Genomic DNA, 288,358 nt, shown 5'->3' on the forward strand with positions numbered 1-288,358 from the left:
TGTGATGAACCTCAGTGTCTGTTGTTGTTTCCTGCTTCTTTTTTTACATCTAGGAACCGGGATAGTGTGGTGTGTAAACGGTCGTCTTGGCTTGGTTGACTGATCCAAGCTCAGACTGGTCTCGGCTCGGCTCGGTTAAAAAAGTGTAGTGTAAACGGGCCTAAAATGTCCCAAATGAAATGAATAGGAGAGTCAGTAGCTGTGTTTCATGCTCTTGTTTTTAACGACACAGAACCAGCGGTGCTTCGGTGGGCGTGGTTCCTTGCGCCAGGTACGCAAAATTACGTTACATGTAATATAGGTGCGCACTTTTAAGGGTCATTTTAAGGAACTTGTAACATCAGGGGCTTTAGCTTAGATCCATTTTTTATTCTCTTCTTCTAAAGGAGCTCTACAGTCTTAATTTATTTATTTTCCCCACCGTTTATCCCTCGCATGCAGCGCACCAATGAGGGTAAAATCCAGCAGCTGGATCATGCGTAAAGACGCAGCGTGAACCCCTGTGTGCTTTAAGTGTTGCAGCTGAGGGAAAAATGTTGGACCACTTGATGAAACTCTGCCTCATTCACAACCGCCCTCATGTCTTCACCAACATAGATAGAATAATGATAATCTGTAGTGTTTGTATTGCCTGGATGTGAATCTGATAATTCATATTGTGCCTTTTATAATAAACTTAATATTTTCCTATCAAAGCCAATCTTTTGGGTCAGTGCTATCCAAGTGTGCCATGCAGTTCTGGGATAAACAGCTCGTTCCACTTGACCTCGTTGATATCCTAACAAACTCAAAGTCTGAAAGGAGCAGAAATGCAGCTATAGCAAATTATGTGCGTATATGGTTATTTTTCCAACACGATTGGTACAGTTTATTCAAAATCTTTCTACACTTACACATTTTCACACAGTTTGGAGTGGCAGCCCATGGCTTTTACAATATAGCTTTTAAACAAAAGCTACATATGAATACTGTGTTAGTTCAATTTCACAGTTTTTCATTGCATTCTGGTCTCCGGTGTGGCACTGGATTAAGATCTGTCTCTTCACACTCTGGTCCGAGGAGGACCTGGCTTTATGGTCGGCTCAACAGGGCAGTGAGTGAGCATGTGAGTTTCCCTATCCTCACCACCTGGGGGTGCTACTGAGGCACAGATCCAGGGGCAGATAATACCCGGTTGTGGAGCTTCAGGGCCAGCATAACTGAAAGCATGGTGTTGAACACTGAGCTGAAGTCCACAAATAGCATCTTAACAGGTGTAAGGAGGTGCAGATGAGTCAGAACTGTGCCACTGAGACAGCATCCTCAGTAGAGTGTTTCTTCCTGCAGGCAGTCCAGACCAGCAGGGATGACGTCCTTGATGTAATTCAGGAGGATACCCTTAAAGCCCTTCATGATGACAGGGGTCAGACCAACAGGACAGTAATCAATAAGGCAGGTGATAGTTTTTTTTTTGGTCACAGGTACAATGAGGAAGAAGTGAGAAAAAATATGTTTTTGTTCATGTCTTTTTGTAAAATCATGGTCATAGTCTTTTACGCTAACAGACCCCTTTTCCACTGAAGGCACTGGGATTTAAAGGTAAGGTAGAAGAAATCCTGGAGAATTTAAAAGCTGCTGTTTCCAATGCCCAGAAATGTCACGGGCCATTTATTTAAATCAAGCTATTGAAGAAGGGGGAAGTTGTGTAGAAAATTGCACTTTACCTTCAGTCCAGCAGGTGGTGGTAATAAGAGACCAAAGGCCAAACAGCCAAAGTCCAACTAAGAAGCCATTTTTTCCCTATAGGACCAAAAAGCAAGAATGTTTAAGAGTAGGGAAAGGGGAAGATGAGAGGTGGCCGCCTATACCTCGCACACGTTTTCCCTTGCCCTCTCCAGTTTGATGCCAAATAACTGAGAGATTATTTGAATAGTGCTTTTGAGAAATTCAATGCTGAACATCAACTCCACAGTGTCTACAAACATGCAAAAGCACAGCTCTCTAAAACGCATCCTTCATGTCGTACTAACGAGAAGAACAATCCCCCAACCATACCTGACCTTCAACCGCCGAACGGTGGAGGTAAAAAGATGTCCCATTCTGGAGTTTGACGGCAAATAGCGCTTCAGCGTATCGGAAAGAAATCCGACACTGAACATGGGCTCTACAGTGTCTGAACACATGCAAATGCACAGCTCTCTACAAATAACTTTTGCGTAAAAAGTGCTCTTAGAGATGTAGCATTTGGACAGCTCCTTCTTCTCACCCTAACGAGAAGAACGAGTCCCCATTTGTCTGTGCGACCATCAACCTCCGTACTGTAACAGGATAAAGGTGTCCCATCCTGAAGTTTGATGGCTAATAACTCCCAAACGCTTTGGTGTATCAGAGCAAAATTTGACACTGAACATCAGACCCCTGGTTTCAGCCTGAACTGTTTCAGATCCACATGTATGGGCCTCCATATGCTTTTTCAAGTCAGGTCCTGTGAATATCAAATTATTCACATTTCATAACATAGGAGGAAGATGTGATCACATGTTAATCTCATTTCCTATTGTAGGAAATGATTCTGTTAAAATAACCTTCCAGCTATGAATAAAGACATCCTAAACATATTCACACATATTTAACCAAAAAGACATTTATATTGATTTGAAACTATTTAGAGTCAGAAAAAAACTTTAAACATCTTAACAGGGCAACAGCATTTAAGCCTGAGCAACATTCTGTGGAAGAACTGCAAAGAACAATAACAAGGGAACACAAAAAAACCCAAAGAAAATATACATTCAAAGTCCATTTTAAAAGTACTATGTCTGAATTCATCTATTTATATTTCAGATACTGTATGCCACAATATTCGCCTTTCAGCCTGTCTCCTTGTGTCCTTTTTTTAAAAAAAAAAAAGTTTACTTTTAGTGACAGATTAGTGCATCCCAGATGCTCAAAGGAGCGCTTCCGCTGGTCATTGCTCTCAGCTGCTTGGACTTTATAATCTGTGCTGCTTATAACAGATTCAGTAAGCGTTTACAACATGCTAACAGGTGCACCGGTTCTGATCTGAATCTGATCGTGACTCGTTAACACTGTTTCTCAAATGCTAAGGTTAACTTGCACGCGCCTTAGCTAGTTCGAGATGTTGCTGTACAATCATGCATATTGTATATTATTTCATATTGTTCTATAAATAGGCTGGTGTTCTTTTCCCACTGTTAACGTGATTATATCATATGCCATAGATTAGATTAAATTGTTTTTTCACTGCTTTAAAATGTGTGCAACTCTATCTGAGTCTTTGCCACTGTCACGCCCAATTTGTCCATTGTAAGACAATAGAGGAATTTCTTATCTTCTCTGTGATGTAAGTTATTTGGACTTTCTTGACATTGTCTGCATAAAATAGTCAGTCTTTCAAATGATTTTACAGCAAATCAATAGCAAGAGTATTTGTGTGCTGTGTTATGTATTCTAATCTCTTAATCATCTCATCTGAAAAAAGATGAACATTTCTGGTTAGATGAAACCAAAATTTAATTATTTGGCCACATTGATGTATCCTTCATCTAGTGTAAAAATGGTAGACGCTGCTGTTTAATCACCCAGCTGACCACAATACACACTGCCTGCCAAAACCACTGAATCATTTCACATTCCCAGAGATAGTGACAGTGAATTACAGTTTATTTTAATATTTTACATTTTGGCCACTTAGGAGAGAACCCTGTATTGTATTTACTGTACATGTAGGAAGATATATATACTTTGTGTAAGAGATTATATTGCATCTCCCTATATCTATTACAAATGGATATTTTAGAGGACAACAGTATTGCTGTGTCCCAGGCTTCGGAGTCTATTGTTGTTTTCAGAAGTGTTGTCCACAATGCTCTCAATCCTGACGACTTATCCTCATTGAGATGCTGTATAGTGATATAAAACCTGGAGATGGAGTGGGTATGCCAGTGACTGTCCAAAATAGTTTTTTCAAGTATATTAAATTCAATCTGAAAAACTCACAAAGAGAGAAAATGCAATTAGAAGAATTTTATTGGTACAATGATGTAACTTTGGCGCTCAGGCCCAGCAGGAAACATGAACGCTGATTTATACTTTAATGTAGATAGCAAATGTATGAGAATAGGGATATTTCCCCCGGGCCTGAAACTGGTGGTGGAGTTTATATGGATGAAGTTGGTTAATCCATAGAGGCTGGTTTGTAAGGTGATTTACTTGGGTTAAATGTTCAGCTTGGATAACAAAATTTTGCATCAACTGTCCATGATGAGCAAGCATAAAGCGACTGTGGAGAGAAAAAACTCCCCTTTGGGAAGAAACCTCTGGCAGAACCAGGCTCAACATGGCGGTCTTCTGCCGGACCGTTTTGAGAGTGACAGTGAACTTCATGAGAGTCCGGAGGAACTATACTCTGGAAGGCGAGGTTGACGGAGCAATGAGGAGAAGTCAGAAAGCTTGCTACGATGGTGGAGAAGGGGATGGAGGTGGGTTGACTGAATCGAAATCCGACATCGTAGCGCTGGTTCTTGCGTTTGCTGAAAAGCAGGCCGAGATATGATTTGGAATTGCTTTTAAAGGTGAACGCTGATGATGATTGGGTTTCGAGGAGATGTAGCTTGAATCGGATTGGCTGCATCAGAGGCGGATCAGCCTCCGATTGGATGGGGTAATCAAGAGTTTCTTCAGTTGAATTTCCGCCTTTAGCTTTATTTCAATCTGAAAAACTCACAAAGAGAGAAAATGCAATTAGAAGAATTTTATTGGTACAATGATGTAACTTTGGCGCTCAGGCCCAGCAGGAAACATGAACGCTGATTTATACTTTAATGTAGATAGCAAATGTATGAGAATAGGGATATTTCCCCCCAAAAATTGTCATGATTAAGGCCAGAACGCCAACATATTCAAAAGCAGAGAAAAGGAGAAGGATAAGTAATGAAGGACTTCCTTATACACGCTGCTATGTGATAAATTAATAATAACTGGGAATGTGGAGGAAGCATGGCAAGGAGCACGGAAGGGGACATTGCCGGAGCATAGCATGGAGCCTAGGAGGGAATATTGCAGGGAGCACTGAAAGGAACGAGCAGGGAGCGTGACTGGGAACACACTGGGAGCATGGCCGAGAACGCAGGGAGCTTGGCAGAGAACGCAGGGAGCTTGGCAGAGAACGCAGGGAGCATGGCAGAGAACGCAGGGAGCATGGCAGAGAACGCAGGGAGCATGGCAGAGAACGCAGGGAGCATGGCAGAGAACGCAGGGAGCATGGCAGAGAACGCAGGGAGCATGGCAGAGAACGCAGGGAGCATGGCAGAGAACGCAGGGAGCATAGCAGAGAACGCAGGGAAAACACAGGGAGCATGGCAGAGAACGCAGAACCACCACCAGTATTCGAAGTAGCTTACCCTACAGACAGAGGGAGCGTTGAGCTGATAGGATTGATGAGTGTTCAAGGCGGATATATGATGTATAGGCTGATGATGTCCATCGGCCCAACTGCTGGAGAGAAGCCACGGGGACTCCATGAGCGGCTGCTGTTGTAGCTGCCCCTATCCTAAATGAATGGCTGGAATAATGACTGGATGAAAGGCCACAGGATTCTAATAATATTCTGAGATGATCTTGGAACCAGCGTGCTGACATAGGAGAACCCTCAGGCGTGACGAAAAGGGCTTTGGAATGAGGGAAAAACTTTTGCCGTTTTTGAACAAATTTAAACATAGTGATGAACGGGCAAAAGGGGCCATCTATACGTGCGATAGAAATAGAACATGAGCCTTTCCCTTTAGAATGTTTCAAAAATATTTTGTAATGGTCGATATAGAAACGAAGGTCTGAAAGAGAAAGATGTCGGGAAGGATCGAAATGATTATTGGTAGAAGTGAATTCACCTACTCTCAAGAAGCCATAGAAAGCCATTGAAAAAGTGGCTGATAAAAGAGCCTTAACGTAGGAAGAATAAGGGCTTAATGAAAGTGAGGATAAAAGCCTCTTAAGGATAGGGAAGGTTATAGGTTTACGTGAATCAAATATGCGAATAGAATGTTTTACCAAACCTTTGAGAAGGAGCTTAATAGAGGGGTTTTTGAAAAGACTAATTGACTCGGGGTTATGGCATTTTGAAAAGAAATTAATGCCAGCTAGTAAGCTGCGAATGTAAGAAACTTTAAAATGGCGTTTGTCAAAGCAGTACGAAATGAAAGCCAGAATGGAGGTAATGAGTAATGGGTATAAAGGTATGTGGAGACTCAAACAAAATTTTGCGAAAATTTGCCATGCGAAATTGTAAGTTCTGATGGTTGAAGGAGCTAAACCTGATTTAATGTAAAAACTGGAGGAAAGTAAGTAAGTATGAAGAGAGTGAGTTAATTGAGGATTAGTTCCTCTAGAGGAGGAACAGGAGTCGGATGTAGGTCGGCCGAAGGACGAAGATGATGAAAGGTCTGAAATTTAAAACGAGAAAGAGCATCAGCAGCATAGTTATAATGACCGGGAATGTGACGAGCTGATATGATAAAGTTGTTAGTGACTGCTTGCCAAGTTATTCCTCTGATGAACGGCATGAGTGACTGAGAGGAGGAGCGACCTTTATTGATGGCATCAACAACTGCCGTGTTGTCACAGAAAGCGGATATGCGCTTTCTCTTCCAAAGCGGGCCCCACAGACGGCAAGCTACAGCTATGGGGTAAACCTCGCATAATGCAGATGATTGGGAGTTAGCGAGAGAAGAAGGCCATGAATCGGCAAACCACCTGTCCTGAAAGAACCCCCCAAAACCTACGGATGGGGCAGCATCCGTGAAGAATTGAAGCATGTCAGCAGATTGAATAATGTCATCGTAGAAAAAAGATTTGCCGTTCCAGTCATGAAGTAGCCTAGCCCAGAAAGAAAGATCAGAACGACAACCTTCGTCCAGAGAAACCTGATCTATGAGGGAGGGAACGGAATGAGCCAAGTCAAGTAATCGGGAAATGAAGGAACGACCTTGGGGGATGATGCGCATAGCAAAATTAAGATGACCAAGCAAGGAAAGCAACTGACGTTTGGAAATTATTGATGCAGAAGTATAAGACTGAGAAATCTCGCGAATCCGAGACAGCTTGTCTGCGGGCAGGAATGCCATCATGGCCACTGAATCAAGGACTATGCCCAAAAACTCTATTTTTGTTGCGGGGCCGATGGTTTTCTCTTCGGACAGAGGAACTCCGAGACGGTTAAAGAGCTTTTTTAGTTTATGAAGTGACGAACTAGGCCTGATGGAGGGAGGATCTATGAGAAGAAAATCATCCAGGAGATGAAGAACGCATGGGAGATGAGTTACATTGAGGAGAATCCAACACAAAGCTTCTGAGATTTTGTCAAACAAGCAAGGACTGCTCCTGCTGCCGAAAGTGAGACGGACAGAAAAATAAAATAAGGACTTCCATTTAGCACCAAACAGGTGCCATTGAGAGGGGTGAATGGGAACGATTTTGAAAGCGTCAGCAATATCAGCTTTAGCCAGCCAGGCCCCTTGACCGGAGATCTTGATCAGGGAAATAGCATGGTCTACGGAAGCATAGTGAAGGGAAAAGGAGGAAAGAGGGATGAGGCTATTGATGGAGGAGTGATGGCCAGAATGAGGGGCAGATAAATCCAATATGAGCCTCTTTTTCCCGGAATATTTACGGGTAGCTACCCCTAGAGGACTCACACGGAAAGGGGCAAACGGAGAAGTTTTGAAGGGACCAATCATAAAACCCTTGGACACTTCTTTGTTAAGTAGCTGGTCTACGATGTCTGGTTCTTTTAAGGCGGATTGAAGATTAGGAGAGACGTGGGTAAGGGAGGGGGGGTTGTAAACTCCGACGTGAAAACCTTGAGATAGACCGGTAAGAATGAAATTGACAAAAATGCGATCAGGATGATTAATAAGACAATCTGCCAATTCAGAAATGATAATGGGGGTGGAAAGATGACGGGCTATTAAGGTTTGAAGGAACGATTTCTCGTGAAGCGTGCACGGCGGGGACAGACGGACTTGGGATGCGCATCCTCGCAATAACTGCAAATGTGGAGAAAACTGCAATTAGGAAAGGTGCATAGACTTTCATTAAACTTATTGCAAATGGGTCTGGATTTGAATACCTGAACGTTTCTACCTCGGCGGTCTATAGGCTGGACAGATGCAGATGAGAGCAGAGGAATAGGTTGAGTGCTAGATTTAAAAGGAATAGATGGGCAAAATGCGCTGAGGTGACCAGATAAATGACAAGAAGAACAGGGAATGGACTGAGTCAGCATGATTAATAAATCTGTGTCCAAGACAGACCAGTCCAAACAAACCCCGGATTGGGCCAAGGTTGCAGCTGCTTTAGTAGTGAAAGATTTGTGGTATTGGTAAAAGAGGTTATTGCCGAATTTAATATGAAGATCTGCTATTAATGCAAGGTAATTATCGAGCTCAATCCTGCGGTCTGGATAGACTGAGCAAATAATGTCCCGGTAGATGCTGAAAGCTGCAAGGAATTGGCCAATGGTGAGATCTTTGGATAAACGGGGATCGGATGATTTGAAAATGGCTGTCATGTCGCCTGCTGAGGCGACTTGGTGTTCGACTTCACAGGAGGGGAGGATGAGTGCGACTAAATTAACATATTTCCCTTGAATAATATTTGAGCGGAGGCGAGGAGAGACATTAGAATGCATAGGAATATATGATCTGCCTGGATAGAAAGGGCGGGACAAAGCATAATGAGCAAAGTGCAAAAAAAAAAAATTTTTATATAAGAACATGGTTAGATACATCTTACCTAGAGCTGGTAAGGGAGGGGATCCAACTGTGAAGTTAAAGGCAGCGATGACGTGGCAGTGTGGGGGTTTTCCAGGGCTTGAAGGCGAGCAGACAGAGTTACAACTGAGCGATTTAGAGAGTCCAGGGTGGAACAAAGTGAAGCCGAAAACTGATCAACAGCGGAAGGGTTGGGGAAGGGTGGTGCCGCTATGAATTGGGAAGCCGGCATTGTAGGGACATCTGACGAAGGACCTGGGTTTGCGTCGGAACGGAGAGAGGGACCGGGCGCGGCAGTAGCTTGAGCTGTGATAGAGCTGGAGCGACCTCTAGTGCGTTTGGCGGGGGGGTCAGAGGATTTGCATGACCGTTTACGACCTGGATTCGGAGCAGACGGAGGAGCAGATGGGTTGGGAGATGGAGATGAATCTTGATGAGGTAGTAAGGCGGCTAACTGAGAAAGTTGAGCGGAGTCTAAGTCAGAGCCTGGTTGGATACCCCTGGAGCGCAGAGCGGAGGACGGAGATGAAAGAGCGGCTAGACGAGAACTTCTTCTTGCAGGAGGATTTGAAGGTAAGATGATTTCTGATTGTTGATCGAAGAACGAGGCATGTTCGTCTGAATCGAAATCCGACATCGTAGCGCTGGTTCTTGCGTTTGCTGAAAAGCAGGCCGAGATATGATTTGGAATTGCTTTTAAAGGTGAACGCTGATGATGATTGGGTTTCGAGGAGATGTAGCTTGAATCGGATTGGCTGCATCAGAGGCGGATCAGCCTCCGATTGGATGGGGTAATCAAGAGTTTCTTCAGTTGAATTTCCGCCTTTAGCTTTATATCTCTTGGAAGACCAAGGATAGCCATTCTGAAGTGTACATAGTGTCTAACCTGGAGGTACTTAAAAAAGTTATTTCTGGGTAGATCGTATTGATTTTTTAGGTTCTCAAATTATTTCAAATTTACCAGTATCCCAAAGGTTGAAAACTCTGTGAATTCCCAATTCCTCCCATTTAAAAAAAAATAAAAATTGGTTACATTATCCTCCCCTGTCAGATCCGGATTCTTTACAAGTGATTTCAAACAACAAAGTGAATGCTCTATCCCAAACAACTTCGTCAAACTGTTCCAAGATTTAATCATGGTTGTAATAATAAAGTTGTCTCTTTGTAATGAATGGCGAATTAGACCCAGTATTTGAGCTAGATACAATGAGCAGATTTATAAGACTTGTTTAAACAGGTGTGGCCGGTGTGGGAATCTTCTGGAGCGAACTCAGGAACCACTGAGGGAGAGGAACAGGTTAGTGGCTCTAAGTTTAACAGTGGAGATTGAGGAACGCTGTATTAAAGCCACTAAGCTATCTTGAATCCAGACAGTACCACAAAATCCATGCAGTGGTTCCAGGAGGATCTTAGTCAGTCCTTCACACACAGAAGTCGTGTCCCAATCACAACTTATTGCTGGGGAGAAGATCCAGAGACAGTCCAGAGTCATGCATGGGGATACAGGGATGTCCTGCATTTTATCTATATTGTCAGTCACTTGTCGATCTAATGACTTATCTGGACTTGGGCCAGCGGTCTCCTCCCGTCCTAGTGTGCATGGCGACAGTCCTGGGTTCTGCGTTTCCATCATCGTGTAATATTCTGAGTTCTGTTCTGGTTTATGTTAGTTTTAGTTTTCCTTCTCTCTCCTGTCTTTTATTAGCTGGCTGTTTTTTGAGTTATGTCTAGTCTGGATTCTTGTTTACTGTTTTAGTTATGTCTGCAGAAGCTTCTTAGTTTAGGTTTGAATTTTTGATCTGTTCTTGTTTTGAGCCTCAGCACTGATGTCTGGTCTAATTACTTACTCTGCACACCTGCCTAACTCCACCCCTGCTGCAATCACCTCTCACCGGCTTCACCTGATTCCACCTCCATATAAACTGCTGAGACCAGACATCAGTGCCAGGTTGTCCTGTTGAGTTTGGGTGAGTCTCCGCCTGCAAATTCTGTACGTTGGTTTGCTTTTTGACCCCTTTTCGTCCAGAAACCTGAGCCATTCTGTCCGGTCTGTTCCTGCCTTGTCTGCCCTGCTCGTTTGTTAATTTTTTTGTGTCATCTTTTTGTTTTGACAGCCAGTTTGGATTTGTCCCCTGTTCTTTTGATTTTGTGATTAAAAAGCTTCTTTTAAAAGAAACCTCTGCTGGTCTGGCTGAATTCTGGGTCCTTTCCCTCTGATCATTACACATCGACTATGCTCCCTTCTTTCAAACTTATCTCTTCTTGTCCATGTTGAAGAAGTTTTCCAAAGTCATCTCCTGTATCACTGTAAGTTTAGAGATAGTATGCAGGTTGTTTCTGACAAGGTCTAAGTTGAAAGATAATAGTTTAATCAGATCCCATGAGGAGACCAGCGAAACCACGGTTGTCTGGTTGCTTTCATCAAGTGACCCCCCATACCATACCATTTTTTTTTCTGGAGCAAAAAACAACACAGAAGCTGACCAAAGTGCTGCACAAAACACATATGTATAAAAAATATAAATAAAATACACATAAATATAAAGTAATAGAAGAAAGAAAACAGAACAAAACAAAATGTGCAATTGAAACAGATAAAAACTCACTTTAAGTTAAAAGCCAAGGAGAAAAATTGTGTTTTTAAAAACATCAAGAGACGGAGCCTTTGTGACCACCAGTGGCAGTTCATTCCATACCTTAGGAGCCAGAAGTGCAAAAGCTCTGTCTCCTCTCGATTTAGAAAGAGACTTTGGGGCAGATAAAAGCATCTGGTCTGCTGATCTAAGAACACACACAGTTATGTAAGGATGTAGCAGTTCAGATGAATAGTAAGGGGCCAGCCCTTTTTCACACTTATAAGCAAATAAAATGATTTTAAAATGGATTCCATACTTAACAGGAAGCCATCGGGGGGACGCCAAAACTGAAGTAATGTGCTCACGTTTATTTTTACAACTTAGAAATCATGCTGCATCATTGTGTACCAGCTGCAGCCATGAGAGAGTGCCCTGGCTGACACAAAATCAAAAGAGAATTACAACAGCCCAGGCATGGAGTGATAAAAGCATGGTCGACGATTTCAAGCTGGTGTCTAGACAAGAGGGGCTTAACTCAAAAAAGGAGGACTTGATCACAGCATTTACGTGTGCGTTTGAGGCTGGAGTCCATTTTTTGATTTTTTCTTTTCTTTTCATCTAACGTAGGAACATTGTTTGTACTGCTGGATTTAAAAAAGCAAAACCTCTGTCTTTTTTCCTTAAAACAAAGGAAATTCAGAGCCATCCATCTCCTAATGTCATCTAGACCATCAAGAGGTTGAACAGAATCATTATGTTTTAGAGGAAAACAGACTTGGCAGTCCACAGCATACAACTAAAATGGCATGCAATGCTTCCTAAAGATCACAAAATGCTTCACTATAAACCGCAAATTGTATCATACGTCCAGGAAGTAAAACTATTCATATGACCTTTAATATCAGTTACGTTTAACAGGCTTCCCTTTCCCTCTTTTGGCTGTAATTGGTAGCTGGAAGAAGAGCCAGATGACAGCTGAGAGGCCTGGGCTGCTTCTTTGACACCCTTATACAGTGTCTGACAGTCCTGCATTGCAATGTTAGAAATAAGTCAGATATTGGAATTTATTTGGCAACTGTTTTGTGACAGAGTTCTGAACTTACCGTCTTGGTATAGGAGGTTTTCTTTTTGGAGTTTCTTGACTTTTTTGCTTTTCTTTTTATTTCTTCAAGTATCCTTATCTAGATCTCCAGTCTCATCGTCCATCTCTGAGTGCAACAAAACAAAACAAAATCTGCTACTATGAACCAAAACCCATGGCAGCATGCTAGTCAGGTAGTTTAGACAGACAGGTGTGTGTGTGTGTGTGCGTGTGTGTGTGTGTGTGTGTGCGTGCGAGCGTGCGTGCGAGCAAGCGACAGAGAGAAAGAGAGAGAGAGAGAGAGAGGGAGAGTATAGGGTGTGAGCACCTTATATTGGACGGTCACAGTTGGTCTGGTTATCTTCCTTCTCTTAAACAACTGGAGCCTGAAACAGGAAAACACTTGATTGGCATTTACCAAATGGTATATTTTCAGCTGGTGCGGTTTGCTTTTATGCTGCAAACGAACCAAACCTTATGACTAACTTGTTCAACCAGTCACCTGTGGTGGCGCTGCACCAACAAACACAGAAGAAAAGAGGTGGGTCAGCAGCACAGCACAACTTCCTTTTCCATGAAAATGGAAACAAAATGGAAACGGCTCCATAGTTTACCCCTCTTATTGATATGCTGTCTTTTGCCAAGTATGCCAGACAAGCACAATTCAAAAGTTGGCCCAGCATAAGTGGAAGATGAGGCAGAGGACCACGGAGATTGTTATAGCTTTCTCATATACGTACCTTTGATTTCTGTAGATGAGGTTTCTCTGCCTCAAGCCACTTCTTTAAAGCTTGTTGAACATCCATAAATTTTCCAACATGCTTATCCCTATTGGGGTCGCGGCGGGTGCCGGTGCCTATCTCCAGCTGTCAATGGGCGAGAGGTGCACCCTGGACAGGTTAGCCAGTCCATTGCAGAAAATTGGACATCTTTTCACTAATTAAAGGTTTAGTGTGAAAAAGGTCATGTAACAAACATATTTGCTTACCAATTACTTTGGGGATCAGGGCGAGGAAGGTTTTCCAATTTTCTTTCTCCAGTTTTTTTGTAGGGTTTTTATTTACCAATCACTCTATGTTCTACCTAACTTTGGGTCAAAAAGCATTTTGTTTTGTACACTTCACAAATGTGTTGGTTACAACAATGACTTTGTTTTCCTTAACCCGTCTAATTAATACATACATTTTATTTTTTGCATGTTAAAAATACAAGTGAGTGGGGGATTTAGTTTTTCTTTTTATTGGCAGAACAAACTTGGAAAGCTCCCAACAGCAACAAGGAAGGCGGGACCTCAGCAAATTGAAACATGTGATTGGATGGACATTTCAACACGAGTCTTCAGCTTATTGTCAAAGCCTGATTGGATGAGCATGCTTGTTTGGAAATCCATTAGCTGCACAAGCTAGATTTTGATTTTCTTTTTTTATTATTATTATTATTCCCAGTGTCCTGTCCAGCAATGTGGCAATAAGAATTGATGGCCTAATGCCAAATAGAGCTCGACAGATTTTACTTTCACAAGTGGAGCAATCAGCTTTCGCCATAGTGCTCCGCTTGATTTGTGCATGTAAATAGTTTTATTTTGATTCCTGCGGGAAGAATTTAAAATTATGTACACTATAATGGGAAAGTAGGAGAGTAAAGGAAGAACAAGAAGAGAGAAAAAAAGAAAGAGAAGAGGTTAAAGAATGAAGAGATAAAAGGGAATGAATGATAAAACGTCTTCCGTCTGCTTCATCACCTGGAAAGAGATGCAAAAAGAACAGCACAACCAACAGACATAAAGCAACAGATATAATACAGTAACACCTTGATACCATTGCTAAAATATATGTATTATTATTTAAGCTGACATGTGTAATGTGATACCTGAGAAAAGAAAGTGAAAAAAATAATAAATTAATTAATTACGGGCTTTCTGTATAGAAGTGAACACATACTACCTGGAACCCAGCACCTGTGGGTGTTTGTGAGAATGCACTTGTGTATGTGAAATTTATCCAGAAGATAATTACTCAATAGTGGTTGTGAAGAACCAAAGGCCCACCTTCCCCGAGCACAAAGGCAGGCGCCAGGGGACCCATAACCCCGGACTGCCAAAGGGGCCCCCAAAGCAGGGCGCCCAAGAGGGGCCAACACAGGAAACCCCCCGCCCAAGGAAAGAGGAGAGACAACCCAGAGGAAATCCCCCAGCCACCGCAATGCCGAAGCCCCCAGGAGCTGCGTGGCGAGCATGTGGGCTCCACCGGCAGCCAGCTACGCTGAAGTGGCACCGGCCATGGGCCCCAGGGCCCAAGGGGCGCCCCGCCACTGGGGCGGGGCGCCCCTCGGCTGGCCCCTCGGCTGGCCCCTCGGCTGGCCCCTCGGCTGGCCCCTCGGCTGGCCCCTCGGCTGGCCCCTCGGCTCGGCCCCGCGAAGCCAGAAGCCCCGTGCAGGGGCAGAAACCCAGGTGCGCGCCGATTTTCTTACTGTCCTAGAATATTGAATTGTATTTAAAGGATAAAATTTGAATAAGAACATTTTATTCACAATACAACATAATGCAGGAAATTGTCAATATTGTGAAGAGGGTGAGACAATAGAGCATTTTGTTGTAGTACATTTTTGATTTAAAAGGGAAAGAAGATATAGGCCTACTGCTTGCTGGAAGAATTTAGAAAGATTAAAAATGTTTGATTGTAATAATATACTGCAGACAATATCAGAAAGTGTATGTATTCAAATTGTAATTGTGTTTTTATTTCAAAAACAAAGTTGATTCATAAAATATGATTATTGACAGCACATATGCCTACATGTCATAATGCTTTTCGCTAAAAAAAAAAAATATTTTTTTAAAACCATCCATTAGATTATTCTAAACTGAAAACACCAAACTCAGTTGTTCATACTACATTCACAAAATATGATTCTTACTACAAAACCAAACTATTGCCTGCACTGATTTTAACTTTTGCTACCTATGCTTACCGTTAAGCAATCCAAGTATATCACAGTGTAAATGTGTTTAAGAAGGTGAAAATACATTTGAATATTGTTTCCAGCTATATAGAAAAGTGCTTGAAGTTTTTGATAAAAGACTATTTCAATAAATGGGTTCAGCATTGGGTTCAGACAACAGGGGTTACGGTTTTAGCAATTGAGAATAACTATCTAGACAAGTAGACATTTGAGCCACACCTTCATACCAGTAAATAGCGGTGACAGCAAGTTCCACTGATTTTGGGTGGTGTTTAAAAGGCATAATGATACAGTTTTATGTATTTTAAAAAAATTGTGTGTGTGATAGTGTTATGCATGCCACATTGCAAAATATCAAGGAACTCAATGGGAGATTTGGCTGCAATTGGTGTTTATACCCAGGTCTTGAACATAACCTTTTCCCTTCTCATCTCTATCGAGAACACGTAACAGGATTTTACTGAGCCCCTAAAGGGACATTGAAGGGAAAGAAAAAATAATTACTTTCTGGTGCCCATGAGAAAGTAGCTGGTGTGCAACAGCTACTTTCTCATGCACCACGTGGTGTGCACGAGAAAGTACTTTTTTCCCTTCAATGTCCCTTTAGGGTCTCTGTGGAATGTTATCCTCACAGTATGATGCGTATGGAGGTGTTAAATGAAATTTTGAGAGAAGCATCAATTTTAAACTCTGTAGGACCTGGAAAAAAACATTGACTCCCTGTGCAGCTACTGAGTTTGTTATATCTACTGTTACTGTTTTGGAGGGACTGTGTTCCTGCTGTTCTTCTTATGAGAACACAATAAATTTTACTTTGACAAAATCACCAAACTCTCTTTTGGTAATTAAGGAGAGCAATGAGTTTGTTCTGGCTATATTAGAGATGTTATGGCTGCTGAAAATCTTGGTGTGAAAGGCCAACAGCACTTTTTTTTTTTTACATAGTATCTGGATTTGTTATTGTTTGGGTGTGATGAGACTGTTATCTACTCTTTGGTTTTACAGCTCTTATCACAGAGAGCTTTGGTATATTGGAACCAGAGTAAAGGAGATAGATGCAAAAAAAATTATTGAGAACCTAAGGAAACCTATACATGAAGAGAAAGATCACAAAAAAAACCTGAAACGAAAGTTTTTACTTTCTCCATCAGACTCACCACACGCAGCAGCACTGTCACCAACACACCCCTAGCATGCACTGCAGAAATAAAGAAAGATAAAGAAAATGTAAAAAAAAAAAAGTTGACTATGACCGATTTACTTGATGGGAAATTTGCCACTTCTGATTCACATGGTAATAATTACCCTCAAGTAATGTGCAGGTTTTTAAGTGGTGAATTATAATAATATTACTATTAACCTCTATTGTAACTGATTATTAAAAATATTTTGCCCATGATATTTAAACCAGGTTAATTGACAATTATTCAGTATACTGTATCCAGTCCTGAAAAGGTTCCATCTGTAGATTTTACAATGGTACATTTCACTCAAAAAACAAAAATATATTTTCAGAAATAACCAGTTTATTTCCCCCAACCACAAAATGTAATTTCTGCGCATGCTCAGGACAATCAGAAACTCCCCTTGGTCATGGTCTAGGAGGAACAACTAGAGATTTAATAAAGAAAATGTTAAAAGTTCTTTCAACCTATTTCTAAGATCTGTAGAATTCAAGAAGTTTAAACTAATGTTTCCAAGTTCATTAATAAGTCTATCAAGTCACTGTTTTGCCAAAATCTAAAAGATACAACTCGTAACCTTTATGTGACAACTGATTAGAATGTTGAGGAAAAAACCCAAAACTACTAAAGCTCCAGACTATCATGAACTTAAAACTACTGTAATTCACCCCATATCAATATCATCCTCCTAGCCTCGTGAGACCATCCTGATCTCGCGAGCTTTCAAGGTTTCACTCGCAGATCAGTCTGGCTACCCTCCGTTAAAGAAAATTTGGAGCCGTTCACCAAACGAACGTCCAATCAGCGTTGGCTTTGAGGCGGGTTGAGGTGTGACGCAACGAGAAGCGACAAATCAGTCTAAAGACATGGCGGCTTCAGCCGATGAAACTAGCGTTAGCGCGGCTATCGAGCAAGTTTTATCGGAATTACAGAGTATTTCTTTGCTGAGCTAACGAGCCTTTACCTGCAGCAGCAAGAGTAGCTTGGCTTGTGGTTGTGTTTTCGTCGTTGCTCTGTTACGAGCGACGACGAATCTGATTGGTTTATTTGGCCCGTCTATCACCAACATAGGCCAATCAGCTAACCAGTATTTTCGCCCCTTCCCAAAATTACTTCAACGGAAGGTTTCCAGATGGATATGCGGAGCAGATCTATCTGGCGGAGTCAGGTAATCATCCTCCTAGTTCGTTAGCAAATATATTCCCAATGAACTGAGAGGATGAAGACGAAAAGAAAACCTCTGCTGGTTATAATTTTCCAAAGGAGAAATTAAATGCTCTGAGATGGAATAGGTTTGGAAACTGGGCTCACATATAGACACATTCTTATACATCACACAGCAGAAACTCACTGGCTCACTCAAGCACACTCAGACTTCACACAATGTCTCATTCAGCTGTTTGTCTTTGCCCTGCATGGCACAACACTTTCCTCTGACAAACACACACAGTGGACGTTAGTTAGTATTCAGGATGGAGAGTTGGCAGCTGACTTTTTCTCAGGCAGCATGGGCAAACAACTCCAGCTGTCAGTGCAGCATAAAGACGCAGAGGAAGGAAATCACACCAAACAAAAATTAGTTAAGATTCTGTTGTCACAGAACCTTTTTGATTCTGCAGATAAAGTTGCAACCACACATTAAGTTTCACAATGAAGGTTGTAGGTATGCCAAATCATAGCCTTGCTCCTATTGAAATTCCTTGTGCCATAAGTTAATCAGGTTGGCTTAGTTTTCAGAGCTCACCCCATTTCACTGTTCAGGACCTCAGATGGTTCATGCCAACACTTATAGTTGTGGTGAAATAAAATTTACATAATTTGATACCAACATTTTACCCAACCGAGACAAATGCATGATCTAGGGTCTCATTTATAAAGCTTGCATATATATAAAACGGGGACTAAATCTTGCATTCATCACTTTTCACATAAATGCAGTGATCTATAAATAAAATTTTCAAATCAGAATGTGCGGCCCCCCACATCATAACAGTACATAGGGACCTTTTAAGTTAATAAGCTAACTTAAATCTTAAATCAAAGTTCTCACAACATTTCATCAGTTTTCTTTCATCAGATTCCTCTCCTCACTAGTGATATGTCCCACAGATTAACTCATATGTTGTGAAGATGTGTGACCTAATCACACTGATCGCTATAAACGGTTAACTACCATGGTGACATCTAATACTGCACAGTAGATGTGGCACTGCTGAAAAATCTTGAAAATGGGTGAATTCAGATGGAATGCATTTTCAAAGAACACAAAGACTTCCTAGCCTGTGATGATGACTGGCTACTATACGGACTTGGACTCCATAGACCATGCATTCTGTTATAACTTACAAATGACAGTGGCTACTCCCTCGGTGCTGGATCCTAGCCTGCTCTGTAAACCTCAAGGAAGGCATGTTAATACCGCTCAGACCTGTGCCTGCTCTACTGTGGAGTGAGCAAACTGTGGAAGAAGGACAAAATAAGATAGTTGAAAACCATCAGTGAATCCTGGTTCATTGCAGGCTTAAGTTAGAGAACCAAAGTTTATCTTAAAGAATGTGGAATGAGGTTAAATTTGCTTAACTAATTTAGAACAACTTTTTGATATGCGTTTCAACCCATTCACAATGCAAATCTGAGTTAGATAAAACATTATTTGAGGAAATAACATTTTAAAAAATGATTTGCTCAGAAAAAAATCAATAACTCTTTGGACACTTGATTTTATTAATGTAATTATTTCTCCAGGAACTAATTACTCAAATCGGTAACTTGGGCAGCTAGTGGCCGCTGTAGCAGATGATTGATTGAAAATTACCTGTTGGGGCACTTCCTGTGGCCATTGTTTACACTAGCTTGAGTTTACCTTAAAGTTACATGAAGTTACACCATTAAATCGACATTTTGCTTGCTATTAATGCTGTAATAATGCACATAGACCATCAAAACGATGGTGGAGCGAGATGAAGACCAACATTATGTTTAAACTCTGTAGTTATGTTTACTAGGGTATTAAGTGATCCAGGAGGGTAAAAGCACTATGCTAGCGGACATTCGCCGCCAATTTAAAAAGACTTGTGAGCTCCATTTGGTCGTAATAAGTGGACCGGACAACACAAACGTTAATATAAAACCCTTATGGTACGAAAGTTTGTTGTAACTGTTAAAACACACAAACACATCAGCAAAGATTTGTTTCAAGAACGCTAGCAGGTGGTTTAGCCTGTTTGCTCCAGGTCTTAAACCTCAGTCAAAACAAAGTTTTATGCTTTGACTCTAAAGTTTTTAATAGGTTGCAGCGAATCACTCCAAGGTAAAGCTGGTTGTTTTGCCAACCAGTTTTACCTGGTGAGGTAAAGGGTAAAGGTAAAGGGTAAAGGGGTGAGGAAGTGGTTGGCTCAGAGGTAAAACAGTCTTCGTTTGGGAAACCAGGCCGGGGCGAGCCTGACACATGCCTCCAGTGGTCTGCTTTCGGCCTGTGGAGGTTGGGAATTTCTGCACGGCCTTCCTAGCGTAGCTGTGTCCTTAGTCAACCGGCAGATCAGCTTTTCTCCTGCAAAAGCTGAGGGAAAGATAAGCAGGCTGTTTCCCTGGCAGTCAGCTGTTCCAATGTTGGTTTCACAGAAAACAGACTCTACTTAGCCTGGCTGGCACTGCAAACGTTCTTGGGTGTCTGAACTCTAGTCAGTTCCTCCAGAGGAAGAAGAAAGGTCCCCCTATACTGTTAAAGCAGCGGCGAAAATAGACGGAGTGTAACGTGGCCAGGGGGCTTTATACAGTGGGCCCCCCTGCTGTGAGAACAGTCACTTGGGAGGGGTGACTGCAACAGTCCTGTACATTTATTGTAGCCTTAGGTCAGCCTTACAGTCTGATCTTACATTATTTTCCTATTGGCTGATTTCACAACTGCCAGTAGGTAGTGTAGTGGTGTGTTGGCACTAGCTTCTGTTTAGCTTTAGAACAAAATAAAAATAAACAATACCAAAATTGTTTCAAAACTTTCCCTACTGCCAAACTGTCCTGTAATGGTATGACGACAAGAGGTTGTCTGAATGGGTATTAAGGTACATTGGCAGTGGTGCTCATGTTAGCTCCAGACACTTCTGGATATACCTCCCCATGGCTTGCAGAGGTGCAACTCTTGGCTGTCCTTTCTTTGGAACTGCTCCGGTTAGCTTCTGCCTGGCTTGTTGGTGCGGCTGGCTTGGTGAGGCCAACAAAGGCTGCTTTTTGCCACTCCTGGAGTAGGCGCTTGGAAAAAGCCACTTCATTCTCAGTTCCTGGTCCCAGTCTTTCCTGCAAAAAGCTGAAATACAGATCACAGACAGCTTGGCTATGTTGTGTCTTTCTTCTTTGGTGGTTGATTCCATAAGAAAGTCGATACTTAACTTTGGTCCAGGTTTGAAGAAATGTCTTTTGTGCTGGCAAAAGAGATATTTCCCACAGCTCCCCGGGCGACTCCCTGAGTCACTCCCCAGGAAGCAGGAAAGAGATTGATATCCAGTTGAAACAAAGTCTTTGTAGGAGACAGAAGGCTCTCCAGTTATGATGCTCTGCCCTTAAAGGACTTCTATGACATCTGTGAAAACACGGCCTCCACCTGTGTTGTCTGTGTTTCATTCATATTCATTCCATCCTGTGAGGTACCACAAAGTTGACACACCCATTCATCCCCCTTAATGTTGGCGATCCCTCAAATGGTAAAAGGTTTTCAAATGTCCAATTCTTGGCACAACAATTGAGTTGAGTTCTTGGCAGTTTTAGTCAATAGGCAAAATTGAAAATATCATTTGTTACTATTTTAAGACAAAAGATACTCGTGTAAGACTTTAAAAGCAATTGGAAAAGTATAACTTCACATCATACAAAATTATTCACCGGACAATACCTAACATACAGAGAGTTATTTATTAAACATTAAATAACTTTAAAACAGTGTGTAATTGCACAACATATGACATAATGTTACTACACACAATTGAGACAATTGAATTGTTTTCTACAAAAGAATGTTAACTCTGCTGAATTGAAAGCCATAAGCTGATTCTAATACACCTCTAATTTAAACTTAAGGAGCATGGTTGCCTTGGTGAGAATGCATTCAGTAAGATGAGGTTATTATGTCATCTTCATGAACAAAGGTCTCACCGCAATGACAAATAGAATTGGCATTTGGCATTCTCTTCTGCCGGCCACCTGCTTACTGCAATCTGCCTGATTGTAACCAATTTGCAAATTACTTGTAGCGTGCGCACACACACAAACTTTACTCCTCTCTGTAAATGGTAAAATTTGTCAGAGTCAGCACACTTACTGGATTACAATAAATAAGGGTCTATTCCATTGCATAAACATAACAGCTCTTCAGCTATTGCCATGCTGAATGTTTAGGAGAATTTAAGTTTTATTCCGTTGTCTATTTTTGTGCACACTCTCACACACTCATACAAAAACACAAGCGTCCACACTATTACCGGAGGAGATATAAGTGGCTGTGGACACAGGTGGTGTTTTTTGGATCACAGTGTGTGTAAGCCAATGAGGCAATCCAGTCACATCTAATCATACACAGTCTTTAATCTTTCATCTGGCAAGGTTATTGCTCAACTCTGCACACATTACCCTCTTACACCAAGAACTGTGGAAGCACACTTCTTTTCTAATGGAATATTTTCAAACAACCTCTGTGTTTTTATTGATCCTGATGCTATACCTTTTATGCTTATACACTCTCTTGTGAATATTTCCAACCATTACAATTTACCAATTTGATGTTAATAATCACCCTGTGTGAACTTTCCTCCCAAGGAAAACAGCTGCTCAGCAAAAAAAAAAACTCTCAATATCCGTTGTCTTATGTTCATTTACTCACCTTTCCTTCTGTGTTTAAAGTAGAAAGGAGTGTTAAGTACAAATACAGTGCCTTGGAAAAGTATTTACAACACATCATCTCAAGGCACTTTACAAAAAATGTCCTACCTAAGGAACACCAGCAGATTGCATTGAGTCTGACAAGCAGCATTCACTCCTCCTAAAATTGTGCAGAGCCACAGTGGAGAGTCGTCTGCATTGTCGATGGCTTTGCAGCAATCCCTAATACTGAGCATGCATGAAGCGACAGTGGAGAGGAAAACTCTCCTTTAACTGGAAGAAAATACTCGATCAGACCCAGGCTCAGTGTGAACGGTCATCTATCATGACTGGCTGGGGATTGAGAAGACAGAGCAGAGCTACAAAAAAGAGGCACACATTGATCCAGAAATAATTACTCTGTTAGAGGATAATGGTAGATGGTGACATAGCTAACAGAACCCCAGACCAGATGTACCTACAGCACTTTGAATCATCTTGTTTTACATAAAAGTACTTTATAAACTTGCCTTGCCTTATTATGAAGAGAAAAAGGAAAGAGAGAAAGTGGAAATTGCAAATAATGCAAATCGGAGAACAGTAGGAGAACTCAGAGAGAGAGAAAAATATCTTGATTTTCTCCAGCAACTTAACCCTATCGCAGCAGAACTGCAGAGATAGCTCAGCATAACCTAAGCCACTCTAACTAGAAGCTTTGTCAAAAAGGAACGTTTTAAGCAAACTCTTAAAACTTTCCTAGAAACATATTTAATTTGGAATTTAAATGAAATGTCTTGGTCAAAAATAACACCAAGGTTTTTTTTACTTTTGTTACGACCTGGCTCAAAGGCCATAACAAAAACGGAAATGTATATGTATGTATACATTGGAGTTGCAATGTGCCTACAAACCAAAAAGGCAGCAACATACCTGTGGAAGAGAGAAGAGAGCGATAAGTTGGCACCAAGGGTTTAAAAAAAGCTGAGAGCAAGGGCCTTACCAGATCCACAAGTGTCCCATATCAATAATTAGTGTTGCAAGAAAGATGTTGCAAGAAAGGCCCAACCCTAACTATAAGGAATTGTAACACTTTCTACAATTCAACACAGAGGGACCGAGATAAATAGCCACATAAATAAATATCCACTAAAGGCTCCCACATTCTTGGGTGTACTGTGCGCATACTGTGAGCTGTATGGACTCCGTGCTGACTCTCTGTGAACGTTTTACCCTTCGTGGTTGAGCCTACCTGTTGTTTTATTCTTGTTCTTTCGGTTCGTATGTTTACTCAAAAAGTCCAACTTGGTTGCACAATAACCCAACTGGGTCAGAATTTTATTAAGATCTTCAGGTAAACTACCAACAGCTCGGTTTGGCATCGCTGCTATCAACTCAGTGTCACATTATTACACGTCCGTGTGCAACATACTTATAACAATAGTTCGTTTTGTTACACCTACTACATTTGTTGTGGCAAATTCCCATACTTTCTGCCAGGGGATGAAGCAGCGGAATGAATGATAAAATGTTTGGTTAGCTATCTGAGCAGCTGGAGCCGTTTCTTTTCCAGCAGGCTCCCATTGCACACCTGTCGGCGCAAACAGAGAGGGAGTCTAATGCGGCCGCCTGCTTGAAGCAGCTCAGTGTATTGTGCTCAGTGTCACATATAAAACAGTTAGATGTAAAGACTTCTTGCTGCCGAGCAGTTTATAGTGTGAGACGGTGTACGCTGTTGTAAAAATTGCTGGGATCCAGTTCTTCACGGCGGTAGCTCAGCAGAGAACATGCTGCCAGCATACCTGCGACAGTTACATTATGCTGCTGTCTGCCAGCTCTCCCCCATGGACAGTCGCGGGGTTCGTCAGGCGGAAATTTTTCAGTTACAAACACAATTTTCTTACATTTGACAGCATTTAGAAATTAAATAAACTAACGGGAAATTACAGTGTTGCGGTCGCCACCTTTTTTAAATCCGTTTGTTCGAAAACGACGACTTGAATTCCCCCATGCCACAGACAGCAAATATCCCATACTAGGAGAAGTAACCACAGCAGCTAGAGAGCACAAGGATCACAGCAAGGCAGTTTTCTTCTGCCTGCAACCCAAATTTCTTCAGTCTGGCTGAGTTTCTCTGCTCGGTTCTGCTCCTTGTGTTCCTTGCTGCCATAGTAAATTCTCCTAGCATGAATGCTTACTCCAGTGTTGATTTCAGTGCTGATGTTGCCAACAGAAATTAGTGGTCCAGCTTCCTGCTCGCTTCCGTTTACTCTATTGCCACTTCTTGAATTTGTTTGAAAATAAGTCTGCACATCCACAGAGCAATAGCAACACAGAGCACAGCCAAGCCGTGGCGTCTCTGTAGGCTACAAATGTATGACTCAGTGACCCGCTCCTGTCTAGCTGTGATTGGCTAGCTTGTTGCCTTCAGTCATTAATTTGATTGGTTGAATTGTATGATTGACAAATCAAATGTAGGAATAATACAAAGTTGGCCACTCTGACGTAGAAAACAAAACAAAATCCAGCTTCCAGTCCAGGGTGGCCACAGCTGGCTCTGTGGGCGGGCTTGGCCCCCAATGCCCACCATTGTTGCTGCCTCTGCTGTGCAGCCTGGCTTCTCTCTGTCTGCCCCGGGGCAGCTGTGGCTAAAGTATAGCTCACCACCGCCAGGGTGTGAATGTGTGCGTGAATGGGTGAATGACTGACCTGTATAAAGCGCTTTGGGGTTTTTGGACTTGATAAAGCATTATACAGTACAAGCAATGTATATATTGCTGTAGTCCTCAGGATGCACTCATAAAATAGGAAACGTATAAACAGAGCTGTTTTTCAAAAAGAGGTACTGATAACAGCAGCGGAGTAACAGCGCTCCAGAAACAAACAGCAGGTGTAGCGCTAAAAAAACAAACAAATTGGTTGAAAAAGGGCACTTACGATCTCAGATAAGCAGAACCCAAAAACACAGCCACACAAACAGCTGACATGCAGCAGGAGTAACAAGGAAGCACACCTCAACATGCCCAACTATAAAGGCGTCTGCCCCACCCATCCATCAGTGGTGCTCTCTGATCAGTACCTGGCACACACAGAGTGGAATCGTGGAACCATCTCACCAGAATTGCAAAATGGTACAAAATAACTTATTTTATTTTTATTCTGTTTACAGTTCAGCTTGGATTTTATTTTCTGCCTTGCCTAGATTTGCTGTGCATGGTGAATCCAGCTGCAGTGCGCGATTGCACATGCGCGCAGCTCCGAGTACATAGTGAATGCAACCCTTTCGGAGCACATGAAGCACGTAGGTTTAGAACTGTCTGCCGGAAGAATGGACATAAGTTTATCTGTCCACTCATCTTTGAGACAGCGATTACCTGCATTCAATTTTCTTCTTTTGGAGCGGGCTATGCTGTCGTCTATCTCTTCTGCTCTGCTGTTCTGAGCTCACTCACTGGGTGCGGAGGGTAAAGATTTGATTGGCTAAACTGAGTGAAGCTATTGTCGTAGTAACTGGAGTAGAGGTACCCTCCGAACACACCATCCGTGTCTTTGTCAAGCTCTATGGCAGAAAAAAATGCTCCATCAGAAAGTTGTCTATGTTTGTGAGTTTATCAGATTGGGCCCAGGACATGACAGAGCCATCACTCGGTAAGGATTGGTACAAAGGTCTGCCATTTGGGGATGCCTGATGTTATTCTTAAATCCAGGTAATAATTCAATGATTAGCCCATTCCATTTTTTCCTATTTCTTCGTTTTACGTGTTGATGCTCTGCTTAAAATCTGTTGTGGTTATTAACCTGGTTATAAGCCTTAGTGGTAATGTGGTTTTGCTTGTGTGTGCCAGTTGAAGGTTGGGTTGCAGTATGTTTGGATGTGCCAGTTGTCCAATCTGTGAATACATAAAGGCTATTACAATAGTCCAAATGGAATGAAATGAAGGCCTGGATGACCTTTTCCTGGTCATCAAAAGTTTGACACAGCTTCAACTTTGCAATTATTTTCAACTGAAAAAGCTAGCTCTCAGAGCAGCATTTACTTGTTTGTTAGAGTTTAAACCCAGAATAAGAACCAGGAGTACTTGCATCACGCTATAGTGGTACTTAAACTTGTGTGTCATTGCTAATTGTGCGTAGCATTGAAAGAATGTAATCCAAAGCACCACTGTTACAAAAGGTTAGCTGCAAAAATAAAACAGGACATATCCAAACAAATGCAGTACCCGCAATGAAAAATGGTGGCGGCATCCTCATGCTCTGAGGTCCTTTTTTCAAATGATTGGAGCTAGTCTTTTTTTATCAGTTAAAATGAAATCATGATCTGTTCTAAATGCTGGTCAGCCCTAAAAAACTTTGGATGTCTGCCAAAACCTGAACACAAAGAGGGTTTTTTCTGCATCATAAGTGAATCACATCATATGTCAAAATTCATAGCAGAGAGGACTGGCTGACGAGAATGAATAAAAATAGGCCATAACTAAGTATATGGTTAAGTGTTTTATTTTTTATTTGATAAAGCTGGTAGTTTTATTAAACCGTAATGTGATGTAATTATTTTACATCACAAAAAATGTGGCATCTAAACAGAGGAGTTTAGACTTTTTATGTCCACTGCACTTGACAACTGATAGAATTAAAGTACTTTACTGTCATCTGTTAACACATATTACATTAAAACAAGGAAAACACTGAATGGATAATAGGACTTAAGTTTATTCAAGCGTATGTGTATTACAGTGGCTTGATCTATCTCTTCATCATTGAGAAAAAAAATGACCATGCCATTTTTTAAGTAAACTTGTCAACATGTCAGCAAAGGGTAAGCATATACCAGTTTTCCACATGTAAGCAGCATGTGTGTTTGATGTATTCAACAGGAACTAATATGTGGAATATGGAATTCTTAGCTGGGTATTTGAAATTATCAAATAATTGTGTACACTAGACAGAAAAACAGTTGGAACAACATAATTGTAATCTAGAAAGCCACCTGCAGCTCAGAAGTTTACAGAAAAAAAGATCAAGGTTTGCTCTGCAACACAGAATATGAAGAGAAATCTGAGGGAAACAGGAGTAAGACTGGTGGGACTTAAAGTTTGTTCCTTCAGAAAAATTGCCTTTGTTTGTACAGCTCATAAAATGCAAGTTATGACAATGCAACCAATTTCAGTGCTTGTACATCATGAGGTTTACTACATTAGAGATTTACGCCACTCTGTAAATTGCATCTGCCTGAATGAGAGTAACTCCATTTGACAACACAAGGCCAGTGCTAGTAAAGCAAACAGTTCAGACATCTGTGCTGGCACTGACATCTCAAGCTGACAAAATGTCACTGTGAACACAAACTTGCTGATATTTTATGCATAACAGAAACACTTTTGTCTAGTTCTACTGCTTTTCCAGATTTCAATTTAAAAGGACACAACAAAGTTTGCTTGTTGGCAAAATGTCTCCTAAGCAAACTACACTGACATATCCAAGACAGAAGATGGAGGAGCTGCAATGCTGTGCTACTGGAACAATATTCAAATCAAGATTATAAAGGTCATGCAATTTATTGTTACTGTGTGCTGATTTTTTTACTTATTCTTTTTGTCAAAGTAGGAAAAAGCTAGAGGTATTCTTGTCACCTGTCTGATTTCCATTGCTAATTATTTGATTGTCAGATTGCCAATCATAATTAGCCTTACACTGGTATAGATTCTGAGTCACTCAGGACATGGACAATCCTATCTGCTTAAATAGAAGGCAACTGGACTGCTCTTTTAAAAAGAAAAAAGTTTCATGTCTCATGAGGTCAACTGTAAGAACTCTGTTGTGGGGAGGAAAGGACCTTCAGACTTCTGTGCCGGTTTTGGACAACCTTTAACTCATATGTGATTATGCGATGGAAACGCACATTGATGATTCCCAAAAAATCTGGGCCTATAGCCTTCCAAAGAAGAAGTACAATGTACTCTTCTCTTCGGACATTTTTGTTAATTTACATGAAGTGGGCTATGCTTATACGTCATGTCACGCAAAGCATTGTGGAATTCCTTATCGCTCTTTAGTGCCGCTAAGGGACATTGTAAGCTCTCTATGCTAAAAGAACTATGATAGGAAGTACACAGGCTCCTTTTCCTACCTCCTTCTTTACTGACTGCACTATTTGGACAGCACTTGTCACGGTGAACACAGACACACTTCCACTTTTGCTGAAGAGTTCTTGCCAATTAGACCCTTTCGGAGGCAGCCTGTTGATCAGAGCAAAGCAGGAGAATTAAAGTAGAGCTGGTTTAAAAGAGGCTATAGTGCTAATAATAATATGGTAATTGAAGTCACTAATACGGTCATTTGGACATGTGGTCACTGGATCTGTCATTGTCCCTTCATGATCTAAACCTGTCCCTAACAATTAGAGTTGTTTTGGTAACACATACTGCTGAAAACCCTGCCTGGAGAGACCAGTCAGGGCTATAGAGTAGGTGTTAGAAAATGTAATCCGAGGTAACTTTCTCTATTTAGGGTTGATTTTTCATGTTTAACATAGATTACGTCTTCCTCGCCGCACTGGACTGCATATCCCACACTGCTGAGCTCGTATTTGGTTTTGTATCCTGGGGATGGAACAGTTTTTATCTGAAGGTGTTGCTGGGTTTAAAATACAGTTTCTAACATCACATCCAAGAAATGAAGGCAATTTCATCCAATAGCAAGGACCAAATATCACCATTTTGCCAGCAGACAGGGAAAGATCTACAGTGGTCCATAACACATCTGATCATCACAAATAAGTCACAGCATTGTTGAATGTTGTGCCATATTAACGCCATGATGAATAATTGATGTCAGATTGAATTCTGAACAGTAGTATGAAAGGAGGTAACAAAAGGAATTCCTCTCTCCTGGGGCTCCCAAGGAGAGGGAGGGTCTCCTTCCTCAGCAGCCATGTGACTCAAGGCCCAAAAAGCCACATGCTCACCAGAATAGCCGTTCTGTGTAACTCATCTCCCTGCTTCGATGGAGGACTTCCCTGGCATCGAAGGAAATGCTGAGACGGCAAACCAGTCACAAAGTAAGGGATGCCAAAACAGCTTTGTTCATTTTTGTCAGCTGTTGCAGGAAAGCAGACGCGAGACGGTGGATGCCTTCCCTCACCAGACAAGCTGAGTAATTAGACTATTAAATGGACATTGGTCGTGCCAAGCTGCCCGACCACACTGTTAGTTAGCTCATAGCTGCAGAGCTAAACGTTAGCCCGCCAAAAACAAATCAACAACTTGCCTGCTTTTCACTGCCTTCCGTGGATGACCAAAGTGGAACAAACTCACATGAGGGATCGACAGGTTTGGGCAGAGAGCTGAGGGAGAGGTTAAAAGGTTTATTGGGAAATATTTTGTAAATCATTTAGGCACATGGTGTCTGTAAAACAAAGGGCTAACGGGATAGCTCATTACTAGCATTCGCCACCATGTCATTGTTGAGTGTGTTTTTATGGTTATAACAAAGGTTATCTCCACCATGGTTTCATACATTGATGGGACATTAATGTTTACGTTATCCAGCCCACTCATTATGATTAAAAATAAAGCTAAAGTCTTTAAAGTTGATGCCAAAAACCCGCTAGCCAAAATGCTATTTGCTTCTGGTAACATCCGGTTCCGGACATTCAAAAGGAGCTTGTTTTAAAGCATAAAGCTTAACCGTTCTGCTCGGCCATCCTTCGATTGTGCTATGAGCCTTATTTTCACATTAATATGGAGTATTAATGTTGGTTTAAAGGCAATTCTGATAACCTTAGACGTTAATAGCAATAGATTGCTACAGCGACCCCAGGCGCCAGGAGGGAGAATCGCATTAATAAGATCGGCCATAAGGTTTAAATGATTTTACTGAGCAAATCAGTCTTTAGAATATTATTTACTTAAAATAATGTTCTGGTTGGGCTTTGCATTGTGAATGGGTTGAAACACATGTCAGATGTTGTTCTGAATTAGTCAAGCTAATTTAAACCCATTTCACCTTCTTTAAGTTAAACTTTGGTTCTTTAACTTAAACAAAATGTTACTTCATCAAATAATGTTGTGTTTAACTCAGGATTCGGATTGTGAATGGATTGAAACAGATGCCAAATATTTTGCTAAATTAGTTAAGCTAATGTAACTCCATTCCATGCTTTTTCAATCAGATCTGCAGTGAACCAGGATTCACTGAATTATTCTGATTATGATCAACCACTTTTGTTTTGTCTTTTGTTTGTTTTTGCATGTAAATAGTTCCTTAGCTTAGCTTCTTTTTATCTTCATTTTGCTTAGTAGTTTAGTTAAGTTTTACTAGGCTAGTAGAGAGAATTTGTTAATCGAAATATTGTGTTAATTCAGATAAACAGCATTACAAAGTGATGTTCTCTGGAGGTTCATTTTATTTCTGTTATTAAATTCTTGAACTTGAAAAGAAGTTGTCACTCTTTAATTCTATGTGTGTGCAGTTTGCTGTTAAAAGATCGCTAGTGCTCGAATTCATCCCTTTCAACCATTGTCTTGATATCAGCTTAAGAGCTGATCATCACCAGACAATACTTAAAGTCTAACTCTTGGACTGAAAAAAAATCCTGAAAACCATTGAATAACTTCCAGAGGTAAACTTTGAATATTCATGTATCAAAAGCATTTAAATTAAGTTTAAATATGAAATATTGCAAATTTTTTACACCGATTATGGTATTCTGCGTTTGAGTGCTGCCTCCGTTTATGATCGGCCATTTCCGACATGTGACGTCAGTTCAAGAACACCAAGAATGCGTGAAGCGAACTTGCATAGAAACACACATTGTTTACATTGTACAAACGGTCAATGGCGAACAAGGATATATATATGCATGTTTTCCAGTATCTTCTTTCACACACCAAATCTGCTGATCCACGTCTACTTTGAGCAAGCGCTTTTAAAAAAATCGGCGAACTAAGTCCACAATAAAATGCCTTCTAGGTGCGTAGTTGGTGGCTGTAGTGTCGCTTATAGGCTTAGTGCAGACCGCGGTGAAGTTGGTTTGACATTGCACTTTTAAGCTCCGCGGAGTCAGCGGGATCTAGCTCACGGTTGATCCGGTTGAAGGACTCCGATTTCGGCCAGCGTCTCTCAGCTGCTCCCTTCTCCCATACGCGGTGGGACCGTCAACAAATCTGATTTGATTTTTGTTTGTCAAGAGTGCTTCGCTGACTCCGTGGAGCTTGAATGTCCATGTCAAACCAACTTCACCGCGGTCTAGTTCAGGCCAGAAAGTAGCGCTACACACTTGGCCGAAGGATCAAAAGGTCCGAAAGAAATGGGATAAATTTGTAAAAGAAACGCGAAAGGACTGCCGCCAGTGACAAAAGTGTTTTATGCAATTCACACTTCACGAGCGAGGATTTTGAGGGCTACTTACAATGGAGCATGGGCTCTATGTCTTGGGCAGCGTTAGATATAGTCTCCTCAGGTTCACCTTGTTCAAACTCCGTTTCTTCGTATATATATTTGGTATCAGAGTCGCCGATGCTTGAGGTGGAGTTTGTAGATGTATCAGACATTTTTTTTATTCATTTTTTGTACGTAGAGTACGAGTTATTAATTAAATTTAATAAATCGGTAGCGAAAGTCGTAGTGTTAGCAGCCGGATGCACGATACTAGTTCTGTTTGTGACGTCACATTCCCGAGCAGCCCGATTGAGAAATGTTCAGTCTCTTTCGCTTATACAGCAAGTTTTATCAAAATTACTTCCAAACGGCGCACATAATTCACAAATAATATACATTTCTTTACTCTGGTGACTATTTGAATGCATCTGCGTTAAAATACATTCAGTCCAAGAGTTAGACTTTAACAGACAGAGAGTTATTTATGAAACATTAAATAACTTTAAACAGTGTATAATTGCACAACATGGATGATACTGATACCTAGGAGACACTGAAGAGAGACCAAATAAGCATTTACACGAGGAAGGCCAAAACTGGCTGCAGAAATTGGAAAAAAATAACATAGTTGCTAAGGTAGATTATTCCATGGTGAACCCCATTCCTTTCATGAATGGTCTTCCAAAGATGCACAAGGAGCACCACTGAAACCCATCAGCAGCAGCATGAACTCAGTTACTTACAACATTGCTACACACCTGGCTGCCATTTTAGCTCCAGTGGTAGATAACACCCCACAGAACTTTCTGTCTGGATTTGAAGACCTTTCTTAGGACTGACGAGTAGGAAATTATGGATATTCACAAGTACCAATGACAATATGCTCAACTTGTCAACACTAAACTTTCTGAAAATTCTATATACAATGCTGTGTTTTGACTTGTGCTGTCGGTGTGGCAGATACAGGTTAAATTTTCTGGTTCTTGTAATGAATCACCCTCAGAATCTGGAGACTCGATAATTCAGCCGACACAAGAGTTAAACGTATAAGAGAGTTTATTGATAAACTGGTGTAGCTGGAACAGGCACTGACTGAAAACAGAATCTGAATCACCACAAGGAGGAGGAAAATAAGGTTAGTGGCCAGGGGATACTCAGTGAGAATGCGGAGACACTGAATAAACGCCACTAACCTTTTCAGATGCCGGGAGGTTTCAATGGCCCTGAGGATTGAGCCTGTTGGCTCAGTCTTGGGGATCCAAATTACTTGGAGACAGTTCGAGGGTCATGCACGGGTAATCAGTCCACAGGGCAGAGGTTTCCAGAAGGTGAGTCACAAATTCAACTTTACAAGTTCCTTCATTTTCACTTTTTGCTCCAAATGTCACACCGTATAAATGATCAGTGACTTGTGGGTAGTACCCTTGTTTGTACAGCAGAGGGCGCTGCCTGCCCAGTCAGTCTGTACCAACCGTAAATACATATATGGCCTACTGCCATGTTGCCTTCCAAGGACCCAGCCCACGTAGCCTTCGAAGGATGCAGCCATTGATATTTATTGCTGGTGAAGATTCTCAGTCATCCAGGTCATGATAATTCCAAAAAAAGTTAAAAAACAAAACAACTGGACTTTTTTCCGAAGTTTGAAAACATTTCGCTTCCCATCAAGAAAGCTTTCTCAATTCAAATGTCTGGAGTAGTGTGGAGTTCCAAGCTTTATATAATTGCCCAAAAAGGCCTTGTTATGGGTTAGATAATATGCAAATTATGATATGATTTTTGTTCTAGTTTCCTTAATCTGCTGATGCGTCTTTGGATCATTTGTTTTTCGGTGTTCCAGTTCCCGAAGCTTATTTTGTATTCTATAAGTCTATCGTTATTTTTTTTATTTTTTTTTATTTTTTTGCATTTACTGTTTCAGATATCAACTCTGACAGCCTTTATGGCATCCCAAAAGATTTCTGGATCTATTGTTCCATCATTTTCCTCTATATATCTTTTTTCCACTTTTACCTTCTACATTCTTTGGTTGTTGTTTAGCATTCCCATATTGAGTCTTCTTATTGTTTCTTTTTTGTTATTCAAATATATTGTTATATAAAGTGGAATGTGGTCAGAAATGTCTGCACTCCCTATTTTACAGTTGTTTATCCTATATTTGTCCTCTACTTTCATGAAGAAAATCATATATCCTTGAGTGGACTTTATGTACTGATGAATAATGTGTAGAATTGTTTTTTAAGGGTTCCTCCACACATCTATCATCATCATTTCTTCCAGTAGTATATTCATAAGTTTTGTCAGTTACATTTTCTTCTTTTTTTGGCTCATATCCATCCACATATTGGTTGTCTCTGTTGCCATCAAATCAAATAGGGATCTTAAAAGTGTTTATCACTTTCTGGGGGCACATAGATATTTATTAATGTCACAAGTTCAACCTGGATTCTTTTCACTAAATGGTGTCTTGCTTCTTTATCCTTATATTCTTCCTCTAATTGAAACTGGGTTGTATTTGGATCAATGTTACTACCCCTCTTTTTATTCCTTTTGTAAATGAGCTATGATAAACATTTCTGTAATAATATATCTTTAGTCAGTCATATTCTATCTTTGATAGATGAGTCTCCTGGAGAAAAACAATGTCTTTTTAAAGTTTTGTCATTAGTTTCTGTTTTTTAATTGGATTTCTTAAACCATTGACATTCAGCAGCATTATTTTGATATTATTCATTATCATTACTTATTTTTCCACTTTGAAAGCACTCTCCCAAGTCTATCTTAACCACAGCTATTAGAACATCTACAACAGCAAAAATAACACTTAACTTCAAACAACGGGGAGAATGGTCATGTCTCCCGAGAATCCCGTTAGTGGGTGAAGGGGAAATCCTTATTTCTTAAAAGCCCCTTCCTAGACACTGTTAGTTCCAAAACTTGAATGCGATAAGGTCTATATATGTCGAACTAATGAAGGAAAAAAAGAATACTAAACTGCCCATCGTTGGGTAGAACATTATATTCATAGAAGTCTGTTTTATCATAAAGCCATTCCTCTTAAGCATTTTTATTACTTCCTGAGAAACTCCTGAAGCCTGTCTCTGGCCCCTTGGCTGTCTCCTGTCTTTTAAACCATCGCCACTCTGATGGTCCTCTCCTCTCCCCTTCCATCATAGATGTGCTGCCTGCTGCTGGTGTGTTGATAGTGTCCCATACTTTCTAAAGAACTATTTATTTAATTTCAAATTTAAGAAAGGTGACGATCTGGGTGCTGCATTCGGGTTTGGCTTTTGAGCAAGAGCTCGATCTGCACGTTGAATGTGGAGCCCTGTACCTTCGGGCAGCTGCTGCTTTGTGGTCAACAGTTCTATGTACTTGCTCATTCAGCTTCCCTCCGTGTCCTCCGGTATACCAAATATTCGGATATTTCTCCTTGATCTTTCCTTGAGGTCCGTAAGCTTTTCTTGCTACTCGCGCATCTGCTCCATCAGATCCATCATTATCTCGCCTGCGTCTGTTCTCCTTTCCTCCAACTCTGCCACACGCGTCTGGGTTTCAGAGATGCACCCCTTCTGTGTCTGTAGCATTATCTCTTTCGGTTTATCTTTTAAGTGCTAAATTGGGCTCACAGCTCTCGGTTGAGGTTTTTTATGTCTTTCTGATAGAAGCTAGCTCGACTCACAGTGTCTCGTGCATTTGTCCGTTCATTTTCTCTCTTGAGGCTTCCTCGTGTTCACTGACTTCGTTTTATGAGATGTTTCCAAGTTGAGCCTCAGCTTTGTCCTGCTTCTGTTTAATTTTTGTACTTCATTTATTCCCCCCACCCATGGTACCACATATATTTAACAAGTTAAACTATTTAGTGGGTTTATTATGCCCGACTTTAGAGTTGTTAACTACTCGTCTGCCCTCTCTGGCATCTTGGATCCCCCTCTACCTTTGGTGTTATTTTTGAACACGGCTGATGGTCCCAAGAAGCGAACCGCATTCAAGTTCATGAGAAGGAGAGGAAGGCCTTTGTAGAAAGAAATAAGACCAGAGTGGATTTGGGAGTTTTTTTCACATGATCCCCCTGAGGAGCAGAGGGAAGCTGGTAAGATGTGTCTTGCGCATGCGCAGTTATTCAAAAGATGACTTGGGGGAAACCTCCGGAAATATCGCAGTGTCCACGTTTCCTTCACAATCTGCTCATGCTACTAGCCCTGACTTACTCCAGGAATTCCTTGTTCAACTGAACATCAATACAGGGTTGGCCCCTCTTTTAAAGAATAATGACTTAAACAGTTTCTTAAAGGTGCCATGAAATCACCGTATAAACAATTTCATGTAGTTCATATTGTTGCATATGTAAATTCTCCAAAGAATTTCATTAACAAAATAACAACTTGTTTTTTTGATAGGCCAAATATCCCTCCTCAGTAAAAGGGTTGGTTGCTGTGATGATATGCAGCTCTACGTAGTTGACTTAGCTCTGATTGGCTACAGCCATAAGCATGAGCTGGGGGAGAAGGGGAGGGGGAAGGCTGTTTATTTGATAGTGTGCTCTGATAGAAGATATTAATTACATAGGAAGACAACCCATTTTCTGATCTGACCGTTTTTGAGAAAAGACATAAAGCTCACTGCCCCTGAGTAGGTCCTTTAATATTCACTTTTGACATTAACGCGGCTTCATCACTGCACAACAGACCATTTTATACACCCAAAACCTCATAAAAATTAAATTTGTTAATGTCATGGTTTAAGTTTTGTCTGGCTTCTTTTCCTGTTATTTTGCAGTTCATCCTCCTATCACTCAGCTCACCCTTCCTCAACAACTAGTCACACACTAATTAGTCATGATTCTCGTCACCTATCAGGCTCCCTTCATAAACTCACCTCAGTTTGTTCTTCTTTGCCGGCTCGTACTCCAACATCATGCCTTTCTGCTCCTGTCCTCCCGTCTTGGTTCCTGTCTCGTCAAGTTTAGTTTCTGTTTTGCTGCGCTGCTGGTTTCTGTTCCTACGTCTTCGTCTTCTTGGTCTCTGGTTACGCTCCTGGCTCTGCAGCAGCCCAACTTTCCCCCGTGTCTGGACAATCAGCTCTGCTCTGTACCTGCCGGCCAGCTCCTGCATCCCACATTCCCACCTGGTAACAGACTCTGGTTCTTCATGTCATCATCATCCTCTCTTAAACCAGCTCTGTGTGTGCGTGCTGTGTCCGGGTTCATCCTAAGACAAATCAAGACAGTTGTCATGGCCCCTTTAAAATAAAGGTCTGTAAGTTTATGAAAAAAAAAGAATTTATTGTAACCCCCTCTGTTGGTAAATCAAGGTTCCCTCCAAAGAAATATCTGGAAAACCAGTATTGTATTGTAGCATTTTACGTTTGACAAGCTTGTTATCTTATTATCTTGTCTGCACATAAAGACCTGAGCCTTTACTAGCTCCAACTCAGCTAGATCTAATCTTGAGGGGATTCCTCCTCTACAATGCTCAGGCCCCTTTATGAATCTCTTGGCACTCTTGATCAGCTTGCTCTTGGCAGCTTTCAGCTTCCAGGAAACAATTTTATGTGGGAGCAAATATCCCACTCAAAATAAAAATAAAAAAGTTTTCCTGTGATATTTAACCACCTTGAACACAGGCCAGATTTAAGGATGGAACTTTGAGACAATGGAAAAAAGAAATTAAAATAGTTTTCTATACTCTTTTTCTTCCCTTACTAATCTGAGCCTTGAAAAACCATTGGGTAGGATCTTGAGTTTAAAAGTCCACCCACCACCTATCTCACCATTTATCATTTAATATTTATCAAATATACATGAAACTAATAAACAAGCAGTGGGATAAACTGTGTACACCTCTGCAATTTCCATAGGATTTAAGAGAGAAAGGGACAGCCAGATTTGCTGTCAGATAAGAGCCTCCTATCTCCAAAAACTGAACTTTTCAGGAAATGAAGAAATCTCTTTCTTCTAAATGCTAATTCATACTACTTGGCCATACTCACATGTGGTTTTTGACCCTTTTTAATGAACATCTCAGATCTGAAATGTGAGAGTAGATTTTCAAATTAAGGGGAAAAAAAAGAAGAGAGAGGTTTTCTCCTGAAAGGGCAGTATTCTGTCATACATTTTATTTAAGGAACTCATGGTAGAAGTTGTTTCAGATGCAGAATGCAAAACAATCCAGGATGAACAATATAAAAGGGATTTTTAAGTGAAGCTGTCTTGCCTGCTGGCTGAGTCCAAAAGAAAATTCTACTAAAAGGTCCATCCAATGTTGGCCTAACTCTGCATTCACAAACTTGTTTAACTTTTACAGACATACTCAAGTATAATTTGGATGTTAATAAATCATATCCATGGACTTGATCTCCACTATATTTGTGTGCAAGAACGACAGCATTAAACACCAAAGACTGCGCTCCATTTGGGACTTTTCTGTAGGTTCTAGGTAATCATGGAAAACTCCAACCATACAAAAAAGGTTTGGAACATAGATTTTAGACAGTATTCCAAGTTGTAGTCTTACATCTTAAAATTGTAATTGCAATTTCTTGCAAGGCAAAATATTTGCCATTGTAAGTGTCTCCCCTTATAAAGCCACACTGAATCCAATATGAGAGCAGCAGATTGGACTGAGCTAGCTGCTTAACCAATGTGTCAGGGCAGCCCGAGGCTAAACCTCAACTCTAACAGGGTTTCTAATTCTGTGCCCTTTGGCAAAGAAGAGTTGTCAGCTAGAAGTACAAAAAAGCTTTCTTTTTTTTCTTTTCCAGCTTTAACCTCAGCTACAGTCATTATTAATTCAGCCACAGTGTACAGGATCAAATTTACGGCGTTCCAACAACTTCCAAGACCACAGGTGTAAAAAATCCAGCATCCAGACATGGAGACTGCTTTTCCATCATCCATGGAAAGGGGGCCGCTTGAACAATGAAGCTTTCATGTTAAAATATAAGACCTACAGTAGTTACAACATCATATACGTTTACCTTATGACATAATGAAGTTGATGACAGTGCAGATATGTGAAAAACTGTCTCATTTACAGGAATTGATTAGGTTCTATTCGTGTTCAGATGGAGCCGTGGAGAGATTTTTCTGCTATTGATCAGCTTGGACAGAACTGTGATAATCATACATATACTGAGAAGGAATTAAGACACATGGGGCTGTACAGGAGAAAGAATCAGTCTAGGTTCCCCTGAACTGGCACCTTTTCCTATTGATCAGCTAGAGGGGCACAGGAAGCTCCATACAACAAACCACGTGAACTGCATCGATGCAGGTCGTGTTCTCCCGCAGAGCACCATTAGGCATTTACAGAAATCTCTGGAACCTTACAGGGTTGAACAAAGGTGGCATGTCCACTCCTGTTACAAACTGAACCTGTTTGGAATATGTATAAATGGAGCCATTGATGGCATTCTGAACATGAAATGGTTTACGTTCTAGCAATAAGCAAATATCTTTTTGACATTTTCACAATAGATCATCACGTTCTTACAATATAATGTTAATATTGGTAATTCCTTGTGCAATTGTCAAAAAGATAAAAAGATGGGTTCCGTAATGTGATAAATATTTATATGGTAATGACATATTAAATACTACAAACTTGAAAATTATGTTGTTAGTACCATAAGGTTTTCATGTTATAACATGATGTAGCTCTAGGCTTACACACAGTCACACAGTGTGCAGAGCTTGCCCACTTTCTGTGAAGTCAATAGATACAGCCCTTCAAACTTTATGTGCCTTCACATGAGCTCCAGAACAGTGCATATAGAGCGTCATGCAATGGGTTCCTAAGGCTGAGCAGCTCCAGCCAAACTTTATGTCACAAACAGCAATGCAAAGTGTCAGAAGCAGTGGTGTAAAGCACTCTGTCACTGAACTCTCCAGCAGTGGAGACGTGTTCTCTGGGGGGATGAATTATGCCGCTCTGTCCGTCAATCCAATCTGTATTGGGTTTGGCAGCTGCCAGAAGAACAGTACTTATTTGATTGTGTTGTGTCAAGTACAAAGTTTGGCGCAGAGGGGATTATAACGCTGAGTGTTGTTCAAGAGTCGGACTTGACCGTTAGTTCCAGGGAAAGAAACTGAAAGAAGCACAGAAAGACATTTTGGACAATGTCAAGCTCCCAATTGTGTTGGGAACACTTTGAGGATGTTCTGTTTCAGTTTCTGTTCCATCATGACTGCACACCAGTGGAAAAAGAAAGGTCTGTAAATACATAGATGAGAAGAAACTTGTCTTTCCTCAACCTGATATAACACCTTTGGGATAAATTAGGGCAGAGACTGTGAGCCATGTTTGTCAACCAACAACAGTGTCTGACCTCACAAATGCCCTTCTGGAAGAATGTTCCAAAATGTCCATAAACACACTCCTGAGCCTTGATGACAGTCTCACCAGAAGAGCTGAAGGTGTTATAGTTGCAAAGCACTTGGATTATTAGTGTGATGTTATATAGGTCAGGGATTCCCAAACTTTACCATGCCAAGGCCCCCCTACACCAGTACATTTTCAGCTGAGGCCCCCCCTCATACGAAACATGCGTAAACACTCATGTGTAGGCTACCTTTAATTTATTAATTTAATGAATAACATATAACAATAACATGCAGGTCCACCATTTTAATTTTAATAACCTTTTTTTAAACGATGAACCTCTTTAAACCTTGCAAAAACAGAAAGATTTGTGAACAAAATAAAAGTTTGTCCCAAATGAAACATGCAGGCATTTTATATAATGCAGGCCTAACAACAAATGTAGGCTACATGAGAAAGAGAGACAGAGACATAACATGCTAATGGGAGCAGTGGGCCTGATGGCTTCTACACAGTTTGTCCAGTCTGGGCTTGATGTCTGTCAGAGCAACACGCATGTCATTCTCCACATTCAAACGTGATCTGTGTTTAGTTTTCAGTACTTTTAAAGTTGAAAAGCCAGACTCACACAAGTAAGTGGTTGCAAATGGAAGGAGACATTTCAGAACCCTTTCAGCTAGGGTGGGAAACTCTTGTCTTACATACAGCCAGAAGTTTGGGAGAGAAAAGGTTTCAAATTTGACTTTTAAGTCCCATGAGGTAGACATCTCAATCAGTTCCTCCTGGGCTTTTAAGTCCAGAGAAAAGCCAACATCATTGGCAAAGGGGGTCCTGACCCAGTTTAGCTGAGAGTTGTCAAGGTCAGGGAAATAGTCTCTGAAATATCCCTGGAGGTGTTCCAAGTGTGACTGTATCAAAGGGGAAATGGTGTCCAAATCACCACCAGATGACAACTCTTGGTGTAGTTGTGGGAACATTTCTGTAGTCCCCTCTTGCACCTTGCTTGCCCATAGGGCGACTTTCATGGAAAACGCACGTACTTTGTCTTGCAGATGCAGTGTGTATGTTTCACGTCCTTGCATGCTTTGGTTCAGTACATTTAGATGGTGAAATATGTCTGCCAAATATGCAAGCTTGAGAAGCCATGGTGCATCTGTGAAACAGCTTGCCAGCTGATGTTTTTCAGACGCAAGGAATTCAGCGATCTCTGTCCGCATCTCGTATACACGGTTCAAAACTGCCCCTCGAGAAAGCCAGCGTACATTTGAATGAAGCAGCAATCCTTTAAACGGAGCTCCCATTTCGTCACACAGAATGCCAAAGAGTCGGTTCTTCACGGGGCGACTTTTAATAAAGTTAACCACCTGCACGGTCTCCTGCAGTACTTGGTTAAGCTGGTCATCGATGCGTTTAGCCACAAGGGCTTCGCGATGGAGCATACAGTGTGTAAAAATGACGTGTGGGGCTTTCTGTTTTATTAGTGCAGTCACTCCGCTGTGTCTCCCTGTCATAGCTGCAGCCCCATCCGAACATACTCCAACACAACGGGACCAATCAAGTCTATTTGTCCTCATACAGTCGTCCAAGACACCAAAAATCTCCCTTCCCGTGGCCCTACATTCAAGCGCTTTGCAGAACAGTATTTCCTCTGCAAACTTTTCTCCTTGAAGGTACCTAACATAGACGAGCAGTTGCGCGGCATTGGCCACATCAGTGCTTTCGTCCAGTTGCAATGCGAAATAGTCACTTGCTCTTACCTGGTCCAAAAGTTGATTAGAAACGTCCCCTGCCATGTCACTTATTCGCCGACACACCGTGTTGTCCGAAAGTGGTATAGCATCCATTTTCTTTGCCGCGTCCTCACCAAGCATTTCCCGAACCATGTCTTTGCTTGCTGGAAGTAAGAAACCTTCTCCGTCGGTGTGGGGCTTCTTTGCCCGCGCTATGTGGTACGATGCCGCATAGGATGCTCTCAGTGCTCTCTCGGGGACGTTAGCTTGCTGCACAAATGTTGTCGTCTGCTTCGTTATTTGTTCCTCCTTGCGTTTGAAATATTCCACTGACTTTTTAGCCTCCGCTGGATGTTTCTGTTGCAAATGCCGTTTAAGTTTGGATGGTTTTAAGCACTCGTTTGAAAGAATTTCGAGGCATAGCACACATTTAGGGCACTCCTGTCCATTTTTGTTTGTGACTGTAAATCCATAGTTAATATAGTCCTTTTCATACTTCCTCAGCTTTTTTGGCCAGTTGCAGCTCCTCTGTGTTTGATCAGATGTTTGTGGATTGGTAGGGTCTTCGCCAGGTCCTTTTCTTTTCAAAAACTTGTCCATGTTAACACGTTTGCCTGCTATCTGTTTAGCACTATTATTTTCAAGAAGGTAATGTCGGCGCAAGGCTAGTCAAGTTTGTTTACGAGTGCGTCATGGTCATGGCTACGCCAACCAATTAGAAAGAGATGCGTTATTTAAAAATATTATTTGTAAGCTTTATGTGAATTATTGTCATAATGCAGTTATACCCAGACAGGAATGTTTTAATTATTTTTATTCAATAAAATTATTTCATGTATAATTTTTATTTTTTTTATTTTTCTGCATCTTCCCGCGGCCCCCCTGGCGCCCCCTTGCGGCCCCCCGGGGGGCCGCGGCCCCCACTTTGAAAAATGCTGATATAGGTTTATGTGTGATTGACTTTTAACAGTATTGTGAATTTAAAATGTCTGAAGGTTGTGTTGGCTATCCTGATACATTTGACCTATTCTTTGTAAATGTAACTATTATACACAATCCAAATGAATAAATAAGTTGACAGATATGTCAGATAAACGGGCTGAATGAGTATTGTCCCATTTAATCCACCAGCAGTGTCTGACCTCACAAATGTCTGACGGATGAATGGTCAGCTATTTCCATGAACACTGTCCGTAACTTTGTATACAGCTTTCCCAGAAGAGTTAAAGCTGCTTTAGATGGCCCGCATCATATTAAGCTTGTGTAATGAAAATTGGTTGATATTACATTTCATGCATGTGTAAAGGCAACTGGCAACAGAGCATATGTTTCAGACTTATCAACATGACGTGATAATGTTTTGAAAGGTGACATATTTATTTATTTCACAATTTATTTAAATGTACAAATGAGTTTAGATATAACCTTTTCTAAATATTCCTAATTATTGCGTAGATGGAACTCCCTACATGCAGGGACAGTCACAGCGCTTCAAACAGCCAAGCGCAAGCTAAAAATATAGAAAACATGACTCACATCTGACAAAGATAGCATGAAAGGTGAGTGGGGAACTGGTGCTAATAGATGAGGCAAGGGCACCAAGCACAACACCATAAATCTGCTAAAAATAGAATCCTTTCTCATCAAAACAATGCACTCAAACCTGAGGGGGAATCTGCTTCAGCTGTCGTCATGCAACAGTCAACTGCTACATACATACACAGACGGAAAGAAAAAAATGCACTCATTTAAAACAATCATATATTTCATGTCAGTAAAGAGTCAGCACCTTAAAACACAATTTATGTAGCACCTCTAATTTGTATTACACTTGTGCAGCTGACAGGTTAAGGTCCTGCAGAGATACTGCTATAAAATCATATAAATACATTTTTTTATTTTGAAAGCTTTTTCTTGTATGAGCTTAAGCCCTAAGCAGAATTACAAAGGTTTTATTCAATTTTGATATGTTTATGCCATCTTATTTTATAAAAAAATTTAGGAAGAGGAATTTATGAGGCGTGGTTGCATTGATGGGTTGCAATAAAATATCATTTATGTGTAGATTTTGCCCAATTCAGGCCCTTTCCTGAGCTCTACTGCTAACTAGTGGCTAAATATTTGATATTCCATTAAAACAATTTCCAACCAGAGACTGAGATTGAAAATGTAGTTCAGCACATCACCTTATGTGTTGGCTAAATGAAAAAAAAAATCAAAACATTCCAGTTTGAATAGCCATCTGTGGGGATCTGTTTTTACTAAGGGTCATACACTATAAGCCTGATCTTGAAAAGGTTGGTATGTATTAAAACTGGTACAAACTACTTAGTGTGTACAAAGCTGATCTTCAAACTAGGAGCAAAGGTATTTGCGTTTATACAATGAGCAGAACAGTGAGTACAAACTTATTTTGTGTGCCTTCATGAATATGCCGATCACATGCTAATGACTAAACCACACAGATTTATGGGAGGGGGATAGGCAAATGTGACTACTTACTGCCCGCAAGGCAATTTCTCAAAGCTGAAACTGATAGTGGACGCAGTTTTTTTCGTCTCTATACTTAGTACCTTTGAAAGTCAGGTGCAAACTCGCACACAAAAATGCTTGCAGTCCTTGTGACCAGACAGTAGAAACTGGTATACTGACAGATAAAGGAGACCCACGCAGCCTATGTTATATATAAAATATTACAACCGACAGATGTAATTTGTCGGCTGTAATATTTTCTCAACAAACTCAGAAATAAAATAAAAGTATTTTCTTCTGTTTTGCAGAACTGTTGACAAAAAGTAAAAAAGCAGAAGTTTATTAATTTATCTCTTTGGTTACAGCCATTTTGCTCGCACATATTTTTTTCCATTCGTGCAATTTAGCAGTCCCTATGTGTGCAGTGTATAGGCAATTCCTGAATTCTAAAGGTTACAGTGAGGTCAGCTTGATCCAAATCATTAACCTGTGAAAAAATGTTATTAGAATTTATTTATTTTTAAATTGGATACCAGAGTTTCTGCGGGGTTAAAAAGTCAACCACAAGAACTAGTCAGTCTAGCTTTTAGCATGTAACATTTTCTGGTAAAGAAATTTTAAGCCATTATGGCATTATGTGTTTTCTATTAACCTACAAATACCTTTAATTATTATCCCCAAATCTGAAAGTGAGTATTCAAAGCATTACTCTGTAATTGATACTCTTATTTTGCATTAAGAATGGAAGAAGTTGTTGAATTGCCTTGTTATTCTGGCAATATTGGCTAATAACTATTTGTCAGGCTACCTAACAACATGAAGGAACTTTTACCACTTTTAAATTGTTTTTGTAACATTGTGGGGACTCTAAAAACAACAAAAAAATGATAAAGTGAAAGACCAGCTACTGTATGAATAATTTGTAAACGTGGAATTCTGTCAACTGGCTCATTGTTAGACGCTAACCATTCTAATGTTAGTACTTGCATCGCAGTTTGCTGTCATCTCTTAAGGGTTACTTCAGAGCTTTTGTCATTAGCCTAAATTGCACATGGGCATCTATAGTTCAAAATCTATATATAATTCTATAATGTAAAGAAATTCTTTCAAGCAAAGATAGAAAAAACTGATTGATATTCATGCAACCTTTATTCTATCTGTGAACCACAAGAAGAGCAGAGTTTTTAATGCTTGTTTTGGAATGGGTTTAACTCAAAAGAAATAAAAATATGTACTGGTCACGGAGCAGAATATTCTACAGTGATACAGATTCTTTAAACCACACTTTGTGAGTTGTGAAGCCTTTACTCTGTTTATAAAGAGGGAATGTTGATATTCCCATAAATATATAGATGGTGGTACTGCTTCCATGACTCTTCTTAAGAGTCCTGAAGTAACTGCCCTAAAGTGATAGGTTAGGAGCTGGTGATGAACAAATGATATTTCTGCTGTTAGTTCTGCCTTTTACAGACACTATCAGACCCTTGACAAACATAAACCCCTGAAATTAGAACTAAAAACCAAATACAACTGCTATATAACCATTTGACTAACCAAGACAAGAAAACCTTGTCAGTTTGTGTCTCTTTTTTCACTTTTTGTCAAGTTCAGTGATCCACACTAATTACTGAATAACAGAACCTCGGAGCAGTATCAGACAGAAAACCTAATTAGCTTCCAGTGAACCACAGGACTTGAAATTCTTGCAGTATTTCAGACATTCAGAGTGTTTGAATTAACACGTTCCGCTCCTTCTTCATATTGTATTTTATTATGCCTTAAATCGTGGTGCTGTATGATAGTTAAAAGTAGATTAGCTTCACAGTATCAAACCAAGTGAAACAACAGCATTGTGTGTGTATACCTGTATTTTTTTATTAAATATTTATTAATATATTGTTCAAAGGAAGGTAAGTTCCTTCATTTAACTTCCCTTACACATACACACACAGAAACACACATCCTTGTTTAAAGTACAAAGTGAGGACCGTGGCTTGACTTCCAGAGACTTCCATTCATCTTCAAGCCTCTCTATGGCCTAACTCTGACCCTAACCCTAACCTTTATTGTTTTAAATCTAACCTTAACCTAAACCTAACTGACACCATAATGCTAAACCTAACCCTTAGCACAGACAAAAGTGAGGACCAACAAAAAGTCCTCACTTTATATCAAAGTCCTCACTTTGCTCAGCAGTAAGTACAAGAAAAAAACACACACACAAACAGACTAAAGGAGATCCCTGATGTGACACTGCCTCCCTGTGGCCAATGCTGGAATATCTTGAATCAAACCTTCAGAAACACTGATGAAATGTCAAAGCTTCAGACCCCTTGTGCTCTTTCACAATACTGAGCCACAGCACTTTGGGATCTTTGTCACAGAAAGTGCTTTTAAAATTTCTCCTCTCAGTTACATGATTTGGCCGAGGATCATTTTAAAGCCAATCAACTGCCAGTTACCAGCATGATACATCTGCTTACTTTGATGATTCTCTGCTACAATCAGGATAAAATGAAAACATTTGAATTTCATCACAGTATTACTCAGGTTTTCAGTACATCCGTTTGACATTATTATGAACATCCGGACAACCACAGCCTAAGGATGCACAACCATATCTTGCAGGATTTGTGCTGGGGAAAAAAACAGCATTAAGCAGTGTGTGCAGTAGGTTTGTCAGCCGGCTTACATATTTGAAATTATTGTTGGGAGTTTGATTGTGTGTGTATACAGCCCCTGCCAAACACTACACTAATTCACAGATCAGACTTTTCCTGCCAGTCACTGATTTTAGATTCCCTTTGAGGTCTGACCTGCTGATAACTATATTCTTGCCAATTCAGAAATTCCAAACTTCTTCCTAAAGAATACATCCAGTATAAAGTCATTTGTGTAAACCTTTTCTTCACTCAAAATGAAATATAACAAACACTGAGAGTAAATTAAAGAAAATTCCGCTGTGGGTTTTTGACAGGTAGTACTTTTTATCTAACAGATAAGAAATTACATCCACTTTTACTAAACTCAGAACAAGGTACAGCATAAAATAAGTTGTACACAGACTAAGTTTCAGTTCAGGGGATAAAAATTTTATTGTTTCATTAAGTCCTTTTTAAATCCTACTTGTAACCTCTATTTACATCTGTGCCAGAAGTTCAAAAGAGCCAAAGACTAAAAGTAGCTCTTAGTGACAGAATTGTAGAAAAGTTGAACATTTCTTGAATTCTAATATTTTTCTTAGAATTTTACCTCAGTAATATAAAAGTTATTCATCAAGTTCTTAAGAAAGAGAGCTCCTAAAGTGAAAAAATGTTAGGAATAGTGAGGAGGACTTGTAGTGAGCCCATAAGTGTCTAAATCAGGGAAGATGGAGGAAACAGAGAGAGCTGATTGGCTGATCCACCACCTGAAGAGTGGAGGAAATGAGCACATATACTTTCTTAACACCATAGTTGAAAATGAATATGTTTCAGTGGCTGGATTGGTTAAAGGTGTGGCTCTAGCAACATCATTTTATTGAGAATAAATAAATAATAGGAGAAACATTGATTAATCCATGAATAAAACGTGGGGAAATGTACAGATGTGTGGCACCATACCTGCTACTGGTGTGTGTAGAAGTCTGTGTGAATGTGTAGAGAGAGCCAGACAGTGACATGAACTACCGATAGGATAACATTGTTATCCTACTTAGAATTATTGAAACCCAATAAAGTGGATACTAACCAGTCCGCAAACAGTTTCTAAACAAAACATTAGCACCTCAATTACCTGTTTACGGATTAGCGTGACTGTACCCACCACTGCTTAGGGGTAACAGCAAACACCAAAGCAATGTCTTGAGAAGCTTAAAGTGCTGTAAAGTGATTATTAGACGATCAAGGACCACAATGGGCAGAGTGGTTTTAATTTAAAAAAAAAAAATGGAAGTGGCTCGACCAAACGTACACCATTTATGGGAACCGATTGGTGAGCAATGGGAGGCAGAGTTTGTTCAACTTGGCCACCGCATTAGGAGATTCCATGATGGATGATGGGGAGAGTTTTGTGACTTTAAGCATCTTTTATCTTACTCATCTAATCAGTGGTGAGCTTACTTTGAACTTTGAACAAGAATATTCAGAAAGTAACAGCCTTATTAAAAAAAGATGGCTGGTAAGCATAAATGCTAAGTGCTATGCTTGGATTTTTCGCTTGCTGTGTCTTACATATGTTGCAATTATGCGTTGTGCGTGTACTTAAGTTGCGTATGTTTTTTCTTCTAGAATTTCTTTCTATATGCAAGGAGCATTCATCCACCTTCAGATGATTGTACCGAGTGAGTCACAATGCTGTATATAATATGGGAAGCCGAACAAGGGCGTCGGTGCCCCTGAGCCCACCAGACCCTCCAGAGACGCACCTGGTTCAGGGAGTACCACCACCTGTAGCTGCAGGTGGATGACGATCGCTATTAGCAGTACCTAGTGGTACCCAGCATGAGGATCCGGTGCCCCATATCAGGGGCCACATCTCCCCCTGGGATATGGACCTCCCTCCCAAGGGTGGTACTAGCCATTTGAGTGCCCTAAGTGCAAGTGATTTGTGAAACTTAAAATACAAATTCAGCAATGGCAACGAATAGAAAAAAAGAATTAGAGCAGCTCCATCGTGTGCCTATTGAAATGAGAAACCTCCCAGACAGGCTGGGATACAAAATAATTGAGCTGCTTATAGCATTATAAAGCAAGATAAGAAAAATTTTAGCAAATGATTCTTCAAAGCCTATAATTTGTGGTGTTTGTATAATAAGAGAATGCTCAACTGATTTGAATGCCTTATACAAGTGAAGGAAACTCATCAATCCTTCGGAATCTGTTAAATTTGAATATTCAATGAAATCCTACACTGATTTGATGTTGGGCATATAGCCAATCTGTAGAGTTGATCTTTAATTAAAGTTAATAGGGTATTTCAGTGGCAGAAGTCCTGAAAATCCCTTAGACCTGATGAGATTTTCCCTTCTGCCTGAAAGCCTGCACTGACCAACTGACTGGAGGATGCCTCAGCTCAAGTCTCTGAGGGTCTGCTCAACACCTCAGCTCATACTATATGTCACAGAAGGTCCAAGCACCTGCTCAGTGTCACCTTTGAACTCCAGGGCCAGCCCATCTTCTTCTGCAACTCTATTCTACGTTCCTGAGTCCATAGTGGAGGGATTCCAGGTGGATCAACCTCATATTCAGGTTCCTCAGTTCTCTGAAGAGGGACTGCAGGTGGACTCACCTTGTGTCCATGTTCCTGAGTCCACAGAGGAGGGAGTCCAGGTGGACCCACTTCCTGTCCAGGTTCCAAAGTACTCTGATGTGACTCCAAGCACCCAGAGCCCCTTTGTGATTTCAACTTCCCAGAGCTCTTTATGGGTTCCCCTTTCCAGAACCACTGTATAGGTTCCCACCTGTCACATCTGACACCATGTACCAGGTCATGTCTGATGTCAAGCTGATCTCAGCTCAAGTCATTGGTCAATCCTACCAAGCAGAAGCAGAAACATTTCTCCAGACACCTCTGCCTTTGATTGGTTGGAATCAGCATCTTCAGCCTCCAAGATGCTTGCTCCAGTATTGTCGGACTACAAGAGCACCTCTCTAGTGATGCCAGCCTCCAAAGTTCCTGCTTCAGAAACATTGCATATGTTGATGTATATAAGTCTTAAATGTACATAAATCATCTTAAAACTCTGTTTCATTTCTTTTTTTTCTCGATCCACTTTATATATGTGGACGCACCGTATATACCTCATGCACCTTGTCCTCGTTTTGGAACCTTCTTTTGATTATTGGGCCGATGTGACAAGTGAATTTCTCCACTGTGAGATCAATAAAGTATATCTTATCTTATATTATCTTATCTTATAGGGTTCAAATCCTCCATGTCTACAGGGGATGACCTCTGGTTCGCCTGTCTGAATTCCTGGTCTGCCTGGGACAAACTCCGTGTTGCTCCCCTGAACTTTGAGTGTTTATCCAGTGTTTCTTGTTTGTCTTGCCATCTTTCTTGACCTTGTTCTGGATTTTTGGATTCCCTTGCCTCACTTTGCTCTTCTTGGACACTCCATCAGCTCTCTGTTTTCTGGACACAACCTGAACTGTTTTCTGATTACGATTTTTGCCATTAGGCTGTCACCTTCTGCTGTGAGCAGTCAGTTGTGTGTGTTGCCTGCTTCTGCCCACATCCACTGACTTTGTGACTACCCGCACCAAGGCTTTATTATTTCAATCAACTTTTTTTTTTTTAAAGCAACATCGTGTCTGGCTGAATATCAGGTTCTCTGATTTTCTGGTGCATGACAGTACAGGCTTTTCACTTACTGAACCTGGATTACCCACTTCTAATAATTACAGGAAAGTGGATAAGCTGGTCCTCTAATGCAGTCAGAACCACCTGGAGCTTTACCCACTGAAAGCCGTGAACTTCCAGAAAACAACACCTCTCACACTGCCTCCCTTCAATATCCTCAACAACACTGTGTCTGCTGTGGATCACTTCCACCCTTTCTCAAGACCTGAGCTGGTCCTCCCACATACACACAGTTTTGAACAATCCAGAGAAGAGAATGTGCTTTCTCCGGAAACTAAAACAGAACAGCATTCCATTGGGGTGGCCGGTCAGCTTCTACACTGCCATCATTTAGTCTGTACTGAATGATGGCACAATTTACAGCCTCCTTTTGTTTCCCTTTCTGTGCAGAAAAAATACAGTTTCTATCTTGTAGACATACTTGTCTTTTTTTGTGTTGTTAGAATATTGTTCTCCATTCATGGCTGGATCCCAACACAGAGGAAGAACAGAGAACAGCATTAATGTGGTGTGTGAAACCATGTATTGGTGAGAACTGCTCCACTAAAAAAACATGTTAATGTTCTTTCAGTTCAGGATTGCTATTTGTTATGTTCTTATTCTGCTTCTGTTTTTTTCCTATTAAGCTAGATGCTCACTGGTGTACTGCTCTAATTAAGTGTCAGCATTATGACGATGCTTTAGAAATACCAGCTAAATCTAAAGTCAACACTCAAGTGTTGTTTTGTTTGAAAATATAAAAATTCTCCACAAGTGTATGTGCAAGAGTGTTTTGTTAAAAGTAGGAACGGAGTGAGAAGACATTATTAATAATGAGTTCAACCAAATATGTTTAATGATCGATCAGTTTTAGATGGGAATGTGTAACAGTTGCATCAGAATGATTATTTTCTGACTGACATAAACTGAGCTCAATCTTTCTCAATCTGACATCAATGTTTTTGGAGGATAACTGGCTATAATCTTTCATTTCTTTTTTTATTTATCTCTTTGGTTACAGCCATGTAATGTTTTCCCGTAAATGTGCTCCTTCCTTTTTTATGACTGAGATTATTGAGAAAAATATGTCACACTTATGCGGTCTGCTGAAGCGCAATACAAACAACTTCTAACATTGCCCAGGCCTTTTGACAGAAACTTCTGAATTCACCAAGTATCAAAAAGATCAAATATTGAATTTGCTTTTAGTGCAAATCTGAGTTTAGACTGCAGTCCCAAAGCGATCAGCTGTGTAAAAAGTGTCTGTGTGTGTCTCACCTGCATCGTAACCCTACATGTGCTTCACTAAATTATGTCAGGCGGCGCTGCCAGCTGTGAGCTCTGCAGGCAGCTCCTGATCAAAAAGGTTGTCTGTGTGAATTCCCAAAGTGATGAAAGAGCCAGGTGGATTCAAAGAGAGAGACAGCTGCATATTCTTCTTGCCCCCATTAATAACAGTGATTTTCCTCAAAGCTTTGTGGTGGTTAAGGCTGGGCTTTAGACTAAGAGTCAGGTAACCCAGTAGGACCGACAGGTGCTAGGGTGAATCTGTGGATGCTCAGATCACACTATGTAATGGAGATGTGAATGAAAATATGATAAACACACTATTTTATGTTTTATAGACATTTCTGGACTATTTATCTTTTGGCTTGTCTTTTAACTGGGGATGCTTTGTTGGATACAGTTGGCAGCACTGTTGCCTCGAAGCAAGAAGGTCCTGGGTTTAAATCTTGGCCAGGGGTCTTTAATATGAAGTTTGCATGTTGTGTATCCATGCATTATCATTGGGTACTCTGACTTCCTCCCTTATTCCAAAAACTGTTATGTTAACTGATTACTCTGAATTACGCCTGTGAGTGAATGTGTGCATGCATGGTTGTCTGTCCTGTGTGTCTTTGTGTAGCCCTTTGACAAACTTCAGACCTGTCCAGGGCGTACCCCACCTTTTACCTAGTTACTGCTAGCACCAGCCCAACTTCCACAAGAGATGAAGTGAAATGGGTGGTTGCTAGAGGCTCTCACCATGACATACGCAGTTAGCAGATACACTGCTGTGTGTGTACATGTGTTATCATGCAGACAGGGTGTACAAGAGGGTTGTCAAAGAAAGAATAAGACATGCAGATGCACAATCCCTAGCACTATGATATCAGGATCCACCAGAGGGGGAATTCATCACCTATGGCTCCATACACCATAATACTGGGGGTGACAAGGATTCCAAAGGTGGATAATAAAGAATGGAGTTCCAGATGAGTATCCTGAAACTTTACTCTTGGAACAATGCAGTCAGGCAAGTACCGTTCTCCTGGCAACCGTCAAACCCAGACTCGGCCATCAGATTTTCAGATGGAGAAGTGTTATTAGTCACTTCAGAGAACGCTTCTCCCCTGCTCTGGAGTCCAATGGCGGTGTACTCTACACCACTGCATCCGACGCTTTGCATTGCACTTGGTGATGTATGGCTTAGATGCAGCTGCTCGACCGTGGAAACCCATCTCATGAAGCTCACTGCACTGTTCTTGAGCTAATCTGAAGGCCACATGAAGTTTGGAGGTGTGCACTGACTGACTCTTCAGAAAGTTGGCGACCTTTTTGTACTATGCGCTTCAGCACCCGCTCTGTCAGTTTATTTGGCCCACCACTTTGTGGCTGAGTTGCTGTCATTCCCAAATACTTCCATTTACCGCTGACAGTAGACTGTGGAATATTTAAGAAGGAGGAAATGTCACGACTGGATTTGTTGCACAGGTGGCATCCTATCACAGCTCCACGCTGGAATTCACTCAGCTCTTGAGAGCGACTTATTCTTTCACAAATGTTTATAAAAACAATATGCATGCCTAGATGCTTGATTTTATATAGTTGTCACCATGGAAGTGATTGAAACACCTTATTCCAATAGTTTGGATGGGTAAGCAAATACTTTTGATGATATAGTGTCCCTCTCTATTGGAATGTCTCAAAGCATTGAGTGCAGCGTCGGGTATAAATTAAATTACACCAAAAGTGAGGTTTTCCTTCTGCACTTGCAGTATAACAGTATTACAGTTCTCATTAACCTATTCAAATGGTGCAACAATTGTTTTAGGTATCTGGGTATCAATATTGGCAAATCAAATGGCTACATGTTCAAACAGAATTATTGTAAATTATTAAAATTATTGTAACAAACTAAACTAAACTTCCAAAAATGGATTCAAATTAATATTTTGCCCACGTATATATATCCCAAGAGTTTTTTTCAAAGAGCTGATTAAAAACATGATTCCCTTTATATGGCAAAAGAAAAATCCTAGGGTCAAAACAACTTCCATATTCAGGTGGGGGACTTAACCTTCCAAATTGTATTATCTAGCCTCTCAATGCCGACCCATTTGGGTTTGGCTGCATGTGGAAAACAAAAAAAGTGACTTTAAAATGCATTCTGAGGCTCAAGATGGCTGTATTTGTATATTTCACTATGGCTTTGTGTGACTGCCCATGTTTTTTCCCGCTGTCCGACATGAGAGAAAGTGGAACGCAAAAAGGCTGAGATGACATAATCTGCGACATGGTAGTTCAGAGTTCTGAGGCAAATTGACTGCACCGTTACATGCTTCAGCCAATAATACAATGAGCTTCAGGTATGACAGCTCACATTAGGTCCCCACTGTTACGGGGCTAAAAAAGGATAAAAGGACACAGAAAACCAATAACAGAAAAGCTGAATGCAGAAGACCTTTGGTCTTAAAGGTGCCATGATAATACTTTGTAAACACTTTCATGTAGTTGATACAGCTACATATGTAATGTCTCTAAAGAATTTCATTTAAAAAGATAACATCACCTTCTTTTTTTGTTAGGGCAAATGTCCTTACCTGACTCCGCCAGATAGATTTGCTCCGCATATCCATCTGGAAACCTTCCGTTGAAGTAATTTTGGGAAGGGGCGAAAATACTGGTAGGTGATTGGCCTATGTTGGTGATAGACGGGCCAAATGAACCAATCACATTGCTCTGTTACGAGCGACGACGAAAACACAACCACAAGCCAAGCTACTCTTGCTGCTGCAGGTAAAGGCTCGTTAGCTCAGCAAATAAATACTCTGTAATTCCGATAAAACTTGCTCGATAGCCACGCTAACGCTAGTTTCATCGGCTGAAACCGCCATGTTGTTTAGACTGAACTGACGCGCTTCCCGTTGCGTCACACCTCAACCCGCCTCAAAGCCAACGCTGATTGGACGTTCGTTTGGTGAACGGCTCCAAATTTTCTTTAACGGAGAGTAGCCAGACTGATCTGCGAGTGAAACCTTGAAAGCTCGCGAGATCAGGATGGTCTCACGAGGCTACAAATGTCCCTCCTCAGTAAAAGGATTGATTGTGGTAAAGATATGCAGCTCTACCCGATAGACTTCACCATATTTGCAAAACTGGTCAAACGCGCCCCACCCCCCACACACACACCACTTTCCCACTCTTTTACAAATCCATTATTATGGTTGTATAGCCATAGAACCATAATAATGGATGTGTTTGTGTTGCAGTTTGTCGGACAGATGAGGCCAAACGGACCAAAGACTTTAAAGGTGCATAGCCACGTTATTTGATTTTTCTTATTTATACGTCAGTAGCTCACTTTGGTTGCATACAATGTTTTTATGAAAGATTGTCATGTCCTGCTGGCGTATTAGTTATTGTGTTGCCATTTTACACACAGTTTTTGCTCAGTTTGTTAATAAATAAAGCCTTTCGTGTTTATTTTTAATAACAGAGGAAGTACAACACTGCATGTGCAGCAGGGGATAAAATAAGGAAGCGGCTAATGGCTTTTAGCATCTCCCAGTGAAACAATGCATATTGGTCCTTGATCCAGTGAAAACAAACGCAAAAATATATGATCCCAAGAGGTAAAAGATTGGAATGTCAGTGGGAATACAGTATGACCGTTGGTGTTCACTGAAGCGGACGCTAGACCTGCGGATAGCCCAGATGTGACCACAGAGTTGATTGACGTGAGTAAATTTTCTTATATGAAGCTCTTAAAGTTGCTGTAGATCAGTGTATTCAATTAATAACGGTTGGTCTTGTTAGGGACTCAGGAACTGGACCCGATAATTCAGACAACACCAAAGCACGTCTAAGGATGTTATATAAATAACAGATGTAGCCGGTGCAGGAAAGTAAGGAAACTGGTTCTGGCAGCTCTTAATAAGATCCGTAATGGACACAGAATCCAATGTGTGAGCTTGATGCAGATACAGATGTTCACCCCAGAAGCGCTTAGTCAGTGGAGTTGCAATCCTGAGACAGTCCAAGGTCGTACACAGGTTGACAGAGAAAGGCAGATGCACTTTGGGGTAATCCAACAGGCTGAATCCAGAATTCAGTCCACGGTCTGTAATCCGACACAATCCGACAGAAGGGCTTGGCAGAGAGGCAGAGTCAGGAGACAGGCAAAGGTCTTGTCCAGATACTGAGAACCAACTGGAGAGTGCAACAAAGGCGAGGCAAACAGGCAGAAATCCAAATCATAGCAGTAGCTGTGAACATGAAAATACCCCACCCCAATCCACCACCATCAAGATGTGAACGATGAAACTCTTTAATCTGAGATTCATAGATAAGTAGTCCAGGAATCCATGACCTCTCCTCAGGACCATGACCCTCCCAGTCCACCAAATACTGGATGCCGCAACCTCCTCACCTGGACTTCCTAATGCGGCGAACAGTGTAGACCAGTTCTCCATCCAAGAACTGGGTGGTTGGAGGGGTGCCGGAGGTGGGCTGAAAACACTTCATTTTCCCTGGGAAGAGGTTAGCTTCTTCCAAGCCACCCCATACATACAACCGATGTCCAAATCCATTGACATAGTCAATTTCTTAGATGTTGTGACTGCCCAGAGCATCATGCAACAATTTGAGCAACCCAAACACCGTGTCCAAAAACATTTCATTTGGACTAAATCCAGTGCTCTTCTGCACCACCTTATGTGCACGCAACAGTAGCCTCGGCAAACCACCCTCCCAGTCCCTGTTTAACTCGACACAATAAGTATGCAGCAAGCATTTTAGGGTTTGGTGAAATCTCTCCAGAGCACCTTGACTCTGAGCATGGTATGCAGAAGCCTGATCATGTTTTACTTGCAACTGTTTCAAAACCTGAGCAAACAAGTGAGAAGAAAAATTTGACCCTGATCAGACTGGATTGCTTTTGGACCCCCAACAATAGAAATAAATTGTGTCAGAGCTTTCACCACGGACCTAGCAGTAATTGTACAAAGTGGATAAGCAGCTGGATATCTTGTAGTCTGACACATTACTATCAACAAATACTTACTCCTAGCTTTAGAACGGGGCAAGGGACCAACGCAATCAATAATGAGGTTGTGGCAGAACACTACGGGGCTCCACTCACACCCAGATTATGGGGTGTTTTGATTAAAAAATTGCGTTTTGTTGGCGCTTATTACCACAGTGTGTACTTACTCATTCCAGTTGGAGTCGAGTAAACAAGGTGATCAAACCTAACTCCTGTGTCGTCTTTCTTACTCCTGCTCATTGATGACCCCGTAAGCCAACATGACGTCCGATGTTGAAGCCAGCTCCTCCCAGAAGATGTATTACCCTGCTAAACCTCCACTGGCATCCCCAGCGGCTTTTGCTGAGGCGGTTAAGATTCCAGACTTCTGGCAGCACGAGCCACCTCCATGGTTCATCCACATCAAAGCACAGTTTGCTCTTTGTGAAATTTCCTCAGACAACAAAAAGTACCACTATGTGGTCGCCTCACTGGATCCACTGTCCACCCGGCATGTGATGTCCCTTCTTCGGGATCCTCCAATCAAGTAGCTGCTTCTATGGACCAACGTAGTGATGCGACGTAGTGATGCAGACATTCTCGCGCTACAGTCTGGGTCCACGGGCCTCCAGTTGGGGGAAAGACAGGTGCAGGAAGGTGGTCCCCTTCTGCTCTGTGATGTTTCTACTGGCTGTCCCTGCCCTCTCGTTCCTGTTTTGTGGCGCCACCAGGTTTTGATCCTTCATATTCCCTTTCACATTCCCAGCATTAGGGCCTCCGTAAAGCTGGTTGGTTCTAAGTTTGTTTGGACTGGACTGCGCAAAAGTTAGGGAATGGGCTGCAACATGTCTCCCGTGCCGGTGTGCCAAGGTCCACAGGCACAGTAAAGCACCTTTGGAACCGTCTCCCACTCTGAGTAAGAGGTTTGATCATGTGCACATAGACCTGGTGGGTCCTCTGCCTCCAACACAATGTTTCACACATCACCTGACCATGATTGATTGTACCATCCGGTGGCCTGAACTGGCCCCTATCATCCATAACTTCGGCAGCGGTGGACCGAGATTTTTTGTCAGCCTGGGTTGTGCATTTTTCAGACATTACTTCGGACAGAGGCCCACAGTTTGTTAAAGAGCTTTGGTCCACCATGGTCGAAGGTCTGGGGATCAAGATCTACTGGTCTACTTCGTACAATCCGCAGGCTAGTGGGATCATTAAAAGCTGCACTCCGCACTGCTTTGACTGATGCCAACTGGGGCATCCAAGTACATCCAGTACCCCAAGTGAGCAGCATGTACATGCGCATCAAACCTAGGTTCCTGTCCCAGGGGCGAAAACATCAGGCAGAGTGAATGTGGTGAGTCACAGGGGGGTGACTTTATCACCATGTTCAAGTGTGTGTGCGTGTCAGTATGGGCCTATGACTCTCCAGCCGCCCCCCTCCAGCCTTAGTCTTAAATGGTATATTATCAGCAGCGAACATCCACAACGAACATCAATTTCAACCATGCGAGTGAATCCCTTTTTATTCTTTGAATTCTACGATGATTGGCAACCAAACGAAGAGCATTACCTCCACCTACTGTTCCCGGGTCTGGTTTGTATAAATGGCCGCAAAAAACAAAAAAAATAAACAAATCTGTTGTGTTGTTCATAATTTAAATTGTTTTGTGGGATTTTTTTTTTTTGTCAAAGTGATGTGCATCATGCAATGAAGAATTATGCAGAAAAGGAAATTAGAAACTCAGACATAACCATTTAATACAATCTCTTTGGACATGACCGTCATAATTTCATATGGAGATGATGAGAAAAGGAGCAAAATTTTTTTTTCGACGTTCAGACATTTTCCGAAAGTCATTCCTGCCAATGCAACATTTGACTTTGAGAGGACGTTCACTGAACGTTTTCTGAACAATCATTTGCTAGCAGGGTTGCCACTGAATGCTGCTCTGGAATAATCAGATGTTTGAAACATATTATTTCCTGGTGGTAACATAAATGTATTCATTAAACTGGATTTCTAACATTTTGGTAATAGTTTTGTTACATTGATCGTATTTTTAAACAGGCATCGACACAGCCACCTGCCCTTATAGACTCATCTGTGTCTTCCAGCTGCTACCACAAGTTGATCTATCACACCCAGATGTGACTGCAGAGTTAATTGAGTGAGTAAATATTCTAATTTATACTGTGATATTAGTAATAGCAATGCTCTTCTTAGCCTCTATAGTCTGAATTAAAAAAGTAAATAGATTGATTGATTAATTAGTTCTTACCTTGACACTGTGTCCCTGTTTGCGTTTATGAACGGAAAATGAATCCCTCTGTGATGTTCTGATGTGAGGCTCTTAGAGTTGCTGTTAGATTGGTTTATTTAATTAATAACAGTTGGGCTTTAATCACAATGAGCTGCTGCGTGAGGTATTTCAGAGGGTCAGGCTTGGTTCCGCATTATCATTAATAGTGATTTATAATTTTTTATTATATTTATTATTATGCTTTCTGATAGTTCTGCGGTAATACACGTGGTGCATATAACCTTATTTTACCATGATCAAATGGTTTTTGGTCTTTTTTTAATAGGCATATAATGTGGCGATACACCTTTAAACCTGGCTTTACAAATGTTTGGTTTAATTACTCTTTTTAATTGTAACAGGACTCTGTCTCACTTAGACCTATATTTGAATAGTTTAGGCTATTTTGCAGATGCCAGACAAAATATTGGAAAATATTACAGAAGAATGGAAAAAGGAGAAGATAAAACAGGTAACAAATCAATGGAAAAGACCTTGGATTCAACCTGAGGTGAACATAAAATGAAAATAAATTTTAGCGAAAATCCATGCATTTTTTTTTTTTATCTCCCTGCTGCCTGCTGCATCTTGCTCTCAGTATGAATGGTGATGTGGATCTAACTGGACATAAATTCCATTGTGATAAATAGCAGCATTGGATCAGGCCATCGTTAACATTCTTCTTTATGGTTTAGATCATTTATTGTTATTCGCTATGAGGGAGCGCCTGCTTCTGCTAAACACTACAATCCTTCTCAATTTTCTCTATTAGAGATGGTAAATGTACTGCATTCATTTACTAGCTTCACCCAGGAGGTTAAGTATTTGTTTGTTAGTGCTGTATGTTTGATGGAAGGATTGGTAGTTATAGATACGAATAACAGCTTTTTAAAAGAGGTGATTCATGCATTAATGTGTGTGTGTGTGTGTGTGTGTGTGTGTGTGTGTGTGTGTGTGTGTGTGTGTGTGTGTGTGTGTGTGTTCCATGAGTATGCAGCTACGGATACCCCTTCTCAAACAATTTCAAAAGTGGACACAAGGTATTCTTAAGCGCACTAGACCTTATCACCTTGAATGCTTTTACATTGACAATAAAAGAAAAAGCAAGACCAAAATGAAAATACGATAACACAGCTGAAATGGAAGCTACCCTCCAGTGGCGGCTGGTGATAAAAATCTTTGGATGAGCGCACTAAAGGGTGTTACAGCCCAACACTAAACTCTACTAAACTCTCCTTGAACATAAATGTTGCTTTCCTCTCCTTCATGTCAGCAAGTTTTCATTGACATTATGTCTGAAATTTTTAATTTAATTTTAATTTAAAGTCCCTTTTTTATGGAGTGCATGGACAGTGCTTTCAACCTCTCATGGCTCATGGTGTTTCTGATCAAAGTTTTTACTCTTTTCAAGGTTGAGCTTCAGCCGTGGATCTAGTTCAGATGATGATCATTTTTAAGAGTGACAGTTTAAAAAAAAGAAAAAAACTCTTCTAGATTGTTTTCAATGAACAACTGGAATAGGTCCACAGCATCACAACAGGCTCTGAAACCTTCATTGCTGAAAATGAGACCAAGTTCTGTCTCCAACTTGCTTCCATTTGGCATTGTTTTTCCATCATGTCTTTTGAATAATGGATGGATGGATGGATAGTTTGTTCACACTTTCTTGCTATTTAAACTCGACTGAAATAGAAGACAAAAACTAATGAAGTACACTAATATCTATTAGACTTTTATTTCCATATTTATTCATGTCATGTTTGCCTTAAGATGTCGGGCCCAAGAGGCAACACGAGGAGGATTGAGGAGCTCGAGGGAGGACGAAGGAGCACGAGGAGGTACCTGGGAGACACAAAGGGCGGCGGTTAGCGTGGGAGCTAAGTCTAAGTGGCGAGAGGTCGAAGCTGGTAGGCATACACAACGGTATGATCCACCCGTGTCGGGCAGATTATAGTCAGTCTCTGCTGACGAGTTCGCCTACTCCCCACCAGCCACACAACACCTTGTCATAGCGAGACGCAAAGCTTGCCAGCTGATCTGACAATTCTGTATTTAAATATTCATTTATTTCATTGCCATATCAATGAAAAGAAACATATTTTTAATAATAATTTTAATTTCGGGCATAGGAGCCAATCAGCACCGATATGAAATTCTGACCGAAAAAGAATTCATATTTTCAGCTATTTAAAAAGCCAAATAAATTAACAATTACTGAAAATATCAAAATAAAAACAGCTTGTGTATGAGACAATATTCAGATAAATATTTTTACCATTTTCACTCTGTCGTGGTCAGTTAAATGATTTCAGACAGAAATATTTGATGATTTCCGAGAACGGACTACGGAGCGCAGCGCTGCTCGGCACTGCTCTGTCTGCGCTGCGCTGTGTCTGTCCCCTTCTGCTCCTGGGCAGTCACCGTCACGGCAGGGTCTAGTTAAGGGGCTGCGGGGTATCAGATTACCATCAAACTTCATAATTAGGTACGTTAATATTAAAAAAAACATGACTGAAGGATTTGTTTGAATGACTGGGATGCTGCACTATGTGTTTTTTGCCGTTTAAACCTACCTTAGACGTACAGTCGGTGAAAAATGATCAGTAGGCCTACGTCATTACTTTTCATCAAGTTAAAACAAAAGTCTCCTACACTGTTCTTAGATTAGAAATAGCTGATCTTTCAATCAGTAAATAACACAAAGTGTACATAAATTGCGTTTAAATTCAAGCAGAAAAATAAAAAAGTGATGACGTCATTGAGGCGATTCGTTGGCTCGCGAGGGTTAACTGTTTTTCCAAGTGCCTACTTTGTTTTAAAACGACCATGTGTAACGCATCACACAACATTTCCCAATAAACCATTTAACCTCTCCCTTTGGGTCCCTCTGCCCAACCTGTCGATGCCTCATGTGAGTTCAGTCCACTTTGGTCATCCAAGGAAGGAGCACTGAAAAGCAGGGAAAATCGGTCTTTCAGCTGCGGCTAGTGGCTTAGCTCTGCAGATCCAGCCATGAGCTGACACGTGGTCGGGATCGGCCTGGTCTCTGCGGCGTCCTCTGACCCTGTTGCAGTCACGATTTTAGCGATCGGACGCTAAAATCAGCTTGGGGTAGTGGCTCCTTTTGTTGGCTTTTCAGCTCTGTCTGGAGTACACATTCCTGTAAGAGCTGAGAAGAAATAAACAGAGCTGTTTTTGGCGTGGCAGGATTTCTTCCTCCTGCTCCTGACGCTGAGGTTAAGACAGCAGACTTAACTCGGATTTGCCCGGTTATCCCCGGGCGAAGAGGGATCTCTCCCAGGTGCTAGTTCCTGTCTTTTGGGCCCATGAGTCCCCATGATTGCTAAGGAAGGAGACCAGGTGGCTCGCTAGCCCCCACTCGGGAGCCCCGGGAGAAAAGTGGTTGTCGTCTCTGGCCAGGGGTAGACTGAAAGAGGTTCTGTTCAGGAGTGAGTTTGGTCAGGAGAAGGTCTGTTCTTTTTGTCTGTGGGGGTGGTTTACAGCAGGCACCCCGCTGAGAGGGAGCGTCATTGTGCATGTGAGGGTACCCAACCCATGTTGCTCTCATCATGGCTCAATGGTATTGCTGAACCTTTAGCATCTAGCTGGACATAACCTTGTTAGTTGGTTGAGAAGTCTGACAAAAGTTTTAAGTTTTGTAAAGATTATCGAAAGGTGAAGTGGTTACAGAACCAGATGCTTACCCTTTGCCTCGCATGAAAGATTGTGTTCATTAGGTTGGTTCAGTTTGTGAGCAAGTTTGATCTGTTGAAGGGGTATTGGCAAATTCAATTTTCTGAGAGGGCTAGGGATATTTCTGCCTTTATAACTCCCTTTGGTCTGTTCTCTTACTCTGATATGAGTTTTGGATTGCAAAATGCACCAGCAACCTTTCAGCTTCTTATGAATGTGGTTGTGTCTGGGTTGGAGGGCTGTGTTGTATATCTAGATGATGTCATGGTCTTTAGTAATAAGCGAAAAAAACATCTTGCTCATACCAGAAAATTGTTCGACCGACTAGCTGAAGCACATCTGACCATAAATTTGGCCAAGTGTGAATTTGCCAAGGCCACCGATACCTATTTGGGTGAGGTGGTGGGGCAAGGGAACGTGCAACCAGTGGAAGCCAAAGTGACTCTAATTGCAAAGTATCTTATACCGGCAACAAAAAAATAGCTATAGCGGTTTCTTGGCCTGGTGGGATATTACCACTGTTTTTGTAAAGAATTTTCTACTGTGGTTGCTCCTTTGATGGATTTGCTGAAGAAGGTGAAGGAGAAGTACATCTGTCACCTTCCTGTGAAAAAGCTTTGATGATGTCAAAACTGTTCTGTTCTATCCCCGTTCTTTCAGCTCCATGCATGGATTGTCCTTTTGACCTACATGTGGATGCTAGTGATGTGGGTGCAGGTGTTGTGTTATTTCAGAGTGATGATGGTGGGGTTGATCAGCCTGTATGTTTTTATTCTAAACAATTTAACCACTTTCAGATGAATTACTCTGCATCTGCGGATGCCCTATCCAGAGCCCCATGTTCCTAGATTTATATTGTACCACGTATTGCTTTATTCTAATTCTCTCCCTACCTGTGTAGCTCCTTAAAGGTTTCTCCAGGGGCTGGAGTTCTTGAGTTATGGAGATAAGGATTTATTGGGGTAAGGCAACAAATCTGGTTAGTACAAGTCATTGTACTTGACAAGTTATCTATTCTTTTCCCCAAGTTATCTAGTTGAATTGCAGGGTGTGCATTTAGAGTTATAGTGGGAACTTTATTTTATTGGGTGTGTGTGTGTGGGGGGGGGGGGGGGGGGGGGGACAAACCCTTCCACTCCACTAGGGGTTTCAATTTTCTTTTCTTTCAGGAAGCAGATGGATGGCTTGGCTGCCTAATTGAACACACCAGGCTGGTGATAAAAGGCTGGCTTCCAGCCGGTTACAGTCCTGCTTGGTTTGGCCTCTGGATTAGATCTGGCTGGAGCAGGCAGCAGTGCGTGTGCACACTGTACTCAGCTTGTTGATGATTTCAGACATCTATTATTTTTGTAAGAAATAAATTATTTAGCAATAGATCTGCTCGTCTGTCTCCCATTTTTGTCGTAGCCTTTGAGTTCCACCACCTGGAACTCAGGTGGTGACAGTATTTATGAATTTTTCTAATCGTGTTTAGGTGGTGGATCAGCCAATCAGCTCTCTCTGTTTCCTCCATGTTCCCTGCTGAACACTCTCTCAGGCTAGCTAAAAGCCCTCCTCACTACTCCTAACATTTTTTTTTTCACTTTAGGAGCTCTCTTAAGGACTAGGATGCTTTGTGAATAACGTTAATCTTTCTGAGATAAAAGTCTAAAAAATTACATCACTAAGAGCTACATTAAGTCTTAGTATGCTTTGTGAATATGGGCACATGGGTTTAATAGACATTTATCCAGAACTGCAAAGAGTTAATGTGAAGCAAAATCATGCTGCTCCACATTACTAGACCCATCTGTCCTTCAGTCCATCCATCCATCAATTGAAACTTACTTTTATCCCTTTGAACACTGTCAATTGTGGAAAGGGTGATTGATGTGCAGATCAGAGGGCTCTGTCATCTTGTTTTATTTACAATTTGTCAGATGTCAGTCAGATTTAGTTTGTTCTGCAGCAGAGATGTGGTGCATCCACTGCAGCTCTGAAAAAATAGCCCACAATACAGAACATACCTCCATTTAACTGCTGTAGTCCATCTAGTCCTGCTCTTACCGGTCCCACCTGCCTTACAGACCGCAGATTATACACTAGAGTGTGGTTTAACTACAGTGACACACAGTGGACACCGTCCTCGGCACTCTGAACCACTCTCTCTCCTCCTCAGGCATTCTATTAGAGTTTTCTCTTAGCGCTGACAGCAGGGCCATTGCAAGCGCCATAAAGTTTGAATGGCTTCACTTTCTTCTGGCTGGGGCCCACTTTGTTGCAAGCCTCATAACAACACATCAGTTTGATGTATAAGACTGACTTATTTTTACTTCTTCTACATTCTGTTCCTATGTTGAAGGGATTGAGATGTTGGCCATACTAGAATAAAAGCTTAATGGTGATATCTAGAACCCTGCATGTTTGTAGGAATTCATTTGCCTCTTAGTATTTGGCATTTTATGACCAACTAAACCCAATACAAACTATATTACAATTGGATGAAATTAGATTGCATGTAACAGGGTATGACACTGAATATTACAGCATTAGATTCAACAGAGGTAGAATGAATTAAATTGGACTGTTTGCAATGTGACACTTATGGTTTAAATTGGTGGTATTAAAATAGCCTTAACTCAATACAGCAGCAGTCTGCAATCCAGTCTTAGTCTGGAGTGCTTAAGTAATCCATCTGAGCCACTAATGATTTTCTGTCAAGCAATACTGTCAAAACTGTAATTTCATGTCCCACAAATTGTCTTTGAACAGGCACTGCCAGGACAGCATGGGACCTTTGCAGTCACTAAGCAGCTGAATCAACATTGTTTCTGGAAACAAAATGCAGGAGTGTAAATGAGAGAGAAAAACATCTTAACAATGGCATTGTCAAAAATCTGATAATAAAAAAAAAAGTATTTCATACGTTTTGCTCTTCAAGACCTGTCTTTCTCAGTTGCTCTGAGTCTGTGGCAGCTGTGAAAAGGAGCAACCTGAGAAGAAGTGAAACTAAACATAACCATTTTGAAGAGTTTTAGTTGCAAAATTCTGAGTCAAGGACACAAAAACTATGAATAAAAAACGCTAGTATGCAGAGCCAGCCCTAGTCATTTTGGTTCCCCCACCACCGAACCCAGCACCCCCTACTAAGTATGGTAAAGATACTTCAGTTTATTATACATGGTGTAGCATTGTTCTACAGCACTCATGGATAAATATAGCTCCAAGTTAGATGCAACAAAATATTTAGAAAAAAATCTGTATTGATAGACAAGTGACACAGTTCAATTTTATTTCACCAGGCAAACCAAAACATTATAAAAGGCAATAACAATTGACAACAAATGCTATAAAATACACAATTGCATCAAGTATGCAGGGTACTGTGAGGCACCCTGCTGGGGAGAGTTAAGAACAACACCACAGCCCCACTGCACAGAACCTTATACTTGACAAAACCAAAGAAGAAGGTGACCTTGGTATCAGTGTTATGTGTATCTCCTATACTTTGCCCAGAACCAACCTATCAAAACATGACTGCTAACTAATTCCACCTCTAAAGAAAACAGTGAATTCCTAATGTTTACAACACCTCAAAATAATTCAGGTATGGTTTATGATACAGTAAGTTTCAGGTATTGATTTGACCTTCCAAGGTCTAGCTCTCAAGCTACTGAGCCTCTCCAGGATATATATTCAATTCAATTCAATTCAATGTTATTTATATAGCGCCAATTCATGAAATATCTCATCTCAAGGCACTTTCCAAAGTCAAATTCAATCAGATTATACAGATCGGTCAAAAATGTACTGTATAAGGAAACCAGTTGATTACATCAAAGTCCCGACAAGCAGCATTCACTCCTGGGGAAGCGTAGAGCCACAGGAAGAGTCATCTGCATTGTACATGGCTTTGCTGCAATCCCTCATACTGAGCAAGCATGAAGCGACAGTGGGAAGAAAAACCACCCATTAACGGGAAGGAAAAACCTCCGGCAGAACCGGGCTCAGTATGAACGGGCATCTGCCTCGACCGACTGGGGTTACAGAAGACAGAGCGGAGACACAACAAGACAGACAAAAAGGCACAGAAGCACACATTGACCCTGTAATCTGTTCTACATTAGATGGTAGTAGCGGGTGAGCCGTCTTCTCTGGATGATGTCACAGTTAACAGAACGCCAGACCAGGTGTACCTACTATGAAGAAAAAGAGAGAGAGCAAAAAGTTAAAAGCTGAAATGACGACAGTCATTTCAATGTAATGCAATGCAAAACTGGAGAACAGGAGAACTCAGAGTGAGAAAAATAGACCCTGATGTCCTCCAGCAGCCTAAGCCTATAGCAGTAAAACTATAAAGGTAGCTCAGGGTAACATGAGCCACTCTAACTATAAGCTTTGTCAAAAAGGAAAGTTTTAAGATTAGTCTTAAAAGTAGACAGAGTGTCTGCCTCACGGACCAAAACTGGGAGTTGGTTCCACAGGAGAGGAGCCTGATAGCTAAAGGATCTGCCTCCCATTCTAATTTTAGAGACTCTAGGAACCACCAGCAGACCTGCAGTCTGAGAGCGAAGTGCTCTGTTAGGAACATACGGGGTAATCAGAGCTCTGATATATGATGGAGCTTGATTATTAAGGGATTTATACATTAGAAGGAGAATTTTAAATTCTATTCTTGATTTAACAGGAAGCCAGTGAAGGGAAGCTAAAATTGGAGAAATATGATCCCTCTTGTTGATTTTCATCAGAACTCTTGCTGCAGCATTTTAGATCAGCTGAACATGTAACACATGTAACATTAGCAGCTCTGCTGTGTGTCTGTTCCTTGCTGGTGTTTTCTGACATCCCTCTCTGCTCCCTGAGATGTGCCTGCAATTTCCCCTGAGTGCCTACACCTGTGGCAGCTCTAATTACTGGAGCTGTCGCACCTGGGAGGAGCACTACCTATCCCTGGCTGTCCCAGTGTGTAGGTGCCAGATTCTCAAAAACCATCAGCGTGAGTAGTCCTTCCAGCATTCCCTTACTGCCTTCCTGTGTATGACTGAGATCTTTTAGTGGATTCCTGCCTGTTTGCTGTGCCCCTGTTGGACTCTTGTTTGATCTTCAGTTTCTGGACAACAACCCAAGCAAGTTTCCTGACTCTGCAGCGCAGGACGCACACATCTGTTTTGTAAGAATCAACAATTTCCTCTTTGATAGTAGAACAGCAAGAAGTGCCTCGACTAGCTTACCTTGTTGTGTTTTCCCATAATGCCTGCTGCTTACGTTTTAATTTGATACCACGATTGGCTAAAACCAAGCTTTGGTAGTCGGGCACTAGGTGTCACCTACCAATCAGCTTGGTTTCTGCTAAAATTCCTTCCTTTGCCCAAACAAATTCTGGAGCAGTCCCTGATTGATAATGTGCAGAACTAGAGTTTGACACATTTTCAGTCTGGCTTGCCAGGTTAATATCTAATTTGGGGTACAGAATTTTTTTTTAATGAATACTTACCTTTACATACCTTTACTGATTCCCAAATCTTGTCTTGTTAACCCTGAAGGTAAAAGACAAGCAGGGGCGGACTGGCCATCGGGAGGATCAGGAGTTTACCCACTGGCCTGGACGATGGCCTGGCCTGCTGGCCCGCCACGTTCAGCAATCACAGAGGTTTGGGTCAATCTTAATTAAAAAATGAATAAATCAGGCCTTTCATGCAGTTCACTCGGGTGTCTGCCTGTCTGAAATTCCCCAGATTGCAGTTGCGAGAGGGAAAAGCTAGACACACATCCTCCTTTCATACGCTGTGTCACAGCAGCGCTGTTGTCAGTGACTTTTCAGACCCCTGCTCCTCCGATTTATTCATTTTTTTAAAAAACACAACTTCACATCTTTTTTTGTGTTATTGGCGACTTGAGGGGGCCATGATTCCCTTCCCACTTCTGTAGTCAGTCTCACAGAAAGCTGCTGCTGCCTCATACTCGCTGCAAACCCCACATATGAAGTTTTAAACCTGCCTGTAGATGGAGCAGAGAAATTAGAATTTCTTTCCGTTTGCACTTTAAAAAATGTTTCAAATGCAGTGCAGAGAGATACACAGCAAGGTGGGTGCCTGAACTCTTATTGGCCATGTAAAATAGAGCGAGAAAGGGAAAAAAGAAAGAAAGGGCAGCAGAGAGGGAGAGGCTGAAAAAGAAACAAGCTCTGGCCACTGATGCAGCAAAGTGCACTAGACTGAAGGTTTTTTAATAAAGGAGCAGTTAAGAAATAAACACTGGTGGCAAACAGTGAAAAGACCTGCAGCCTACCCTGCACAATAATTTAATAAGAATGTTAGTCTCACTGTGAGGAACCAAGGGTCAAAACTGACTCAATAAGGCAAAGGTTTTAAGGCAAGGCTAGGCAAATTTATTTATATAGCACAACCTGTGTATAAGTATTAAGGTATTGAAATTTTAACAAAGAGCCAATAGAAAAAGAACTTTAATGCTAAAATGTCCTTGAATTTAGATTTAGTGTACCTCTCATAAACTCAAATTCAAAAATCTAAAAATGTTGAAATCAATGTTATATTATTGTATTTTACTTTGTTTAACCAGGTAAAATCTCATTAAGTTTAAGAAGTTACTTATTGTTATGTGAATATAGCCAATGCATTAAATAGTCAATTAGTAAATCAAAAAGTTAGAATTATTTTTTACAAGCAGTGTCACTTCAGTGAGTAGCAGCAGAGGTTTCAAAGGTATTCACATTTATTACTCAAGTAGAAGTACAGATACTAGGGTTTAAAAATACTTCTGTGGAAGCAGAAATATCTACTCACACCTTTCACTCAAGTAAAAGTATTAAAGAACCGGTTTCAAAACTACTTATAAAGTAATATATGGTAAGCTAAAAAAAAAATGCCATTGAACACAAAAACTTAGACCTCTCACATCGCAGGGAAATATAATGCACCACCCGTCCCCCCAAAAAACACTGACTCAGCTTATCTCCTGAAACCTACCAAGACAAAGCTCCGTACAACGGCAGATTGGGCATTCTGCTCAGCTGCTCACGCTCTGTGGAATGCTCACCCTGACCTCCTGAGGACACCACAGACAGTGGATCCTTTTAAAACCCACCTTTTTAGGAGAGCGTTTGATTGAACTATTGCCCCTTATCCTTATTATTTTTGTTTATTTTACATTCCTATTTTCATGGCCCACATGTTTTTATTTTTAGGACTTACCTGTTTTATCATGTAGCACTGGGATTGCATAAATATAAAGTGCATTAAAATTTAATGTATTATTTTTTTCTAACGGCAGTTATCACTAATAGTATAGTATGATGTTAATGTTAAAATACATTGAAACATTAAAGGACCATATAGGTGCAATACTGAGCATCAACATGGGTTTCATGGAGCAGAAAATCTGATGCTTGGTTCCCTATAACTATTGTTGCAAAAAGCCAAACTACAGAGACATATTATCATTAACCTCTAGTTTGTTATTATTGCAATGTAAACGGACATTTAAGCTTGGCTGCAGGAACTGATGATTGCAACAGATGTAACATAACATCTGGACAAGAAAATGAGTGCATGACCCTCATACGCTCGTAATACAGTAACTCTTGTATGGTTGTCTATATACAGTACACTGTGTTGTCAATGGGATGATTAATCCAACTGGTTAAATTGGGGGGGGGGCAAAAGCCAGAACAAAAAAAGCTGGAATAAAGTAGAAGTAGCGAGGCTACTTTAAAAATGTAAAGAGTAGAAAGCACAGATTATTACATGAAAATGTAAGAAGTAGAAGTAAAAAATGAATTGCTCAGGTAAAGTATAAATAACAAAAATCTTTACTTAAGTAAGGTAACAAGGTATTACTACTTAGTTACTTGACACCTCTGAGTTGCAGCAGTGCTGCAATAGCTCCTGCTGGCATGGAGGTGGTGAAAAGTGTTGCAATAAGGAGCCAGAGCAAGAACCTACAGGCATCTTGTAAGACCACAAAACACACCTGCAGGTTATAAGGTTATGTTTGTGGCCTGAGATGGTATGAAATTACCAGCCTGGATTATTGTCCCAGTCCGTCCCTGCCGACAAGCACATGCATTTTGATTCACAGAAGATGAAGGTGTTGCTGGCTGCACAGACCCTGAATCCCTCAGTAGCAGTAGCTCTAGGAACTCTGAAGGAACTTGGATATCCGCCGTTTCAACACTGTGACACAACGGCTGAATTCATTGAGATGATAATAAAACGAGTGATATTAACACCATATTAACATAACCACAGACACTGACTTTTTGGTGAGGCAGACTACTTTCTTGTAGATAACTGACAGGCTCTTTGACATCATGCACAGCCCCAACCAACAGCCAACATTCTCCTGATCTTATTTTACTACCCAGACCTATTCTGTTCTATTGTTCCTCATCATGAGTTAAAATTTGTTCTCAGTTTTCAGTTTTGCTTCTGTTGGACTTCAGTGTTTTCAGTTTTAACTGTAAGTATAACATTTTTGTTTTCCTTTGTTACACTATTGTTCCATGTTGCTTCCAAGTTCATAAATGTGTAAGTTATTTAGAGCTGTTTAAAGTGTATTTTTATCTGTCATGATAACACTGACAAAACAATCTCTTGTGAAGGTACCTACCTGTCTTGGGATTTATCATCCACAGCGACACCCTGATGATTTCTGAACAGCTGCAGCGACAGCGGTACATCTGCACCCATCGCCTTAGCCAAGATCACCTGGAGCTGCTCTACAATTCAATAAGGGCATCAGGTAAAGATTTCACTTGTCTTTATGTTTGCATGTCACCTTGTTAACCATGTTGTCATCACATCATTGGATAGATATTTTTGCTTTATATAATTTTTCTTTGAGATAAAGTTAAGTTTACTGAGGTGATATGTGAAAGTGCGGAGTCTGTTTTTTGTAGGGGGGCTAGAATGATAACCCTTAAGCCGGCCAGTTCCAAGTAAGTTTCCGTTGTCTCATGGTGCGGTGTAAGGAATCTCTAAGTGCATCAGGAAATGTGGCAGTAGATGATGTGACCATGTTTCTGTCGGCTCTGGAGATGTCACCTTCCCTAGCAGCAGAAGAAACCAAGGAGCTGCCATCTCCTCGTTGACAATGCCCTCGTTTAAATATTGGAATGTATGGTTCGGCTGCTTTTAAAGAAGCTTTGATGTGATGTGTGCCGGGGTAGCTTGGTCACTGATGCTGTACCTGCATCGTTTGATCAGAGCTACCACTTACTCAAACTAAAATTGGGGGGTGGGGGGGTAGTCAGATCAGCTGAGCGATTCATTTGCCAGTCTGTGTCCAGGTAAGCCGTAAAGTTATCCTATATAAACCAGTTTATAGGGGCTGATGTTGGTGCTGAGGCTGCCTTTTGTCTAGGTGAGCACATTCAGGAAACACAGTGTGGCATTGATAATCATCACTATGTACTGATGTCACTTGTTTCTGTGTTCCACAAGCTGAGACTGCAACACATTGCCAAACTGGTAACATTCCAGCTACAGATTGGTAACAAGGAGGAAAATGTGCAAAACTGTTCTGTTTACAGGATTTTAGTCCATGTCTTCAACTCAAAAATGCCTATAGTGTACATAACTTGTTTGTATATGTGTTGTTTAGGATTATTTTCCTGGCCTCCAAATAATGAATAAAAATTAGATGTTTCTGAGACATCGTTATCTTTGCGTGTGTTGGGTATTATGTATTAATAAAGAAACAACGTTTTTCATACTACTTTGCTTCTACCGCTTTTAAATTGGGAATTACTAATGTGTGGGATCAATAGAGCTGTTATTGTAGTCTTTTAAAAAGTTATAACTCGTAAATTTCTCTGTTAAAATGTCCTTTATGAAAAAGTATTTTAATTTGTAGTAGTTCACAGCGCAGCATATCCTCCACAAATATGGCGGATATGCTGTTACACCTCAGCAACGGGCCAGCTCATCTTCTTCTACACAATAATGTCTGTGGCTGTTTACATTAAAACCCAGCTGTTAGCAGGAGGTGGGTGGTTGAGGGGAGGGGGGTTGTCAGGGCAACGGACTAAACCAATCACAGCAAGAGCTCCAGGCTAAGAATGAAGTGGTCTGTCCAGAGATAAGCTCAGGTTTAATCATCAGTGTAACAATTTTTTGAAAAACGGAAGAGATCAATAATGATCTTGCTGTAGGACTCATGGTAGCAGCACACGGGATTGACGCTCAGGCGCTGAATGACGTGTGGGCCACTCCATACATCTGAGTCCTTCTGATGACCTCAATGAGGAACGTGTGTCTCAGGAGCAGCTTGCTTTGCCCAAACTGAGGAGATGAAAAAAACTGACGCCAAAATTCTTTGAACCATGACACAAAACCCGTGTGAAGAGGACTCCATTACCATACCTAATCTTTGAATTTATGTCCAAACTGAAACAACACTGGAAACATGTAAGGAACTGATTAAATGTGGCAACAGATGGAGCTTGTTGAAGAAGCATAAGTTCACTTGTTTAGCTTCACAGACAGAGGCTAAAGAGTAAGTAAACAATCAGCACAGCGATTTTAATGAGTAATTAGAAGAGTAGAAACCATTCCGAAGTTATTACTCTCCAGAGTTCTTGTCAGGGAGTTTCTGACTTTTGATTGGCAGGACGAAGGAACCTCACAACAAGCATGCCAGAGATTGCATTTTCACATCAGATATGAATCCGAGCATTTCACACAAGCTTTAAGCCCATAAAGGCCATTCTGTTTACCTACTTTAGTTACTGAAGTTACATTTTATAGCTCTCAGACATTGATTTTCAAATATGACAATGTGTGTTTCTTGCCAGGCTCTGACCGATGGATTCATTATCAAAACGTGTGCCGTCAACGGCCTTTAACGACATTTTCACTGTCCCCTTTCTAAGTCACAGCTCATGACTGCCGAGTCCTGAGAGAGAACGACTTACAGAAGGGAAGAGAAGGAGGCTCAATCTCAGCCAGCAGAAGGCGGGTCACACAGACAGACACAGAGATGGAAGAGCAAGCTGAGGAAGAGGCGAACATCCCAGACAGAAGGTGTTTAATCACACTGCAGATACTGCAACATGACACAGCCCAAAAGAGATTTTATGACCGGAATGACGTAAAAGCACAAGCTTCTGTATCAGATTGTGCTGTTCTGTGGAACAAATTGGACAGTTTGGAAGGATGCACTGGACTATCTCTGTGGAATATATTATTTATTTGTCGTTGTGGCAGAAAATCAGAAATCCCAGCTTACAGAATTGAGCTAAGCATGTTTCAGCCTGACTGTCTCTGTGACTGACACTTCAATCGGCTATCAAAGCAGCAGAAACCTGGCATTAGGCTGGTGTGGTTGAAGGATCACCAACCACAGGCCAACCAAAGTTCCCCTTACTGTGACCACAGAAAGTCACCCATGTACACCCTCAGCTGGAGCTGAGGTCTTTAAAGATGTCCACGGTATCCTGGATTTCTTTGCCGATCCGAGGGATATAATCCCAGCCAAAAACACTCCCAGGTTTTCCAGCTCCTAATATGTCTGCGTCAGTCTGAACAGAGTTGTCATAATCACAATCTTAAGACTTTTGCAAACGGACCCTGATGCTAAATCATTAAAAGAACACGACCTTGACTAAAACAGGGTAAAGTCTTTTCCATTTAATCCACTATCAGCAGTTGCACCCTGCTAACCTTCATTTCTGCTGATGTAACTTTTGTAATAAAACCTTTATAACTAAGATGATGCTGGCAGACTTTAAAGGAGCTCAACATCTTACTCTAATGTTAACCATGTCATTTTTTTTCAATTCCTGAAGCCTAACTATTTGAAGCCACAGCCAAACGGTTCCATAATCCCAGTGATAATTCATCTTAAAGTTTAGATGTTACATATGATTCGTTTGTTTGTTTTATTTATTTATTTTTTTTGGGGGGGGGGTACTGCTCTTTATAAGTCTGTCCTTGATCAAGATGAATTCTAGCCTCTCATAGCCAAGCTTTCACCCCTCTGGTAACCTCACATAAGGCAACTGATCTGGGGGGGGGGGGGGGGGGGGGGGGGTGCCAATTCTGATGCATCCAATACAACGTTCACGCTTTTCCTCACTTTCTCACTTTGTATGTCACTTTTCTTTGCCCAGACAAATCTGTTTTCCACAAATCTGTCTCATGATTTGTCCTTTTTAAGCAAAGAGTCAGTTAGACTGTCCCCGTCTCTTTTGGAAAATAAAATTCTTATTTTCTGCCATGTCAGTCTAATCATGCCAAAAGACAATGTTCCCATGTCCTTGCACTGAGCACTGACCCTTCTTCTCTTCTAGTCAGGAAGAAGTGTGCACATACGAGAGATGTTGGGAGCTCTCCAGAGGCCTGGCATCATATGTAGCGATGAGTAGGGAGGAGGAGGAAGAGGAAAAAGCATGGAGAATTTTATATTCTGGAGAGAAAAACTGTTTCCTGGCAGGCAGAGGCACAATTTGATGATGATCTGTAGATTTCACAGCATGTCCCAGAACCATCCCACAAAGCTAAATTGAAAACAAAGTGAATGAAAAGCCTGATTGAACCTGTGGTCAGTTCTCAAAAAAACATGTAGAGAAACAGAAGTCAAGAAGTGGGATTAACTCCAAGCACAAGGAAGACAATAATGGGTCAATATTAGTCAATATGTGGTCCAGATATAAAAGCCTTTTAGTGTGAAGTGAAGAAGTTAGAATGAAGGATCATGGCTGGAAATACGGGTGTTTCGTATCATTTGATGTCTGTGCTAATAAAAGCTGCAGCAATTGTTCTCTAGAACACTGGAGAATAATTCTGCTAAACCACACATTACTGCAGGTGTGTCAGTGCTAAAGTTCTGGGCCAAACCTGTAAGTTTCTATCTGTCCATTATTTGACTAAAGTGTTGCTACATGTATGGCAGCTCCATTCCTCAGATAAGAATTAAGATCACCAAGGAACAAAAAGAAAAGATCTAGTGTACGCCCTTAACTGACAAGACGAACTGAAGTAACTGAGCCACACGTTCTTTGATTTTGAGACCTGACCAATAATACCGCTGAAGATTTCCCTCAGGGCTTCCACAAGCAGTCAGGAACAGAAGAGGGCCTCCGCTGTGAAAGAGAGGGGAAGTTATATGCAACAAAGGGAGATGACAGATCAAAGTTTCCTACACAGCAGATCAAATATGAACATCAACAATATAAATAGAGCCGTTCTGCTCACCGCCTCCTGGGGATAACTGGCATGAACTTGGCCGGCATCAAAGAGACTTGATGCAACCTTCTGCAAAGAGTGGAGAAACAGGGGAGAGAGGACAAATCGACTGGAGAGGGATCTGTGTCGGGAGTGCCTACTGGTGGGCCTTTTCCCTGCTTAAGATGCCACAGAATAAATCATGTGAAAAATTATTTGCATAAATAGCTGCTCAAGAAAATAGTATTTTGGTAAAAGTGAGAAGTTGTAATGTGTGTAACTGTGCATAACTATTTAAGTTTGATTTAGCAGAACTGCTGTTGAAAAAGCTCAGGTTCTTTATGGCAGTTTGTTGTGTTTGTGGAGACGATGGCGTACAGTGCTGGAGAAAAGTTATCGTGTACTCACATATAAAAAAATATGCAAAAGTTTTATTGTTCTGCAATCCACACAGGGTTATATGTGCTCAAATACAACCTAAACTGTTTACCTACACTCCTAATAAAACATGGATAAAAGTCCCTTAGGAGGCTTTGTTATTATTATTCCATCTGGATATCTGACCATTAGTCTTGGCAGACTTCAAAGCAAATATTTAAACTAGGTGGTTTGCTGACACTGACCCAACCTTTAAGCATACTCCATAGTGTTAATGTCAAAACAATCAATAATTTGACATAATCAACACTAAGGTTTATTAATTCTTTAAATATACTCATTTGCTTGAAAATCCATACAAGCTGAGCCATTTTCATCTTCTCAAGTTGTTGCACAACCTTACATAGCGGCGCTGCAGACACACACATACTCAGGCCCTTCCCTTCCTGGTCAAGAACCAAAACACTGAGCTGCTGCTAGAAGCTTAAGACGTCCAGCTGCTGATTTAAAGAGGTAGCTCATCTTATATCTACTTTGTGCCAACAGAGCAAACAGCTCTTTACCATGATGTTACCACTATCTTGCTTGACAGTGGAGCCAGTGTTTTGAAAGGGTTGGAAAGCCTCATCTTGACTTCTCCAAACAGAATTCTTGTCATTGTGGCCTGATATTTCAACACAACGTTTCTCCAGAAGGTATTTATCGTGTCCATGTGGGAACTGGAAATCCCAGCCAGGGTTGAAGGTGCCAGTTTTGGAGCCCTGGCTTATATATTTTCCTCTACATGACGGACTTAAGCCTGAGTGGTGTCTGTGTTTTTCTGAACATGCCAACCAATTAGGTTGAGTCTGTTGGTTGAAACGTGGAGAAATTGTGTGTTCTAACAGGACAGTGATCCTCACAACAAAACTGGCTTGGAATGGATAAATCAAGCTTCTGGAAGGGTCTTCCCAAAGCCTGGAGCTCAACCTAAATGAAAACTTCTGGACAATGCTTCAAAGTTTGGTCTGTACAAAGTACACAATCAGTTTAAATGCAACCATTTCTACTAATAAGACTGGACACATATTCACCCAGACCTGTATCAGCCTATCAGTTTATGTTTACCCTAATTTTTTTCTGGCTCGGCCTTATTGTTTCTTTTTAGCTTGCTTTTTGTTAGCGGACTTCTTTTGTTTTCAAAGACGGGTAAAGACAGGTGCCATTCAACAAATTGGCACTTTTCCTGTTGTTTCTCCACCAGTAGCACAGCTGCAGCACACCTGCAACGTTGGGCTTAAACGATGGTATCACTATGGAGGAGAGAGGTGGAAGCATCACGTACACGAGCGTGATTGACACTACTTGCTCTGATTGGTTGTTTCTGACTGGGAGCGGTACATTTCTGTAAGTGGCAGAAGGAACACTGAGTGGAGTCAGAGGAGCGTAATTTTTCCCAGAGATTATCTGTCTCATATTTTACTGTCAAGACATAGTGACAATTTTAACAAATGCATCAATACAAAAGTTACCTACTGCCGCCTTAAGATAGATCCCTTATTATCAACTTGCATTATAAACCTAACCTGACTACTCTGTAGTATAACCCAGATTAAACTGAAAAGTAAATTTGAGTTGTATTGGATTGACTTGTACATATATAAATAATTGAGGAAATCATTGGGGCCTGCATGTCTTGTAAAGTGCATTGAGATGTTAGTTGTTGTGACCTGGCCATATAGAAATAAAGTTAATGGACTTGAATATGGTCGGAGAAAAAAAAACACATATATGTAAGTCAGCAGGCATTGGAGGGTTTTTAAAGAAAGCATGCAGCAGTTCTGGAGTGGGAGCATTCGCTGGGGTTCTGGCCCAGAAACAGCTTTTTGTCTGTCCTTCTTCTCTCTGCTTCATTAATATAAAGCCCCTTAAATTATGCAGAAAGCAGTCCTGTAATTGACTCCAGTGGTGCTCCACACGCTTATTTTCCTCTTTTAAGCACAGAGAGGTCTCTGACATTAGGATGCAGCTTGCCTCTAAGATGTCCACCTTTTGGTTTAACTGCAAATTATTTTTTCAATGTATTCTAATTAGCTGGTTTTAATGCTGGATACGAGTCCTGTGTGTGTGTGTGTGTGTGTGTGTGTGTGTGTGTGTGTGTGTGTGTGTGTGTGTGTGTGTGTGAGAGATCAGCTAAGCCAATTACAGACAGCCCAATTTTATATCCAGTTGTACAAGGCCCTAAGCAGAATTTCACTTGAAGACCATCTTCCGGCTACGTCCAATAAAGTTAATACAGACTGATAAAATGTGATAAATTTGTATTTATTTAGGTTAAGATGAGGGATCAATATCAGCAAGTGTTGAACACTAACATTTATAGCCCTGCCTAGTTTGCTTTGCCTGTCCTCAGTTGGGTTTATGATTACATAAAAACAAACACTGTAATGCTAGGTTTAAAATTCAAATACAAACCAGAATGAAAGCAAGGCCTTAATTAAGGCCAGTAAAACATAAGTGAATGATGCATTCATTTTCCTTTTTTATTAACACCTCGGGGGATTTTTTTTTTCATTGATCTACTTACAACTATAGCTCAGATGCAAGCAACATACAAAATGTAATTGTCATTAAATTGTAACTTTGATTTTAGTGTGTATACAAAGGTACATTAGGAGACCATCTCTGTGAAAGTTCAAGTGCTCTTAGGGTCCCAGGCCAGCAGGGGCAATGGTCATTAAAAAAACTAAACTAATGACTTACTGTAGGTTAGCTCTGATTTAGAGTTTAGCTTCAGAGCAGTCATTGAACCAATCACCACATTAGGGTCGTCATTAGGTTGGGTTAATAAAACAGAGCTCTGTTTTTCTCGAGGTCCGAAAAATTAAAAAGCTGTCCATCATCACCAACAGTTCAGTGCATAGGGCTGTGTAATTTACATCAACATTAACTGTTACAAACCACCTGATGTTTATTCACTTGCCTTTGGGTTTTTCTATCTCCTTATTAAATACACAAATGTAATTAAAGGGTAAGAAGAGAGTTATTGGGCTGTCTCTCATTTCCTCATATGTCAGCCTATTTACATGATCACACATTGTAAATCCACCTATAAAGAACAGATATATAGCTAAGTTACTTCTAAATGCTAGATGTTTCCAATCATATTAATGACAGGAGTTTGCACATACACAATTACTGCATGCAGCTGGATGAAGCACAGACTGCTGCCAGCCCAGCTCACACTATTATAGTTTCTGTGCAGCCTGTCAGGTGTTGTCAGTTCTACACCTGCACTCTGATGGCACTAAACTATTTTGTCTTTCAAATGCAGCCATGTTTTGCCTGTCACAGGTAATAGTGGGCAAGTTGGAACAGATGGGGCATGAAAACACGGCAGACAGATAGGCTATACAGAGATCTGAGCTCTGTCAGGACTCTGATGTTGGAATTCTTTACCGTGTTCAAAAACTTTTTGATGGTGATGTCAAGAACGTAAGAAAGGTGCATTTGTGCGTATGTGCATGTGTGTCACACTTACAATGTATTACTGATTATAATTACGGGTAAATTCATTGAATCAGGTATTCTTACCAACTTTTCAGATTGTATGTTTAATTTAGGAAACTCACATCTCTGAGGTGTACAGTAAACAGCTGTTGAACGGTTCCACAGATGATAGTTTTGTTAATAGAATCTCAGTTTTTTTCTCATCTTGAATTTGTCTTTCACTGAAATATCTAGCAAATATGTATTAAAAGAAACATTGGTTTAAATGTCACGTTAGTTTGGGACCTTTAAAGCTCCAGTAGGTAACATTTGTGAAAATTTTATTTTTACATATTTTTTAAAACTGTCACTATATCCTGACAGTAAAATATGAGACAGATAGTTTGTGGGGAAAAAAATGAAGCTCCTGTGAGTTGTCCTACTGCCTTTTAGCAAATCATTCATTACACTGCTCCCTGTCAGTAACAGCCAATCAGAGTCAGGAGGCGTGTCTTAGCGGTGTCAATCATACTCATATACGAGCTGCTCACATCTCTCCCGTGCATAGTGCTTACTGTCTTTCAAACTCAAGATTGCAGCTATGCAACGCCTAATGTTACACGAAAACTGCCAATTTGTCAAGGGGTACCTGCTCAGAAGACAAAGACAGGTAAACATAAGAAGACAGATGACAAAAAGCAAGCTAAAAAGAAAGAATCAGACTGAGCTTGAAATAAAACAAGAAAAAACCATCAGAACAGTGAGCTTCCAGTGGAGGGAGGGCTGTAGCATAGCAAAGAGCAAGGAGGAAGGACCTGTAAGGAGTGCATGTAAGCATTTTCAGACTAAGGCCATGATTTTCTTAGAGCTCCCTCCTGCAGCTTTAAGCAGGCCCAGACATTTATATTGAGTAATTAGCTTTGCAGCAAGCATGTGGAGGCAATGGACAACTAGAGCTCAATGAGTGCTTATAGAAAACCAAAAATGATATGAAACAGAGCAGGTAGTGACAGACTGCTGGAACAGGTCAGCTGACACAAGGCAGAAAGGAAATTAATTAGGAGATGTCACACAATTTTGTAGTAAGCAAAAATATATTTGATATAATTGTATTTCTCTGTTGGAATCCTTCAGTGTTTGGCTTGTGACGTTGCCTTTTCAGCGCTCTGACAGTTCACACACCAGCAAAGTCACAGGAGAGTTAAGCAGAGCTGTCATGTGAATAACAGGTAGCAGTTTTGTCCCACGGACATGTTTTAATGAAGCCTTCATGTGCGTGTTTTAGTAAAACAGAAGCTGTGTGTCTATGTCCCGCAGTTCACTTGTTCAGGGCTTTGCAGCGAGGGCTGAGCAGAAATAAGTAATTTCTGTTTTTAATTTATCAAGCTTGACAGACGTATTCATGCCCTTAGAGCTTTTTCACAATTCTGTGAGTTTAAAAATAATTCAGTGAATCTTGGGTTTACCGCAGATTAGTTAGAGAACCAATGTTCAACTGAAAGAATATGGAATGAGGTTAAATTAGGTTAACTAATTTAGAACATTTGATATGTGTTTCAACCCATTCATGCAAAACATTTTATGAAGAAATGACATCTTAATGAATGATTTGCTAAATAAAAATCAATAACCTTTAGGACACTTGATTTTATTAATATAATTATTTCCCCCGTGGAATAATTAGGACTCACATTGGTAACTTTAGTCTTACAGGATAACGAGAACCAGGAGCACGGCAGGGATGCAACCAGAACAGGGTAGGATGATGAATGAAGACGAAGGACCTGACAATGTGGACTGAACTTAAAGAGGAAGAGACTGAGGGAAACAATAGGGTGATAATTAGGTACAGGTGAACCGAAGGATCAGGCTGAAGGAAAGGAGAGAAAATGAACTGGCAGATGCAAGGAATTAACAGAACATAACATCGGCAAGGAGCATTATAAAATGGACGCTTCAACATATGTTGTAGTTTTGACTTATGGAATTTTGAAAAACCAGCTACTGGGTTACGAGGGGGTTCTTCAAAGCTTCACAATTAATAAGATGGACTAACACTTTTGGGAGCAAGTTATTCATCTTAAGATCAATCAGCAACACATTAAGTGGCCCATGAAGAAATTTTAAACACGATGTAATACGCCCTCTTTTTCAGTTTTTTTTGTTTGGTTGGTTTTATACAGCATTGGAAAAGCTCATAAATCAGACTTTTCTGCAGAAATACCCTATTCTGACCAAGATTGGTAGAAAAAAAGTCCTTCATTGTTCCTTCACCTTTACTCTACAAGTTGGTCCTTAGCCTGAGAGAAAATCTGAAGTTTATGAGGCTGCATACCAACCTGGGGGCCAAAAATGTCACATAGAAAGTACTCAGGTGCCAGAAATGTCAAAACATTTTTTAAATCAAAATTATGAAACCTTTTTCTCTTTTTCACCTGCTCAATTATAAGCTAAACAGTATTTTCATGAAAATGACATATGAGTCTGATTTCTGTAGAAAGGGAATCTGTAAATCATTGTAGATGTGAAACATTAAAAGGCTTTTGTAGGCTTTCCTGGTTAATCATAACCCTCAGCAAACAATACTGTCAGGATACCCAGGGATGTGATTTTTTAGTGTAGTTAGATTCTTCCCATGTCTGGTCCATTCTCTATCCCTCTGTTGCAAAACCTTCAACCCATTCTTCTTTGCAAAATCTCTCAAGCTCAGTCAGGTTGAATGGAGGACTTGTGTGACATTCTATGGGTTCTCAATGGGAATTAGGTCTAGCCATTCTTTATTTAGCCATTCTAAACACAAGAATGTGTTTTGATCCAAATCATTCCATTGCATCTCTGGCTGTATGTTCAGGGTAGTTGTCCTTCTGGAAGGTGAACCTCCGCCCCGATCTCAGGTCTTCTGTAGCTTCCTACGTGCTTATTTTTCCAGGACTGTCCTGGATTTAGGCCCATCTATTTCTCTATCAGCAATGACCAACATCTCTGTGTCCCTGCTCAAAATATATTTGTTGTTCCACCACATGGCTAATTGCTCTTGCATTAACAGGGCTTCTATTGGCTTTCTTTTAACTGTGGCTTTGTTCATGTCACTTGCCCTTAAAGCCCAGAATGGAGGAGTGTATAACTTGATGATTTCCTGTGAACGGAGTCTACCAGCTGACGTCTGCAGCTCTTCCAGAGTTATGATGCACCTCTTGGCTGCTTCTCCGTCTACCTTTTCCTGCCTGTCAGCTTAGGTGGACAGCCATGTTTTAGGTTTACCACTGTGCCCATACTCAGAGGATGAATTTAAAACAGTTCTGTGAGATTTCCAACACTTCGGTTTCATAAAATAACCCTCCTCCAAACATGACTTTCTCTCTGACCTGTCTGCTGTGTTCCTTGGTCTCCCTGATGTTTGTTCACGAATGTTCTCTAAGGCAACATTTACACTGCCATGAAAAAGACAGACATGGGTTTCATATGGGCAAAAAGATCGCATTTGGGTCACATTTGCCTGCAGTGTGAACGTAGCCTATGAAACCTCTGACTCCTTCAGAGAACATTCATACCTTCATTAAATCACACACAGGTTGACTGTTCACTAATAAGGAGACTTCTAAGGTTGCTGTTTATTTTCAATTATCGGAGTTAAGTTATGCAGATCAAATAGGCGCAACTTCATTTTTATTTTCACTAACAACGTTGAAATCCTTTTACCTCGAGTTTAAATGATGCACTACTTTGTGCTGAATGCCATAAAATACATAAAAGTTTGTGGCAGTAAAGTGACAACATGAAAAAAGTTCAACGGGAATGAATACTGTTGCAGTGCACCATACTAGGGGGCTTGTTGTGTTGTTTCTTTCATCTGGAAAATAGGGAATTGTGCTAAACTCTCACTTCATTCGCAGAAACATATTCAGCTGCACTTGAAGGTAACATCACAGTAGAAATGTTTGGGTTTAAAAGACCAGTTAGCCCAGTTATCTGGAAACATGAAACTCCTGGAAAAAGATTTAGACAACAAAGTGAACATTTCACTTCCAGTTGATCTCCTGATGGCTGGGATCAATAACACATTGTATCTACCAGGCTGCCAGACAATTTGTTGATGCCTGTGTGCTCACTGAACCACAGACAGGCATAGAAGAACTCATGTCTAAAGGAGAAGGACCGGCAGCGTTGACCTTTCAGTGTCTGTATGTGAGCCAAGATAAGTCTGTGAGAGACAAACTAATATTGTACATCTAGCAGCACTGGGCTCAGCTGTGTATATACATACATGTTGCTTTCTGGTGATACTGTGTTCCAGCTCAAAGCACAGATAAACAAGCTAAGTGAGAGTTGCTGAGTAACCAGATGATATTTTGCTCTTAGCAATGAGTGAATTTTAATGACCTCTAAAAACAGTTTCCCTGCAGAAAATCCACAGGCAATGAACAAAGAAGCCACATTCTACAGATTTTCATGAGTTAGGTGAGTTGTTAAAAAAAATCAAATACAAATAAAAATAATTCTCTTCAATGCAGGAATTTCAACAAAATACTAGTGTCTGTTTCTCCTATCGTCATGAGGGACTAAAAGGTCTTACAATAGTAGTTATAACAACAGCTGGAAACAAGGGGACACAAAATGCATGTCTCAGAGCAGTTTGTTGGCTCTGGTAACCACCATGCTGGACAGGCAACTTTGGACAAGCTCCAAAGTTGATTCTGAAGCATTTATATCAAGTCATATGGTGTTTTTACAGTAAGATTACAGCAGAAGTGTTCCTGCTACAAGCAGTTTGAGTTGGTTTATGACTCAACAACATTACTAAAGTGCAGGGGTCTTCAAGAGGCAGCTTTTTGGACCTTCCATGATGGCTCTTAATGACTGTGCTTAAAAATAATAAAGAACCAACCACTGTTTTTAAATATAGATGTTATAGCAAATGCCAGTTTTAACTGTTTTTGAGAGAATTTTCATGGAATAATTAAAATTTCCACATACGAAAGAAACTAGACTTATTAGAAATATTGCATAGAAGAACACGTATATATCCTTTATTTGCAAAAATGTATGTTTTCTTGATTTGAAACCCTTTTTTTTTTGGCTCCACCCTTTCGGGGGTCTCCACAACAAGTCATCTGTTTCTATCTATCACTAACTACCTTCGTGTCCTCTTTCACTCAATCCATAAATCTCCTCCTTGGTTTTCCTCTAGGCCTCCTGCTTGGTAGTTCCAGCCTTAACATCTTTCTACCGATGTACTCACTATCCCCTCTATACATGTCCAAAACATCTCAGTCTGGCCTCTCTGGCTTTATCTCAAATACATCTAACATGAGCTGATCCTCTGATGTACTCATTCCTGATCCTATCTGTCCTTGCCACTGCCAAATAGAATCTCATCATCTGCATCTCTGCTACCTCCAGCTCTGCCTCCTGTCTCTTCCTCAGTGCCGCTGTCTCTAAACCTGACAGTCTGACCCAGGGGTTCAACTGAAGGCGAGAGTGTTGCTGTGCGGCTGCGGTGCGCCTTCATAGCTGGTTTCCAGACAGGGGCAGAGACAGGAGATGAATCTGGGGTCCAGGCTTTTGGCCGTTCATGAGAGGCTGAATTATCCAGGCAGGGGCAGAAGAAGGCAGGCTAGGTCGAGAGATGATTCAGGTAGTCGAGGTCCAGATACAGAAGCCAACAGCAGAATCCAACAGGGGCAAGACAGACAGGAGAAATCACAGGAACAGGACAGGTTCATATCAGGCAGGCAAACAAGACTGCTGGATGGTCTGCTCACACGGTGGATTTCAAAAATCTGGCAATTACACACTGAGAGAACCAGGAATATATGGTGCTCCTCCCAGGCACAGCGATTCCACTTAATTGGAGCCCGCGCAGATGTAACTGCTCAGACCTTGATCCCCTGCACAGCACAGGGAGCAGGGAATTACATCACAGAGACTGCAGACAGGGTTTTCTCACATAGGATCAGATGGAATCATTACACTAACCTGCTGAACATCCTTCCCATCTCTATCTCCCTGCCTTGCCAACCTGTATAAATCTCTCCTTACTGTCCAACCTATCCTATCATACAAGTCACTATGTGCTCTTTGTTTGGCCTTAGCTACCCCTACCTTCACTTTACTCTGCATCTCTATGTACTCCTGGTGACTCTTCAGTCCTCGCAATGTCCCATTTCTTCTTAGCTAATCTCTTCCTCGAAACACATTCCTGTACTTCCTCGTTCCACCACCAAGTCAACTTTCATTCTAGAAGACAAACCAAGTATTCTCCTTCCTGTCTCTCTGACAGCATTAGCGGTAGTTGTCCAGTCATCTGATAGTACATCTTGGCCACCCAGAGCCTGTCTCAAGTCCTTCCTTAAAGCCACACAACATTCTTCACACAACCTTTTGAGCTTCCTCAACTTCGTTTGACCTCTCGATCTTCTTCACCATCAGTCATTCTACACACTACCATCCTGTGCTGTCCGACAACACTCTCACCCACCACTACCTTGTACTCAATGAGTTCCTTCAGAATGCATCATCTCAAAATAGATGTATTCCACCTCCTGCCTCTGCTTCTGTAAGCCACCTTGTGTTCCTGTCTCTTCTGGAAGAAAGTATTTACTACAACCATTTCCGTCCTCTTTGAAAAGTCTGCCACCATCTGTCCTTCCCCATGTCTGCCTTCAAAGTCTCACTGGTACATCTCAATGGCGATTCCAAAACAGCCAAAGTTGTGGTCATTCTGCCAGACTCCAGCTTCCAGCTTTCCCAAGATCATTCCCATTCTGCCAACAAGTTCAGAAATCCCAGCTGGCCTACAGTTCTGTTTATACAGCATTTCAGTCTGAATGCTGGTAGCAGACATACCACATAGATGAGGCAGCCTTGACATGGTCCAAAACAGCTGCCAACATTTTCAGAATTTCTCAATACTCCAGGTAACCGGCAACAAAAAAAGCTTTCGCCATTGTGCTCCGCTTGATTTATATATTCAAGAAGCTTTATTAGATTTTATGCAGGGCCTATTTTATGTTCAATGGACACTGAAAGAAGAGCAAAACCATCTGATAAGGTATTACAGGTACAATCAACCAACGCCTAGATACCATCACTGAAGACTATACAGTATGATTTAATACAAAGACCCACCCAGGAGCAGCACAGCTACCATGCCAGTGACCCATGTCCGGCGGCGCAGAACCCCCCAAGAGCATCACAAGCGGCAGCCAGGGGCTGTCCAGAGCCCCCACCAAGCCGGATGAATTCTATTCAGTTTTATTTATATAGCGCTAATTCAAAACATGTCATCTCAAAGCACTTTGCAAAGTCAAATTCAATTAAATCATACAGATCAGTCAGGAAGTTCCCTAAGGAAACCCAGTAGATTGCATTGAGTCTTGACAAACTGATTTTTTTCCAAAGTGCTACTATTCAAGTTACCCAGCAAGCAAACTATGAACAGATATTAGGTTGTGTAAATCCCGTCCTGAATAATCTTTGACCTGTGTAGTGTATTCTATGAAGGAATTTTAAAAAGTTCATAAATATATCTTAGACCAGATGTTTTGTTCAAACCTGACTGATAAATCTGCTTCCCGTTCCATAATAGGAAGACATATTGAATCATCTAGTTTAGACAGCGTCCTGTATAATTTAGACAGTAGTTCTGTGGGGTTTAGAGCCAGGAACTCTAATACATGTTTGGAATTTGTAAACCACCTTTAATTAGCTTAAATTAGCTTTTTTATTATATATTTAAATTGGTGACATTGTATATTTAATCTATCAAATGCGATAAACTCAGTTCCTTCAAATATATGTTCCAGGTATTCAATACCTTTACTCTTCCAGTAAGGAAAGTTTAACATATTTTTGTGGGATGTCAGGATTATCCCAGATGGATATACGGCTGCATGGCGTAAGTGATGACTCTGTCATTTTAAGAAACTCCCACCATGCTGTCAGAGAAGTGCTGATGTTGCTTTATTAGTATTTTAAAGCATGCATGCCATTTTGTATTTGAGCTAATAAATGGCAAGTCAGGAATCTTGATATTATTACATATTTTCTGTTCTCTGTCTAGCCAGAGCTCATCTAAGGGATTATGTTTTATCCATTTTGAGATGTATTGTAGATTAAGAAGTAGTGATGCAAATTAGGCAGATCTAGTCCCTCTTTCTTTACTGTTCTGTAGCGTCTTTAAGCTGATACGAGGGTTTATCTTTCCAAAGAAATTTAGATATAGAGGAGTTCAGAGATTCGGTTGAATGATGGCTTATTGGGGATCATTGAGAATAAATAATTAATTCTAGGTAAAACCATCATTTGAATTGAAGCAACCCTTCCCATAAGTGAAATTGATAGAGATTTCGATCTATCTAGATCCTTTTAAAAGAGGGGCGTGATCAAGTTTAGTTAAATATGCTGGTGAAGATTCTCAGTCATCCAGGTCATGGTCATTCCAAAAAAAGTAAAAAACAAAGCAACTGGACTTGATTTCCGTAGTTGAAGATGTTTTGCTTCCTCTCCAGGAAGCTTTCTCAATTCAAAAAGTCTGGAGTAATGTGCAGTACCAAGCTTTATACTACTGCCCAACAAAGGCCTTGTAATGGCTTAGATAACATGCAAATTCAACAGAAACAGGTCCACCCCTTGGTAATGGGAAGTCTTTAAAGTCATTAAACCAGCAGATTGGACCGAAACTGGTCCACTCCTCTGTAACCAGGAGTCATTAGGGTCGTTATTGGCCTGGTTTACAGGAACGATGTTTTGATCACCCGTATGAGGGTGAGAACTGAGGTGATGATTGGCTGGAATTAATCCTATCCTCACTTTGACCCCTCTACATTTCAACCAACGTATAAGCTGTTATATGCTGGGTTTCTCAAGAGAAGCAGGTTAAAAAAAAGCTCCTGGGATGTGGTCATCTTCCAAAATGATCAGTATTGCAGTCTTTTCTATGACCAGTTCATTTTCATAAGAAAATACTACTCTGGACGTTTTTTTCAGTGGATATATCCAGGTGTTCTCCAAGAGTTTTCAAAATGCATCCAAGCTGTGCCAAAATGGAGATGCCAACTTCAAAAGGCTGTAACTCCTGTTTGCTTCTACACAGAGACATCAGTGAAGGCTCTAATGAAAAGCCATTTCCGGAGGAATCCTGTTCTATGCACAGATTCACTGTCAACAAGACTGAAATACAGTAGCTGGAAGAATAAACACCTAACACAGGAAAAACAGCTTTTACTTACAGGGACACACGGCAGACGCAACAAACTGATTTGCTTTGGGCTTTGGGCTGTGGGGATTTAAATTTCCACCTCCAGAAAGGATACATCCATGTGATGGTCATTTTATTGGCTACAAGCTGCATGTGTCAGAATGAGCGTCTGCACTGACTAGCCTGAGGAATGTGTGTGAAAGAGTTTAAGAAATGAGCTGTGCTAAAAAACATTGGCTCTGGAAAAACCACAGATCAACTCAGTCGGTCATGAGGTGTCAATCAAAGGAGGAGGGCTTAGACAACCATTTTGAAACCAGTCTTTAAAAGTCTTAGAAGTCAGAAATATGTTCTGTGGGGACACCGGTGTTCCCGTGACAGGGATAGGGTGGCCTAGTCATCCAGTGCACAGGTACATTTTTCGGTGTGTTCTGTTTATCAGGGACAGAGAGAGAGAGAGAGACAGCTGAAGGGGAGAGGATCAGAGAGAGGGAGAAGATAAACAATAAAAAAGTCCTGGATAGCTGTAAATGTATATTTGTTCATTATGGAGGAAGACAGGAACGCTAGTGTTAAGTCAAAAAGTTAGCATAGCCTATCCAGCACAACTAGCTTAAAACATCATTTATTGCTAATATGGTCCATACACATTCAGATTCTGTGTACCCTAAACTCCACTAATAAATGAATCTAAATGAATAAATGACATCCTGGTATTATATTATTGTGTTTAACCAGGTAAAATGTTTTTAGTATTTTAAACACTGTACTACTTTCACAGCATACCTTTGTACATCGCTGATTTTTCCTAGAATTTCTCACCAATTACATCTTATGTCAATTAGATTTCAACATCATTTGGCTTAAAGTTTATTGGCCTTTAAAAAGAAGCAGTTCTGTGTACCTCTGACGCTACTTCTGCAGCAGCCCTGACTCAGTGCATAGCAATGATGCCTGTGTTTCCTGTCGTAGTCATGTGAAGTCCTATCCAGTAATGTCAGTCTATGTTTGAGCTTAAAGGACAAATTACCAGGTGCCTGGCGAAGATATCAAAGCTTTGCTGCTCTCCAAGGTTCTGAAATGATGCAATGCCTCCCTCTACAGGACAGCAGCTCTCATAGCTGATTCTTGTACAGTCTGAGGATTTATTTAAATCCCTCACCTGCAGCCGTGTAAGAGAAAAGTGAGGTATGCACAATGTTCATATAATACCCTTTAATTTGTTGCCAAAAACCTGCAACAACTTTGTGCTGCTTTATCACACGATTTCCACATAAAATACATTAGTTTGTCATAACTAGTTCACTGTAAATATAAAGGGTAAATATAAAAAAAAAAATCCCAGAGAGAAAATAAATCATACAGCATATTCAGAGAGTAGGCAGCGCTTCGCTTTTTCCATATTTTATGTTCCAGCTTTATTTTAAAAAAAATCCCAGAACTCTACTTCATCCATCCATCCATCCATCCATCCATCCATCCATCCATCCATCTTCTGACCCGCCTAATCCCTCATGGGGTCGCGGTGGTTGCTGGTACCTATCTCCAGCATTCACTGGGCGAGAGGCAGGATACACCCTGGACAGGTCGCCAGTCTGTCGCAGAGAATTCTACTTATAACCCCATATTAGCAAACAGAGAATGTTTTGGGGGTTTTGAATGCGTTTAAAATAAATTACACAAACAAAAGAAGTCACATCCTTCACTTATTGCTAAAGGTCATGTCTCTCCAAGCTTGGCTCGCCTGGATTTCCGTATTTCCTCCCCAGCTTCTCTGCAGGGAGCATATTCAGGTCGGGCTGGCGGTGCTGGTAGACAGCCAGGTTTAGCTCTTCCCTCAGAAGTTCACTTGGTATTACCACATGCAGGCTGTGGTCCAACACCTCCAGAATATTCAAAGGCTGCTGCTGAAGACACTCACTTGTTACTTTAGTGGTGTGTCTCAGACATTGTTGCTTTGGAAGACAAATCATCCCCTAATCTGGGACTCGCGCCACTGTTGAGCCCGTTTTCTAGAAGAATCTCTCTACACCTGGCTGTTTTATTTCCTCTACAGAAGAGTCACTGAGCTGAAGCTAATGAAAAACACCCCAGCAACGTGATGTCACCACCACAGGCTTCATGTTGAGGACGGTGGTGGGTATTTTTAGGCTGAGATATGAGCTCACTGAGAATCTTTGTCAATATGGGCCCAGTTGGTTAGAAACTTCTTCTATGTCCAAATGACACCGAGCTGTTCCGAGTCCTCAACGCTGCCAAATTTGTATCATTCCCCAGATTTGTAAGAAACCACAGAAAATTCTTCTGCCATAATTGCTGTGAGACCTTTTAGAGCAGTATACGTCCCAAACGTTCAGGCAGCTAAATCTACAAAGGGTTTGCTTTTAAAATGAAATGAAATATCCATCTTTAAAGTCACAGGAATTGTTTGAAAGCCCAAACATCTGTTCACAAAAGACCTAAAATAAAAGAATGGCTGTCAAAATCTCAATCATATTTAATCCAGGGCCCCGGCCATTCGACATACGGATACGGAAGATGATTTGAGTTGGAGCTCGTGTTTTTCCTTTTCCCACAGAAACCTGGAAAGAATTCACAGTGCTTTCTTTCCTCTTTCCAGTCTTTATGCTACAGCTTTATTCCAGAATGGATTATTTTCCTCTCAGTTTTACGGATAATACCCAATAACGAAAAAATGCAAAAAGTTAAAAATTTTCTAAAAGGTATAAAGAAACGTGTATTAACATGCTGTGACTGAGCCCAGATGAGTCCCTGAATCTAAGAGTCCGTCTGTCGTACCTCTAGCCTGCAGCCTCTCCAATGTCCAACAGAGGCAGACGAGATGATTTTAACCAGGATATAGTGATTGAGATTAAAATTCTCATTAGGGTCCTGGACAAGGCCAGGGGCCATAGTTTAAGGCTGTAAAACAAAGAATTCTTGCCGTTTTGATTAAAATGTCGTTTTTGATTCCTGCCTCCAGGTCTTCAAGAATGTTGAAAGACGTGAATCATCATATTTAAAGGAGCAATAAGCGAAATTTCTCCACTAGGTGGTGCTTGAGCACTGTCTGTAGACCATAACAAGGGCTCAATCCAAATACCCTTACAGAGCAAAGACTCTTTAGCCAAATTGGAAGTGCATCACCGGTTGCTATGATAAGTGCTGTCCACATAGTGCAGTCAGTAAAGAAGGAAGTAGGAAAATAAACTTGTATGCGCCCTCCTGCAAATAGTTTTGACTTAGCCTGACCAGCCAGACTCAATTTTGCTTTGCTGTACAGCAAACTGAGTGTTTCCTGATACAGACTAATCCCAAAACATGTGCAGGCTTTATATCCCTTTACCAAGACTAACAAGATGGCTGCCGCCACAAAGCATTCCTTTGCTAGTGCGCGTTCTTCTGTTTTAAAAAGAATTGTTCACCGTAGTCTCCACTCGACCACGGCTTGCCATGTTGAATTATATTGTGAAATGTTGATAGTGGAAGCCCTCTCCAGACGTAAAGGCTACCAGCCGTATCAGAGGCAAAAGTTACTCTGCCTGCCCAGGCTAGTTTTGCCTAGGAACCGAAGCTCCTTTACTCTCCACAACGGAGCTCTTACTGTTGACCCCATGAAAGACCAAGGAACAGGAGCTAGAAGCTCCTAGGGTATTTGGACTGAGCCTAGATGCATGACAAGCCACGCCTTTTTCACTCCAGCTGCTACTCAGCCCTCGTTTCCCTTCTTACCCATCGCCCCCTGTGTGTATGTTTGTAAAGGATTGAAACAGCGAAACATGATTTACTGCAGTAGTAGCTCATAACTTTATAATGCTGTTGGCAAGAGAACATTTTGATCTGCTGGGGGTGCTCTCCACCATGTTGCTCCAACGCACTGCTCTGACGATGGCATTGTAGGACAATGAGGGGCAGCTGTTCACATGCATGTACATGTATCCACGGCCGGCCCAGCTATATAAACAAGACTGGAGAACAGGGGCCTGTTTCAATAAGGAGGTTCAACCAACTCTGAGTTAAAACTTGAACTCTGAGTTGACTTAGCCTGAGATGGGAAACTCTGAGTTTTGGGTTTCAGAACAGCTGAAATGAGTTAGTTCAATCAACTCTGAGTTGACTGACTCTGAGTTAAGCGTGTGCACCACAACTATAAAAAGCCATTATCAATGGAGCGCAGATATTATGAGTCACCATGGCAACAGCGTCAGACAAAAAAGGGTGTGCATATTTCTCACCAGCAGAACTGGATGTGCTTATGCAAGCATATGCAGAATTTGAACATGTATTTAAAAAAAAAAAAGCAATACGACTGCAGCGGCGAAGGAGAGAGCGTTAGCTTGGGTGAAAATAGCTGCTCGAGTCAATGCGTAAGTCTACATTTTAATTACTTTTATACAGTGTTGGGTGTAATGAATTAAGTTACTAAGTCATCTAAATACTGTAATTAAATTAAAGACTATAAAACAATAGTGGATTTAATATCAAATTTTAAAAGGTATATTTTTAATTTAACTTTCTCCCCCTAGTTACACACTTTGGTCAATTTAAGATTAGTTCATGCAATTGAATATTGTTTATTTGAAAGCATTAGAAGTGCAGTTTCTTGTCTCTCTTTGTATTGTTCAAGGGGTTGAGGTTGATTTGGGATTTAGAAAGTAATTAATAAGTAAGTAAAACAAATTAGTAAGTAGACCAATACTTTCTAGAGACAGTAATTATTACATTAATCTAATTAGACTTGTTAAAGATAAAATTTGTAGTTAGTAATTAAGAACTATTTTAGAGTAACTTACCCAACTGGTATAATATCAGAGGTGAAACTGGAAGAACAGTATTTTATTAAACCTAATTTAATTTTCATAGATAGGTGCAATCCTGCAGGCATCAAAAGAACATGGCAGCAGCTGAAAATGAAATATAAAAACATACTTCAAGCAGGTAAGCCTTGAGCACATCATTGGAGTAGAGTAGCTACCTGGCTTTACAAAAATTTGACATATTAAATGACTAAATGGCATTCAGTGTCTAGCAGTGCAGCAGCATTTTTGAAATAGGTCTAAATGTTCATTCTCATTTGACTTCTACTCAGCCAACAGAAAGAAGGCAGAGGCTCATAAAACAGGGGGAGGACCTGCACCACCACCCCTGACAAATGCAGAAGAGATGGCCCTGAGCCTAAATGCTGGATGGCCAATGGCTGAGGGAATTCCTGGAGGGGCTTCATCAGAGCCAGTCACTCCAGAAGATTTAAGTGCCTTCATAAAATGTAAGAGGTCTACCTACAGTGTTAGTTTTTTTATATAGACTAAATGTGATATTTCCATTTATATTACTTTGGATTGGGTTTTTTTGTTGGTCCCAACAGATTCGGATGGTAATATCTGCCTCTTGGAGCCTCCTGTCCCAACAGTACCCCATACAGTTGTCAGTAGCCTACTCCATACACCATCAATTATGACAAATGGTATTATAAAGTGTACTCTATGAAATGCTCATCTTCACAGGATGATGGGGATGAAGAAACCGTTTCTGCTGCCACAGACAGGCCTACAGAGGTAATTTTAATATTATATGTCTACACATCAAACAATCTACACATTCACATTTATATGTGGAGTAGCCTATAGAATCCAAGTTTATATCTATAAATGGTCATTCTTATCTCTACCCCCCAGAGTGTGGAAGAACAGCAGGAGGAAGGTCCATCAACTTCTGGTGCACAGATGGACACAGTTCAGTGATTTACAGTAAATGCCACAGTTTCATTCTGAATTTTAGACTACATTCATGATGTAACTCTAATCTAATGTATTTTCAGTTGCCAGTTAAGGAGTTATATAGACTTCTTCTTATTAAAAAGAACTTTGCAGCAAAGAACTTTATTAAAAAGTTCTTTGCTGTTTTTTTCTTTTTTATTAAAAAGAAAAAAACAGCAAAGAACTTGTATACTTGGACCGCCAGATCCAAAAGGCAGATCTGGAAATCAACATTCTGAAACTAAAGCTAGAGGTGAGTGTATGGTCACAGGTGAATTCTAGGAAGTATTGAAACTATTTTAAAATCTTTTTTTTTAGCAGATGAACAACACCATATAAATTGCTGTGATAGGATAGGGATATGACAAAAAATCCACTCTGGGCCTCAAAATCCTTTCCCGACGTAAATGTAACTCCCTACGAAGTAATACAGCCTCTTCGTCAACAGGATCATCCATAAAAGGACTTGCCATTTCATTCCCTTTGATGCGCTTTGCGTGACTGAAATGTGCGCAATTAATATGTCCCCAAAGAATTAATGAGGTGTTTAAACACCACTTCCTCTTTAAAAAAGGGGAGGAGACCAAAATAAACTCTGGGTTTTCTGAAGAAAAGCTGCTCCCGACCAGGTTAGGTTCACAGAGTAAATTGCCATGGTAACTGACTCTGAGTATAAGTTACCTCTCTTTCAGAAACGGGCTTGACTTACTCTGCTTTCTCAGGTTTAACTTACTTCCCTTTCTGAAACAGAAAACCCAGAGTTTCCCTCATTTCAGGGTTAACATACTCAGAGTTTTCACTTAATCTCCTTTCTGAAACAGGCCCCAGGGGTTCTTCGTACGTTGCTTAAAACATCCGAGATCAAATGACACATTCAAGATGATTTCATCCGGCTAATCATGATCCGGCTAATTGGGTTCTTCGAACACACCTGTTGTTTACGATTAGTATGGGTGGATTGAGTTATCTGAGACAACTGCGTGTTCATGCGTTTGTTTAAAAGGGGAAATGTATCGATAGAAACAATGATCAGCAGCGCTGCTATTGGCTGTTCAGCATGGCCAGACCTCTCAACTTTTATCAAAAGTTAGGAGTGAGATTATGCTAATTTGGGGGCGGGGCTTGTTTGGGGGCGGGGCTAACCGGACCCTGGAAGAGCCATCTCATTTTTATCCCACCAGACAATGAAGTAGACATGTATTACTTGTGTTAAAAAGAGAAAGAGACATATTAATACTTAATAATAATAATACTTAATTAATTTTTCAGTTAATGGATTAAAACATAAATAATACACAATTGTTCAAATAATACTGAATAAAATTAAGTAGATTTTAATTATTGACCGAATAATTATACTGTTACACATTCATCTATGGGTTGTTTATCATTGTAAATCTATAACCTGATTGGTGAATCAGGCTGAGTTTCATCAAGCCTTTATGGTCAACAATTTCCCATTTAGCAGCAACACTGAAGCACACAGAGGTTCCCGCTGCGTCTTTACGCACGATCCAGCTGCTGAAGTCTCCCTCTTTTCAGCTCAATGCACTTCTAGACTGTTACAGTTTATAACATTCTCATCACCTTTCACAGCGACAGGTTTCTCAGTCAGTCGCCGCGCTGACCAGACAAATCTCTATTGCTCTCGTCAGTGCGCTCTGGGCGCACTGACGCCCAGAAAGCACCTGCTCCGAGGGAAAGGAGGGGAGGGAGAGGAGCAAGCGCGGAGGCACAGAAATACGGTGCATGTAGTTAAAAAATGCAGAATAAATAAAAACGAAACTTATAAACTGACCAAGTGGCGTTTTAAACTGCATCTGGTTAGCAGAACTGTTTTATGATCAGCGTGCAGCCATGACTGGTTCTGAATGAACCGGTCATCTGGCAGCAGCTCTCCCCGCCCCCCCTCCCCTCCTGTGTACGCGGTACAGGACCTTACCGGCTCACTTTCACCGCTGTTAAGACTAAAATTATTCATAACTCTGATCACTCTTCCTGCTGCTCTGTTAACACGAACTGCAGCAGGAATTACTGATGGCCACAAGTTGTGAAAAAAGCTGAAACATCTCAGCAGAAGGCAGAGTTTTTATCGTCCGCTGCCCAGATGGGCGTTGGGATTTTTATGCGTGAGAAATTCCATGTTTGCGTGTGAAATGCCATGTGTTGCGTGTGAGCGTGTGAAGTTAGTGAAATGCGTGTGTCACACGGTCAATGCGTGAGAGTTGAGAGCTATGAGCATGGCCAAAGAATGCCCACAGTTTTTCTCCCAAGCAGAACAAGAGCTTTTAATGGAAGGTTATGCCGAATTTGAGTCATTAATTAAAACGACAGGTAACACCTCAAAGTCTGCTAAAGCCAGGAGAGAGGGCTGGCAAAAAGCAGCAGACAAATTAATGCGTAAATACTGTCCATGGTAGACGTTTCTATCACTTTCTACAGTATGAATTTTTGCTTTTTAATAATTTCATATTTACTTTGTTCTTTTATGTCAAAGCCTCCACGGGACCCACTAGAACATGGGGACAAGTAAAAGTGATGTTACAAGAATATTCTACAAAATGGTAGCCTTTAATTATTATACTTTATTTTAAAAAGCCACTTGTTATGGCAACCAGATCCAATATCAGTGTCAGTGTCATCAGTGACACTGGAAGTAAAGGACACGTGCAAACTGTGACTCTAAAAAATTACGTTTTTCCTTTTCCAAGTCATACAGCTTACACTATCAAAAACTGTATTGCTCCTTGTCTAGATAATCCATCCATAGTTTTTTTCTAATACAATAGACGGCTCGACAGGAAGCAAGCCTTTCAAAAATAAAACTAAACTTCACAATAAAATGGCCTGAACAAATCTTTACTGAATATGAAAAAAATAAAAAGCAAACCATCATACAAATAACTTAAATATTTTCTATTTATGACTCTAACACCACCTTTTCCTCTTTAAAAGCCACTGTTAAATGATGTGTTTGTCTGTTTATAACAGCCACCAAGAAAAATCTCTCTATTGTTGCGCTGCACTAAAGGATCCTGTCTATGCGCAATACGCGATTAATTCAAAAAACTCTGCAAATTATTCTTGCACCTTCCGCAACAGGTTGCAGTCGTAAAAATGGACATGGCTACGGCAGACTTCCCTATCGCCTCCCATTCTCTAAAAGTAGAATGGGAGGCAGATCCTTTAGCTATCAGGCTCCTCTCCTGTGGAACCAACTCCCAGTTTTGGTCTGTGAGGCAGACACCCTGTCTACCTTTAAGACTAATCTTAAAACTTTCCTTTTTGACAAAACTTATAATTAGAGTGGCTCATGTTACCCTGAGCTACCTTTATAGTTTTGCTGCTATAGGCTTAGGCTGCTGGAGGACATCAGGATCTAATTTTCTCACTCTATAGAGTTCTACTGTTCTTCAATTATGCATTATGTGTTGTCATTTCTGCTTTAACTTTCTGTTCTCTCTCTTTTATCTTCATAGTAGGTACACCCATAGACATCATATACGTAGACGCCCTATTGGTCGCTGCCGGCCGCTAGGCTGACGTGCCTACAGGGCGGCCATCTTGGGTCAGACCACAGATCAGACAGCTGCTGTCAAAATTAATAGGAGGCAGCTCAGATCTCATTTTAATCATATGTTCGTAATGCTCGTGACCTTTCAGACAGATTACACATAGTTATTCAGAACCAAAACTATTTAAACTGAAGTTAAACTGGATGAAAAATGTACACGCACTTACATATTTTGCAGTTACATATTAATCTAATATACACACAAATTATACACACATAAATCTCTCTCTCTTTCTTCCTATATATATATATATATATATATATATATATATATATATATATATACATACACACACAGACACTGATCTACAGACAACAGCACTTATCTACATAGGAGCAAAACTATATACAGACAAGTGAGATCAAAGGTGCTCATAACAACATTTAAAAATTATATAATACAAACCGCAATCTGGGGAAAAAAAGAATCAACAAAAAACCTAATAACGCATCTTAGAATCCAGAATTATAAGTAGATAAATACCTTGCCATGGTGTATTCACAGGACCAAAACACCAAAACAGGTGAGAAATTACAAAATCATAGCAAAAATACTGTATAATATATTAAATAGACATAAATCATGTCTATCCAGTAATTTAGGACCATTTTGTTTGCTTTTGGTGTTTAATTTACTTTTCTCTGCTTCCATCCCTGCTACCCATTAGCACATATTGTGTTTATGCTGGATAAACTGTAAAGCATGAGGATTATCTATCATAAAATCTTACTTATGGAAGGTAATTACCCAGGATCTGGTTCCTAGTGTCCTTTTATTTGCGCATCCGTAAGCGGAGTAAAAGTCTGGCTTCCTGGGACGTAGCTCTGGAAGTTTGCTTACTTTCAATACAAAATCCAAATTATTTATTAAGTTAGACAATATTTTAATTCAACCAATTGGTCCCATGTAGACCCTAAAGGGGTGACGTTTTCAGTCAGTGGATTTATCTGGAAATTGGGTGAGAATTCACCGGATTCAGAGTGTCTGAAAAAACATAAAATACATTTTCCTGAATTGAAGTGTATTCTCTCTGAGCGCAGTTTGGTCTGACCTAAGATGGCCGCTCTGTCGGCACGCCTCTCACCCGAGGACGAGGCGTCTACATATACATGTCTGTGGGTACACCTGGTCTGGCGTTCTGTTAACCGTGACATCATCCAGAGAAGACGGCTCACCTGCTACTACCATCTAATGTAGAACAGATTACTGGATCAATGTGTGCTTCTGTGCTTTTTTGTCTGTCTTGTTGTGTCTCTGCTCTGTCTTCTGTAACCCCAGTTGGTCGAGGCAGATGACCGTTCATACTGAGCCTGGTTCTGCTGGAGGTTTTTCTTCCCACTATCGCTTCATGCTTGCTCAGTATGAGGGATTGCTGCAAAGCCATGGACAATGCAGACGACTCTCCCTGTAGCTCTACACTTCTACAGGAGTGAATGCTGCTTGTCGGGACTTTGATGCAATCAACTGGTTCCTTTATATAGGACATTTTTGACCAATCTGTATATGATTGAACTTGACTTTGTAAAGTGCCTTGAGATGACATGTTTCATGATTCGGCGCTATATAATTAAAATTGAATTGAATTAATCCTGTTTACATGAAATAAGCCTGCTCTCGAGCAGGTTTAAGCTGGCGCACATGTTGCTATGACAAATCCAGGATGAGTTTGGAAGAACCGAACAATCCAAGACCATGCCAAATCGTCAATCAAATCCAGCTAACTGAGTTAGCGACGTGAGTTCTTCATATCACTTTTTACTTTTATCTAAAATTATGAAATTTTGCTTATTACACCTCTAAACTTTGGCATTCTATTGTGGGACAGATGGTAACACTGTTGTCCTGCAGTAACAAGCTCCCAGGTTCAAATCCCAGCCCAAAATCAAGACTATTGGGTTTATTGGGCTCTAAGCTGCTCTCAGGTGTGAATGTGTGGGGCTATTTATGCTGAGCGCCCCTGTGCCTCCTGCCCAACTACCACTGGAGAAAAGCACAGTACACTACGGTTAAGACACTAAAACATGTTACAACTATGGTCCAATTAGAAAAGCAGGGGGCATTTCTGACATGTGGAGCTAAATTGAAAAACAAACCCTTTTACGTGGTCCTAGCGTAGGTCAGACCTCTGGTAACATACTGAAGCAAACAGCCAGTCAGGTTTTCATCTTTTATTAGAAAAGACTGCAACAGTTATTGTGACCCTTCAGTTTCACAGCTAGAATACCCCAACACGTGAATCCCCAACCATGGAGTGAGGCAGCTACCAGCGATGGCCTCGGTTTACTCAGCATCACCACCCCTGGCTGGGATCTGACCCCCGAGACCACGCTTCAACATCTTCACTCCTGTCTCCAAGCTTTTTTATCCATATATAGGTGGATGGCTGACCAAGCTCTGCCCCTGGACCGTCTGACTCCAGGACCCAGTCACGGTGAAGCTGTTAATAGCACTACCTATACAGCCTTTATCTACAATCAATGACGGGGAGACAATCCTCCCACACACCATCAGATCTTTTTTAGTCCCATTATTCAAAAAGGCCGGCTGTCTGGAGTGACGACCAGCAGGAGGGAACAAGGTCTTCATTTAAGCTGAAGATGCTCTAAGAGCTTGAAAATTGAATAATGAAATGAAGATTGTATTCCAGCAGCTCAGAAGGTTGTGATGAGGACAGGTGGAGCAGCACCTGAGTTCAGCACATGATTCCTTTAATCATCAGCCCTGGGGAGCTCTACACGTTTCTCCTGTGAACAGAAGAGGCTGAAGTGATCGATCGACACGGGGCGAGAAATAAGCCCATGTGCCTCAGAACAAGGAAGGAAAATAATCACAAGTCAATTAAGAGCTTTGTAAAAATAATAGAACATTGACTGTTAAATTACAAACATAGGATGTTGCTGGACATGGGAGCATATATTGACATGAATCTATTTTACTGCAAAAACACAGTAGAATATTATTTCACATGGAGGAATAACTCAGGAGTGCCACCTGAGCACCAAGTCCTTTGCTGTCATAGTGACGGCCTGACCGCAGCTTTACTGCTGGCCCTCTTTCTTCTCCCCCTCTGATCCTCCGCTGCTGCTGCTGCTGCTGCTGCTGCCGCCGCCGCTGCTGTCCCGCTCTGCTGCCATCTGCACACACAGCAACATGGAGTCAGTGCTCCGCACATCGCCACCGCTTGGAGACAGAAGCTGTCCACCATGAAGGCCGTGACCCAGCTGGGACCGGTGAGAAAACGCTTCACTTTGAACATGCTTCCTACCTTCTTGTAGGCCATTTCAAAGAGTTTCAGAGACGCCTGCTGCAGGTTGTTAGCCGCCTGTTTGATGTTCTCTCCCGTCTCCGAGTCCTTATTGGCCAGGAGGTCCCGAACCTTCGTGATCTCCTCCTTCAGCTTGGTGCACTGAGAACAAACAGAAGACATCAGTGAAGACAACAGGCCCAACGTCTTACATTATGTCCATGCAGCTTTTTTAGGAGACGTGAGTATTACAGTTAACTTAGCCTTAACGATCATTTAGCAACCTGAAAACAAAGAGGTTAGCCTCCTGCTGGGTGGGTCTAAGAGCAGCTAGTCTGCCAACATGGAGGTCCAGGTCCTGCTGCAGTCACATCAACACAGAGAGGAACAGAGAGGAATGCTGGACATCCTCTGGGCGTATTGGATTTCTTAAACTAAACGGATCAGGAGTGATATGTGGACTAGATGTGAAGAGGCTTTAGCTGGTTAAATAAAGGTCAGTATGAGCCCAATTACAGAGCAACGTAAGCAGATTCACATCACAACCCTTGTACCATAGAGACAGATTAAGATCACAGCCAGAATCTGTTTATTGGCATCACACATCCCTTTCATTTATTCATGTCCAATCATCAAGTGGCTGATAAATGTTTAATAGGCGCAGTAGAGCAATGAACTGTCCTCATGCCTGACACAGATGTTGAGCAACTGGATGCTTTAACTCTCCATCACTAGTAGATAGTCGGGTGGTCATAATAATTGAGACCTCCATATAATCACTACTAAAAAGATATAGATTTACATTTTGATCCACCAACATCTGCCTGAGTTGCCACTTGTTCCAGCAGCAGAACGCAGACACTCCCATCTCCTCCCTGCAGACTCCAGAGCCACATAAAGAGCTGCTGGAAGGTTTACTGTCTGCTAACATGGGGAGAAGAGCCAGAACAAAACATGCAACCCTCTGTAGACTAGATGAACACAGACGCTGCTCAGAGGAAGTCTCCAGGCAGATGCTGAACAGCTACATGCTAAGCTAGCGGTACGCCATGGATGCTGAGAGCAGCATAGAACGGTCAGTACAGCCACGCTGAACAAGTAGACCTGCTGGACAACATGAGCTAACGCTAGCTGCTGTTAGCATGACAGACAGCCCAGTGACCACGTCCTGCTGCTCTCAGCTCCACCTTCCAGCTGCGCACAGGGTTGCCACATCTGACAGTTTCAACCCCAACACCAGGTAAGAGCTGTCACACTTAAAGAAAGATGAGTTAAAGAAAGGTTTTGTTTTTTTAACTCATGTTAAAAGCGTAGAACTACCAAGCTAAGAACACACATCTGCTGTATAGAAAAATGTTGCACATTCAGGCTCCAGTCCACGCAAAACATTCAATCAGGCAATAATTTAACCTGCAGATTACTTTCCCCAATCATGTTGTCATAGCAACTGCAAAAACCAGTAGTCTATCTGAGTTGTAAATCTAACTTAATGTAAAGATTGGTTCTCAGCACAGCTGGATCTAACAGCTCTCTCACACGGCCATGAAACTCTTAACTCCTCTTGGGGCGTCATCATGGACCGATAGTTCCATAATCACCGGATCAACCCATGACTACCAATCACTGATGGCACCAGGTTCGACAGACGAGATAAAATCAGTGCAAATAAACAGCATTTTAACAGAGGGGGAATTTTTCTTTTCTGGCACACGATCACACTTTTTTGACAGAATTCTCAGATGATTCCTATAAATTCCTATAAAGCCACCAGATGTTGGGAAAGCAGGCTAAATCTGACCAATCCGCTCAAAGCTATTTTTTCCAGCCCAACATGTTCAAAGGAAGCCCAGATTGGGCCGGTCCACTGCTGCTCGGTGCTGCAGCATGCCTCCACACACCGTGTCCCTCACTGGACCAGAACTGGGTTACTGCTCAGCGTCTGAACGTTTCTGGATCAAACTATAACGTTGGGCTTTCTGCAGGAAGTGTTGCTGCTGTACCTCATCAGCAGGAAGCTGATCTTTGAACTCCTCCATCTTGGACTCTGTGTCGTGGACCACGCCCTCCGCCATGTTGACCGCCTCCACGCGTTCCTGTAGCAACAACGGCGTTAGCAATGTGCCCAACACTACGGTTAACACGGCCAGCTCTAGAATCCAACCTTTACTTCAGGGCCTCACACTGGGCTCACCTTTCTCCTCCTGTCCTCCTCTGCGTACCGCTCAGCATTCTTGATCATGTTCTCGATGTCATCCTTACTGAGACCCCCTGATGACTGGATCACAACTGGAGGAAGAAGTCAGATGGATGTTACCACACAGCCAAAGCAGCACTAAGGCATTTCCTACATCTTCTAGAGGAGGAAAGCATCCAGAGTTCAGCTGTGATGTTCTTATCCAGCCAAAACTCTGCGGTTTAAAGGTCCTAGTCACGTACTACGACTTTAGGAATTTAGCTTGTTCAACATTCCCAACGACTTGTCCCTGTTAAACAGAAGTCCTCATGGGACTGGTGTTCAGGGGGATTTGTGTGTTGGCAGAACTTCAGGCCAAACCACTGATCTACAAAAGCCACGGTCCTCAGGTGGATCATATCTTCCACCTGAGCTGCAGAGCACTGCAGCTCCTCTGGCCGCTCAGCTGTTTCTCTGCTTATTGTAGTTGGACAAAACTACTTTAGATCAGAATGGATTTAGTTTATTTCTTAAGAATAGAGATTGAGTGCTGTGATTTTATGCTTTCTGTAAATGTGTAAATGTATGCATAGAAACAATTAAGCTGTGATTATTAGTGAAGCACTCAACTTATTATAATGTTAATGTAATGTTAACATTTCCTTCTAATGCTTTTCTGTTCCTGTACAGCACTTTGAGCCGTCTTGCTGCTGAAAAGTGCTACAGAAATAAACTGCCTTGCCCAACGGCAGTTTTCTAACCCGACTCTGCTTTAAAAAGGTCTCCAGAACCTTATCTGGGTTCCCTGGTCTTCCTGATGTTGGTTGTTCTAACAAACGTCTGCAGCCAGAAACAGAGCAGCTGCATGCGCACCCCTTCACTAACAGCAACCTTCTGCAGCTAAATGGACTGATTACGGATATTAGAGTGAAGAGGACTGAATCCAAACTAGTTCTGTTTCATTAACCAGAGGATGACGTTGCCGTGGTTCCACATCACAGCTGAGGCCTGCTGTGTGATGAGCTCCCATCACATGCAGAGCGGTTTGTGGCCATCAGGACTCTGTAGCAGAGCTGGAGGAGGCCGTTACTCACTCTGCTGCTCGCGGCCCGTTCCCTTGTCCTTGGCAGACACGTGAACGATGCCGTTGGCGTCGATGTCAAAGGTGACTTCAATCTGAGGGACTCCGCGGGGGGCCGGGGGGATTCCCACCAGCGTGAACTGGCCCAACACCTTGTTGTCCGCCGCCATCTCTCGCTCACCCTGACACACTTTAATCTCCACCTGAGTCTGGCCATCAGCTGCTGTGGAGAACACCTGCAGAGGACAGAGAGATTGCTGCGCTGGGTTCTGGGGGAACTTGTGCTGGACCTGCAGCTGGACCTGCAGCTGGACCTGCAGCTGGACCTGCAGCTGGACCTACCTGACTCTTCTTGGTGGGGATGGTGGTGTTCCTGTTGATGAGCTTGGTGAAGACGCCTCCCAGAGTCTCAATGCCCAGAGAAAGCGGAGTCACGTCCAGGAGGAGCACATCGGTGACATCACCAGCAAGCACGCCGCCCTGGATGGCTGCTCCTATGGCAACGGCCTCGTCGGGGTTGACAGACTTGCTTGGTGCTCGGCCGAACAGGTCCTGGACCGTCTGCTGGACCTGCAGATGCAGGGAGGTAAAGGGCTTCCTGTCAGCGTCACGCAATAAAACCACAGCCAAGGCTGACCTTTGACCTCATTTTGCTTTAGGCCTAGTGATGCCGTCCTCAGAAACTTTGGATGCCGAGTTAGAAATGACTACAGCTGCAGAGAATATAGTAATGCCCCTTTGGACCAGCAGTTTAGTCCACTCAGCAACTCTAGTACCCCTCATCTGACCAGGAACTTATCAAAGTCACCCTGATGTTCAGACAGAACAGAGGAACCAGTGGAGGCAGAGAACAGCTGATAAACGGGTCGGTCCGTTCAGGAGCTGGCCTGTTTACTCAGGTTACAGTGAAATGACCTGAGAATTACTGCTATGAACATGAATGCCGCTGAAGGCGCGGCGCTACGCTGCTCCCGGTCACTGAATGAGGCTAAATCTAAACGAATGAATGATCTGGTGACCATTAAGGCCTATAATGCACACGGTCTGATCCAACGGGGCACGTAATGGTTAGGTGGGTGGACCCAGGCCCCCTCTCTATGACAGAGGTTACCTTGGGCATGCGGCTCATGCCTCCCACCAGCAGCACCTCTCCGATGTCTCCCTTGGACACCTCAGCGTCCTGCATGGCCTTCTGGCAGGGAGTCACGGTGCGACGGATCAGGTCGGCCACGATGCTCTCGAACTGAGCTCGGGTCAGCTTCATGTTGAGATGTTTGGGTCCGGAGGCATCCATGGTCAGGTAGGGAAGGTTGATGTCCGTCTGGAACAGATGGCGGCAGAATCAGGACCACACTCTAAAAAGTGATGCAGCAGAGTGAGCCGGACCCGGGTCCGTTGGTACTAGCTGTGGGAATACCTGCAGTGAAGAGGAGAGCTCACACTTGGCCTTCTCTGCAGCCTCCCTGACGCGCTGCAGCGCCATGTTGTCCTTCATCAGGTCCACTCCAGACTGCAGACACAGAGCGGGTCAGTACCAGTCTTCAGGAAGAGGAAAGCAGTCTTTCACAGTACGCACCTCTCTCTTGAACTCCTTCACAATGTGTTTGAGAAGGTGCTGGTCAAAGTCTTCTCCTCCCAGGAAGGTGTCACCGTTGGTGGATTTCACCTCAAAAACTCCCTTCTGGATCTCCAGGACTGAGATATCGAAGGTTCCACCACCCAGGTCATAAACAGCAATGCTGGAAGAAAAAGTGTTTTAGTTCAAACGCAAGTTTGGCCGGACCCTAGAGAAGCCTCTATCCTGGTGCGGTGGTTCTGATGGCGCCGGCTGGCTGGCCGTCCACTCACATCTTGTCCTGGGTCTTGTCCAGGCCGTAGGCCAGAGCAGCGGCGGTGGGCTCATTGATCACACGCAGCACGTTCAGACCAGCGATCTGACCGGCATCTTTGGTGGCCTGAAACACACAGAAGGCTCAGTTAACTAGGACAGCAGCCAGAGGCGTCTTCAGACCGGACCGGCCCGGCATCAGGTCCCCCTGCAGGAGCAACAAGACTGGAGTTTAAACAGTGATCAGAGAGCGGCTTCTCCCCTCTAGTGATAGTTCTCCTCCCAGGAAACAGGAACCCTGATAGCAGACCAGCACCTTTCACTGTTCATCTATTAAAGATTTGATCATTTGGCTGCATGACGCTTCATTATCTGGGCTCCTTTGTGGGCCGAGCCCAAGCAGAGAGACATTATGAGTGTCTAAGTAGGCAGGTGTTCATCACGAGTCATATCATTCACTAAATACGGCACATCTTCCTGGTAGCTGCAGCCCTAGCCTAGTCTGAGAAGCAACAACACTAAAATGTTCAGGCCTTCTGTCAGTAAAGCCGACTACAAAGCAGGAGAAGGTTACCTCTTACAAGCTGATAGAGAAAAAGATGACGTGATTGCCTAAAATCTGCAGATTACAGCAAGAACTAAACTTTCCTACATCATCTGACTACAAAAGAGAAAAACTGTCCTGCTGGTTTCTGTTCTGACTAACCGGTCCTGAACCAGCTAATGTTGTTCAGCATCAGCCTAGGACCCAGTTACCAGGTGAGCCCCGCCCAGGCTGGCGCTCTGATTCAGGGAGCTGAACCAGCAGCTTCTGTGCTGCTCAGAACCTGAGCGTCATCAAATCAGCTGAAACCCAAACAGCACAGATGTGTTCTTGTTCTTCCAGCTGAGAGAACATCTTCTGCTCCTTTTACTAATAAAGTGAGGACTTTTCTGGTCCTGACTTATTCTGGGCCAGGGCTCAAGAAAACGTTTCAAAAAAAGCTTCAAAAAAACGTTTAGGACTAAGGTGTCATTTGGGGTTAGGGTGGGTTTATAGTGATAGAGGTGTGTGTGTGTGTGTGTGTGGTACCTGTCTCTGAGAGTCATTGAAGTAAGCTGGAACAGTGATGACGGCGTTCTTCACTTTGTTGCCCAGGTAGTTCTCTACAACACAATCACAGTCAGCGCTCTAACCTCGGCCCCCCCACAGAACCGTTAACTGGACTTTCTCTGCCAACATACCGGCGGTCTCCTTCATCTTCATCAGGACAAAGGCTCCAACCTGGCTGGGGGAGTACATCTTCCCATGAGCCTCGACCCAAGCGTCGCCATTGGAGGCCCGGACAATCTTGTAGGGGACATTTTTTCTAACCATGGGACAAAAACTCCAGATTAAAACCCGTTTGTTTCACTGAGTTCAGTCGTCTTACAGGGCCAGACCTCAGCAGCACTCACATGTCTTTCTGGACCTCGGCGTCATCAAAGCGCCGTCCTATCAGCCTCTTGGTGGCATACAGCGTGTTTTTAGGGTTGGTCACAGCCTGGCGCTTAGCAGGCATGCCCACCAGCCGCTCCCCCTCCGCTGTGAAGGCAACGACTGAAGGCGTGGTCCTGGCTCCCTCAGCATTCTCCAGGACCTGGAGGAGGAGGAGAACCTCTGCAGGTTAGTTCAGGAGCCGTCAGGCTGCAGGCAGCATCCTCATAAAGGCTGACTGCTCTGCAGGGCTTTTTAGTTCCTGTGCTCTCTGGGTTGAATTGTTTCCATCTCAGTAAACCCTGCAAACGTGTCCAAATCCAAAAGCTTTCCAACTGAAATGCCGGTGATCTTAAGCTAGGTTTATACTCGCCACATTGAACAGAGACGCAGTCAGGCTGTCCCTGTGAGCTGCCACAGCGAGGTCGTGCAGCTCTAAATTTTTAGAACTTGCCGCAGACCGTTTGTGGCAGCCTCATTGAAAATGGGGCCATTTAAAGTAGCCCTCACTGAACAGCCCAGACGTTTCAGGCAGCACAAAGGAATAATGATGGATAACAACTTACCGGATTTTTCGGACTATAAGTCACACTTTTTCCCTTAGTTTGCGCGATCCTGTGACTTATAGTCAGGTATGACTGATATATCCATTTTAAATGTTAAATCATACTGAACAACATGAAGCAGGTAGTAAACATTACCGTTTAATAGCCGCAGGAGGGGCGCTCTAGGCTTGTGGAAACTATATGCTGCTCCTGTACCACTTAAAATTGTATTAAAACATTAAATTATGCGCAGTTATGTTCACGGTCTAATTTCGACGTAATCAGACCGACATGCTCTGACAAGAACTTTCCGAGTTGGTGGTCTGTTGTGCTAATTTAGCCCATTCATCCATCCAGATGTTTCATGTTATTCAGCCCATTGTGGAGCAGCTGTGTAATTGAATAAGCTGCCTTACCAGGTTAAATGCCAGGTTTTAGTCTTGGATAGTGTGAAATAAATTTCCAAATAAATGCGATATATATGTTTTTTCCTCTTTATGACACATTTTTTGACTGATGCGACTTATATTCCTGAGGGATTTATAGTCTGAAAAATACGGTAGATAATTAGACTCAGAACAAAGTCTGGAGCTACAAATACTTTTCAACAATGGATTTTCTTTGCAGCCCGACAGGCTGTTCAGCAACATACCAAAGTTTCCATCAACATAAATCACCTTGTGACCTTTCACAGAATATATATTTAAGATGACATGTTCTTATTGGGAACCAAAAAAAATGTTTTACAATAATCATCATAAACAAGTTCTTTACAATAAAAAAAAAAATAAAAAAAAAAATAAAAAAAAAAATAAATAAATTAGGTCTATTCCAAACAATAACTACATTTCCCTACTCCAGTGTGTATAAAAGAAAAACAAGCTTAAATCAAAGAACATCCACACAAAGCTTCTATGCTGTTTAAAGCCAGTCTGTCTAGAACCCTGACAGATGCCAGCTAATCCTCACCTTGGCCTGTTTCCCCTCCATGACAGCAACGCAGGAGTTGGTGGTTCCCAGGTCAATGCCGATCACCGCCCCCTTGACGGCTTCAGACCTGCAGCAGATCCACATTTCACACCAGCAGTTTATATTACACAGCACCGCTATTAAACCACCAAGCTCTAAAACGTGCCTACATGGCAGACAGCAGGATGTGGGGGTTTTAGGGTTTCTACTCACGCATAGTCTCTCCTGGACAGGACCCTGAGAGCATCTGGCTGGATGGCGCTCCAACATGCCTGAGGAAGGAAGGCACACGTTACAGGATGAGGAACAAAGCCGAACGTCAGGCTGAAATCACAGCGAGGACAGCCTGCTAATGCACGGCTAAGTGAGGTTTGTGGGATCCCGGCCCGGTTCTAGCAGTGAAGCGGCACCAAAGGGGAGCGGTGGGAGGGACTCGATGAAGGTCACCGATAAGTTTACTGAACCGTTACAAAATCGGTCATAAAATTTTGTATTTTCAGCAGATCAAAGACAAAAGAGCCACAGCTCTTTGCTCAGTTTAGAATGTGTGGTTTGTAACACTTAGCAGACCGGGTTTGGAGCAATAACCCCGCTATGAGGTTGACGCATGTCTGTTTTCCAGCATCCTGCGAAGAGGATAACCGACTTCAGGACCGGAAGAGCGGACTAGCAGCCAGCATGGAGGTGATCAATAACTATCCCCTAAACACTAAACGTCTCGGTCCACTTCGGTCCATATCAGAGGCTATTCTCGGGAGTTACCGTCAGATGGTCCCCAGCTAGCGCTTTTAGCATGCTATGCTAAGATAAGCTAAGCTAAGCAATGCTAGCTGTCAGGTTTTCCAACCAGCCTCAGCGCAGAGCGGAGGGAAATGTGCGGGGAAAAACGTCTTGGCCTCTTACCTTCTTAACCAAAGAGGACGCGTTTCGACAGCAGTTCTTCGTTGGCAGAGACCTTGAAACGCTTCTCGCGACGCTCAACATCTTGACAAGCTAACTGAAGCGCTTTCTGAACGAACGAGCAGAAAAGCAGCGCGGTGGGCTGGGAGTCCCGGTGCGAGCGGAGAACCGCGGCGGTGTGCGGATGAAGCTGCGGAAGAGTCCTCTGGGTCGGGGAGACGCTCGCGCTCAGGCCCGCTCTGACCGCTCGTGTCTGGACCGCAGCAGCGTAGAAAGTGCGGAGCTCCTTCTGGAATGATCTAACACATGTTGCACCAGACACCGCCGGAGGACCCCGCACTGGGCTGCCCAGGTAGTGCCTGAAAAATGTACCAAATTACATGAAAATTTAGGGATGTTTTTGAGCACTGTGCATATATTTACTTGACAGTATAAACTAAATAAAAATAGCCAGATTTCATGGGTGATCGATACTTTGTTGTTTTCGTCCTATAATATATTTTGTGAGTGTGGCCCGAATGGGGCAGACACAGGCAGTGGGCATGTGAAGGTCATGATGTAACAACTACGCGAACGTTTCACGTGTGTTACATCAGTGATGCTGAATGAATGTAAATGTCTCATAATAATCATAAACATTTTAAAGAATAACCCAGTGTTATCTAGCTTCTTCACACGACAATACCCAGTATAGAACAGCACTAGTGTTTTTTTGCTTTGTTTTTTTATCTAGGGGGTTGTTTAATTTTAGCACAAATAACGTTTACGAAACGTTTTATAGGTATTTTATCATTAAAAGGCTGTCTTATTGCTCAGCCACCAGATTTTCGGGCATTTTACCAAATCAGTTAACCGCAAGGTCAGACACAACCAGGAGATCCCCGATTTTTGAGGTGTTAGACGGAAAGTACATCCATCGTTCTGCTTAATTTTAATCTTAATCCCACTCAGTTTAACTATAACGTTTTATATAACTTGCAACTCACTCTACTTGTTCTCTTTGGACAGGCAAAAAAAACAATAATATTTAACAGGAAATTTATTATCAATATAAAGGATTAGTAGCCTACAGGAAAAACTGGTTTTATTTGTTTACTGTTGTATTTTATCATTTTTTTTCTTTCTTTCTTTTTTTTCTTTATGACATGTACAATGCCTCGGTTTATGTTTTGGTAATTTCATGTTTAAAGTGGCAAAAGCTAAAACAGTTTATCAACTTGTAGTTCATCTACATAACAGCAGATGTCAGTAAAAGGTCGTAATCCTACATTTAAGATTTACAAATTTTAATCCCCCTCCGCATGTTAGAAGTCGATGTTAAATGTTCTTTTTTATGTTAAAACGTCTGGTTACCCCTTTCTTGTCTGGGAGGATGATCAATGACCAATTTAAATATGTAAAATGTGCAAAACTGCAAGGAATAGCTTCTTAAAGTAAACCCAAAGCGTGCCTTTTTTGATGTTATGTTTTCACAAATGTCACGATTTGCCCAGATAATGTTTGATCTTTTTCAGGTTTTTTCATTTCTGCCCCCTTTTTCTCTATTTTTAAAATGTGGAACAGTTTGTGTCCATTTTTGTGATTTACCTTGTATGCAGAGATGAAGGGTTTGGACAGAGACAGGGAAAAATCAAATATTATTTGGACAAATTGTGACATTAAAAACATACTCATATCATCCTGGTAAAAGGGAAAATGAAGCGTACAAGTGAAGTTCAAGTGTAATCTGGACCAAAAAGGCCCTGAGGTTCCACTGGTGAGGAGCAGCAGAGCTGGTTGGTAGAACATCTGAGGCAGGACTCGGGTGACCCAGAGTGTGTGAAGGGTTAGGGCACCAGCAACTGGTCCACTAAATGTTAAGCTCAGGTCTGCTGGTGATTCCTAGAGTCTCTAAAAGTAGAATGGGAGGCAGATCCTTTAGCTATCAGGCTCCTCTCCTGTGGAACCAACTCCCAGTTTTGGTCCGTGAGGCAGACACCCTGTCTACTTTTAAAACTAGGCTTAAAACTTTTCTTTTTGACAAAAATTATAACTAGTGACTCATGTTACTCTCAGCTACCTTTATAGTTTTACTGCTATAGGCTTAGGTTACTGGAGTATATCAGGATCTAATTTTCTCACTATATTGAGTTCTACTGTTCTTCAATTATGCATTATGTGTTGTCATTTCTGCTTTAACTTTCTGTTCTCTCTCTTTTCTCTTCATAGTAGGTACACCTGGTCTGGCGTTCTGTTAACTGTGACATCATCCAGAGAAGACGGCTCACCCGCTACTACCATCTAATTACAGATTACTAGATCAATGTGTGCTTCTGTGCTTTTTTGTTTCTCTTGTTGTGTCTCTGTTCTGTCTTCTGTAACCCCAGTCGGTCGAGGCAGATGACCGTTCATACTGAGCCCGGTTCTGCCGGAGGTTTTTTTTCCCGTTAATGGGTGGTTTTTCTTCCCACTGTCGCTTCATGCTTGCTCAGTATGAGGGATTGCAGCAAAGCCATGTACAATGCAGATGACTCTTCCTGTGGCTCTACGGTTCCCCAGGAGTGAATGCTGCTTGTCGGGACTTTGATGCAATCAACTGGTTTCCTTATATAGGACATTTTTGACCAATCTGTATAATCTGACCCAATCTGTATAATATGATTGAACTTGACTTTGTAAAGTGCCTTGAGATGACATGTTTCATGATTTGGCGCTATATAAATAAAATTGAATTGAATTGAATTGAATTGAATGGTCGATCAGTGTGGCCTTGTAAAAGTTTCTTCTGATTTGTAAATTGGATTTCGTAAATCTCATGATGTACCACCGATAGAAAGGCTGTAGTCCTTTCTATTGGTGGTAATTGAAGACACTGGCTGTAGGTATCTTGTTAGATTAACTCTTGCAGTCCAAATTGTGTAAAACTAGCAGGAGTGTTATTCCAAACATGTGTTTATATAGCAATTATAATACAACATCTAAAACTATAACATTAGTTTTATCAGTTTAAAAAAGGGCTGGTAAATTGCCAAGGAATTCAGGCCAGGCATTGCAGTTCCACCTATATAGACCACAACCAAATTATTTGAATGGGGAAAGGAAGAGCTAAAAACCATGATAAGACCACTTAAGTCAAAGTACTGGAGTATGTGCTTTCAAAAAAACGTATGTATTCAATATAGTTTTTTTAACAATGCTTTGAAATTGAGTGTAGTTTAGAATAATGGGAAAAATGTTCTGCTCTATTGGACAGATCAGTAACCAACAATTGCATTGTTATACAAAACTAATGCAATTGTTGGTTTTTTGTTATTATTATTATTATTATTGAGAAAAGGATACAGAAAAGTATGGCTTTCTTAAATTGTTGGTTCATACTAACAAGCAAACAAGGTGGTGATAGTATGACGGTCAGGACCTGGTCAGCTTGCCTTAGTTGCATTCTGACCCTTTCCAGAAGGACAACAAGGAGAACATTAGGCCATCAAACCTGCAAGTCATCATGAAGCAAGAAGGTGTTTGAATAGCCTAGTCAAAGGTATCATTTTTTAATTTAGTGAACTTGACAGAACAGACAACCCAATTTTCCAGCCAGACACAGTGTTGCATTTATAAGATGTATTAAAGAAAACAAACCTTTGACTTGCTGCAGACAGGAACTACTGTGCTAGAGAACGCTTCTCTACAAAAGACCATTAGTCTCCACACAGACGCCCACCAGTCACCATTCCATGGTGCCCCCAGTCATGGACAACAGCCTGAGATCCCAAGAGATGCTTAGGCTGGACCCCTATGCACTCCTTGCTAGCCATACTTAGCTCTAACTCAGTCACCCATAAGCGGCTGAGCATTCTAACTGTTTATGTGGAGTTAGGGAGATGTTTTCAGCTGGACCTAAATGAACAGCCAGTGGACAGGAGGAGGGGTAGGCAGGGAAGAGCAAGGTGTGGGGTAACCTGAGGAAATTATATTTAACTTCAAACTGATCAACTTTAGGATGTTTCTCCCTCATGGTCTGAAAGTGGCAATCCACCAATTTCTAGGTGGCCTCAGGCTTTAAGGCACTCGTCCTCATCCATTAGTCTTGCTTCTTCTCTCCTGTTTTAAGAGTAAAGTATCGTTTTTTTGGTGGTATTCAGAACACACTTATAATGGAACCCAGCTTCTACTGTAAATGTTCCCAAATGCTAAAATGCAATAAGTATTTTGAAATTTGGGGTATGGATGTTTGAAATGGCAAATAGCCAGCTTGTACAGACGAACACCATTTTTGTTTTAACACTACATGATCTACATATGGAAAACAAAGAACACCTGACAGAAAGTGTCAGGGAAGGGGCGTGCTGGTGGAGCAGCGGGTAGCGTGACCCATGTACGGAGGCCTTAGTCCTCGACGCGGTCAACCTGGGTTCAACTCCTACCCATGGTCCTTTCCCGCATTTCTCACCCCCTTCCTGTCAGCCTACTGTGTTAAAAAGTGAGCCACTAGAGCTGTGAAAAATCTCCAAAAAAAGAAATAAGAAAGTGTCAGGGAAGATGGGAGGATCAGAGGAGATGCTGGATGAAAAAGTATCACCTAACCTATTGTTGAACGTGACTGCAGCAAAATGATCACATTGAGCAGACAACTGACCGAACACACAGGGCATCTCCAGAAGTATGATTGGACGACATAGAAAAAAAAAACATATCGATAAAATAGAAGTTCAAAACATATATTTTAAGTGCAGCCCTGACCATTTTATGCTGTTGCTTAGTGACCTATTTTAGATAAAGAACACACAAACACTGAATTCAAACTCAACCCTTTAGTCAACCAACTTTTTACCAAAACTGCAAGTATTTAAAAAATGAAAAAGAACGTGCGCTGTCTGAACTCTTTGAAGGGGGCGGAGCTTGGTTCTTGGGTCTGCGTTTGTGATTTGTTAGGAGGATGTAATGACTAGAATGCAAAAGGAAGGATAACTGTTCTATTGAACATTTTACTGACACTTTTTTGTATCATCAATATACATCTATTGATCAATATATATTGTTATTAAATTATCGTCCAGCCCTACTCAGAAGTTTCCTTTTCTCCTTCATTTGTTCGCCATTTCTAAGGTTTTTGAACGGCTTTCTAGAGATATTTTGAGACAACTGTTTTTAATTATGTCATTATGTTTAACTTCATAACAGTATCAGTTAAAGTTTATCACAATCGTCATAAAAAGGAGGAGTTAAATAGTTAGATGGAAGGACAAGGAAGTAAATATTTAAACCTATTTAGAGAAGCCTTAGAAGCTGTACGGCCCGGCTGTTCAAACACTGACTGAACATTGGTGACAAGGACCTAGATAAGTCACCTTTGTTCACGTAGCAGTCATGTTTCCCACTAAGGGTTGTGCAACAGGAATTTCCAGGATTGCTCAAACCTGGAGTGGACTTCACATCAAAAAACACAGCAAACAATGGGAATGCTGTGACCTGTCTATAAATGCCGGGAGTTTGAGTTGCTCTGGAGCAAAGCACTGACTCGCTGCTGTCCACCATGACTGTGAAACATTTGGCCGCTGTCCTCGTTTCTCTGCTGTCCTTCAGCGCCGCCGCACCGACAACAGATGAGTGCAGCCGCCTGAACCGGACCCTGTCGGCTGAAGACCTCGAACAGGTACAGATTACTGTCCACTGGGCTGCATGCTGTGCCCTTCTGCATTTACCGTGAACTAACAAAGAACCTAAAACACGGTTATTTGTCTTGAGCAGATCCTTGGCCGCTGGATCTTGATTGAGGGGACAGACAAAAACAACTTCTTTGGGCCTGTGTTGGACAGCATCGAAAGCATGTGGATGGTGCTGAATAGGACAGCAGACAGCCAGACCTTGAATTTAGATCAGGCAAACGGCGTGGCAGCACAACAGCAGCCTATACCAACGTAGGTGCCCGTTAGTTGGTGTCATCAGAAAGTGAGAGACCGCTCACTTCAGCTGCAGGGAGGGTCTACTGGAAAAAATAGCTTTAAGTTGAAAGCTGTGTGAGAAAAGATATTTATTGTACAGGTGCTTGGGACGTTTGACCATTTTATTGAGTTAATTGAAAAATCCAATGAAAGCTTACACTTCAGATGGTAACGCCACTGATACATTTACGCATCTGGGTAAAACGACGTTTATCATGAGTCTGTTTGCAAGAAAAATGATGATTCAATAATTCAACCTACTATCTAAGATAAATTTAAAGTGTTGTACTCCAAGTGGCAAAGGTTTATTGCTTTGAAAAAGAAAAAGAAAAAAACATACGGTGCACCCCAAGGGTTAATTCTTGGTCAACTTATTTTTTGTTTATCTATAAATGGTCGGTCATATTTGTGTCCTGCTGGTTACAGCATAAGTCTGGAGGGTAGTGAGGGTATTCCCACCATTTCAGCACAACTATCTTGGTGTTTGGAGTCCGCTGCAGCATAGTTTGAAACGTAATTTATCACATTAGATTGAAAAAGTATTTTGACTTGTTTTTTTCCTGTGGAACCTGATCTTTATTTAACAGTAATGATTTCAATCTAAAGATCAATGGGCAACTAAAATATCTGGATGTCATCTTGGTTGTTAATTGAAAATTTATGAACATGAAAGGATGTTGGGTAGAGGTGTAAAAGCACACTTGCATACATTAAGACCAATTAGAAATGGCCTACCTTTTTTACTCTGGTGACGTTCTTTACAAACTGACCTTTGGAAATATCACTAAATTGTTAAATCTTGAATTAAAAGGTAAGGATCCTTGCACGTTCCTCTTCAGTAACTCATAGTACATCAAATAGAAGTTTTAAGGGTGTGTTTATATAAAACTTCTGAGGGATTAAAATCTAAAAAAATATAAATATGCATCTTTAAATGGAGGAGGGGTTTTGTAGTTATGAATAGCTGCCATCATTTTAAATAAAATTTAAAGTAGGTTAATTTTTGTTATGTATTATTGAAACTTAAAAAGTGTTCTTTTTATTCTTTTTTGTGAGTTTTAAGCCTTCTACACTTTTATATATTTTTATGTAACCAAAACCTTAAAATGCTTTGGTTTTCCTTATTAACATAAATTGGCAACAAAAAAGGAAAGAAATAATCCTTCATGTCACAGGACTCAGGTCTCCTTTATTCCCTTTTATTGTTTCATATGTGTCCTAATTACATAATCATTAGGCTTGTTTGTCAGATTAGAAGAATATTTAGTACTTCTTCCTTTTCTGTTGGAAAAATCTTTCTTTGGAAAAAAAAAAAATCTTTGGCTGTTCTGTTCGCTGTTGTAAATTGTTAATGCTTATGCTAATCCTTAACTTATCTCTTATTTCAGGAAAGCACGGTGCCTCCGAGTCGCCATGAATGTTACCCTGGTCAGTGGCGAAGACCTGGAGTTTTACAGTAAGCCTTGACATTGCAGAATACTTTGTGACCTATGGTGACCTGCAAGAGTATTCATATTCCTTTATTTATTACAATATTTTATGATATAAGAACCAGAAACTTTAATGTATTTTATTGGGATGTTATTGGCAGATCAAGACAAGCAACACAGCTCAGGCTTAGTCAGAGAGGATGGAGAGCATCTCTAAACATTGTTTTGTTGGTCTTGCCACAGATTAATGTCTGGACTTTGGGCCTTTCTTGAATACGCTTTGTTCCATTTTACTTCTGGCTGTGTGTTTGGGGCTGTTGTTCTGCAAGACGCAAATCGCCACCCCAGTATCAAGGCTTCTTGTCTTCCAGGCTTGTCCTCTATACGCCTCCTTCCATGTTCTCATCGTCATCCTTGTCCCCCATGATGATAAAATTATCTTGTCATGGCTTTTCATGGCTTTCTTTCAACAATTACTTGCTTCTTGCCATTTATCAGGTCCACCACTAATAGTTGTCCTGTCAACAGGTCTATCCACCTGAGCTGTGGATCTCTGCAACTTCTGGAAGCTTCTCTGATTAATACTCTTCTCCTCCGGTCCATTAGTTTAGTTGGCCGTCCATGTCTTGGTAGGTCTGCAGTGGGTCCATCCTCTCCATTTCCAATGATGGATTGACCAGAGCTCTGAGAGATTCAAAGCTTGGGATATTGTTTTAAACTGGATCAGAACTTTCTCCCTGACGCATCTGCAGGGTCCCTTGGTCCTCGTGATGCTAGCTTTTTCTCTAGCTTGTTCTCTGAGTAACTGTGTGACTTCTGAAAGGCTCCCTTTGATTTTATTAACAGCTTCTCAGTTGAGGGAGCTAAAACTAAATAAATGCTTCATTTTCCCAGTTTTTTATTAATAAAATCACAAGTTATTTATTTCAATTCAACAGTTATGAGTGCTTGGTGTTGCTCTTTCACACAAAATACACATAAAATATTGGGAAATTTGTGGTTTTAAAGGGAAAATGTGAAAACGTTCAAGGTGTATGAATACTTTTTGATGGTACTGTAAATAACTATCATGAGCCTTGCTACATGAGAAAACTGCCTAAAATGTTAGTTTGTGTGCCATTTAGAGAAGGTCATACAACTGTGTGTTTTTGCTGCGCAGTCCCAGTTGCTGCAACCTACCACAGGTTCCTGCACTCCTGCTCTGACTGTCTGCTCATGCACAGCTACAACAAAGAAAACAACTACCAGATGTTCTACTTGTTTGGTACGTATGACCCAAAGTGGACTGGGTCTTCACCTGCAGGAGGCAGCTGCCGTCCAATCGCTGTACATTTTATTCCCTACACTTGTGTGGTTTACATCATGATGGTGGAGAGTTGGAATGTTTTTTTGTCTTTCTTCTGCTACCGCTGGTGTCTGCAGCCAGGAATCCAGCTGTGGCAGCCTCGGATTTGGACACCTTCAGGAAACAAGCTGAATGCCTCCAGTTTTCACTGCCGCCGAAGTTTCAGTACGACACCAGCAAAGGTTAGACACTGACATGTTGTGGTGATAAATAACATGACACTATCAGGTACACTCTGGGAAACAAAAAAAAAAAGAAAAAAGAAGAATGTAGCAAATTTTGGATTTTTTTTCCTTTTTTGTGAAGTGTAAATGTTTTGATGAAGAAACCCTAAGTGAAGACATAATGCAGTTTTCAAATGACAATTTTATCAAGGGAAAGAGAATCCAAATCAACTCGTAATGCTTGGAAAAGTATTTGCCTTCTTTGTAAAATCATGAATCGACCGTCACATTTACATGGTTTACAATTTCTGTGCTCTTATCTTCACAGAACTGTGTCCTGAGTAGAGGATGAAGCCACGAAGCAGCTACCAAAGGTTAGATTTTGTGTTAAGCTGTTGACCTTCATTTTGCTCAACTAATGTCTTATTAACCTGCCCTTTGACTGCTGTGGCATAATTATTATAATGGTATAATTAGTATTTTTATCAACCAGTTAAAGAAAATCCATCAACTTAATGTGAATTTGTTTCCTTCCCTATAAAACAGAAAATGTTCTATTACACATTTAGATATAGCAGAAAAACATCATTCAGACTATTGAAAGAAAAACTCCATACTGATTTAATCAAAGTGTAAATTAATTAATGATGAAATTAACATACATGTAGACATAGGTAATAATCTGAAACATAGCAATAAATCAAACTAAAACAAATATAAAGGATAACAATGAAGTATAAACTATCCACTTCTACTAACAAGGATTAATGGGTCAAAACACATACAGGATTGTGCAGCAATTTTATCATTAAATCATCATCATCAAGCAGTCCATATAACGTTCTCATTTCACAACTTTTTAAAAGTATGTAAAAAACAACAAAAAAACTTTTTTGTTGAATTGATGACTAACACGATCTTTATTATAAACTGATTTGAAAGTTATCCACAATTCTTTCTTTTCTTTATTTTTTTTTTACAAATTTAATGAATTAATTACTTAACTTTTATTAATCGATTAACAGCCCTAAACATCTAATAATGCAAAGCACATTCTTTTATTACCCATGTTTTTTGCTTTCAACTTGATTTAATACATATATTTGAATAAAGAATGAGCCATATCCACTACTGCTGCTCAACCAAAGCACAGCTTTACTTGATTAAAACATAGAAAATGATCAACCCAAAAAATTAGAAAACTAAAGGCCCGTCTTGTTTGTGAGGCATTTGAGCAAAAGCCTTTTTTATTTGGATTAATATGATTAGGAAATCCAATTAACCGTCAGAATACTTTGATAATTTTATTGAGATAGTATATGTGTTATCTATTTTAGGTAAAACCAAAAACTCCTTTTACATTTTAAGTTTAAAAAAAATCATGTCTCTGTGGCCCTGGAGTAGTTTCACCTTGACAGTTTATTCAACCCTGTACTTGGAAAAACAGGGTTAAATTTGTGCCTTCTGTGTAAAGGAGGCCGAATGTAAACATTTAGCCAAAATGTTTTCACTATTACATTTCTGTTATTTAGCGCACTTTCTTCACATTAGTATGTTTTTTTCATATTTAGTAGGAAATACTAACTATAAATTTTAATAAATATTATAGTTAGAGTTAGAGACGACAGTCTGACCACAGGAAAAATGAAAAGTGACAAAAATCACTTCTAGACGTACCCAAGGCTACTAAGGAACTCAAACTGAAACCACACAGAGACAGAAACGAAGGGTCGGGCTTTCTGCCCATTCCAAACTGTGATCAGCAATATTATAGATGTAATTGATTTCATTAAATTATTTTCTGGTTCTACAAAGAAGCATAAGTTTTGTGTTTATCTTTAGTCAAATTGATAACAGCAATTGTGTTTTCACAGGTCTGACTAAAAAGTGGATCAGACAGCTGCAGCTGATCCAGAACGCTGCTGCCCGTGTCCTCACTAAGACTAAGAAAGTAGAGCACATCACCCCAGTTCTAAAGTCCTTACACTGGCTCCCTGTATCTCAGAGAATAGACTTTAAAATCCTTCTGTTAGTCTATAAATCCCTAAATGACTTAGCACCTAAATACATCACAGACTTGTTATCAGTGTATCAACCCTCCAGACCACTAAGGTCTTCTGGCTCCAGTCTACTCTGCATACCTAGAACCAGAACCAAACATGGAGAAGCAGCATTTAGTTCCTATGCTCCATTTATCTGGAACAAACTTCCAGAAAACTGTAAAAATGCTGAAACCATGAATTCCTTTAAATCAAGGCTAAAATCCTATTTGTTCTAGTTAAACTGTTGTAGTTAACAGAAACTTTCTTGGAAGACGTTTGTAGTTCAGTTTATCTTGACCTGCAGCCAATATTCTACGGCAATATACTTTTCCTCTGTCTGTTTTTTTTTTATGTTCTGTTCATGTACAGCACTTTGAATTGTCTTGTAACTGAAATGTGCTACAAATAAACTTGCCTTGCTTAAAAATAATCAAACACCTGGCCTGGGTACTGTTCTGTCATTATAGCTCAAGAACAAGTAGCGTAATGAATTCTATACATTTTTTTTTTATTAAAATACTGGTTGTTTTTATATACACTAATAAATTAAATCTAGAAAGGCCCACTACAAAGGAAAATATCAAGAACTCCTCTTAAACTCAGCAGTTTCCAGTTATTATGGTAAATATGATAATCCACCAGAGTAGCAATGACAGAGAAACAGATAAATCAAGCAATGACAACCAGTGAGCCTATATATTGAGGGAAGAGTGGAGAATGACATTAAATCAAAGTGATAATTTTCAGTCAAGAGACACTTCAGAATCTGCTGTATCTGTGATGTTTGTGCACAAACATGCAGCCTGAAGGCTGCACCCTGGACATTTTCTGGCTCCTTCCCCAGCGCAGCCCTGATCAGGAACACCTGTCAGGCTGCTATCAACCTTGGACTCATTCCACCTGCTCACACCTCTATAAAAACTCACCTCAGTTTGTCCATAGTCACCGGTTCGTCTTCAGTCCTCTGAACAGCATGCATGTTCTGTTCCCCTGCAACCTCCGTCTGGTAAATGACTCTGGCTTTCATCATCCACTTCTTCCTGCTTCAATAAACTCTGGAAACCAGCTCTCTGTGTGTGTGTGTGTGTGTGTGTGTGTGTGTGTGTGTGTGTGTGTGTGTGTGTATACCCCCCTCCACCCGTCCAGGCAAGGAGGCTATTGGTCGTCTGGAAGCCGACCTTGAGGGGGGGGGGGGGGGGGGGGGGGGGGGGTAATATCATGATGCAGCCTGAAGGCTGCATTCTGAACAGTTCTGGCTCCTTCCCCAGTGCAGCCCTGATTAGGAACACCTGGCAGGCTGCAATCAACCTTGGACTCGTTCCTTCTGCTCACACCTCTATAATGACTGGAAAAGCGCTATATAAGTTCAGTCCATTTACCATTTATAAAAACTCACCTCAGTTTGTCCTTAGTCACCGGTTCGTCTCCAGTCCTCTGAACATCATGCCTGTCCTGTCCTGTCCTGTTCTTGTTCGTGTCCTGGTCCTGTCTCTGTCTGTTCCCATCTGCCACTTCCTGTACTCCTGCAACCTCAGTCTGCTAAATGACTCTGGCTTTCATCATCCACAACCTGCTGTCTCAAAAAACTTTCAGCTCTGTCTGCTTTGTTCTGGGTTCATCCAAGACAAATCATGACTTTATATATATATATATATATATATATATATATATATATATATATATATACACACACACAGATGTGCTGAAAATCATTTAGTGAATGAGAGACACTTCAGAATCTGCTGTATCTGTGATGTGAGCCGAGTTCATTTTGCTCTCAATAAAGACAGTTTATATATATATCTGCCGTGAGGCAGAGACCGTGTCTATTTTTAAGACTAATCTTAAAACTTTTTTTTTTTGACAAAGCGTATAGTTAGAGTAGCTTAGGTTACCCTGGGCTATGTCTGTGGTTATGCTGCTATAGGCTTAGGCTGCTGGACGACATCAGGGCCTATTTTCTCCATCTACTGAGTTCTACTGTTCTCCAGTTTTGTATTGCTTGTCGTCATTTCAGCTTTAAACTTTTTGTTCTCTGGCGTTCTGTTAACTGTGACATCATCCAGGGAAGACAGATCTCTATCTATTATGGGATAGATCTATATATATATATAGAGGTATAGATAATATATATAGGTGTATATAGTATATATCTCTCTATAGATAGATATATAGATCTCTATGTGTATATATATATATATAGGTTGTAGATATAGCTTAGATATATCTATATATAGTATCTATAGATCTATATTATATGGTGATAGATATAGAATATAGATATAGATATGATATATGAGATAGATCTATAGTATATCTCTAAGTATATAGATATGGAGTATAGATAGAGATATATATAGATCGTATAGATAGATATATATATATATATATGTATATATATATATATATATGGTATATATATAATATATATGTATATATATATATATGTATATATATATATATATATGTATATATATATATATGTATATATATATATATATATGTATATATATATATATATATATATATATATATATATATATATATATATATATATATATATATATATATATATATATATATATATATATATAATTACGTTTACAATTGGCCAGTAATGTCATTTCAAACGTTGCTCTTTATGATTTGATTTTATATACATTTTCCGGAAATGTCATTTCTACAATCAAAATAGCTGTTTTTAAAACCACAAAATCTCTGTCAAATACAATAAGATTATTGGTAGCCTTTACATACCTGAAAAGTGAAACGTGGGTAAAATTTCACCCGAACAAAACATACCTTTTTTGTCTTCTGGCAAAAAATATAAATAAATAAAGGCTAGCTTTTGTGTATGGAGCTTGGTTTTCCAACTGCACTGTGAACGTTTCACGAATGTTATCTCGCGAGAAGAGAATCCCCTCGCGAACACTACAGTACGTGGCTTTCACAGCTGAGCAGTAGAGCGGTGGGTGCTATGGTCCGGAGGTAGAGATGTTGTCTCCATTCTCAGCATCAGGTCACAGGTGAGCGGAGCCGGTGTTTCCAGGGTGTAGATGAGAACGGCTGCAGTCAGCGAGAAGGCTCCTTACCGTCACCCTCCTTCCTGTCCCCGGGGAGCGGCAGCCAGGGAGCCTCCGCGGCGGTGAGGTCACCCAGCCCCGCGGCTCGACATGGCAGAGAGCGGCTCCTCGGCTGAACTGTCCGGCTCCCTGACGGGCTCGGTTCTTCCGCCGCCCAGGACCCGGATCTTCAAGATCATCGTCATCGGAGACTCGGGCGTGGGGAAGACCTGCCTCACCTTCCGCTTCTGCGCGGGCAAGTTCCCCGAGAAGACCGAGGCCACGATCGGGGTGGACTTCAGGGAGAGGCTGGTGGAGATAGACGGAGAGAAAATCAAGGTGCGCTGCGGTCGTGACGGTGCAGGGCTCGGTTCTGCTGCTGCAGGCCGCAGAGAAGGAGAGATAAATAACATAGTAACACCTAGAGCCGAGGTTCTCCAGTCTCCTGGCCCGCTGCCGCTGGTTCTGTCAACATGCTGCTTTATGGGGATTCCTCCACCAATGTACAGAGGAGCTGCTACTAAAGCCTCATAATGAGAGGAGGGTAGTCTGATCAGGTGACGGAGTGAATGGTGGTGCTGCTAAAGCCAACAGAACCAGGCCCGTTCTGATCCAATGTGAGACTGGGTGCTGGCTGCTTGCTGCTTGTTTTGGATGTCCACGCTGATGTCATCAGATGTGGACATGCCCTGCTGCTGTGGTGCAGTTAAAGGGTCCTTCCTGCTACTCTTCTACACCTATGACCCCATAAGGCCCAGCTTGTTCTGGACACTTCAGTTCAGTTTGCTGGCATCTGTACCTGCACCGCTCTCAGGTCCATCTCAATAAGCCGGAGAAGTAGATTCTAACCCGGTTCTTATGTTGGGCACCATGGAGCCGGTGGGGTCTAAGCTTTAGCTCTGGGTTAAATACTGACTGGGCTTTATACACATGTAAGGTGTCCAGGCTCCAGCCCAGATCAGCACACATCCCCCGCCGTGACGGACGGGTGGCCTGGGATGACATTTAGGCTTTGCTGCCATGTTTTTATTCCACAAGGAACACTTTATGAATCAGTGTTTGGCCTTATTTCTCTTTGAGGTGTTCAAAACAAACTGGATCAATGTTACAACTGAGCTTAATGTTAATAAAACATCTATAGATTATTTAGATTATTATTTTTTTAAATAAGTTGTTTCACACACAAATCTGAAGCCGTCTGGCCCAAGATGTCACGCCCCAACCATGTCTTATTCCATTACGTTTAGCCCTTTTTGTATCACCGCTTGTTATCGTCTGTTTCTGTGTTTGACACCTTTTTACTCTATTCGTTAATAAACAAAGCAAGCTGCGGAGCCGAGTGAGTCAGCAACGTCCAGCGCAGTAGCAAAAAGAAAGAGGCTAGGTAACCCTACCCCTGTAGATGGGGTCAGTCTTGGACCGTGCCGAGCTGTCACTTTACTGTGAGGCATTGCAGGGCGGTCTACTGGCCAAGATGGCGTTAATTGTCGCCATCATTGTTTCACGGTCCTGCTGGCAGATTGGGCCCAGTGCAAAAGTCCTTTTCAGGCTCACTAACAAATATCAGGATGCACACTTGTCGTATATTGTTTTATTTGAATTATATCTATCTATCTATCTATCTATCTATCTATCTATATATATATATATATACATACATACATACATACATACATACATAGTGGTTTCTTTTTATGGTCTAAACACATGTCTAGGCCCCTTTTAATCCGCCATATTTCACGGGACTCAGGAGGCCAATCAGAGGTTTAGAAGCAAATGAAAATGGTGTGAACTTCAAGTTAAAAACAAAAATACCAATTTAACTATGAGTGAAATTTGAGTATATTTTTTTACGATTTAGCTCCACACTTAATAAAGATATGTAACTGCAAAGCGACAGAAACCTTCACACTGAACAGACACCGTGTGTTCTTGTACTTGCACCGAATGAGAACACGTTTTGCTCATTTTGCTAGTAAAGTGAGGCTCTGTTGTCAGTCGTCACTTTTATTCTGGGCTAGGGGAAGATTTATCACTATGGTAACAACTAGGGTTTAGATTAAGGAGAGATAGAAACATGTAATGGTCAGGGTTAGACAATAGAAAGACTTGAATATGAATGGAAGACAAAACACAGACCTCACTGTGTACTTTAAACCAGTGTGTGTGTGTGTGTGTGTGTGTGTGTGTGTGTGATCATCTATCAGCCAGCGTGATGTTGACGGTGTCATCGGTGCAGAGAACTGATATCTGGCTCACTTTGTTCACACACACTGTACTGACCCACTGTGTCCCTCACAGATCCAGCTGTGGGACACTGCCGGCCAGGAGCGCTTCAGGAAGTCCATGGTGCAGCACTACTACCGCAACGTGCACGCCGTCGTGTTCGTCTACGACATGACCAACGGCGCCAGCTTCCGCAGCCTCCCCGCCTGGATCGAGGAGTGCAAGCAGCACGCTCTGGGCTCGGAGGTGCCCAGGATCCTGGTGGGCAACAAGTGCGATCTGCAGGACTCCATCCAGGTGGGCACGGACGTAGCGCAGCAGTTTGCAGACGCTCACTCCATGCCGCTGTTTGAGACGTCGGCGAAGAGCCCAAACAGCCCGGGGGGCGCCAACTACCACAACAGCGACCACGTGGAGGCCATCTTCATGACTGTGGCGCACAAGCTGAAGTCCCAGAAGCCTCTGGTGCTGAGTCAGCCATCCGAGGGAGCGGGAGGGACGGTCACCCTGAGCGGGGGGAGGAATGATGGGAGCGATGGAGGCAGGGGGTGGAGCTGCAGCAGCTGCTGAGGGTCAGCAGCGGGGGGGGGGGGGGGGGGGGGGGACTCATGAGAGACAGGAGGTGTGAGGAGAGGATTAACGGGTCCTCTGCTTCTGGGGTCATTTCTGACTGGATGGGGTTGGAAAGGATCATAAACGTGTGCTGATAAATCAGACTTATAGAAAGGATGGTGAAAAAACAGAGCACTGATGAATCACCAATTGCTTTATGTGCGGAGCTTCACTCCACTGTTTCCTGGTCAACTGCACAAGTTGTCCAGAAATGATGTTTAACTGCCAAATATCTTGTTTGATCTATAAACACTACTGCAGATCCCACCCCTCAAAGCTCCAGTGCTTCAGCAGTGAATTCTAGTCCGCCGGGTTTTCGTTTTGGTCACTGGAGACCAAAAGTGAGTGTGACGAGCCATCGTGACCGGAAGCAGCAGAGGAAAAGCTGAGCAGGAGGTCCGTCCCTCCGTCCCTCCGTCCGTCCAGGCGCGTCTCATCTGGAGAGGGCTATGGATCGTCCGCATGGAGTGGTGCCTTCAGGGCTCAGCTCTTCTCTTTGGATTTTGCAGTTACAGACCAGGAACCACCTTAACGATGTATCTGAGTGAACAGTGCAAACCTCCTTCCACCCAGTGGCGCAGTAGAGGGGAAGACACGGAGCATGGGGACTGATAAAGCCTTAAATACGCTGGTTTTTGGTATCAAAGGTGATTGTTTTGGACTTTATCAAAAGGCGAGCTAAATGTGCTGGATTCACCGCTCGTCCTTCGCGTCTCTATTGGTGTTGCTTTCAAATCCAGCTGGTTGTGGGAAAACTGTGTGCCTCCTTACAGACTCGCAGGGAAGCATGGTGCGCGTGGTTAAAAGGTGGCAGATTGGGACATGAGAGAAATGAGGAGACGCAGTTTGGGCCGGGACCGGGGCGATGCGTTCCTGGGTGGGGTCTTTGTATAGATGCAGCTGGCATGAACCCATGGGCCAGATGAGACTCTGTGTGATGAGGAGGTGAAGGAGCAGTTTTAGCACAGCACCGTTCCCACACTAACATTTAAGTCAAATATTTTAATATTGTTTATTTCTTGGCATTTTGATTCTAGTTGATAGACTTAAGGGATAGTATAGACAAGACTGGAGCAAAAATTCGTACCATGTTGGTGTTAGTCAGGCTATCTGCTCGTGTAGCGCCTCCAGTCAGCCGCTGCTAGCCTGCCAGCCGTAGCTTCAAAGCAGCGTTCCTTTCATCAGAGCGGTGAGTTGAGCCTAGGTCTTCACATCATCACTAAGGCCGCGTCCACATGGAGAGGAGATTAGGTGCATCTGCAGAGCCATTTTGTCGTTTAGGCGTTGCGTCCGGTGATTTTGGTTGACCAAAGAATGCTAACCTGGTCCCACAGTGGCAACATTCCTAAATGTTGCTTTTGGGTTTTTGTGAGTACATGCTGAAATCTTCTGAAACGATTGTCATATCTTCACCCCTGAGTAACCGGCAGCTGCCTCTCAGATAACGAACATGGAGCTGTTTGGTGTCGCGTTCATCAGGTAACTTTGGCTTTGTTGAGGCCGTTGCAGCTCCTCTTCTGCTGCCATGAGCTCCAGCTAGCTACAGAGAACCACATCCTTTCACCACCGCAGAGAACGACGAGACCGTCAGAAAGTCTGCCCTGTGTGATGTGCCAGTCCTTAACGAATCGTTCAAAACCCTGAGTCACTTTACTGACTCATAAGTCATGATTCGTCACCTTTATCAACCCGTTCACTCACGCACCCCTGCTGCAGTTAGCCGAGTGAATTCAGTTGGGCTCAGCTGGAGCTGAGACGAGTCATTGGGTCAGTGATTCGGGTCAGCAGCAGCCTGCTGCCTGCTCTTTGCTCTCTCCTCCCGCGGTCTGAGTGACGACGTAGAAGGAAATTATTCAGGTAATCATTGTGCTAATACATTTTTTTAGCTTCTTCTGCTGTTTATTGTGGAGATAACCTACAACTTCAGGGTATAAATCACCATTTTCATGCTTCAGTGCGAAAGGTTTTTGCCGTATTTGCAACAAAAACTTACGCATGGAAAATGGGATTTAATTTTTTGATCTCCAACAGACGTTAGTGTTAAACGTACGCCATACTGGGAAACTGGTTCGGTGACGCAAAAACTCCAGTCACTTTGAGTGACTTGTAAGGATTTAATTCAGTAAAAAGAATCCAGTTTCTCTTCACTACTTCACATGAGCTGTCTGCACATGCCTGCTGATTTCTGAAGGTTTCTGTGTGCAGTCACAGCGCCACCAATGGACCCGCCCTACCTACTGCATCTTTTTAATCGTGCTCGTTGCATGGAAGCATTTTTTTTCTAAATCGTTTATTAAAATTTACTGTGTTCATCTTCGTGTTAACGCGTTCTCTTGCAACTGGAAATATTTCCAAAGAGCCAAATGTTTGTTTCTTGGAGGGCAAAGTGTAGGAGCCTTTATCCAGAATGCAGCAACCAGTGGGGGAGGGCCACCGTTGTTTCCTCCAGGAAAAGAAGAGTGTCAGATCGGCCTGTTGAAAGCAGCATGGTGGGAAAACTATGAAACCGGAACATTTTAACACCTGGGTGTAGAGACTGGTAACATGAAATCTACACACCTGCTATTTCTGTTAGTCTATAAAAACAATCAACGGGGGGAATCCAGTTTGGTGTTGGGTGCTGACTTAAAGGGGTAGTTCACATTTATTGCTGAGGATGCCATCTACTGCAGATAAGGCGTTAACACACAACCCCAAAATCTGAGCTATCCCTTTAATTCACCACCCGATGCTGCACAGCAGTGAGCAGAAGACCAGACCTCTTAATGCTGAAACAATTGTTTAGCAGCCTGCTGCCACTTCAGTCAGTGATGCAGACCAGGAATCAGAGAAGTGGTTTAAACGTTCAGATTCAGGGACATCAGAAGGGAATTGTTTCCTGATACAACCACGACACTGTGCAGGTTAGCGCTGGATAGGGGCACCTCAGCCATCTGTACCTGGATCTGAGCGTTTCCCTGAATGTGGAATAGGCCTGTATCTCTCTGCAACAACTCCCCATTACAGCAACCTGCATCCTGCTAGCTTTCAGCTGGTGCTGTGGTTCTGCTGTGGTTCTGCTGCGGTTCTTCTCGCGCCTCACTCGGTCAGCAGGAACCCGATGCGTTCTCTCAGGACTTTCTGTGATCTTGCCTTTCTGTGGCCGCGGCAGATGTGTTGCTACTTCCCTCCGTTCTTCAGGCGGCCTCCGTTTCAGGTGCGTCGGTTTTCACGGCGCCGCCTTCGGTTGCTACCGCAGTCAAGAAACACTGCTGCTCCGCATCTCCATGGAAAGAAATCCAGCAACTGTATTCTTTACAAAAAAAAAAAAGTGAAGCAGCTGCAGTGTAACAAGAACATGTTTTGGCTCACCGTGTATCACCTTGCAATAAACTTCCATGACAAGCATCATCTGAGGCTGTCATTTGTTTTAAAAAAAACACTTCAAATGGATTTATTCAACATAAAATCATAAGTTAGATTCACACAGTACACAGGCTTTAAAGGGACACTGGGCAGGAAAACAGTAAAACATGGTCAGAATGTGGAAACAGGAAGAATACAGACGAGTCCAGAGGAATGCGGCTCAGTGACGGAAGCAGCCCTGATCTATCGCTGACCCATATTTAATGGTTTACTTTTAATAACTTAACGTCTTTGGGCTTTCAACAGATTTCTCCTCTCTGTCAGTGGAGTGGGACTGAAGGGTGTACAGATGCCATCTGAGCGTGGAGCGGTGACCGGTCACAGGCGGATGTTAGGAAGCCGTCCCTGTAGCTGCTGGGCTCTGGGTCAGGCCAGTCTGCTGTATGGAGGAAGGTCACGGGGAGCCTCCTCTTCCTCCCTGCTGACTCCCTCAGATGTTTGAGGAGAGTTAAAGAGCCTGTCATCACCACCTGCTGGGGATACAGGAGAACTACATGACAGGGCAGCCAACATGAATAAGGGTTAGGTGCCAATACTTCCTTGTGAACGGTCTACTTTTTATTTTGCACTAGATTTTGTTTAGGGGTGTCAGATTAAACGGTGAATAAAAAAAAATGTTTTAAACCACGTGTCCTTTTTCTGCGCTCCTTTGTGTCGGTGGATCACAGAGTATCCCAGTACAACGCAGGGCAGGTGGCGGATGTGATGTGACAAAACGTGAACAAGTTCAAGAGTTAGTTTAGCAAGAGCCTAGAGGAGAAACTATTGTTCACTAGGGCTTGTTAATCGTCTTCATTAAAGTAAACAAATAGCTGCAGAAAGTTGGAGGAAGTTAGGTGAAATGTGAAACAGCGCATTCACGGTGACCACGCCCGGTTCTCCAGCTGTTAGCGTTGAACCAGGCCTTGATTTGATGGCTTACCTTGCCAGGTACACACCAGCTCAGTGTCTCCAGGATCACTCTGAGGAACCAGGCTCTCCTGAAACACACACAATAAAATCACCCAGGGAGGCCTCATTCCATGTTTTAAAATCAACATGAACACAAACAGCCTTAAAGCACTATTTATTTCAAACTAAAGGTGGGCAGTGCAGACTAAACCTTTTGTAGCCATCTGCCATCTTATTAAACTATACTCTGTTTTGGTGGTACGGAATAAAATACGTTTCTATCTATAAATAACACAGACCTATTGATCGAATTACGCTGCGCTGTGAGCAAGCCGATGACCTGGTTCTGCCTTTAAGGTCCAGATGACTGAGTGCTCACAGTGAGTCAGAGTTAACCTTTAGAGTTTGGAGCATTACCAGCAGAGCAGAGTTCATCAAATCTAAAAGCTCATTAACAGACCTGGTTGATCTGGGATGTGGCTCCGTCTCTGCTACGCTTCATGGACACGATGGTACTGACTGCATTAAATCATGTGCTGATCTAATCTCAGGGAGACTTTTGGTCCTTTGCTCGTGTGATCTGGTAGTCAGAGAACGGTGTGGTTTATTGCTAAGGGTTGATAGATCAGCAGCAATTAGCCAACTGATAGCAACATGAGCTAAACACATGATGCTTCCCTTGGTCTAGGTTAGTCTTAGGTGGCATGGATCAAACAGTGTGTGGATTTAAGTTGTTATACCAAGCAGAGGGAAGTACTGCTATAGTCTAAAGAGTTGGTACAAACAAATCCTAACCAAGATAATAGTCCCACTGACTATTCAATAATTAAAAAAATATCTTTGAGTATTTTAAAATGTGCCACTGTATACATGCTAACTACTGTGCCCATGCGTAACCCTGCCAGCTACCTATCCAGACAACAGGATACCCTCTGGGAGGATTAGAGCCCTTCCTGCCCCTCTCACTGACAGAGACGTGCGTTCCCTACCAGTCCAGTTCTGGAGTCATAGCAGCCACAGCAGGGAAGACTGCGGACGCCCACGTAACCAATGAGCGAGGACAGAACCATGCTGACGATGCAGGTCAGGATGATGGTGGCATTGGCTCCTTTCACCATCCGATGGAGGACAAAAGTCTGGGTCACAAGACAAAATAGTTCAACGCTGTGCTGCTGTTTTTACACCAAAACCACAACATCTTAAACCACATTCCTACGAGATAAAGTCTGCTCTGGAATTTCACTCTGATGATTCTGGTGGTGGGACTCTACAGAAGCGTCATGTCACAGGAGGCATCTCTGGATCCTGAGGTTCCTCAACCTTCTCTCCTTCTCACCTTCTTGAGGTGAGCCGTGGTGGGTACTCACCACTCGGGCACTTTGGTGGTGGTGGAAGACGTCTTCATCCTCCTCCCCATAGGTCAGGGTCAGGCAGGAGTAACCGATGATGAGGACTGCAGTCGCACAGGAAAGCCCTGCAGCCACCACCATCCCACTGACCTGAGGACAGACGCAGACCTTCAGGTACTCTCAGGACATGTTTGTGTGTGTGGAAGAGAGGAAGAGCAAAATTTGGATTTAGCAGAATCAATTAAAAAGGAAAAGAGAGAGGAGCAAGGGAACAAAGAAAGTCTTACTGAGAGAGTCCAGCCTTTTTAACGGGACCTTTTCAGTTCCAGGGCATTTTATTATGAGATTCATGAAGCAATACCGTATTAGCATATGGCAGAGTATAAAAATAAATACAGCCACCTTTAGCACACCACATCCCTAATGGTTTTTAAGATGAGGATAATACAAATATTCAGAAATCTACTTAATGAGATTGTCATAGATCCACACCTGAAGGGAATTAAAAGCAGCAACTTTGTATAGTTCACATGGAACCTCAGGGAAAAATCGATAACACCAACCAACTTGTAGACTGATTGTAGGTTGGTTAACTTTGTAGGGAGCAAACTAAAACCTGATAAAAGTAGTGACAGACAGACAGACACAGAGAGAGAGGTGCGTTTGTGTAATGAGGCAGGGTGTGGCCTAATGAGATCTCATATAAAAAAATAATCTGAATATTTCCTAACCAGAAACCATGCATAGACAGAACACTGCGGTCTCTGCTGAAATCCCGCGATGCAGCATACAGATCAGGCGTTCTGTTAGCTGTGACATCATCCAGGGAAGACAGATCACCCACTATTACCATCTAATGTAGAACAGATTACTGGATCAATGTGTGCTTCTGTGCTTTTTGTCTGTCTTGTTGTGTCTCTGCTCTGTCTTCTCTAACCCCCAGTCGCTCGAGGCAGATGAACGTTCGCACTGAGCCTGATCCTGCTGGAGGTTTTCCTTCATATGAAAGGGGAGTTTTCCTCTCCACTGTCGCTTCATGCATGCTCAGTATGAGGGATTGCTGCAAAGCCATGGACAATGCAGACGACTCTCCCTATCTTGAATTGGCGCTATATAAATAAAATGTAATTAAATCAGGAGACAGACTGGCCTACAGCAGGGATAGAAGCGAGCTGCAAAAGGGCATCTGGAAGACAAAGCTCTGCTAAAAGAAGTGCATCGAGGTAAGCTTACACTTCAACAGCAACAACGCGGAGAGGCATCAAGACCTCCATCATTCCATCATTGCACCTTTGCCAAAAAACAAAAACCTGCCTCAATGACTACCGCCCTGTTGCTCTGACCCCAGTCATCATGCAGTGCTTCAAGAGGATCCTCCTGAGTTCCATGGACGCCATCCCTGCTATCCTGGACAGCCTGCAGTTCACCTACAGGGAGAACCGCTCTACAGAGGATGTGTCATGGTGGCACCTCACACAACTCCAGCTCATCTGCAGCATCCCAACACCTATGTTAGGATGCTATTTGAGGGCTTCAGCTCAGCCTTAAACACCGTGGTTCCAGAAAATGGAACATGGTCGTAGTAACTATTAAAAAAAAACAGTAAAGTTACACCTACCTCTGATACAGGAAGGTTAAATTAGCTTGAATCCCTTTAATAAAGTAAATCATTAAATAAATAAATAGGTAGACAGCTTAACCCACCCAATGGTGGACCCAAAGTTACACCCTAGATCACCGCCCCCTATGCAGCTGTGGTGAAAATGTTCTGTCAACAGCTGTTATCACAGCATCGATGACAACAGCTGTTGACAACACACACCTGTATGAGCCAGAGTAGCAAAAAACTGTTTTAGAGATCTTCACACTTGATGCTCATGTAACAGCCCTTGGCTCAGTCTCTCTCTCTCTCAGCAGCAAGGATTTACTTAGTTTTACACATGCATCTTTTCTATTTTGACCATATTTATATTTTTAAAAAAAGGTCCCGATCACATCCTAGGACATGAAACCCCTCTTTTTACCATGACTGTGTACTTCTTGGCATGGTGAGGACCATAAGCCCTTCACACTGGAGCTTTTAAAATAATCCATTGTGGTTTTTATGAGGCGTCTCTGATCTTGTGCTTTCCAGCCTCCTTTCATCCCCTAAAGAGAAGCAGAGTTCAGAAGCTATAAACTTACCAACACAGCATGTTTCCTCTGAGATGCAAACAGCGCTAACACACCTGCGGAGGCCATGATCTGAAAGCAAGAGAGGCAGCTTGAATGAAAGGACCGCCCAGCTTCATTTAGAGAACAGTCAGAGCCGGCCCGAGATATAAGCAAACTTTGTGACAGTTTATGGCCTCCTGTATGCCTGGGGGCCCCGAGGGCACTCAAATTTACACAGGACAGGTTAACAGAGAAAAGAAAACCGTCAGAATTTGATCATATCTATAATTCCTATTTTCATGGCAATATACTTAATCTGCTGCTTGTGTCTAAAATGAGGTCACATTTCATTCACTGTAGCTTTAAGACCATCAGTGAGTCTACATCTGCCATCTGTGTTCAGATTACTTCTTTGTGATTGGAACATGGCTGCATAGATTCATCACAACATTTTAGGTTTTTATACAGGTTGGTTCATAATGACAAGCAGCCACACCCAGAATATCATCGGTTACTGATCGATTTATTCCTCTTAGTGGGATGGGTGCAGGCTTATTCATAAATTGGACAATAAGTAGCTTTTTGTCAACTTAATAGACTGGTAACTCGTTTTCAAGTAGCTTATATACCAAAAATCAACCGACATAAGTGAAAAACGTACTCATCCTATCAGAGGTGCTCTTTCCATCAAAAAATTTAAAATTAGTTTCTAATTTAATTTTAAAATTTAACTATAACATTTACAGGACCAACAATGCAAGCTGAATGCCAACAACAACATTCTTGTTGCTGTGCTTAATATTCTGCAGTCAGCAACCTGAACCTATAAGTCAGTTAACTGACTAAAAGATAAAACAATTGTCAATGATTGTTTTATTTTAGTTTTTCACAGCAAAATTAATGTCAAATCAAGTTAATCTACATTTTGGATCCCAGTCTTTTACAGCTGTCTTCACAGCTTCACACGTGATTTTGGTACCACTTGAAAATTATTTTATTTATTTTGGATGAGGCTGCTGGTTTTGACATAAAGCTTTTTTTTTTTTTTTTTTTAGAAAAGGCGGTTTGCCCTTCCTGAAGACTCTCCGGGTTTGTAACAACAATAATTCTGGAGGTGGGGCCCTGAACGCCGATCTTCTGCCGGCCCTGTTAACAGTCATTCCTCTCTACTCTAGATCTAAACGCAGTTTTAAACATCTGCCCAGGGGTTTCCCAGAGGAAGCGGTGATAGCAGCCTAACACCTGGCGGCCCCTGGAGCGGCCCTCAGCCCTGAGCACAGCCTTCCAGGTCATACTGACCAGTCCTCCCCACACGGGCGTCCTGCTGCCGCTCAGCGGGGTGTCCTTCCGGAAAACAGCGTCCATAAAGCCGCACACCACGCACACACCTGCGCTGGCTATCTGCAGCATGCCCAGGATCAGCACACCCTTCTGGTTGAATATAAAGTACCGGTATCGGTCCATTTTTAGAGGTCCACCAACTGGAAAGTCCCCTGCAGTGGTTGAAAGAAGCTGTGAGCGGGTTTGCTTTGGGTCGGGTCTCTGTCAGAAACATCGACACCGGAACTATTGCCTGGCAAAAAGAAAAAGGTGCCTGTGACAGGTTGTCTCTCCGGTATCGGTCTGGCAGACAGGAAGTTTATCCATTAACCTGGATGACCAGCGCCAGGTAGGGGGAAATGTGGGAGGCTCCGCCCGGAGTTTGGACTCTCAGGTTCTCAGACCACGCCCACATGATTTAACATGGCTCCAAGGCAAGCCGACAGGTGCTCCGTGTCATCACCAAACGTTTGGCACTCTGTGGTTTATGGGTTTTACCTTATTTTTAAACCCTCCTTAACATTTCTGTTCTGTTCAGTTTCTATAAAGCCAGTCCACAACATACACGACTCAAGGCACTTCAGAAAGAACCAAAGAAAACGTCAATTCAACCCAATCCCACAGATTCCAAGTCAAATACATCCATTCCAGATTTTTTTTTATTTCTTTGAGCAAAAATACAAGTAAGATTTGAGATGTTAAGACATTTTAGTAGTGCTCAAAAGGAGTAGGTAGAAGTTCAAGAACTTATAAGAACCTACCCCCAATTACAATATTCATGTCATGTAACATATGCAGTCTTTTGTGACTTGTGACTGGAGTGGAGGTTCCCCTTTCAGCAGGACAACCTGCCCAAACATTCAACCAGAGCTTCAATGGAAGGCTTTAGATTCAGGAATGTTTATATGTTACAATGGCCTAGTCAAAGTCCACAACAAAAGCTGATTAAGCAAGACCTGAAAACTGCCGTTCACAGATGCTCTCAAACTAATCTGATTGATCTTAAGCTGTTTTGCAAGAGAGAATGGATAAAGGGTTAATATTTTGAAAATGATATATTGCTTTTCTTTCATTTCAAAGCAATGCTCTACTTGATCTTGGCCAATCAGACATCATGAATGTGTAGTAGTGAAGTTAGTAGTTCTAATATGACAAGATGAGAAGAATTAAAGGGTATGAATACCTGGTGCTGCTGGATGAAACTCAGCAGTAACGGTTGTTTTAGTGTTGCTCTTTGTTCCAGTGGGCCGCCATCTTAACCGTGTTTTGTAACAAAAAATAAAAAAATAACTAGCAGCTGAAAGAGAAAGCTCTACCAAAATTGTACACAATAGTTCTCAACTAGAAAAAAGCAGCTGGACATCATATCCTGCTGAGAGAGAGGTTCTCCTGGTGGACATCCGTGGTGATCAGCACCTTCCTATAGATGCAGGACCTCCTCCAGCTGCTATTTAAAGCTGGGCCAGTCTCCACTGTCTCAGGAAGACGGCTACAGAAACAAAGACACCTAAACAGAGATTGGTCTTGCAGCAACACTCATCCATGAGGACACTGTCTGCTCATGGATGTCTCCTAGTCTGTGTGCGCATTCCAACAAAACGACATACCCACCCAGAACTGTAGAAAAACCGTTGCACAAATTTGGAAATCATATCATGTGAGGTGTGTAGCGGCTGTTATTGTGAGGATCTTTGATAACTGGCTGCTCTCCTCCATCCTGCAGGTTCTGTGGATAGAATACTAAAGCATGTGAGGAAGCAGCCGCTTCTGTCGGGTAGGACCTGACTGTTCTGGTCAGAATGTACCGAGCCATGACTAAGTGTTTGCTCCCTACAGATTCTGTTTCATTTTTACTTCATTGTCATATCTGAATTATTCACTAATTATGACAACCAGAGGAAATACGAAAGTTTACAAATGTCAATTTTATTATCTAAGGGGGAAAAGTTCCCTTAATCCCTAACACGTCTGGATCTGTGTTAAAAACTCATTCCACCCTAACAACTGGTTTCATATCCCCAGTGGTTTTAGACTTAAGCTAATAAACTAACTCAAAAGTAATCATTTAAAAACTGTGGTGCAACAAAAAGCTTCAACAACACACATGCTGCAGATAAACAACTGAATTCAACAGTTAAAGACAAGATTTAAGAAACTGAAGCATCAGATTGGGTTTGGTTTAGTTTATTTTGGGGGATTGTTGTTTGGGGTGTACAGATCTTTTACCTCAGAAAGAGATCGCGCAGATCTTTCACGTAGCAGAAATTCCATTCATGTTCTAAAGAGCGTACCTTCACAAATGTAATTCATGTAACTTCTAATAAATACAACATACTTTTTTATGTCAAGTAAACAGACTTGTTAAGGCAATGTAACTTTGGGCAGGAGTCCGGTTCAGCTGCAGCATCAGGTCAACAGAGCAAGAAGTGCCGTGGTTCTTGTCCTGAACGGTGAGACCCGTCATGTAAACTGACCTAATGAAAACAGCCGGGTTCCATGTCTGGAAGCACCAGGACTGAACATGTAAATCTTAACACATGAGATCGAGCAGCACTTCCCAGTTGTCCTCTAAGATCACTTGGTTCCTTGCATAGTTCTTGTGTTGCTCGGCTAAAGCAGCCTGAAAGGTTAGCAGATGTCCAGAGCTACAGAGTTCCAGGGGTTTCATGAAGTGGCAGCACGGGTAGGGGGGGGTCCAGGGCTCTCTCTCTGTGTTTTCATGGGCCAGCAGGAGCTGACTGTTTTTGCTGGAAAACCTTGAGCTCTTGTTTGTACCAGTCAGGAGCCTCCGGTCCGTTTTTCCCCGTCGGCTCGTGATCGTAACCGTAGGCAACCGTGAGCTCTTCGTCTTTCTGCACAGCCCTCAGTGTTCGGATGCACTTGATCGGTCCAAAGCGAGGGTGGAGATACCTGAGCAGAGACAAAGAACAAAGTGAAAAGGTAATCGTCCTTTGCTCGGGGGAAGTTGCCGCATCCTGTAGACAGTTAAACAGCTCTTTTCCCCTTAAGCGAACTCCACTTGTTGCATAATAGTTTAGAAGGAATGATGCTGGAAACAGAAACTACGCTTTAACATATTTAATCTAACAAGGCAGAGGGATGTTTACAGCTTCAGAACTGGACTCTCACACATAAAACGATGCGAGACGGGTAAAATGTGGATGCGAGAGTGCCAACCTGCTCGCTTACATCATCTTATTTGGACCAGCAAAGACCTGCGCCAGGATTGGTCGATTCTTCCCATGTTGTATTTTGGAATATATTAGACAGATATGTTAGACTGAAAGAGTCTGGCTCCAGGGATACCCACGTGTCCATTCTGCCCCGAGATAACTGTCCGTTTGTTTATTGATGCCACATCTGTGAAGTCCTTGGCGTCCGTGAGTTATGTGCCGTTTCCCCGGTAACTGCTTTCTGCAGCTTCAGCCTCTGTGATGGCATAATCCCTAACAGCGTAAAAGTTTAATACTGGAAACTCATGGGGTCACACCCTAATCAGTTAATTAACTCTAAAACACCTACAAAGGTTTCCTGAGCCTTTAAACCACACATGTCAAACTCAAGGCCCGTGGGCTCAATCCAGCCCGTCAAGGCAATTTATCCGCCCTCAAAGAGCCAAAATAAGGCATATCATGTCATAAAGTAGAGGCATATAACCTTTTAAATTCGATAAAGTGGCCAAACACTGTGCCTACTGTTGCGAATGTTGATTTTTTTACTGTGTAGTAACAGCATCGGCCACTAGATGTCAGTTTTTCCACAACACATTCCAACAACCCAGAAATGTACAAAAAGAGAAAAAGAGATGCAGAATGATGAGTTTAAAGCTTAACTCACCCCCAATAGAAACTTTTTTGCAGATAAACTGTATAAACTGGGCCTAAGGGTGCTACTTTTATTCAACCCTGCTGCCATCAGACTTTACAATGCTGCACTATAACTGCAATAACCTGTGCAATAATCCTGGTAAATAAGTGACTTCAGCTGTATAGTTATCTCACTACCTCACTGTTGTTCTTTACCTGGTACCACTTTAATGTACAACGTCAAATCCATGTGTATACAAGTCATCTTAAATCTCGTCTTTAATCTTAAACTTTTCTTTTCTATTATGTTACTGTGAAATTTAATTTTTTTTGTGTGTGAACTGGAATGAAATTATGAAATCAGAAATGTCACTATACAGGTGTAACTGGCCCTTTTAATGACTTAATGATGCCAAAGCGGCCCAATATAGAAATGAGTTTGCCACCCCTGCTTTAAACGATCTCTCACTCTGGGACAGTAGACAACACCATCATGGGGAAGACTGCTGACTGGACAGATGTCTAGAAGACAGTCATCAACACCATCACAAGGAGGGGAAGACATAAAAGGTCATCGCTTAAGAGGCTGGTTGTTCACAGAAACCTGTATCCAAGCATGTTCACAGAACGTTGAGTGGAAGGAAAAAAGGTCTGCAAGGAAAAGGTGCACCAGCAACAGGGAGAACTCCAGGGGGAGCTTCACAAGGAGTGGTCTGAGCCTGGAGTCTGAGTATCAAAAGCCACGACGCACAGTCAAATCCTACATAGGCTACATATGCTGCATTCCTCATGTCAAGCAGCTCCAGAACCAGAGACATCTATGTTACTGGAAGATTTGAGGTCCTGTGTCATCTGCTGGTTCTGGTCCACTGTATTTTCTGAAGTCTACAGTCAGCCCAGTGTCAGGACATTTTAGAGCACTTCCTGCTTCCTTCTGCTAACAAGCAGATGCTGTACCAGCCCACAGCTGGTGGCCATGGTGGTACTGTGCTCGACTGGCCTGACCAGAACCCAAACCAGAGAATCTATGAGAAAGATGAGAGCCACCAGAACCAGCAATGCCAGCAAGCTGAGGCTGCTATGATGGAAACCTGGACTTCCAGAACACCTGGGCAGGACCACAGGCTGACCACTTGCCTTGAAATGGACTTACTTTTCAGGAGACTTGCTTTTCAGTTATTTTTTTATTCATCTTATTCTCATTTTCTGAGGTATTAACTTTAGGGATTTTGTTATCTGTGAGCCATGATCACCAACATCATCCAAAGAATAATGGCTTGGAATATTTCACTCTGTCTAATATAACCGTCAGTCTGTATAACATATGAGTTTGACTTTCTGAAATGAGTGACAGAAACTATTAAAGAGTGGTGAATAATTTCACCATATATGTATACAATGGCTCAGCTGAAACAGAAAACCTCCAGGTGTGCTGTGCACAGCTACATTTCCACAACAACGCTGGTAAATGAAAGATGTGCCCTTACTGGTTAGATGGCTGCGCTGGCATGGGGCTGTTCAGCGTTCCACATTATTTATTCTCCTTTATCTCTCTTGCATATCACACTTGTTAAGGTGCACAACTGAACTCATCAAGCGTCTGGAGCCAAAGTGCCTCAAAATAACAAACCTCTTTGATGCCTGGATAGTAACTGATGTTCCAGGAACATCTGCAGACAGTGCTCAGCAGAGAGTTCACTCTTTGATGCAGCTGCGTGTTTATTTGCATGTAAAGCGCGTTACCGTGATGTGAATGGTCCTTGGTAGTCTTCTCTATTCAAATTCTGGTCAGCCAGGACAAATACCAGGTCTGAACAGGGTTAAGCCCGAGACACACTGCATCCGATCCGGCAGAAACTCGGATTGTATGAAGTCGTAGCAGTTAGATCTGTTTAAAGTGAACAGGGCCGGGCAGAGTCACTTGCGGTTCTCTGCAGCTGTGTCTGCGTAGTTCCCACCAAGGTAGACCTCTGCTCTGGGGTAAGAACGTTTCAAAATGTGAGTGTTTTTAGCCTTTCTGAGATGACCAGCAATTATTTTAGAAGAAAAGGTCACACCCTTTGTGTCAACATTTCCAAAGCCAGCATGACAGTCAAAACGATAACAGAGCAACCCTACTGTGTGCTGTTCAGCCTTCCCAGGGTTCCCCCCACCGTATTATAACCATGGAGGACCACCAGCTTTACCCCCCCGCCCCCCGCCAGGCTAAGCATTGTTTCTTTCTTTTAAATGCCTCAATGTTTGAGAGCGACATAAAAAAAGAGTCAGTAAAGTTCCCGTCTGGGAGAAAACGTCCTGGTCAACATAAGCTAACGCTAGCTCTTATTAGCTTGACGCTGGGCTGGGCTCCTCCTCTGAGCTGAGTCATACAACGCTCCTCGCACTTCCAATTCCTCTCGCCATGACAACTGCCGCCAGGATTACCCCCATTCCATGCTCCCCATGACTTTATTTTAAACCTGAGAATGAAACCGGCGGCCTTTGCGTCTTCTTCACTCGGTCACAACTTCCACATGTTTTTAGCATGACCTGTTAGCACCTCGGTATGGTATGTTCACTGACCAGAAAAAGACTGGACATGTCAGTTTCTGACACGTGGGTCACCTGTCAGGGACGATCGAACTGAAAATCATCCGATTCTGAATGGATTAGAAGAGTTGCATGTGGTCGAGTGCCTGATCTGGTTATGAACCCAGATTTCACAACTCACATTCGTTCTTTCTTTTGTTCAGGCCAGTTTCTACTTACGGCTCATACTGGCAGTTGGGGCTGAAGGAGTGGTTGGCCTTGTGACCCAGAGTGGCGCAGTATCTCTCCATCTGGTCGAACGGCTGTGGCACGTCGATCACAATGTCGTCATCAAGTGAGATGGTGTTTCCATTCAGGGCCCAGTCCCGGCTGTCCACCTGCAGGAGGCCCATTTGAGGCGACAAAGCAAGAGGAGTAATTCAGACCACATGGAGAGGCTACAGTGTGTCGTTTTACCCAAAGACCGCAAAGGCAAGGTTATCATGGGTTTTCTGCTTTTTACCTGCAAAAGGCTAAAAAGCCAATATTTGAATGAAATGAACAAAGCAGTCTGATTGTTGGAGAAATGAGACCGATCCAAAAAATAAAAAGGGTTTCACTCAAACTGATTATTAATATGTAAATTACAACTAGAATCCCTTTTAATAAAAGGCCCACAGTAGCACAAGTTTTAGGGGTTGATTATTTATTTATTTTTTTGTGCAGAAAAAATGATTTTATGGCTGAACAAGACCCCAAAATGGGTCCTTCTTTCTTCAGTTAAGGCTGTCTGTATTTAGCCAATTTAATGGATAGGTGGGCTCAAGTGTTCTTTGGAGTAAAACTCACTGGATGTTATCCTGTTCTATGGGTCTAGTACCCTACAGTTGGTTGATCTGGTCACATACAAAACGGTATAAAGTAAGAAACAACCTACTACCACTAAATATACAGAAACAAAGATGGAAGTTAGAATCTCAGGAGAAGCTATACGCTTAAGATTTTTAGTGCTGGAACAACTGGAAAACTTTTAGAATCTCTGTTTGTGGAATAATCTCAGTGCAGAAATACAGAAAGGTTCCAACATGGGCCAGTTTGAAAAAAAGATTTAAAGTTTATGTTCGTATCAGGTTGGCCTGTTGGTCAGTTATCATTTCCACTGATGCCAGTCATGCCCATACAGACTCACTCTAAGGGCTTTGCAACATTGTCAGAAAAGGTTCTGCTGACTACTAATGGACTCTTCTGACCGGACTGTCCACATTGTGTACTACTTGCCCTCTTGGGTTGGGGATGCACTCAAAGCAGAACGGTCTGCAGAGCCAACAGACATAAAGCACCAGAACAGGACCCACTGGACCGATCCCGTTATTCTGAGATCCCCCCGCACTCAACAGCCAGCATCTCCCGGGTCTAGCTCTTCGCATGTTCTAGATCTATGTGGGAACTTGTTTTAAACCCATACTTTTGCCGTTTCTCCATGTTCCAAGCAGCATTCTATAAAGGATCCCTCAGATCACAGGTTTTTACCCTGCTCACCGAAGCTCTTCAGCTCTTCAGCTTCCTGGTCTCTCCAGACCAGGAAGCTACCGTACCTACGTAAATCAGTAAATATTCAATGTAGGAATCGCTTTTAATCAATAACTGAGATTTTCTACGTTTTAGTTTTTGAATTGCCCCGTACAGCACGGGATTATTATGCTGGACAGCTGTTTTCTACAAACATAGGAATCGTGACATTTTAGAGCTCTTTCAGAAAAGGTCATCAAGATAATAAACAGAGCTAAACAGCTTTACAGTGAATAAGAGCTGTGTTTCCATGTGTTATACCTCAGAATGTGTGATCCGAACTCCATTATAGAAAGCCATGACAGTACCAGGCTCAGCGTCGGCCTTGGCAAACAGGCCCTGACCTGCTCCTTTAATCAGAGAGTCTGCCACGAACACCCTGAGACAGAGACACACACACACACAGAGGAGGTTCTGATGAGTTCTACGCCTGGTCCTGGTGGTCACCGTTTTACCGCATGGTGCAGAGCTGACGTACCGCTGGCTCTCATACGGGTCCGGTAACAGAGCATGGGTGGCGATACAGGTGGATGTGGACTTGTCGTAGGAGTAGACGGGACCTTGGGGGGGAGATGAAGTCATCATGTCAGACAAACATGTCTCACCAGTGCATCCTGTTCGCTTCCACCTCACCTCAAACCTCTTTCACATTAGCCCTTATTCATACAATACTAGCTTACTGGCATTATGTGATAGACCAGCACATAGTAGTAGAGAATCACGAAGAGGCAAGAAGATGGTTAATGACTTTTATACTCCATATCTGGGCTTTGACTGGCCTACATGCTTGGATCTAACCAATGGTATTGCGTCTCTGGAGCATGTTTAGGCTTGCTGTCCTACTGTTGCTTCAACCTCTGCCTCCATCTTAAGCTTTCTGCAGCCTCCAACAAGCTTTCTTCCAGGACTTTGCTGAATAATCGTTCCTTTGTCCTGCCTGTCAGTTTAGGTCAGGAGTCAGAAAACTTTACAGTCTAAAGAGTTTCTATTTTATTAATGGAACCCGTCTACTTTGATGCTAAATGCAACTTTGATTCAAGTCAATCAAGCAATTAGGACAGCAGGTCCAGATATTCTTTTTACAGAGTATGCATGTCCCCTCAGCTGAGATGAGATCAAACCTTACTGTTTGGTGCGATTTGGAAGCGTGGCCTTTCAGTCTGGTTGGAGATCAGGGTGGCGAGGCGAGCCTCGATTATCTCCCCGTCCACAAAGCTTCCATAGAGAGCTGTGCAGCCATCTGGGTAAATGTAGGCGATGGCGCTCCCCGTCATCTCCCCGTCCTCGTTGACCTGCCCGAACACGCAGCCCCCGTCCTAACCACAGCACACACCGTTATGGAAAGTCCACCTGCTGTCCTTAAGAGGCCATTAGTGCACTGAGCTCACTCACAGGGTAGTAGGTCCAGCACTGCCCAGAGCGGATGTTGTCCTTGTACTGGCCCTTGAAGACCAGGCGGCCCTCTGCATCCATCTCCTGAGCCGGCCCGTTGAGCTCACCGTCCACGTACGTCCCGTGGAGGACGCCTCCGTCTTCATGCGTGTACACCCCCTGGCCCTGGAGAGCGTCGTCAACGTAGAAACCTTCCAAGGTGCTGCAGACACAAGACAGACGGCTGCAGTCAATATCGGGGCTCAAATATTCCACCGACAGTGTGGAGACGCGGCTTGGCTGGGTTACAGAGGGAGTGGGTCATGACAGACCAGATACGTTCGTCCCACTGCAATTTTATTCCTCAATCTTTACATACTGGAACGAAACCTAAACTTCCAGTTACTTGAAACCTGGAAAATTTTGGGATCCCAGGTTTTCGCTGAAAACACTAGCAGGACATGTTCATCTTTAGCAATGCTAGAATTAAAAGAAGGCAGCTCCCAAAGTTTGGGTGTTTTGATAAGCGTACCTGTATTTTACTCTTATTCTGCAGAACATCCTGCCTTCACTAAAGATCAGTTAAATTAAAACTGGAGACTTATATTAGCGGGGATCCATTAGGGTCTTTCAGGTATTCTGAGAAGGTCCGAATGGGGCCAGAAAGGAAGGGGAATCTCCTGCTGGAGTTATGTCTTTAAATAATAGAAAGTGACACCTTTTAAAATAGAGCTTTTTCAAACAAGCTTTATTCAGTGCAGTAGGAGCACAGGTTTTTATCACAATATCAATTTGTGCAACATCACAGCTGCAAAGGACCGATTTGGTACAATACCTGTTCAGCTCAAAAATCTTAGAATATCATGATAAAGATCAATATTTTCTCTATTTCTATTATACATATATTCATTAAATAGAAAAATATTTTAAGCCTTTCCTTTCTGCAGCTTTAATTCTTCAATCATTGTTCCAGTCCACCTCACCAGGACCACAGGCTGATCCCCTCATTCATTCCACAGGGGGCCCAACCAAGTACTGCCTGTGTAGAAATGAACAAGCCTGACATTTCTGTTTAAAATAATCAAAAATATATGTAATATTCAAATCTTCGGAGACACTGAATTTAGAGTTTTCATTATTCGTAAGCCATAACCCTCAGGATTACAAGAAATAAAGATTAGAAATCTTTCACTCTGTGTAACGACTCTATATAAAATATAGCACTTTCACTTTCTGGAATGAGTGACAAAAAAAAACTGAACCTTTTCACAATATAGGTTTTGAGCCTTACTTGTATCTGGTCGACTGGAATAGAAGTGCCATGCAATAAAGTCTGGAAGCAAATAGTATATCTGGCTACTTTTGTTTAACTAGTCGTGACGCCCACATGAGACAGATTTTACAAAAGTTCTTCAACTCATAGTAAATGGAAAGGAGGAGGAAAGTGAGTTAACAGATATTGGCATTGTGATATGAATAACATTCATGCGTTTACATATTTCCTATAATCCTGCGGCTCTACTTCACGGTGAGTTTTCTGTCAAGTTCTGCATGTTGGCATAGTTTCATGTCAGAACACACATGCCTGCCAGGTATCATTAAGCAAAGTGAAAACTGTTTTCCCTTCAGCTGTACTGCAAGGGCAGCAGGTGGAAATGATATTTATGACATCACTGGTGTCCAATAAAATGATGGACATTAAGAAAAAAGTCCACCACTCAAGCTCTTTAAGCCATAGGTGTGTGTTGGTCATTTACATGTTAGCAACTGGCATACTTTGACTCAGGAGGTTATATTAATGGGAGAGATTGCTGTTTGGACCTGGGAGTCTGCATGGTTCTGGAAAAGCTTTGGACACTTGGTTGTTCAACTAAAATGGCAGAAAAAAAAACAAATCCACAGATGACTTAACGATCCCTTTTAAAAGCTTTAAAGAAAGAGGTATAAATGACCTGATTTCCTTTCTGACTAAGCTTCTAGTTAGAGTAGCTCAGATTATCCCGGGCTACTCCTGTAGTTATGCTGCCAGAGGATAGAAAGATTACTTTCCCACACTACTTTCTCCTACTACTCTCCAATTATGCATTATCTCCATTTATTGCTGCTGTAAACTTTTTGTTTTCTCTGTTTGCATTCTCACAGAATTTTCATCTGTCCTGGCATTTCCTGCTGGAGGAGGCCAGCAGCTGAGCTGTTGCTTCCAATCTGCTCTCCGGAGAAGCTGCTGCTGCAACTAACTAGTGCAGGATAGTGTGACCTAAAAGTGATATCCTGATATCATCCATCTATTGTCTTCCACTTATTGGACATCGGGTCCAGACATCCCTCCCCGCAGATCACTCTGCATGATCCTCAAGTGTCTGCAGGTCAGATGGGAAATGTAGTCCATCCAGTGAAATCTTGATTTTCCCTGGGGTCTACTCCCAGTTTTCATGTATCACAATACATATTGTAACACTTAAAATGTGGGCATCATTGCCAATAAAATGTTGTGTAACATAAACGATGGGTAAAGTAAAAAAACACTCACCATCCCCCATCATGGGATCCGAACGCATTGGCCAGGTCGAACTCTCCTGCCCATTAGTCGCTGTAGGGGTCCGTAAATGGTGTCCATTTGGTCGGACCACCTCCAATGTTTTCAGTTTGAACCACTCATGTCCTTGATGGTCTCGTAAATGCCTTACCGCTTTTTAGGCTTCTCAGGACATTACTTTGGCATTCCCTGGTACCCGTAAGTAGCTATCAACAGTCGTTCCAGTGGACACCACCCCATAGCCAATTAGTGCTTCTAATTCTTTTAGCTTCACTCAGCCTGCTTGGAACCGGCAAGTAGGTACTAAAAACAGAGCTGGTACCAAGTAAGCGTTACTAACTAAAACTCTAATTGAGCCGTGCTAAGTAGGTAATAGTGGCAGAGAGGCTTTGGTTAGCATTGATGTGTGTTACATGCTTTGATATACTGAAATGCAGTGTTCTGATGAACACTCCCCAGTGAAACAGTCAGACTCTACCTTCCATCAAAGAAGAAGAACTTCCCCTTGCCATTCTTCTCTCCATGGGTGAAGTGTCCTTCAAAGTGATCACTGGAGGAGTAGGTCACTGTGCAGAAACCATGGGGCTGGCCATCGTCATCCAACGGGCCTACACACATAAAGAAACTGGTTCTGGTGACTGGACTCGGCTGTGTTCTTAATCTGAACACTGATGAGAAAGCATGTTCAAACAACCCTGCCCTGTGTATAATCAGCCCTAAACCTAAGAACGTTCCTGCCCTAGGCGACAGCTGTCACCCAGCGCTTCTCATAATTACCTATTTGTTTATATCACAGTGGATGAATTATGCCCCTGTCTTCTTAGTGGAATTGCTTTTTCTAACCAGATAGGGGGATTTTCCAGCACGATCAACCTGCATTGCAATCAAATTTAAGTCCAGACATTTTTTTCAGCCATTTGTTGATGGATTAGTCAAGTCTGCGTTGGATCATTATCCTGCTGTATAACTCCAGTGAGCTCGAGCTTCAGGTACCAACCGATGGCCGAACATTTTCTAAGAAGACCTAGAGTGCTGCACTTCAGGTGGATTTAACTTTGTCATCTACCAGGATTGTGTGGTTCAGGAATATTTGGAGCACAGCAGAAAGTCTGAGGTGTTGACTTGACCTGCAAATTACCCACATCTAAGTCCTGATCTGAGGTACCTGCTGGACCAACAAGTCTGATCCATGGAGGGCTCCACTTTTACAGTTTACAGGAGTTAAAGGAGCTGCTGCTAACATCTCAGTGGCAGATCCCACAGCACACCTCCAGGGCTCTAGTGGAGAAACCATGCCTCTACGGTTTAGGATTTTTCAGCATGGGAGGACACAACATAACAGTGGCAAAATATTTTGTCTGATCTGTGCAGCTTTCTTAAGTGATGCCACACATTTCCCGTAATATTGAGTGATGACGCTGTTTTGCTGTAATCTGTCTGATCTGAAGACGTTTCACTAAAACAGTCAACCTGACTGGAGCGGTCGTGTAAGCCCTGCTCATCAGACCACCACCGTGGTTCTAATGGCTCCAGCGCTCATGCCTACAGACCCAACACACACACATACAGCTGCAGCCACTTCCGTTTATTTCGCCTCCATTAAACAGTCACGTTAACCCTCCGCCGCTGCACGCAGCCTCCACGCCGCCCTCAGTGGCGTCTCGCGCGGACTCCGTCCCAACCACAGCCCCCGGCGCTCACCGTTACAGAGCGGGCCCGCCGACAGAGCGCCTCCTGGAGGCGTGGAGCCGACACGGTGGGCCGCTATTAAACCCCTCCTTCATGCAACTGGCCGCAAACAGCGTGTTTTAGCGGACGGCACAAACCTTCCACAACCTCCTCCACACTTTCCTCTTCGCTGTCCATGCCGCCGCGGGAAGGAGCCGGCTGGTCACCGCACGGCACGCGCACCGACGCTGCGCTGTCACCCGTGGGCGGCCGTGGGGCGTGGAAACACATGTCACTCATTAAACACGCCGAGTCGGTGAACTGGCGGCTTTAACCCTTTCTGGTCTCCGTTAGATAAACGCTGGGAGCCATGGCAGGACTGATCCGGGATCAGCAGGGCTCCACTGTCAGAACCGATGGAGGAACGGGGCAGACTGTAGAACAAGGGTGTCCAAACTTTTCATCACCCGGCCCAAAATTGTCACACCAAACGCACTCAAGGGCCAAAAAAATAAAAAATATAAAACAAACTTACATTCCCCCCCCTCAAAAAAGATTATCATGTTTACTTTTACCAGATCCCTAAATTATGATCATGCCCCATTTTAAAGAAACAAATTTTTGTCACCTTAAAACATGGTCATCCATTTTGCAAATTCTCTAGGACCCGGATGAATTTATTTTTTGTCTATTCAATTCTATCGCAATAGGAACAGGACTTGAGTCAGTCTTTTTTGATACAGCTGCTGTACTTAGCCACTTTTAAAGATGAATTAAAAGCCGATTTTGGTGCACTAAAGTTTGCATTTGAGTAGTCATTGAATAAATGTGGTCCTATTTATACTATGAAATTAAAGATATTTTCTATTGTACCAAACATTTTCAATTGTAAGAAAATTGTAACTTATCTGTAACAATTTTGTCTAAATTAAGAACAAATAGCCTGGTGCATCAAATAATTGTTGAATTGAAGTTGAGGGCTGCACAAAATCAATCCAGGGGCCAGAAATGGCCCCCGGCCCCACGTTGACCACCACTGCTGTAGAAACTAGAACTTTGCACTCTCACACATCTGTTCCACAAGGTGCAGCAGAGAGATCTGAAGGAGAATCCTCCCACATTATACAGAGGCGGGGCAGGGCACAGCTTTACTGTACAGACATGTTTGTGCAGACTGAGTTGTAGAGTTTTCCCCAGGAAAAGCCTCCCAACGCGTCTGTAAAGTTCCCTCTGCGATGGCGTCAGATCCCCCGGTTCTCCTGGCTGCAGTGACCCTTCTGTCTGCCTTTCATATGGGTGAGTCACGTCTGATCTGCTTTACTTAGCAGTTAGTTACTGAGAGGTGCTTATCTACCTCGGACCTTTGTAACTCCAACCCTACCTTCAGTCCCTTATTGCTGGGGGGGTGAATGATCCTAACCTGTTGATTTTGTTACATTGTGGAAATCTTCTCTTAGAAGCTGAGGAATTATTTTACAGAATCCAAAACAAAGAGGAGAATGTTGCTTTGTTTAAATCTAAGCTGCCTTTCTGCTCATTCTGTTGAATCTTACACTCTTCTGTCTCTGACTTGGCCTCTGGTCATGTAACCAAAGGAAGTGTAGATTTATTGCACAAGCCATCACTTCCTCCTTATTAGTGAAAAAAAAGAAGAATTATTGTCTGACCATAAAATTAGCAGATTATTTCATGACACCTTATCACCGCTGCATCTGGTTGCTGACTGTCCACATCATGTTGAGGCCCCTGTGCTTTGCAGGATGTCCTTTTAGCCATCTGATAGTTTCTTCTGACCCGTCAGTTTTATTGTGACATGACTTTCAGCGTTCCAACAGTTAAATCTACAATTTCACAAAATATGCGACAGTAAAGGACTTTCAATGCCCGCAGATGTTCTGCTTTCTCTGAATTATTAAAATTGTTTGTTTCCTTCCACCCATGTGTTGGTCCAGCGTTCCTGGCCCGCAGAGTTGGATGGTCCAGAATGGCCCACAAAATCCTCCCTCCTGTCGTCTCTGGCCCTCCGGAGTTCGAACGGACCTTTCGTGCTCAGTAAGTCGGCTGCATGTACACATCAAGACTAAAGGTCCTTCTACAGCAGCTTAGGAAAACAGACAACTGATCTACCAAAACCATGCTGACTTTCAACAGAAAATGCCCCACATTTCAATTCTATTTGCCTTTTTTTCAGGGTTTTGAGGTGTACTTAATTTTTTCACGAAACCTTCTGGTTTTGCCTCTATTTTGTTTGGTGAAAAAAACAACATGTTTGAATTGTGTGACACTAAAAATACACTGAATAATTTAAGGGCCCGGTAAACATAAGTCACAAAATAAAACAATACAACCAGCAGAGGGTGTTGATTCTTTTGATGATGTGTTTCTCTCTGTGTTTAAAAGGTAGTCTAATTTAATATTTGATTGATGAGTATTGAATTGGACTGGGATTAAATTGAGAATAAGATGCCATTCTATCAAAAACCAAACACCCTGTTTGTATAAAAACACACACATCCTTGCTTTAAATACTTACTGAGGACCGTGCCTTGACTTCCATTAATTCTCAGCCCTTTCTATGGCCTTACCCTAAACATAATTGACTCCTTAGTCTAGGCGTTGATATAATCAATCAATTCAAATTTACAGTTTACTAAGATTCAGTTTTTGGAAAATCCAGATTTTATTTTGCCAATGCAAAAGAAGCCCAAACCACCTCCTTTCTATGCAGAGAAGCAGGGGCTCTACTTTAAGCTCCCCTGGATAACAGAGCTCCTCCCCCTATGTCTAAGGCTGAGCCCAGCCCCCCTCCAGAGGAAGCTCCCTTTGGCCCCTTACATGTGTCATCGTGTTCTTTTGCCCATGATCCATATCTAGACAGACCGGTAAATTGAGAGCTTTGCTTTTTGGCTCAGTTCGGTATTTACCACAACAGACCAGAGCAGAGCCTGCGTTGCCGCAGAAGAAGCCCCAATCCGTCCTTCCATCTCTTGTTCCATCCTCCCATCACTGGCAAACAAGACACCGAGGTATTTCAACACCTTTGCTCGAGGTGGAGTCCGACCCCGATCCAAATCCACCCTTTTCTGGTTGAGGACTATGCCCTCAGACTTGGAGGAGCCGACTCTCATCCGGGTTCTCAATCAGCAGTGAATGCAATCTCTCAGGATTCAGCCCCCAAGATGACATCCAGCCAGTCAGAGAGAATTTAGAGACTGAAGACGAAGGCTCAACCCTGTAAACACTGACTGCACATACAGGTGTTTGATACTGAAACTCCTGAAATGTTTCCATTGTCCCTCAGTATGCTGTGCCAACAGGGAAAAACTGTTCAGGCTATAAAGCACAATATTTGTGTCACTGCCAAACCTGTGGATGTCAGATACATCTATGGTGCCTTTTGTATTAATCTGACGTAAAAAGGAAAGCTCAGTCTTTCTGACCTACTGGTGCCAGCAGGCAGGTGAGTTAAACAGCGGCTGGTTCCTGACCTAGATGGCTCTGAAAAATAAACGAAAGTAAGGGTCAACGACCCAACTGACTGCTGCCATGTCCAAACAGCCCAGCTGTCTCCTCTCAGTCACATCCTTCTAGTGAAAGTCATTGTGGTTTTGTACTTTTGTTGTCATCACTTTTCAACCACAAACTTGGGTTTCATGCCATGGATCAAATCAGTGTTATGTGTATTTCTGATGAAATAAATAAATAAAATTAAGTGTAACTTTACGGTGATACCCCCTAAATAAAGTCCAGTGCAACACACAGCCTTAAGAATTCATACAATTAGCAAACAGAGAGCTAAATGCAGCTGTTCTGTCAGTGCCTTAGAGCAGTGGAGGCCAGACCTGTTGATCTTTAGAGAACCAAAATCATTAAATGGAAAGCAGTTGGGGGATAAAAACAAGATTATTCTTTAAATAAATAAAACATCTGCCACTGTTGTCTATTTAATCTGCTCCATAATACATGCGGCACCAAAGTCTGCTTTCCGGTAAAAGTAGCCAGATGCTTACATCTACATCAAAATTAAGATGAATGCAGAAACCTGGATGAGAACGCTTCTTATGTTCTGCCTGTTTTTTTTGTATTAGGAAGATATTATCTTTAAAATGTCGTCCTAAAAGATGAATTGTCCATCTTTTGTCTATTGTCTGCACCAGCCGCCTGTGCTTGCAGGCCAGATAGCTCTTGTTCCAAAATGATTACCTGTGGGAGTCAGTAGACGTCGGGCCCAGCCTCGCTGTATTGTGAATGAGCAAACCTGCAGCTGTCCCAGCATCAGCTTTGTGTGTTTGCAGCCAGAACTGTGTGGAGTTCTACCCGCTGTTCCTGGTCACGCTGTGGACCTGTGGGACGTTCTCCAGCGAGGTGGTAGCCGCGGCAACAGGGCTGCTCTACATGCTGGCCAGGGAGCTCTACTTCAACGGCTACATCCGGTCCACCAAGAAAAGGTTACCCGCCCTGGTTATTTGTCCTGACAGCCAAACCAGTCCAGAGACGGCATGAGCGCTTTCTGACGAGTCCGTCCCGTCTGCTTTGCAGGTTACCCGGCTTTTTTCTGACCCTGGCTGCACTTCTCCTCCTGTCTGTTCTGGCCGTGGCTGGGATAGCGCGTGGAATACTGGACAAGTACCTTTACACCCATATGTGAAGATTCACCTCCGTTTAATCCGAAGGCCAAGAGGATTGCAAATGTTGCTCTCATGCACAGGCCAAGCTCCTGCTGTCCGAGTGATTAAAACAAGGCCACAGGCTGTTTTGGTTCATTTCAATGGTCAGCTGGAATTCAAACATGCCTCAGAATTTGTCCATAAGTGGGTTTTGATCTGTTTCTGCTGCTGCTGGGTTAGGAATGCAGCCGTTTCAGCATCTGGACAAAGCAATAAAGAAACAAACGGCTTTGCTGTTTGACAGAGTCAAACTGAAGGATCGGGATTCAGTTCAACTTTGTCAGAATCAATAAATGTTCTCTCCCCTCCAAATGAGGCCTTCTTGTGTGACTTGTATTTATCAGACGTAGCACATCATTACCCACCATGCTTCACTCCCTGGCAGATTTAGAGCTAAACCTAGTTTCATTTGATCAAGAAGTTTAACTCTGATTGAAAACTAGACTAGCATCTACAGACGACAATCATACAGTGTCACAGGATGATGAGTCTTTTGTTTAAATGTCATTAACATCATTTATACGCTTATAAATGAAGGAAAACATTTTTCATGGCATCACAGCAACAAAAGCCAGAGTGGTGATGAGCTCCTTACCATTACCCTTATCTTTGCCTCCCTTCACTCATTCTCCTTTAGATTTATGTCAAGCTGGAAAGATTCAAAGCTTTTACGCTAAATCTGATATGGGTAGGAATAATTCCAGACTGCCATTTCCCCACACCCACTCCATGCGCATTAATATGGTTAAAAACAACTGGAAAAGTAAATTGACCTGGAATAGCTGTTGGATTTGCACATTTTAATGATTAATTAAACCATTACAATAATTATATTTTCCAATAATTCTTCAGCGATCGGTTAAGGAAAGTTGCCACGGGTTCCCTGAAATCTCCTTATGGATAAATAACATAAGGAGTCAGAGACTTAGATTCCACCCAAGACTCTAAACTGAGTTTACTAATCTGAAACTCTTGCAGGGTTTTATGTTTCCATAAACCTCTGAATAATGATGGATCCGGGCTTCCTATTAACTGTAGCGGTGTTCCGTCGCCCTCCAGAGGCTGGATCGGGTATAGTTTGTCCCATAGACATAATATAAGAGTAGACGCGTCATAGACCCTTTTCACAGTGACGTCATGCAACTTCCGTTCTGCGGTGAAGCAGGGTATCTTTATTTCCGCTTTCTCCGCGAGCAGTGTTTTTACATAGGGAATTCACACAGTCCCTCACCAATCTACCCAAATTTCGTTTGGGAGACGTGCACAGACTGGCACAAAAGCTTTCGGCCACACCAGCCTCCAAACTCGACAAAGATGACAAGTTCTTTGTGGAACAATACCTTTTCGATTATGAAGGTAAGAGCTTTGTCTTCTTAGCTCTGTTGTTAGCATAGATGCTAGGATAATGGTAGCTATGCTACCAACAGGACTTTTGTCATTTATTAGTTTTCTATTTCTCCATTATATTGCTACGCTAGCTTTATTGCTATATCAGCTATTCTGTTTCACAGCTTTTAGTCAATGAGTCACACCAGGGATATAGTTGATGTATAATGTTGAGCCTTTTCTTACTTTGTTTTGGAACAGTGTCAATGCTGTTGGCCACTTGGTCACAGCTCTATGAATAAAAATGAGGAGCCTCATTCCCTCCCGTTTTTTTTTTTTTGTGTAGTATTTTACTGAGGTTGCAGACTTTGCAGTATCCCACAAAATTCCTCGGTGGGTTCAGTGTGTTTCTCAGTCTTGTCAGTAGATCTGGAGCCTCAATTAATAAAATAATTCTGCCCATTCCTGTTAAAACTGTGATAGCTTAGGACATCAAAGACTGAGAAAGACGCTGTCAATAATGTTGAATGCACACTGCATGCACACTAATAATCAGTTCATTATAGTATTTATGGATTATGCTGCTGTCGGGGCAAACCCCTTGTGTCCTATACTGTTATTTTTCAGGAACTGACCAAAAAAACATGGATTTTAAAAAACTTCAGACATCACACTTCATATATTTTAGTTATTTATTACATAGATACTTCATAGCAGCTCTGTCCATTTTACCTTTTACCTGTCCTGTTTATCCTGCTGCCTTGCTCCGGTTCCCCTCTGCCTTACAGAAGAGCCTGCTGCCGAGCTCTGGTGGGTTCTCCCCTGAACTGTCAATTCTCTGCCGAGCTGTGGACCCTGCTGCCTGATCCTGGTTCCAAGAAGTCTCTCTCTGGGCCATCAGCTCCTGCCAACACCATCACCCTGTTCCCGTGCAGTTCTACCTCACTGGTTACATCACCCTCCATCCCATCAAACCTTCAATAAAGACTTTCATTTTAAGTCCCGTGTGTGTGGTTCTGGTTTCATCCATAGACAAATTAGACTTAGACAACTTTATTTGTCATTATGTATGCACAGAGTGCGTACAGAACGAAATTCCGTTTGCATACAGCTTGAGAATTACAGTAAATTACAGGATAAAGTGCAGCAGTGATTTAACAGTAAACAATTGAAATGTAAACAATGCAGGAGAAAGAGACAGTGTGCGATCACAGTGTACAGGTGAGTATTTTTAAAAAACCATTTGTATGTGCAGAAATTAATTAATTTCTCAGATTAATTTCCTTTCATTAACAAATTGATTTTGACAGCTCTAATAAAATTTTACGTGGTGAGCCACTGAAATTATCTTGGGAATAGCTAAATTAACTTATAACTCAATTATCTTTAAGAAAGAAAGATGGAGTTTAATTTGTTAAAGACCACTTGCAGAAACGTAGGTCTCCTCGGAAGAGAAGTGCTGACTGCAGGCGTAAATGCTGCTGCGAAGGATTTTAAAATTTGGCCCCTCGTCTCTTCTTATTGCCGTCACCCAACGGGCTCCAGTCTCAGCATCAGCCGGGAAGTCATGAACACTGAGATATGGAAAGTTTTTTTTGTTGTTCGAACACTGTGGGACACTGCAGTAGCGGTTTCTCTGTGATTGAGCCATGCTTGGTGGATATGATGCTGCTGAGAGATGGACACAAGGGGAGAAAAAAATAGATTAATTATAATACTTTTTAAAACCTTTATTTAACAAGATAAACTCCCATTGAGATTAAGATCTCTTTTTTAAAGGTTGATCTGACTAAGAGGTCAGCAGCACATGTCATTACTAATACAGTATAATAACAACAATTTCAGGCTTCTACTTAAAATATACAGTATTTTGCACAAAAACTAAAAAAAAGTGCATTAATATAAGTGCAAATAATATTATGAAGAAAATTCATTATAATACACAAACACAAGTACTGTCCAATAGACCCACGGTAATTTTTTTTAGGAATGAACAAAAAGATTCAAATGGAATAAGATCTTTTTAATTCAGTGACTGCAAATATATATATAACACGTCACCATAATCAAGTAAAGGGAACAATGTAGCAGATAAATGTCTCTTTTTTCACTCAGTGAACAAGATTTATTTCTATAATAGCAAAGCTACAGTAATCATTTTATAACATCTACATCAGATTAATGACAGGTGAAGTAAGCTAACAAGCTGCTCCATGTTAGCTTTGATCTTCATGTTACTGTCCCGATCAAAGCATCTATATAACAGCAATGATCGCTACCAATACTAAGGAAAATAAAGATAGTCAATAAGACACGTTTAATATTGTGCTCTCAGTCTTACCTAATGAAATCACGCTGATTACTGATAGGTAAAAGTTTGGTAAGGTAAGCTAACAAGCTGCTCCATGTTAGCTTTGATTTTCATGTTACTGTCCCAATCAAAGCATCTATATAACAGCAATGATCGCTACAAATACTAAGGAAAATAAAGATAGTCAATGCGACACATTGTGGTCTCAGTCTTACCTTATGAAATCGCGCTGATTATCAGTGAAACAGCTCTTCACCTCCCGAATTTTCTATGTAAAAGCATGTAGCCGGAAGTAAAGATACCCTGCTCCGCTTCAAAACGGAAGTTGAGTGACGTCATGTGAAAAGGGTCTATTGGGCGGGTTCTGCCTATGCTGCGATGCGTCAGAGCGTCCGCCATCTTAAATGTGGCAAATCGGCAGTTACTCAGTCACTTAAACAGTATCAGAGGGACTTTAATCTCTGAATATACTTTGTATTCGTAGTATTTCTTTTTTGTAATATTACAAGTTTATTTTCGTATCCCTTTAGCTTCATTCTCCTGAATTTATTCTCCTAAAGAATAAAAATAATTAAAATAATCTAACCTGGCCCTATTACTCCAGGAGTGAAATAATTCTGCAAACTGTGATTATTCTGGAAATGTTCCCCCTTAATTCTCATAATATGATGTTTTTATCATAACATTATCACTTTTGTGTTTGTTAATTTATTTTTACTTTAGGACTTTTTTTTCCTCATATTATTAATTTTACCTCTTTAATACTCACCCAAAAAGTCTGTTCCTAAAGGTTCACATGTGACACGGGTTTATGAAATAATGAAGACCACAATGTTTAGATTTAACACATTTATCCTATTATTCATAACACATAAACACACACACATACATACACATATATATATATATATATATATATATATATATATATATATATATATATATATATATATATATATATATATATATATATATATATATATGCGTGTGTGTGTGTATTTATTGCAGCACAGGAGTGAGGCATCTTTTCTGATTCACGTTCACAATAACAGAACTCGACTTTTTTCTGCCACATACAAAATGGCGGTGACGTTGACGTGCGAACCTGCGCCCTATGACGCGTCTACGTATATGATGTCTATGGTTTGTCCCCCTGGCTTAAACTAAGCAGATGATGTGAAGCAGTAGCTAGCTAAGCTAACTCATACCAACCTTTAACTTTTCTCTCGACACTCCGCGGTTTTAGCGCAGCGGCTTTTATTTTTCTGTCCTAAGGTAGGTGTCCTGAACGTGACAACAGCGAGGGACATGTTGGTCTGCTGAGACTGACGCTAAGCAGCTTCCAGCTAGCCTGTAGCTAGCCTGTTAGCCTATGCTAACTGCTAGTTAGCTGCAGCTGACCGCTTCTTTAGCTAACGGCTAGCAGGAAAGCTAACGGCTAGCAGGGAAGCTAACGGCTAGCAGGGAAGCTAACGGCTAGCAGGGAAGCTAACGGGCTCGCACTTGTTTTGAAAGGATGCTGGTAGCCTCGGTGCCGATAGCCCAGCTTTTAATTAAATATCAGCTCTGTGTCCCATTTGATGAACCTACGGTAAACAACAGGGATATATTCATTCATTACACACAGGCTGATATATTTCAAGTGTTTATTTGTTTAGATTTTGATGATTATAATGGACAGCTAATGAAAACCCCAAATTCAGTGTTTCAGAAAATTAGAATATTATTTAAGATCAATACAAAAAAAAGGATTTCCAGAAATGTTGGTCAACGGAAAAGTATGAGCATGAAAAGTCTGAGTCTGTGCAGCACTCAATGCGTAGACGGGGCTCCTTTTCCCCTGATTACTGCAGCAATGCGGCGTGGCATGGAGTCCATCAGTCTGTGGCACTGCTCTGGTGTTATGAGAGCCCAGCTTGCTCTGATAGTGGCCTGCAGCTCTTCTGCATTGTTAGGTCTGGTGTATCGCATCTTCCTCTTCACAATAGCCCATAGATTTCCTCTGGGGTTAAGGTCAGACAAAGCTTGCCAATTAAGAACAGGGACACCATGGTCCTTAAGCCAGCCACTGGTAGCTTTGGCACTGTGTGCAGGTGCCAAGTCCTGTTGGAAAATGAAATCATTTTTCCCTGTTGCTGAGTTGGTCAGCAACAGGGAGCATGAAGTGCTCCAAAACTTCCTGGTAGACGGCTATGTTGACCTATGACCTCAGAAAAGCCAGTGGACCAACACCATCAGATGACATGGTACCTCAAACCATCACTGACTGTGGAGACGTTACACTGGACCTTAGCTATGTGGATTCTGGGGCTCTCCTCTCTTCTACTCTGGAAGTTGATTTCCAAAGGAAATTTAAAATGTACTTTCATCAGATTACATAACTTTGGACCACTGAGCAACTCTCCAGTCCTTTTTGTCTTTAGCCCAGATGAGACGCTTCTGATGTCTCTTGTTTGAGAGGCTTGACAGCTGAAAGCATGTCCTGCATACGGCTGACCATGGTGGTTCTGGAAGCACTAAGTCCAGCTGTATTCCACTCTTTGTGAATCTCCCCCACATTTATGAATGGAGTTTGTTTCACAATCCTCTCCAGGGTGCGGTCATCCCTTTTACACTTTTTTTTTCTACCACATCTATTCCTTCCCATTCGCCTCTATTAATATGCTTGGACACAAAGCTCTGTGAACAGCCAGCCTCTTTAGCAATGACCTTTTGTGTCTTGCCCTCCATGTTTACGGTGACGGTGGTCATCTTTTGGACAACTCTCATGTCAGCAGTCTTCCCCATGACTGTGTCGCCTACAGAACTAGACTGAGACCATTTAAAGGCCTATGCAGGTGTTTTTAGTTAATTTGCTGATTCGAGCGTGACAACAGGTGTCTTCAATATTGGGCCTTTTCAGTAATATTTACATTTTCTGAGCTACTTGTCAGTTATAATCATCAAAATGAAAACAAATAAACGCTTGAGATAGATCAGTCTGTGTGTAACGAATGAATATAATATGCAAGTTTGACTTTTTGAATGGAATTATTGAAAAAAAAAAATCTACTTTTTCTTGATATTCTAATTATAAGACCAGACCCTGTATTTCAGTGTCTCTGAGAGCCGCAGCCCTGCATTCCAAACAGGAAGACGAGTACTTCAACATGAGCTCAGATGATGGTGAGTGAGACACACACACACACACACACACACACACACACACACACACACACACACACACACACACACACACACACACACACACACACACACACAGAGTGTACATTAGGCTGGGTTAGAGAGAGCTCAGTGTGTGAACTGCTTGATGGCTGCAGGTGAGCTGGAGAACCAGGCGGAGCTGGAGGAGAAGACCAGGCTCATCAACCAGGTTCTGGAGCTTCAGCACACCCTGGAGGGTGAGGCCCAAACACACGCTGACCTCTATCACCACCCCTCACTCCTAGCATAGAGGCAGAGCACAAACCAGGCCCACCAACGCCTCGGTGTGGCTCAGTGCTGAGGTCCAGGTGCCCAAACGGTCCTGGAGAACCTGACAGTTTGGGCCAGGTACTGTAGAGCAGGTGTTTCTGGTTGGTCGTTTTTTTTCCCCCCTCCATCTTGGCTTTCCTGAACCAGCGGGTCACCAGGGAAGAACCCAGGAGGAGGAGTGAGAGGCGTCTCACTCCTACATGGAGCGCTAAGCCTTGGCCCGGTTCTGAGCCGACCTGTCAGAACCACCTGGGTTCATTATGTCAGTAGCTGCTGACACCCTGGCTTTCGCTCCCCCTCACGGCGTTATCCATGTGTGTGTTTCAGACCTGTCTGCCCGGGTGGATGCGGTGAAAGAGGAGAACCTGAAGCTGAAGTCAGAGAACCAGGTTCTGGGCCAGTACATCGAGAACCTCATGTCTGCCTCCAGTGTCTTCCAGACAACCGAAAGCAGAAGTAAACGAAAGTGATGCCTGGACAGGAACCTCCACACATCGCTTCCCACCAGAACCTGGAAGGATTGGATCGACTGGGTTCACAGAACCTTTAATGACACTGAGACCCAAAGCAAGGGCTGGATGTAAACGTTGGTGCTTGTTATCTTCATGTGACCACCAGAGGGCAGTGTTGCTGTATTCAAACAGGTTCCTTTAGGTTTACTAGATGTCAGTTTAGCATTTTCCCCTTAGGTTGTGTTGGACTGACCCAATCCAGCCCGGTACTCTGATGTCAGACAGTGACTGTAAAATGTCAGCGTTTTCCATTTCAAAAAGAATTTTGATCCGATTGTACTGTTCTGCCAGGTTCTGTGGAATCAGACCCAGCATAGCACCTGGCGGATTAAAACAGGTGTTTTACCTCGGACCACCACTCAGCTAAGTGAGCTGAGGGGGTAGCGGCTCCTGCGGGATGTTTCATCGTTCATGTACTCCATCTGTGAGCAACGTTTCCACACACTTCCTGTCAGGCTCAACAGGGGCACAGATGCCAGATGGCCAATGAACTCCTTCCATGAAGAGAATAGCAGCAAAGCTGAATATACAGCATCTTTGGCAAAATACTGTGTCAGAATATTGTAAAGAGGAAAGTTTTTTTTTTACCATAATACGAGGCACTTTAATTTATTCATTTACTTTTTTTTAAGTAAGTTTGACGTTCCACAAGTGAAGTCTGTTCTTTGTTCCTTGTGTAAAAGCACAAGGAGCAAACATTTAGTTGTATTCTCATTGTTTACAACAGCAGGGCCGCCATCTTGTTTTACAAGCATGTTTCACAGCTTGATTCATGTCACAGCTTGACATGAATCTAAAGTTGCACTTTGGATTCATGTCAACTCTCAGACAAATTGCTTAAAAGAAAAGCAAGTTTTTACAAGAATTCCTTTTTGTAAAACTAAATAAAAGGGGCAAAGAAGTCAATCTGATTTGGTAAAATAAAATAGATCTTATTTTTAAGCCATATTGCCCAGCTCTGTTGTTTTATCAGATCTGAGTTGTTCTCCGTGTCGGTCTGGTTCCACAGTCCCAGTCTAGGCGTTTTTGTTCCATCACCCTCAGGATCTTCTCAGTAGTTCGAGCGACCGTGTTGCGGTGTCCGCCCTCAGCAGTGATGGCCGGTGATGTGAGGCCTGCTACGTCCAGAGTCAGTCAGCTTTTCTGCCTTTGCCATCACGAGGCCCTGGCAGCGAGAGAGAACTGGACCAAAAATGACAGGGGATCCAAATGTTTGTGCCCATTTTGGCTTTCACAGGTTGTGGGCTGATGCAACAGCCTGTTTAGTTAGATCGTTGTTTTCAATAAGAGTTGTTTTCTCTAGCTCCCATTTTTCCTTTTAGCTTTGTGAAGCTCTGCTTAGAACCTTCTAAGGATCCAATAGCGCTAAATGCTAATTGTTGCAACGTTTTCTAACCAGTCTCAAGCTTTTGATCGAAACATAAAAGTTTTTGGGGACAGAGGATTTCTTCAGACAATATCAGGAAGCCAGAGAAATGTGGGATTTGGACCCTCTGCCCACTGATGACATCTCCAAGTTTCTCCTGACACCCAGCAGAAACAACTCTCCTACCTTGGGTCCGGTGTCTCCGCTGACTTCCTCCGTGCCTGCAGGGTTCCTGTTACCCGGGGCAACTGTCGGTGTTCACGAAGCAGCCTCCTGTCCTCTGGATCAGGAGAGGGCGATCTGGGACGGGGGAAATCCCCTTTGTCTTGACATTTCGGGGTCAGTATTAGTGCCATGGTTGCAGACACGGAGTTTAGACAGTAGTGTGGTTGCATTGTTCACTGATGGCTGAAGGGCCTCAGGAACGCATGAAGCTGCACAGCATCCATTGTTTGGGTGTTGGAGTCGCTGTTTGGCTGCTGCTCCTAGTGAGCGGCGTTAGACCGTCATGTGTCCCTTAAATGTCATCAATCCTGTTGCTTTTCTGTATTGTATAAAGTTTATTTGTCTGAATGAATAAAGTTCTGATCGCTGTTTCTGGTGAACGTTTGTAAGGCTGTTTTTTGCGGACTCAGCAGGTCACCCAGGGATGCAGTCACACACACAGAGGGCCAAACGCTGTAAAACAGCACAGGCTGAGGCGGCACCCACAATTCTGCACAAAGGACGCCGGCTCATTTCACAGCTCACATTTCCCTGTTGCTGTTTTCTCTTTGGCTTTTAGGTAACAGACCAACACAATGTAGTGCAGAACTGAAGTAGGGGAATAGGATACATGTTTGTTTTTTTCTTTTTCAAATAAAAATCTGAAAAGTGTGGCATCAAACTTTACAGCTCGATGTTTATTGCCTGTTGTTGCTAGCACAGATCCAGAGAGAGACGCAGGTGCGGTTGGACTTTTTAGCTGCTAGAAAACCCTGAAAGAGATGACTGCAGGTAGAGCTTCCTTTGCTTCTACCTTTTTCTGTAACTAAACGTGATTTGTTTGGGTGTTCGTGTTTATGAGCGGAGGTTTTTGTTGCTTGACAGACACGTCTAACAGTTTTCAGACAAAGGTTAGTGAAAAACAGTGTGATATTTCATCCATGTGTTTATTAAACAGAAAACTCTGTCGTCATAGTGCCAGACATGTGGGGCAGACGGCTTCGGAGTCGCCCATCACTGGTCTTTAGGCCGGAGCACTGTTCCATGTTCGGTCAGCTTTTTCCTCCACATCGTTACTCAACATGAGTCAAATCTCTGTCTGAAGCGCCTCTCACATCCCAGGAACACGTGATCATCGGGCTTCAGGGTTGCTCTAACAGTGTCTCTGGTCCAGCGTGAGCCGAGCTCTTCAGATTTTAATGTGAACCTGGCGGACAGAACAAGGAAGCGTTAAAAACACGGATCATTTGAAGGCTGACGCCACGTCTCTTCTGGTTTCATTTCACATCTTACACAACGGATCCAGGTTAAAGCAACAAGCAATCAGACATTCAGCCACGTAAGCAACATAGCATTAATCAGATCATCTGAGCCACTTTAGAATATGATTCCAGCACTTCATCGGCAGTGACACGGAACGAGGGTGTGACACGCATGGATGGATTCCAGCAGGTTAAGCTGGTTTTTGCAGCTCATCCCGTAATTACCATAACAACACCAGCCAGATTCTTGGCAGCAGACAGGAAGTCAGCACCGGTGGAACCTGAAGAGTTGCTGGTAACACCTGGACAAACTGACCCAGGAGCTTCCCCGGCCAGAAAGGAGAGGAAAGACTCCACACTAGGTAACCCTAGTGTCCCTAACCCTGAGAGGCTGCAGGGCGACTGGCTGGCTTTGGCTTTATCAGAGACACTGGTACCTCTGGGCAGCCTTCTAGTGCGAAAGCATGGAATCAGTGGTCCAACCACATCCAACTGTCTGGCTTGCTAGTCCTACTCAAACTAATGGTCTGAAGTGTTTCTACTTGCCCAGGTATGCTTTATCCGTCCTATCACAGAATTTCATTATCTTCTAAAGAAAGCAAAGCCTTAGCAGATGAGATAAAACCAGCAGTCTGCTGCACGCCGTGCTGATGCAGCATCCGTCAGCTCCTGCTTCAAAGGGCCATTCTGGACAAGCAGAGGTGCAGCAGCAACAGGTTAGTAGACCCCACTAAGCTCGATGGGAATGCACACCTCCCTGTGGTGTGTACACTGCAATAAGGTTCTGACCAGACCCGACCCACTTCCTGTTTCCATTTATAATAAAAACAAGGGTGTATGCCTGTGATAGGCTGGTGACCTGTCCACGGTGTACCCCGCCTCTCGCCCACTGACAGCTGCAGATAGGCACCAGCACCCCTCACCACCCCCACAAGGGATAGAGGTGATAGAAAATGGATGGATGGATGAAGGGTGTTTGCAGAACTGGCTTCACCAGGACCTATCTTAGGACTGCTTTAACATCGGCGATTAGCTGTTCCGATCCGTTTGGCATGTTTTTTCTTGGTGTTGCTCCAGTGCACACAGAGGAAGTAAACTTGTGGAACAACAGGTGTGGAAATGCAATAATTGAATGCTTCCTTTTGTGGAGAACCTTCAGGGGTGCCATGACCTAACAGGGTGCATCCACAGAGAGCTGGGAACCTGTCAGCCATGTTTCTCCTTACTATTCACTCACAGCTACTTCAGCAGCTACGCCTCTTCAGTTGCTTGTTAACACAAGCAGCAACTCTCCCAAAGCTATTAGGCACCTAGATGTGAGCGGACGACTTGGTCCGGTTTAAGCCGAGCATCAGAATCGGAAAGAGGTGGCTTTAAATGTGGCATGGCTGGCCTAACCTGCTGATCTAGTAGGTTTCCGGGAGAAGGAACCACTCAGTGAGCAGCATTCCTGTGGGCAAACTGGTCAGAGGATGGACCGACTGGTTCTGGAGGATAGAAATAGTTGCTGAAAGAACAACTCATCACAACCAAGATGACCCTTGAAGCAGATGGGCTACAGCAGCAGAAGACCCCACCTGGTGCCTCCGCCATAAGCTAAGAACAGCAAACAGACCACTATTCACACAGCGGCACTGAAACTGGACCAGAACCGATTGGATGTGCTGTCTGGTCCGATGAGTCAGGAGGTCAGCTGCAGTGTTGGAGCCCGCTGTAAACTAGATGAACGCATGGATCCATCCTGTTTTCCCGGCACCACCAGGGCAGTCCACCTGAGGATCAGCGCTGGTCCACAGGTCCATCCCGTTCAGAACCCAGTGGACCCATCTTCTGATGATAACGCACCATGTCACACAGCTCAGATAATCTCAAAGTTTCCAGAAGGCCTCCACGGTGTCCAGGTCTCCTGACAACAGGGCGCCTGTGGGAGGTGGTGGGATGTAGGATTCCCATGGTGGATGTGCAGCTGACAGATCTGCACATGTGTTGCCATCGCATTAATGCGGGCCAGAAACCTCAGAGGGACGGTTCAGACCTGGTTTAATCTACGCCACGAAGAACTGAGGCATTTGTAATGGGAACCCATGCTGTGACAGCAAGATGTTTCAAATAACACAGCCGCTGAGTTTAACCTAAGTTCTTATTTTGCTCTTATTCTTCTGAATATTTCTTGCTCATTAGAGCAAGGAATTAATATTCTGTTGAGTCATTTGATGCGAAACCGACCAAAACCAAGCGATGGACTGACCTCGTTCAGCAACGCCCAGACGTCCGAGTCCGACTGGACCACCAGGCGCAGAGCTGAGACGGGCTGCAGAGCTTCTTTGATTTCCCCTTCAGCCACTCCGTTGTTAAATTCACCTGAAACAGACAAGCATCAGAACATGCAGACCAAACCGACACATGCTTCTGCTTCATTCGTCTCTATCATGTTCACACAGCCTTGTCATTGCTGAGCTCGGTGTAGCCAGCAGCAGCTGCGACACCGTTACCGTGCCGATACTGAACCTGCACACTTTGCTCCGGAGCAACTGAGTTGGTGGTGGCCAGCAGCAGCCCATTGGCTTCAGAAGAAACTGGGTTTGTAACAGACGCGCAGTAAAGTTGCTTTCATCATCCACTTCCCGTCAGCCTGATCCTTGTCTAAGTGACTAAGGGCTAGTTTGACAGCAGAAAGGTCCGACAGCGTCCTGTTAAAATCTAACCTCAGACTCTCTCTAAGTGAACTAGACACAAGCTGAATATTCCTCCCAACAGCTTTCTTGCCCTTAACTTTCTGGTCAGGAGCTTCGGACTGCTGTGTCAAATTCGGACAGCCTTTAACTTTAACGTAATCACGTGATGGAAAAGCACATGGACGGTGCGAGTCAAATCCGGGCCTACAGCCTTCTGAACATGAATTACAAAGTGCATTCTCTCTTCTCTCTGGACATTTTCGTTAATTTCTGTAAGGTGGGCTGTGCTTCTACATCACATCATGCAAAGCATTGTGGGATTCCTTATAGCTCCTTAGCCCTGGCAAGGGACATTGCAATGTTCCTATTCTAAATTAGCATAAATTAGATCAAGCAACAGCACTTGGTGGGCTAAGCTTTCCTGTCACATAGCTTTCTGTCACCCACAGCGCCACCTGTGATACGCCGTGCTGTGGGTGGAGTTTGTTTGTTTGCCTTCCAGGAAATCAGATTTCTTTGCGTTCCATTTGCCTCAGAAGTTGAAAATAGGAGCTGGGCATGTGGTAAACCCGAGTAAAAAACGTTCCAGCTTACACAGTCGGAGAAGTCGGGATTCCAACGTAAAAACTAGAAGACAAAAGGTCAGGATTTCAATATGGCGACATCCAGGAAAGCTGTTGTCTTGTTCATAGTACTTCTTAGAAACGCTCTTTAAAGCTGTACTTTCCACATGCAAACACCGCTTTTAATTTGATCGGTTCAGAGTTGCAGCCGCAACATGTAACATTGATTTTAGACGCATCCTTACAATTGTGTTTTGTAAAATAAACATTTATCACAGCTTGCTTTTCCTGATGCGAGGCGCTGCCATAATGGACCCAACAACCGGCTTTCCGAGGGGAAAGTCCGATTTTAGCGTCCGTTACAGTTGATTTTTCCAACTGGAAGTGGAACACAACATTTCTCTCATAGCTTGGCTTGCAGCGGTGCAGAGTAAGAGCCACTTGATATTCAGGCTGCCATTTAGTGACGGGAAGATGCCGTTTACTCACCAATAACGATGAAGCTGTCATCTGACTGTTTGGCTGAGCCAGCGAGCAGATTGCCTCCAGCTGTAGCCTAAAAGGAGCAAACACATGAGTCTGTAGAACAGAGAGATGCTTGGCAGCCATTATAACCCTCGCACAGAGGGGATGACCAGGGATGTCTGAAAATGATTGATCATTGGTAGAGTTCCAAATGGCACCTGCAATATGCCAACCATCAGGTGTTGGCTGAGGCTTTTTGGGAACAATGCCAGATGTTGGTGTCTTGCTAAGAAGCACATCTGCAGTAGGTCCCAATGGCGAAAAGGTACATCATGACGAAGCACCGATACTGAGTAAAAGTGGCAGTTCTGCTAAATTTGGGGAAATCTCTTGTGATATTAGTTAAGTCGAGCTATCTTAATTGTTCCTGATCTTTTTTTGTGTCATCGCAAACAGCTTCCAGTGAGTCCATTTAGCCAAGGAAATTAATTTGCAGTATGGACTGAATCATTTCAGGTTCAACTGTGGAGCCCGGGTGGAAGCAGCTGCAGGAATGCAGGGGTGCCGTATGTGACGGTAACCCCGCACCGTTCAACCCCCGACTCAGAAAGAGATGCGCTATGAGGCAGGTATGTTTATTCTGCTCTGTCGACTGGATCCAGAAAGCCTCAGTAAACTCACTTATCAGCTGAGTGGAGACGTGAAGAGCACCCAGATCCCGCAGGAAAACAAACAGGACCGCCGGCTCCTCGCCCACACCTGAAGCTTCTAACCGTTATTCACCTGCAGCCTCGCCTCTCAGATCTTCCTGCTCGTTTGCATGTTTTAACCACAAGCTGAGGCACATTAGTCAAATGGTGCAGTGTGCACAGGCAGGAATCATATTTGCATAAATGAAGTGCGGACATTTCTACTCGAAGCAGCTGTAGAGAGTAGGAGTATTTCAGTAATGCTGAACTGTGGTTTGGATTCATTAAAAGGCAAGACATGGATTTCATGAAGAATAACTGCATTCTTCTGATTTGACCCTTTCTCTGCTGTGCATAAACAAGTAGTTGTTATTAACATTTTAACTCTGTTTCTCCAATTTAAAAGGTTGAAATCAAGCCTTAATAAAGACAGAGTTCACCTGAGACGATGACTAAGACAGGGCAGAACCAAGCTACATTTTTGTTTGACAAATAAAAAGAATACACAAGGAAAGTAAAAATGCAAAACCATGCAAAAACAAAAATCCCGTGGCCGCTTTTAGAGAATGAATCTCTAGAAAATGAAAAGCAAACTCGTATTCATGGTAGAGAGTAGTGGAGGGCTGCAGCTGAGGCCAAACCTAGAATTAGATGCAGAGCAAAATAAGTTGGGGCTCAGGTCAGAGTTTTCAGCATCATCACGCTGGATCCCCTCTTTCCTTGGCCTATCGCCATAGTAACCTCAGCTAGAAACCTAAGACCAGCTTGGACTTTCCTACTGGAGATGAAGACCATGAAAGCATCACCTCTCTGTCACTGGCCTGATATAATGAAGCCATGAAAAGGACGGAGATAGTTAGACAGCCTCTCTCTGGGCGTTAATCAGAAAGTCGCCGTGACGACTGTCTCTGCAGAACTGATCCTCCTGGGGCGGAAACAGAGACCGATGCCTCCAACTCTGGTTTCTGTTAGAAGCTGAAGGTTAGAACGAATAAATAAATAAAGACCCTTTCTGTTTATTATTCTAACTGGTCTTTGTAGACCACAGTATGTAATGTGATGAATGTGTAATGTTTTATGGTGCATGCCTTAGGAAAGCAAATGCAATTTAGCTATTGTGCTAATTATGGCATATTTACACTGAGGTTTTCCTGATTTGTTGATTAATATGCATTGTTCTAATTCAATAAATAAATAAAAGAAAAAGTAAAACGACCCTCTCTCAAAAGATCTCAACATTTATCTGACGTCTGAGCACAGTGCTCCCCCTCACACCCTGCACATTTATCTTCCTACTTATTATTTATTAGCATGGTTTGTAAATAATCAAATTATATTTCTGTTTGACCCACTCTGTTCATAGTGGTCCTTAAAGGAGAAGTCCGGTCAGCAAGGAAGAATCAATGGATCATTATCTATAACTAAAACTAATACTTTCACGGTGATTTAATGATTGTAACGTTAATCAGTAAAATAATAAAATAATTAATTGTCGTCGCGATCACTGAGTCTGGGAGTGCCCATTAATGACCAAATCTGATAACACCTCACTCCTGACGTCTTCTGGAAGTGACGTCACGGTGCGGTGAGCCGAGGGCCATTCTCTGCGCTTTACAAGCTAATTCAATGGGAACTATTATACACAGCTGCGATCAAGAACAATTATTTCGGATTTTGAGGGGACTTCACCATTGAAATTCGCGAGAGCTATTGTTAAAGTGACGATGCCCACGTGCATGGCAGTTGGATGTTGCAATACATCTGGTAAAAGTAAAAAAACATTAGTTATTTCACATTTCTGCTACACCACAGCCGCAGCAGACAGATTCAACTCACATCATCCCTTTTTTTTGTCTCCTTGGCTCAAACTGGTATGGCTGTATTTCGTCAAAAGTCAGGTTGCTGTCAAGAAAGTCTTCTATATATTCCAAATCGCTATCAGATGATGATGATGATAAATCCACAGAACTCCCATTGGTCTCACTAATTAATCATTGCATCACTCTCTGCTTCGCATACTGCACTGGTCGTCACCATCTTGGATAATAGAAAAACAGATACAGCATTGGGACTAGCTGGACAGCCAATCCCACAATGTGACGTCACAAACTGGGAGGAGGCAGTGCAGCTCTTTGACCAACATGGATGCCTCTAGTAAAGCACATTCAAATGAAAATTACTCTAAAATAACTTGCAGCATTACATTACAGCATGTAATAATTTTATATTTAAAGTACTTTCAGAAGTTTGAATGCTGAATATGACCGGACTCCTTTAATATTAACGTCGTCGCTCGTCAGTTTTTCTGGACTTCCTCAGAGAAAAACCTTCTCATTTCTGGTCAGCCAATCACTGAAAAGAGGTGTGTTCACTGAAACCTTCTCTCCAGTCAGCTCGGTTTGACCCTGGTCTTGAGCAGGGCTGGGAAACACTGGCCGGTAAGAGCAGGTGGAACTGGGGCCTTTAGACACTTCTAATATCCTTGCATGAATCATTTTATCTCTGTAGATCGTGTGGTCCACTCCACTGAATCACCACCTTAACAAGGTGGAGGGGTTTGAGTAGCTCTGTGATCCAGGTAGGTTCACCCAGAGAAAACTGGCTTTAGGGGTCAGACATAGGGCGACTGGATGAGAAATGGCAGCCCAGACTAAGAAAACACCGTGTTTGTGTGTTTGTGTGTTTGTGAACTTTGTTGTGGCCTGCCACTTCTCTGTGATTGTTCCTCTTATTCTAACTCCACCTCTGTTACATGAACATACACATATCCAGAGTCAGTGAGGCGCGGCTGACTCCCTCCAGCTTAATAGTAGAATCTTGTTGCAATCAAGCGTAAGGATTGGTTAAACTAGATCTTTTAAAGAAACCCTGAGTATGTTGAACCTACGTTTAAGTATTAGCCTCCAGGTATAGCCTACTGGATGAGCATCATTAGTTTCCTGGTTTACCATGCTGTTCCAGGTCAAAAGCAGACTGCCTGTGAGTTGGGACGATCATCAAAATAATCGGTGGTAAATCTGCCTTTTAGTTCCTGTTCTTCTTTGTTCACTGAAGGTTTACTGCATCCTTTAGTCAGGCTTGGAACCAGTAGGTTGGTTTCAAAGAAGATGATTCTCATCAACCCCAATATTTCAACTTTACTTCATTAAACTGTTTTTTTGTTGTTGTTGATTTGGACAAATTTCCTTTGATATCAGACATCTTGTCACTTTTTAAAAATACACTTTTAATTATATATCCTGATGTAACACACAGGTACGTCGTTCTCCTTGACAGCTGCTAATGCCAGAAAGCTGCTCACTGTGGCAGGTGCAACATGAAGCCTGCGGACCTGGACTTATCTCATGTATTGTGGTTTCCCTCTTATCTTCCACTCAGAGATCCTGTGTCTGTCTAACTTTACTCAAAGGTCAGCCGTCACAAAAACACTTTTCCCTTTTAGCGTGACACGAGTGGGGGCTAACACACACACACCCATTACAGCACGGGGGTGCAGTGATAACAGATAGCTTGTTGTGGAGGGTGTTTCCTGTTACAGTGCCACTCTTTCCTAAGGTATCAACACCTGCAATGCCAGCCAAGATGTGGATGCCGGCAGCAGGGAGAGCAACCAGAGAACGCACGCACACAGGCTGCTTACTCACATTGCTGGGCAGCACTTCCACTGTGGTGTTGTAGAGTTTATCCCCCGCGGCCTTGCTGTTTCCACTACGGAACATGTACCTGCAGTAAAAACAGATGTATTTATTAACGGATAACTCCATTCTTATTTTTTTATTGCATCACAGTTGCAGGGACCAAGGAACAGAGACACCTGTCTTCACTGCTTGGAGCCATTCTTTACACGGCAGGTGAGACAAACCTTAGGACAGTTAACTCGAAACCTGAAGTCTCCGTTAAAAAAAAAAAAAAAAAAAAAAAAATCTGCCACTGAACTCTGAAGACTGAGCGTCATGAGCTACACCACCTACACCAACTGTTTTAATTTTGGTTATTATGTGAGAGGAAATCAGCATTTTGCTCATTTTCAGTGGTGTCTTTAGGTTTGGAGACTTCGTTTTTGTTTTAAAGGTGCAGTAGGTAACTTTAGTAAAAATACATATTTTACACATTTGTTAAAACTCTTAACTTTGCCCTACCAGTAAATATGACATTGATAATCTGTGGGAAAAAAAATCCAGCTCCTCTGGCTCCTCCAGGCGGTCCTACTGCCATTTGCAGAGACACACCGCTCCAGGACAGAAACAGCCAATCAGAGCCAGGAGGAATGTCCGGCTCTGATTGGTTGTTGGCAGTGTCAATCACTCATGTGTACACGCTGTTCACACCTCCTCCCCTGCACAGCACTACCATCATCCAGGTCTAAGATTGCTGGTGGGCTGCAGCTGTGCCCCTTCGTCCCTTCTATCCTGCTTAGTGTTGATTTGGATGATAAAAGGAAGGATTGTTTATGTCTGCAGGCATGCTGGCAGCATGTTTGTCTGTGCAACATTGATTTGCTGGGGCATCTCTGAGCTTAAACCGGACTCAACATTGTAAGAGGAAAGGCGTTGCTTTGGTATCAGACATAGGGTTTGTCCTCCAGCAACAATGTTTTCCATATATGGTTCAGATGAGCGCGGTCATCATCACGTTTAAAATAAGAAAAGTTGTTGTCGTAATTTTCAGTTCATTACTGAACTTGAATGCATTTATTAACTATTCAAAGTTTTATAAGAACAACTATAGGATATTTCCATCCTCAGGGCTAACAAAGCTGGATTACAGTACAGCTAAAATGAGACTGTTGGGTGCTGTGGCTCTCTGTGTCATGTGACCTGCTCTGCATACTGGGTTATGACATCCAGACAGAACCAGCTGCACTGATCAGTACAGAAACAAAGTTTTCTCTGTCAACAGCTCTCTGGAACAATAAATAATAAATAAATATTATTTGTACCAAATCTTTCATGAATGTGAAAACAAAGAGGAAAGCTGCCCATATCAGCCCAACACTTCAGCAAAGTGCTGAGAATAAAAACAGAAACAGACAAGATTACTGAAGAACATTGCAATATGTGCCGAGTCAGCCATTTATTTCACACAGGTGACATGAACAAGCTCGCTGTAGAAGTTTGTTTTAGCTGCTTCAGCCCCTGACCTTTTCTCAAAGAGTGAGCTAAATTGACCAATGAAATGTAGCGTGACATCTCAAATTCAAACTTACATTAATGTGTATATGAATAATTGACACTTGGTGTATCAGACTGGGAGTCTGAACTGGCGAATCTGTATTTGTGTACGACTATACTTTTAACTGCCGCCAGTTATTGGCTCAATAGGTTCAGTTATGAAAGACAAAGTAAACTAAACTTAACACAATGAATTGAGCTTCCAGCGCTCACTGCAGCTCTAAAGCTGGTTAAAAGGCTGATGAAAGTGTGGAGCACTTACACCTATCCATCCTGGGACTATCACTAGATGTGTTTGAGACACTAACTCCAAGAGAGTAGGCTGACCTGAACCATGAGGATGCCATTCAAAACTTTAACAAGAACATAACAGGAAAAACCCAAGCACCACTGACCCAGTTATGTGGATGGGCTGCAGGAAGCTGAAGAGGATGTAGTCCCCCCGGACTGGGGTCAGAGCCCACATGAAGTCGTCTCCTTTGTAAAACCTTTCCAGGCTGTGCTGCAGGTAGTGTTTCATGCTGGTGCTCACCTCTGCAGGCGGGTTACTGTGAGGCTGAAACAGCATCTGCTTCCCAAAGTCCTTATCCTGCAGGGGAGGAGAAACGGGGAAGAATGAGATGCTCATTAATATCAGACAGGGAGCACATCAGTTTCATTCTCGCCGGTTACATAACCGTCAAAAAACACGTGTCACCTTGCATTTTGGCAGATCTTCCTGCCATGTCCTGGATGAATGGCTGTCTACACCAATACACTGCCTTGCACCCAGAGCAGAAAGTACCGTGGAAGGGTGGGACTCCTCTCTTCAGGGGCTTAACAAGCGTTCCCACCTACAGACCTGACCACAACAACTGCCATGTTGCCTGATTAGGACCAAACAGCTACCAGGTGGACAGTGGCTCAGTGACTATGAAACGACTTTAAGAAGCGAGGCAAGAAGTTGAGTTGTTCAGACCTTCAAGGAACTGTTGGGAAGACATCATTTTGGCCATTTTCTGCCTGAATAATGTCGATAAAGGCCACTGGGGCCACAAACTACAAGGCGGTGCAGTTATTAGCGCGGTTCCTTTGGATCAAGAGGGTCCTGTGTTCCCCAAGCGTGGATCGGCTCTCACAGGGAACTCCCACTTCCTCCCACAGTCTAAAAACATGCATTTAAAGTTCACGGGTCACTCTAAATTGCCGTTAAGTACAAGGCTCTATGCCTGCTGTCCTGCGATGGACTGTCAACCTGTTCCGGACATACCCTGCCTCTTGCCCAATGCCTGCTGGAGACACACACTGCCACCCCATCACTACAATTGTTGTGTCTACAGTTTTCTATGTCAATAAACACTTTGTGACGTTTGAAACACCTCAGCTTCTCTACTAGTACATTCATTTAGAATAATAGTGTAAGGGTTGTTTGGTTTTAATCGGTAAGTTTGCACAGACAGTTTCTGGTCCGGTCTGTGTTTCTACAAACATCCTGATTAAAGAGGTTCTCATGTTTCAGTCTCATGGTTTCCTAAAACAAAACACTACAACTGAAACAGGGTGTCCTTCCTTTTTTCCGTGATGGCATGAAAATATTTCAGAAAAGCCACTAGTGTAGATTTTTACTAGTGTAGATTTACTGAGCAACATTCCGGTCCTAACCGTGGCCATTTGAAATGGACTTCTGGTCACTGGGCTCATTTGTTATCCGGCTGGTTCTACAGGGAGACCAAACTTCAGCACAGATGAAACCAGTCTGCCACAGCACATAAACTAAATACATGTCCTGCCAAATGGTCGCCATTCATTCATCTCTTATTCATTAAATCATGGATTTTCACACCAACATTATCGTGTTCTAGCTCGCCAACAGAAATCTTCATCTGCTTGCTCTGGTGTTTTCCCTCAACCAAGTCTTAGCTAAACTAAAGACAGAAGGTGGTAATTAGGGAAGTGTTCCAAGGTTTACGCTTGGTTGCATCCACTCAGCGTGAACACCTCAATGTCAGACCTTAACCATAAAGCAAACACACTGCTTTATGGTTAAAACTCAACATTGGGCTGAGAATCCTTGTTTCTGCCATTTGTCTTTCCTGCCCGCCTAAGGGTTTGGCGGACCAATCGTATTTTCTCCTTGTGGTCCAGTAACACCCCACCCCCGCATCTGTCCCATACTCGCCCGGTGAGTCGTTTAGATTGCATCAACGAAAGGTTTCGCTGCAGCCCTCACTAGCTCTGACACGGTCTGACGCCCACTCCACACACAGCTCTCTTCACAGAACATTTAAGCTAGGGCTGGACGATAATTCAATAATGATATATAATCGATCGATAGACATATATCGATGATAGAAAAATTATCAATAAAAAGTTCAATAGAAAAAAAAGTTTTCTTTCCCTATGCATTTTAGCTGTGTAAGTTAATATTACAGTCATTACATCCTCCCAACCAATCACAAACGCAGACCCAGGATATGCTACGTCACCAAGCTCTGAACATCAAAGAGTTCAGATAGCATGCATTCTTTTTCTTTTTTAGAAACTTGCAGTTTTGGTAAAATGTTGGTGTAAAATGTTGAATAAAAGGATTGAGTTTTAATTCTGTGTTTATAAGTTCTGTATCTAAAAATAGGTTGCTAAGTAACAGCATAAAATGACCAGGAATGCACTTAAAATATATGTTTTGAATTTGTTGATAATTATCGATATCGATCAATATGATTTCTATTTTATCGATATACTTTTTTTTCCTATATCGTCCAGCCCTAATTTAGGCTCAGAAGCGCGCTCACCTTCAGACGCTGGAGTTTTCCAGGCAAAGAAGAGTGAAGGCCAACGTGCTGGAAGAGCGAGGGCTTGTATCTCCTCTTCAGCATTGCCTTCTGAAGATCACAGTGTTTCTGCAAAAGATGAAATACAATCCACTGAGGATTAGTGAGAGCAAAGATGGCCTCATCCATCGTCCCGTTTTAGGGGAGCGATTATTTCCTCTATGCGGAAGCCAAATATGAAATGAAGAGCCTCCAATAGGCCGGATGAATTACTATGATTTGACGCTACACCTCCAGAAACAGTGAGCAAATGAACATTTCTCAGCCATTCTCCATGTAGCTGGAGATTATTTTATGACAAAATTAGAAAACATTTAAATACACCTTCTATTCATTCTGAATGCCATAAACAGTTGTTCTAATACTATAATTGATGTCTGACGTTATTTAGTGCCGCAAGCTCTGGATTTCTGTTTAATCAGTTTTATACCAGAGTAAAAAAAAAAATAACGAATGGCCTCCAGGATCCAGGACTATATCTGACAAACTTTAGACACTCGCCCACTCTTCAAGATGAAATGACTGCAACTGAGACGGTTCTTTTTTTAAACTCCACTTTAGAAAGACATGAAGAAGTGAACAATCTGGGCTCTACTGACCAGCAATACAACATGCTTACATTATCTTTCTCTGGGTTGCAAACCTTCACCCACAGAATGTGATCCAGCAACCAGTCGATAGGTTTATCTTTGTGAAACATGAGGAAGAACTCCGCTATCATGGGAAGGTCGCTGGACTTGAACATCTTACCTGGAAAACACGGAACACCAAAAGTTCACACCAAGCGTCTGAGAGTTGATTCACTGAGCAAAAAGCCCAACACACCTATAAACCCCAGCTGGGAGAACTCCAGGTACAGCCAGTCGCTAGAAGCTGTCTGCGAGGCGAAGGCCTTCATGTCGCTGTAGTAACCAGACTTTGCAATGACATCGTCTTCCAACTAGAAAAGAAAAAAAAACACACACTGATACTCAGACTCATTTCTAGAACATTTGGTGAAGAGAAATACCATTAGCACTGAGAAATACAGCAATGTAGTATCATCCTGGTGCAAGTTCTCATCCTCCTAGGCACATTGATTTGCATCTGACTTAGAATGCGCCTAGGAGGAGGATGGGCCTCTATGTGCTTAAAAACAGCAGCGCTCCCACTACTGGTTGCTGAAGTGTGAGCCTTCAGAACAGACAAAGACTCTTGGATAAGTGTCAAAACGTTTTCCAAAAGAAAAACAAAACAAAAAACATTTGCTGTTCCCTATAGCATGATTAACGGTCAAGAAAACATGAAGTTACATTTTCAGTTCTCAAGGTTCCCTGGATTCATTTAAATAAGAAACAATAAGAACAGCACAGTGATGTTGGAGGTCCCAGGAAATAAGAGTTTATCAGTAAAGAGCATGGAGCTGCAGGGGAGAGGGGGATCCAGCTCAGGTTGGCTGGGAACACTGAGCAAGATGAGAAGAGGCTTCAGTGGGAAGGCTTTAAAGGCCAAGGTGATGGCCCTGCTGGGCAGTTAATGAGTTAGCCAGAGAACCTAAGGCTTTACTGCAGCCGGACAACTGACTGACAGCACCTGGACTGGACCTTTACCCCTAAATAAAGGCCTGGCTGCAGGTGGGGGTGGAGGGCAGGGGTTAGGTATGTGTGTGTGTGTGTGTGTGGGGGGGTGCATATTCTAACACCAATCAAATCCGCTGCTAACATCCACATGACTGATTTTACCGACTTAGCAAACCTTGGCCATTTCTTGGTCATCACTCAGCACAGAGACAACCCCGCACCTTCAGCAGAACATCATTCTACTCTTCTTCTGCTCAAGCCACAAACTATTATCATCTATATTTGTTATGCTTTACAAACTTCTGTCAAACGTTGAAACCGCCTCCTCTGCTTTTAATAAGGAATGTAAGGTTTAACAAAAAGAGGGACAGACATGTTACCATTTAGGAAGATAGATTTACCTTCCTGTAGTAAATCTAAGACACACATTGGGAAAACAAAGAACTGAGAAGAAGTTGACCTCAGGACTGTCTGTCATCCTCTGTAAGGCCTCGTCTACATGCGATCTGCTACTTTCAGACCTGCCTCCAATCCTTCATTAATAATGATTTAAACACAGCAAGTTAAAAAAAACCACACCACTAGAATCCTTAAACGGGTCACTGTAGGACGGGTCACACGATGCACTCAGGGTCCAGGTGGTACCTGATCTCTCCTCCCACCTGCTGAATGCTTCAGGGTGCTCCCACCTGTTCTGCCTACCTTGGAAGGTGAACTGATTCCAGTAATGGTCAAGAAAACAGAACATTCTCCTGCTCTTCTATAGGAACAACTTTCCACGCTTTATGTGTGTGTTTAATGAAGGACACTGTGTAACGAGTGAATGTCCGAATTTACCTGAACATAGTAAGTCCCTTTGTCTTGAGCATACAGCATGAGGAAGCTGTAGTCCAGGTTCTGCTTGGTTCGCCATCTAAAACACATGAAGTACATGATTATGTGCTTCCGGGGTTCTGATCAAACCCAGGAAGACGTCAATGATGGGGCAGCTACGTAGGAATCTGACAGCAAATCTCCACATCACCCTGACTGTGCTCAGCAGAAGGCGCTGGTAATGCTAAGCAGCTGAGGAAAACCCCACATGTACTCAGACTCAGAACAATGCTGTGTAGCAGCGGGCCACAGGGAAGACATGGCCTCTAAGCATGAGTCAGGGTTTGATAGATCAGTTACTGATATGACGGCAGTGGCTCATCCGTTTGTCAGAAAGTGAAAACCATGTGGAGTGGACATTTTCTAAACATGTAGATCTCCTCTCAGTGTGAAGGACAGTTGTGTGTCTCATGAACATCCACAGATCAGTCGAGCACAAGGAGCCGCTGCAGGTGGGCGGACCGGACAGAACCAGTGGTTCCACAGGAACGATGCCAGCACGCCTTCCTTCAGACTGACTGAGTGACAGAGAGGAATACTGTCCAAGGCGCTTTACGCTGCTGGTTGTCAAAGGTCCAGAGTTTAACACCCTTCCCTCTGAAACCATAAAGCCCTCTATAAAAACCATGATCCAAACCTGGACAGATTCCAGAGCCAGAACTCAAAGTTCCTGAGCAGAGAAAATGACATTTCCTGAAGCTTTGGGTCCTCCAGTATGTAGAAGCTGTGCTGATCAGCGCCGGCAGGACGGAGCTGTTAGGCTCTGGGCTCTGTGCCTGTTGAGCTAATGATTCTCCTACAGTCAAACATCAAACCAACTTCATTTCTTAGATAAACGCCATGGTACAACTGCACCTGGCACCAGACCGCTCTGGATGCAGTTAGAGACACTTCTGTAAATACCTGCCAAACTGAAATTTAATGATAATGTTGGACTTCCAGTAATCCTTCCCTTTAATAACTCCTTATTCAAAAGTTTATTTTACAAACACAATCAACAAAGCTTCCTCCTTTATTCAGAGCTAATCTGTTGGTTTAGTAAGGATTTTCAGACAGACCTAATGACTTTGCTCCTCAACAACAATAATGAGGCAGACAGCTTTCACTCCGACTCACCTAAATGCTTTAATTTAGATTCAGCAGGGAATATAAGAACATAAAACCTACGTTTGCTGTCCCACCGTGGGGGAATTCAGGCGGGACAGTGGCAAAAAACAGTTCTTCATTAGATTAGTAATGCATGTACTGTAGCAGTTCTAAACTCACTTTACTCTGTCCTTGGAGTCTCCAAAGGTCTCTTTGAGGGCGTTGAAGTCGGGGTAGTAGTGCTGCGAAGGGGAGACCACCTCCAGTAAGCCGGACTGCACCTCTTTAGGGAAACTGCAGAGAAGGAGATGATAAACGACGACACAGGGACACTTTAACCACTTTTATTAGGATGTTCTGTGACACACCAATGCAGTAAAGCAGGGAACCGTAGTAGGGAGTAAAGAAAACAATGATAAGACTTAGTTGATGGGGTGTGCCTAAGACTGACTTTATACTGTCATAAACATGACACAACACACATCAACATGAAGGAGTTTTAATGAATGTCTGTGGATGCTGTCATTGTCATTCGGTAAATTAAGACACTTTTAATGGAAGAGGACAATGTTTAAACTGTCTTTGTTATGACAACTTGACATTAACAGAACCGAAAACGTCATTTATCAGTATAATGCCATTTAATGACATCTTTACAAATAGTCCTACATTTTCCACTTTACTTGAGGTACAGGGAAATATTAATGACACAATTAAAATGGTCTCATGACAGCCAACGTTAAACTCAATCACATGACAGTGTAATGTAATGTAAACATACATCTAAATAACTTTTTAAAGGTTGATAAATAGACCTGATGGGTTATGATTTCTTAGTTAGTGTCAAGTTCACATAACAAAGACATTTTAAACAATGTCAAATTTGCATTAAAAGTGTCATAATTTACCGTATTACAATGACGTCATTCATACAGACTCCTTCATGTTTGTGACAGTGTAATGTCAGTCTTAGGCACACCCCTTCAAAAAAGTGTTACCCAAAATTGTTTTTCACAGCGGTGAGTCGTTGGGGTTTGCATCTTGACAATTTTTCTTTCTAAAATATCTGAAGCCCAGCAAGACTGGATGGAGAACGTCTGTGAACATTTCGTTAAGACATAACACTTTGACTAGGCCATTCCATAGACACACTATCATGCTTTGATTTAAAACATCAGGGTAGTGGTCTTGCTAGAAGGTGATCCTCCACCCCAGTTTCAGGTCCTCTGAAGGCTTTCTTCCAGCATTGTCCTGGATCTAACTCCATCTCCGCATCAACTCTGAGCTGCTGCCCTGTCCCTGCTGGAGAATAAGCATTGACAACGCATGCTGTACCTACTATCGTCTCTCCCTGGGATGGTGTGTTCAGGGTATTGTGCACTGTTGCCGTTTTACCATATGTAGAGACAAATGTGATCCTTCTTCATCTTTGTGTTAGTCCGTCTCATTTTTGCACAGTATTCAAACGTAGAACCTGTTGGACTCCTGCTACTCTGCTTATTTCACGCACACATCGTAGCTCCAAACCACTTGTCTTGTCCCATTTTGTGAGGATGGGGATCCAGAATGATAAACAGAACTAGAATATACCAACTTCCACATTCACTGCTATAACCTGATCGTAGCGTACATGTCAACGCTAGCAGGTGATTTCTTTTCACTACACACTTAAACAGTGAGACGAGTTCATGCCCTTGTTTGATCTGAAGAAGGCCTGAAGCTTCAGGTCATGGACAGGCTGCGTAACCATAGTGCACACCAGTGACTGGAACCAACAGGCTTCCTTTTCACTTCATCAAAGTGCCGCGACAGTTTCTGTTGAACCGGGCCTCAGGCAGCGGCTGATAGGCTATAGACCGTGTCGCTTGCCTCATTTGGGGCTGAGCTGTTTTGTTTTCCTTGGCACCAAACTTGATGCATATTGTTAATACATTCCTTCCAGTAGCACATACCGCATGCCATGGTCCGGTATGGATGACAAATCAAAAGCTAACATTCAGGAATATCAGCCGTTAAAGGCCACACAAACAGAACTGGATAAGTTTCATTTTTAACAGCCGTCCCAACAAAGTTGCCCTTTTCCTTGAGCAAAGGAGACCGTTTGACTTTTAACTTAAACCTAATGAGGCTGAGGCAAACAAAGGGATTCTGGTTTACCATTTCAACAATGAATGCCTCATGGGAGGCAACTAGGAGTCACTCACTTCTCAGAGAGGGTCCGTGCGACGCTGTCCACGTACTGCAAATCCGTCTAAATTGACAAAAGGGAGGAAAACGAGAAGGTCGATGAAGTTAATTCATGATAGAGCAACAATAGAGATGTGATTCTGAATGCTACTTCAAGAATGAGCAAGGCCAAGACGTCCCATTGTGTTAAGGTCTGGTTGTGCTGGTCAGACCACATAGAAATGGTGTCAGTGTACCAACTCCTCTAATCTCACCTAACACCGCTTCCATCTACTATTCAAACATAGGTAATAACCTACAACAAACATACCCGCAGTCAACAAAGGCTCACACATGCAAACTGGTTTTACATGTTGGAACAGGACTGCGTGGGCCTCCCTCCGCCATGCTCCGCCCACTCAGACATACTCACTTTCTGACTGCATGCTGGAAGCTGAAAAACGGGAAACGTTTGAGACTCTCTCGATGGAGGGTCACAAAACAGACAACCGTGTGTCCTAGAACTCACTCTGTCCCTTCATAAACCTCTGTCTCTGCAGGACAGACAGCAAAGAGGATCTGGCTTAGAATAAAGCCCCAAGTATGAACTTTGCTCCGCTCTTTTTTCTTTCTTTTTTTTCTTGTTGATCCCAACATGATTTATGAGACGGAGGTCGGGGAATTATCAAAGGTCAGGTTGTTATATACTCAACCAACAACAGCTGAAGTTTGCTTGCAAATCTCTTGATTTGTGCTCAGGACCAGGAATGGACCCGTATCTTTGTCTGCGGACGTTTTAAAATGGTTGGGATGAACTTCTGCACCTCTCCATCAGGCTCTACCAGTGGGTCATTCCTTTGAATGAGATGCTGGAGAGAGAGCCAGAGGGATCAAAGTGGTCCACGGACGTATAGAGTACAGAGGAAGGCAGATCGGCTGCTCCACAGCCTGCTGCTGCACACTGCTGGTCAGCTGGCTGAATGAAGGCTACTACATATTTCCCTCGCTTACATGCGAACCAGTTCAACTTTTAGGAACCATTTTCAGTTGAGAGAAATGCGGTGTGGAAACTAACATAGCAACGCCGTTTTAAAACTACAGCTAGCATTCGCCATTTCCTTCAAGCAGCTGCCAGCATCGTCCATCAGGCTGTCTGCTCTGCTCCGGCAGCAGGTAGCCTGACTAATCAAGTAGCTAATATCAGCTCATAAATACTACCCTGTGTTTTGCTCAGAGCAGAACGGAGGAAAGGGACGAATGTTATGCACAACAACGTTTGTACTGCTTTTAACAAAAGATAAATTGAAAAGTAGAAATTATTTAAGGAACAACTGTTGTTCATCTGTTTTAGATAAAAGTAAATGGATCATTTATTCATTTTTGAACAATCTCTTTGCTACATTTGTGTGTAAACCCCCCTGATCCCATGAACCTGAGATATCTGTGCTTAAGGTTAACAGACCCTGAGTGTTCCAGACAACCTGTGCCTAGTCTGGACATCTAAAAACTCTGGCCAACACTGGTGCGGTATCACCCGGGCAACGAAAGCATCTGTTCAGCATCAGGCAGAGTAAAAAGCTGTGCGTAACCTCAGCAACAAAGACGATGATGAGGAGATCCTGGCTCTCTGAGGAGGTCAGGCCTGACAGCAGGGAGCTGAGAGTGCTGACCAGGTAACTCTGCTTCTCCCGCTTCACCGTAGGGATGGCCAACACCATGGTCACTGTGGGACACACACACACACACACACACACACACACACACACACACACACACACACACACACACACACACACACACACACACACACACACACACACACACACACACACACACACAGAGCAGAGGAAACAAAACGCTGAATGACGACCAATGGCACTGAGCCTGCCTACATTCTGATTAAGCGTCACATGACTCATTCTCACTCGACTCTCACCTTCCTGCATTATACCTGACCTCATAGTTTTAGTATCTTAGTATCTCACAAAAGTAAGTATACCCCTCATATTTTTGTAAATATATTGTCATATCTTTTCATGGGACAAAGCTGAAAACATGACTCATGATGCAGTGTAATGTACTCAGTGTACAGCTTGTACAACTGTTTAAATCTGCTGACCCCCTCAAAACAACTCAACACCTTAAACCACTGGAAATAAACGCAATATTTTGGGTGGGCGCTGAATTAACCCTCTTGGGTCTGGAGTTCACCAGAGCGTGACAGGTTGCCACTGGAATCCTCTTCCTCTCCTCCATGACGACGTCACGAACATTAGAGAAGGTTAGTGACCTTGGTATCCTCTAACAGAGGCTCAACAGGGTTTAGGTCTGGAGACGTTTTTGGCCAGTCCGGCACCTTTACACTCAGTCTCTTTAGCAAGGCAGTGGTCATCTTGGTTGTGTGCCCTGTTGCCCAGGTTCTGAAGGGGGTAAGCACGCTCTGCCTCAGTAGGTCACAGTACGTCTCGCCATTCATGGTCTCCTGATGGAACTGTAGCTGCCCACAGCTGGCAGGGCTTACGCAGTCCCTAGCCATGACACTCCCACCACCGTGCTTCACTGCATGCAGAGAACTCTCGTCTTTGTACTCCTCACCTGGCCACGGCCAGACAGGCTTGACACCATCTGAACCAAATAAGTTTATCTTGGTCTGATCAGACCAGAGGAATGCTTCCACTTCTGCATGTCCTTACTCTGCAGGTCTCCAGCAAACTGTTTGCTGGTTCGCAGGTGCATCATCTTTAGAAGAGGCTTCCTCCTGGGACAACAGCCGTGCAGACTGACGTGATGTGTGTGCGGCATGCGGGCACCGACAGGCTGATCCCCCACCCAACCCTTCAACCTCTGCAATGCTGGCAGTACTCGTACGTCTATTTTCAGAAGACAAGCTCTGGCTAGAACGCTAGTGTAACCCAGGTTTTTGGGGTAATCCAGATATCTCTAATAGTTAAGGTTATGTCTCCCTTTCAATTTTTCATCCTGTTCACCAATTTTGTACTAAGTGTGAAATCCCGTGAGATTCTGTGGGATTTTAGTTTTAAAAAGTAGGGTGGTGCCCATTGTTTGGTCATGAACAAGGAAGTTGTTTGGTCTCATGAACAAGGAAGTTCAGGGCTGGCTGTTGCAGTTTCTAGATGCCTGTACTCTACACTGAATGGGTATTCTTATGGCTTAGAAATGGGAAGCAATGAACTGGCCAGGTCCTCATTTGATGGCGAGCTACCCACTAGGCCTTTAGGCCAAGGAACCTGGATAGACTGCTAAATTTCTATCTGTGTGATAGGAGACATTGTTGCCTGCCGCACCCCATCCAAAGGACTCAAGTCAACGTTTAAATCGACTAAGACTAGTACTTTGGACTTTTGGAATGTTACAACTTGGAATGTTACGGCGTGTGCAGGATTTTGGTTTTGACAAAGTTTGTCTGTATATATTGTAAATAGTCTTCGTAGTATAAATCACTTTCTGCACAAACTTACTGTCTCCAGTGTGTTAAATACAACCCTGATCCTCTCTGAGTCAAATCTTTAGGTCTTCTGGTAATTAGCCTTACTGTAAATAATTATTTCCTTATTCTAACATAAATTCAGTATCATAAATGCTACACTAGCATGCGCTCTTAACTTCTTTGGTCAACCATGGCGAGGCCGGTTCTGAGTGCTGCACGTCTTGCATGGTCTGGGCCACCGTGGTGCAGCTCAGTTTTACCCTGTCGGGCAATCTTCTTAGAGCCTCGGCCATCTATATGTAGAGCAACAATTTCCAGATCCTCAGAGTTGTTTGCCGTGAGGTGGCATGTTGAACTTCCGGTGACCAGCATGAGGAAGCGTTGAGAGCGATAACACCAATATTAACACACCTGCTCCCCATTTGCATCTGATACCTGGAAACACCAACGCGTCACATGACACCAGGAAGAGGAACTAGCTGATTGGAGCACACTTTGGCCTTTTTCTCTCAGGGGTGCCTGAGAGAAAAAGTCTAAACTTCTGTTGGCAGTTTAGACGACAGGGGTGTGTGTTGATTCAATTTGAGTGGACAGCAAATTTACACTGTTATACAGGCTGACAACTGACGGCTTTACACTGGATCAAAATGTCCCCTCTCCAGTGTTGTCCCATGAAAAGAATGCTAGAAAATGTTTGACAAAATGTGGTGGTGGTGGGGGGGGGGGGGGGTTCCTCACTTTTGTGAGATGTTGCAGTGTATCCCAAGTACATAACTTGTGCTGGTTTCTAAGCATCATAGCAACAAGGCAACTATTACACTCTGACCTTTAAATCAGTTCAAAACCAATATGAAGTCTGGATCATCAACAGAAGGCCGGACCCACATTACATTAGAAGGATTTTCTACCGTTGGGAGAATGTTAGATTCTGTGAGGAAGGATGTGTTAGCGTGCGTGCTCCGTACCTCCGCTGCGTCCCTTCCCCAGCACTACGTTGGGTACCAGGCTGTGTGGATGCTCCCGGAGGTGGGGCATGTACAGGTGCATGTTGGCCTGAATCAATGGCCGTGGGCTCAGATCATCACTTGGCTGCTTTACTGTCATAGCTAAACACAAACACATCCATACAAATTAGTATTTAGGGCTGAGCAATATGGCCTAAAAATAAAATCTCCAATTTCATTATACCAAATCCAATTAATAGATTTTTCCCCCTTTTGGTTTCACAAAAAGAATTTAAAGAAATTATTGTAAAAACTTGCTTTTATTTTCAGCATTTCATCTGGGAGTTGACCTGAATTCAAAGCGCAACTAAGTACAAGCAGTGAAACATGCTTGTAAAACAAGATAGCAATCCTGCCGTTGTAAACAATGAGAATACAACTAAATGTTTGCTGCTAGTGGTTTCACACAAGGACTGGCTTCACTTCACTTGTGAAACTTCAAATTCAAAAGTAAATTACTAAATTAAAGTGCCTTGTATTATGATAAAAAAACGTTTCTTCTTTACAATATTTTGCCACCATTTTTTCCTAAACATATATTCAGCATTGCTGCTATTCTCTTCATGGAAGCTCAATGAGTTCATTTGCCAAAATCCAGATTTTCCAAAAATGAAATCTTGAAAAAAAAATGTATATTCGAATTAATCGATTAAATCGATTTATCGCCCAGCCCTATTAGTACTAGTGAATTTTTACAGTATTCAAAGGTCATTTAAAAAAACAAACATTGCAATAAGTGAAAAGTAACTAATAAACTACACCTTCCCCACTTAGATAAGTTGGTGAAATTTCAGAATTCCCATCAACTCCTTAAAGACAATAGATTACATATATTCAGGGTAATCACAAATAAAATTAATAGTTTCGTCGTTCAAAACTGCTTTAACCCTACAGGCTTGGGGCACACAATATTCCGTTCCCAAAGCAGATTTTTGTTTTAATGTGCATCAGTCTTTCATGGTTTTGTTCTATTTTCAGCTTCGACTTGATAAGCATGCCTCGCTATCTTTCTACATGAGGATAAGCAGGGAAACAAAGGTATTAAACAAAGAGGCCAAAGAGCTTTTTTCCATAAACCCCAGGCTGATGGGACGAACTGTCATGCTTAAGGCACCGTTCCCAACTCCAGTACCTGCTGAGAGAACACTTACTGGCATCTAACGCTGGAAGAAAATGTAAAAACACCAGTTCTGATGAAACAATACAAGGCACCAGATCTGATCTTTGCTCTGGTACCTCTGGAAACAGGCCAGCCTGCTGTGTTTTCATGGTCACAAAACTTTTCTTTTGCTGCAACATTAGTTCACGTAGTTATTGTAGTTAAGGCGACTTGCACATGGTCTTTGTGGATGAAAAGCATAAGATCGGCGCTCTAATCTTGCATCTTCCATGCTAATGTAATATTTAGCCTGATGGACAGAGGCTCATGGCACCACCGGCTCACACCGGACACAAATGATGCTGTCCAAAATGCTGAAGGTCCCAGAAGGATGGAGGCCCAGAGGAAAGAGGAAAATAGAGCAATATATCACAGCTGGTATCAGCATTGCAAGACTTTCTAATGTTATGCAGCCCTTCGTGCATCCCAGCAATCTGTGCGCAGGTCATGCAGACGCCCGGTTTGACAGGCGTCATAGTTTGTGCTGTAATTACAGAACTCTGAATCTTCACCACAGACATTAGATGCCAGCTCTCTGCCGTGGGAACTGAGTGTGTACCAGGAAGTATCTTGTGACTAGATACAAAGGGCTCTCTGGGTTGTACCTACTGGTATTTTTTTTATGCGCGTTTCTTTTTATCGTTTTACCCACCTAAACGTCTGTAAAACGGATCTAATTCCATCCGTTTCTACCTGCCTATCATTGTCTGAAGAACGGACATGAAGGTGAAACCTTGAATCCTATTTGGAAGCCAACAAAGTCACAGATATTGTCAAGTTACATTTAGGTTGCCCAGAAAGCATAGCTCCTCTGCCCTGGCGCGTTCAAACCCGATGGGTTTACATTCACCCAGAAATCCTAACATAAAACCTACGGACACTTGGGCTGGGCTGCAGCACAGAGAACCTTTTAGGTCCGTTTGTGTTTCTAGAGGACACTATATCTCCACGAGTAAGCGCCCACCGGTGGTGTTGCTGACGGACGCGTTGCTCTGGAGGTGGCTGACGTTGGCCGCTCGCGTCATGTTCCCCAGCTGCTCCAGGATGATGCTGAGATCCTTGCTGACCTTTCCTCCCAGCTCTTCGGCCACCAACAGTCTCTTGTGCAGCGTCTGCAGGTCTGGGGCTGTGGAGATAAGTGACACGGGTGAACATATTCTCCAGCGACTCTCCTGGCTGCACGTTCAGGAGTTCTCTTTTTAAACAAACAAGCCCGGTCTTTAACTGAGAATGACATGCGTCCGTTTCTGGAGACGTAACACAGAACGTCGATACTACGGTCAGAACAGGATTTTCCCTCTGGTTTCCTGTCTTAGCTCTGAATCATCCAACCAATGTTATTATCAGACATCGATATATCCAATGATTGATTTAATCAAGACACAAGGAGCTATCCTTGACTTTTCCATGTCTTTGTATTTGGACCTGCAGCGGTTCTGGTCTTGGAACTCCCCCATGTTGCCCAGACTCTTTCTTCTAGCTGAATCTAGATCTCTGACATTAACTGAGCCACGTGGGGCCTGCAGCGCATTAGATCAAGTTCCAGGACCTTCTCTGAACTCCTGGATGAGTTACCCGTGTGGTCTTGATGCCACTCTGGGTCACAGTGTTTCACTTGTGTTGTTAAAAAAGAAAAAAAGAAACACAGTCATTGGAAAATTCATTGGTTTTTATCTTTGTCTCACATTAAAATTTGTCTGAAGATCAGAAACAAGGAAACAGAAGAAAATCTTGAAGGGGATAATACTTTTCCACAGCACTTTTTATTCAAGATGCTTTAAGGATCTCTTAAATATGTTTAGAGATAAATACGGGATAAAATTAACACATTCTCAGTTAGCATTTGTCTCCCTTTACAATATACGAAACTGATTAATAATTTCTACTTTGTTTACAATACGGCTGATAGTAAATCACATACGTTTTTCCAGGCGTAGACTAAAATAACTTGACTAAATAAATCATACCAAAGGTGGTTATTATATGACAAAAAGGATAAAAAAAACTACTCAGCGTGGCATAGAAATCATAGTATGAGCTTATTAGGGAATTTGAAGGTGGACACAAACGCTTCTTTCAATCACAGAGGCTCTGATTAGGTTATGTAAACAGACTATTTTTTAAACTAAAAACACAGATCTGATCAAAGTCTGACATTCCAACAGATACGTAGATGTAGAAGTATGTGATCACCGAGGCCAGGGATCAGCCAGGAAAAGCTTTCAGCAGTAACCAAAACGTCAGATTAGACAGATGTACGGTCACAGAGCAGATCTAGCTTTTTCGTCCACAGGTTGGCTGATCTGAACGTTTTATGTTATCGGTTAGAAGCTGTCAGGGCAGCTTCCTTGTTGCTCCCCTTGATGCCCATGGGGCCACTGACAGGACAGGTGAGAAAACTGTGTGTGGGGGAGAAGTCATAGAAGCTGTTGAGCCGCAAGCTCCGGTCACAGCGTGGTTTAGAGCCATGAGTTAGACATGTCTGTACTGATACTGGATCAGATCTGTGAGGAGTTTGATCCTGAGCGTTCATTGGCAGAGCCAGGCTGACCAGAACCCAAGGCTGGTGACGTAACTGTGGTCACTAATGGACCACCGGTCCTAAAGGAGAAACCTTCACACACCACATCAACGCATTTTAAAGCCTGACACGGTTTAACGGAATCTAACGACTGCAGCGAGCCGGAAAATGACCAAATTCAGCATCATTTGAAATCAGTTGTTTTGGCGTTAAATTGACCTACCTCCATCACCCGGAAGGGATTTTATCCAAGAAAGTGACAGAAAACACGCGAACCCCAACAGACATCCAACTCGTAGGGTATAAAACCTCATCTCATCTCTCCCTGGACTACTTCCTCTCAGTCACAGTGCGTCTGCTCACCGGAGCGTCCCATGCACAAAAGGTGGACGGCTACAGGTGAAATACACAGGTTAGCCATAGGGGTACGTTATTGGCTGGTCACAGTGCACCGCTTACTACGTCAGAACGCACAAAACACACCTGCGCCATGTGGCCAGGTGTTCGCATGTAAAGTCATGTCACAACTGTCACTACCGTTAAGAAAGGGAAGAGTCAGCTGTGGACCAGAGCGGCATCTTCTGGTTGATTAGACACTATAAAGTTGTTAGAGAACCGGGTCACACAGCGAAGATTAAAGTCACGAATCATGCGACTTAAAAATAAAACACACACGAATCATCTATCAACGAATACATGACACTAAATGCAACATCATATTTTAATAATTCGTTGCAAAGTCAAGCCGTATTTATACAACAATCCCGAGTTCTGCTTCCGGTAGGGGATGTAGCTCAGTGGTAGAGCGCATGCTTTGCATGTATGAGGCCCCGGGTTCAATCCCCGGCATCTCCACGTTTTCTTTTTTTTTTCTGTCTCTGTACAGATTAATGTTGATTTGCGCACAAATCAAAATTAGTCCGTGACTGTCATTCCAGCAATAATGTTTTATTTATTTCGGTTGGATTTGAAAGTAAAACGACACACTAAAATCTAACTCCAAGTAGATGGATACCAAAACGCTGAAGTTCTCTATTTTTAAACGTTTTTATTGGTGTGATGTAGGCTTATATTCTAATTTTAAATTATGTGTATTTAATAGCTGAAAGCGGAAAATACTCATAATTAACACAAATAAAGTGTAACGCTAGATGTGCAGCAGGAGGTAACTATAAAGGTATGAGCACACATGTTGGCATTGGGTGAGCATGTCACAATGATTAGCATGTGGGACAACCGACAGATAAAAGGATTCCCTGGAACTCAAACTGGATGAGAATGTCCTGATCCTTAACACTGGAAGCGTGTTCCAGTGGTGAGAATCAGATTCCCTATCCTCACCACCTGAGCCTGTCGTTGAGGAAGTCACTGATCTTCAGAGCCAGTATGAGTCAGAGCTGATTGCAGTGTTAAGACGACAGCGTCCCCTGGAGGTGAACTGCAGGCTGTCCAGGCCAGCAAGGATGACATCCTTGATGTATATCAGGACGATATTCTCGAAGCACTTTATGATGACTAAAGTGAGGTCAGAGCAACAGGATGGTCATTGAGGCAGGTGATGTTTTTTTTTTTTGCCACAGATGGCTGGGGAGAGGGACGTCTGTGCCTCCCTACTGACCCCGGATAAGCTGAAGAAGACGGATGGATGGATGAACATATATATTTGTATATGCATATGATAGCATAGATCCATATCTATGCTATGCTTGCTTTCGGGATAGAATCAGCTCTGTCATCCTATGCTCTTCCACATTGAACGAAGTCAGTTGAGATGTTATGATTCTGGCCGGCTGACTGTTTCTAACTCACTCTCCTAATTAGTGTGATTTGCTCCACCCGTCATCCGTCTCCTCTGCAGCAACACAGCAGGCCGTTTTCACCTGCTGCTGCTCCTTTATATTCAGGATCCTCACAGCTTCCTGTCGCCAGATTATTTAAAAACCATTACTGAGTAGATCACCAGCCTTTTTTGCCTATCTTGCCTCGTCCTTGTCCTGTATTTCTCTGTCTGATCTTGCCCTCATCAGATACTTCTTCAGTTTTCTGTCTACACGACCTGGACTGTTTCCTGACCACGATTTTGTTAAACCCAATGGACCTGTGAGCTATTTTTCTGCCTGCCTGACCCAAAGCCCGACTCATGGACCTGTCTCCAACCCCAGCACTTTCCACCTGATATCTCCTGCTGTCAGCAGTCAGCAATCTGCCCTGCTAGATCCTGCTTCTTTTGCTGCGCATTTGCCTGCCTGCACCAGATTCTGTTTATACATCAATAAACCTTCTAAAACACTGTGTCCGGCCTGAATATCTGGTTCTCTGATCTTCCAAGCTTTACATGAGACGGTTCTACCTAAAACTCAAGGAAAGAGGTTTTGATCCCATGTGGATTGCTAACATTCTATGACAGCCAGACGAGCAGAAGATGAGCAGATGTCACTGGGAAGAGGAATGTCTGGGTTTTCCGCCTCAGCCACGTCTTGAACAAGGCGAAGCGAACGAATAAATGGATGGATTAAACAGTTCTGACATGCAGATTAGTAATCACTGTTCCACACTGCTCCTTTTGTTGGTCTGAAACCTTGACCCTGGACCTTCCAAACCCAGGGCTCGTCTGGTGGTTGGCCACCATTTGATCATCAGCCACAGGGTTACATCATCACAGATCTGCGTAATTGTTACAGCGACAGACACTGGAACAATATATTGTGCATTGGCCTCCGTACAGATTTATTAGTAAAAATGTCATGCAGAGGGGTATCCTCTGTGCTAAACTTCAGAGTGTCATTCAGGGCAACAGAGACAAAAAGAAATGTTTAAAAAGAAAAAGGAGCATTTTTGTTGCTATAGGCAACAGCTTAACGAGCCCCTCACAGTCACAGACACACAGCTCCTTTCATATATTTAACAAGATCCCCCATCCAGCTTCCATCACCCATTAACCCCAAGTCACCTTTGACCCTTCCCCCGCAGCTGCATTTGGGAGGAAGCAGCCTGTTGTCACGGTGACAGAGGAAACCTTTAATAGACTTTTGACTTTCAAAAGTTGCATTGTGAGAGGACTCAAGCCTCCATCCTGTTCAGGCTGCTTCTCACTGACAGATGTGGCACATCTGTTTTTGCCGTTCTATACCTGGTTGTCTGTGAAGGTGTGTTATTAATAAATAGGATTTCTGTCTTAGCATAGTTTCCCTGCAGGTAGCTGTCACAGCATAACTGCCTGGTTTATTAAGGAGGACAGCTTTAAACAATGAGTTGGCTTTAAAAACAATAGAGCTAATTATCATCAGCATGGTAATGGTGAAACAGATTAGAAAACCGCCTGATTATTTGGCCTTGGGGGAAGAATACACAAAAGAAAGCGGCTAGGTCCCAAGACATCCCCCTGAGGTACCCCAAATAGCAGGGCCTTAGAGTCTGACACGATCTGCTTTCTAAAAACACTGAATACTATTTAAAAAGGAAAATCCAAACTACAGCTCTTGAAAGTCGCACAAACATAAGATAAAAATACCGAAAAACCGCAAACATTTTACCTAGTTAGGAATTAAGGAAAAAAAACGTAGCTCTCCACGTTACAGTCATCAGTTCCAAAGGGCCTCTTAGCTCGCCTGTAACAAGGTGAGGTAAGAGAGGGTGAATACAAAAAGCTCTTTAAACTTTTCAGGTTTTACTTGGAAAATGCAAGCTTCGATCTTTCACTTCATATTTGCTTTTTGGTGCTAGTATATCAGCTGAAATCCCCCAACTATTTAAATGGCAAAACAGTTGAAGAGGTTGTAGCAGGGCACTGAACCTACGCCTCCGTGTCCGAGGGAAATGTGTTAGTGAGCCGGTACATGTGTTCATGATGAAACGCCACCCAGCCTCTGTCCTGCAGCCCACAGAGCACATCAGATGGAGCATAATGATCCCAGAGGGACTCGGCAGGAGTTAATAGGCTGGGCAATCCAACAATGGCAGAAATGGTATTAGTATTGATGTGCATCAGTCTGTAGCAGGGAAGAAAATATGAATCTGGAAAACACGTACTTAATATACACTCAGAACATGTTCTCCTCTCCGCCAGTGAGTTGTTTTCCTCTTCTGTTTCTCAGCTTTGCATCAAAGTCGAAGCTTTCATAGAGAGAGAGAGGGAGATGGGTGTCATCAGGAGATAAAGAGGGAGGTCATAAGGCCGCCTGTGTCGCCGTCTAACAGTTGGTTCAGTAGCTTAAACACAAAGAAGGAGCACAAGAGGAGCGAGCCCACAGAAAGGGATGGAGTGACAAATCTGTTCGACTTCATTTTACTTCTGTTTTAATCCTCATGTTAAGAGGATTGGGAGGAAAATGTTGATGGCATCATGAGTGAAGATGCATGTAGATGTCAGAGACACACACACACACACACACACACACACACACACACACACACACACACACACACACACACACACACACACACACACACACACAAAGCCTATCTTCTCTGTGTAACACACCCTAATCCTCGCTGAATCTATTGCTTGTTTCTGTGTGCTGGGAGCACTCTGCCTTCTGACTAATTGTTTTTTTTTGTTGTTTTTTTTTTATTTATTTATTCTATTTCCAGATTGGTCTAATATTTCCTGATGTTCATGAAAAGTAAAGCGTGCAAAGTGACCTGCAAAGTCTCTACGGAAGGGAGGAGGCTTCATCTGCAAAGTGACGAGTGAGCCTGCGTTTGTCACGATGGTTTTGACAGTGGGTGGGTCAGAGACTGGGGGGGATGGGGGGGGGGGGTTAAGAACGGGGCTTTGAGGGACTAAGAAGCTAGAGAAGAGAAAGGACCCATCTGTTCATGCCGTGGCAGATAAAGCGAGCGTGAGAGGGGGTCAGATGTGGAGAAGGAGCAGGAAGGTAAGCAGGAGAAGCATTTTCTTTGATTGTGACCTGCTTTTGTGCTCTTTGCAGTCTCTCTGAGGGTGCCAGGATGGAGTCACTCTGAGATCCAAGTTTATATCTGATGACAGTATCGAGTGTCTGAACGATACTGTGACCTTACATTACAGTAGCAGATGGTGACAAGATTGTTAGGGTCCGGGTTGATGGAGCCAGAACCTCTGCACGGCTGGTTTACAGTGGAGGTGTGACTGTTGGCATGCTCTGCAGGATCCCTGCGTTCACCTCTAATATCGCAGCACATTTTCACCACACACTGAAAACGATGTCAAGTACTTATTCTATTGTACAGCTGTGATCCTTAAATGGTGATGTACTACTGGTGGTACTTGGTCTTACCTGCAGAAGAAAATTTGGTGTCTATTGTTTGCAAGTTAAAAACCAACCGTTAAACTGTGATGTGGAGCTAATGAGCTCCTGTAGACAGAAACCTCCTAGTTCCTAGCGGGGGGGGGGGTCACATTTGGAATTCTGATTCTTCCAACTTAAAAAAGCTCAGAAATGTCAACTTTTGGTTAAAGTCTTAATTTCTAACTAAACCAAACTCCCTCAACCAAGCATGCAGTGCCAGCAGACACTTTTATTTTTCTGTTGTACAACTTTTTTCACATGTCTAGCGGTATGGTGGTACTGGGTAAATGTATTTATGGAGGTGGTACAAGTGCAAAATGTAAATTGTTTAAGAACCCCTGCTGTAATTGAAATGTGTTAAAAATTGATATTTCTTAATGCGGCTGAAAAATGCTCTAAACCTTTGGATTTTGGTCAGCATCCCTCTTTGATTGTAATGAGACTAAAGTATCCACTAGGTCTGCAGGAGTTGAAGTGGGTGCTGAATGGAAGCATGTATCATTTCTGCTACTTGGGGCTGCTGTGGCTGTGTGGGAAAGACTTGCTGTGTGAGAATCAGGAAGCTTTGATTGTAATACTAGTTACCCGTCCACATGCTGAAGTGAATCCTGTCTACCGATGCTTTGCATTAATGTGTTTTTGTGAAAAGGTGACTTGGAAGGTAGTGTTTCTGAGTTAGACTAGAAATGTACCTTAGAGTGGCCCATTTTGTGCAAAAACGTTTGGATATGGGCAGGTGTAGCACTTTTGTCTATTCATTCATGTCTGAATCTGTGACCTTGTTTAAATGAGAGTGCTGCTGGACCCTTCTCTCTTTTTGCTATTGGAGTCATTTTCTCAATGTTGCACTCGTCCTCTATTCATCTCATTCTCCTCCCTCCCATCCTTTCTGAAATGGTGAACCCTCTAACTTAATTAAACGAAGCATCCTCTGCCTGACACCAGCACCCCCCCCCCCCCCAGCAGTGCCTGTAGAAGCCAGCAGCAGCCTCTCCTCTGCACTCTATGCTAATTCCCGTCCATCTTCTGATTGCATCTGCTCCTCTGTCTCCCCTGTGGGAATCCAGTACAAATGTTTACCATCAGGTTCTTTCACTCACACCATTGGCTCAGTGTGGTCAGAGTGGCACAGTGATGAGGGGTCCTAGCTGATTTTTGCAGGGAATAACTGAGGCAAAGACAGAGAATTGACTTTGGCACAAGAGCAGCAGCGAAACCAGCAGGATAGGCTCTACGGACGTTAATGAAAAATTTATAATATGCTCAGTTTCACATACAAACATATAAACTATAGTCATATTATATTTTCTAGTTCTAACCAATGAAATGGTTGATTAACAGATATCAAAGGACCAACCTGACTAAAGTTATTCAAACAAAACCATAATCTCAGACAGAAAAGAAAGCGACTGTTGTAAATCCTGACTTAAGCGGGATAAATGGTGGCTTAGGTTTGAGCACCTTGACTCAGTCGCCATTGTTACAGGATTTCATGATGACAGATGGAGATTTATGTTAGAGTGGTTCTGTGGAAACGTTCTGAAGAGTTACATTTCTGGCTGCAGTAGACCAGGAAGCTCAGGTTTGTCTTACTTTGGCCTTATTGGGCTTCAACGGATCTTGCTCGGTTAATGCTTGCGACGTATTAAATACACTTCCAGTCAAAAATTTGGACACACTGCTTTTTATTGCTTTACACATTGTAGATACATGGCAAAGACATCAAACCAATAAAGCCAGAGTATACAGAATTGTGTGGCAAGCAAAGAATTGTGAAATAACATATTTTATGTTTGAGATTCTTCTAAATAGCTTTGGTGGAGCGAAGGACAGAAACAGCAGCAGGAGATCAACAGGTGCATGTTTGATGGATGTATTTAATGGCAAACAACCGGACATGAGGGAGCATGATCTGAGATTGATAACATACAACCACGCGATGTTGGGAACAGTAAGCACAGACTTGCATACAACTGAGATGAAACAGAAACCCAAACAGGCACAGATCATGGCATTACCCCTTTGCCTTGATTACTGCTTGTCCACTCTTGGTGTTCTTAACTTAATTAACAGGCTGTCAACATTTCAGAGTCGTTTAAACTTTATAGCAGCTAAAAAAAACAGGAAATGTAGAAAACGGAGTAATTGAATTGATCTGAATTAAAACACACATTGTGATAAAAGAGTTAAGGAGAGACTAAACAAAAGATGGTTGAATTTAAACTAGTTTATGTTGAGTTGTATTTCAGCAACATAAATGAATTCAGCTTTAAATGTATTTAAATGTTAGAATGTTAAAAGTAGTTCTTACTAGGTGAGAGTTTGCACACACTGGAAATATTTTTTTTTTTTTTTTGTACTGTGGCCCCAGGCCTGGTTTGTCAGAGTAGTTGGGTCGGATACCAGTCAGAAACTCTTTTTGCTCTAAAAGACCCAACTCTGAATGTTCTCCGTTAAAGGTAAATGCTACCAGCTAAATCCCTCCACTTTAAAAGTTCGAACTATGCTTTCTGTCATCAGCTTGTCAGAATGGGTTTGTTTTAGTGCTAGGAATTCAGAAGAGCTCTTTATTGTGATTGTCTTTGGCCATCCACCCGTGTTAACAGAGACCTCTAACTCTGGAAAATGTCACTTTTTGTACAAATCATTCTAATTTTCTAAAGTGATTTCCCATCAAAAAAGATCACAGATGTTGTTTGTGGACAAAGTGGCATAATCTACAAACAAGTCTTTAAATGCCATTGAAACGAAGTCTTTAGATGACAAGACAATGTGGGCTAGTTTGCTTTGTCACATGGAATGTAGAAACAATGACTATCCTCCTGGTAACATGCAGGACATTACAACCTTCTAATAATCTGCCTAAAAACTGCCTAAACTGATGGACCAGCATAATGCCACATCAGAAGTTAGAGCTAGTCAAGGACCCAGAGAGAAAAGAGAGCTTTTTAGAAGATGAGATCACAACATTGCATTAGTCGGGCAGAATGAAGCCAGACAATATGGATCATGGGCTGGATTAAAAAAGCAGGTTGGCAAACACAGCCAAATACCGCTATGTTTCAGAATAATTTCCTGACCCACATGCAGATTCACTCTCAGGAAGCAGATTGTAAAATGCAAAGAGATTTGCAAACACTGACAAATGTGCACACCCAGGCAGGTTTCTAAATCCGAGGTTCTGCAGCATCTGGAAGGGGCGAGGAGCATTTAGAGAGATAATCAAGATGATGAAGTACAGCAGAAACAAGAAGATGAAGAAAAGGATTAGTTCAATTCTGAGAGGCGAGGAGGTAACAGGGATTCTGTGTGATGGGTTGAGGATGGAGGAAACCCAATAAGGATCTGGGTTCCAGGAGTAAAGATGGTGGAGGGTTGAGATCCTGATGGAGAGTGTTGGAGAGCTGGCAGATAATGACAGGTTATGCTGGAGTTGTAGTGGAGTTAGTAAATTTCACAGAGAAGGCTGTCATGGGAAGGATTGTAGTGTTGCACAATTAGACACTGTTTAAAGTTATTTAATGTTTAATAAATAACTCTGTCTGTTAGGTATTGTCTGGTGGATATCAGCTGATATCCACCAGACAATACCTAACCATCCATCATGATCTGTGATCTATCAGCTCAGCTCTCAGCTCAGCTCTAGAGCTGATATCAGGACAATAGTTGACAGGAATGATTTGAGCACTGGCATTCTTTAAACAGCAAAATCTGCACACATATATGATAAGGAGTAACAACTTCTCTTCAAGTTCAAGAATTTATTAACAGAAATAAAATGAACATCCAGAGAACATTACTATATAATGCTGTTGATCTGAATTAACACTATATTTCAATCAACGAATCCTCTCTACTAGGCTAGTGAAACTTAACTAAAACTACTAAGCAAAATGAAGATAAAAAGGAAGCTAAGCTAAGGAACCATGTACATGCAAAAAATAAACAAAGCTGTTTTTGGCATGGAGGGATTCTTTCCTCCGGCGCCTGACGCTGAATTCAAGACTGCAGACTGAACTCTGATTCGCCTGGTCAGGTCCTCCGGATGAAGAGAGATTTCTCCCCTGTGCTGGCTGGTGGGTCTTTTGGGCCCTAGAGGCCCCATGCGTGGCTGGCTTGTCCAGGGGGACTCACTCTCCTCGAGAGCTCTAGGAAGAAATGGGAAGAGTCTGAGTCTGAGTGGTCTAGGCTCATAGCAGGGAATCTCGGCTGTCTCAGCGTGGGTGTGAACTTCCTTCCTCGCTATCCATTTTGATTCCTTCCCCATGTCATATGTTGTTCAAAATTCAATGTGAATTTTGCCATGGCGCAATGGCATAACAGTAGTTGTAATCCAGAGTCTGAGTTGGAAGCTGGAATAGGCAGAAATAGGCTGGTAACTAAAATAGCTTCCTTCAGAGGGAAACGGAGGCTAAAAGAATAGTAGCAAGGAATAAACTTAGACTTAGACAACTGTATTTGTCATTTTGGATGCACAGAGTGCGTACAGAACATAATTTTGTTGCATACAGCTGGTAAATTACAGTAAATTACAGTATAAAGTGCAGCAGTGATTAAAAGTAAACAATTAAAATGTAAACAATGTAGGAGAAAGAGACACTGTGCGATCACAGTGTAGAGGCGAGTAGTTTAAAACCATTTGTATGTGCAGAATGATAGTGCAAAGGGCATTGTGCAAGAGTGCATATAGAAACTAAGTTCGGCAGCATTTGTATGCTAGATAGAGATGCAAATGTGCAAATATGCAAATGTGGTGCAGAGTCCAGTTTATAGTTCAGCAGTTTAACAGTCTGATGGCGACAGGGAAAAAGCTTCTGCAGAACCTGGTGGACCTGCAGCGGATGCTGCGGAACCTTTTCCCAGAAGGCACCAGGGAGAACAGTCCATGGTGGGGGTCTGAGGGGTCCCTGATGATGTTACGGGCTCAGGGGATCGAGGGGAGAGGAGCCCACCACCGTTGTGTCGTCTGCAAACTTCACGATGTGATTGGTGGTGAACCTGGGGACGCAGTCGTGAGTCATCAGGGGGAACAGCAGGGGGCTCAGGACGCAGCCCTGAGGGGAGCCCGTGCTGAGGGTGATGACATCAGAGGTGTTCTGTCCGACCTGGACCGACTGAGGTCTGTTGGTGAGGAAGTCTAGCAGCCAGTTGGGAAGGGGTGTGCTGAAGCCCAGATGTTCCAGTGTTCCCACCATAAAAAACATGGAGGATGAGCATCAGAGCAAGACTGGTGTGCATAGTGTGCTTGTTTAGAGTGCATAGTGAGGACCTTGTCTTGACTTCCACAGACTTCCATTAATTTTCAAGCCTTTCTATGGCCTAACCCTGACACCGGTTTATACCTAACCCTAACCTAACCCAAGCCTGATTGACATCTTAGTGCTAAACCAAACCCCTCGCCCAGAAAAAAAGATGAGGACCAAAAATAGGTCCTCACTTTACAAGTAACACACACACACACACACACACACACACACACACACACACACACACACACACACACACACACACACACACACACACACACACCAGGAACATCACAAATACTATGTTGCTGCTGCTTCACAGTTTAATGGTTCACCAGAAGGTTTAATACAGCCACTCAAATGTTTAGTTCTAAACAAAATGTCCTAATCCAACTCCAGACTGGGTTTATATATTAAATAAATGTATGTCTTTTGACATGATAAATGACTCAAATATGATTTTCCTTCTAAAGCCTCAAGAATCCAGAATATCTTATTTATAACCGCATGTTACCGTGCCAAAATTTCTCTTTGGCAACTCCAGTTCACATTACACATAATGAAGGTAAAAAACTGACAAACAAACAGGCACTCACCACCCGTGAGGTCCTTCCTCTCCTGAACTGTGCAGGTCACGTACCATACAGTTATGCTGAGACATAAAGCCTTGATAAAGATTAAAAGATATTAAGCTATAATAGGATATGTGAAAAGTAATTTTGATATAAATAGAACATGTCCTTATTTGACCCATAGACAATGCTGTTCCTGTTTTATAATAAAACATTCCTAGTCCAATGTAACTAGGTTCTCAAAGTAGGCAGAAAATAAATACAAAAAAAGAAGAAGACTTCTGGGGGGCATTTTAGAATGTTGCTTATATCTTAATTGTTCATTTCGTACCATAATAAACCCAACACATGTCTTAGATACATTTTTTTTCTTTTTTACAAAATCCTTTTGTAATTTTTGTAAATCTGACACTTGTTTACAAAAGTCTTTATACCAGTTGACCTGCTTCACATTCCATCACTTTAAAATCCACCAACCTTTACTGAGTCATGGGACAGACCAACACACAGCAGTACATAATTGTCAAATGAAATGAATAGTCAATACTTTATGGAACCTCATTTTGCTCCAATTAAAGCTGTGGATCTTTTGAAGAATCTCTCTGCCATCTTTGAAGATCTAGAATCAGATATTTTCTGCCTATCCTTCTTTCTTTGCAGACTAACAGTCAGATCAATGTTCAAGTCTCGCTACAGATTTAGATTTAGGTGAGGGCTTGGGACTAGAAGGACTGTGGGACAATAAAGGACATTTCTATTCTATTCTATTGAGGATGTATTATATTTTGTGCTCATGGGGATTTGTCACAATAATGTCCTGCCACATATAACATTATACATGTTGGCCAAAATCCTTTCTCGCAGTGCATCTGCTTCCAGATGTTTCTTGCGTTCCCTGCATGGTTTGTTAAAAACTTTCAACATGACTTCTTTTGATATTTTTTAAACATTGCCACCCTGCCTTGAAGGACAGACCTGTGGAGGACTCAAATAAAAGTTGTCCTATCGACGACTTGTCCCACCTGAGCTCTGCTGCTCCTCCAGAGTTATCATGGGCCTCTTGGCTGCTCCTCTAATTAATGCTTGCCCTGCCTGCTAGTTTAGGTGGACGTCCGTGTCTTGGCAGGTCTGCTGGTGGTCCAAACTCTCTCCATGTTGCGATAATGGTTTGATCAGAGCTCTGGGACACGTTCAAAGCTCTGGAGATTGTTTTAGAACCTAACCCTGCTTTTAACTGCACCAAAACCTTCTCCCTGACCTGTCTGCTGGGTTTCTTTGTATTTATGGAGCCGTTTATTCTCTATTCTTCCCTGAAGAACCTGAATCAGAACAGCTGCATTCATACCAACTATATACCAAGTATATACCTCATGCACCTTTTCCTCCTTTTGGCACCTTCTTTTGATTATTGATGTGACATGTGAATTTCTCCACTGTGAGATCAATAAAGTCTATCCTATCTTATCTTATCTTACCAACATTGCATTACACAGGGAGGGGGGTCTATTTACTGCCCTCTAAAAGCAGCTGGTTGCACTGCCATTTGTTCAGAGGAAAGGGGGCGGAACACAAATGCATGTCACAGATATTTATTCATATATAACTATGCTACAGCTATGGGTAACTTTATGGTGGTATTTAAAATGAACAAACTCCACATGTTTGGAGTGTGACAAAAATTACAAATAACATTCAACTGGTTTGATAAATTTTTCAAGATGCTGTACATCTATCTATGGTAACATTTTGTAATATTAAGAAAGCTATTTTTATTTTTTTTATTTTGAGGCATATGTGGAAGGGATGACCATTCTTCTGTCTGACAGTAAAGCTACTGTTGCGTTTTTTTCCCCCCACCAGGAACGGAGGTCCGGCTCACCATCCAGATGTTTCTTTCTGTCCCCTGAGCGTGAGTACAGAGACTGGCTTTTACAAAACCATGCAACCAAGATGAAAATGTGGATTATTATCCTGCTCCTGAGCAATGGATGGATGCAGACAGCTTCTGCTGCCAGTGTGACCCCGACACCCTCCTCTCAACCAGCAGCCCCCACAGAGGATGAGAGCACCCAGCTGGTGGTAAATAACAGATCAGGTTTTTCACTAAACTTTTTCATCTCTGAACATGTCTTGCATTATTCTGATTTAGTTGTGCAGTCACAAGTTAGGCTCTCGTTAGGCTCCTTTGAAGAAAATGTGCCTGAAGACACCTTAGTTTCACCAGCACAGACAGGAAATACACGTCTTATTTGGTAGAAATTCAGCATTCACAGTCATGCTACTTGTTTTGTTTTCTCTCAAGAAGTGAAGCAAAAAGCAGGCAGACATGGAAAGCATCTCAATTCACAAAGACTGACCCGCACTAACTATAAATCTGTTTCTAAAGTGAGAAAAAAGTAGGCCATCACTCTCCAAAATGTCTGGTTTAAATAGAAGTCTCCTCCACTGTCATTCCCCCCAATAAGGGTTAAATAGCTCGACCTCAATCTACAAAGAAGCCATGATCTTACTGCTGGGCCAAAGACCTAACAAAGTCACAGACGAGTCACTATCAAAAAGCTTAAAAATCAGGGATTCTAAATGAAAGGCCTAATTAAATCTCTGGGGCAGAAACTCAAGTAGAGCCATGAAATACTGTGGAACGATATTTCAGAAATACGTTAATAATCCCAGAGGGAAATTGTTGTTTCAGTACAATCGCCATAACAAACAAACAAAACATCACAAACATTTCAGGGGGAGATGATTTACTGAGGCCTTGCTGCCAAGGTCACCACACGGTGCCCACATGGCGCTGCCATTACATTTAAATGTGGCTGTTCCTTTTTGTAGGACTGGTTGATCAAGTATGGCTACCTGCCCCCGTCGGACCCTTCCACTGGGCAGCTGCAGGCTTGGACAGCTGTCACCGACGCTGTCAGGGCCATGCAGATGTTTGCCGGCCTCAACAACTCTGGTGTTTTAGGTGAGTAGCCCCCCGCCTCCCCCCTCCCCTCACATGGGGTTGATGGTTGATCTGCTTCTCACATCGGAGCTGTAAACGGGAATGCCTCTCTGGCTCATCTTCGGACACTTTAGATGAGGAGACACTGGCACTGATGAAGAGCCCACGCTGCTCCCTTCCGGACCAAGACGGTCCCTCCAAGTTACTAATGCTCCAGCAGGGGAGGGAGATGAGGAGGAAGAGGAGAGCAGTCTCCATGTGGACCCGCAGGAACATCAACTGGAGGTTGGATGAAAGACTGTCTTGATTCTGCTTACTCTGCCTAATTGCAGGCTGATGTTATCATTTATATCGTAAAACCAGTAAAAATCTAACTGTTAGACAGCAGTGCTTCAACCTGGAATCTGGATCCAGATGGGACTAAGTGGGAGCACATCTGAAGGTGCAGACCAGGGGTACAGATGCTCGGTTGGGTGGTGGACATTTAGCAGAAAATGCTTGGTTTTACTCAGGTTGTAGTTTGAGACCGTCTAAAATGTTCAGTCTGCATTTCATGCTGCAGCCAAAGGCTAAAATATATTGTATATTATTCCTGGATCACCAGACCTTATTTTAATAGTTGCAAAGAACATTTTCAGACAGGGAACGTACCCCCTAATGATATGAATGGTTGATCATATGGCCTGTACAGTATGTAATGAGAAGTGAAGATCTATAAAAGGGCATTGATTATATTTGCTCAGAAAAAATATTTCTCCTTTACCCATTTTCCCATTCTCACACAAGTATTTTTCACCTGTTTAGGTTGCACACCTACCCTTCCTCTGCACACCTGTCCAGGGAGATGATTCGTTCTCTGGTCTTCTATGCCCTTAGAGTCTGGGCAGAACCAACGCCGCTGGAGTTCCATGAGGTTGGCATCTTTGTCTGATGGCGAATAGTGACAGAAATCTGCCTGTGTAGAAACACAGGCAGATTGAATCCTGGATTCAATGAAGCAAATGGGTCAAATCTGTATGCTGTAGTGGGTCAGGTCCAGGTTCAGGAACAATATGAGCCCAAAGAACGACGCCAGTGAATCACCAGGTTACTTCCAGGAGCACGAGACCCACGTGGATTAGCCACCCCAGAATCCAGATCTGAACCCCACTGAGAATCTTTGGGATCTGCTTCAGAAGATTATCTGTAACCCACCATCTCCACAAGATCAAGATCTTGGTCAAAAACTTTCCCTCCGATCCTCCAGTAAAAAATCCAATGCAACCAACTGCCTTCACAGGTCATCTAATTAGTACACAGAGTCTAATCTCGGTATAAAATCTAATCTTGGTATAAAGCCAGCTGTTTTATGAAGGTCTCAATGGTTTCTTAGAGAACATTAGAGAACAAAGAGCATGAGGAAGATCAAGAAACCCAGCAGACAGGTCCGATAGTTGGGAGAAGTTTAAAGAGTAACTGTTGTCGGAGACATTATAAAAGAATAAAGCACAAGAAACAAGGCAAGTAAACAGACGCTGTGATCATCTAAACATACTGCTGAAAATCCGAAAAAAATCTCCCAGAACTCTGGTCAGTCCATCTGAAAGTAAAAGGAGCTGCAAGATATCCGCCTCACAGGTGGGAGAATGTGTTAACACAAAAGTGATTATAAAGGTTCTCCATTAGAAGTCCAGTCCGAAGTTTGTTACAAGCCTTGTAGGAAACAAACACGTGGAAGGTGCATGGGTCGGTCAGATGAGCCCAGAACTGAACCTTTTGGCCTTTGACCAATGTGTGGAGGGAAATGAAAACTGCACATAATTTGGATCACCATTTTGGTGACATCGTGCTGTGGGGGGTTTTGGAAAACCTAGCACAAGTGGCAACAGACAGAGGCTCCTCTTCTGACAGGACAACCCTAAACAAACCAGAAGTGGATCTACAGTGGAATGCCTCAGATCAAAGCATAACCGTGTGTTAGAATGGCCTAGTCAAAGTTCAGATCTAAATCTGATTGAGTGTCTGTGACAAGATCTGAAAACTGATGTTTATGGATGCCCTCCACCCAAGAGGAAAAAAAATACCTCCTCTATATGTGCAGATATCCCCCTAAAGGCCCACAGCTGCTACTGCAGCCGCCAGGCACGGGGCGAGTACAAGCTTATCAGTTTTTTATTTCAACAACCTTGGACAAACACGTAACCCTTTCTTTCCTACTCACGATAATGTACTCCTTTTTAATTTTCTTTCAGATAAAATACCTATAAAGTCCAAAGGTTTGTGGTTGTAATGTGACAAAGTGAGCAACAAATGGGTGTGAAAACCTTTGCAAGGTGCTGTGCTTGCAGAATGCTGTTGTTCTGTCTTTACATTTTATGGCCTTTGGTTTCCAGGTGGCCAGCTCAGACGCAGCTGACCTGCAGGTAGACTTCCTCCGAGGTTACCACGGTGATGGGTATCCCTTTGATGGTGCCGGTGGTGCTGTGGGTCATGCCTTCTTCCCTTCAGATCCTGCCAGGGCAGGGGGAGTGCATCTGGATGCCGAGGAGCAGTGGGCTTTCAGACAGCCAGGTACAGCAGAATACATTCATCAGATGTCATCCTTTATTGGCAGGAACTCTATGTGCTGTTGCTCTCATTTTTCAACCCTTCAACAGGCACTTTGATATTTTGTGGCATACATTGCAACATAATGTCTGTCTCTGTGCATTTTGCTGTGAACAAGGCAGGAACCCTAACGATGAACTAAAACAGAGTAAACAAAATTCTGAACATACCTCTAACCGTATTCAGAACATTTCCTGCTGTTCTAGGCATAATATGTTAAAGGAACTGTGGACATGCGCGTGGATGTGACATGCTGTGCACTCTCGTTCCCCTGGCTTATTTGTCGAGTCTCCGCTGCCATTGATGCATAATAGGACATGTTTACCAAACTGCATGCTTGTTTATTCTGGGATTTAAGGATACATGTTCATTCCAAAAAAAGGTAAAAAACAAAGCAACAGGACTTGTTTTCCATAGTTGAAGACATTTTGCTTCCTCTCCAGGAAGCTTTCTCAATTCAAAAAGTCTGGAGTAATGTGGAGTACCAAGCTTTATACTACTGCCCAAACAAAGGCCTTGTAATGGCTTAGATAACATGCAAATTCAACAGAAACAGGTCCACCCCCTTAGTAATGGGCGGTCGTTAAAGCCATTAGGCCAGCAGATTGGACCGAAACTGGTCCACTCCTCTGTAACGAGGAGTTGTTAGGGTCGTTATTGGCCTGGTTTACAGGAACGATGTTTTGATCACCCATATGAGGGTGAGAGTTAAGGTGATGGTTGGCCGGAATTAATCCTATAGCTGTATTGTAAGTTTTTGAGAGTTGGAACCTAAGGCCTCCTCCTCTGTTTAAGGTTGTTTTTTCTCTCTTTAAGTAGATGACTTCCTTCACACCCTCTCAAACCATCTGTCTTCTTTGTCCAAAATGTGAACATTTTGGTCCTCAAAAGAGTGTCCTTTGTCCTTAAGGTGTAAGTGGACGGCAGAGTCTTGTCCTGAGGAGGTAGCTCTCCTGTGTTGAGCCGTGCGTCTGTGGAGAGGTTGTTTGGTTTCTCCAATATAAAGATCAGAACATTCCTCACTGCACTGAACTGCATACATCACTCCGCTCATCTTAGGTTTGGGTTTAGGTTTAGGTTTTGTCCTTGGGATGCACCAGCCTCTGTCTGAGGGTCCTGTTTGGTTTGAAATATTACTGGGATTTTGTGTTTGGAGAAAATCCTCTTGAGTTTTTCAGAGACTCCAGCAACATTGGTCTGTGTGTGTGGGTGTCCTATACACTTCATGTTGAGGTTTCCATCTCCTTCCATGCTCACCAAACAGTCGAGAAAAGGTAGCTTGTTGTCGTTGGCATCCTCTCGAGTAAACTTGATGTTGTTGTCCACCAAGTTGATGTGTCTTGTGAAAACTTCCACTTCTTTTAACTTCTTTCAACTGGATCCAGTTCTTTTAACTGGACACAAGGTATTTGACATGCATCAAACCAGCATTGCACACCTGTCTGTGAAAATGCAGCTTTCAAGACGTCAAGCATCCAGGCAAAACTACATGAGCCTTAATGTAAATGAAATCAGCATAATGGCTGAAGAAGGTAGAGCTGAAGGTGGTGTTTGAAGACCAGCGATCGGTTGTTTTTGGACTTATTATTCTGTAAAAGTTCAGTTATATAATATTTAAATGTTTCTACATGGTTTGTTGTAATATTTTGTTACTTTATGTGTGAATCAGAAGCTGAAGATGTTTTGGAGGCAGAGTCTAGTGGATGTTAGTGGTATTGTGCTTTGATACAATTTCCCCGCTTACTTCATGTCCAACACTGCAGACCTTTATAGAAACAACCTTACATCAATCCAAAAAAGGTTAAAAAAATAAAACAACTGGACTTCTATTCTGAATCTGAAGACGTTTTGCTTCCCATCCAGGAAGCTTTCTCAGTTCAAAATGTCTGGGGTAGCCTGGAGTCCAAGCTTTATAGACCTGCCAAAAAGGCCTCATTAGAGCTTAGATTCACATGTAGATTCACCTGGAACTGATCGTCCCTCACAATGAGAGCCTGGCTCACAGGAGGAATGTTGTGGTCACATGTGTGGAGGTGTGACTTGGGGTGAAACTTGACAGGAATCAAACCTATAGCTGTGTTATACGTTTTTGAAAGTTGAAACCTGAGCTCTCCTCCTCTGTTTAAAGTTGTTTTTTCTCGCATTACGTTTTCCTTCACCCCTCTCTCAAACCATCTGTCTTCTCTGTCCAAAACGTGAACATTTTGGTCCTCAAAGGCTCAGTCCTGTCCTGAGGAGGAAGCTCTCCTGTGGAGAGGTTGTTTGGTTTCTCCGATGTAAAGATCAGAACATTCCTCACTGCACTGAACTGCATACAGCTTCAGAATAGAAGTCCAGTTGTTTTATGTCTTAACCTTTGTTGATCATGACCTGGATGACTGAGAATCTTCACCAACATACAGCCTTACTGTGGATGAACCCAATGATCCACGTTTGGAGTTGGATCTTTTATGTCCCACAGCACCATCTTGTGGTCAGAAACAAGTTTCTGCTGGCCCTGAAAGGCCCAAGAGAATCAGCCTTGTAATCACCTCCTGATTCCGCTCCTGCTTGTCCGTCCATGTTCCTTTCTAGCTTATGAAGGCACCGACCTGTTCACGGTCCTGGTCCATGAGTTTGGCCATGCGCTGGGCCTGGCTCACTCCTCATCTCGCCACTCTGTGATGAGACCCTACTACCAAGGTCCCGTTGGAGACCCTCTGCACTACCGCCTGGGACAGCAAGATCTGGAGCACATCACTCAACTCTACGGTAAACCTCAAGGCAGAAAGCTGCCTTTATTACAGCTGCTTTTTAATCGGAATGACAGCCATGTCCCTTAATGTAAGAGTAAGGAAGCAGATCACAGATGAACTAAACTAAACGTAACAGACTCAATGTAAACTAGAAGTCGTATTAGTGTTGAATCATATCTGAGCACGTTCATGCACTAGAATGAAGAGAGGCAAAGATTTAGAATATTATAAATACTTGTGGAGAATACTGAGAATATGTTGGCTGCTCGGACAGCTGCTGCGTTACCAAGGAGGAGCAGAGAAACAGAGCAACATCACGCCTCACAGCTCAGGTCAAAGCCTTGCATTGTAAAGCATCAGTGGATTGACAGAAGGGAAGAGTCTCCTCAAATGTGTCAAGGACTGCACAATTTCCTTACAGAGAATATCCTGGAAGCCCTGCAGACACAGCTGCCCGTCTGCAGGTTTTCTAGCTGAAGATTCCCTTCTCTTCATGGTTGCGGGGCATGCGGCAGGCATTGACCAAGATTTTTGTGTGGTTTTTAAGCATTTTATCAAAATGGTCCCGCGCATGCTCTGCGAGGTAAACATCGGCACGTACACAGTGACACATAATGTGATTTCTGCTTTAGGTAAAAGGAACCAGCTTTTGCCGACGGATGCTCCCCGTCTTACAGCCCAGCCCCAGCTGCACCGCAGAGCTCACCACCATCATCACAGACATGGGTACCACCTATCAAAAGACTAAAGAGGAGATTACCTCAGCCCGGCATCGGGGAGTTGGAATTAGCCACGTGTGCACAATGCTTTCTGTTTCCAGTTAAAAATCTGTACAAATTAGATTCCTGTGGTCTTTCCTGACATTTAATACTAGCATGGGGGTCAAGGGAAGATGCAAGCTCAAGCTTAAGTATGTATTAACCTGTTCAAGGAAAACCAGAGTGAGCGTACCAGTTGTAGGGGTTTAGTTGAGTGTAAGGAGAAGGACTGTACAGCCTTATTAAAGAAGGCCCTAACTGGAATTATGAACGTAGATATTAGAGAACTGGGTCAATCTGCACAGTGAATTCATCTCAGGGTTCTCCAGTACAATGTTCTGATAAACTGCAACAATAATCCATGAGGAGGGTGGCCAGGAGGAACTCATTTGTTTCAGTAAAGAATACTGCAGCACACTTTCGTTTTCCCAGGACGTGTCTGAACAAGCCTTTCACAGGAAAGCAAACCACCACCGTTAACCACAAACATCTGACAGCAACTGTCAAGCACGGTGGAGGAGGGTTGGTTATTCGGTCTTAGTGTTCAGCTGCAGGAGCTGCCTTCTCTCTAACCTGATATGTTCCAGGTGTCAGTGAATGAACTCTTGCTCATTTCTATTAAAGCATGCAATATTGCAACAAACAGTAATGATCTGCTACAAAAAGATGCATCCCTGAGACCATTATACGGCACACAGTTGCACACAGCATTAATGACCCAGTTGCCTTTTCACATAGATGTTCTTCATTTCTGAATCCACTGATGATAAAGAAATAAATGATGTCACCCGTTCCTCATTTTAAGGCCCCATCTTTGTCATAAAAAAAAATCATCATTGATGTTTACTTAAATTTTTATTCAATTAATTTCAAACAATATATTTCTTAATTTATGCCACCAAATGAAACACTAGAATACATGTCTGTGTTTTTCTCCTTGCAGTCCACCCATAGATCGATGCAACACCAGTTTTGATGCTGTGGCAAAGATCCGAGGAGAGACCTTCTTCTTCAAAGGTTTGAAAGCAGCTCCAGCTTCATTGGAAGCTGGAGTTGGGTTGTGATGCTAATTTAGAATGATGCTAATCAGCTTCTGAATACATTTATGGCAAGAAGTAAAATACCGGCCAGACAGTTAAATCTCACGTAAGCATCGAAGGGTATTGCTTCATTTTCAGCTGTGTTCAGGTCTATAGCTAGTGATAGCTATATTCATTTCACTCTCTGAAATTAAGAAATATTTAGAAAAGCATAAGCCTCCCCTCATGCCCAAAAAAACAGCAGGAAAGCAGCCAAAAGCAACAGAGGAGTGATATTATATAAGGAACACCTAACCCTGGAATCACTGCATCACAAATGGCCTGTCCAAGGAAAAGTTGGGGCTGCAACGTCTCCTGGTCCAGTTTGAGTTTATCAAATGACACATATTGACAGATGTACATGGTGATTTATCAAGTAAGGAGGAAGAAGTCAGGAGAAATGTTATCTGAGAGGCAGAAGTCCAGTCAGCTGGCAATTCACCTCAGGAATCAATGACAGTTCTTGACAAAACTTCAGTGTCACAAAGCAAAAATTCTGGCATCACTCGGATCGACTTTGGGTTTCTGCTCCAGTTCTGACCAGCATTGTTGCTCCAATCCACCAATGCTCCCATATTTCCAAATGAATGTGCCACCAGTAGGACAGCCTGTTTTTAATTAGCGAGCATGGCCGGAGTGGCTAATTGGGAGGACCGGGATAATTCCCGATGGGCCGGTCTGATATTTGGGCCGTTGTTCTCTTGTAGACTGGATTACGTCGCTGTGCTGCTCCCGCCATCCCTGAGCTGCCTCACAGGCTTCTCCCTCTGCCTCCACTGGCAGCTGTTTTTTTTCCTGACGTAACGGCAGTGCACTCGGTCAATGGCGTTTGAAAGAGCAGGGCGACGCAACGGAGAAAGTTAAACTTAAAGAGGAAAGCTCTGCTAAATGTGCAAGAAATGGCTGCTTTTTCATTAAAATAAGCTCAGAGTTTCAAACGTCAAATGAGAACGATGAAATTGGTGAGGAAAGATGTTGCCTGCAAACCACCGTACAAGTTAATTACCAAGTTTCAGAATTTTGTGATGTCGTGGCGCATAATGTAATGTTATATAGTTAAAACAATAGTATTATGCAATGCCGCATGAAAATGTTAGTTTTCTAGCCCCTCAGTCAGAAATAAGACAGCACCAAGTACCAGCCACAAGCCCACAAGTCCTGAGTGGGCAGGTAGGATTACTCAATGAGTTAATATTAGAATTAATATAATGAAGAGTATGATGCTGTTCTGTATGAATAGTGTCCTGAGATGATTCAGCACTACATTCATGAAACAGGTTTTGTAACAAAGGGTGATTTTATTCGTGCTATTTCCAACACAGATTTGGTCCGGCCCATTTAAACGAGTAAACTGCGTCTACTGCTGGCAGTTTGGAAGCTGCTGTCAAATGAAGATCAAATCCTTCATGTAATCACTCCAGACACCCAGGAGGCACAGAACAGTTTTTAATGAATGGAGAATTTCTGCTGTTAAATATTGTTTTACAGACAATAATAATTATTCTGTAAAATCAAGAAAAAGGGTCGTTTTGGCAGCAGATGTCCTGCAAAACAGAAGAAAAACATATATTTTATGTCTCACTTTATCAAGAAAATATTACAGCTGACAAATCAGAGTTATCCCTGCTTATCATTATTCTACCGGCTCGTGTATCAGTGAAGGTGGTCATGTCAGTGCGACTGCTGAGCAGAGCTCGTCCAGCCCTGTTTACTGAAACCTCTCTCCAGTTGTTGGAGGCAATAATGATGAATGACTATTTGAAATAAAATAACATAAATAGGTCTCTCTCTCACGTACACACACACACACACACACACACACACACACACACACACACACACACACACACACACACACACACACACACACACACACACACACACACACACACACACACGCAGTTGTTGCCATGGCCGGAACATCTTATGTTCTCATCCCGCAATTTTCCTGCATTGAGGATCTTTAGAGAAAGTAAGAACGCTCCCTCCATCCTTTTTTCTACCCTACAACCAAGCCGGCACTTGATCTTCCAGCATATAATATTCGTATTAGTAAGGTCTGTTTAGCCAATCTGTTTTCCGTTGACAGCAGAGGACAGCAGCACAGTTCCAGACAGTGTGTTCACATAAATCACGTCATCATCCACATATGGACATGCAGGCCTGTATTTTAGGAAGTGGCACAAAAGGCCTTTTTTTGGTTAAAAATGCGTGTTTAATAATCACTTGCCGTCTTTGAAAAAGAAAGGACTGAATCGTGGTAATTTATTTTTCTGGCTCTACATGAATCTCTCCTCTGTAAATGGTAACCGGAATGTGAGGGTGCTAAAATCTGGCTAAACAGCCTTATAGACACAAACGGTTAGTAATAAAAAAAATCATGCAGTAAATAAGGTCATCTGTCTTATAAATGTCTCTATAAACCCTCAGTTGTAAAAACTACCAGCTACCTTCTAAACTGTTGAGCTGCCGATGGTGCATTCAATGACAAAAACTGATGAGAAATATATCTAAATGGGAGACACTGTCATTGCTGAGTATTGATAACTTCTAAAATAATCCAATTAGTGGGCCACCCTGTGTCTGCTTCCATCACTCCAGGTCTGACAGTGTGGCGAGTGAACGGTGGCGGTCTGGTGTCAGGGCGCGGGGCTTCGGTCCGGAGGCTGTGGAGGGGTCTGCCCCCTGATCTTCTGCGTCTTGATGCGGTGCTGGAGAGACATTCGGATCATGCCATCATATTTATCAGTGGTACAAAGTTCCATTCTAACATTGTGTGTACCTGTGCAGTATTTAATGCTGACCATGCTCCTGAGATGGTGCCTGGTCCAGACCTGCTGGTTCCTTGTAAATCAGTGAGCAGTCTCTGGTCTGCATGTGTAACTTATGTCCAAGCAGACTGTTCCTTCTGACAGTGAACGCACCATTAAATGGCAAACTGTGTTATCTATATCCAGGTAAAATACCTTGCAGACGTTTTGATATCCCTTAAGCTTTTGACTTTTTGGTGCAAGGCATGTTTTTATTGGATTTTATGTCATAGACCAAAACAAGGTAGTGTTTAGTAGTGAAGGACAAGGGTTTTAGAGAATATCGCTACCAGCTTTGCACATGCAGACACTGATCATTTTGCCCATTCTTCTTTGCATAATAGTTTAAGGTCAGTCATATTAGATGGAGAGAGTATCGTTGAACATATTTTTTCATGTCTTGATGCAAGTTCCTTATGCGAATTAGCTTTGGACTTTGACTAGGCCATTCTAACAGATGAGCATGCCATCTATTGTAGCTCTGGGTGGATGTTTGCCCTAATGGAAGGGGAACCTCTCCTCCAGTCTGCAGCTTGGTCCTGGACTGCATTGGATTTAGCTCCGTCTATCAACCCGCATCAAGCAGTTTTCTAACTATACTGAAGATTACCGCAGCTTGGGCCTGCCACCACCACGTTTCTCAGTAGGAATGGTGTGTTCAGGATAATGTGCTGCGCACCTTTCTGCCGCAAATAGCCTTTTGCATGCAGGGCAGAAAGTTAAATTTTGGTCTCATCTGAGCAGAGCTGCTTCTTTCACAGGATTGTGGTTTACCTGGCGTTCCCAGGAGTGTATGGGTAATGTTAATGGATTTTTCCACCTGAGCGGATAACTCGTGTGGAGTTATCTTGAGCATTTTGGCTCCTTCGCTGAAAAATGCTCTTCGTACACAGGCTGTTACAGTGCACGGCCATTTCTTAATAAGCTTACAGCCAAACCTGCTTTAAACTTATCCACAACGTTCTCCCTGACATGGCTGCTGGTTTCCTTCGTCTTGATATGCAGGTTGATCTCTAATGATCTCTGAGACTTTCATAGAACAGCTGGATTTATACTCAGTGAACAGTCTGCCTGTGTGTAATTTAATCAAACTGGGTGACTCGCCTTGGCTTTCCTTACAAATTAAAAATGAAACAATCAAAATAATAATCTTCCTTTCACTTCAGTGTCATGCAAAAGCCAGTGTTGGTCTGGCACAGGAGTCCTTTCCAATCCAGAGAGCCATTTTTGCCATCAGTCCAGCTAAATAAAGTCGCTTAGAGCTGCAAATGTTACAGAACCTTTTGGAAAAAGACAACTTATCATTCTTTTCAGCTGTGATCTATTATAAGAAGTGTTCGGGCACTTTGAAGAACCCTTTTTTATTGTTTCTATTTTTAGATCTTAAAATAAAAAACAAACAAACAAGTAAAGCTTTGGTAAATAGAGGATGGATCCATTTTCCCTGCAGGCTCCCAGTTCTGGCTGTTCAGGGACCTGGCCCTGCAGCAAGGCTACCCTCAGCCCCTCGCTGCGCTCCGGATGGGGGTGAGCCTGACTGGAGAAGACTCTAATGACAACGAGGAGGAGGAGGCCACGTCAGGACCAGGAAAGTGGGGTCTGGTGTGGGATCCAGAGGAGGGCCCTGTGTGGGGAAAAGTGGGAGATGTAGAAGAGGAGCAAGGAGACAAATGGAGTCAGCTTCTTAAGGCCGGCGTCAGCGGCATCACCACCGACAATAATGGTGAGGCTTTGACTTCTGGTTATCTAGGGACCTGTTGGAACCTCTATTCTCACATAATCTATGAGTCAAACTCAATAAAAAATCTACAATAGTAGAATTCTGTTTATTTACGATAAGAAATGTAAAAGGTGACTGTCTTTTCCAGCTTGGAACTGGTGAAGTTGTGTCTCTGCTATCCTAGCAGTAACTCTGTTCTCCCGCTTTCAGGCTCCGTTTATCTCTTCAGAGGAGATTCCTACTGGAAGTTCTTGTTTCCGGGCTCTACAGCACAGGAGGGATACCCGCGGTCCTCCGCTGCAGACTGGTTGGACTGTGCCGACTCCTTGTCCCCACCCAGAGTGGACGATTTCTCCCTGTCTCTGTTGCCTCCAGCAGGGAGACAGGAGCTGCAGGAAACAAGGTGGGAGGGTGGACAGGATGGGGACGCAGGAGGGAAGAGGAGGGACAGACACCGGCATCAACCTAAATACAGGCAGGACAGTGGCTCACACGCCTGGACACAGTGCACGTGTCAAAACAAAGCACTAGGTGGCAGCAAAGCGTCTCTGATTTTGGTCTCTCTGCTGGCGGTGTGGTCACTGCTGGCCGCTTGAGGATGCTTTAAAAAAAATCAAACTCTGATGTTTTATCTAAAGTGTTTGCATGGCTGTAGCAGAGTGACGAATAAAGCCTTCCTGCAGCCATATAGTTTTAGTTTTAGTCCAGGTTACAAGAACTTCAGTGTGGCCGTACAGTTCCTGTCTTCACCTTCATCCACCGTCTTCCTCCTGGCCAGTAGTTATTGACTGCAGTAACAGATCCAAAGAGATTCCTCCCCCCCCCCCCCCCCCCCCACCCCCCACCCCCCCACACACACCAGCAGCAGTACTCATCCACTTGCGGTGGATCCCAAGACAAGAGAAATGTATTCTCTGTGCTGAGTTCTAAGTCTGAGGGTCTCATAGAGCAGTCGTGGAACAGATGATTCATCTCTGCTGGCATCTAGAAGCCATGAATTTCAGCCCTCAGTGAACCGTCTGCAGCCAGGTCAGAGGAGCATGAGCTGTGTCCGCTGCTCTGCGTCTGAGGCCCTCAGACTGAATCCCAGAACGATCCATCATTCCAGGAGTTGGACTCGGCCTTTATGCTTCAGTGAGAGGAAGTCTTGATGCTGCAGCAGAGCAAAATGTTTTGGACAGTTCCCAGTTCCCAACTTAGTGTGAGCGGTTTGGGGGTTTGGGGAGGGCCTCTTCCTGTTCCACCATGACTGCACATCAGAGCACAAAGCAAGTTAAAATAACTGCGGTACACTCTTAAACCTTTTAGTCTCCTTAGAAGAGCTGAAGCTGTGATATCAGCATTAAGAAAACTTTTGGCAATATAATTAAAGAACTTTGTGTTTCAACAATGTGTTTAATTATCAAAGAAATACATGAAATAGTCAAAAACAACAAATTGTCAAGCATAAACGGTTCATAGAGTACAAGTATGAGGGTCTATATTGTAAAAAAAAATCTTTTTGGCTTTTTCCAAAATCCACTGAAAACGCTAAAGTTGTGGATTTAGAATCAGTTGTGATATTGCAGCAGCGCGGAGTACAGAGGGAAAAAGTGAAAGTTTCAGTCATAACATGGCAAATATTCTGTACCAGCAGAAAATGATATTAGACTCCAGAGGGTGTCGTTATGTCTCAGTTAGAAACAAGGCAAGGCCTAAGTGCTGCAATAAGCTATTCTGGGCCCAGGGGTGGGACCAAACCTGACCTGCTTTCTAAGCAAAGGGATTTCTCTCTATCTGCTGATTTATACAAAAACATTGTTTTCTCACCGTAGATACGCCGTTTATACGCAGTTTATGCATAAACTGACAAAATGACATGACCATGATTGAGTCTGTGGTGTTGTAACAAATGACTATTTAAGTTGTTTTTGGATTGATGAAAATATATTATTTTTGTTTTGTACAGATAAGAATCAGAATTAGCTTTATTGCCCAGTAGTATTTTATATGTATGAGGAGTTTGCTTTGGTGATGAGGTGTTACATATAGATGGACATTCAGTTGACATAAGTAAATGGAGAAATAAACACTATGGAATAAAGCAAACAAATGCAACTTGTATAAGAATAAAATAATAAGAATTATACAACTATTTGAAGAGGAAGAACAACGTGGGAGATGTTTACAGATGCATTTTTCTGGGTTTTGTTGTGCAAAATGTGTGTGTGTGTGTGTGTGTGTGTGTGTGTGTGTGTGTGTGTGTGTGTGTGTATGCGCACGCACGCACACACACACACACACACACACACACACACACACACACACACACACACACACACACACACACACATTTTACAAAATATAAATGACAGAATATTGAATATTAGAATCTACTCACCAATGGCAGATACTGTATGTGCAAGATACCAGATTTGTGCATGATGTGAAATGAGATTGAACGATAATTACCTGTGTGGAGATATTTGTTCTATTTGCATAGGGGGGAAGGGTCATTGGGAGACCCAGGCCCTATTAATGAGGCTAGGCTGCAAACGGGAAGAAGCTGTTTCTGTGGCAACATGTTCAGGTCCTGATAGACTGCACCCTCCTGTGGGAGGGGAGAGGCTGAAACAATTTGTGTCCAGAGTGGCAGGGTCAGCTGCAATCTATCCTTCTCGCCTCAGAGTCCTGGAGGTGTACAGTTCCTGAAGAGAAGGAAGATTGCTGCCAATCACCTTCTCTGCCAACCCAATGATACGCTGCAGCCCGCTTTCATCCCTGGAGGTGGCAGCAGTGTACCAGATGGTGATGGACATAGTGATGGCAGTGTAGAGGTGCACCATCATTGTCTTTGGCAGGCGGACCTACCAACCCCCCCAGGTGTTAAAAATGTCAACACTGGACACAGCTGATCAGCACAGTGCTTCAGGGTGGATGGGGAGACACAGTCTGGCTTCCCTCTCTGAAATGGAGATGGTGGGAGAGGGAGTAGTAGAAGAGGAGATGGTGAAATGGGACAGAAGCTGAGCAGAGTTTTGGGGATGGCCGTAGAAGTGATTCAGCTTGGTTGATCTGTCTGAACCCCGTCCAGAGGAGTCGTATCCAGAGAACTGGTCCTTTACGCTCTCTGGGCTGTTTTTAACAAATGTGTTCCTATATGCTCTGGAATGTCTTGTAAAGTAGCTAGTCGCTGCTAAGCTAAGGGAATTGGGTGGTTCTTGCATCACTACTTGATGCTATGTAAACCTAAGTTTTTCTGTATTGTGATTCATGTTTGTAAAAAGCTTAAATATTAAACATTACAATTTCTTAACAAATTGTCTTCTTAGAAACAGATCATATCTGTGAATAAAAAAGTTTTACTTTGTTTTGTTTTTTTGTGGGCGTGGTGAGAACTCACAGCCTTGGCACACGGAGGGCCCACCAAGCCACCAGCGCTCTAAACCATTCTTCTGAAGTTTGCAGACTTTGAGCTTGGTTTGTAGTTGGGGTGACTGAACCATCCGCGGAGTTTCTGCAGGTTGTTGTCAGTTTGAATTTAAGCTGAGCTCGGTGCTGTTGCTAAGGCAGCAAGTAAATATGTTTGTAATTCCAGGGATTAAATAATAAAAACAATATACATTTCACTAGATTCTAAAATACAAAAAAACAAAAAAAAAAACACAAAAGAATCCATAATCATTGCTTAAAAATGAGCACTCACTGAAAAACTATCGGTTGCTATGGCTAGAATCAAATCAAATTAAACCAAATTGCCATTCTGGGATAAATAAAGTATCTAAATCTAGTTCTGAAATCAATTAACTATCATTTGATTGTGAAACTTAACTAAACTACTAAGCAAAATCAAGGATAAATAAACTAAATGAGGGCGTTTGACAGAAAACAAATTGAACTGATAAAACATAAACAGATTGCAAACAAAAAATGCCCAAACAGATTAAATAAGCACAATAAGTGGATACTCCGAACAGTAATTCTTCCTGGATTCCCCCTGGTTTCTTCGGCTGCTCTCTGCTACCTGCTTCCCGCTGTGGTGCTGCTCGGGCTCCCCGCCTCGGTTCCACCTGCCGGCTCACTTGTCACTCCATCACCTAGTTCCACCAAGAGAGAGTTCTACTGCATCCGTTCTTCCACTCCACTCCCCCTGATAGGTTACTCATACCTGGCGGTAAGCACATCACCACAGATTTAGATTCCCGCATTTGCCTTCGTTAAATCTATTCCTTTCCTTCCACAGTGTTTGGGTCCCGACGTCTCGGTTACTACAGCTGCTCATTCTGTGAGCATAACGTCTCCGTGTACCCCTGAGCCTTTAATAAACACCTTTAACTGCTTTTTGTCTACCCGACTGTGTTCTGCATGTGGGCCAAGCACCTAAAAACCATGACAACAAGTATTATTTGGTATGATCTCCATCATCACATTCTTGCTTGTAAAAAAATGTAGACTCACTTGTTGTAGTCTACAAACCTTTAAAAGTGCCTTTATTGCTGCTTGTTGCTATTCTTTAATTATTACCTTTATAAATGTCCATCTGTTGGAAAACAAATGCTAGGATATTTTATATTTCGTAATTATTAAGCTTTAAAGCTATATTACTCTGTGCATTAAGCCTTATAGCTCCAAGCTAAGCGAAGGTTCGGGGAACCTGTGCATATCTCTGTGTGGGCATACTGGTGTTTATGTCCATGTGTGCCTTAGTGTGTCCCAATTAAACAGCTGCATTCCTGAAGGCTGTATTTGCAGGCCCATTATGTCACAGCTGTAATGTCAACTTGACATGAAAACGAATGACCGCCAGGAATCAGCTCGATCAAAAAGAACGTGTTGTTCATTTTCCAATGTCATATATATATATATATATATATATATATATATATATATATATATATATATATATATATATATAAAATATGTAAATTTTACCATGGTGACAATGACGATTCTTGATTCTTTATTACTGCCACTAAGCAGCTACAAGGAATTCCACAATCCTTTGCGTGACATGACGTATAAGCAGACCCCATCTCACAGAAATTAACAAAAATGTCCTGAGGGAAGACAGGATTTTTTTCTCTCATTCTACTGAGAAAAAGCCAAATAAATGTAGCCTACATGCATAGAAGTTGCAGTCGCTGACTTGCTGGTATTACGTCTGCAAATTCAATGATTGTTGAGGCGACATTCAGAACAGATCTGTTCACTATTTAACTCATAAAAGTAAACTATTCAAGCATTACCTCTCTGTTTGTATGACCAGAAGATGGCCACGATGCATGTATTCTAAATTTAATAATTTGACGTTACTGAGGAATGCTGTATTCATGTATTCTGTTGCCATCTAGAGACTGAACAAGAAACCACATTAGACATTCCAGTGTAACAGTGTGAAGTTAGCTATTTTAATTTTATTAGTATTCCTCCCCGAGAAATTTGTCAAGAGCTGCCACTGGAACCGAAGTTCATCTTAAACAATATAGAATGAGGCTAAATTAGCTTTATTAATTTAGAACACCATTTGGTATGTGTTCAGTTCATTCACAATGCAAATCTGAGTTACATTGAGCATTATTTAAGAAAATAACATTCAACAAAATGTTTTGCTAAATAAAAATGAATAACCTTTAGAGGACCTGATTTTTAATTATCGGAATTATTTCTCAAAATAATTAAGATTTGAATTGGTAAGAATATAGAGGGCGCTGTGAGAGGAAAATGACCAAGTTTATTTTGGGGGACATAAGGGTCATGTGGCCATTAGTTTGATGGAGTTTTCTTAAGTTACACAAAATACCATTAAATCAAAATTAATGTTCCCTATTCATGCTGTACAGTGCTTGAAGCACCATTGGAGGCTGGTGGATTAAAACAAAAAGAAGCATAATGTTTAAACAAACCGTAGTTATGTTTAATTTGTTAGTAGCAACGCTGTTAATGGCTTCTAGCAGCGGCTGATGTTAGCAGATATCCCAGAGCTTATTTAGAGTTTCTAATCATATTTTGTGTAATGAGTGGCCTAGAAAATACAAATATGAATGCCCCATCAGTGTATAAAAACCTTTATGGAAACAAAGGTTGTCATAAGCTTTAAACACAACCAAAAACATATCAGCATTACTTTGTTTCAAAAATGGCTAGTGGGTAACTTAGCCTGTTAGCTGTAGGTCTGAACCTCTGTCAAACCTTTAAAACACAGTGAAAACACATTAGAAATAAACAATGGCTTCATCCTATCCGAACGTTCCCTGTTCATCTCTGCCAATTCTGCCTTTGTGTTCCATTCTGTCGACTTTGGCTAGGGTGACCAGACGTCCTCGATTTCCGGGGACAGTGCCCATTTAGGATGACCTGTCCCTGGAAAAGGCTATCCCCAGAAATGTTCCTGATTTCAGTGTATCATGATGGAGTAAGTTTAGCTCAACAAGAGGTTTTTACCCGGTCCTGTCCGTCCCAGCGTGGTGGCTGCTTAGGTTTTGATACTGATTTCATAGAAAGCAGACTGTACTTAGCTCAGGTCCATCCTGGCCCATGGTCTCTTTGTCCCTTTAGTGCAGACCACCTTTGTTGGAGTGGTCCATGGAAAAGAAAATTGACGGGAAGGGGGAGAGAGGCTAAATAGAGTTTCAGTTCGACGTCCTGGTGTGAGGGGCAGTTCCTAGGGGACTTCCTACAGTCTCTTATTTTTTGTGGCTCTCAGCCTACAGTCTTACATTTATGTTTCTCCTTGGTAAAGTCCAAGAACCGATACCAGATTTCTTCAAACCATTTGGAGTATAAGTACTTCCATTTTAGCACTTGAGGATACTGAGTACTGATATGAGTACTAATCAATTCCATTAATTCCTTACATTTAATTTGAAAATGCTTTATTTTCATTTGGCTCATTAAACAGATATATACTTTTAATGCATTTTATTTGTAAGTTAAAAACAACATTCCTAGTGTAACTAACACTCTTACTGTTACTTGCATTTTAACGTTTAATGAACAGTTTTAACAGCCTTGCCACAACTTTGACCAAAATGTAAATTGAATATATAACTAGAAAAACATCAAACTGTGACCGAGCAACAGAAATATTGCAATATGCTGATTGTAAAGTCTATCTGTGAAGTCTAAACCGATGTTGAGAAAGTGAGGGGCAAGTTTTTATTGATGAAAAGCAACACCTCTACATTATCTGCAGATAGTGTGTTTCAGTTTTCATCTATAATGTGTGAAACTAAGCTAAAAAGTGTCCAATTTTCCACTGCGTGGAGCTGAGAGGTACCCTTGGGATAAGTAGCCAAAGTGGGGAACTGCATCTTTATGACACCCCAGTATTGCAGTGGGTTTTCTTCTGGAGCAATTGTAGTCTCCACAAGGTAGGTCTCCACCTGAATGGCAGCACCCACTGGTGCATGGATCTGTGAAGATGATTGCTACTCATCTGCTATCTCTTCAAACAAACTGCCCAGACTGCTGCATGCTTGTGCCATACACAGCTTCCTGTCAGGTGGCTCTCCAGTGGCTACCCTCTGCAGCTCCACCTTCAGCATCTTTTTGGCCTCCATAGCAATGTTGGTGTTTGAGAAAAATGTATCTTTGTACCTAAAAAGGAAAACAGTTGAGATGCAGAAGAGGGGGCTCTTCATGTTGATCACCCACTTTTATTTTGCATTTTATTTCTTTTGTGTGTTCCTTAGCTTCTTTTTATCTTCATTTTGCTTAGTAGTTTAGGTAAGTTTCACTAGCCTAGTAGAGAGGATTTGCTGATTGTAATATAGTGTTAATTCAGAGAAACAGCATTATATAGCGATGTTCTCTGGATGTTCATTTTATTTCTGTTAATAAATTCTTGAACTTGAGGAGAATTTTATTGGCGGTTGGCTAACAACGACATGGTGTTTTACTGCCACCAACTGATATGGAGTGTGGATAACAATGACTACAAGTATTTCATTCTAAAACAAACCAAATCGACAAAATAGAACAAACCAAACACAATCAACACAGCAAACATAAGACCCAGATCCTCTCAGTCATATTGATTGTTCTAAGATAATGAAAAACAATTTCATAGCACTTATGTCTTCAATTCATTCTAAGAATTTCTATTACATTTCTCATGTTTTGTATAATTTCCCTCCTTTCCTCATACTTCTTACAATGGAACATGTTCTATTGTCTCTTGTTGCCCACAATACTCACACCTGCCATTGTCATGTTTACCTATTTTAAATAAAGTGTTGTTTAATCCTGTGTGCCCAAATCTAAGTCTTGATATTGTCTCGTCTCCTGTTCGTTCCTGCGCTTCTCATTTCCCTCACTGTCCTTTAAATTTTGTAAAACCACCATCAATTCCTCTCTTCCTCCCATTGCTTTTGCCACCTTTTCTTCAACCTCTGTTTAATCATGCTTTTTATTTCCATCTTGCTGATGTTAACTGCCAGATCAATGTCGTCTCCTTTTGTGGACTCTTTTGCAGCCTTATCTGCTATTTCGTTCCTCTGATCCAAATGTATGCCGGTACCCACAAAAATATTACTGCAATCCCCATCAGTTGAATTATATATAATGTTTGCTGTATTTCTATCATAATGTCTGCTCTGCTGTCTGAGTAACTTCTCTGTAAACTAATTAATGATGATGTTGAATCTGAACAAATAATTACACTCAATGGTCTTATTTCCTCCACCCACTGACAAAATTGCTATCATTTCTCCTGTGTGTACTGATACAGTATCACTAATCCTCTTCATTACTGTAATATTAAACTATGGACCTGTAATAGCTGCTCCTATCTTACTCACTAAATTATTTGATACATCTGTATAAATCTGGAAGTAACTCTGGTAACTGTTAATATGTGCCTGTATAATGTGTAAATTCAAAACAAACCCCATGTTCTTGTTCTTCTTTTTTTTAGTATTGAAAGATCTACTTTTGCTTCAGGTAGTAGCTACCCAAGGTGATACTGTTGTCAATGGCACTGTTGGACTAAATTAATTCAATTAATGTTTTTTGTATAACTGTCCACCCACAGCTTTTTGTCTCTTTTCTCTCCTTTTCCCAACAAGGTTTTAATGTGCTTTGTGCAGGATGGTCTTCACTATGGCGCTGTAAATTAACCCGGTAATTTAGAAATAGCTGTACTCTTCTCAACCCCAGTGACATTTCTCCCATTTCCACCTGCGGTGTTGCCATTGGGGTTGTTTTAAATGCCCCCGTGCATAATCTTAAAGCCTGAAACTGAATGTTATCCAACTTTTTGAAGGATGTACTTGATGCAGATCACTATATCACACAACCATAATCCAAAACTGATCTAATTAATCCACAATAAATTGTCTTCAATGCTGTTATGTCAGCTCCCCAATCACTTCCCACTAAACATCACAAACAATTTAACACTTTCCTACATCTATCCGATCCTTTTTGGATATGTACACCCCATGTTATTCCCTCATCAAATGATAAGCCCAAAAACTTAAAATGTTTCAGTCTAATTCTTGTTGATCTAATTTTAATTTTGACTCAGTGCCAGTTCTTTTAATTGTATAAAACATTTTCTTTGTCTTATCGATTGAAAATGTAACCTTAACCCTAACCCAATTTATATGACCACTTCTTTATCTCTGTAATAGCTTCTTGTAGTTTTTTAACAAAAAATTTCAGATTTCTTCCCCTTCTCCAAATTGCCCCATCATCCACAAAAAGTGAAAATCCCATCACATCCTCAATGTCCCTGAAAACATAATTTATTAATATTGAGAATAATATAGGACTGATTATACTGCCTTGAGGTGTTCCGTTCTCAACAATGTATTTTGTTGAGTAACTCTTTCCTATTCTAACTTGTATTATTCTTCCATGTAAAAAGTCCCTAACCCATTTATATATTCATCCAGTGATACCTAATTTACAGATTCTAATTAACAACCCTTCTCTCCACATCATGTTGTAGGCCTTCCCTGTGTCAGAAAAGACACACCATGAAGAGAATGGACATTTGAGTCAGTGGTATGAAGCTTTGGAATAAACTCCAAAAAGAGCTGAAGTAAAGTCCAAGCATGAGTTTGTTTAAAAAAAAGCTCAAACCGGTTATTTTCAATAGGTGCCGTGATGAAGAAGGGGACACTATAAGGGTTGCAGGTAGACTGCAGTTGGGGGGTGGAGGGGTCTCTTTAATCAATGGGGTTAAGGTTCACCTAGGCGGCCTCGCTGGAGTTAGAATCTGGATAGTTGTGTGGGGGTGTTAGCATTTGCTCCCTGGTTAGATTGGGGGGTCTCTGCGGTTCTGCTCTCTTGCTGGCACTGTGGGGTGCAGGGTAGGGATTGGTGAGGGGATGCTGACTTTAGATTATGATTAAGAGTTTGGGGAGGGGCTTTGTACTCTGAGTGCTTGAAGTACATGAGCGTGGATGTTTTTAGGTGTGATTGTCTCACAATGGATGGTTCCGGGATTGAAGTTATATTGGCTTGAATGTGTGTATGAGTATATATGTACATACAAATAGATATGTGTATGCATGTATGGATATACATGTGTGTTTATTATATGTAGGTATGTGTGTGTCTGTATATGTACATTTAAATGTATGTGTGTGAAATTATAGTACATGTATCTACATATGTAAATTAACTGGTATTCAGGTAGTGATAACGTTGCGTTTTGGTTCATCTCCCCCTGTTTATTAGTCTCCTTCCTGCAGTTCTTCTGCTCAGTACTCGTCTCGCTCATTTTTCTCATTATATAAGCTCCCTGGTTTTCATTGTTCATTGTTGATTCCGTCTGTCATGCTACCCATGCTCCATGTCCGGTTCCCCTCATGCTCATGCTGTATGTTCTCTGTAATCCTTTTTTTTTAAATACTTTTTACCATGGTCATCCCTAGCTCTTGTCTGTTTTTTGGTCCAACTCTCAACTCACAAAACATGACACGATGGCCACAATAGCTGTGAAAAAAAACAGAGACTGGACTGAAAATCCTTTAAAAAGCATACAAAGTCCAAAGTATTCAAATAAACCAAAAAAGCCTAAAAATTTAACATTTATGCTTGTGATGCACGGCCGTAACCCTCTGACTCAAATAGTAAAGTTCATTCACATAGCAGTGTACCTCTCTGTTAGTTTTGGCTGGAGACCTGCCTCAGCCTTCTGACTTTCCAAATCAGAACTCCCCTACTTGGATCAGTGAAAGCCTTTGATTCCTCATTATCTACACAATTTACTGCAAGGCAACATTGCTGTGGTTGTCCCATTACACTCATAGAGGGAGCTGTAGTAAGATAAGCAGAATTCCTTCAAGCTTGTCTCATCTTTAATAGTTCCAGATAAGCAAAGGGAAAAATGTGAGTCAGCCATTGTAGAACATGCTGAGGCACAGAGTTACACCGCAAAAATCCGAAATGCTTATGCAATAATCGGTGCTTACCAAATGCAGCTTATTTATAGCTTCAAGATGAAGAAAAATGATGAAAAGGAAAAACTCTGAACACAACTAATTCTGTTGTTCTGTGTAAACTGAATTCTCAGCAAGAGTACAGTTCAGTGAATTGAGAGAGTTCAGAGGAACAGTGTAAATTTTCACTTTCACAAACAGGCCCGTGGAAAACCACGTGCTGGTGTGCGCTGAACTCTCCATCACGACAGAGAGATAAGAAAGCCATCTTCTCTCTCACTCTCCTTCCTCTATCTTACTATCATATTGGTACAGGCCACATAAATCCCTTTCCACCTTTAAATTACTCAGCATTTCAGAGTTAACAAACAAGGACTTTTTGACACTTCTCAGGTTGACTAACTATCTGTTTTTCTTTATTTCTAAGATTTATTTGTCAAGATACCAACAAGCTCAGATGATTTGAAAATGTCAGCTCAACATGATTCCATATTGCAAACTGGTAGCCAATAACACTCTATGAAACAACTTTTGAAAGTTGCTGGACTATAAATTTGTGTTCCCCAAAATGACTTACATGGAGTTCCTATGTAGACAGTATCCTACGGTGTGTCGCCGTGAGCTAAAAGAGGGAACATGTAGTTTGCACAGTTCACTGTTTTAACCCAGAAGGGATTCTTTGCATTAAAATGAATCCTGTTTTTTTCCCTTAATTCCAAATATCCATGCTAACAGATTTCATTAGTTTTCATTTCAGCATTAAAGTGAAAGTAAACTTTTAGTTCAGATGAAATACAAACTGGCCCTTAATATTCCCATTGTAACCTGAACCCACATGGATGGCCATTCAGCAAAAATAACTTTCCTCATCTCTGCACCATTTGCACACTAAGGTTGATCTGTATAAACCTTTTTAGAAAGTAGAGGGCAGTTTCAGCAGAAGCAGAAGAAACTCTTGACGGTGCATTGATTGACAAGGCCTGATGGACAAGTACATCTAGAAGATAAAATATCCAAGGAGAGTTGTGGTTTTAATGGGATTCATTTAATGAATGAAGGGTATTTTATTGCTGGGCTATTAAGAAACTTACTTACTATTAATAGTATTATCTTTGATAACAGATGTGTACGTAAAGTCATATATAAAGAATTACATTTTGTGTTTTGATGAGGCTTGTTCACAAGCTTTTGAAAATAACCTTACAACTGGCATTAAACCTACTTAACTATGCTCTCATTGTTGTATTGAAAATTATGCAATATACTAAACATAAATATCATATTTAGCTGCAAGAATCACATTCTCCTTAGTTTCACATTCTCCAGAAATAATGACTTCCTATGTGTTTCATATATATATATATATATATATATATATATATATATATATATATATATATATATATATATATATATATATATATATATATATATATATATATATATATATATATATAGATAGATAGATAGATAGATAGATAGATAGATAGATAGATAGATAGATAGATAGATAGATAGATAGATAGATAGATAGATAGATAGATAGATAGATAGATAGATAGATAGATAGATAGATCTTGATTATTAAGGGCTTTACACGTGAGACGAAGAATTTTCATTTCTCTACTTGATTTAACAGGTAGTCAATGAAGGGAAGCTAAAATAGGAGAAATGTCTTAACTCTTGCTGCAGCATTTTGGCTTTGAACAGCTGAAGGCTTTGAACTGCATTTTGTGGACTTCCTGATAGTAAAGAATTACAATAGTCCAGCCTTGAAGTGAAAAATACATGGACTAGTTTTTTAGCATCACTCCTTGACAGAATATTCCTAATTTTGACAATATTCCGGGGTGAAAAAAAAATCCTGGAAACCTGTTTAATATAGGATTTAATATCACCTAAAAACTTGTTTAAAGTTACTTTTACATCACAGAAATTGTAATATATCCAACTTTATTCACAGCTCTTCACTCCTGTCCACCATTGCCGTTTCCGATTAAAAAAATTATTTACGACCCGCAGTGACACATTCGTCAGCCACATATACAGCCTTCGTCGCCCGCTGTAACATAATCGGCCCACAGATACGGCCTTCAAAGGATGCAGCCCAGGACACATTCTATAGTAAGCAGTTTACGGAGCACCCAGGAAAAACTAATCACCTTTTAAGGATCAGGTTCATTTTCAGAATGCTCTAGGCCCAGATTTGACTCTGAATCATCCATGTGCGTATCCGTCAGGTAATAATGTTGGCATTAAAGGCTGTCCGAAATAAGCACAATAGTCAGAAGCGCCTTTCCACTACGCAATAGAGTTCTTATTTTTGACCCCATGAAAGGTCAAGGAACAGGAGCTATGAGCTATGATTAAAGCTATAGTTGGTAATCCTGTTCAGAGACACATTTTTTTGTTATACTGAGTGAAATGTTCCTTCCATACTGAAAATAGTTAATACACTATGTATTAAAAATATGATCTCTGTAAGAGCTGCAGGCCTGTAAAAACTCTAACCAATCACTGCTCTTCGCGCCGAAGGGTTAGAGTTTTATTCCTGCTCTCTGTCCCTCAAGTTCCGAGGGAATCTCCTTATCTATTGGTTGTCCCACATGCCAATCATTGTGATGTCCTCATGTAACACCAGTGTGTGTGCACGCTCCTTGTTAGTTTCCCTTTGTTGGCTCCGAATGCGCACTTCTAGTGTTTATGTATCCGGTTAGCTTAGCGGTTAGGGTAGCTTTGGTTTTAGCCGTTCATTGTAGCTCCGCTGCTCTCACCGTATACTTTGAAAAAGACTGAGAGTCATTTATGTTTATGAGAAGAAGAGGAAGACCTCTAGAAAAATAAATAAGCGGATTTGGAAGATTTTTGTCATGCAATCCACCTGAGGAGTGGAAGAGCAGTTAAGACAGTCTTGCGCATGCACAGTTATTAAAAAAGAGACTTGTTGAAACTTCCGGAAAAATCGTTGACTCTACCTTTAAACCTGAGGACTGTTAGAAAAATACATTTCTTTGCAAAAACATAATAAGCAATAAATAAAAAATAAAATAAAACAAACCTACTCCTTTATAGGTCTACCACCCAGATGTGTACCAACAGCTACTAATGGGGTTATGCAGATATCTTTTCTATCTCAAACTATACATTTTGCTTGTAAGAAAGAAAAGCTTCTGTCCAAATCCTGTGTATATTGCTTCTTGTTAAGCCGCCACAGTTTTGCTGATATCCTTCCAGCCCTTATTTCCACTCAGAAAGGAGCATTTGTCCCAGAAAACACGTCATAAAACACTAGGGTTATCCTCGGAGCAACTTGTGCCATATTTACAAATAGAAACTTTCTGTAGAAAAGGGATGGTAACTTTTGGTGTAAAACTTTACAACATAGAGCCTCATCCTGGCATCCTGCCTGCCATCGTTTGTGTTAGAACTTTTATTATGGTGAATAAACAACTTACAAAAAATAAATAAGCCTCATTTCAGTAACTGTAACCTTAACATGTTATTGATGTCTGCTTTATTTATTACAATTTCAGGTAATGAAACACTAATCGTCACTTTATGAGAAATGATCAAAGAAAATTATGACTTAATGGTATAATAAATTAATACCATTGTTTTTCGTATATCAAAACACCAACTTTGGCTATTATTAGGTCCTTAGTACCAACCCTGACAGTGGGACCAGTAGATGCGTTATGTTTTCAAGCAACATTGTCTTTAGTATATCTGGGGAAATTAGCTGGCTACAGTGGTGGGACACAATGTGGTAAATCTGTGAATTATTTCTAAGGTGCTTAGTTATTTTGATATTAGCTTGACTGTTAAGATGTAATAAATTCTTAAAGCAGCAGCAGATCACACCTCAGGTGTGCAGAAGGTTGCAGTAGGCAGACTCAGCTGCACCCTCCAGGGGCCACCTAGAAGAACACACAAGCACTAACACAACAACTTCACATACTCATTATTATATTTATCATCTTACTTTTATTAGCTGGAATGTAAAGGGCCTAAAGCATCCAGTAAAACTTAAAAAGGTCTGCATGTTTGAGGCAGCTTGGGTCTAGGGTAATCTTCCTACAAAAAACTCATCTGAAAGGTCGGGATAACAGGTCATACGTAGATGTCGGTCTGAGCAGCATTTTCATTCTAATTTCAGTACAACAGCCAGAAGTGCTGTTTTCCTAATTAATCAAAATATCCCTTTTGAACTGAATTATATATACTTTCAGATAAAAATGGATGATTTATTATTGTGTCAAGCAAACTTCCTAATTGTCAGGATCCCACGAGCTGTGGACATAATTAGTTGATTTGCCTCACAAATCTGTGTTTGATTGTCCCCTGTGTGTATTTAAGTTCCCTCAGTTTGTTTCCCTGTTGTTGGGTCATTCTGTGTTCACCTTCTGCGTTCAGTCTGCATCCTCCTATGTTCCGTGTTCTCTCCTGCGATGCCGCTGCCCTGAGTTTCTGTTCCTGAGTTTTTGTGTAAGTTTTTGTTTTGATTAAACATCTCCTGTTCATCATGCTCCTGCCTCCGCCTTGTTGCCGCCTAGGTCCTTGCCACCACCAAACATGACAATAATAAGCTAGTTTAATTGACTAATATTTATTCACCCAATATTGATTATGCCCAACTAAACAAAAAAATTCTCTCAACTTTTTGATTTGAATTCTCATTTATGTAGTTTTGATAGGAGATTTTATGTGTTTCATGGATGCATCACTAGACCATTCTTCCTCTAAACCTGCATGCCAAAATAAATTTATAATGTACACAAATCTTTCCTTCAAGTGACACTTTTAGTGTCACTGACCCATGGCATTATTTGTATCCAGTTGGTAGGGACTTTTTCTCATTTACCTACACCTACATTTATTAATTTCTTTTTTATAGATAACTTGTTACTTACAATGATCAGATCTTGCACTTATGAAAGCATTGCAATCTCTGATCATGGCCCTCTTGTTCTTAAAATGGCATTACTGGACAGAGTTATGTGGTGAAAAAGCACTGGAGACCAGATCCATTGTTACTTATGGGTGAGAAATCACCATCACTTTCAATATATAAGGGACGACTGAGACTACACGCTGAATTCAATGTAATCTCTACCCATCAGTCTGTCTGATTAGGGCTATTAGTGTTTTTTCTGAGCATGGTTAGAAAACCAGTCAAATCCTGGCCAATCAATTGTTCGGCATTAGAGCTGGGCAAATACCAGTAAAAAAAACAAAAAAAAAAAACTAGGTGAAAACGAAATAACGGAAACAAGAATAAACTATTTAAATCATAATGAGTAGAAACTAATGACAGGAACTGAATCTGCAGATAAAACAACACTGAAATGTGAAAACATAGACAGAACTGTACGATCCCCAGGAATCTAAAACTAAAGTAATCAAACCCCTGGGGGTCGTGACAAACTCTCTTAAAATACATTCACTTCTCATAGATCTAAGAACAAATCTTGAAGCACCTGTCATCCAAGAGAAATGGAGGCAGCTATATCATCCATGCAGTCAGGATAATTGTCAGGGCCTGATTGGTTCTCGGCAGATTTCTTTAAAGCAGCACCGTGTATGTTTTGACCCAAGTATTAGTTTGATTTTAGATAAATAAAATTATTTTTCAGGTAAATATGCATTTACTAATTTCATCAGGGAGATACAGGGCATTCACAGAGGCGAACTTGAGCACAAGGTTTTGCATTATGCTGACAATTTGCTCCTATATGTTTCTAACTCGTTTAAATCGTTATTGGCACTGCTCCACGCATTGAATCATTTTGGAAAATTGTCTGGGTCTAAAATAAATTTAGACAGAAATTGTTTTTGATTTAAATTGAGCTAACAAAACTTAGTTATGGTGGCTTTGCCCTTAGGAACTCCCTGAACAATTTAAACACCTTGGCCTATGTGTCACTAGAAAATTTCCAAACTTTTCAAAACAAAACAATTTTCATTAGTTGATCAGTCAAAACATCTCTCATCTATCTAAATGGTCCCCATTGTTATTGGCTCTTTTTCACAGCTTTTTAACTCAGATTAACTTTTAATTGTGAAAATGATACTGCTCCCTAAATATCTGTATCCATTCCAATTCCACAAAATGATGATTCCTAAATCTTTCTTTACTCTTTTATTTGGAACAGTAAACACCAACGATTAACTGCCTAACCAATCAGGCAGAATGGCCTTCCCAGCTTGCAAATCTACAACTGGCCAGCTAACATCCAAAGTCTGCTTTACTGGTGGCATTTCATTAATTAGGTGTGAAAACCAGAATTACAGCCTCTGCTTTAGTTCACAAGGTTCTCTGTGTAGACCTGTCAAGTTTTCTACACTAAGCTTTATACACCTGCAGCCATGGAAGTGGTTCGAACACTTGAATTCCCAAACAGTCGTATCTCATGTGCACTGCGTAGCGTGTAAATGTGGTTAGTATCAGAATGCAAAGTTTGCTTCGCTACATCATCCTGTTTTGTTTTACACTCAAGAACGGATATCAGAGTAGCAGGGGAAGAACACATTTAGTCTTGCTGTGGAAAACAATGAAACTGCTAGCCCAGATCTGTATAAAACCGTATAAGTCTTTAGAATTGTGAAGATTTAATGGCATGACATTTTTACCTAAGAAATGAGTGAATGTGTTTATTGCTTAGTAATCATTTAGATTGTTATCTTATACTGAGTCTAACTTCATCGATCATCTTGTATTCTGTTCTGTGCCTTCACAATCAATAATGATTTTAATCAGCTCATTTTAATGATTGTGGAATAAATGGCAAGGGCATTGCTAAATTAAAGCTTCGGGGACCAACTATTTGTTCTGTCTGTTCACAAATACAAAGGACATTTATGTTTGGTTAGTGTTACGACCCAAACTCGTCTAGGGTGAAGGGGAAGTAACATTTAGAGCCAACACTAAAGAGATTATGAAAAAAGTAACAATTTATTGTTAAGTTGGCTGTAGAAACAAAAATGATGGAAACAGTACACTACTGAAAAAAAAAAAAAAGAACAGGACGTGATCTAATAACAAAAGAAACCCGGAGATGACTTAAGGCCACATGAACTAATGTGTTGATGCTGGAAACAGCATCAACACTAAAATAAACCACAAGGCAAAACCAAAACTAGTAACACAACCAGGAATTGAAAGGCTTGAACAGAGGGCTCTCCACGGATTGGTGAGCCAATCAAGCGAGTGTCCAATCCAGAATGAGGAAGATGGCAGCAGGAAGTGACTGAAAGTAAACCAGGAAGAGACAGGAGGGCTGTAAGTTCCCACAGTGGCACCAGCTGGCAGGAAGATGCAATTACACCTGCAAACATACAAGAAAGAGAAACAAAACAGACATAAACGGCACTAGCCGTAACAGTGAGATAGACTTAGACTTAAACTCAACTTTATTTATCCCTTGGGATTGCTCCTTCAGGGAAATTCTGGTAAAATTATTTCTTCATTGTAATAATGCCTCTTGGAAATAAATTTCATAATGTTAATTTTCCTTTAAATGATGCCATATTTGGAAGGAAAATGCATTTATGGGTTGCATATTCAACACACTGCTTATTCTGCTATATACTCTCGATTTGTGAAACATGAACAAAACAATACATATAGACATATTAACAGTTGCTTTATTTGACAAAAACTTGCCTCAGTAGTGCATGAGAGAACCACAATCCCCTGCATCCGTATTCACAAAGAATCCTGAGACTAAAAGTAGCTCTTAGTGACTTCATTTTAGAAAAAAAACCTAAGAATTTCTCAAATTCTAAGATTTGAAGTGTCTCTAGCCTAGGAAAGAAGAGTTGTTGATTGAAATATGTTTGACTTGAAGTTGAATTATTTCTGTTGTTATACTTGAAGATAAGTTTTCACTTATTTATTCCTTATGTGTGCAGAGTTTGCTGTCAGAGAATGCTGAATACCCACTACCACACAGAACCAGCCTTATCGTGACTCATCTTGAAACAAGTACTTTTACAATGTATGGGTAGATCTTAGTAGATGAGTAGTTTATACTGTGAAAAACTATTTTCTGGTTTCATTTTTCTCTCTGTGGCATGGAAGGGGGTGGGGTTACAGTGTTCAAGTGTGCTCTACCAACAAGCAAAAATGACTTTTGTTATGAAATGACTGAGCTTTCTGGTTTGCACGTGAACCCCCTTACTCGGGGCTCACACTGACTATGATACCAGTTACGTTCCTGATCCTGTTCTGGTTTTCTGGTCAGAAGTTCACTTGGTCATTTCTGTTGCTATCGCTCATAAATTAATAAAAAAACTGCTATGGTTGTTGCTTTTCTTGATCCGGGGACCGCTGCAGCTTCCGGTCGAACTTCCGTTTTGTGGCAGCGCTGTACGGCCCTTGATAATGCCGGGCATACACTGTACAATATTTTCAGGCGTTGCACTCATATACAAGTCAAACTGTACGACGAAACCTCAGGGTTTAAAAGTTCACCGCTCATGAGATCTGTTCTTACACTGTGCGGCCCAATGCGATCTGACTGCTCACACAGTGCGTTCAAAAATTACACGTCGGAATCAGCCCCGTAGAGAGACGCCGCTACTCGGATTCATCTATCTGGAAGCCAAATGTCAACAGTAGAAGAAGAAAAAGGAGAAAGTGTTGATGCTCACTGTTGCTTCTCCGTAGTTTGACTCCATGTCACACGTACCGCCGTCATCCTTCTCATTTGAGAAAACGAAGAAGAATCTACTTGCGCACACGCAAACAAGGAAATCGGCTCGTAGATGGTCGTAACTCCGCTTCAACAGCAGGACGCGCTCACGATCACTCACGATCACTCACGAGGGCCGAATGAATTTCAAACATGTTTGATTTTCATCCGATTCCTGATCGGGAGGTGGTTGTGAGAGGCTAATCGCCCCTCGTTACCCCCCGTGTACTACATGACGCAAGGCGCACGATCAAGCTGAAAGTCGGGCCGATCCTAAAAATTCTCATATGGCTGAAGAATCGTAGCCTCGTGAGACCATCCTGATCTCGCGAGCTTTCAAGGTTTCACTCGCAGATCAGTCTGGCTACCCTCCGTTAAAGAAAATTTGGAGCCGTTCACCAAACGAACGTCCAATCAGCGTTGGCTTTGAGGCGGGTTGAGGTGTGACGCAACGAGAAACGACAGTTCAGTCTAAAGACATGGCGGCTTCAGCCGATGAAACTAGCGTTAGCGTGGCTATCGAGCAAGTTTTATCGGAATTACAGAGCATTTCTTTGCTGAGCTAACGAGCCTTTACCTGCAGCAGCAAGAGTAGCTTGGCTTGTGGTTGTGTTTTCGTGGTTGCTCTGTTACGAGCGACGACGAATCTGATTGGTTTATTTGGCCCGTCTATCACCAACATAGGCCAATCAGCTAACCAGTATTTTCGCCCCTTCCCAAAATTACTTCAACGGAAGGTTTCCAGATGGATATGCGGAGCAAATCTATCTGGCGGAGTCAGGTAAGAAGAATCGGCCCGAAAAGGGCAAAAACCCGTACAGTGTATGCCCGGCTTAACCAGAGCCGCAACTGCACGTGGCTGATATGAGTGCACACATTGATTTTTAATGATTTGGCAGGCAGAAAAGTGACTCCTGTTTCTGGTGGTGCAGTTTATACCTGACAACAGTCTCAGGAAGAGACAGGTTGATCTGAAGATAAAACACCCAAACACAAGTTTAGGATTTGGGAAATGTAGTCCAGCGCAGCAACAAATATCCTTGTCCCTACACTGGAGAAACTCGACAACAGCTTTTCAAAAGGATGGCGCAACAAAGATGATCCAACTCATCAAGACTCATTGTGAAACTCAGACATTATAAGATTGAGAAGAGCAGTATTTATAGGGTGAAAGAAGCCAGCAATTCTAAAAATAAAAGAAACAACTCTAAACAGAGGAAGCGACCACAGATTTCCTCTTTCTAACACCTACTCTACAGTCCTGCCTGATTTCCCCAGGCAGGTTTTTTAGCATTTCACAGCTTGGGACATGAAACCAAAACTACCCACATGTTGGCATCATTAGGGACATAATTGGGCTGTTACGCGACAGTGAACCTAACACTAAACCAGATGGAGCATAGGGTTACTGACTCATGTGAACTTAATGACCCTATTAGTGGGATTGTTCTGTCTTTGATTTATTTTCTTATAGAAGCAAATAACATTTGGTGTTTTCAAAGAAGCTGTTAAGGTTTATTTGCTATCTCAGGAGGTTTAAATTTTTTAATAATGGTAGATGCAGAGGTTTATATCAAATATAGTTCCTTGGTGTATTATTTATACCTCAAAAACTTTTACCCACGTTGTCCCTCACCACCCACTATCAAAACTGAAGAAGCCTATTGGATGAGAGCTAAAACATTGATGGAAATTAAGTTACCTTTAATTATTTGGTATTTTCATGTTTTGGATAACTAAGAATTTACATTAATGCATGACACTTTAGTACAGGTGTGCAAATAGCTATTGTTATATATACATCTTGGCTTATGTGACCAATGACTGGTCTGCATGCTCACCAAGGTACTGTAGGTACCAAGTAAAGTATGCACTCTTTCTGGGTGCTTAGCCTGGGGTTTAACTGTTTCTGCCAATAAGTGTCTATTTCAGTAAAAAATAACTAATCAACACATCAAAGATCAAGATCTAAAAGGATAAGAATACAGGCATGTTTGTCTTTTGAGATAAATAGCCCAGTTCATCTACCCCGTTCTGCAGCCCACTGCAGCGTAGTTCTGTCACTCTTCTTTCAGCTGCACTGCTGTCTGAGGTCTATTTCATCTACTCAGCATCATCAAGCTAGCCTTCACTAGCCTTGCAGTAGATAGCCTCCACTCAGCTCTGCAGCTGGTGGCCAGCACCAGCCTTTGAGAAGCTAGCTGCATTCTGATGCTGTTTTCATCATGGCAAATGTTTTAACTGCCATCCGGACATTTTTTTGTGTTGTTTGCCATCTTCGATGGTTATGACTGGTTGCTTTCATTTTATTCTGACCCCTTTAACAACAGTAAATTATGGTCTAGGCACAATTCTTAGTTTGTTTCTACACACTCAATAGAAAGCAATGTGTCATTGCTCTTATGCTATAACTGTCTAGTAATATTGAACTTAACTCTGGCCCAAACATTAAATGTCTCAGGACTCATTTATATTTAAAGTTACTTTAAATCTAGATCACAGTTTGGAGTTATACACCTCAATATCCAGAGTTTACTGCCCAAAGATCAGGTGAAAATTTTGGCTAATTTATTTATTTATTTTTTATTAAAAAAAAATTTCTAAACTTGTCTTATGCTAATTAGAGAGTTTGAATTTCTTGCTTTGAAGTTGGAGCCATTTTGGGGTAATTTTATCACTGTTGTGGGTTGCTGCAGGCCAGCATCAGCTTATCCTCCTGATACCCACCAATACATTTTTGTCCTCTGAGGGGATTTGACATTTTGGCCACCAATGCAACACTTTTGCAATCTATGATAGTCCCACTGCACTTTAAAGAGGCATCATGGGCTTTCTATTGATGTCAGATTTGTTGGGATATGGCAAATTGAACACATGCACCGTCTTTTGAAAATGGTAGCAGTTCTTGAAACCACCTTTTTTGGCGGTAAGTGATCAATTATCTTAAGATTTCACATATATTGGTAATATTTAGATTTCCTCTCAAAATATACATTAATAAAAAAATATACATTAATCTCAACCATTGGACATTTTCTTCCTTTGTATGTTACAGTGGAAATTTCTAGTGTCCATTTCTAACCACGTATCACACGGAAGCAGAGAATTGAGTCAGTAGGAAGGACTTTACAATTGTGGAAATGGCAAGCCACAAAATAAAATAAATTGACAATTTCAAATGTCATACGTGTTTAAAAAATGCTAAACACAGCTAGATTAACAGATAAGACCAACAGGTATTTGAGAAACTAGAGAGATGATATAGAAGATATTTAGACTTCATGCTTCTCCTGCCAGAATAAGTAATTGCTCAGGCACAGTGCAGTCCAGGTCAGCAAGTTGACCAAGTCATTAATTTAAATGTATTAGATAATTACAAATTTAAAAAAGGATGTATGTTTTTAGGCATACATTCAAAATAAATGTAATATATTTGTTTGAATTGCAGAATAATAAAGTAAAGTTTTATGGCCCATAAAATGTGATGTCCAGTGTAAGAGACAAAAACCTAAATAAAAAACATTTATGAAAATATATTATGTTTCTTTCAGCTTCATTGCTATAAAAACTATCAAAACAAATCTAAATATCAAAGCATTTTTTCTTTAGCGTCTCAGGAGTGAGACCCTGTCAGCACTGAATGATCAGCTTTTAAATTTAGATTAATGATATTCTTTTTACAGCAGATTTGAAGTGGGGCAGGCTGACCCCAGCCTCTGCTTGTTTTATATGCGTTTGTGATGCTTTTAAATTAACATAAATGATTAATGAGGCAACACACCCATATTTCCAGAGACATTTTCTCATCTTGACTTGTTCTTAACTCATTTTCCGCATAAATATTTAAGTATTGCTGAATTAGCTAAACTCCTAAAACAAAGACCTTGTTTAATTCTGAAATGAGATGTGAATCATTTCTGTGAGCAGGCTTTCTATCATGATCTATGACATGATCTTTTGACTGGCCAAAAGAAGTCCCTGGACACCCTGGACAGATTACCATTCCATCACAGGGAACCAGGGAGACATAGACGTAAAGAATCACCATGTCCACACACTCAGGTGGTTGTGAATGATGGCAAGATGCTAACAGCCCATTGCACATTCTCTATTTTAGATTTGGACAATCATTGAACGGTAAAGCAAGTATATCTTACTTGTATGAGTCAAATAGTAAAGAGATCTGTCCTGAATATTACCTCAACAGACAAATTATGGTAACAACGAACCACTGCTGCATTAGTATTTCCTGGAGTGACTTGTGATATGATGCTTGTATGAAGGGGGTGTTTTTTTCCCATTCCTTTTCCTAAACCCCAAAGGAATGCAGAGAAATGTAAATGCTGGATATTAGCTTGTAAGAGAGATTGCTTTATTGTGGAAAATGGGACCAAAAGACAGCTGTTTACATATCGCCAGTGGTAAATTGAACTTCCAGACCTAATACCAGCAACTGAAATGTATGTGCAGCTAAATTTTTTGCCTTTTTCTCAGCAGAATGAAAACATCATCATAACATCCATGACATCCTTCATCATTGTTTGTGATCAGCACTAATTGGAGAGAGCAATTAGTCTAACTGTCAGGTTTTTGGACTGTGGGAGGAAGCTGGAGTACCCAGAGGGAACCCACACATGCATAGGGAGAACATGCAAACTCCATGCAGAAAGACCCCCGGCCAGGGTTTGAATCTTTGCTTCAACACTGATGAGAAAAAAATGCGTGGCTATTTTATGACAGTGGTTGCAGTCAGGCCAGAGCTTCTGTGAGAGGCAGGCCTTTTGACACTCATTTCTGCAGTCAAAGCTTTTCATTTTACAAGAACAGGTTTCATACCCTTTAATGTTCTAGTTACTTGTGTTTTAGCTTTTATCCATATATCCCACTGTTCCAAAGCCAATTGAAAATGTGTGCTAACCAACCAGCATAATTGGTCTTTACCACACTGGGATCAAACCTCTTCAGCACTCCACTGGTCTGCTGGATACCTGTCTCTGCCATAAAACTTTCTCTGATCATATCTGTACATTTGAAAACTGCATGGTCCCTAAATGTCAGAGTACACTTATTACTCATACCCTAACTCTATGTAATTAAGAACATCTTATGTCTCTTACTTAGAATGATACTTAAACAAAATAAGATAACAGTGGCTGTTTCTTTCTTGGGAAAAAGAGCTAAATTCTTTATCACCCTGAGTAATACTGATGACCCCTAAGGACAAGGTTTCCATTTTAAAGATGTCTTCAATAAAAGCTTTTCTAAAGAAACCTTTTCATCTGCCATGAGGCTACAGTGCTGTGAAAACCGTTTTTGCTCCTCACACATTTATTCGGTTTCTGTTTTGTCATGACAACATTTAAGGTAGCACAGCACACATTTTAAATTTTCAGATCATTAAACCAATCTTATTATAACATGAAAGTAACCTGAGTTGATACTGTTATGAAAATATATAATCAGTTTTTGTGTAATTCATGTATGTTTCTTAAAGCTTTAAAGAGTTATGCAAGTTTGGTTAAACTGTGTTGCTTGGAGTGAAAAGAGGACGGCGTTTCCAGGCTCACTAACAGGCAGTAAATCAGTTTAACAGTCTCATGGGATACTAAGCAAAGTTGGTTTACAGTTTGAAAGCTTTTTTATTGTTCTTAATATTTTTCTTAGTAGAATCCTAAAAACACCTGTTCAATGAATTAAGAAGTTAGTTCCTGAGTTGACACTGAAATGCGGATCTGTATTGCTTGGGAGAAGATAAGCGTTATAGTGACTAAGTGTGTGGATGAAACCCACCCTCCATGTACACTCCGTCAGGGGCAGGTCAGCCTATCAAAAATATGCCCCTGGGCGGTTTTGAGCTGACACTAGCTTACAATCGGCATGGATGGGTGGACTCCGTGTTATACTAAGTGAGCTTTATTATAAAGCTTGTAAGTGTGTGTCTTCCCTTGGAATTCTAGCTGTAATAAACATATGTAATACAATTGTAATAAGTATCCCACGATTGGTGCTGCATGTGCTGTGAAGCGGGCACTGTACCGGTCTGTTGTGGTAAAGAGAGAGCTAAGCCAAAAGGCAAAGCTCTCGGTTTACCGGTCGCTCTACGTTCCTACCCTCATCTATGGTTTTCAGCTTTTTAATTTCTGCCCCCTTTTTGTCTGTTTTAAAAATGTGGAACATTTTGTGTCCATTTTTTTCCATTACCTTGTATGAACTGTGTTATTGTAGCAGAGGTGAAAGGTTTACAGAGACAGGGGAAAATCAAATATTATTTGGACAAATTGTGACATTAAACACATACTCATATCTTTCTGGTAAAGGGAAAAAATAAGCATAAAAGTGAATTTCAAGTGAAACTTCAGTTTCCACTGGTGAGGAACAGCAGAGCTGGTTGGTAGAACATCTGAGGCAGAACTCAGATGACCCAGAGTGTGTGAAGGGTTAGGGCAGCAGCAACTGGTCCACTAAACATTAAGCTCATGCTTAATGAGCTTAATGTTTGGTAAGAGTAAGAGTCTCAATTAACCTTGGACTCAATCTACCTGTTCACACCACTATATATACTCACCTTAGTCTCTTCCTGATCACCGGTTCGTCTGCAGTCTCCTGAACACCATGCCTGTCTCGCTCCTGTTCGTCTCCTGCTCCTGTTCCAGTCTGTTCCCGTCTGCCAGTTCCTGCACCCCTACAACCTCGATTGGTAAAATGACTCTGGCTTTCATCATCCACTCCCTGCTGCTTCAATAAACTCTGGAAACCAGCTCTGTGTGTGTGTGTGTGTGTGTGTTGTGTCCGGGTTCATCCAAGACAAATCATGACAGAACGAACCGGTCAAAGGATGAACCCGGTCACACACAGAGCTTGGTGCAGGAGCTGGCAGGACTCTGGATTCGCTCCATTTCAGCTCCATGGGTGCCTTCGCCTCTGGTTCTGCTCTCGTCGGGATCGCTGTCCATGATGCCCCGCCTCTGGTTCATCTTGCCTGGGTCACTGCTCTGCGACGCCATGCTTCTGGTTCGTCTTGCCAGGATTGTTGTCCACGATGCCCCGCCTCTGGTTCGTCTCGCCGGGTTCGCTGTTCGTGATGCCCCGCCTTGGGATTCCCCCAGAGGAGCTGGCCCAAGTGGCTGGGGAGAGGGACATCTGGGCCTCCCTACTGAAGCTGCTACCCCTGCGACCTGACCCTGAATAAGCAGAAGAGGATGGATGGATGGAGGGATAAATATATGTATATTTCAAGTGTTTTGTCTCTGATAATTGTTTTCTTCCTTTGCTGCCAAATCTACGAACTGGTTGAGGTGGGCCATAGTGAATGAAACAGGAAGAACTAGAGGCCGTCCTGTGGTGGATACAGGCGGGGGGCGCCGGGGGCGCGCGCTCCCCCCTTCTGGAGACCAAAATTATTTTTTTAGAGCCCGAAATTTTAAACATCCTTCATAGAATTAAGATTAATAGCCAGTACCTGTCATCTAGAACACGCTGACGCCGGAGCGGCGGTCGAGACTCCGAATTTTCGAACATGAATTTGAATTGCTCACAGCTCAGGTCTTGCGTTATTACAACGTGACGCGATTAGTCAGTGATACCACAATACCACGCGTTGAAGCGATTGCGAGGAAATGGTGAAACAGGAGACTATTTAAGGCCAAAAAAAAAAAACAAACAACAATCTCTCTTGAAATTCTGGTCCAATCAAACAGAAGGGTTAGTAGAAACCAACTCGATCACTTTATAGTTTAGATAAAGGCAAATTTATATGATTTAGATTTAAGAAGATTGACAATTTGTATCCAGTCAAAAACCCGACCAAAACCCAACCGGCCGACGAAAGGCAAATTAACAAGTTTTTTGTTTTTAGGCCTATCGACCATGTCAACCTCTTACCTTTTAGGCTTTTAACATTTTTAATTTTTAAATATTCATGAACTTTTTTCTATTTAAGTGTGCTTACATACTTTTTACTTAGGCCTAGCTTGCTAGCTTAGCTACCGTAATTGCTTAATATGGCCAAAATTTAGCAATTTCGAAATCGACACATTTAATTGTTATTTTGGGCCTAAAATGTATATTATTTTAATGTATCCTTCTTGTCATTCAAAAACATTAATTAATGTTGGGTGCTGTAGTAATAAATGCAGAGTTATTAGCTTATATGTATATAATCTGAATAATACAGATAGAAAAATTAATATCTTTTCTATTCTTCAGTGGGCCTGGCATGAGTATAGAAAATGAGCCAAGTGTTGACATGTATGATCGTTCAGACATTGGAGACACATAAAAAAGGTATGATGATTGCTAGAAAATGTTGATAATGACATCAACAAAATCATCATCTCAGAAGGTTGACAAATGTCATCTTCTGGGATGCTGGGATTCTTTGGTAATTTAGCCTCACATTGTCTTGACATGACCCTTAGGTGCGCATCCCCGATCCGCCCCTGCCGTCTTATTAATACAAAGTGCAGTTTTCAAATGACTATTTTATTTCATTCAAGTTAACCACACCACCTAGCCCCCATGTGGAAGAGTAATTGGATACACTGGCCACGTACTGTAAGCGGCATTTCTTATGAGTGTGTTTTTAAAAGCATAAATTTACACCAGACACATCATCCACGGTGCTTTATTTTTGACGACTCTTATTTTGGGATACTTCCGGAAGTGAAATTTTGACACAGTATGTTTTCCCGTTTATTCCATGTCAAATAGGAGTGTGTATACACATCTGAAATTAGAACTTCAATCTAATTTAGCTGACGCGTAGCATTATGCTTCTGGTGTACATTTATTGACTGAATAAATAAAAAGCTAACAAAAGCGTGGAACGCGTATGCTGCTCTGCTGCACTTTGCAACTTGCCAGTGTGTTTCCTCCTTAACACCACTTTCTCCGAAGAGGGAGAGCTATCCGTCTCCGCAGGGAGGACAGGGTAGTTGGACTACACTGCCCTGTTTCTGACATAAGGCCAAAATAAAAGTACTTTTATATTGAATTAACTTACTTGGTTTATTGTTGCTAGCGCATACTCCGGGCACAGGCTACTTTACATGAATCCACTTCTAGTTTACTGTCAGGCAGTCTTGTAGACTGCTCAGGAGGCCGATCAGGTAGTGACACAGTGTACCGTAATGCTCTGAATGTCCATTGAGCGGAGTGGCTTTGTTGCTAACCAAAGCCGTACTTACACATTTTAACAGATTTTTGAGCGCATTGTACCACATAAAATCCATCAGTAAGCACAACTTTAATCATATATAAGGCACACCTATTGTAAGGCGCACCATCAATTGTGAGAAAATGTAAGGATTCTAATTACGCCTTATAGTCTGAAAATTACGGTATCAGTTTCATTCGTTTTATGTTAAAAAAAATTAGAAAAGTTTTTCTTTGCTATTTTGTTATTACGTTAATGAACAGATATTTTTATTTTAGTTTTTAAAATATCACCTAACCTAATGTTATATTTTTTTCTCTTTCCAATCATTTTAAATACTAAATCAAATGTTATGATTAGTTACTCAGTACATGAATAGACTTCTTACCAAATATTTGTTTTAGTTGTATTTGAGTAAAAATATACTGAAGTAATGCTACTCTCACTTGAATGCAACCTTTGGCTACTTGACCCACCTCTGAATGTTTTTGAGATCTTTTGGACCATTCAAGTTGCCAGACAGGTTGATTTATGCGATTTTTTTTATTCACACTGTGGCCATGCAGTAACCAGGCCTGAGTGTAGCTAGTAAAACAAAATCAAAATTTCTGATTTAACAACTCACCATTTACATTTAGTTTGTACCAGATAGGTTTGGATAGCTGTCGCCCCAAGTGAGCGCTGGGATCTCTTTAGAGAGAGAAGATCCCTTTTTACTTAAGATTATACCTAACTGGTACAGTAAAGAGTTTCTAAACATTTGTAAAAAATCTAATGTTGACTGAGACCAGCAATGACAACAATTTCTTATAGACACCGTCACGCCACAATCACTTTGGCAAATAAATAAATTGCCCAAGGATATATTTCCATTCATGGAAATAGCTGACCACGTTTAATCATTTTATTAACTAAGATGTTGTGTTTTTTAATTACTTTTATAGACTTTCTAAAGAGAACACTGTCATTTTGTCAGTAGCGTGCTCCCACCTAAATGTCCACTGACAGCAGAAACAGCCTAAGATGTGGTGGTGTGGTTTTACTTTCCAAGAAAACCACTGCACACTTTAATCTGTTGCATCGCCGTTGTTTTCTGACTGTTCCCCAGCTGCAGCGTACACCTCGCTGCAGAGCCAGGGGAAAGCCTTGTTTATACTGTTTGATGTGGAAACTTGTAAAAACCCAACTGTTTTAGGCAACAATATCATGTGCTCTAAAACCATTTGACCTTTAATGTTCTTTCTGGTGGGGGTTAATTTTCCCTGTCTCCCCTGTTGGTCTGTTTGTGAAGAACATACCTCATCAGGGAAGGGGTTGGGAGTTTTTTCACCCTTTTCTTTCATGTTAATCAACAAAAGCAGCAGTGGAAAATAAGGCAAGGTTCTGTCTGTGGAGTTCTGCATTCTTTTGAACCCACACTGTTACAACTTCCCCAGCTGATAAAGTCAAGCCAAGCAATTCACTAATGTCACAGTATAGTAATAGAAACATTTACATTTAAGATGTAATAAATGTTTACCTTTTTATTAGTACAATCAGACAACACACTAAAGATTTTCATTAAATGGACTGTTGGAAGTTACCTCACAGGATTAGAAGATGGGCACATCCCGGACAGGTCTCCCGTCCATCACAGTGTATCCAACCCTCAACTCTCAGTTCCCTCTGAGCAACGGTCACTCCTTCAAGAAACATAACCATGTGCACACAGTCACACCTCAGAGGGAAATTTACCGGCACCATGCATAGTTTTTGGACAGTGGGAGGAAGCAGGAGTACCCAGAGAGAACACATGCACAGGGACAGGGAGAGACTCCAATCAGAAGGGCGTCTGCCGAGAGTGAAATCTAGCTCCTTCTTGTTGTGGCCTTCATTGCTTACTCCATCTCTGCTGTGTAAAAATATGAACGTAAATGTTGTTAAAGGAGGTGGTTAATATTTAGTAAAATTACAGTTTGAGCTGAAATCAAAACGATTGTGCATCAGTTCTGAAAATGACCTGAAGACTCGAGTTCCTTCAGGATGTAGAGTTGAAATCAGTAACAGACAGCAGCTTAAAGAGAAGACTGATGAAGCCAGCATGCGTAGTCAAAGCTTAGTGCAAATGCCATTCCAGGTCCCCATATGAGGCAACATATGGGAACCTGGGAGAAGCACATGGGCCTGATCTGCATGGATTTCATTGATGGCTGTGTGAATGACTGCTACCAAACTACAGTGGGGATGAATAGACAGACACAACAGTGTGGAAGAGATAAGGGCAAGAGATGCATTGAAGCTCTAAGTGGAAGAAATAATTTGGCTTATGATGAATACCTCTAACAGCAGAAATAACTCAAGGACTCTATGAGCATCATAACACAACATTTAATGTTCATCAAGGAAAACAGCAAGAAAAACAGCTATCCAGTCCAACCTGTAACATATCTTATTGTGTTGAGTGTGAATAACAGAGTCCAGTGACTCTGCCTGTCTGTCTTTTTCAGGTTTTAGATCTAGTCCTTTATAGCAGCAGTCACAGCACGGTTACAGTCAACGAGAAGGCCACAGAAGATTCAACATTACTGTATCTTTGTTTTGTTCTTCTGGTATCTTTTTTACCAAAAATTAATTAAATGTTGTTCCCCACCAATGGCAATCTGTGCAACAGAAAACAGGAGCGATAAAAACACACAAAAAAAAAAAAAAAACAGATCTACCAAATGGAAACATGTTTCATTAAAACTACTGCATGGATTTAAAAACAAGTTTTTTTTATAGCAACTGTTATATAAAATTATGGGGAAAAGTACTTTATTTTGAAAGATCAAAGAGCTCTCAGTCTTCCTAAACACGCTATCAGTTGAGAAGCTAAACCCACAGCCATGTTGAGCTGATAAATCTCTGTCATTTTCTGTATCTTTTGCCTTGGGTTCCCCTCTACGTCAGAAGGGATGATGGAGCCTTACCTGGCTGGGCATACTGCCCACTCATGGCTGCGCAACAGCAGGAAAAAATGTTTGTTACTTATTTTCCTTTGTGCAGAGACAGCCATGTTTTCAGAGAGGTGAGGAAATGCCGCAACACTCATACAAACTCAGATTTGACTGATATGGATGATGTGCAGCTCTTGCCATAGTGTCAGGGTCCTATTGAGTAGGGACATCCTGCGTGGGAGCATTCTGAATGAAAGTGATCGAACATGGACAACATAGGTTGGGATTCCCCAAAGGTTAGGAAATGACCCAACCTGTTGTATTAAAAGCAGCCAACCCGTCACCGATCTATTGACAAAGCAGCAGGAGAACCTTCAAACAACTTCTTTCTTCACAGGCTTACATTAGCTGGATCTTAACATTGACTAAATCCAAGCCAATAACAGAAATACAAACGGCTAAAGCTTAGTTTTAGATTGAAGTCACATTATCCTCTGGAAGTTAAGACAAAGCTACCTGCAAGCTATGGCTGGAACATTAATCTCCACTTGGATGCTGAGCCTCCTTCTGCTCCCTTTTTTCATGCCAAGCTTCGTCAGATGCGCACCGTTGAATTCTTGCTGCGATATAAGGGGGGACATGTTTTTTATGAATATAGAGGGACTGGGAAAGTTATTAAAGGTAAGGAAAATTCATTAAACCGTTTTACAAATCTTCTTTCTGAGTCACGCAGGGCAGTGGCACTTGGCTGTTAAGAATCTGTTTGGCAAAAAAGGCACTTGACAATGTGACCAACAATGAGATGCAGCATCGTTGCTGTCATGTCAGCCACAGCGTTGTGTGGGTTCAGTGATGCGTTGATAACTGAGCGTGCAGTCAGTTAACTGTAGCTACGGGTGCTTCATTGTGTTTAGCTCTTCTTTGCTATGAGCTCTTCTGGTCTGATGTATCCAACTCTGTTTTTCTTTGTATTGACAGGCATGTCCAGGTAACTGCAGCTTGGAGACCAACTCTGTAAGTAGAACTCATGCATTTTTAACTAAGTTTCTCTGAAAAGTTGAAATCTTTAAAAAGGCCGAAAGTCATGAAGATTACTCTCATGATTACAGTTCTTTACTGCTTGTTCTAGTTTTCCTTTGCCTAATATAAAAATCCGGGTTTTTAGACTCTCCAAAGTAATCATGCTAGTACTGAACAATGCTTCATCATAAGTATTTTAACAGAATGACTTTCTGAAAGAAAGAATGAATTTTTTTTTCAAGAAAATCACAAAAACCTTATAAATTGTTAGGTGTTTTAGTAGGTATCATGCCTCCTTGTTCATTAAGTTAACTGTTCGAGTGAGACTATGAAATCTTCCAATAAGGGCAGAAACAAATGCAAAAATATTAGAACACTAAACAGCAGTGTTGTAAGACATTTTTCTGTTTAGATAAGCAAGTTTCCATAAAAATGATCAACTCTTAAACGGCTTCAATTTGCACTGTGCATCATGCAGCTGAAGCTGACATGCAATGGGCACAAACGAGGCCCAGCATCATGATGCGTTTACCACTTCCTCTTCCCTTCGCTGCTATCGCATCTGAAACAGCTGAAGCGGTTAGAGACAGAACTGCATTACTGTTGCACATCATTTTTTCTACACTGAGAACAGCTTCATGGTTTAGTACTGTAATGATTAACATGTCAGCATTATTCTTTTGTCTTTCCTACAGAATTCAATGAACAACTCGTCCACATCTGAAGAGGTGAGGGTAATGCTGTTGTTTATAGAGCAGAAGAGGTTTAATTTTTTGCCTGTGTCAATCTGATGTGTAAATATCCTAATTAGCCAGAACATTGTAATAAATCGGAGATGATTAACTTGCTCAGAACTTTACAAGCATGAGAACCCAGGTAATGATTGACTTACAGAGGTGACAGCACAAATGTACAGGTGTCCATGCTCCTGTGTGTAAAATGGATTTATAAAATATTAGGTTGAAATCCTAGATTGCTCTTAATATTATGGCTGATAAACTACCAGGCTGTATGTAGAGACTGAATGGCTTTCTTCTACAAGCGTTTACAATATATTTACTACATCCACTGTTTAGTTTAGATGAGCACATTTACTTGGAACAGATGCCAGTGTAGATTAACAGCTCCTTCACAGCCCTGGTGTAGTTATTTAAATCAGCAAACCAATTATACTCAAACTATATTCAAATTTCCTGATTAAAAAGTGTAAACTGTGTCTTTACAAAACACATAATTGGCTTAGTTTGCTTAGTGTTAAATCCAAGTTCAGAGGGAAAGTTTAAAACCTTTAGAATGACGGAAATATCAAGTGACATCATGAAAGAGCTTTGAATGTTGTGTTTTAGTTCAAGAAAAATAAACCAGGATTGATGGGACGTTGCAGTCCATTACGTTAGCGGTTTTCAGATTACTGAGTGAGAGTTTCTTATAACAATGTGTTTCCTCCTCTGTGCAGACATGCGCCTTTCCTGGTCGTTTCATTGAAGGAGTTAAAAGTCTGTCAAGAAACCCTCACTTTAATGCAACCCTTGACAACCGGAGTGTCTTAGAACATCTGGTCGACAGACTAGAACAAGCTCGTAGTTGCTCAACAATGGTAAGTAATTATGACCACTGAGGAAAATATTCAACCTCAGCTCAATTCACTCACTGTCTCCAAGCAGTATGCATAGCACTGAGTTTGACTGTGGTCTACTTTTTAGTAAAAGGGTCGATCTTTGTGTTGTAGTTACACCTGACAATGGCAAAACTTATAATAAAAATGCTGCAAATACATGCTGTATTCCAGCATAATCCTAGCTATGAACCTGATACAGCAAGCAAATAGGGAAACACAAGCCTTTACAGTAATCACATGATTTGTACATAAAATGGTGCCATTAAGCTTGACTACTGTTTCTCCCTTCAGGTGGACATGTATTGCTCAGACAGCAGGAAATCAGATCCCATCGTTTCAGCAATTGATCTCCAGAGCAAACTGAAAACGCTGATGCAAATGTACAAATCGAAATGTGGTAGACGAAACTGAGCCATGCACCAAACTCGGAGCTTTGGAAATCATTGGTCATTTTTTGGGTAATTTTGTTGTTGCTGCAGGGGATCAATGTTTCTTAGCATGTTGGTGAAGACATGTATGAATGTTTCATACCTCCAGACTAAATTTGATTATTATTTCTGTGTAAATCCATTTCCATTCTCACTTGGATTTTTGTGTTTTTACACTCAGTCCAGTTGTTCCACCTTTTTTTTTTTATTGTAGGTCAGAACGAATCTGGACAAAATGTTGTAACCCAAGAAAAAAAAATTACTAATCTGCATGAAGAAGTAGTCAATGAATACCTCTGTATTAGTTTGTGACCATTTCCCAAAGTTTCTTTTTTTTATTACAATTAACCACCTGGTGATTCCAAAAAGTTTGTTAAACACTATGTCAGTATAAAACAGTACATATATAAAATGTAACCTTATGAAGTTGATCATGACTTGTGCTACGTAGTTTTGAAAAGTTTACTCATTATTTATTTTATTTATCATTAATTTATCAATATGGTGTAGATGCATATTGAGATATTTGTCTTTGGTTTTGTGTATTTATATATGTTATAAATGGTTGAGCTTGTTTGATTTCAATATGTAACATCATACTGATGTCTTAAGGCATGATGTAAGGATCCTTTTCTAGTTTGGTCATATTGAACAGTGAGGACTATTAAATCCTAATACCCTTGTCTTTTATTTTTTCTGAAATTTGTTTGTTGTTCTGTCCTAAAAGTAATATTTTATGCTACATAAATAAAACAAACTTTTGTCAATTTATCCTCTTTGTGGTACATTTCTGTTTTATTCTATCTATCAATAGCTGGCCTGAGGTGATAAGATTAAGTAATTGCTTCAGGCCATATAAGCCACCAGGAATTCCCCTCTTCAATTGTCACAACCTATAAACAAAAGGATAGACAGGAACAAATACTTGAAAGTCATAAACTGTCAGATGCAACCTGTCACAGAGACATCATCAACCACTAAGTCATATAAACTGGGTTTATTAAACATTAGATCTCTGTCAGGAAAATCCCTTTTAATTAATGACTTCATTATTGACAATAATCTTGCCTCGCTTGTGCGCGAGGTCGAGAGGTTCCGACTAGAGATAGTCGGACTCACCTCGACGCACCGCTCTGGCTCCGGAACCAGTCTCCTTGAGAGGGGCTGGACATTCTTCCACTCTGGAGTTGCCCATGGTGAGAGGCGCCGAGCTTGGGTTGGCATACTTGTTGCCCCCCAATCTCGGTGCCTGCACGTTGGGGTTTTCCCCGGTGAACGAGAGGGTGGCCTCCCTCCGCATTCGTGTGGGGGGACGGGTTCTGACTGTTGTTTGCGCTTATGCGCCAAACACCAGTTCAGATTACCCACCCTTTTTGAAGTCCTTGGAAGGGGTACTGGAGAGTGCCCCTCCTGGGGACTCCCTCGTTTCGCTGGGGGACTTCAACGCTCACGTGGGCAATGACAGTGGGACCTGGAGGGGCGTGGTTGGGAGGAATGGCCCACCTGATCTGAACTCGAGTGGTGTTTTGTTGTTGGACTTCTGTGCTCGTCATGGATTGTCCATCACAAACACCATGTTCAAGCATAAGGGTGTCCATATGTGCTCTTGGCACCAGGACACCCTAGGTCGCAGTTCAATGATCGACTTTGTTGTCGTTTCATCTGACCTGCGGCCGTATGTCTTGGACACTCGGGTGAAGAGAGGGGCGGAGCTCTCCACCGACCACTACCTGGTGGTGAGTTGGCTCCGATGGCGGGGGAGGAAGCCGGTCCGACCGGTCAGGCCCAAACGTACTGTGAGGGTTTGCTGGGAACGTCTGGCGGAGTCCCCTGTGAGGCGGAGCTTTAACTCCCACCTCCGGGAGAACTTTAAACACGTCCCGAGGGAGGCGGGGGACATTGAGTCTGAATGGACCATGTTCCACGCCTCTATTGCTGAGGCAGCTAGTCGGAGCTGTGGCCGCAAGGTTGTCAGTGCATGTCGCGGCGACAACCCTCGAACCCGCTGGTGGACACCAGCGGTGAGGGAAGCCGTCAAGCTGAAGAAGGAGTCCTATCGGGCTTTTTTGGCCTGTGGGACTCCGGAAGCAGCTGATGTGTACCGGCAGTCGAAGCGGCAGGCGGCTCGGCTGGTCGCCGAGGCAAAAACTCGGGCGTGGGAAGAGTTCGGAGAGGCCATGGAGAAAGACTTCCGTACGGCTTCGAAGCGATTCTGGTCCTCTATACGGCGTCTCAGGAGGGGGAAGCAGTGCAGTACCAACACTGTTTACAGTGGGGGTGGTGTGCTGCTGACCTCGACTCGGGACGTTGTGTTTCGGTGGGCGGAATACTTCGAAGACCTCCTTAATCCCACCAACACGTCTTCCATTGCGGAAGCAGAGCCTGAGGACTCTGGGTCAGGTTCTCCCATCTCTGGTGCTGAGGTTGCCGAGGTTGTTAAAAAGCTCCTCGGTGGCAAGGCCCCGGGGGTGGATGAGATTCGCCCGGAGTACCTTAAGGCTCTGGATGTTGTGGGGCTGTGTTGGTTAACGCGGCTCTGCAACATTGCGTGGACATCGGGGGCAGTTCCCCTGGATTGGCAGACTGGGGTGGTGGTCCCACTATTTAAAAAGGGGGGCCGGAGAGTGTGTTCCAACTACAGGGGAATCACACTCTTAAGCCTCCCTGGTAAGGTCTATTCGGGGGTTCTGGAAAGGAGGGTCCATCGGATAGTCGAATCTCGGATTCAGGAAGAGCAGTGTGGTTTTCGTCCTGGCCGTCGAACACTGGACCAGCTCTACACCCTCAGCAGGATTCTGGAGGGGACATGGGAGTTTGCCCAACCAGTCTACATGTGCTTTGTGGATCTGGAGAAGGCATTCGACCGTGTCCCCCGAGGGATCCTGTGGGGGGTACTCCGGGAGTAGGGAGTACCGGGCCCTTTAATAAGGGCTGTCAGGTCTCTGTACGACCGGTGTCAGAGTCTGGTCCGCATTGCCGGCAGTAAGTCGGACTCGTTTCCGGTGAGAGTTGGACTCCGCCAAGGCTGCCCTTTGTCACCGATTCTGTTCATAACTTTTATGGACAGAATTTCTAGGCGCAGCCAAGGTGTTGAGGGGATCCGTTTTGGTGGCCTTAGGATTGCGTCTCTGCTATTCGCGGATGACCCGGTCCTATTGGCTTCATCAGGGCGTGACCTACAGCTCTCACTGGAGCGGTTCGCAGCCGAGTGCGAAGCGGCCGGGATGAAAATCAGTGCCTCCAAATCCGAGACCATGGTCTTGAACCGGAAAAGGGTAGTGCCTTCTCCGGGTTGGGGAGGATGTGCTGCCCCTAGTGGAGGAGTTCAAGTATCTTGGGGTCTTGTTCATGAATGAGGGGAAGAGGGAGCGGGAGATCGACAGGCGGGTTGGTGCAGCGTCTGCTGTGAAGCGGGCGCTGTACCGATCCGTTGTGGTGAAGAGAGAGCTGAGCCAAAAGGCGAAGCTCTCGATTTACCGGTCGATCTACTGTCCTACCCTCATCTATGGTCACGAGCTTTGGGTCGTGACCGAAAGAACGAGATCCCGGATACAAGCGGCTGAAATGAGTTTTCTCCGTAGTGTGTCTGGGCTCTCCCTTAGAGATAGGGTGAGGAGCTCAGTCATCCGGGGGGGACTCAGAGTATAGCCGCTGCTCCTCCACGTCGAGAGGAGCCAGTTGAGGTGGCTCGGGCATCTGGTCAGGATGCCTCCTGGACGCCTCCCTGGTGAGGTGTTCCAGGCACGTCCCACCGGGAGGAGGCCCAGGGGAAGACCCAGGACACGCTGGAGGGACTATGTCTCCCGGCTGGCCTGGGAATGCCTTGGGATTCCTCCTGAGGAGCTGGCCCAAGTGGCCGGGGAGAGGGACGTCTGGGCCTCCCTACTGAAGCTGCTACCCCCGCGACCCGACCCCGGATAAGCGGAAGAAGACGGACGGACGGACGGAATCTTGATGTAATATTTTTAACAGAAACATGGTTACATGAATTTAATGAAGAAGTTATTCTGATGGAGTCGACTCCTCCAAACTACAATTTTCTTTGTGAGAGCAGACAACAAAGGAAAGGTGGAGGAGTAGCAACATTGTTTAATGATTCACTAAAGTGTAAAAAGGTGTTTTTGGGAAAATTCGACTCTTTTAAACATATGGCTCTCCAGTTAAAGGGCCCGGTACGAACTATGTTTCTGAATGTGTACAGGCCTCCTAAGTCCACATCAAACTTTTTTAATGATTTTAGTGACCTGGTGTCTGTGATATGTGTTGATTATGACTTTTTAATTATTGTGGGAGACTTCAACTTTCATGTTGACAACCCTAAAGACAGAAGTGCAAAAGAACTGTGTGACACACTTAGAAACTTTGGTTTAACCCAACATGTTAAACAGCCAACACACAAACAGGGACATATTTTAGACTTGATCATCACTAAAGGTCTAAAAATTTCACAGGTCAATGTAACTGATGTTGCCCTATCTGATCACTTTTCTGTTACCTTTGAAAGCATCATTTCCAGTGACTCATTTAGCCAAAGGGACATCGTAAGAAAACGCACCTTTAAGGACAATGCCGCAGAAACTTTTATTCAAGCTTACTCTGCTACTTCAACCTTGGGCTGCAACTCAGTAGATGAGCTAGTAGATAACTTTCATTCTAAAGTCTCAGACATCATTGACTGCATTGCTCCAGTTAAAGTGAAAGTTGTTTCCGGAAAGAAAAAATCTCCTTGGAGAAATGCTCCAGCAGTTAGAGGTGAAAAAAGGGAGTGTTGAAAAGCTGAATGCAGCTGGAGAAAGACTAAACTCCAGGTTCACCAGGGACGTGCAGAGACCGTTGGAGGGGCAGGTGCTCAAAGTTAAAAGTGGGCACATGGGGCACGGATTTAAAACACGATACAGAAACATACCTTGCTATACATCCGGCTGAAATGTACCAACCCATACTATAAAGAATGTAACATGGAATCAAGGGCGTAGGTTTGATTTGAACTTTGATTTGAACTTTAACCCTAGGGACACTTCATTGCTCTGACATCATTGGTCCTACGCAGTATGCATGCTCCTATTTCTTTATGCTTGACTTGAGCGTCAGGGCGTGTTTCTTCTGTCTAAAGAGAAAAGCAGTATTTCTTACTACATTTATACAAATTTTATAAGCACGACACACACTGCTTTTTGTTAATCTGGTGGCCTAGTGGTTAGAACATTGATCTTGGGTTCTGAGTTCAACTCCCACAGACTACCATTCTGGGTCCCTGAGCAAGACACTTAACCCCGATTGCTCCCCTGGCGCCGCACATGGCAGCCCACTGCTCCCCGAGGGGATGGGTAAAGATGCAGAAATGAATTTCTCCATTGTGAGATCAATAAAGTTCTATTATTATTATAAATTATAAAGCAGCGCCCGATCTGATGAACGTTGAATTGAGACTTTTTTCCCACTTTGAAAAAGTTTGCATTTGAACTTACCAGCAACAGAGACCTATCAATTTTTACCATCTGCAACATTCCAAACACATTTCTTACATCATATATCTGAAGAGTAGATAACAGCTTCTCCTTACCTACATCTTCTCAGACAATTAAATTATTTCCCTAACAATAGTGAGTTGTCGATGTTTAAATGTGCAGTAAATCTTAATACATAAGGAGCATGGAGGACCCAATACTGTACTTTAAGTAAAATTGGTGACACCAGAACTGAATTGTTTCATGAGTGGTTGTCCATTTCATCACTCAAATGAGAACCACATTGGTATATACTAGTAAGACTAATAAAGAACAGCAGATAAAACTTTAAGATACGTTAAGGCCTATATTAAATTAATTTTACGACCATATCAACAGATTAAATACTTTTTACTTTTTTGGTGTACCAAATTACCCTCGTAATGAAGTAATATTTTATGGATTAAGTCCCTGATGATAAGAATGTCTAGCTCCGCCCCTGGTTTGCACTAATTTACTAATAGACAGTGTGGAAATCTTTGTACAATAAAAGCAATGTAAATAGTGTTCCTCGGTTGTATTTGTCGTAATTCTAATTCTAGAAGTAGAAATAGTGAAATAAATAGCACTATCATCTTGTGAAATCCTAATTACGCTATTATAAATAAGTAAAAGTCTAAACAAAATATAGCAGTTGTTTAGGCAGCATATAGTGTTGTTGTGTTGTATATCATATAAAAGAAATATCACCTGCTATTTATACCTGAACTGCATCAGAGGGTCAACAAAAAAATTAAACAATAATAGCAACGAAATATTGGTAAAAGGGAAACCCTCACCTTTTCTTTTTCAGGCAGCTGTGGCTAAGAATCAGAATTTTCAATAGTCTACAGTCTTTGCTTTTCCATCTTTCCAGCTTCAGAACTCCAGCCTGGCACAAAATATTTAGTTTTATAAAACAGATTAGGTTTCTGTTGATAAATGCATTATACTTCAGAATTAGATGCTATTTTGAGATGCTAACGTTGGTTACTTACATTTCTCAAGTTCCATAAATCAAAACTCTCTCGCCTGCTTCTTTACAGAACTGCACTCAGCAGCTTTCACCTATTTTACTGCAGATAATTAGTTTCTTAACTGGGACTAGTTCCGTAGCCTAGTATTAATTGTGGTAACCACAGTATTCCTGTATGACTCAAAACTGAAATCTCCGCTCCAAGCAAGCACGCACACGGACAGACTAGAAAACAGCCAATCAGAAAGAGGGAAGGCGGGATTTAAAGCAGTATAACCAATGACAGTGGAGTTAAACAGCACAGAGCACAGTCAAGTGTGCTGCAGATTTAAAGGGGCAGGACCACTGAGCTATATAATACACTGGAGTGCTGATTTTGCCGAAAAACTGAAGTCACTGGCCGCCATCTTGCTACTCCCTACTCTCACAGAATCCCATAGGATTTGGTTGCAACAACAAGCAGTTTTCTGGCTGAGTGAAAACGTTTCACAGGTAATTCTACAGTCAGTGGATGTACTAACACTATCAACTACTAGGAAATTAGGTGCTGAAATATGTTTACATGTTATTCATATTAAATATATATATATATATATATATATATATATATATATATATATATATATATATATATATATATATGTATATATAAGTATGTGTATATGTATATATGTATATATATGTATACACATATGTAAATATATGTTTTTGTACATTGTTATTTATATATTTATAAATGTTAAACATATTATTTAAATGAATAAAATGCAAAATATTTCAGCACATGACTTTCTCAGCACTTGATAGTTTTAGAACATAAAATAAAAGTATATGGCATTTGACATTTTAAAAGTCTTAAGCCCCCCCTGAACATGAGAAAATCCTCGTTATTCGATGCTGTAGCGCATATATTCCCTTGTTACTGGGGGAAATAGGGAGTACCAATATGGCGGCTGGTGGCTTCAAAGCGACTCGTTCAAACAGACGGTGATTAGCACTCCAGTGTATTATATAGCTCAGTGGGCAGGACAGATTGGCCAGCGTGAGGCAGCGGAGCTGGGAGCTGCGAGAGGAAAAGTAGGGCAGAGTGAGGGTACGTTATGTGGATCATGTAACCAGCCACGGTATATCTAAATTATTATTCTTTTGGACATGCACCATGCACACACACACCAACAAACACGCACACATAAAAAAATAAATAAATAAAAAAAAATAAATAAATAAATAAATAAATAAAAAAAAACTGACAAAAGGGCACTTTGGGCACCAAGGGACAAAGGGGCAGGTGCTCAAGCCCCCTCCGCCCCCCCCCCTCTGCACGTCCCTGAGGTTCACTATGACATCTATAAAGAGAGACTTTACAGATGTAACTTACAATTGAAAAATGCAAGAGAATCTTTCTTCTCTGAGATCATAAACAAGAACAATAATAATGCTCGTGTCTTATTTACCACAGTCGACAGGTTAAAAAATCCTCCTGTGTCCGTGACTTCCGAACTCCACTCCACCAGGGCCTGCAATGAATTTGCAAACTTCTTTACTGAGAAAATCCTAAAAATTAGAGGATCACTTTGCACTACCATATCAACACCAGAACCAAAGCTGTATTCAGCTGGAACTATTTCTGACAAAATGTCCCAATTCAGCCAAATAAACTCCAAAAGCTTAGAGCAGATCATTCAGCAGCTAAGTTCCTCTTCATGCTGCCTTGATGTTCTACCCACAGCTTTCTTTAAAAAAGTTTTACCTGGCATAGCGTCTGATTTGACCCAGATAATAAACACGTCCCTTCTGTCAGGTGTTTTCCCCCAGTCCCTAAAAACAGCAAATATCAAACCACTGCTGAAAAAGAACAATTTAGACAAACTACTACTCCAGAACTACAGGCCCATCTCAAACCTCCCCTTTATCAGTAAGATTATTGAAAAAGCTGTATTTCAACAATCAAACACCTTCTTAACAACGACCAGCCGCTTCGATGTTTTCCAGTCTGGCTTCCATTCTCACCACAGTACAGAGACCGCCCTTATCAAGGTGTTTAATGACATCCATATAAATACAGACTGTGGAAGAACCACCGTGCTGGTTCTATTGGACCTTAGTGCAGCATTTGATACTGTCGATCACTCCATTCTGTTAGAACGCCTGGAAAACTGGGTCGGCCTCTCTGGTACAGCTCTCAACTGGTTTAAATCCTACTTAAAGGACAGGGACTTTTTTGTGTCAGTAGGTAACTTTACATCAGAGATGACAAAAATCACATGTGGGGTTCCCCAAGGGTCCATCCTGGGTACCCTCCTCTTCAATATCTACATGCTCCCTCTAGCTCAGATAATAAAAAATAACAACATCAGCTACCATGACTATGCAGACGACACACAGCTTTACATCACCATGTCACCAGGTGACTATGAACCAGTTCAAGCACTGAGTAAATGCCTAGAAGAAATCAATGCCTGGATGTGCCAAACTTTTCTTCAATTGAAAAAATAAAAATAAAACTGGAGTAATAATCTTTGGACCAATAGAGGAGAGATCAAAAGTTAGCACACAGCTTCAGTCGCTTCAGCTAGGAACCACTGATCAGGCCTGAAATCTGGGAGTAGTGATGGACTCAGACCTGAACCTTCAAAAGCATCTAAAGACAATTACAACGTAGACCTTCTATCACCTGAAGAACATTTCCAGGATTAAAGGACTAATGTCTCAGCAGGATCTGGAAAAACTAATCCATGCGTTTATTTTTAGTAAAATTGATTACTGCAACGGTGTTTTCACAGGTCTGCCTAAAAAGTGGGTCAGACAGCTGCAGCTGATCCAGAACGCTGCTGCCCGCATCCTCACTAAGACTAAGAAAGTAGAGCACATAACCCCAGTTCTAAAGTCCTTACACTGGCTCCCTGGATCTCAGAGAATAGACTTTAAAATCCTTCTGTTAGTCTATAAATCCCTGAATGGCTTAGCACCTAAATACATCACAGACTTGTTATCAGCGTATAAACCTTCCAGACCACTCAGGTCTTCTGGCTCCAGCCTGCTCTGCAGAACCAGAACCAAACACGGAGAAGCAGCATTTAGTCCCTATGCTCCACTTATCTGGAACAAACTTCCAGAAAACTGTAAAAGTGCAGAAAGCCTGAGTTCCTTTAAATCAAGATTAAAAACACATCTGTTTAAAATTGCCTTTGACTGTTCTAGTTAAACTGTTTTACTGTTTTTAATGTTCTTTTTTGTTTCTACATTCTATCCCTACTTGCTTTTATTCTGTTTTATTTTCCTATATTTTAATCATGTAAAGCACTTTGCATTGTCTCTGTACTGAATTGTGCTATATAAATAAATTTGCCTTGCCTTGCCTTACCAAAACTCTTCCTCTTTTACCCCAATTCTGACATTTTCCAGATTGCAATTCTATATTAAAACTGAAAGAACCCTACTTAATGTATTACTTGTGATCATACAAAGAAACAATATGGATATATAGTCTACTTGTGTAAACAAAGTTGTCTAAACAAATTAAACACATACTAAATGGTAAGGCACGAACAATCAATTTAAATGACAATTTAATGTCATTTAAATGTAATGGCAATTTAAAGCACATGCTAGTGGTGCTGTAGTGGCAAGTATGTGATGAATGATATGGTTCTTTTATGGTGACTATAGGGAGGTCCAGAGATACACTGTTCAGGTAAGAGTGGGCAGAAGAAATCCATTGTTAAAAGAATGCCTTAAGAAGACCAATTTGCAGTTTACCACACGCCATGCCGAGGACACAGCAAACATACAGAGGAAGGTATCCTGGTCAAATGGTTGCCCAAATCCTTAAATAAGGCAGCATTCCAACTATTGGTCGCTCAAGAATTGAACGAAAGATTAGATTTTTTTCAGAATAAAGCCTGTTTGCTGATCCTTCAATAGAGATAAAAAGATTTTTAACAGGGATCCAACCTGTCAAAAACCACACAGTATCAAACAGAAAAATCCTTTATTTACAGGAATTCTGAACATTAAGGTAAGCCTAATTGAAACAAAGTGACGCGGCTTTAAAAATCATCCACCACCACAGACCCTTTGAACTGCACAAGTCAACTGGCTGCTGTATTTCTTTGTACCTCTGTTTGATTAAATCTTGTGAAAATAGCTGCGCAGCAATTCCTCTGATTTAATATTATTAAAGGTAATCTTTTTAACTAAATATATCACTTTTAGGGTAACCATCTTTTATTTAGAGAACAGGAAGTGATAAATATGAACACACCATACTTTTCAGATTTCTGAAGAAAAAAAACGTATCCTGCATCGTCTAATTTCTATTCATGTTTTTCAGAATAATAACATATTTCAACCCAACAACGTGAGTTTGTAAAAAGGTTGAAAATAAGGGCCCCTATTTCATCCATTTTCAAACACCATGCATGAAAAGGTAGACCCATCTTTACTGGTGCCTTGGACCAGCGAAGGTGGGTCTCACATTTTAGATACTTCAATGTTAACATGTTTCCGTTTTAAAATTTTTTGAAAACTTCTGTGTTTTTATCTTTCTTTGATGCCACAGTTAAGAAACTAAATTAGAGGATGTAACCCATTATACAAATTCCAGAATACTGAACAAATTAGTTCATAATTTGAAGATGTAGTGGATAGGAAGTATCTGATTTTTAAAGACACGTCACTTTCTTTCAGTATTTTTCTGTCTGTTATGATGTGGTTATTCATCAGTTGCATTTTATATTTGACTTAAAAAGCCATTTAGTTAGAATGAGATGTAACCCTTTAGCTAAAACATCCTGTTTTTAACTGTATTGAATGATATTATCTTAAATAATACAGGAAAACTAACTAAAAATAATTGAAATAAGCCTGAAATAACTTTAGAAGGTGAGGAGCTAGAACACCCTGCTCCGTTGTTATGTACACACTAGTAGCTAAAGTTCTTTCTTTAAATCAGGATTTTCTCTGAAGGTGGTTGTTATAGGCTAGGTTAATGTTGTTTGTTATTTGTCTTTGTTCCTGACCTCTTTAGAGAATACAAGTGTTGAGAGGTGATGAGATCATCATGTACTGAGATCTGAGTGGGATGAGAGACATCAAGGACACGGACATAGACAGGCCCCTTAATTTAAATACGGCAATCAACAGGATATGGGATTCTCCAATAGGATGAGTGAAAACTTTTTTTGCGTCTTTGGAGTGGTTGAAGTGAGCTGAAAGTGTTCGTAAGCAAAAAAAAAGCACTGATGCTGAAGTAGACTCGGATGGTTTATTTCACAGCTGTAGCATGTATCTTACATAGATTTTTGATGGGTAATGTCGAGTAGATGAAGTAAAGCCATTTTCACCGTAGCGATGAGTGTAGATGAAATCCATCCATCGATTTCATCCTGCAATGCTTTGTCTAGGGGTAATGGGCTCTCAGGGGCCTCCCCATGGACCTCTAACATTGACCCCTTCTCTCCACTGTGAGCTTCTAACGTAGAACTTTTCGCTCCACCATCACCATTCTCCCCCATCGTCTCTGCTGGCGATTTCTCCAGGTTGGGTGTGTGCAGCGATAGACTTACTCGGAGACAGTGCTCGCGATGAGGGGTTACAGGATGACTGGGAGTAGACTAGTGAAGGAGGCTGGTACACACACAGATTATTGGTTTCGGCAACTGTATAATCTAACCCTGTATACCAGTACGCAGGCATCATCCTGAAGGATTTAAAGTCTGTCTTTTCTTGAGTAGAACGATGACTGAGGAACCAGTGTATAGGGAGCCTTGTTTTACTCTATTTATTCGGTAGATGGGGCGAGGTCTTAGTAGAAGGATTGTTCTAGAGGCAGGTCCTGATATGTCAGCGTTTTTTCACACAGCGAATATTGACCCAGCAACATGAGCTTCCAAAGAGTTTGAAAATACAGGCCCCTATTTCATCCATTTTCCAAAACCATGCATGAAAAGGTTCAAAATGGTTCTGGGGGGTCGGTTGTATGCAGGGTCCGAAATTAACACTCGCCAGTCGCCAAATGCGAGTAAATTTCCCGTTTGGCGAGTGAATTTCAGAGGGCTAGCTGCCACATGGCGAATAAATGTTTGTACCAAATAAATAAAAAATAACATGAAAATAATAAAACCCATCTGGGCTGCGGATGACCCGTTCACAGCTCTGTCCACCCAGAGCTCAGTCTAAACTCCTCCTTCTGCGGAGCAGGAGGCATGGGGGGAGAGCGGCTCCCAGATAAATCCTTTATTCAGAACCAGTCATGCTGCACGCTGGAACAGAAAACAGATCTGCTAACCAGATTCAGTCTAAAATGCCAATTAGTCTGTTTATAAGTTTCGTTCTTATATATTCTGCATTTTTTTAACTATGTGCGCTGTGTTTCTGTGCTTCACTGCTCTTACTGCGCCCCCCGCCCTCTCGGAGCAGGTGCTTTTATCAGCGGCCAGCCTTCAAAACGTGAATCACTACATTTAATGTCCTTCCACTCGTACCAAAATGTCCCAAATGAAATCAATAGGAGAGTCAGTAGCTGTGTTTCATGCTCTTTTGTTTTTAAAGACACAGAAACAGAGGTGCTTCGGTGGGCGTGGCTCCTTGCGCCAGGTGCGCAAAATTACGTTACATGTAATATAGGTGCGCACTTTTAAGGGTCATTTTAAGGAACTTGAAACATCAGGGGCTTTAGCTCCATTTTTCATTCTCTCCCCTCCAAAGGAGCCCTGCAGTCTTAATTTATTTATTTTTCCCACCGTTTATCCCTCGCATCCAGCAGCTGGATCACGCGTAAAGATGCAGCGTGAACCCCTGTGTGCTTTAAGTGTTGCAGCTGAGGGAAAAATATTGGACCACTTGATGAAACTCTGCCTCATTCACAACCGCCCTCACTTTTCACCAACATGGATAGAATAATGATGATCTGTAGTGTGTTTATTGCCTGGATGTGAATCTGATAATTCATATTGTGCCTTTTATAATAAACTTAATATTTTCCTATCAAAGGCAGGAAACAAAGATTTCTCTTCCAGGGTACAGTCAACCACGCCCCCAACCACCCCCCCCCCAAACGTAACATAATCTCACTCTTAATTTTTGGTAAAGATTAAGGGGGCCTGGTGAGGATTAATATTTTGGCCGGCAAATCAGGAAGGTAATTTCGGACACTGGTTGTATGGCTCGAATATTGGAAGTGTGAGATTGGGGTCAAACATAGAAGAGATGTCCCATTTGAAAGGATTTGTCAATTGTTTGCCTTTCTCTAAGCTAATATTTTTCTAGTAGAGGGGGTGTCCCGGGATCATCCTCAACATTTTCATTTCTCTGGGTAGAATAATAATGACCTTGCACACTGCATCCATGTTTTCGAAGATGGCTGAGCCTAGTTCTTTATCCATAACTTTCACAGATGATTCAGTAACCGCTTCTCCAATTTGTGGGGAAAAAAGAATGTTTTACTTAACGCAATCTTTCAGACCGTATTTAAGCCAGAAACTCCACCCACAAGATTAGAAGGTGGTCTCTAAATGGCTGCTAGCCTGTATTGTGGCAAAGACAAGGAAGCCATTAATGAGCTAGACACGGCTGCTCGGTTCACACGTCTGGTCATCTTTAAGTCGGTCAGGTCACAAGGCACAAGTAAATACCATGTCACAGGTCTTAGGTTACATGTCGTAAATCTTGGGTCATAGGTTGCATGCCATAAATACGGACAAAGGTCAGAGGTGGTAAATCATGTGATTTGACAGAAGGGGAGGTCTACATGCTCTCCTGAACAATAAAGGAAAAAGACAAAAAAAAGATTAAAAAGTGTCCCCTTGTCCATATGTTCAGGTATTTCCCCCTTTAAATGTTCAGCTTCCAGAAAGCAATGCACGCAATGCAAGGATCAGCATAGCTATGATAAAATAAAAACAAGAACTTTAATGGCGTTCCCATTAATTTCACACCATCAAGTAACGTGTGAAAACAGGTTTATCAGCCTGATGTCAAACTGTGGTCTTTTTTTTCAAAATTTAACCTTTTGGCTGTAAAATTACATCCTTTCCTTTAAAATTGACTCACGACAGTCACCCCATATGATTGTTTAATTCAATGTTTTGTATGAAGGAGTCAGCCTCTTTGGTGCTGGCAAAGACGTGAGGGCGGTCATTGTAGGTCACGATTAGATGAGCAGGGTGGATGATGCCATACCTGAGCCCGATTTGATGGAGTTGTCGCCGCACCTCGTCAAATCTCTTCCTCATGTGCTTTCCGGGTGGCACGTTCTGGTAGAATCCTACTGGTTGATCCTTGCCCTGGTCACCTGTAACACAGCCTATTTGTCCCTATAATTCAGGACCTTCATTATAGGGGCTCTGGGTGCGGAGTCAACAGCTGTGCAATCTCTTGTTTAAGCGTGTGAACTCACTCCACAGTAAGTTTTACCCAGAGCGGCGCGAGTTCAAGCACCTCCAGGATCCAGTTCCAGAAATCCACAGGCATCATTTCCCTCAGCCCCCTCTGGCAAGTTCATCAGTCTCAAATTTGAATGTCTGGATCTTGCCTGTAACACTTCTTCTCCAAGGATTTATTGTTCTTCAACTTCTGAAGAAGATATTCTGAACTCTGCCTGTGAGACTCGCGTAGTGCAATCTGTCACATCTCTCTTCACATTTTCTGTTGCAGTCATGAGCTTTTCAAGTTTTGCGGTGAAATCTGTTTTCATTGCAGATAAATCTGACTTCATAATATTCATAACTGCCATTATTCCTTCTAAAGTGGCCTCGGTTGTTGAAGTAGTTATGCTAGCTATTTGAGCGGTGTCAGCGGCAGCTTATTTTTCCATTTATTTTCCGTTAGCCTTGGGTTTGGCTGTCACAGTGCCAAAAGTTGACAAATCTGATTGCGTCTGGCCCCGAGTATTCTTCTTTGTGACATTAGCATTTCTTTTTGTGTTCAAATTGCAGAAGAGATAGGTTGTGCCTTAAAAAGGTTGCCCAATGTAAGAATTGTAGTAGAAAGAGTGGCAGAGCAGATCATGCACGTCTTTTCAGCTGTGAAATTAGATATTGTAACTTTTTAGACAACTGAAAGATGTTTGTCTGTTCAATGGACAGATGTGACACAAATATTGTTAACACCCAGCTGGCTACCCGTTCACTGTCTGTAGAGCGTAACGAGACATGGTCTCTTTACCCGTGTTTATAACTGCTTTTTTAGAGCCCAAATAAGTGACTGTATGTTCAGAAACAAGCCCAAAAAAACCACCACTCACAGAATTTACAAGTGAATTTAGAAAAAAGGCTTTAGAAAGAAGCGGACTTGGCAACAGTACTAAAAAGCATTTCACATGATGGCCATAGCTATTAGCAGTAGCTTGGTTTCAAATACATGGAAGACTTGTTGACATTTTCACATTAATCTGAATCAGAATCAGAATCAGATATATTTTAATAATCCCAGAGGGAAATTGCTGTTTCAGTACAATCGCCATAACATAACAAAAAAAAAAACACATCACAAACATTTACAGGGGGAGACGATTTACTGAGGCCTTGCTGTCAAGGACAACTGCCTCACACGGTGCCCACAGAGCGCTGCCGTTACTCTGTGGAAAAAGAGGCCACAAAAAAAAGAAAGGTGAGAGGGAAAAAAAAACATAACTCATACTATATCCTATAACAGGATACAGTTTGAGGTATCAAAAACCTCTTGCACAAAAAGTACAAATAAGACGAGACACATATAGCAGAAGGTAAACATTTGAGACTAGTCGCGTGTCAAGTTCATCAGTTTTATGAGCATCAGTTATGTGTGTCTGTTTGGGTGAAAGTGTTTATATTTCCATGAATACTCTCCAGAGGCCATTGTCCTTGATGTTATCAGCCGGCTAACAGTTCAGAGAAGCATCCACAGATGTCAGCGGGGAAGGGGGGTAGCAGCAGGCCAGCTGACAGCTTTGCTAGGGCCCGGGACAACGCAGTCTTTTTGGGCCCCCCTCTACACCTGCCGCCAACACACACACACGCGCGTGCACACGCGCGCACACACACACACACACACACACACACACGCACACACACTAAAAAAAGTCAACTTAACTGTGTACTTCATGCCCTGGAAATCTCTGTATTTTATATTGGATATTTTAAACCATTCTATTGAATTTAGTGCACTGGTTAATCTTTTCTTCATCAGAAAACAGCAGCACTGCAGCCAAAATATGGCCTTTTTTGACCTGCTGTATATTAGCCAGTCCCTAAGCTTGATGTATCATGAAACTGTTGACCTTTCGGGTTTTGTGATTTTTATTTTACTATTACAATTAAATAATAATAATAATAATAATCTTATGTTCATAGTGTTTTTTCCAAATCAACCTCTTATATCTTTCAATTTTGTCTGTGTTGTGTGCACCTGCCTGTTGCTTTAATCCTATAAATTTCCCTGTCGTGGGAAAAATAAAGGATTAGTAAATGTTATTTTATCTTAAATAACACTTTTTAATAGGATATATGTACTGGGTTCTTTCAAGGTCTAAATTACATTTTATGTATGGGCTCCAGTAACATATGATAGATAATATCTACTTTGAAAGCTGCTGAAGACCAATCTGATCTACCTGGATGTCCTGTGGAGGACTGAAACGCCTCAGTCAGTGACGTCAGTCTGTGGGTCTGTCGGGGCAATGAGAGAAGATTCGTCTCCTCTCTCCGTTTGTTGCCCAACGTTTTCTTGCCCATGGTTTTTCCCGTGCTTATATAAATCTGTTATGTTAACACTGAATTTAACCGGCTTTTTACAAACCATACAGCCTGATTTCATTTATGGTATTAAATTTTAGCCAAATGGCGCTTCTTTCCCTGTTCATGTTTTTTTCCGCTCGTGCAGTCCCTCTCTCTCTCCGAGTCTGATCATTTGAACAGCACCGCGGATGTTTGTGTTGGGAGCAGAGTGGGCGGGCCGGGCTGAGCCTGCGTGCTGATTGGCTGGTGCCGCTGAGCCATGTAGGAGAGGGGATGGGGAGCAGCAGAGTGCCGTGAGGGAGACTTTTGTACAGCTTCTGCAAGCAGCGGGCGCGCGCTGGTCAGAGTCAATTTTGCCCCCCCCCCCCCCCCCCTCTGTCCTGGGCCCGGAACAACAGACCCGTTTGTCACCCCCTGTCGGCGGGCGTGGGTAGCAGGGTAGAGTACTGAGCTCGTTCCTCATAACAAAACCAGGAGCGATTAGATAGGGAGGGCATAGACCAAATATGTCATTTGTTATGAGGGCAAGCTGCACTACTTTCCTGTCAGCTTTAAGTCTTTTGCTGGCTCCAAATGGTGAAATCCAATTTTCCAAATTGTTGGGCTTTTCCGCGCTTCACATCCAGATTTTATCCCAAGCTCCCCTTGAGTCCAACCACCGAAGCCAGTCTGCGTTCCAGCACAGCCAGCTTTTCGGCGTCGCTCCTCCAACTTCCAGAACTGTCCGTTCACCGCCTTAGTGGGCACGTCATATGCAGCCAGCAGCCTGATCAAGGCCAAATGGCTACCGACATCCGCTGTATTTGCTGATACATCAAAAATCCACTAAATCCTATAAGTAGAAATCCAAGTATTCTGAATCCAAACATGCAAACGTTTCAAATGTCCAGGAATGACAAAGTCGAAAGACACACCGTTTTCCATCCAAGAATATAGGGTGTATCCCACAAAATGAGTCAAATCAGGACCAGACGGGTCCCCCTTTTGTTGCCTACCCGTCGAAAAAAATTATACTCCACAGCTTTCATAGTAGTTATTATGTGGTTAACAGCGAGGTTGTTTGTAGTTCATTAACACAACACTAGGTGGTGTGTCACTGTGAAAAGCTTTAAGGGGTGGGTCTTTTTAAAAAGCCCGGGGATATGCTCAATGGGCGGGGTTGTGTGCTGCAAAGCCAAACAATCCACCACAAGGGGGAGTAAAGAGCATTAAGGAGATGTTGAGTTTACAAACCTATCAATTTTATAACCTAATAGGGTGTTTTCACTGACGTCACTGGCCAACTTCCGGTCCGCCATATTGGGTGGCACACTTCCTTATCTCTAGTTGTCTTACACGTATTATCGTATCGCGAATGGATAAGTACGCCAGCACGCTAGAGCGACCAGATAAGGACGTATATCTGAGGAAATGTTCCGTGATCGACCATATGGACCCGTATGCCCTCCACGGTGCCTTGTTTAGCCGTAATCCAGATGATTGGCCAAATGTAGAGCACGGCGACATAGTGCATTACCTGGTGTTCAGTGAAAACCCTCTGCACACTCTTGAGGAAATGAGAGCTTACAAGGATCTAGAGGCTCACAACCAGTTCACATCTGGTTATGTACATCAAGGAAATCGCCATCATACGTGGACTGGTGAGTTTTAATAAGATGGTAAAAATGTAAACAATCCGACGCAAATGTGTTGCAAATGTGTTGCACCGCCCGCCGGCGGCGGGCGGTGCGCGAAGGCGCTTGGCTGCAAGGCCGATCGACGCCGCTCGCGGCTTTAATTATTTAAGCAGAACAATGACCAGTGCAAAATTAAGTTGTATTTACCGTATTGGCGCCGGTAGGAGCTGCAGATCATAAAGCCAGCAAACAGTGGGAACACAGCAACTCGTTCAAAGGTAAGCTGCGTTCAGACGGGCTCTGGCACATGCTAGTTTAGTAGCTGCTAACCGCCAGTGCTAACAACCACTCGCGCATGTAATGTACTTTTAACTTGCTGCTATGTGTTTCAAACGTTTAGAACACACTCTCATTGACATCGGGATACTGTGGAAAGTTATGTTCGGTCTTACAGCCGCGATCCAAGCGAGCCGACGATCTCTTTATCTCTGTAACTCGTTCAAAGGTAAGCTGCGCTCAGCCGGGCTTTGGCTCATGCTAACCGTTAGCGCTAACAACCACTCGCGCATGTAATGTACTTTTAACTAGCTGCTATGTGTTTCAAACGTTTAGAACACACTCTCATTGACATCGGGATACTGTGGAAAGTTATGTTCGGTCGACTTACAGCCGCGATCCAAGCGAGCCGACTCTTTGTTATCGCTAACAGTTGTTCTCCGTGGTTGCGCCTCCAGGCAGGAAAGCGGTGGAAAATTAATCTGTTTCTATGTTTTTCCCATGGCGATCATGTGTTGCGCTGTTACAGCCCACAATACAGCAACGGTTTACCATGGTTGAAATCAAGTTAAGGTGAAATTAATCAAATTAAAACACGGCTGAGAGAGGGAGTACAGTATGCGGTAGTAATAGGCAGTAGAGGCGGCGGAGGCAGTCAACACGACAGCCGCGGAAAGTAATAAGTCATAACGCCCAAGCCCTATTATTAATATATTCTTCTTATATGTTTTAAATACTTAACAGTTAATTACCTGTGACAAAGTGAGCACCGCAGACTCTGGCGTATTCCAGCTTAACACCGTCCAAATCGGACCTGGATATCCGTGTCAGCCATAGGTGACGGCGTTGTTCAGACAGCTGTTTTTTTTTTTTCACATTGATTCACTATTACGGCTGGTAGGCGATAGAAAGCGTTGATCTCCACCTCCACGGGCCGTGCAACCAACCATTAAACACGTTTTCCCCATTGTTCACTTCCAATACTGTCTAAGGCGTCATACAATGCAGGTCAACGGTGCGAAACGACTGCCACCCAATATGGCGGACGCGCTGAGTAGTCACGTGAGCGTGACGTCAGCTGAAAACCCCCTATTTAACAGAAAAAGTAGTCTTAAATTGTTTTCAGTTGTTGTGCTTACAGAACTGTTTAGTCAGCTGGCTGTAAGGAGATGACGTGGTCTGCTCATCCGCTCTTTGTTATCAGAGAACCGAGCCAGGGAAAAACCGGGCCGAGCCCTACTATCAACGTAGTACTAGATTTTGCGCTTTAGATCGGTTGTGTCTGGCACGTTGCAGTTCAGTTGCGTTCCATTTACACTCGATAGTTATCTCAGTCACCAAGCTTGGACCGTTCTCGGCACGGTTTCAAAAGGGTAGTGTAAATGGCACTACAGAGAGGCAAAAGGTTGTTATTGCTGGTCTCAATTCATCTGCAAATAAGTGGAGTAATTTTAATAGTTTTTACCTTGCTGCATGTGATGAAAGAACTAATTAACTTTATTGAAAACCCAACTAAAGATGCTCTGATTACAGATGGTCACCTTGTGCATCAGGAAAATCCCAACTGAAAGAACAACAGTATCTTCATCTGCAGGTTGAGCATCAGATGGTTTTAGACTGAGCGAGTGCTGCTAAACTTGAGCTCTCAAAGGCTGAGGTGAGGATGGAGGAAGCTGAAGCTGAGAGCGAGCAGCTCAAAACTCCTGATATCAGCGAGCCTGTGTCTCACCAGGGAAGTGATTCCCCACACTTCAGCTGAAATCATCACGCAATCAGCCCCCAAGGTTTACTCATTGCACGAACTAGAATCAGAGACCAGCTCTGCAATTTTTAATGCAGCACCTAGAACACCTTGCCAGTATTTGCAAAATTTAGGATGCACCTTCTAAATTTTGAGTTTATGAAAAATACTTCCACAGACTCCATGGGAGGGGCTGGAAGTCAGACTTGCACCACCCTGCTGCATTAGACAGCCCCAAAGAGAATCTGGTAAATAATTCTGTGGATGACAGTGGTTCAGATTGGAGGGATTAGCAGCGGTCAGACTTGACTCATAACACCACCTGTCCTGACTCTGTGCCACCCCCTAAGGGCCAGAAGAGTCATTCAGGTGGCCCACACCAACCTAAGCCCCCACCACATGTCAGAGTTCACACCTTGGAAAACTCTCTCTTAGCTCAAGAGCATTCTTCCTTGCATCGTCAAAAGTTAGTTCAAAGGTCTCCATCAGTTAATGAACATGACCAACTTGATTTCCCAGGTGGTCCAGGTCCACCTCATCATTACGGTAACCATATTCACCAGCTTGAGTCCCTTGTTCAGTACATTGAACATTTTGACCCAGATATTTAGGATTCAAACATCCATGATTATCTGCAGGAGGTCGAACATTGTCTTTTTGACCTGCCCTTTCCCTGATCTCATGAGAAACTATAGCTTAATTGGAAAACAACAGCTAAGAACGTTCATGTTTTCATTAAACTCTTCCTCCAGAGATTCAAGACAGTTATTCAGCTCTTTGCAAAGCTTTAAGAGAAAAATAGTCTGTTACGGGGATCAGGCTTCTATAACTCTTCATGCTTTTGCAATTCTTCAAAACATAAATGAAACACCCAGAGAATATTATTCCCAACTGAGGAACGTTTATTCTCAGTGATGTAATTCTCCATGTCCTGAAGAGAACCCACTTTTTAAATCTTTGTTCCTTCATAATCTACATGAAAGTGTATGATATGTGACCATGCATTGCAGGGAAAATAACTTCTCCATGCAGGAGATGTGCTTAGTTTGTTTAAAACACTTGCTTGCAATTAGAAGAAAAAGCAAGCTTAAAGACTTAAAACTTTAAACAGGAAACATGCCTAAGAAAATGCTGGTGAAGATTCTCAGTCATCCAGGTCAGGATTTGGAATGCCTAAGAAAAGGCACAAATTCAGTTCTCCAGTGATCCAGCAGACCAAAAGGGTTGGAGACGGGTTGCCACGAAGGCCTAAGCAGCAGGATAAAAAACCTTATTAAAATGCAAAACCAAAAGGAAACATTGGTAAAAGGTGGAGCCATTCCCAAGGAATGATCGTAAAGGATTTTCTCTGAGTTTGTTGCGTGTTTTGTAAAATTAAATAGCGAACTGATCAAATCCAAAAGCGACCCCGAAACTCATCAGGCCCCAGTGTATGATAAGGTTGAAAATAATTTCAAACGTTTATGTGGCCAATATGGTCCCATACTCCGTCTTGATCACAAGGGGGAGCAAGTAACTCAAGAACCCAAACAGCGAAACAATCTAGTTCAAGATGATATATTCCACGCAAAAAAGTCACAGAAATATCGGCACAATAAAACAGTCCTTTTCTTCTTCCTTTAAAATCCAGAATTCACTAATTGTTTCAAAAGTCCACAATTAGGGGCCAGGGTTGAGCTCCGCTTAAAATGATGCTTGTGGTGGAGGCCACCCGTCTGCAGCACACCTTCTTGCCGATCCACAGCTGAAAGAAACAAGCAGGCCACCTGTGTTGTCTCTCTGATCCAAGAGACTGCAACATATTCAAGAGAGTTTGATTCATCCTCTCCAGACTTCCGTTCCCTGAGGGGTGATACGGAGTGGTCCTGCTTTTAGTGATACCATAGCACTTACAAAGCTCTTGTATTAGAGCAGACTCAAAATTTGGCCCTCTGTCTGTATGAAATCTAGCTGTAATACATGTGACCATAGCACCTGAACTGTTGTGTGGGCAGTTTGATCCTTCCTTGCAACGGCCCAACGTGTGAACCAATTGGTCATGACCAAAATATTCTGGTACCTATCTGTAGGTCTACCCAAATAAAGAAAATCTAGGCCTATTACCTCAAGGGGGTAAGACACAGATAAGGGTTGCAATGGGGCTTTAGGCTCCACCCTGTTTTGCAGGCTGCAGGCAACGCAGCCCAACTGAAACTGATGCACTTCCTTCTCCATATTGGGCCAATAGAAGAACTGGCGGATTCTGGACAAAGTCCTTTCCACTCCTGCATGGGCAGTTGCTTGATGGTACTTCTACACCTCTCTGCGCTTGCTGGTGGGGCATACAACTTAGAAAAGAGTTTCATTAGTTTTACAGTCTGTTATTTTTCAACAAACAACACCATCCCAGAGTACGAGTTTCCTCCACTGTTTCAAAATTCTGCATGTGATGACTGACAAGTCCTTTCTGGTTTACGCTTCAGGTAAAGTCCCCTGTTTCACATACATTTGCACAAGGGCAACATTGGCTTGATGGGTTGAGTAGTTGTCTGACAATCAGAAGGTTGTTGGTTTGATTCTAGCTTCCCCTTGCCTCATGTCGATGTCCCCCTGTGCAAGGTACTTAACCCCAAGTTGCCTACTGAGCTGCGTCTCAGTATATAATTGTGTGTGCGTTAGTGAGCGTGACTGGGTGAATGTGGCTATAGTGTACAGTGCTTTGGGTGGTCAGCATGACTGGAAAAGTGCTGTATAAGTTCAGTCCATTTATAACCTTCAGGTCCATATCTGACTCTTGAGCAGTCTTCCAATCCTGTGTCTGTAGTCCAGTCTCCTGAGGATCTGGAGAAGCTGCTACATTAGTCACACCTCTGGTTGTGTCTGCGGGATATCTGGACAAGGCATCAGCATTAACGTGATGGCCCACTTTAAGGCCAAAAGTTCCAGCTTGAAAGAGCTGCAATTTGCATCGTTCCTTTCAGCAGGATGCAAACTTTGACTAGCATAGGCGATCACATGGTCTCTACCACTTTGCACCTGCGCTAGGATGGCACCCAAACCTTGTTTACTTGCATCCGTATAAAGCACAAATGGTAGGGAGAAATCGGCATAAGTCAGAACAGGGGCTTGTGCGAATGCAGTCTTTAACTGTTCAAATGCTTTCTGACAGTCAGCTGTCCAAGTAATCTTTTTTTTTCTGACCTCTTGTTAGCAAGTATCCCAGTCAGCAAGTAGGTAAAGGGAGGGCCATTTTGGCAAAACCAAGGACAAACCTATTGTAGTACCCAACCAGGCCCCGAAAAGCTCTGACCTGGCGAACGGTATTTGGAACGGGGTAATTCTTAGCCTGATTTAAAAAATGAACCCAAAGCCGACACGTTTTCTTCTTTCTGGAGGAGCTATGCTCACTCAGACCGGCGCTCCACTCACCTCCCACACTCAAAGCATTTGTTCACCGGACTTCCCCTGTCAGTCCACCTCACCGTTGTTCATCCCGGATTCGGACTTTTTTCTGGAGGTCGATGCCGAGATGATCTGGGAGCTCCGTCCCGACTTATTCCCAGAGTCGGTCCTGTTTCCCTCTCCTGACGCGGAGGCGCATGAATCTTCGCTGGCGGTTCCGTCCTGTCGGGAGGAATCGGCATCCCCGCTAGGTCCGCCATCCCGCCACCGGAGAAGAAGACGGCGGCTTGTTGACCAGTCCTCCAGCTGTTCTGAGCAGTGCTCAGCCGAGCCAGTTCAACCTCGATCGGCCGTTGCTTCCCAGCCCTTGCCGGCTGCCTCTCCGGCCTCTTCAGCCACTTCCTGTCGAGCAGACCGGAGTCCTCCACTTCCCTATCCTGGTCCGCCCACAGCTCCTCCTAGTGGCACTGCAGAAGATGACCATAAATCTTTGGAGGACAAGATAAGATCTTTTGCTCCCATCATTAAACGCCTCAGGGAAGCTCTTATATGCCGATATTCAGTGGGTTTGGAGGAAAAATTAAAGGAGGTGGAGGGGCATTATGCCACGGCTCTCAGGGCATTCTACAGCCGCCCTGCTCCTGCCGTCGAGGCTTCGGCCGACGCCTCGGCCCCTGTATTGGTCCCCGGGGGTCCGGCCGACACCTCGGCCCCTGTATCTGTCCCCGAGGGTCCGGCCGACGCCTCGGCTACTGAATCCATTATGGAGGACCTGCCTCCGCCCAAGTCCCGAGAGGGGGTTCTGGAGAACCCGCCTCTGCCCAAGTCCCGAGAGGGGGTTCTGGAGGACCCGCCTCCGCCCAAGTCTCCAGAGGGGGTTCTGGAGAACCCGCCTCCGCCCAAGTCTCCAGAGGGGGTTCTGGAGAACCCGCCTCCGCCCAAGTCTCCAGAGGGAGCCCTGGAGGGTCCGCCGTCTGGCGTGGACGTGTCGACCGAGGAGGGTCAGCCGCCGTCCAGCGTGGACGTGTCGACCGAGGAGGGTCAGCCGCCGTCCGGCGTGGACGTGTCGACCCAGGAGGGTCAGCCGCCGAATCGCGACGTCTCGACCCAGGAGGGTCCGCCGCCGGTCCGCGGCGTCTCGACCCAGGAGGGTCCGCCCTCGCCCAAGTCCCCAGGTTTGACCCAGGCGGGTCCGTCGCCGACCTGCGACGTGGGGACCCAGGGGGGTCTGTCGCTGGTCCACGACGCGGCAACCCAGGGAGGTCCGGCCCTGCTCCGTGGTAGTTGGATCAAGGAGGGTCTTGGTGGCTGTGTCCCTTGTCGGGGCAGAGGAGGATGTAGAGGTCTTCGGGCTCCTCTTCGGATTGGTCGCCCCCTAGGGCCTAGTAGGGGGTCCAAGACATCCAGGTCCCGGAAGGATCCAAGAACCTACAGGCTCCCCCAGAGGCGCCCACCTCCACTATCTCAACCTGACAGCCAGCTCTCGGAGTTCCTGTTCTGGCTGTCACTTCCAGAGACTGTCCAGAGACTTATTCTGAGACTTTTTGTCTCTAAGGGACTGGCATTTACAACAGCCTGCACGCAGGCCTCATCCACAGCAGCCTGTAGCCAAGCCTCATCCACAGCAGCCTGTAGCCAGGCCTCATCCACAGCAGCCTGTAGCCAGGCCTTATCCACAGCTGCCTGTGGCCAGGCTCTCTCCATGGTCGCCTGTAGCCAGGCTCTCTGCTTAGTCGCCTGTAGCCGAGCTCCCTGCTTAGTCGCCTGTAGCCGGGCTCCCTGCTTGGTCGCCTGTAGCCGGGCTCCCTGCTTGGTCGCCTGTAGCCGGGCTCCCTGCTTGGTCGCCTGTAGCCGGGCTCCCTGCTTGGTCGCCTGTAGCCGGGCTCCCTGCTTGGTCGCCTGTAGCCGGGCTCCCTGCTTGGTCGCCTGTAGCCGGGCTCCCTGCTTGGTCGCCTGTAGCCAGGCTCCTCCCCTAGCCTGTGGTCAGGCACCCCCTGAAGCCTGTAGCCCGGTGCCTCCTGATGCCTGTAGCCCGGGGCCTCCTGATGCTAAACTCCTGTCAAGTTTTTGTTTTGTCATCAGGGGGGGCCTGGACCGTCGAGGCCTTCGCCCACCAAGGGGCCTGGACCGTCGTCGCCTCCGCCCTCGAAGGGCCCTGCTCTGTTGCCGCCGGACATCCTGACCCGCCGGGGCCGTTCCCCAGGACGACCGCCGGACGTCCTGACCTGCCGGGGCCGTTCGCCAGGAAGATCGCCGGACGTCCTGACCCGCCGGGGCCGTTCCCCGGGACGACCGCCGAACGTCCTGACCTGCCGGGGCCGTTCCCCGGGATGACCGTCGGACATCCAGCCACTTTGACTATTTGGGATTTTCTTTTTCTTTTTCAGATTCTGACCCTCCAGCCTGTAGCCCCCTCCACCCGCCCGGTCGGACCTTTTTTCTTTTTTTTTTTCTTTGTACTTTTAGAGACGGTTAAGGGCATCTAGAATCCGCCCTTGAGGGAGGGGCTCTGTAACGTTCTGTTGTGGTTCAGGTTATTTTTTCAGTTTAGCCACTTTTCTGTCTCAAGATTTATTTCTGTTTTCTTGTTTTGTATTGGATTTATGCTTAGCCTGTTTTAGTCTTTGTGATTAGTTTTTATTTCAGCTCGTGTCTGTTTAGTCTTTGTCTTGTTTTCTACCTTAGGTTTATTGTCTATTAGTCTGTATGGTCCTTTTATCATCTCCACCTGTTTTGGTTAATTAGTCCCGCTCTGCTCTCCTGTTCCTTTCGCCTATTTAAGCCCGCTTTAGTTTTCTGTTTGTTGCCAGGACGTCTTGTGTTATCCTCGCCTGTAATCTCCTCGGTAAGAGCACTTCACCCTTGTCTGTTTTAGTTTAGCCTGCCTGCCAGTTTTGCCCATTCAGTTTTCTGCTCGCATGTTTTTGGAGTTTGTTTTATTGCTTGTCTGAACCCAGTTCTTTTTGCCTCCTGGATTTTTTGTTAATAAACCCCTTTTTAAGCATCAGCTCTGTGTCCGGCTAACATTTGGGTTCTTCCTTTACAATTCATTACACAAAGGCCTTGTAATGGCTTAGATAACATGCAAATTCAACAGAAACAGGTCCACACCTTAGTAATGGGCGGTCGTTAGAGCCATTAAGCCAGCAGATTGGACCGAAACTGGTCCACTCCTCTGTAACGAGGAGTTGTTAAGGTCGTTATTGGCCTGATTTACAGGAACGATGTTTTGATCACCCATATGAGGGTGAGAACTGAGGTAATGATTGGCCGGAATTAATCCTATAGCTTTATTATAGGTTTTTGAGAGTTGGAACCTAAGGCTTCCTCCTCTGTTTAAGGTTGTTTTTTCTCTCTTTAAGTAGATGACTTCCTTCACACCCCTTTCAAACCATCTGTCTTCTTTCTCCAAAATGTGAACATTTTGGTCCTGAAAAGAGTGTCCTTTGTCCTTAAGGTGTAGGTGGATGGCAGAGTCTTGTCCTGAGGAGGTAGCTCTCCTGTGTTGAGCCGTGCGTCTGTGGAGAGGTTGTTTGGTTTCTCCAATATAAAGATCAGAACATTCCTCACTGCACTGAACTGCATACACCACTCCGCTCATCTTAGGTTTGGGTTTAGGTTTAGGTTTTGTCCTTGGGATGCACCAGCCTCTGTCTGAGGGTCCTGTTTGCTTTGAAATGTACTGGGATTTTGTGTTTGGAGAAAATCCTCTTGAGTTTTTCAGAGACTCCAGTCACATATGGGATGACGATGTTTTTGCGTTTATTCTTCTCACCATTATGTTCTGCAGCGGGTCTTTTGGATTTTCTTGCTGATTTGACAAAAGCCCAGTTAGGGTATCCACAGGTTTGGAGGGCATCTTTGAAGTGTTTCTGTTCCTGCTTCCCTTCTGTTTTAGTTGGGACATGCTCGGCCCGGTGTTGTAAGGTTCTGATGACAGAAAGTTTGTGCTCTAGTGGGTGGTGTGAGTCAAAAAGAAGATATTGGTCTCTGTGTGTGGGTTTCCTATATACTTCAATGTTGAGGTTTCCATCTCCTTGCATGCTCACCAAACAGTCAAGAAAAGGTAGCTTGTTGTCGTTGGCATCCTCTTTGGTAAACTTGATGTTGTTGTCCACCGAGTTGATGTGTCTTGTGAAAGCTTCCACTTCTTTTAACTGGATTTTGACAAAAGTGTCATCCACATATCTAAACCAGTGGCTTGGAGGTGTTCCTCTGAAAGTTCCCAAAGCTCTCTTTTCCATTTCTTCCATGTAAAGATTTGCTACAATAGGCGAAACTGGAGATCCCATGGCACAACCATGCTTCTGTCTGTAAAAATGATCGCTGAACTTGAAATAAGTTGTAGAAAGACAAAGGTCCAGTAGGGTACAGATCTGGTCCGAAGTGAAATTAGTTCTGTTGTTTAGGTCACTATCTTGATGAAGATCTTTCCTGACTGGAAATTCAGAAGTAAGGAACACCACGCAGACCCATTGTCAGCAGTATTAATTCAGTAACATATAACATTGCTAAACAGCTTGCTAGTATTTTAGACCCCCTGGTGGGGAACACACCACATCACATAGAAAACTCCAAGGACTTTGGAAACAAAGTCAAACATTTAAAGATGGCACCAGGGGAAACTCTGGTGACTTTTGTTGTCACTTCACTTTTCACTTGCATACCTACATCAGAGGCAGTAAAAACAGTCAAACTCACCCAATAATTCAAATTATGCCCAATTGTTGGGTGAGTTTGCAGGGACATAAGGAGGAGAATAATCCAGCAGTTAGGATCCTGACACCTTGCTGGGAGAGAGGAGAAGCTAAAAAAGACTGTTTTGCATGGGCAGCAGATAAATTAAGTAGGGGTTAGCTATACAGGGAAAGAGATACTGTGCTGTGGTGCCTTATCCAATTACACCTTTTTGGTTGTTTCCTTCTGCAAATGTTGATTTAGAGGTTTATAAAGAAATGCAGAATAATAAAGATAGTAACTGGGTAAATTTTGTAAAGGACAGAATTGAGAATATGTATAAATCCTTTTTATTTATTATTATTCCTTTATTTAACCAGGAAAAGTCCCATTGAGATTAACAATCTCTTTTTCAAGGGAGTCCTGGCCAAGATAGCGGCAAAAGATTACATTACAATTTACATTACAGTTTACAATAACATCTATCTAAATTAGAATTTCATAAAACAGTTACAAACCATAGATCTCATTTCCAAACCTTTGAGCAATCGTTTAAAATGTCCAATCGGAATCAAATCCTTCAACTTCCAGTCTTTCTGAAGATTGTTCCATGCTGTGGGGGCAGAGTAGTGAAAAGCTGTCTTTCCAGCTTCAGTGCGGATACTAGGCACAGACAGAAGCAGAGACTAAGGTGTGGACCTGTTTCTGTTGAATTTGCATGTTATCTAAGCCATTACAAGGCCTTTAAAATTATATATACAGATGGTTCAAAAGATTTAGTTTCAAATAAAACAGGATTTGCTTATGCTATTCCTGAACTAGATGTATATATGAAACAAAGAACATCTGACAATTTAGCTGTATATACAGTGGAAATGTTAGCAATACTCGTGGCCTTACAGTGGATACAGCAAAATAAAATTGTGAAACAGCTCTGGTGAAGGTCACTAATGATATTCTCATGGCCTCAGATAATGGACTTGTGTCTATACTTGTCCTGTTAGATCTCAGTGCTGCGTTTGATACAGTTGATCACAATATTCTCCTACAAAGACTTGAACATACTGTAGGGATTAAGGGGAAAGCATTAGGCTGGTTTAAATCTTATCTGTCAGACAGATTCCAATTTGTTCATGTTAATAATAAATCTTCCTCAAACTCTAGGGTCACCTGTGGAGTACCACAGGGTTCAGTCCTTGGACCAATTCTCTTTACTATATATGCTTCCGATAGGCAAAATTATCAGACAGCATGGGATTAATTTCCACTGTTATGCTGATGATACTCAGCTATATTTATCCATAAATCCTGATGAATCCAATCAATTACTTCGACTGCAGTCATGTCTTGATGACATCAAAAGCTGGATGACTTTAAATTTCCTGCATCTAAATTCTGACAAGACCGAAGTTTTAATCTTTGGGCCAGAGTCCTCAAAAAATAAACTTCTTAACCAATCACTTAATCTGGGTGGCATTAACCTGGCCTCTGGTAATAAAGTAAAAAATCTTGGTGTTATTTTTGACCAAGACATGTCATTTAAATCCCATATTAAACAGGTTTCCAGAGTTTCCTTTTTTCACCTCCGGAATATCGCCAAAATTAGAAACATTCTGTCCAGGAGCGATGCTGAAAACTGGTCCATGCATTTGTTACTTCAAGGCTGGACTATTGTAATTCTTTACTATCAGGAAGTCCACAAAATGCAGTTCAAAGCCTTCAGCTGATCCAAAATGCTGCAGCAAGAGTTCTGATGAAAATCAACAAGAGGGATCATATTTCTCCAATTTTAGCTTCCCTTCATTGGCTTCCTGTTAAATCAAGAATAGAATTTAAAATTCTTCTTCTTACGTATAAAGCCCTTAATAATCAAACTCCATCATATATCAGAGCTCTGATTACCCCGTATGTTCCTAACAGAGCACTTCGCTCTCAGACCGCACGTCTGCTGGTGGTTCCTAGAGTCTCTAAAAGTAGAATGGGAGGCAGATCCTTTAGCTATCAGGCTCCTCTCCTGTGGAACCAACTCCCAGTTTTGGTCCGTGAGGCAGACACCCTGTCTACTTTTAAGACTAGGCTTAAAACTTTTCTTTTTGACAAAAATTATAACTAGTGACTCATGTTACTCTCAGCTACCTTTATAGTTTTACTGCTATAGGCTTAGGTTACTGGAGTATATCAGGATCTAATTTTCTCACTATATTGAGTTCTACTGTTCTTCAATTATGCATTATGTGTTGTCATTTCTGCTTTAACTTTCTGTTCTCTCTCTTTTCTCTTCATAGTAGGTACACCTGGTCTGGCGTTCTGTTAACTGTGACATCATCCAGAGAAGACGGCTCACCCGCTACTACCATCTAATGTAGAACAGATTACTAGATCAATGTGTGCTTCTGTGCTTTTTTGTTTCTCTTGTTGTGTCTCTGTTCTGTCTTCTGTAACCCCAGTCGGTCGAGGCAGATGACCGTTCATACTGAGCCCGGTTCTGCCGGAGGTTTTTCCTTCCCGTTAATGGGTGGTTTTTCTTCCCACTGTCGCTTCATGCTTGCTCAGTATGAGGGATTGCAGCAAAGCCACGTATAATGCAGATGACTCTTCCTGTGGCTCTACGGTTCCCCAGGAGTGAATGCTGCTTGTCGGGACTTTGATGCAATCAACTGGTTTCCTTATATAGGACATTTTTGATCAATCTGTATAATCTGACCCAATCTGTATAATATGATTGAACTTGACTTTGTAAAGTGCCTTGAGATGACATGTTTCATGATTTGGCGCTATATAAATAAAATTGAATTGAATTGAATTGAATTGAAACAGAGCCACAGCTCTGTTGATCCATCCATTCCCTTTGCTCTTAGTAGTAACGATTTTATGGGATTTTTCATAAATAAAATTGATGCCATTAAAAATAAAATAATAGGCATCCTCCCAAACATGATTACCTCATCCTCAGTAAGTGAGGCAGCATTGGATGAATCTTTAGAACCTGCACAGTGTTTGAACTGTTTAGAAGCAGTAGAGCTTTCTGAGCTATCTAAAATTTTACTTTCATCTAAACCTTCTAACTGGGGTTTTCAAATTCATTGAATGTGAGCCTCCCCTTGAAATAGGTAAAGATAACCCCCCCCTCCCCAACCACAAACCTACCACACACAGGTCCCTGTAGTAAATGCATCTTTCTTTTGTGTTCCTGGAATGCTGTGTTTCAAAAACAACTGATAGCCCAACACATGTTTTTTTATTGTATTTCTTTTAACAAAGTACATTCATAAAAAAGGCCTATTCATAAAATATCCATCCAAATATTTCCATCTTACATGCTACTTTTACTGAAAGATCACGGACAGAGGGCTTAGTTTTAAATTTGAAAACATTAGAGCAAATTCATAAATTATTGTTTTCAACAGCAGACAAACTGAACTAAACAGATGCCAATGTCAAACTGAACTCATGTCAACAGGAGACATCAACTGAAATAATAAAAAAGATAACATGAATTTAACAGACGTCAACATATTCCAATCTACATTTTAGGCTAATTATACACAATTTAGACCTAGTGCTATTTTAACAAACAAGCATTTTATTAGTTGTTATCTCTTATCTGATGTATTTCTGATGTTTGGCACTTTGTTTTACCTCGTGTTAAAGTGCTCTTTAAATAATGATGACATTCATGAGGATTATGATCAGAATAAACTTTTGCATCACCTCCCAGAAGCTGGAACGAAGAGACAAGAACATTTTGTCTCTTTTTCACACCTCACTTAGTAACTCTAATATTTTAGTCTAAATACAAATAAAAAATGTAATATTTTAGCCTAAAACATTTAGGCTAAAATATTACATTTTTTATATGTTTTTCTTCAATCCCTCGGTGATGTTTAGTAATTTCTGCCAAAAGCTTCAGCATTTTGATTTAATTAATCTGAATGCAGTATTTGCAAGCCATACTCTGATTGGATGGAAAAAAAAAAACTGTCTGTGATTGGCTGAAACAGCCGAGCGAGCGCACAGCTGGTGTTGAGCGTGGAACGAGCAGGTACGCGCGAGCAGAGATGGAACTCACCGCGAGGACAGTGGGTTGAGAAGAGTTTTTCAGACCGTGCCAGACCGGTTTTGAGCGTTGAGAGTTGTCTCACTGTGCGCTTGGATTGGTTCCTGCGCGCTCAAACAAAAGGCACGAATATCGCTACACAGAATTGAGCGGCAGCTCTGTCTTTTTCTCTGTCTTCTCGCGCCTCCCCTGTGACTCTTTGGCGCCCCCCAGGGGAGGCGCGCCTCACCTATTGAAAACCCCTGGTATAGACCATTTGGACAAGGTATGACAGGCTGGATGTAGATCTGTTTCCCTCTTAGGACACAACACACTGCGGCCTCTGGTTCTCACTGACAGCGGGCACCAGTGCCTCTGGTTGGATTCCCACGACTGGCACAGTTGTCTCTTGTGTGTATATCCCCTATTGCCAGTTTCCAGAGGGTCCTACTGGATGGGCACAGCCTGCGCCCCCTTTTGAGTGTGGAGGACCTGATTTCCACTGCTGCACGGGCACTGTTGCAGCGCTCCCTTGCCTCTTCCCCCAAGGGGGACCTTCTTTCTCAGCTGGGGAGTCAGGTCCTGCACCCCATTGCAGGTGCCTTCAGCTTTGAATTTGTCTGCTGTGGGGCTGATGCCTTTGTGCAATATTGGGCTGGGGTTGGCCATACAATGAACAATGCCAGGGCCCCTTCCACACGTCAGCTTTATGGTTGTCGGTGGCAGGTATTTGACACTTGGTGCAGTTTCCAGGACTGATGATACTGTTCGTTGCCCCATTTTGGATGTTCTGGACTTCCTCCAAGAGATTCTTGATTGCGGAAGTGTATGTTTCTGCTGTATCTTGCGGGCATGTGGCAGTGGATGGGGACACTGTGGACTGCCACAGGAACGTGTCGTCGTTCTTAAGGGGTGTCCGTCAATTGTGTCCTCCCACTCGACATGTGGTGCCTGAGTGGGATCTGTCTTTGGTGTTAGCTGCCTTGTGCTCTTCTCCCTTTGAACCCTTGACTGAGATGGGCCTTGGGTCCTTGTCTAAGAAGACCGGTTTCTAACTTTTGTCTCCTTTGGGCCTGACAGTTACTTGATACCATATCCCTTTAATTAAGCTCTGTTAGGTCCACCGCTGTGGCTTGATGAACCTAGCAAGAATTGTGTGCTGGCAAACACAAACATTGTTTTAGGCAAATGTTTGATCAAGAAAAAGCTGTTGTCAAATAAGTTAGGGGTTAAGTTATCAAACAGACTTTCATGGCATTGCTAGGTATGTGGCCATAGGTGGAATTTTGCCAAGAAAAGCTTCTCTCCAAGCAGTTGATCTCGATTGGATACCATACCACCGGACTGTTTGGGTTCTATTTGGCAAACCCAAATAAACAGTTTATGTGTAATGTCTTTTAAGTATTGTTAGTTAAGTCCCATTACATTACATCTAAATTGAACCAACTGTACACACAAGGTGATTTAGAGGAGACAATGTGAAGTCATTACAGCTATTGTGAAATCATATGTTATTTTGTAAACCTGTGAAAACCTGATGTAGCTAAAGCAAAATGCATGTACATTATTATTTCAATACCCAAGTAACCATGTGCCTATTTCCAAGAAAGGAACTCAAAATGTCTGCTGTTAACATTAGGATGGATAACCAAATGGCTGCAAGTTATTTTACCATCTAATGTAGAAGATTACAGGATCAATGTGTGCTTCTGTGCTTTTTTGTCTTTTTTGTTGTGTCTCTGCTCTTGTCTTCTCAAACCCCCAGTCGGTCGAGGCAGATGATTGTTCACACTGAGCCTTCGTGTTAAAGGGGGTTTTTTCTTTCCACTGTCGCTTCATGCTTGCTCAGTATGAGGGATTGCTGCAAAGCCATGGACAATGCAGACAACCGTCCAGTGTGGCTCTATGCTTCTTCAGGAGGAGTGAAGGCTGCTTGTCAAGACTTGATGCAATCTACTGGGTTTCCTTAGATTTACGAATCTGTATAATCCGACCCAATCTGTATAATCTGATTGAATTTGACTTTGGAAAGTGCCTTGAGATGACATGTTTTAATGAAGAGTCACTAAATAATAAAATTGAATTGAATTGAATAGGTGTATATGGTGTATGTCACCTTGTATAGGAACCTTGTATATACTGTACCCGGAAATCGGGGACGTCTGATCACTCAGCTGTAAAGGGGAAGATGACCAGGAGCTGTGTTTGGGAGCATTCGGGTCACTTGGCCATTTTTTACATGTCCTGTCTGGCAGTGTAGCATTAAGAATTTCCGGGATTACAAAAAAAAAACTGTCTCTGGAAAAGTCCCTGATTTTAGTTTATCATGATGGACGAAAATAGTTGCATGCAGCATGAAGTATTTACCTGGTTCTGCTGCCTCCCAGACGTAGTAGAAGGGCTGAGCCGAGTGGTCGGTTCCCCACCCCTTCAGTGACGCGGATGGGCCAAAACTAAGGCAAATTAAATTTTTTCAAATAATTCTATGTTGGAGTTGCATTATGAAAAGTTTGAACACATACCAAATGTTGCTCTAAATTAATTAAGTGTAAAAGGCTACCGACCCCTGCTGGCGGTGAAACACCCTGAATGGACCCAGCTCTTTTTACCCGTCAGGCGACCCCCACTTAAAGGTTGATTTTCCAGCGAGGCTCCCCCCAGAGGGCGAAAGTAAAAGTGCACTGTCGTAAATAAGCTCAGCTGTTCTCCTGGTTTCTCCGTCAAGCCAGGCGCGGTTGTTTTGAGCTTAGCTGACAGGCGAACACAACGAATACAAAAGTCGAAAAAACGGCAGTACAAACAATGACTAACACAGTGAAAGTATGAACATGCACACAGAGAGAGAGAAACCATTCCAATGCCGTGTTTCCCCTAGGCATTTGCTTAACGGACAATCGGCGGAGGGGGGGAGAGAGAGACAAGCTTTGCGCCGATGACCGGTTTGAATGGAGCGGGGGGGAGACAGCTTTGCGCCGATGACCGGCGGAGCGTTGGGGGGGTGGGGGGGTGGCAGAGACACGCTTTGCGCGACAGGCGGAGCAGGGGGAGACAATCTTTGCACGCACATTGAGTTAGTTTTATTTTTTTATTTCCCCCACAGACCACCAGGGCGGCCGAGAAAGAAACCTTTGTTCAACCTGAACTGAACTCATTTAATCATCCAAAACGGTATGGAAACACATTAATTAACTGAAAAA

General features: G+C 42.2%; 9 protein-coding genes, 1 long non-coding RNA gene and 1 other non-coding gene across 12 annotated transcripts; 7 read left to right on the top strand and 4 right to left on the bottom strand.

Moving 5' to 3' along the window:
- Window positions 1-100,610: 100,610 nt before the first annotated feature.
- On the bottom strand, window positions 100,611-110,737 carry hspa9 (heat shock protein 9). Its single transcript, XM_012878604.3, has 16 exons — window positions 110,657-110,737; window positions 109,967-110,025; window positions 109,754-109,841; window positions 108,221-108,402; window positions 108,008-108,132; window positions 107,856-107,929; window positions 106,804-106,910; window positions 106,532-106,694; window positions 106,373-106,465; window positions 106,067-106,276; window positions 105,298-105,525; window positions 104,969-105,191; window positions 103,893-103,987; window positions 103,702-103,794; window positions 101,723-101,863; window positions 100,611-101,591 (listed from the first exon to the last, which is right to left on the bottom strand). The coding sequence occupies exons 1-16, from the start codon at window positions 110,735-110,737 to the stop codon at window positions 101,496-101,498; spliced, it is 2,058 nt and encodes a 685-aa protein (XP_012734058.2). The 3' UTR covers window positions 100,611-101,495.
- Window positions 110,738-116,112: 5,375 nt separating this feature from the next.
- LOC105937337 (saxitoxin and tetrodotoxin-binding protein 1) lies at window positions 116,113-121,436 on the top strand. Its single transcript, XM_012878589.3, has 7 exons — window positions 116,113-116,282; window positions 116,378-116,547; window positions 117,960-118,027; window positions 119,161-119,265; window positions 119,424-119,528; window positions 119,839-119,884; window positions 121,385-121,436. Exons 1-6 carry the CDS (start codon window positions 116,163-116,165, stop codon window positions 119,853-119,855), a joined length of 585 nt encoding a protein of 194 aa, XP_012734043.2. The 5' UTR covers window positions 116,113-116,162; the 3' UTR covers window positions 119,856-119,884; window positions 121,385-121,436.
- A 3,013-nt stretch (window positions 121,437-124,449) lies between these two features.
- rab33ba (RAB33B, member RAS oncogene family a) lies at window positions 124,450-127,432 on the top strand. Its single transcript, XM_012878551.3, has 2 exons — window positions 124,450-124,953; window positions 126,916-127,432. Exons 1-2 carry the CDS (start codon window positions 124,726-124,728, stop codon window positions 127,408-127,410), a joined length of 723 nt encoding a protein of 240 aa, XP_012734005.2. The 5' UTR covers window positions 124,450-124,725; the 3' UTR covers window positions 127,411-127,432.
- A 3,323-nt stretch (window positions 127,433-130,755) lies between these two features.
- Window positions 130,756-136,950, bottom strand: zgc:113425 (CD20-like domain-containing protein). Its single transcript, XM_012878562.3, has 6 exons — window positions 136,551-136,950; window positions 135,282-135,341; window positions 133,116-133,247; window positions 132,738-132,884; window positions 131,780-131,837; window positions 130,756-131,330 (listed from the first exon to the last, which is right to left on the bottom strand). Exons 1-6 carry the CDS (start codon window positions 136,713-136,715, stop codon window positions 131,224-131,226), a joined length of 669 nt encoding a protein of 222 aa, XP_012734016.2. The 5' UTR covers window positions 136,716-136,950; the 3' UTR covers window positions 130,756-131,223.
- Window positions 136,951-138,742: 1,792 nt separating this feature from the next.
- setd7 (SET domain containing 7, histone lysine methyltransferase) lies at window positions 138,743-150,431 on the bottom strand. Its single transcript, XM_012878506.3, has 8 exons — window positions 150,188-150,431; window positions 148,840-148,969; window positions 145,847-146,048; window positions 145,581-145,770; window positions 144,933-145,014; window positions 144,716-144,833; window positions 143,126-143,283; window positions 138,743-139,481 (listed from the first exon to the last, which is right to left on the bottom strand). The coding sequence occupies exons 1-8, from the start codon at window positions 150,327-150,329 to the stop codon at window positions 139,289-139,291; spliced, it is 1,215 nt and encodes a 404-aa protein (XP_012733960.2). The 5' UTR covers window positions 150,330-150,431; the 3' UTR covers window positions 138,743-139,288.
- Window positions 150,432-150,672: 241 nt separating this feature from the next.
- Window positions 150,673-155,012, top strand: mgst2 (microsomal glutathione S-transferase 2). The gene is made up of 4 exons (XM_012878520.3): window positions 150,673-151,325; window positions 151,982-152,081; window positions 154,325-154,477; window positions 154,569-155,012. The coding sequence occupies exons 1-4, from the start codon at window positions 151,265-151,267 to the stop codon at window positions 154,675-154,677; spliced, it is 423 nt and encodes a 140-aa protein (XP_012733974.1). The 5' UTR covers window positions 150,673-151,264; the 3' UTR covers window positions 154,678-155,012.
- Window positions 155,013-159,472: 4,460 nt separating this feature from the next.
- Window positions 159,473-164,290, top strand: LOC105937290 (short coiled-coil protein B-like). Of its 2 annotated transcripts, none has more exons than XM_012878533.3 (4): window positions 159,473-159,608; window positions 161,430-161,498; window positions 161,654-161,734; window positions 162,135-164,290. In XM_012878533.3, exons 2-4 carry the CDS (start codon window positions 161,483-161,485, stop codon window positions 162,275-162,277), a joined length of 240 nt encoding a protein of 79 aa, XP_012733987.1. In that variant the 5' UTR covers window positions 159,473-159,608; window positions 161,430-161,482; the 3' UTR covers window positions 162,278-164,290. The 2 variants fall into 2 exon arrangements, with proteins under 2 accessions (XP_012733987.1, XP_012733994.1); XM_012878540.3 differs by having other exon boundaries at window positions 159,479-159,608; window positions 161,416-161,498.
- Window positions 164,291-164,817: 527 nt separating this feature from the next.
- zgc:154054 (Glyco_transf_54 domain-containing protein) lies at window positions 164,818-191,754 on the bottom strand. Its single transcript, XM_036127798.1, has 15 exons — window positions 191,564-191,754; window positions 189,784-189,945; window positions 187,622-187,762; window positions 184,798-184,931; window positions 183,247-183,293; window positions 181,223-181,336; window positions 179,921-179,996; window positions 178,350-178,464; window positions 178,144-178,274; window positions 177,486-177,593; window positions 175,110-175,303; window positions 173,188-173,266; window positions 168,879-168,945; window positions 167,400-167,512; window positions 164,818-165,096 (listed from the first exon to the last, which is right to left on the bottom strand). The coding sequence occupies exons 1-15, from the start codon at window positions 191,652-191,654 to the stop codon at window positions 165,079-165,081; spliced, it is 1,590 nt and encodes a 529-aa protein (XP_035983691.1). The 5' UTR covers window positions 191,655-191,754; the 3' UTR covers window positions 164,818-165,078.
- A 369-nt stretch (window positions 191,755-192,123) lies between these two features.
- trnaa-ugc lies at window positions 192,124-192,195 on the top strand. Its single transcript has one exon. It is a non-coding gene; the product is annotated as a tRNA-Ala (tRNA).
- Window positions 192,196-196,098: 3,903 nt separating this feature from the next.
- Window positions 196,099-219,016, top strand: mmp17b (matrix metallopeptidase 17b). Its single transcript, XM_012878372.3, has 12 exons — window positions 196,099-196,217; window positions 204,289-204,507; window positions 205,261-205,393; window positions 205,507-205,657; window positions 206,177-206,285; window positions 207,745-207,922; window positions 210,533-210,709; window positions 211,326-211,419; window positions 212,395-212,468; window positions 215,132-215,281; window positions 216,791-217,063; window positions 217,271-219,016. Exons 1-12 carry the CDS (start codon window positions 196,197-196,199, stop codon window positions 217,654-217,656), a joined length of 1,965 nt encoding a protein of 654 aa, XP_012733826.3. The 5' UTR covers window positions 196,099-196,196; the 3' UTR covers window positions 217,657-219,016.
- Window positions 219,017-250,048: 31,032 nt separating this feature from the next.
- Window positions 250,049-252,972, top strand: LOC110369504. The gene is made up of 4 exons (XR_002429129.2): window positions 250,049-250,205; window positions 250,907-250,939; window positions 251,668-251,808; window positions 252,121-252,972. It is a non-coding gene; the product is annotated as an uncharacterized LOC110369504 (long non-coding RNA).
- The last annotated feature ends 35,386 nt before the right edge of the window (window positions 252,973-288,358 follow it).

This window comes from Fundulus heteroclitus, chromosome 23 (assembly GCF_011125445.2).
Source record: "Fundulus heteroclitus isolate FHET01 chromosome 23, MU-UCD_Fhet_4.1, whole genome shotgun sequence".
NCBI classification, from domain to species: domain Eukaryota; kingdom Metazoa; phylum Chordata; class Actinopteri; order Cyprinodontiformes; family Fundulidae; genus Fundulus; species Fundulus heteroclitus.

Bases quoted from the DNA above. Each gene is read 5' to 3' on its own strand.
- hspa9 (XM_012878604.3), bottom strand. From the start codon at position 110,737: ATGTTGAGCGTCGCGAGAAGCGTTTCAAGGTCTCTGCCAACGAAGAAC. The intron at 109,842-109,966 runs GTGAGTAGAAAC...GATCTGCTGCAG, and splicing joins CTGTCCAGGAGAGACTATGC to GTCTGAAGCCGTCAAGGGGG. The intron at 105,526-106,066 runs GTAACCTCTGTC...CTGCATCTGCAG, and splicing joins GCATGAGCCGCATGCCCAAG to GTCCAGCAGACGGTCCAGGA.
- LOC105937337 (XM_012878589.3), top strand. From the start codon at position 116,163: ATGACTGTGAAACATTTGGCCGCTGTCCTCGTTTCTCTGCTGTCCTTC. The intron at 116,548-117,959 runs GTAGGTGCCCGT...CTCTTATTTCAG, and splicing joins CAACAGCAGCCTATACCAAC to GAAAGCACGGTGCCTCCGAG. The intron at 119,266-119,423 runs GTACGTATGACC...TGGTGTCTGCAG, and splicing joins CCAGATGTTCTACTTGTTTG to CCAGGAATCCAGCTGTGGCA.
- rab33ba (XM_012878551.3), top strand. From the start codon at position 124,726: ATGGCAGAGAGCGGCTCCTCGGCTGAACTGTCCGGCTCCCTGACGGGC. The intron at 124,954-126,915 runs GTGCGCTGCGGT...TGTCCCTCACAG, and splicing joins TAGACGGAGAGAAAATCAAG to ATCCAGCTGTGGGACACTGC.
- zgc:113425 (XM_012878562.3), bottom strand. From the start codon at position 136,715: ATGGACCGATACCGGTACTTTATATTCAACCAGAAGGGTGTGCTGATC. The intron at 135,342-136,550 runs GTCAGTATGACC...TCTTGCTTTCAG, and splicing joins CGCCCGTGTGGGGAGGACTG to ATCATGGCCTCCGCAGGTGT. The intron at 131,331-131,779 runs GTAAGCCATCAA...CTGTATCCCCAG, and splicing joins GCTGGTGTGTACCTGGCAAG to CAGGTGGTGATGACAGGCTC.
- setd7 (XM_012878506.3), bottom strand. From the start codon at position 150,329: ATGAGTGACATGTGTTTCCACGCCCCACGGCCGCCCACGGGTGACAGC. The intron at 148,970-150,187 runs GTTTGTGCCGTC...TTATGTGTGTAG, and splicing joins TGTGGAGGAGGTTGTGGAAG to GCCCGTTGGATGACGATGGC. The intron at 145,771-145,846 runs GTGAGTGAGCTC...TGCTGTGGTTAG, and splicing joins AGTGCTGGACCTACTACCCT to GACGGGGGCTGCGTGTTCGG.
- mgst2 (XM_012878520.3), top strand. From the start codon at position 151,265: ATGGCGTCAGATCCCCCGGTTCTCCTGGCTGCAGTGACCCTTCTGTCT. The intron at 152,082-154,324 runs GTAAGTCGGCTG...GTGTGTTTGCAG, and splicing joins GAACGGACCTTTCGTGCTCA to CCAGAACTGTGTGGAGTTCT. The intron at 154,478-154,568 runs GTTACCCGCCCT...TCTGCTTTGCAG, and splicing joins ATCCGGTCCACCAAGAAAAG to GTTACCCGGCTTTTTTCTGA.
- LOC105937290 (XM_012878533.3), top strand. The intron at 161,735-162,134 runs GTGAGGCCCAAA...TGTGTGTTTCAG, and splicing joins GCTTCAGCACACCCTGGAGG to ACCTGTCTGCCCGGGTGGAT.
- zgc:154054 (XM_036127798.1), bottom strand. From the start codon at position 191,654: ATGAGGTTTTATACCCTACGAGTTGGATGTCTGTTGGGGTTCGCGTGT. The intron at 173,267-175,109 runs GTCAGTGGTGCT...TTTTTACTGCAG, and splicing joins CAGCCCATCCACATAACTGG to GTACATGTTCCGTAGTGGAA. The intron at 167,513-168,878 runs GTGAGTAAACGG...TGTCTGTTTCAG, and splicing joins TGACAGCTTCATCGTTATTG to GTGAATTTAACAACGGAGTG.
- mmp17b (XM_012878372.3), top strand. From the start codon at position 196,197: ATGTGGAGAAGGAGCAGGAAG. The intron at 207,923-210,532 runs GTACAGCAGAAT...GTTCCTTTCTAG, and splicing joins GTGGGCTTTCAGACAGCCAG to CTTATGAAGGCACCGACCTG. The intron at 212,469-215,131 runs GTTTGAAAGCAG...CCATCACTCCAG, and splicing joins AGAGACCTTCTTCTTCAAAG to GTCTGACAGTGTGGCGAGTG.